General features: G+C 38.3%; 2 protein-coding genes across 2 annotated transcripts; both read left to right on the plus strand.

Annotated features, from left to right (window-relative positions):
• Positions 1 to 6298: 6298 nt before the first annotated feature.
• Positions 6299 to 18630, plus strand: LOC140235270 (diphthamide biosynthesis protein 3-like). Its single transcript, XM_072315303.1, has 3 exons — positions 6299 to 6509; positions 15590 to 15664; positions 15990 to 18630. Exons 1-3 carry the CDS (start codon positions 6402 to 6404, stop codon positions 16050 to 16052), a joined length of 246 nt encoding a protein of 81 aa, XP_072171404.1. The 5' UTR covers positions 6299 to 6401; the 3' UTR covers positions 16053 to 18630.
• Positions 18631 to 42247: 23617 nt separating this feature from the next.
• LOC140235472 (relaxin receptor 1-like) lies at positions 42248 to 198340 on the plus strand. Its single transcript, XM_072315499.1, has 19 exons — positions 42248 to 42386; positions 143530 to 143688; positions 158693 to 158773; positions 159498 to 159609; positions 164625 to 164696; positions 166177 to 166248; positions 167100 to 167171; positions 169050 to 169121; positions 170181 to 170255; positions 172760 to 172831; positions 174499 to 174570; positions 175984 to 176055; positions 176685 to 176756; positions 177872 to 177943; positions 178879 to 179108; positions 179791 to 180243; positions 183296 to 183463; positions 188506 to 188685; positions 198063 to 198340. The coding sequence occupies exons 1-19, from the start codon at positions 42248 to 42250 to the stop codon at positions 198338 to 198340; spliced, it is 2523 nt and encodes an 840-aa protein (XP_072171600.1).
• The last annotated feature ends 11908 nt before the right edge of the window (positions 198341 to 210248 follow it).

Below are 210248 nucleotides of genomic sequence, written 5' to 3' on the forward strand. Positions count from 1 at the left end.
GTAGATAGAATTCTTCTTCTTCTCCTGGTTATATCTGCCTCCTTCAATAAGCTAAAGCCTAAAGATTCTTGCAAACTTGTCTATGTTATTTACATTATAATACAGTTTACACAGATATTTACAAGCCCATAACAGCCCATAGCAAGTTAGAAAAGGAGGTAAATTTTAAACAAGTCAAGTGTTTGGCAAGGAGTCATCCAGGCTCAGTCCCACGTTTGTTATATTTTTTACACATAGGTCTAGTCAGAAACCCGTCTAGAATCTACTAGATCTCTATTTTTTCTTCACTTCAGCCAGTACATTTGTACAATTGTACAATTGTTCTGGTTGTCAATTTAATAATCTCTAGCACTTTGCAGAGCAGCTGGTGCACATGACGGTGCAAACAGACAAATCAACATCAACACAACAGCAACAAACACAGCTAAATTTACTAAATAAAGTTTACAATGTCAATGATTACGCCGATGTAAGTACGTTGGACTAAGCATAAAAAATGTGACTTGAATTATTCCTAGTTCGAATATTGTTTAAAAAATAATGAGAAAATGGGCAGTAATTTGTACATTTTTTGATCCGACTGTAAAATCTATATTTTCCACTGTCACGCGCATATCATTACTTACTAGTACTCTTTACCTGGAGTGGAAGTGATAAAGAAGACGGCACGGAAATACGTATCGTTTTGTAGGTCTATGGATGCGCTCTGATACATGTACTTTGCTTGAGAAACAGTCAAACAGACTGGCTGGCCCTGAGCTGGCAGTGTGTGTGTGTGTGTGTGTGTGTGTGTGATGTGCATCGAATCGAGCTGGAGTCGACGACGCGGGGGCAAAAACACAAACAGGTGACTTTCGTCATGTGATGAGATACACCATCAAGGTTGACTGCGTACCGAAGAGGTTCTATCCCAAAGAGGTTCTAACCTCTTTGTTCTATCCTCTTTGCTGCATACCGACAGTTTCCGCACGCCTTTTGGGCCTCAACCTATACACTACAGGAATCATAAAGTACTCGTATGATAATAAGGGGAAGAAAAAACAACTAAATTAAACTAAACTAAACTAAACTAAACTAAACTAAACTAAACTAAACTAAACTAAACTAAACTAAATTAAACTAAACTAAATTAAACTAAACTAAACTAGATTAAACTAAACTAAATTAAACTAAACTAAACTAAACTAAACTAAACTAAACTAATTTAGATTATTGATAATTAATTATCAATAATCGTACATCCATGTATTTAAAGAATCTCATTTTCAATTGACCGATATATCATTTTACAATTAATATATGCTGCACACAATCCTCTTTTGTTTCCTAAACCACGTACATAATATATGAGGTCAACATTTTCGTATCAAGGCACATTGTTACCTATTCAAGTCCAAACTTCTGTGTCGTTTGAAAATTTTAAGAAACAGTGTAAATGTTTAAGTTTTGACTTTTGATTTTTAATTTTCATATATTCTTGCCATCTGAGTTTTTACCCAAACCAAACACTGACTATTCATCTGTGTACAAATTTTTGTGTACTTTGAATATTTAAAGAAATTATGTAAATATGAAAGTTTGATTTTTTAAAAATATTTTAGCTGAATATATTCTTGCCGACCGTATACACCTTTTTCTCTTCTTTTGTTAAAAAAAAAAAAAAAATCTTGCTGCAGAGATTACACTGTATTATCCGAAAAAGGGGGGGGGGGCGTGTGCGGTGGGGGATAGGGGATAATGGATGGATCACATTTTTTTTTTCAATCATGTGTGATATTTTACTGATTATAATAAATGTATACTGTTATTCTGAATGCAAGACGTACTTTAATCTTACATTGTAAACATTTTATTCATCTGATATCATATTCAACTTTATATTTTGATTGCCGTTTTAACTTTTCGCATTTTGTATTTTATTGTATGTAATATGGATTGTAACATTGTACTGTTCAAAATGTGTTTCAAATTGTAAATTGTATTTTAATATTTTTATGTAATATAGGTTCTCTTGTAAAGCAGTTTACTGTACTGAAGAGACTACCCTGTATAAAGCACACATAATAAATGAATAAATAAATAAATTAAACTAAACTAAAAAAAAAATAAACAAACATTCAAACAAATAAAATTAATCGGGAGCTAATGTGCCAAGTCACATGGTGTGCACCTCTATGTTTCACTTTCAATTTCAGTTTATTTCCACAGACATCAGCGACTTTCATTACATATACAATTTTGTATTGTAGGATCATGTGCACGTATGAGAAAAATAAACGAAACATATTTGTGCATTTAAAGGAATGTATTAATTCTAATTTAAATGGGGATTAAGGTTTACATTTAACATTAGTGAGATAGAAACCACGTATTATTACAAAATATTTAAGAGCAATCAATTCTAAGGGGAATACTTATAAAATAATTGATGATAATCGTTTTGAAGTGGTCGGGATATCCAAAAACAAAGTAAAACAAAGTGGTCCTGAAAAAAGGTGGGACCCATCATTATAGGACCATTTTCTTTTGGGATATCTCAGCCCTTTCAAAGCCGATTTTCATCTTATACTTTTAAGTCCTCTTAGAATCGTAGTATGCTTTTTAATATTTTGTGGTTTCTAAATATCTTGCATAAAATTAAAACCTAAATCGTCATTTCAACCAGAACTATACCATCCATTTAATGTTTTAGAGGGACCTAGATAAGGCACAGCCTGTTGAAGAAGGTCCCAAAGTAAAATCTGAAGATAAGTGAAAGTCATATAACGAAATGCTATAGGGTAAGTGGGAAGTGGAGGAGGAAGAAAACAGAGTAGGAAGATGACAGAGAGCTGGTGAGAGTTACCATGATATACGTCAATAATGGCGATAAATCATGATTGCTATATATCATGATTGAGGTCAACTTCGGAATACTGTATTAGAAGGCATGAAGCCATGGCATACGATCGAGTCTCATCCATTGTAAAAGTGACTAAGCAGTAGTTTTCGTATTGTTTGTGCATTTTCCATCTGTGAAGATGGCTGGATATCTTCCTTGGGGTCCAGTTGGATGTGAGGTGGGACCACTTCACCGGGTTAAACACCGTGCTCTTGCGATGAATGAATGAAGCGGGTTCTTTTACGTGCATGAGTTGTTACTCTCTCATACACGGGAACTCCATTTTATGTCCTATCCGAGGGACAGAGTGTTTTGCCTCTTGCTAGAGGGGACGGTATGCTTGCACACAACATTGCTCAGTCCAGACTCGGGTTCGAACCCGGGCCGCGTGATCGTGAGGCAGACGCGCTACCGACTGAGCCAACTCACCGACCTTTGGTGATGAACATAAAGGTACTCTCTGACGGTTTATTTCTAAAACTATGCATTACATCTATATACCACAAATTTTTATAGTAACACTTAATAGCAGGAATCATTTCTTTTGAATTGCAAGTGGTCAACTTTGTAACTAAACCATTTATCTCGTTTGCCATATATTGCACTATGTAACATAGGGCCTACATACAGTGAATGTAAGCGGATAAAACTGTCACTTATAATGATTTTCTTTTCCTCTCACGAGCTGTCTCATATAGGTGGAGAGGAGGTTTAGGTCACTTGTTATCTGCATACTATGCAATATGTATATACACTCAACCAAAAAGTTAGTAAGTTCCCCCTAGCTTTTTTGGATATATAATCTCAAAAAGTATTCTACCGATTTTCATAGGGGAATTGTATTACTCATAACATGAATGGCATATCATTGCCACCAGATATCATTAATGGTGTGAAAAAAAAAAATGCATTTTATGTCAAAAATGCCAAAGTTGCAAAAAAAGTTGCACTTTAGTGATTTGCATTGTCACCCTTGGTCGGCCACTTCTTGGCAGGTCTTTGACCTCTCCAGTTTCCTGAAACTTTGCTTTAAGTTTCCTTATGGCATTGGGCGAAACCACTAGTCTCCTGGCCACCTCCTTAACCGGAACCCCAGCTTCAAGGAAAGCTGTAGCTCCACCTCTGTCAAAAATTTGCAGACGCGGCATGATGCAAAATGGCCATATATACGCACATTAATGTGATCAACCCAAATTGGCATTAAAAAACACATGGCTTCGACCAACATTTTCATATTGAAAAGGCATATTGTTTAAAAAAGTATGCATAACATCTGTTTAATAGGGAAGCACACTGTACGTAAAGAAATTCCTGAGAATTACATAACAATTTAAAAAGGTCATTTGTTAACTTGCATAGGAAATGTACACAATAATTATGCTTCATAATTATAACCTTAAACTTTTTTTCCCCATGCATTTTGACATAAAATGCATTTTTTTCCCCACACCAATAATGATATCTGGTGGCAATGATATGCCATTCATAATATGAGTAATAAAATTCCCTATTCATTCCAGTTTGAATTATGAAAATCGGTAAAATACTTTTTGAGATATATCCAAAAATGCTAGGGGGGAACTTACTCTTTTAGTTGATTTTATATGATTTGCGAATTCACGTATTGGCTCCAATATAACGAAGAATCAAGAAATAAACTAGTAATGCATTATTTCTCCAGTAAAGAATGAGTTTATTGTACTAAATTTTCGGTGGCCTCCACCTTCTTTAGGATTCTCGACGGGGAAATTTGAGAATAATACTCACTCTTTATTGGCGAAATAATGCATTACTAGTTTATTTCTTGATTCTTCGTTATAGGCCTATATACATATACATACACACACACGCACACACACACACACACACACACACACACACACACATATATATATATATATATATATATATATATATATATATAGATGTATAATAGGCCTATTAGTGTGTCAGTTTGGGACGGGCTAGGAAAATTCTGGTTTATGCCTCCTGCAGTGGGAGAGAAATGTATGGGTGGCGATTCTCATTTAATGCAGTTGTGATTCCGAAGTGAAGAATTTGTTTTGCTTCTTCACTCCATCATAGTTTCTAATGTCGAAGTCAAGTCACAGCTACAAACCGTGTTCAATTTAGATATTGCAAGTGTTTACCATCTGTAACAAACAAATCATTCCATGTTGATGTTGAAATTCCATATAATAGTTCTTGTAATATCCAATTATTTTTTTGACACGTAATGACCCTCTACTTCCTCATAGCATTTTATCTGAAAACTAGATAAAAGGGTCAAAGGCCATTTGAGTATTCTTTGTTTAGTTTACTCTGAAAACCACGAGTTAAAAAAAAAGGCTTATTTCTCCTCTACTCTTCTTTTTGACGGCAACCTGCAATGTTATAAGGATATCACGTTGGTGTATCCAAGCCAATTAATTAATGGCAAATAATATAATGATAATCCTATTGTGATGGGCATATAACGAATTCAATTTCTTTTCTGTTGGAATCGCCTAGGGCCTACAACAACCGTAACCTGCACCCGCAAGATATTATTTTGTTTTCTATGAAGAGCTTGAACTCTAGAAGTTTGTAAAAGCAGGCTACTTATAAGGTAGGCCTAATAAAACAATCTTAATGAGTATAATGACATAATTGAAGATATTTTTAAAAAAATGAACAATTAACGTGTTGAAGCAATTAATCCAAGGGAATTATATTATGTTGATTTAATGAATGCAGAAATATCAGTAGAACATAATATCATGAAGTGTACTTTGCGGAAAGTCGGACAATCCTTTAAAAAGTTAGGAATCTTTATAGTTTCGGTACCGCAAGACGATACATTAGCCATTAGGATAACAATTTTTAAAGAAAGGGGGGGGGGGGAGATCTAAGAGAGAGAGGGGAGAAAGAGAGGGAGAAAGTTCATCAATATTTCCAGTTTTCTAAATGAATGAAACAGCACTATAGTTCCACTTTTATAGCTGGCAGCATATCTCAGCTCCCTGATAATAGTGATATTATCTTCAGCTTAAAATATCAGTACGGTAACAAGTGGAGAGAATTTGAATAAATAAAATTGTCAAATGGGGAATTCGGTCCTAATGTGTGGTATTCGACGTGAGTGTGATTTCGACCAGTGACACATGGCCTATATAAACTGCTCAAAGTGCACTTCTGTTATACTCTTTGGTGTTAAAAATACATCCGCATGTGCAGTCCTGTTATGGGACACCTTATCAAAGGGTACGGGTAGGATCTTTGGTATTGTATGACGTGATGCATGAATCATCAACCGAATACACTGTACTAGTACTGTACTCGAGTACCAAGTACGAGTAGACATTCTGACAACTCGCACTATCTTTATTCGCCATCATTGCCGCGCCGCGGCATTCATCAGGAAGCCGACGTCGTCGGAGGCAGAAGAACGGTGGGGAACGCTACTGTAGACTTATCATCACTCTGCTGAACCCGGAAAGTCAGACTTGTGTGATTACTAGAGTCTTCAAGAACCAATGAAATGACGGTTTTTCACGACGAAGTGGAGATTGAAGATTTTGAGTACGATGAAGAGACAGAAACGTACCACTATCCATGCCCATGTGGTGATAGATTCGAGATAAGCAAGGTGAGCGTAGTCCCACGAACTGAAAAGAATGTGTGTTGAATTATCTGTGGTAGCGTGGAGCTTGTGCGCATGACGCGACGAGCATTGTTGGGTGTGTGATTCATAAAATAAAAACACACACACAATCGGTGATTTTTCCCCTGTAGTTTTCACCTCTGCACCAGTTTCATTCAGTGGAAATATCACAAGTTGATAACGGAGAACGCACTCGACAGCAAAGAAACTATGACTAGGATATGGTAATTACAATACAAGACTGTGAGCTGTGAGTAGACTAATCAAAGATAAACTGGGTGTTGAAGAATGGATATAAAGTTGCGTAATACATTTATGAAATGTCGCAACGTCCGTGGGACAGCATTCATGTGACATTGTGGAGAGTTTAGTGATTGAATGAGGCACATGGTTATCACCTCTGATGATTTCCTTGGAATCAAATTAATATCCTTGAAATGTATAATTTTAAAAGTTTAATACTGTATCACTCAATTTCAAATATAATTTTAGACAGAGAATGAGATCTACTGTAGATACTTACTGTAATTTCCCACAGTCACACAGCAACTACATGGTAAATTTACATTTCTAGCCAACCCAAGTCTGCTGTATTGCAGACTAACCAATGCTAATTATATGCACCCAGCAGATTTTCGGTGCTTGAATTTATTTGCTTGTTGTTGCTATTCCTGCACATATTTTATTGTTTACATATGATTATCAATGGCCCTTTCAACAACGATGACAAAAAAATGAAATCATTCATAAGTTAAAAGCATATACAGTGCACTCCCGTTATAACGAAATGCTCGGGACTAGCAGTTTTCTTTCGTTATAACGAAATTTCGTTATAACCGAACAAATACAATATATAACGAAAACAAGGAACCACATATATTATGTTTGCTGAATACTCATCATACACTGCAAAGCTATGTGAAATGTGATGGGATAACTGTATTACAATACAAGGAGCGAACACACAGTGGTGTGAAGCGTTCACTCATGCAGAGACGCTATAAATGCTTGTTCCGCTACGTATTTTCGAAAGCAATTCGCATTTCGTTATAACGGAGCACATTTCTTTTGTTTTTCTTTGTCTGTGGTGCTCGGAAAAGACTTTGTTATAATGGAAATTTCGCTATAACCATGTTCATTATAAGCGAATTTTGTACCATAGACTTTAATGGTGATAATTTTGGGACCAGAAGATTTACTTCGTTATAACGAAATTTCGTTATAACCGTGTTCGTTGTAACGGGAGTGCACTGTATACATATGTGGAACAAGTAGGCTATTCAACATAAAAACCATGTATTTCATAAAATAATTGAAAAACTTCTCAATTGTAACAAGGATAACAACAGAAACTTTAATTTGCACTCAAAAAGAGTCAAACATTTCCTGTGACCCTACTGCTATATATACCTACAGTACACTGATTGATGACAGACATCATATTCTCCATATGGAATTTGATTGGATAATTAAGACAAATATTCACAAAAATCCCTAGCTAGGTACAGGTACCATGTGTGTATGTCATTCCTGTTCTCTTGATTTTATGGAACCTTTTACCATCCCCTCATAGCCCCCACACCCTGATGGCCCATTTTTTTTTTTTTTTTTTTTTTTTAGAGAGAGATTAAAGACACCCAGTCGCGAGGATACATGGACATATTTCAGCCGCGGGCGGCAGCACGTAAACTCGCTTCCGAAGTTGCTACGAAGCGAAATGTGTGTGTGCGCAAGACATCCCTAAAGCAATGTATCGCGCTATAGTATCTCGTTTGCTCGCTTGATTGATCTGAGCGCGGGGAGTACGTTTTGTGTAATGTGAATTGAATGTATGGTATACTGTATGTACTGAGTGATGCAATGTTCGCATGAGCTACAATAGTAGCTAGCTGCCTATACTTGTACGACTACAGTGTACGCCTTCTCTTCATCGCACCGTCGATCGTCGTCAGTCGTTAACTACACTGTAATCGTCAGATCAGATTATTACTGTATATAGGTAGGGTGACCATCATGGACGCGACGATGACACATCGTCATGGGTAGCGGATATTACCGCTGAGTTGTCCATTCTGAACGCGGACGATTGGGTCGGAGACCCTGTGTCTTGTGTAGCCCTACTAGTACTACATATCGACCACCCTTATTGAAACCGACCGCGTATAATTCGCGCACTGAACACTTAGTACGCACTTCTCTGCGCGCAAAGCACATAAAAATGGATTGGCTTTGAATGTAGATGAGGATGGTGTGGGAAAACGCGATAATTCATTGTTCATTAATGGTTTTAATCAAGGACAAAATTTCGAATGAATATTTTCACCGAATCGTAATGACAGCACAATGTAATGTCTATGGAAGTTTCTAAAAGGCTTCTAAAAAACTTCGTACAACACGGTGTTCAATACAACTCGGTTTGCGTGCATTGTCAATGCAAAAACAGCGGTCGATTCTATTAACGCGATTTACCGCGGGGAGCTGAAACGAGGCCACGCAAGTTCGTCGGCGATATTTTTGCACTGAAACTTCGAATCGAAAACGGAACAACGGCATTTGATAGAGCTGGATTTTCTCAATCACGTAGGTCAAGTTTTTTACGTGAATTTCAGTGTTAAATATTCTTATCAAGCAGATAAACATTAGGCGGTCGATTAGTAGTAGGTCCAACCATACTTGCCCTGGCGTGTGTAAATTCAGGACGGGGAAGCGACTGTGCCCGTGCAGGGCCAACGGCCAGAGTTGCACTGCACAGTGTAACTGTGGCCGTGATAGAAGGGGGCCGTGCACCAACCGACATACCTTCAAGTCGAAGTAGGGCAAACTAGAATCTATTATTGTTAGATCTATCATCTTTGAACCTTTAGTTCCCCTGTTTAAACGTTAGAGTTCTACCAGATCTATTGGGTTAGACTACATGTATGATGGAGCTTGCGATAGATCTATTCATTTTTTAAAATTTATTTGCAAATCCTAAATCATATTCTTGGGGAATTTGCATAACATGATTGATATGAAAAACTTCTCATTTAATGGGACTAATGACATTAAACTGACCCAGCAAATGTCATTTCAATTACGGCATTATCATAATTTGACATAAATGAGAACGCGGAATTATACATAGAAAAATAGGCCTACTTGTCGATCAAACGCAAATGCCCTAAAGTTACTGATACTAGATTAGAAAAAGTCATTCCACTTCAATCACTGATTCATTTGTAGACTTCTACTTACACATCATCTGGATCTGGATTCCTTGAAGTTGTTGACTTGGCCAGCTGGGGTTGCTTGATTGGCGTAAGCCGTGGCAACACAATTCCACCGTGCATGTCGTAACACGAATTTGCACATTCTAAATAAAAATTCCTGCAAAACTGTTCATGCAACTCCAGCAAGTGGAAAGCAAAATTTTCATCGGCACGCTGACGCTGAAGCCTCCCCCTCTGGTCTCTTACTTGTCCTCCAGCTAAGAACACGTCTCTCTGCGTTCTCCACTCGTCGATAGCGTCAAACAAGTAGATACGTTGCCTCGAGTTGGACGGCTGTATGATCTCCATTGTGAGGTTTCATTACTAAACCAAAGCCAAGGCTAAGCCGAAACAGAACAGCACTTTTTATTGCAAACAGTACTCGCATACCACACACAATATTGATACTGACATACCGGTACCGACGACTTTCTATCAACTTTGTTATGTTACGATCCGGCCCAACGTACTGTAAGCTGTACGTATAACACATGCAGCTGACGCAGCAGACAACATTGCACGATGAGATCATAACAACCTGCCATATGGCCATATGCATTGCAACTTGCTATACATGAAGCTTAGAGTTTTAATATTTCTTCATCAAAGCATAAATATTAAACAACGTAATATATGAATAATTTATGATATTGTTATATAATATTTTCAGACATTTTTAAATATTATTGCCTAGATTGCTGAAATTGGCACCATAGCGCATATAAACAGAGACTGGAGCCAGATACGTACGTACGTACACCACCGAACTAAAACATAGTGGAATGCGTGTCCCTATTCCCAACATACACGAGACCGTGCAGCCAAATTACCGTGTTGCGTCGCCATTTTGTTCGGGCAATTTTTCCTTATATGGAGTGCACGCTTTGGCGCGGTCAGACTGGGCCACTGGTACGCGCGCAAGCAAGAGTACGCCGTCCAGTGGCTAGTGATTATGACGTAACAATGCACGTTTGTACATGACAATGGTCAATTGCGCTTCGGAGACACAGCCCGCACTCCATATAAGGAAAAATTGCCCGAACAAAATGGCGGTGGTAGCAAGTTTTGGTGGCTGCGTATTTCCTGGGTGAACACGCATTCCACTATGTTTTAGTTCGGTGACGTACACCCGACAGCTCTCACTACTTGCTGTGTCGCGGACCGGGAGAGATTTTCATGCGCATGGCTGTTGTGCGGTTTTGTGCATGCACCCATTCGGCCCACCGAACTAAAACATAGTGGAATGCGTGTTCACCCAGGAAATACGCAGCCACCAAAACTTGCTACCACCGCCATTTTGATAGGGCAATTTTTCCTTATATGGAGTGCACGCTATGTGGATCCAACCACTCTCTCATTTTTAATTGTTCATGCACGCGTCATATCGCGCACCCCACCCCCACTTCCTCATCAATCGCGCACACAGTGGTAACACGGGAGGTACTTAGTATATGATATGATCAAGGAGGTATGTTCAATTCGGTGTAATAATGGCATAGATAAATATGGCAGTGGTAAAAATGGCAGAGGTGAAAATGTCAGAGGTAACAATGGCAGAGGTAAATAATTAAGACAGTGGTACAAATGTCAGAGGTAAAGTTGTCTGTGGTCGAAATGTCAGTGGTCAAAATGCCAGAGATAGAAATGTCATTGATAAAAATTTAGTCGTAGAAATGCAAGATGACGAGGTAAAAGTGACAGAGATTTTATTTTCCTTCATGTTTCTGACACCTTTCTAGCAATACGCGCTTTTCGTGCCTTCTCCTGAAATAATTAAAGCACGGGGGAGACCGGGGAGAAATGGGACACGGGGAGAAATATAAACTCATGTATATAAGTTGAAAAATGGTCGGCAAGTCAACAATCCAATCATATCAGTATGAGCCTCGGTACACTTGAAAAAGGACATATTGATTACCATACAGCTCTCATGACAGGTATCTTGTCAGTAAAATATCAAACTTAAATCTCGTAGGTCCTATACCATGTTAATAGGTATTTTAATAAGTGTGCAAACTTCTGAAAATAAAATTGCGTGATAACAGACATACAGGTATGAAAAATTGGCAGGGATCTTTTACTGTTTTTGTTATCACTGGGAGAAATTTAATAGGGCATAGTGTTACATTTCTCCCTGCAGCACATGTAAATCCTACTTTGGTCATGATGGTTATCTAATTTCTCTCCAGGTTGTCTCATTTCTCAGCGCTTGATGTCCCATTTCCCCCCAAATTAGGGGTTAAACAAATCATCAATTACACGAAAATGTTATATATATATATATATATATATATATATATATATATGGGTATCACAAAATGCTCTACTAATGTTCCTACACTCCTGTGCTACATATTCTCTCTATAAAAAAAAAAAAATCGTGTGAAAATATTCACTCTTAAAGGAGTGAATACAAAAAAGAGTGAATTTTGAGTGAAAATGTTCATTTTCACTCATTTTGGAGTGACCTCATGGATCACTCCTAAATCTTTGAACAATGTAATGAAATATTTTGCAAGAGCCTACTGATGTCTGCCGATACATCCAGCTGTAGTTTGTTTTTTGCGTTTTGTATTTTTACTTCTACATTATGTCGCGATCAGGCCTTGTGAGATAAATAGGCTCTTACGAAACATGAATGTGAGAAAATAACATAGAACAGGTGAAAAATTAGCGGTTTGCTTCGACTATGTCTCCTTCGCTTCTTTACACTAAACAGTTCAAAAGATGAAAAATAATGACAATATACTATAGCCTGGACGTGAGCGGAATTCGTTTGTGTAAGAGTGTGTATAAATAATCTGAGAGTAAATGTTGTATATCTGCGTATAGAAGTATTATATGTTTATACCAAAAGTGGGTTCGTGCGTGTGTGTGTGTTTGTGTGTGTGTGTGTGTGTGTGTTTGTGTGTGTGATAACTTCATTGGGCGAAACAACGTATAGGATTATACTGTTTAAAGGCTATGCAGCATTGTTGAAACCCCCTTTAGTAATAATAATAATAATGATAATTTCCCATAGGCCTACACTAGGCTCTTTTTTAGCTGGTTTGTTATTCCTCTGAACAGGCAGATTACGCCACTTGACTGCACTTGCGTCAAAATCAGAATAATGAGAGTGCTGTCATCTTTTTAAAACATAATTCAATAAATATTCTTCAAATCTGCAATTTGGATTTGATAATTTGATAAATACAGTTTGCTCTGGCTATAGGTCATTATTCAAAACCTCTTCATACGTTTACCTCTGACGAAATCGCTCTCATTATTTCTGACATTTTACCTCTGCCATTTTTACTTCTGCCATTTTTACCTCTGCCATTTTTGCCTCTGCCATTTTTACCTCTGCCATTTCTACCTCTGCCATTTTACTATGACATTTTTGCCAATATCATTTTTACCTCTGCCATTTTTACCTGGCACCAATCAGGTTCCATAGCTAGATAGAGCTAGGGCCTACGACAGTGACACTGACAGTGTGTAAATTTATGATGATGATCGATGGTGATGATGTTGATGATGCCATGATTAAGATCAAATCCACAAATGAATGTTTGTTTTGCCAAATTTTGGTGCGTTTCAAATTCCATGAAACCGTGGTCCCGAAACCGTATACGTACCGGCGTACGTCTGATAAAGTCCATCTTAACGTGTTGATAGCCATAATCTGAAATTTGATCGATAAATCAATTAGGGAATGGTATTGGTATAGGTACAGCTGTAATTCTCGGTGTGCATCATCAATGAATGATTACCGCTTTATCGACCCATTCTTTTCACTGAAGTCCATTTTAGCCGTATATTTCAGGCCTAACGTTATGCAGATGATCTACTTTAGATCTAACAATAACATAGGCCTAGGCTACAACTGTTACATTGTATTTATGTACATTTACAATCATGATAAAAAATGTTGATTTGACATTTACTGATTTAGCACAACTTAAACTCAAGCCTGAGCTGCTACTTCTGGTACAGGTAGGCAGTAAAACAATTGATTTAAAGAAAATGTCTCCATGCGCCGTGTGAATAGTGCATTAACATAAGCATCGGTGTCAATTCGCGAAAACGTCTCGCAAAAGTGTCTATAGCCTTGTCAGCGAAAATATCTAAGCAAAAATAACAGCGTATACATTAGTAGAGATTGTGTGTTATGCTGAGACTAAGAAAAATGCACTAAGAGAATAAATGTGTCTGAAAGAGAGAGACTCAGATAAAGAAAAAAAAGTGGAAGAGAGGGAGAGAGAATGTGGCACAGACAGAATGAGTAGAATTTACATGTACACCAATTCGACTTTGCCATAGAAAATTGGTAAATGTATACTTCCGAGGAGGGGGGGGGGGGGGGGGGAGTACAAATGCCCCCTCAATTTTTTTTTCTGGGGGATGCCCCCCCCCCCCCTTTCAATTTTGAAAATTAATAGGACTGTAGTGTTTGTATTTATTTAAATTTTAAATGACAAATTTATATCAATAATTTTCCTTAACTTAAGGTTGAGTCTATTTTGATGGCAAATTTTCACACACACAGAGAGACAAATCAGCTCGGTCTCTCACATATCATTGAGTATCATGCATTGACCCTCTCCCCCAGCTCACAATTAATCATGTATTTGTAGCCTGTTTTAAAAATTCCAGGATATTCTTGTAAATTCCAGGAGTTTTTAGTGTTGATTTCAGGAGGACTGACGTTGAAAAGTGGAAGCAATGATGATATGAAGCAATAAGGCAGACGCAGGATCTTGCCTGCTTTTGATGAGCAACTGAAACTCTGGGCCTAACTTCTTTTAGTGGCGAGCATTATGCCTAAATTAAAGTGCTTATTAATGAAGAGATTTGATTTATTTACGGTGCATATGTAATTCTAGATTTAATAAAGCAATCTAGTCTAGATTTTCAACAGCAAGAAAAAAAAAAAACGCCGCAAACATGTTAAAAGAACTAATGTGAGTCCTCCGCATAGCCGCCATACAGCCTACACACAGCGCCCGTGCACACATGATTTCGTCGAGCTCTAGACCCTTTTTATCGACTTTGTCAGACTGGCAAAAGATCGAGAAGTTTAACTGGAAGTTTTTCCAGTGTGACCGCAAACCACGTAACTTTCCGCCAAACTTCTCGATCTGTTTGCGGGCTATGTCTCCGAAGCGCAAGGCCATTGTCATGTACAAACGTGCATTGTTACGTCATAATCACTAGCCACTGGACGGCGTACTCTTGCTTGCGCGCGTACCAGTGGCCCAACAGTCTGACCGCGCCTAAGCGTGCACTCCATATAAGGAAAAATTGACCTAACAAGATGGCGACGCAACACGATAAATTTGGCTGCACGGTCTCGTGTATGTTGGGAATAGGGACACGCATTCCACTATGTTTTAGTTCGGTGATTCGGCCCCATTCGGTAGGTATTCGGGCGTCCATGTTGAAATTACAGTGGACAGCTCGCACGGCGCTCGTGCCCCATCAGGTTTTCGCTGGTGCGCTGCGTAGCGTCGTGTTCGGCATTCGGTACGTACGGGGTACAATAACGGGAGGAGCAGCTTGTCGTGCTTTTCTACTGAGCTGCGAATCGCCTGCGACGACCGGCTGCCTTTAAGGCATCAATAACGATGTAACCCATCACTCAATCAATGAACACACACGCAAAGACAATCATGTATACACAAAGAAACAATCTTGTACACACACACACACACATTATACAGCCTGCATCCATCTTACTATTCATTGGTCATTAGAATTGCAGCAGATTTATGCAGTAAGCCAGTATTTTCAACCTGCAATATTTATTTACTTAATTATTATTTCTTTAATCAGGAAGCTCTTGGCAGTGGGGAAGATGTGGCAACGTGCCCAAGCTGCTCACTCATCATAAGAGTCATTTATGACGTGGTAAGTAATTGTATGCGTGTGTTTGATGTCTGTGGTGTTTATTCTAGTTGATTCAGTATGCTGTGCTACCTAATGAAGGATCTAAGCAAATATGCCAGCATACTGTAAACGTCAATATTTTTTGCCCGGTTTTTTTTTTTTTTTTTTGTGCTGAGTGGCTCATGAACATATTCATGGGTTGCTGAATTCACACTTCCCAATTGCTAAGGTACTCATATATTTTCGTCCAGTTTACAGAAAAGACAGAAAATTTGATTTAGCATTTCCCTGCATGAAATTCAAACCATCACCAAGTCTGAGCGTATTTGGCCTGGTCTTGTTACAGGAGGACTTCATGGAGGGCGAGGAAGTTGCGGCGCCATCGCAGAAAGATCTGGCAATGGTCTGACGGCAATTTCATGCCTTATTGGGTGAAGCACTTCTCTGCTGGGCCTGTGACGATGACCTCCAAGATCTGGGGAAAGCTCACCGCGACTCTTTTGTCAGCATCATGCAGCATGGGTGCTTTCAGCAACTTGGTCGCAGCAACCTGGTCATTCCTGGTGATGGTCTGAGCCTGTGTTCAACATTACACCCAGTGCAAAGCTAGCCTTCGGTCAGTCTTCGTATCGGGCAGGTTTTATGCTGTGACTAAGATTCCATGTCCAGCTCATGCATTGTCCTCATTTTCATACTGATGCTGTCACTTTACACAGAGTGTTGAGTGAATAGCAATTACTGATGAGAAATGACAAACAGAATCTCCTGTTGAGCAAGTCTTTAATAACACTTTTAAAGATGTACAGTCAACCTTGCCTAAGTCGAATCTATTTGGACTGAAGAAATAGCTTCGACTTAGATAAAATTTAAATAATGAGCGATAAAATTCAATAGAATATAAAGAGAAGAGGACTTGGAAAGACCTTTGACATAGGCGATTATTTGACTTATGCGAGGTCAACCTAAGCAAGGTTGACTGTAGTTTTTTTTTTTTTTTTTTTTTTTTCTAATGAAGTGGAGACATTTGTATGATTTGTAGAGTTCTTCTTCTGAAACATGCAGAAGTCAGGAGATGCATGATAAAATTTACAGGAACACAGTTTGTTCAGTGCTAGATATGCTGACCTTTTAGGTTGAAGCTTTATGATTAGTCCCTTGATAATGACTGTTGGGATGTGGTGCTTTGAGTAAGATAATGTGGGAAGTGGGAGAGTCCAACCTCGTTGATGTAACCTTTTGTCTAAGGTGTGCTGGCAGAGAATGAGATAAGCAGAAATGAGACAGATGCTTGGATTATTTGAGGTCACATACCATATTTCATTTGAATTCACTTTTTCCCAATTTCCACCTGATTTTATCTCGCTGAAAGTGACTTCAGATTTCATTTGTGCAATAGCATTCAGACAATTCGCATTATGTGAAGAAATTCGCAATGCATATTTGTTGGCAGTGTGTACTTTTATCAAATAATCACAGCGGTTATCTTATATGTGGCATGAAATTTTCTTGAATTGGAGCCAGTGGCCTTTTTCGTAGCAGGAAACTGGCATTCAGTGCATTTCAAGTGTAGACAAGAACTTTCGCGTGCATTTTAATTTCAGGAATCTTTGCTCACGTGAAATTTGCAAAATTAAAATGCATGCGAAAATGTCTGGTTTTACTGTATGTTTAATAGCTTCCAGCTGTCCATGCCTCACAATTCTGCTTGTAATTTTCAGTCATTCTATGATGCATATGTGTGTAAGTAGAAGGATAATGTACCCAAAGAAGCAATTGTTGTTGGAATATATTGGCACTAAAGCAACAGGTTAGTGAAAATGTGCCCATACATCAGATTACAGTGTATGTGAAGAAAGTTTTGACAGTCTGAATGCCAGTAGTAAGTTTTCTATTATACATTTGTACCTGTGTTGCGCTGTGGACTATAGCACAAAATTGCCCTCGCTTCATTTGAGTTTGAAATGCTGGTTAAAGCACATGTTGAGAAATGTACCCAGCATATCCTCTACAGTGTTCACTGAGAGCCCTGCAATCATCTCTTCCCCAGTGTTGCCTAGTACCCATTTACACACATGGGTGAAGAAAGGCATCTCGTCCAAGATTGGTTAGCATCAGGTAAATTTGAACTCAGGACCCTCGATCTGCTTGAAAGTCCAGAGCTTTATCCACTCTAGCACAGTGGTCTCAGTGGCGGATCCAGATCGGGTGCGCGCTCCTCTTTATTTTTTGTTAAAACAAAAGAAATAAGAAAAAAATGGGGGGGGGGGGAGGTGTGCTCCCCCCTCTTAATTTTGTCAAGGCGCCTTCCCTTTACAGAATTCCTGGATCCACCCCTGAGTCTTACAATTTTGTCTTGATCCTCCCTGAGACATCCGAAGTTCTGAAAAATGTCACCATTCTGCAAGACAAGAGGAAGATAATTCCATTATTTTTCTTTTCAGTGCCCTGATTGTATTTCAGTTTCATGTGAGAATTTTTTTACACAAGGCCCCAGTCAAATAGACATTGGCAACTGGGAGGTGAGCCCATAGCTACACAAACTGAGTTTGGACAGTCAAACCTTGGTCACTTTGAAAATGCGTTTAATGTCATGCAAAACTTTCACTGATTTTGCAGCTTTTGTCATACATTTTTGAAATCAAAAACCCCTTTCCCTGTGGGACATCCTCAAGATTGACTGTGACTGTGTAATGGCTTAGTTCGTGACATGCAATGAAAACTGCACTGGTGTTACTCCGTCCTCATGGTCCAGCGTTGTTCCTGTGGGTAGAAAATTAAAAAGAAAATAATAGATAATAGTGCCATGATCCCTGTTCATGCAATAAGATTACGACACTTTCTTGAGGGCACTCTTTTTTTCTTTTTTTTCATTACAGGCCTGTATTTTTAGCACAAGACAGTGTAAGTTATACTTTATTGTATTTAGATTTAGACAGATATAGTATTGTATATGAAGGCATTTTTATTGTACATTGTATTATAAAACACAGCTGTATTTATGAATATTAAAGTCATTATTGACATGCTGTTTTTCAAGAAAGTGTACATTGTTGTCTTCTTTTGAATGCTTGAAGTGCCAATTCACAAAGTTATTCATGGATATTGTAAATTGTGATTATTCATCACTTTACATGTACATGAAAGGCGACCATGTGTTTCAAGATAGCTGTGAGATTCACAAGTAAATGATGATGATTATAAATGTAGCACTCACGTTGTGCCGTATCAGTCAGGTATTTGCTGCAGAAAAGCAAAATTGTGCAAAAGAAAGAAGTCAAGCAGTGTTCTCATGACATGTACAATGTACATGCATACAGTAGTGTAGCAATAAAATGTAAATGCATACAATTGTAAATGCATGCATTATACACACACACACACACGCACGCACTCGCACACACACACACACACACACACACATCTATTATACACTTGTCACTAACTGAGGCGAATTATTTACTGCTTGAACTTGAACTTACCAGTTTAATCATGGGCTCTAAGTTAGTCATTACACATATGCAAGTCTGCAATGCCGCCCTCTTGTGATTTCGGAAAGAGCATGTTTAGGTGAAAACACAGCTCCGTGATAGTGGTGTGGAGACAGGAGCTTCTCACCTCCCTGATTTTAGTAAAAAAAAAAAAAAAAAAAAAAAAAAAGAAGAGTGAAATCAAGCAATTTGAACCACACAAATTGCGTGGAAATCGGAGGTGAAATAAAGTGATTAAATTCAAAGCATAATTGTTTTCACAAAGCTTTGCTATTGGTCAGAACCACAAGAGTAGATAGGTCGACAATAATTATCATCGTTTCCTAAGTTTCACACTGACCTGCGAGCAAGTTTTCCTAAATACCCAGTTGAGTATCAAAAGTGATAATAATGATAATAATGCCTATTGATTGCTTCCGATATCGGTTTTTTAATGAAGACTCTACATAATGAACCATTAACATCATAATCAACGTTCGCACCTATCAGTATCTTGGTGAGACAGTCTTCTGTCTTTCTGTTCTTAACTATGCTCTTTTGTTCATCTGAAGTCAATTCGAGACATGGAGGAGTATCTCACTTTGATTTCGATCGCGGTTTGAATAATGCTATTTGTGATCAGCAGGACAGGAGTTAATTGCATGCGGTTTGATGGATCTGGTTAGGAGAAAAAAGAAGGCGGAACAAACTCGCATGTTTACGAATTGATGAGATACGGCAGTGGTTACTGTTTTGCTGCGGGTGATTTTACTCAATAATGTTCGAGTCAGATGTAGCAATATTTCTCGCACACAAATTCATCAAAGTCATATTTGTATTTTTTTTTTCCTTTCTGAAGCGAGGGAAATTTGATACTCCAAAAGGAGACAATTTTGCTCTTAAGCTCATAGCGAAAGATCAATAAACGTTTTATCAAACTGACAGATAAACGAAATCAAAGAATTCAAGCAGGTCTAAAAATAGCATGTCCTTGGATTGACGTAATTATGAGGGATGTGTTTTGATGGAACGAGGGATAGAACTGCCAGAACTGTGGGCTGTTGATGAAAATAAAAGTGTAGCCACTGTTCTTCTGCGAGCGATGTAACTGACTGTATCTCACAGGGGAAGAGATGTGTGGCTTACTGTTGCTTGAAGAAGAAGTGTTGAAAAAGATTGCGATATCTGACAGATGAAAGACTAAACGGTGGAAGATCAAAAAAGTGCATATGATAGATAACATATAAATGTGTTTTCTTTAAATTCACTGTAACATGCTAAAAGTATTAATGAGAAATAACAAGTGTACACGTATCATATCTTTAAATTGGTGAACGCATCAGAAATACATTTGTTCAATCTTCTTGTGAGAATCTTCTTGTGAAAATCACCAACGTAAATATCTAAAGTTAGTGACAATATAAATAATATATAAAGATCTAAATAAGGGGTAAAGACATAAATAGTTGTGTCAATGGAAAAATGTACTTTTTACAGTTTTTATATATCACCAATGCCGATTTCTAAAAAACAAACAAACAAACAAAGACACACACACTCACACACACACACACACGCACACACACACACACACTATATGTATATATATATATATATATATATATATATATATATATTATATATTACTCTAATGTGCGAATCAGAAAACGATCGTTTTCTTTTGATTGCAGATTTGAATCAATCAGGCCTCCTCTCAAATTTCGCCGTATGACACTCATAGCACAACGACGGCTAGCTACCAAAAACAACAACAACAACAACTAGACGCCTCCTTGCATGTCGACTGGTCTGTGATAAATGCTTGTTTTCACAAGCGTTCTTGACCTTTCGTGACACGGCGGCGACGAAATGCACAAAATCCTCACGTCATCAACACGTTCTTGGACCAGGATGACCTTTGACCTTTCTTCCTGTCATCAACGCCAAATACAGTCAAGAAAAGTTTTTAAAAAAAAAAAGTACATAAACGCGTCTTGCCTGTCTGTCATCGTGTCATAGATCGACAATATTTTGTGAGTCCCGGGTTTGTAATATCAATTTGTGAAGTAAAAAGAACAACACATTGATTTGTTTCACAAAATCAAGGAAAACTGACCTATACTATAAGGGAGTTCGGTGTGTTGAGTGAAAACTACAGACCTTTGAAATAATTATCTTCGAATTCAGTAATATCTCCACTGCTGTTGCTCATTTTACTATTTAAGCTACAACACTCAATACATATAATTCATAAGTAATATTTTTCTTGAATACCATTAGAAGATAGCTCCAATATTCTTTAAACACTGTTAATCTCTTTTCTCCTTTCTCTCTATATATACTTCAGGTATCCTCTTCTTTGTCCTTCGTATTCGTCTTATTATATAGTCCTATATCTAACGTAATGTATTCCATCTACTGCACATGTGAAATTAAAGGTTGACGTGACTTTTTTTGCCGTTCCTCCTTCAGTTCCAATTAGAACTTCGATTTTTCCTATTATCATGTTATCCGAGGCCATCATCCTAGTTAAGCACATTGCTTATTGATGACGGTCTCCTTGACTTGTACCTCGAAATACAGTATAAATTGTTCACACGTATGTTATTTCCTTTTGTGTACCTGTATGTCAATATTATGCTACGAGTCAGATTAGAAGTCCCCGATTTTGTCATTTTCATTGTGTATTTATGTGTATTTCTATATATTTGTACAAGGGGACAAGTAAAATCAAACTGAATTGAACTAAATACCCAGTTGATTAATGCAAAGTAATTATTGTGTTTAATCCCCGAGTGCTACACATTTTTTTTTTCAGTATCCGTGAAGTAATCAGGTTAGAAAATGTCTCCTTATGAACTTTGTTACCTGACACTGTTTTGTTTTGTTTTTTAGATATTCCCGTTTTTCCCGCTGTACATTGTGTAGGAAAAGAATACTACCAAAAGAAAATGAGAAGAAAATAGTGATAAAATAGATAATGCGTAAACGAACTTGCCTCATTAATTTTCCCAAGCTGCAGCAGAAATTACATAAAAGACATGAGTATAACTCGATTGCTCGTACGTCACGTGACCAGGTAGCCATTTTTAATTGCCCCCGAGATATCGTGATTAATTTGATGAAAGCAAAAGCTTCCAGAACTTTTTGTCTTTTTTTTTTTCATGGATCGCTGGTATTGTTTTCGGGTCAACAGGTTTAGTGAATTTCGAAAAATATCCAGCCTTTTTCTCCAGCGGATCATTATCCTATATGATTTCATATTGGTGCTCAATTATCCTAAGAAGGTTGAGGAAATCATTCCTAGATTGTACACTAATGATAGGACTTAAGTTACAGGGTTTTCTTCTCTATCATTATCATCTTTATTTGAGAGCAAGAAATTGGAAAATATTATATATACCTCTGCTGCAGAAGCTCATAAGGAGCTTTAAGGAAAAAGAAAAAAAAAAACTCAATATATCTCATCCATGCTTTAAGGTTTGGGTCAAGCAGGATTATGGGCAATCCTTATACAGCTTGACGACTTGGACGACTGGAAATTAAACTTCCCACTCTTAGTTTGAAAGTCTCACCCGACAAGCTGACACGTAAAGAAAAGACGTTAGCACAATGATGCCTTCGTAAAAATAGAATCCACTTAAACTGGCGGATGGTTTTAATGTCGCTCACCAGACAGGAGTTGGACAATCTGATGGATGACTAGTGAAATCAAACACTGTGTATACCCTCTGTTTTTAAATCAACTTTCTCCCAGCGAATCCAAATGAGTACGTTGTGTGGTAAGTCATTTTCGAATGCGCCCAGCTTCGCGCAGGACGAACAAATCAATCAATCTAACCACAATACCGGGCGTACCAACGTAATCGCCAAGCCGTGTGGATATCATGGTTTTTTTTTTTCTTGCAAACCTTGAACTTTTAGAGGCTGTCGATCTTAGTGCATGGGGATCGATTATCAACGGAAGAGAGTAAAGTGATCATCGATGACTTCCCACGCGTGCCGTCTCCTCCAATATGTTGAGTAATAAATGGCGGTACACGAAGGACGACTACACGGATGGCCTTAAATTCAAGTCCATTTTCTTATATATATATATATACACCTAGCATATACATACACACACAGACACACACACACATATACATATTTTATCATATATCACGTATAATATATATCTATATCTCTCTCTCTCTTTCTCTCTCTCTCTCTCTCTGTATATATATATATATATATATATATATATATATATATATATATATATATATATATATATATATATATATATATATATATCATACAATTAAAGAAACGGCTCTACAATATTTGAATGTGGGGGCCCAAAATAATGATGCACAAAGGTCAATTAAAAAAAGTTAATTCATGATAACAGAAAGAGACAAGAAGGAAATCAACAGAGGCAGAAGATGACAGATGTCCAGAAGTGTAACTTTTGACAGATCAGTTAAAGTGATGGTACAGTATTGGTGGAGATGAGAATTGGGCTTTTAACTTTTTGGGAGATACCAAGAAAACACTTATGAAATAGTAAACAGCATACCATTTTAAGAGGAATTCAAAGTTTATTTGATGAAAATCGGGTTTTGAATGACTGAAATATCCAAAAACAAAGTAAAACAAAGCGATCGTAATAAAAATGTGGGTCCCACACTTTATTAGAATCGCTCTGTTTTGGATGTCTCAGCCATTTCAAAACCAATTTCCATCAAATAAACGTTGAAGTCCTCACTGGAATTATAATACGTATATATGCTCTCTCATATTTCATAAGAGGTTTCTCATTATCTCACCAAAAATGTTTGAAACCTGAAATTAGGTCTCAACCAAAACTATACGATGCCTTTAAACCCCACAATGAAAATTGTTTTCATTTGAATGATCACTTTAGTTTATGGTAAGGGAGGGTGAAACAGTTACTCATTGTTGGAGTTACGCGAGATATTTTCATCTGTTTAGGTTCTTCAGAAGTCAGCATGCTTTTTGACATGAAATCATTAAGATTTACAAGTCTCCTTTGATGGCGAAGTCGCTTCTCCTCACACACACACACACACACACACACACACACACACACACACACACATACAGGTCTTTTATAGTGTCAATAACGATAATCACGAGCAGACGAAAAGCGCTGTAGAAGCACAATGCCTCTAGGCGCCCAAAGTCACGATGCAATACAAACAGTGAAAACAAACAATGAAGCTAAAAAGAAAGTAGGCCTACATTTTTCAGCCATAGAATGGAAGTGTGGAGAAAAAAAATCAAAAGTTAGGCTGTTTCTAACGTCTAACCTGCCGAAACAGCAGCATAATCAGATTCCCGATGCGATCAGTTACCCACAACCGTTTACGCCTCCACTCAAACTTGTGAGGAACCGGCCGATAATATTATTTATCCTCCATCTTTTTCCTTTTGATTCGGTTGAGGAAGTGACGTGGTATATGATCGAGCTGAAAAGAAAAAGAAAAAGGAAGAAAGAGAAGTGACAACGATATTCTGAACTTGGCAATAGGCTGTCGATTGGCAGTAAGAGCTGTAATGCAATCTCTGAATAAAGGCGCTTGATCTAGTTAGGATTCTCTTCAAACGGAAAGACAATCTCCTTGAGAGAGAAATACAGATCTTAGAGCGAAGGGGAGGAGGCAGATATGCAGACAGACAAGGAGAGAGAAAGAGAAATAGATAGAGAGGGAAAGATAGAGTGTGAGAGATAGAGATAGATAGAAAGAGAGATAGAGAGGGAGAGATAGAGATGGAGAGATAGAGTGTGAGAGACAGAGAGAGAGATAGAGATGGAGTGTGAGAGATAGAGAGAGATAGAGAGGGAGAGATAGAGAGAGAGATAGAGGGAGGGGGAGATATTATGGAGGGAGATGTATCGGGCATCGTCGGGAGAGAGACACAGACAGACTTGCAATGATGGAGGACTAAAGACAGAGAGAGAGAGAGAGAAAAGAGGGGGGGAGAGAGAGAGAACAAAGACATGCCGACAAGACGTCATAATAGAAAGAGAGGGAAGGGGAGAAGGAGAGACAGGACAGAGGGAGAGAAGAAGAGAGAAAGATGGAGAGAGAAGGATTTTTGAACAAAGATAGGAAATATAAAGTGAAATCGACGTTTTTAACGCCTCTCTGAAACAGGAGGTAATGAAACTAGCATTTACTCTTTCATTTTTTTTGGTATTATTCCGTGTGTTTTATTTATTCATTTGTTGTTATTGATTTAGTGGAGGAAAGCATAGCTTAGCGAAGGCTCGTAGTATGGGACAGTACGACTCGGTAAAATATTCATATTTGACGTCTAATAATCATTGTTGAAGGCAACATGCAATGGAAGCGGCTTTGATACTGAACATGTCTGGTTGGTTAATTCTGCCTTAGAGTTGCACCGTCAGAAACAAGCAACATGAGGCAATATTCGACATTGCTCTCAACAGATTAAAGTTGACAAGGCTTGTTCCACGAGGCGCTAAATACTTTTTGAGTCGGAGAGGTAACGACAGGGTATCACGACTGGTATATCTAGTGTTCCACAATCACTGCACAAACAAACAAATAAACAAACATACATACAAACAAACAATCGAAGGTATATTCTTCGTTATAATGGGGTGGAGATCGTGGGTAATTGTTAACATAAAATGATTGGGCAGCTGGACAGAAACAGCAACTTGATTAGTATGAAGCAAATAAATAAACAAGTATATAGATAATACATAACTATACACAGGCCTGTCGCTGTACACAAGTGTAGCGACACTCCGCACGGCGTCTGGACATAGATGTTTAGATCCTTTGTGAAGGTTATCTTATTATGTTGATTACCTGCTGATTGTTGCTCCTATAAACAAGAAAACGTCAAGTCGAGTTTACGAATGAATTAAAGACGAGAAAGAGAAATCGAGAGAGCGGACACACAGGGGAGTGAGAGTCTGGATTGATCTAAGTAAGATTTCTTCAGAATACAAAAGAAGAGACAAGAAGAAAAGGTGACAAGGAATTCCAATCAAAAATGGCAAACTGTTATGTGAATGAGAGACCAGTAGGGAAAAAAAGGAGAAGAAATTAGCAAAGACGAATAATATCAAACAGAACATGCTGAGTGCCGACAGTATACGGCAATTTGGTTGTTGGTGCTGACAAAACTGCGCCTTTTCTCTGATAACTAGCTGCATGTTTCCAAACTTGCGTCTGAGCACTACTATCTCGGTACCTCCGTCCCTGACGTATCGGGTGGGCATAAAAACGCGCTCTGCTGGTGTATTTCACTGACAATAGAAACTGATATCGAATAATGGCACAGTGTATTTATATCCCTCTTGAACAGCTTTTCCATGCAGGGATTGAAAGATGAGAGTATAAGGGGGAGAGATGGAGGAGTGTTGTGCTCATGTCCCAGCATCCCCAGTGTGCGTGACAGTGTTACAAAATAACGTTTTCGGCAGCCATGGCGTGGTAAGTAGAAGCGATGTCCGAAACTCGTGAACAAACGTGATGCGATACACGCTTGATATGCAAGACAGTATAGATGTTGATGGCGCCGAATAGATCAAAAAGAAGGAAATCCCCTCCAAATCGCATTCCTATCACTTCCCAAGGATATCGTCCGCGAACCGCCTCGGGCACCGACGTGGAAGAGGTGCGAAGAGTACAACGGAACAATCATTCCCTGCTTTTGAGTATACGTCTATATTTAGGAGTCGAAAATTCGGGCGGTTTTAAGAACATCTACCATTTTCTGGCAATATTGGAAAAAGTTTAAATATTCCCGTGGAGAAGGGTCTGCCTTTTTCTCATCCAAGCCAGATAAGAAAAACAAACCTTGCCTCAGGCATATGCCTCAAGAATCTTGTAAAACATCCATTACCGAGCTCTGGTTTATTTATCCTACTTTCCTCTCAGTCACCGTCTTTTGGCACCGACGAATAAGGATTGAGTTTCGACGGCGCGGTAACCCTAAACCAATGCTGGCACTAATCTGTTCGCCGAAGTTCGACGATGAAAAGCTATCGACTGTGGATACAGAACATGAAACATTGATCCATTTGGACAAGGGGAACAAGAAGGTATAGTATTGCCTTCGCATCTGATTTGGTCGTTCTATCTAGATTCAGGAGCTGGAGTAATTCAAAACGTTTACGAGAAATTGAGCCATTGCTTCGTTTTATTGTAGCTATATACCAGCTTACATCAGCTTACACCAAGCAGGAGGCATCATGGTAAAAGATATCTCAAAGCAGAAAAAAAAAAGAAAGAAATGATGGACTTCGCTCTCGGGACTTTCATTCGACAATTGTTTTTTTTTTCCTCCTTATATGTTATTATATATATATATATATATATATATATATATACATATATACATATATATACAATGAGTTCAGAGAATTCACTCGACATCATCATCATCATCAGACAAATTTATATAGCGTAGCTACTGTATAGATTGCTCTACTGCGCTACGATGTAACAGAGCTCCTAACATTGTTACTGATTAGACACACAAAATAAGTCTTCGACATTCTTCCAATCGAACGTTTAAATTCTGTTCATGGAGTTTCTGAGGATCCAGCAGCAATCTTCGGATAGTCATCGGGTTTCCTTCGTGTGTCCTTCAGGTAAATTCCTCAATTAAGACTCGTATCTTCGTGGACACTTCGTCAAAGGGTGCTATGGATGTCATCGTTCAGCCTTCTCAATTTCTCGTACTTTCTTCGGCTATTGATGCGCTTTTGACCAATTTTGCGGCCAACTTCGCACGAAATTAAAATGTGCCCATTTCGAGACAGCGTGACGGTCACCTTGAACCATCTGTCCTAGTACTTATTGCCAAGTCCAGATCTAACGATTATTTTTGAAATGGCCTGGCGTTTAACTAGAGCGCTCCCCCACCCTTGCTCCCCAACTCTTCTATTTCGATTCTTTTACACTCGTTCGTCGACAAGTAAAAAACTCACAGGATTCCTTGGAAGATACATCAAGCATCCGTGGGCGTCGGAGCTACTTACGGCCAAGATCTGGTTTCGAAAGTATCTCCCGCGGCGACTTATTTTATGCAAGTGGAATACCAACCACACTGCACAGACAAGTATGAATTGCAGCAGAGTGTATCATGATTCGGTTCGCGCGAGAGATATCGTCAGTTTGAATTGGGTTTCCCCCATACTCAACTCACACGTGACAACAGTGCGACCCGAAATGGCGTATAATATCCAGCCTTCGTATCCAGCTACCTTTAAATCTTACACACGACGTTGTGTCGAAAGTCTTATCATGTAGTTTGTAAAATTCGTCCCAAACAAAGAAAGCCCTTCCATTTCTCCTACACTACATGAAGCCTGATCTTTTACTACCTAAACTGAATTTAAGTAACATTTTTTAATGGTTTTCAATTTCAATCAGACAATTTATCGTCAAAAAGATTGTTTTTTTCTTCCAGGAACAAATGATGGAATATGCCCGGTTACCTCGAGCAAACTATCATATCCCTGGTTGAAGAATCTATCCAGAATGTGTGTGTGCGTGTTTGTTTGTGTGTGTGTGTGTGTGTGTGTGTGTGTGTGTGTGTGTGTGTGTGTGTGTGCGTGTGAGTGTGTGTGTGTGGCGTATGCCTTTGTAACTTGAACTGCTCAACGCTATTGATCGTGATACAAAAACCTGACGAAAATTTATTTTTTCTGCTCTAAAAGTGTAAAACACTCCTGGCTCAATAAGTTCAAAGTAATGATCAGTCAGATATAATAGGATTTGGGACTGGGGCGAAATGGCGTTAAAAAGTGACAATTTCATGATTTTGTGTTCAAACAATATGGCAAGTTGTATCAACTCACTCATTTGAGGCAGTGTTAAGTGAAAATTAGCGAAACTTCACAATTTCATAACATCCGTAATTCTTATCCGTTTTCGATCATATTTTCACTATTGTTCACTTTTTCTTTTTCTTTTTTTTTCTTCTTCTCCTTCTTCTTCTTCTTCTTCTTCTTCTTCTTCTTCTTCTTCTTCTTCTTCTTCTTCTTTCCTGTGGTCCTTCTCCTCCTCTTCCTTTCTCTTCACCATCAGCTTCTTCTTATCATACTTTAGCTCCATCATCATTGTCTTCTTCTTCTCTCTCCTCCTTCTGAGATCGATCGATAATGTCACACATTCAAGAAGAATGTATCATGTTTTTTCTTCTTTCTTCTTCTACTTCCTCTTTATTACAATAATCAATATCTTCTTCTTTGATTTTTTTTTTCATAGATACACTTATACTTCAACACTTATCAAGAAAGCACGCATTGTTGAAATCCAACTTAAGTCATAACGAAAAGCTTTCAATTGCATAACGATGAGAAAAAGCAGGGTTGGTTTGGATGTGACCAGTCTCAATAGGAGATGCTGACTTTGCCTAACTTTGAATCACCATAACAAAAAACATAAAAACAATATGAATAATGAGAAGAAATCCAATTGCATGTCATCTCTTGAAGACAATATGATTATAAAGAATTAGGGTTTACAGTATACATTATGTCCTATATATTACATTCATACTTTGTTGCATCTATACCAAAACAGACGTCAGACTTTGTTGTAAGCACCGTGTTTGTACTCAAATTATGATCACCTTATAACATAGAGTTGTGTAGGTTTCTCTTCAGCTATGAAGCGGAGCTTCGTTACACAAGACGACTTCCGCGTCGAGCGTAAAGTCGCCAAGTGCCAATTGCTTATAACGATGATACGTAGAAAACACCTTTCAGATCAGTAGCCTTTGTTGTTCATCTTCCCAATGATAATGATTGTACCTGGAACAATAAATGAAGCGACAATAAGAATCATAATGATAATGATAATGAGGAGAATGACAATGAGTAGCGCAACATTCATGCCTACACCTAGAAACATAAAAAAGAAAAATTCTAAAACAAAAAGACGAGACATAAATGTCAATTTGCAGAACTTTAGGGAGAGTATGAAAAAGCAATTGTTCATACCGAGACACTGCTGTCAAATGTTCACTTTCTTTTTTTTTAAAGTGAAATCATAATTAAATAGTGACAGATGAATAGACCTATTTGCATGAGAAGTTTGACTTGCAGACTTTTCAAACTCAGTTGTTACTCGTAAATTTTCCTATTTTCTTCTTTGTTATGATTAAATTGTCAAGAGTTTTCGTTATGTTAATATCGATAGTTTTATTATTATTATTGTATATTATTATTATTATCATTATTATTATTATTATTATTATTATTATTATTATTATTATTATTATTATTATTATTATTATTATTATTAATATCATCATCATCATCATCATCATTGTCCTCAGATCTAGCCAACTTGCCAGCACGTTCAATCTGTTGACATTGCTCGTCAAGCATTAAGTGTCAACAGCCCGGCGTGCGTTCTCCGTTTATAGTTCGTTAATGTGGTCAGGTGTCTTTCCGTATCTTATAGCTACAAAGCATTGAGGAGTGCGGTGCGCGGAGCACGCGCTCATGACAGCCTCCCCGTTGAGCGAAAGTGATGCTCTTCCTCACCACTAGGCACGCTTACCTCGAGAGAGGGCGAGCTCGAAGCAAACCCGAAATAATCGAGATTATAATGTCGTGGCGTCCACACCATCAAGACTTTCAGTTCAGCTGTCTTCATCGACCACTTCTACCTCTCTTATGTTCACAGTTCTTAACTTAAAAGTACGTCAAGACTGGACTGAGGGGGTAAAAGGGACTGTGACACTGAAACAAAATACTACCGGTAGTTCAGCTCGGGGTCTTCTTTCTCTTCGATCTTTCGCTCTGCACTGCCTCTTCCTACCAAAGCGTGTTCAACCCTCTGGTTAAAGTACTCGACCATTTTTACACGAGTTTTTTTTTTTTTTTTTTTTATTATGTGGCTTTAACGCTAGGTGCTGGCAGCATCTCGGGTGACATTTTCGAGAGGACGTCGCAAAGTTCAGTGGCAGGTCTCTACCTTCAGCACAAAGTTCGACGACAAGCGTTTCAATCGAGTACGTTTGCCATGACGACGGTGCTTGAGCACTGTTACAGAGTTACTTCAGAGTGGCGTCAGCGCTTCACAAGCTATCTTCCGCAGATACTGCGGCGACATCATGCGCGAGTTACCACCGTCTGATTCAGTACTGTAAGACCCTCCACGGTCCCCTACCCACTACCAGCCGGAGTGCTTGGCGGAAAGAAAGGGGCGTGAAACTGGTATCTGGTGTACCTGGACGTAGGAATCGCAACCACTCAAGCAGGTGTAATTAGATAACTCACTGTACCTGTGGGGAAAGTGTTTGACTTCACGGGATGGAACTGACTGGAAGCATCCATCATTGTCTTTTGTGTTCGGGAAAAATGATCGTTTAGCGCTCGGTGGAATTCATGTCTGATTAATATCACGCCACACATGGCATTCCTGTCCGTTTACCCCGTCACTCTTGTGGAATGTTATTCATTTGGACAATCATGAAACCCAAGTAGCGCGTGATTCCGATTAAACACCGTCCCTGGAATTCTTTGAAGAAAGAGAAGAAAACTTCATCTGAATCATCATCTGCCATTTGACTCCTAAATCGAGTGCCACGTGAAGGTTAACTGTGACTCCTTCACTCTTGCAGACGATTTTTTTTCTTCGCGGATTGCCATCAGTTCGTCGTTGCTCTGAAAATGAGGAGAATTATAAAAGCCGTGACCTGGAGTGTCCTAGTCGGTAAGTCCATGCATTTGGGTGAAAACATGCTGAAATATGAGATTGTGTATGGACTGTGAATAAACTTCTTTCTGTATTTGTGGTGCATTTATCATGACACGATAATCTTTGCCCTTGCATACTACCGCGTATATAATATGAACAGATTAGGAGTACATGTTCTCTATATGTGCATGTGTGTGTGTGCTTTTGTATGTGTCTACAATATTCTAATGACTGTTATTGTTATTTATGATGTCTGACAAAATCTACCCCCGTTGTCACGTTTATGCTCCTATACGCCATTAACTGCTTTTCAGCAAGAGGATAAGCCTATCAACTTCCCATAGAACTAGTTTTTTTTTTTTCTCCCATTGCAAAGGTCATAAAATATTCCTTTTTAAAACATTACACCCATTATAAAATTTAGGAGAGATCAACAACGGCTCATGATCATTTCATTCAAGGCTTTCATTTTTTTTTTTCAGCCTTGTAAGTAATAGCCCGCATTACTCCATGAGAGACAAGTTGATACAGATACCAGTTGCTTTTTAAGTAGGTAATAACCATTTACGGCAATAATAGAGCCAGTTCGTACTGTACTTTTCATCTGCTTTTTTATGATCACAATATTAGAAGAGACGGCATATAATGTGTTTCCTCTGCATTTCTTCAAGGAGATGACTAATGGTTCGTTTACATCATTATCAGAAATTTCTTGTCCGCAATAAAAAGGAAAAAGAAATATAAACAAAAAGGTTAGAGTTTCGAATCAATATACAAATGACATCTCATACACATTGTGTGAAGGAAACGTTGCCCAAAACCACATACAATACTGAAGAATACCTATGAATAAAGTAATTAACACATTTTTTTTTTCCTTGATGGGGAAACAAAGGCTCTTCTCACAATTTGGTTTTCAAAGGAAGGAAACGTTGCCCAAAACCACATACAATACTGAAGAATACCTATGAATAAAGTAATTAACACATTTTTTTTTTCCTTGATGGGGAAACAAAGGCTCTTCTCACAATTTGGTTTTCAAAGCACACTTTTCTCTTGCCGACAGCTGTCGGTGGGTATGGTCTCTTCGATTGTGAAGTTTTTATTTTCAGTGACAGATTCATGAAACTCAATACTGTACTGGGATATGCATTTACGGCATAGTCAATCAATTCTGAAACTTAGTATAGACGTCCCTTCTCTCTTCCTCCCTTTCTTTCTCTCTCTTTTTGTCTGACTGTCTGTCTGTATCCCCCCCCCCCCCTCATGTAACATCTAGTGGTGTACGGGCTTATAATAGTCTAGGATTTCCAAATTCCGAAAGAGAGGAAGGAGTTAGTAAAGGGGAGGGAAATAAATATTTCTCACTGCCTGTCAGAATGACGTTCCTAAACCGACCATCGGGCTTTAAGAATTGACACAGGCTGTATACGTATAAGGATGATTACATCCTTGTATAAATGATCTTCTTTTTTTTTTTTGGGGGGGGGGGGATGGGGTATGCTTCGGGCAGAAGAATGTATTGACGAATATATTCATGTATCTGCATTTCTGCCTAATCATTGCCAGAATATTACTCCTCAATGAAGTCATTGCGCTATATTATATCGAATGAATAGGAGCTCATGTAGACTTCAGGACTAAATGTCTGGCATATTGCATGCAGTATGGAAGAAAATAAAACGTACGACTTTCATAAATATATATATATATATATATATATGTTCATCAATATTACTCAGGACTCCATGGAAGATCATTACTTTTTGGTAAATGGGCTACCCTGACAAAAGATTAGAAATAGATAGATAGATAGGTATATGGTGATAAATAAATAAACAAATGAATAAATAAATAGATAAATGGATAAATGAATGAATAAATAGATAAATGAATGAATAATAAATAGATCAAAAAAATTATGCTTTCAGTGATGTGGTGATGCAGACGAAAAATCAGCTTGGAAAACTGAGAGAGAGAGAAAAAAAACACACAAAATAGTCCAATAAACATCAGAGAGGCTTGACCACGTGAAAGAGAAACCTGCAATTTGTTGTGAATAAGTAGTGAACTGGAACCTTCACCTCAATATACATGAAATTAAATTTTGCAAGGAGCAGAACCAATCAATACGCCATTAATATTATGGTGTGCGTGAAAATTAGCTATCGATGATGATACCACTTTCAAGTGTAGTTGTCGGGTTCATATACCGCAATTATTGTAATGTTATTCTAACAAAGGCCGTTTTTCTCACTACTTTATGAAACATGGAAACTTGAATACACATGATTAATCATTTGATATGAGTATGAAACTATTTGATAAAAACATAACTTTGAATTATTTTTTCAGATAATATCGTGATGTATATATTATGTATATCTCCTTAACAATACATTTTTCTTTCTTTATTTGAATGTACACGATGAGTGATATTTTAAGGTGAAAAAAGTGTTAAAATATTCAGGTCAGGCATTCGGGAATTCGTCCTCTTCATTGTGTTGAATTCAGTCATAGAGATCGATTAAGAGTGTGGGTTAGGAAGACTATATCAAGAACAAAAATCAATGTATGTGCCGTAAAAGAAAAACATGGAAAGGTATGCTAAATACATTGAAATCAACCCCCACCAAAAAGTGATACAACTCCTTTAAAAGAGAACTTTAAAAAACGCCCCCCTCCCCACATTTGAAATTCCGACTCTGACTCAATTTTTGTCGTAATCTGCTAAAGTTCGGCCAAGTGCTAAGAACACGTCTCTTTCTACCGTAGACGTGTGTAAGCAAAATGTTATAGCCCTTGGCCATCGGATTGCTGATTATATCAGTCTTGGTCCGAGGCGCCGGGGGAAATGAAGTCTGAATAAGTTGACGTCGAGTGGCATAAATAACGCTTGACAGCTTAATTCAAGCGACACTAACGTCCTCTTTTTCTTGCTTTTCCTGTTGTGAAATCCATTCAGTGATTATTTCGATAACAGGCATGAAAGAAGGTGAGTGGAAAAAAAAGCATAGGGCCTACTGACCATCTGACAGTATAATGTACATAAATTGCACAAGGAGAAAGAAAGAGATGAAAAGCTGATAGAAAGAAATCGAGAACTCAGAGAAATAAAGGGGATTGGATGCTGGAAAAAGGAATGTGTATGTGTGGAATGCATGATTAACGTTTACGCAATAAGAATATAGCATCGAAGAGACGGCACATTTATTTTACACAACTGAACGCAAGTGCTTAGAATAGATCTTTTCATTATTTTCCCTTCTTGCTCGTTTTTATGTGGACCCCAACTGCATTGTAGGTATACTGATATGGAAGTAGGAGGAAAATAATTCTTTAGTTCAACGAATTTAGTTACAGTTTGAATGCTGGGCTGTAGTGAAATTTTGTTTCTGTGACGATTTCTCATGGGAGTCGTAATGGGGGGAGGGGAGGAAAGAAAGGCACGGTTTTGTCATTTCAATGTCTAATTTTGGCTTACTATCCTCACTGGGATTCAATGCAATTCAGCAGGAGTTACACTTCCGAAAGTGTTCACTCTGTGGCAACAATGCACTCTACGTAGTATAAGATGTAGGCCTACGTTGGCGGCATAGGGACGCGAGCACCAATGTTCATGAAAATGAGCTTATGGCGCCAAATACGGGCACGTCGGTTAGCCTTGGACCACTTGTTTTCCGAAGCACCGTTGCCATGGCGACGTTGGTTCTGCATGTGCATCAGTGCATCTGCTGGCATGGCAGCATTTTTAAGGGAATGTGACGCCGCGACGCTGTAAGCAATTCGCAGTGGGTTTGAAGGGATCGTACTGTCCTTTCCCGATGATGACATTTACGGCCCCAAATCTGTAACCTGAAACTAACTGTAACATGCAATCTGAAACTGAAATAGTTTCGCCACTAAGTGCAGTATGATGCACGCTTTATGGTTTCAGATGTTTACGTTCTCAAGTTTCATGAAGACAACAGTAATGTCAGTTCTTGAAAAAGAGGACCTGCGTACCGACAGAAGGATCGCAATAGAGGTAGATAAAGTATTTTAAGTTATAAATAGCTCGTAATGTAACTTAGCTGTCATGGCTGTATAAGATTTAACAGGTGTGAAGAAAAAGTGGTAAGATGCTATTCTTTAAAATACATTTTTCATTTTTCGTTGGGATGAGAAAAAATACTTTACCGCAGAGACATGGCTGGCAGATTACTGATGCATATTCACTGCTCATCTGCGCTCTATCGATCGGCTGCAGTGGAAGCTATGCAGGGAAGCTCACGGCGTGCTATACATGGAGCAAACATGGCATTTACGACAACGCACAGGGACAGTCAATGTGCTACCACCCGTCTCCCCCGAGCGGGGCTTTCTGCGAATCGAAATGTTGCCAACAATTGATCGATAATATCTGAAGATGATAATTGATTGGGAAGATTGAGTGTTTTCGTTTTTATCTCCATGCTTTCGAATTCACCAGTGGCCCTGGGGTATGGGTAGTTTACAGGCAAATTGAAGGAATGACTCTTGAAAGGCAATGAACACCGTTACTTCGACATCGGCAGAAGTATTGCTTACACCTGCCTGGCTTACACAATATTTGTCAATAGAGTTTATAAGCACGAGAATTTATTGGCTGAGTATTTGACTGTCTATTGCAAAGTGTCTCTAATCAGGATGTTTACCCACAAGATGTTTTCTGGTTCACCGAGCTAGAACTTGATACCGACTTTGTGGTAGTTATCACGGAGTATATGGAGGGGTGACCTGCCGTGGATGAGTGACCCGCTCAAGGGATTTCGCATTCTTCTCTCCCTATCGTCTGTAACAACAATTACCTAATGGCTGTCCAGAGGCCCGGATTTACTATGTAAACTTCCATGTTTACGTCTTTTTATTAAGACTCAGACCCGCTCTCTTAAACACCCACACACACATACACACATCGGTAGAAATATACAGCTGTTTGTTTAAATTCGTCTCACCTCCCCGTTCAAACCAAGGAGATGCTAGGCGATCGCGTCGCAATAGGATAGAAAAAGCATGGTTTCCTGTGTCATGATTTTCAAATCATTTCGATGTTGTCTTTCTCTTCTTCTCTATCTATCTATCTATCTATCTATCTATCTATCTATCTATCTATCTTTCTTTCTTTCTTTCTTTCTATCTATAGATCTATAGATCTATCTCTATCTATCTATCTATCTATCTATCTATCTTTCTTTCTTTCTATCTATAGATCTATTGATCTATCTCTATCTATCTATCTATCTATCTATCTATCTCTGTCTATCTATCTATCTATCTATCTATCTATCTATCTATCTATCTATCTATCTACCTATAGATCTCATCTATCTTTATAATGCTTTATCTACCTATTTTGTGCCTTTCATTCATTTCTTTTTATTTCACTTCCGACAAAAGCATACAATACAATATTACATTTGCATATTAGAAATGAGTACAATATGACTTTTGCATATTCAAGCAAAATTAGTGCAGTCCATTTTTTACACATTTTTTTTTTTTTTTGGTACATTATTGGCTTCAATGTTTTCTTCGAATGTGAATTTAATGAAGTAGGACAATTCCCTCAGCATTCTGTCACGATTCGATCAATGACATCGAAACAGAAAAGGTATACTTGCGCTCATTTGCCTGTAAAATATGGGACAAAAATGCTTGAAATAGGAATTTAGGAGCTGATTAAGATCTCTGATTGACTTACCTCTCTCATTTCATATTATTTAATTATTGATGTTTCATCCTGTCTTAAATTATTTTTGTGTTCAGTATTTGGAAGTGGAAAATTGAGCAAAGTAAATGGGAATCCATCGGGATACGAACCCGAGACCTCCGGATGCTAGCCCGATGCTCTACCGACTGAGCTATTATTATTATTATTACTATTATTTATAGTGCGCTTTTCCCACAAGGCCCAAAGCGCTTACAATCAATTCAAAACATGTACAACAGTATGTGTAATCGGATAAATGTTACAGCTACGAACTAGTTGCTACTAAAAAGATGTGTTTTCAAGGCTTTTTTGAAAACACTGACTGATGGAGACTGTAACGGTACTGAGTGGTAAATTGTTCCAGTGCTTTGAAGCAGACACAGTAAATGTCCTATCAGCGGCTAAGGTGCGAGTAACAGAGTATGTGAGACGAAGCGGATCACTATAGATGACCGACAAGTATTTGTAATTACAGTAAGTATGAAAAAAAAAAATTGAGCGGTTCACAACATACAAGCATGCTTTTTAGTGGACCTCTCAGGTCTTTTTTTTTTCTCTAAACAGAACTTAGTATTTTGCCGGTATGTATGTATATCCCTATTTTTTTATTATCATCTATTTTTCGCACATTCTAACTTACATTATGCCTGTGGTAATTATAATGCCTGATTTAGTCTGTGTTATGTTTTGTTAAAAAAAAAGAATGAAGATATATGAATTGATTTGAATTGAATTAAAGTATATTCTCCTCATCTTGAGAAGGCTCAATGACATCTTCAGATAGTAATTCGAAAGTTTGGGATTAAGACCCTTATAAGTTGCTTTGCTTTCGAAAAATGCGTGTTACTAAAGTAATCAAGAGTTGGTTTGTTATTGTTGTTTTTATGAAGTGAAACGAAAACTGTCAATAAATCCAGCGATTCCCCTTAAAAGGTATCATGGATATAATCATGCGGTGATAATGACAACAAACATCAATTATAATAAATTGTGCAATTGTGGATGTAGTATAGTCTGTTTATTATAGAGAATGTATAAATATGTGAATATTTGTTGAAATGATATATCAAAATAATAATATTACATACATGTGTTTGTTTATGTGTAGAAGAATGAGAGATAACTACAAAGAGAGAAAGAGAAAGAGAGAAAAAAAGTTGATCAAAGAGATTCAGTATCCAGTTGTTTTGGCTTTAAAAAGTATATGCACCAAGCTCGCTCTAAACCAACTAGGAATTTTCTGTAATTGTTTATCTATCAAATGAATATCATTGTTACTTGCCCAAAAGGAAATGAAGAAGTCATCTCATTCCATAGCAGAGAATCTATTGACTGGAAACTCAAAACTATCATCCATATCAAGTTGTCAAATAATCATGGCAAAGTATACTAGCGTCGCGATAGACTTTTTCCCATAGGGCATGGCATTCTCTTTCTATCAAGAGGTGATAAGAGGGAGTAATGAGATAGTAAAGGGAGAGATACCAGTAGAGAGGGAGACGGAGAGAGAAGGGGGGGGGGGAGGGAGGAGATAGAGGCAGATAGGTGATAGCATGTATGATGTGGGGGATGTTAGACCGGACATTCAGTTCAGGACAAAGGCAATCTTGAAGAAAGATCTCAGCGGCACGTGAAACTGAACTGAAAGAGGGAATGTGAGAAAAAAAGGAAGGAAAAAAAAAACTCAAACAAACATGATAAAACAGCGTGCACAGGAACGTGTGCCGACAAATAGGACGACATGCCCATGCGGTTTTCCATTTGCGCAATTAAGTACCTGCACTTTAGCGATGAAGGCCCTACTCACACTTGCGCATATTTTAGGAACGCCCGGCTCCTCTTTGAAAACGGACCTCATGCGAACCTGTAATAACTCCCCTCCCCCCCCCCCCCGCCATTATACGAATAGACTGGAAGATGTATTTTCATCTTATTCGTACGTTTCACACTGTCACTTTCTGGCACACAGTCATGTGAATTCATATAAAAGCTGACACGTGCGTTTAAACAGTAACAAAGTCGGTTATTTTTTCGTCCAACCACTTACTCATCTCGTTCTCGGTGTACCGTACTCAGTAAATATATTGTGAAAAAAAAAAATAGCACAAATATGTATCTGTGCCCTGATGTGTGACGAACAGACACCATTGATAAAGCAAATTAATATCAAATCTCCGGAGAGTCTTCTTTTGAAATGTAGAATTTCATTTTTTTAACCAATCTTTCTTTATCATATGTTTCTATGTATTGTATGTAGGCCTATATGTGTGCGTATGTATGGGTGTATGTACAAATGTAAGTGCGTATGCATGTATGTATGAGTGTATTGTGTGCATGTGTGCATGTTATATGCCAATATGTATAACACGGATAATTGACTTTGTATATACAAACATACAATTTATACATACTTTAGCTTGTAGATCTCGAATCCAAGTAAAATGCACTATCAAATAATGTGCAAAGTACATACAATATTATTTGTATAACTTCATGACTTGTATAGATCTCCAATCCATGTCCAAGTATATCTGTAAATAATGCACTCTATGTTTAAGCCAGTAAGCCACCATTTGGCATTTCCTCAAGTTGCTAGGCAACTTCGCCGCCGCGATTTGTACAGTCGAGTGACATGTTTTGTTAGTTGTGTCGTTTGATATCGTAATACAGAGTAATTCCCCGATCGCATAGACAAATTAATGACTCTGGTTTAAAGATCTAAATGATCCTATATTTACTATCTCATCTGCGTCGCCCTCGTACATACCTGCATTGAATCTTGCGTTGCAAAAGTGTAATCCACTGTATCAGACAGTGTCACTATGGAATCAGCGTTATTTCGATTATACTTTGTAATCCTATCCTCAGGCTCTGGCGAAATTTACGGATGAAGTCCTGGGATAAAGGTGGTTCATTTGACCAATCAACTTCTCCCCCCCCCCCCCCCTTTGGCGCGCGCGGGTGTGAGGACGAGCAGAGCTTTTAAACCTTTTAACTGACACTGTTAACGAATTGTAGACGGCGCCTATAAATAAACTTGTAGAGTAATGGCTTTACATTGGCTCGTCGATTTATCATCAATTTACGGCATAATGCAACAAGTGAATAGTGGTAATGGTTTATCAAAAATTCATTTGCAGCCATGGGGATGGCTGACGAGAGACGAATAGGACAAGTTGTCGCAGTCTGAATAGGAGGGTTGTCCTGAGTTCGATGTCAAGTAAGAATCTATAGTATTAGAGTTTAATAACACGAATGGAAATCTCAGCAATCTTTGTTCTGGTTTCTGCGGTCTACATCATGATACGTGGTCATACACGTAGTTTGTCCTATTTCAATATTATCTCATTTTGTGGGTAACTGTATGTCGGCAGCAATATGACTGCCAACATAGACCACGAAAACAGGACCAAATAAGAATCAGCATATCATCATTCATTTTGTTTGTGATTGGTTCCAAAAAATCCCCGTCAGCCCTACTAAATGTAACGGAATAAATGGAGGAATGTTTTCCCCCTTTAAAATACCACTTTTCTCATGCGGATTGCTGAAATTCCCTCGCAAAATTTGGAATTCTCTTGATACCTCCATTTGCGCAGACCTAATCAACCGACAAGGCATCGCATTTCCTGAACTATTAATGATGCATTGTGCTGGAGGAATTGTGTCACTGTATTTATTTTCCTTCACTGTTGGAGTAGAGAAAACCTGGAAATACATCTGGATATTGCAGGCTGCCTGCTTTGCTTTTCTCGTTAAGGTTATACGCTAGAAGTTTCCCTCGACACGCCAACGTCAAGCGAAATTATTACACCCCAGGGAACATGTGGCAAAGCTGGGCAAAAAGCCCCGTTCTGAATAATCATACGACTATTCATAAAGAGTGCAAACCCCAGAAGGACAACCTTTTGAGAAGAAAATTTCATTTCCTTCAGGTCTACTCTTCACGTTGTGCTTCACCAGATCCCATGCACATCAAGTATACACAGGATGAAAAAAAAAATCAAAGAAAAATAAACTTCTTAAGAAAAGAGTAATTAAAATGATAATGCAATTTCACAGACACGCATTTAACGTCTGGAGTCATGATCTATATTACATGTCCATAACAAATGCCCACTTTATCTAGGAATTGTGCTATGTACGGTCACTGAAACTATCGTCGGGGAATACAGGTGTATTTTTTCCAAAGATATAATATCATGCTGTGCTATATTGGTTAAGGCACAACAGCTAAAAGGGTGTGCATTTACCTTCATCCCGCCGAAGAGCAACCTGTATTGTGGAATGAGATTAACGGTAAAAAGGAAAAGTGCATGCCGATCATTTGATTACATTTGATGCAAATTGAATTACGTGGTAGAAGTGACATTAGCAACAGTTTTGATTACCCTGCAGACTTTTTTTTTTTAGGGAAGGAAAATGTTTTGATTTTATCACGTCCCGACCACAATTAGTGGTAACTTAGACTTAAACTATCGACATGTTGTTGATTTTTATGTAATAAAGATTTTCTCGGATGCAAACTTTGGGTTATTGTGACGCATTGGTGTTTCCTGCGTGCGGGCAGTAAATTGATACCGAAGATCTAGAAGGGTAACATAGTAGTCATTAATTGTTCAGGCATTACAACCAAGATGTATGTGTGTGGAAGTGTGAGATGACCGCAGCTCTCCCGAGACCGAGAAATAGGCTCACGATGTCGACAGTCCGACTGGCAGGAGTGTTTCTGATCAGCGCCCAGCGAGGGAGTAACCCCATCGTCCTCTTTTCTCACTGGCTGTTGGGTATTAAAGAGGAATGCCAAAGTGACGAAGAATGCGGTTGGGAAGTCAAGGGTAAGTGAAAGTGTGTCAAGTGTCGAAAGGAAAAACTCACACATTAAGCCATGCCGTATATCATGTCGAAGGTTAGTTTGTGAGCTCTCATTATGTGTGTGTCTGTGTGTGTGCGTGTGTGTATGTGTGTGAGACTCTCTCTCCTTCCCCCTTGAATTTTACTCAACTGAAGTCTACAAAACTGTTTGTTTGTCTACCCATTTTCATCCTTTTCTACTCATCTATCACTCTCGTTTTCCTTCTCTCTTTAATCTTCATCCAGCCATCTCCGTTTCTCTCTCTCTCTCTTTCTCACTCTCATTTCTCTCCTTAAAATAGTTCTTTGTAAATGAGAAAACAGTATACGAGGCGCGTGAATAGAAAAACGTGTGGGGAAGTGCATCGGAAAAGATCATTGAGCATTCAGGTTCGCCCATCACGTTAAGCGTTTTTAAATATGAGTACGCGGGTAACAGGTTGTTCAGGCTGACTCAACCACCATCGTGTTGGGGTGTCTGAAACGATTGTATCGCATTTGCTGTTAGCTGCCTCCATGGCACGATACGATATTTCTGTTAGATATCATGAATTTCTTTTATTTTTCATCGACCATGCTTTTATTTAATGTTTTTTCTCTCAAAGTAGTTTGATAAAGTTCTGCTTTCTTTCAATCGTACTGATTATAATGACAACTGAAAAATCTAGAATTCAGCGCATCCTGATGTGTGTATTGCGACCAAGAATTTTTCGGATTCTTTCTCGGTCTTTTGACAAATTCAGTTGCCTGATGATGTTTTGATGTGACAAATTTTATAATACTGTACTCTTCTGCACACTGAAGGCATGCAATATGTATAAACTTGATGGTGAGTCGTTATTAGAGTGAAGACTATTGCAAAGGAATTATTCTATGTATTTAAGATATATGGAGATATACTGCAAAGCGAAGGGAATGTCAGAACATGGTGTTTTTCCTTTGCAGGAGGCGTCATATCATATTCTAAACGCATGCCACAAACACTACCAACAAAACAATAAATTGATGCTTCTGAACACATTATTTTTAAAGTTGCATTCCACGTGGCTTGACCGTCTAATGAAAACGAAGTATATATACTGTATAGGGATTGAGTGAACGCAGCAACATTTTTATGGTAGAACACATCAGTGAAATTTGAAGAAAATCGGACAATCCGTTCAAAAGTTATGAATTGTTTCGATGCCGCCATCGCTGGATGAGAAGGCACTTTGTGACGTCACTGCACAACGATATCAAGAAGATATGAAATCTAGGTGTTTTTTTTTTTCTCTAATGAAAAGGAAAAATTCAATCTTGCATTTCACATATACTTTGGTTTGTTTGTTTTTATCATTTATTGTAAGCCTTTCCAGCCCATTATCCAAGAAAGTCAACACAAGTAAGATCTACGGGTATAGCCATTGGCGATATTGGCTCCTACTTAATTATAGCCTGCAATGATCTGTCTATGCACACACGCACGCACACACACATACACACACACACACACACCAAAAAAAAAATGTACATTCTTGGGAGACATGAATATTATATATCTGTCACATTAAGATCGATAGAATACAGAATATAGAATGATACAATGTATTTTGCGGAGTGATGTTATACTACCGTACACAATTCAAACTTTTACAGTGCATTTCCTACATACTATGAGAATGCAATCTATTACACTTTCAGAGCATAGCGGTAGTAAGTTTATCATAGTGCGCTCAATGATTTTATGAAATGGCCGATATCTGAAATGGACAGTGGGTGTTATAATTATATATGTTTTGTCTCTGACAAGGGATAGATCCCAAGGTGTACGTGCGAGTATAGAATTGTGTCCATGGAAATAGATACGGACGATGACGTGATGATCAGACAGAAAAAGTCGACATGTCAAATATGCAGTGGAAGACGGATGGACGATGGATAATTTAATTTCTTTTCTGTCTCATGTAAACTCATCGTTGATCCGATGCAATATATCACTTTTTTTTCTGACTACACAATTTCAACTTGTACATACTTTTTCATCTGACAGTTGAAACTTGCTCGCTCTTTTTCGCACAATTATTATCAACGAGAACAACAGGAACAAAAAAAAAAAAAAAATCAAAGATCAAAACATACGTCGTCGCAAGTGAGACTAAAGTACCTTTTTATTTATTTAGAGCTTTGGTGGATTTTGGATGAACCACACGATATCAATTCTTTGCTTCAATCGTTATCATTTTGTCGAATTTGCGCAGATGAGTCCCTAAATGGTGGATGTCGAAATAATGATGATGATAATAATAATAATAATAATAATAAGGTCTTATTTACCCAGGGTAGCCTCTTCAGTGTTGCCACTGTTCTACCAGAGGGCCCTGCTATTATTATTACCCTAGCATTGCCAGGTACCCATTTATACACCTGGGTCGAGAGGGACATAGTGGGTAAAAACATCTTGTCCAAGGACGTAAGCACTGGGCGGGATTCGAACTCGGGTCCTCCGATCGGGAGTCGGGAGTCTTATCCACTATACCACAGCTCCCCCACTGACGTTCAGTCTTGTTTGGATGCAATTTGTGCTGCTGTTCGGATATTAAAGACAAGGGTACACCTGAAGACTAGTTAAATGTCCCTGGACCTTGGGCATAAATGCACGTTTAACGCCATATACAGTTAAAAAAAAAAAAGAACAATATATAACAATATAATAATATAAACAATATATAACATCGATTATACTGGTTCAAATTTTTACATTAGTTGTTTCTATCCCTAACTCACACTTTTAAACTATTTTGAAGCATTAATGCTGGGTTTTTGTTTCATCTGCAAATGGTAAATTATGCCTTTAATATCATGTGTTTGCTGGGGGAGGGGGTAAGGATTTTTTCCGGACTACTCAGATATTTAATGAACGCTTCTTAAAAAAATAATAATAATAATAAAAATAAAAAATATATATATATATATATATATATATATATATATATATATATATATATAATTTATTACTTTTTGGGATGTATTCTTTTTACTGTTGCCAAAGGTGGGGAGGGCGGTTACCTATAGGCCCTTATACATGGCTCAGTGACGGCTAGATTTGGCATCTTCCGAGCCTTCACAATACCCTTACCTCGGAGTTTCCGGCTGATTTAGCGCCGTCTTACCACGCCATGCCCATAACCTCTCCCAATCTCACATCTTACGAGACCGTACTCATTATACCTTAACAATACTTCATACTGGTTGTATGGTTGGTTCGTTGAAGCAATGGTTGAAGAAATTGTAGCAAGAAAAAAAAATTGAAGAGAAAAGCCGTTTGTATACACTGAAAACCAATGACTCAAAAAGAACATGTGACTGGGAACTTGCCAAAATTTTAAAGTATCAAAGTTTCATGGGTGCTTTTAGGGGCCTAATTTGCTGTTTCCATTAGAGGCCTTATTCCACGGATTGTCAATGTAAAATTGAAGAAATCGAAGAACACGACAAGTTTTCTTTCCCATTTTTATCCATTCTCTTTAGAGGTGAACGCTTGACATCTGCTGCAGAATAACTCTGCGGAATTCACTGATACACGAGGCCACGGGCATCTCATCTTTATAAATTGCGCTGACACTTAAGGGGGTTTCACACCGGGCTTTGCGTACAGTTGCGCAGAGTTGCGTAGCGTCTACGCCGAAATTACCTGCGTACTCATGAAAAATAATCATGATGCTACGCGTAGGACTGGCGTAGTCCCGGCGTGGTCCAGGCGTAGAGTGTCAATATGTATGGTTGCGTAGGAAGCGCATATCCGCGTAGCGTATTTTGCGTATAGCCCGCGTACAGTTGCGTATATATACGTAGGCCGGGTGTAGAGACCGCGTAGAGTTGCTAGCAGTTGCGTAAAGTTGCGTACCGCCGATTTATTTGTTTGATTTTGTTTGATAGATACTTTATTCTCTGCAAATCAATATACATAAGTAAATTTAAAACACAGCCGTTTGACTTGCATTAACAACGATATGATAGGAAATTAATGATATAACATACAGTACGCATGTCTATGCTGCAGGGATTACAATAACAATTGTAATTAAGAAGCTATTTATTAACAAATTAATGAAACTGCGGAGCTACTTCAGCACATTTAACCTTCTGCTTTTTAGTTCACTCTTTCATGCTGTTCGAATACATAGCAAAATATCATGGGGGAGGTTATATCCTTTGCTACTATCTTTAATTCCTCAGCATTTTGGACGCCCTACAGATTCGCATCGCAGAATGCGAACGTTTTCAAGAACGGAAAAAGAGAAGAAAACGAGCTGTTGCAACAATGAGAAGGAGAGTGTGGGTCAAACCTTGGATCCGGCGTTGATCCATACATTGGCAATATGAACAACTGATGAAAGAACTGCATGCCGAAGATTTTTCTTCATTAAAATAATCAATTTTATGCGGATGGCGCCTCAGGTATTCAATTAACTCCTGACACGAATTGCACTGAGAATTACAAAACAAGATGCCAACTTCTGGAATCTTTGGAACCTGAAACCTGCCGTAACTTTAAGGTTTACAATACCTACAAGAACCTACAATATGGATTTCGATTTGCTTAGAGATAAACATGTTGTCATCAAGAAACCTGCAAAGACCTGAAATTTGTTTTATAACTTCAAAGGTTTCTTCTCGATTAAATGGGATGGCTAGTAACTGATCAGTGGGAATCAGTGGGAATGCTTGGGGATGATTGTTCAAATCCTTGTAGGACTCATAAGAGTACATTATATATCTATTGTTGTGTGAAAATTATTTGCTTCAGAATGGTCTCATATTCAAGTAACATGCAGTTAAATATTTCCAGGTTAGCATACCTGTACAGTGACGGGGTGATCGTTAACGGGCCGTTAAAGATCGCCCCGTGTTCAACCAGAGCCCTTTCAAGACAGCCATTAAGCCATCAAGCTGAACCTCCCTGCAGCAGACCCTCTGCCCCATGATGACCATGCAGCCATTTGACTACTTCCTTGTGGGAGATGATGCTCTTGCGCATTTTGTGACATGACTCACCAGCAGCGAGTCTACAAGTATAGGCTTTCACGAACCAGACGGGTTGAAGAAAATGCGTTTGGGTCTACTAGTGCTGGCGAATTGTCTGTATTTTGATCACTAGAGGCATGTATAACGAGCAAGAGAATTCCTGTTCCTACCACACCTTTTGTTCTTCCTTTTCGGCATTTTACAATTGTTACGCCTACAGAAGAAATAGTTAAGTACAAGTCTCGAAGAGCACAGGTAAGTAGGCTATACATTCACCAGCAATTCAGAGTCCAATGGGATGAATGATATCAAGCAGTTTTCTAACATGGGTCAGGCATTTGAATGCCAAATCTGCACCTATAATGATAGGCTACGCAACTGTGAGCAACACTACGCAAATGTATGCCAGGCCTACGCAAGTCTACGAAAATGTACGCCAAGTCAACGCAAGTCTACGCAAATGTCTACGTAACAGTACGCAACACTACGCCATGTCATACGCGAGCACAAAAAGTGCTCTGGTGTGAAAGGGGTTCGGTGGCGTACTATAGCGTATAGATGGCGCACAGTTGCGTAGTGTTGCGTAGACTTGCGTAAAACCTGCGTATCAGAGCTCTACGCGGAGGGTACGCGAAAAAAAAATTAAACATGTTTAATTTTTTGCGTACATCTTACGTACCTATTTTGCGTCCCTCGGCGTCCTTTTACGTAGAGTTGCGTTCTCACAGCGTATAGTGGCGTAATGTTGCGTAGTCACTACGCAACTCTACGTAACACTACGTAACTCTACGTAAAGCCTGGTGTGAAACCCCCTTAAGGGATATCAAGGTCTCGTCAAGGCACATTACAGCGTGTACATCTCACTGCAGCAACATCAGTTTCCGCGGGGTATAAATTGTCGCCTGCATTCTTGCGGAACAAATATGCAGTATGATACTACCCAACGGCCATGATGCGCCACATCAGTGCGTTTATTTCCAGCCGACTCCACCGAGTCGAGTTCGGCAGCATAAATTTCACTTTGAATTTGCCAGGCGAGGGAGTGTTTTCGCCATTGACAGTTTTGCGTCGCTGTTGTTTCAAAAATAGCACCGAACAAAGGCTCATGAATAGCGCGTGAGGCTACAAGGCGACGTTAAATAGCTAGATTACTGACAGAAGGCCTGGGTATATGTTTTTCGCCGTACATGACGGTGAACAAGCGCCTATTCCTTTTTTTTTATGAGTTACGATATTACGGCGATGTATACCTCATTTGACTTCTTCAACAAATTCAGTGTACAACTACCTGACTATATTCACCCTACGAAGTCTGTTGAGTAGTCACAGATTAGAAGTTGTGGAACTTGCCTATCTTTATATTTTCACATTTTTCATGAAACGTTACTATTTCACTCTGTGGTGCAAAATTTCAAATAGAATTTGCCATACAGAAACCCGTACTTTAATTGGGTTCCTACGCTGTGACTCTAAGTTAGATATGAAAACACGACGTGACCCACATAGTTTATATACCCCATTGTCTATGGGATGTCATAATTCTCAAGGGGTTAATCTGTTGCACGGCAATTATTTCTGGCAGATCATCGTAATCTTATTGTTAAAATGCATTATTCTAAGCTATAGTTTTTGAAAGTTAACGTGCTATCATTTACAAATTGGGCATTTTCGCCGCCGATAATTGTATCAGGAAAATCTCGCACGTCAATATTTTACTGTGACAATGAAAGCCATGAAAATTAACTGAAGGATATCGACATTAACATTACTCCATTTTTAAATAATCGGAGTAATTTTCTTTAGAAGGCTGAATTGGTTTCTCGGATTGCCTGTATAGTTGCTTATTTCTTTTTCTTTCTTTTTTTTTCTAAATCTAGATCACTAGAGCATCACAAAAAAATCAGGATGTTTATTCCGATTAGATAACTTCCCCCTCTTGGCTAATAAACGAGGCGTAATACTTTTCGTAAATCACAACTATCGCCAATTACAGGGATGAAAATATGAGGTGAAATCAAACATTTTGTACGCTTTGTGAAAGCCGCCAGCGGTGTCGAAGCCTTGAGCTAGGTAGTTTAGTGATTATGGTGATGATGGTATAGGCCTAATGACAGTAGTATAGTAATAGTAGTGTTATAGCGATAATAACAAAAGTAATGTTAATAGTTATAAAATATGATAATGATGATGAAGATGATAATAATGATAGTAGTAGTAGTAGTAGTAGTAGTAGTAGTAGTAGTAGTAGTAGTAGTAGTAGTAGTAGTAGTATAAAGTAGTTATAATAATGATAAGGATGATAATAATAAAAAGGTAATACAAGTCCACTCGTACGACTTCTTGAATCAGGGTGACATTTACAGTTCGTTTCAATGTTACGTTTCCATTTAAATTATTCAAATCAAGTATGAGCATGTACCAGGAAATTAATATCAAAGTGGTACTATTAACTTAAATGAACAGCATTAACGTTTGCTATAATATATAATCACACACATACCGTGTAGAATGTTGTTGTTTTTGATAATGACTATAATAAAACAAATCTGAACCTGTGAGTGTGGAAAGGCGAACCTTCATACATGTATTTTTGTTACCAAGCGAGAAACGTCACCCTGGTTTTGTATAACTGAATAGTAATGAGGGACAGACAGACAGAAACACACGCACACACACATACACACCCTACCAAGTTAGCAGAGGAACGAATTCAATGTCAACTTACTCCTCAATCATGCCAAAAATAGCATGTATTTTAAAGAATCTAATTACAGATATGACAAATTGTTCAGATCATGGGTCCATTAGACAGAGGCAAGTTATCCATCAACACTGATACGTGTTACTTTACAATCTAATGTTCATATGCCTTCCAAATCAGTTCGAAATAATGCAAAAAGTACATGTATAAAGGAAGCAAGTCGTGGAGATTGAATACAAATGTATAATTTTGAGCATGAAGAGTGGAATATCTTTGCAAACTAAGGAGTTTGATGCTAGAGAATTATGACAGGGTGATAATGTGACTGTATGATCGACAAGTAAAATTTGTTTATGTCTCGGACGTTTTTTTCTTTGTTTTGCGTAGGTTTTATTCAAATCTTACTCTTAGCATGACTTCTGCGAAAGCTGATTGAATGGATGAAAGCAAATGTGACGGAATACACATGTCCTCGGAATCTAGCTAGGAAACACAGCATCTTGCGAACGTCTAAAAATGATACACATGAAACTGAGAAAAATCGTCACTGGAAATGTCATCATTTTTTTTATCAACATCTAAGTTAGAAAGTTAGAAAAAATGGGGCCGTTCCTCCGTCCTTCCGTCTTTTTGTCCGTAATAGATTTTATGGACACCATAACTTAGCAATCGTTTGAGGTGTCCTAATGAAGCTTGGCATATGCATAAATGAGTGGACGAAGCTGCGCTATCAACATTTGGGCGCACAAGCTCAAGGTCAAAGGTCACAGGTCATGACTCATATTCTAAAATTTTACTATTTACTGTATCTCTTCAATGCCTGTAGGTATTTTCATGAAACTTGGCGTACCACAGGTAAAGATTCTCTAGAGAAAAATATAGGTGATGGGTAAAAGGTCAAGGGTCAAAAGTCAGGGTAAAATGCTAGAATTACACTACTTGTGAAATTACAGTATTATTTGCTCAATACAGTTCCATGTACCTTAGAAATGACCCAATGTATATTAAACTTGGTATATAGGTGCATTACTGCACAATGATTCTGTTTGGTGTCACGGGGTCAAAGGTCAAGAGAAAATTAAAAAAAATCACTATTTTTTTCCATATTTTGAAAATGGCTTGAAGTATAGTCATGAAAATTAGTGAATCATCAGAAAGAAGTTATTTGCTAATCATGTAAAACCATTGTCTTAGATTAGCAAAATGTTCTGTAGACCTATTGGTAGAATAATGAGCAGTGGCGGAGGCATACCAGTCGCCAAAGCGACATTTTTAGTTTGTTCTGTTTTTTTTTTTTGTTCTGTTTTGTTTTGGGTTTTTCCTTTTTCTACAAGACAACCATTTTTTCACCTCGACGACGGTCAAGCTTGCCCTTGTCCTTGATGAGAAAGTCCATTTGCAGCTGGAAGAAGACGATGAGACATGCGATAATAGGTTGTCGAGATGGACTCCTAATCTTGCCTCCCTGCTGATCAGGTCATAACAGCTGACTGTTGGCTCCAGTTAAATCGCATCATATCGCGGCTGAGGAACCTTTCAGCAGTCTCAAGTTTGTCAGTAACGTCTGGCGAACAAAGTCGGAGCACTCTGAGGAAATTTCCATGTACTTTTTGTCGATCCGAGACTCGGCAAGAGACGCTCTCCATTCCATAAATAGATTCGTGCAAATAGCGTTTGCTGCATTGGTAGCGGCAGCCATACAGTACGAGATGAAATAACCACAGCTGATTAGCTGCTCCCTCCGTGCTGCCATGGTAACGGAAATTATCTCAGAATTGTTTGTATGTGTGTAGGTGGTTAGGTGGGAATTGTTCGCGGGACCAATTTGCTCCTGATTCCATCAATTCTCGGAAAGCAGGTCATTTTCCCTGCATTTTTTAGCACTATCATTTTGTGTGTTTGTGTGTGTAGCTTTTTTTTTTTTTGGGGGGGGGGTGAAGTTAATAATAATGTTGAAGATGGACTGCCACGCTTTTCAGTCACTTGTTGCTGCTGTATTTCAATTCAGGCGGCGTCATCGTCAATGATTTGTATGTGTGATAAGCACCTCTTTTAACTACTAGACAGTTCATAGACAAAGACCAACATCACAGAAGTCTAGTTCCACAGTTGTGCCAATTATGCTTCAGTGATATTTTAAGTCTGTTCCATTATTCCTTTCCTGATTTCATAAAATTATGTCTTGTTTCATTTTTGTTTGTGTGGTAAAGGAGGCGATGTTGCCTGCAGAATTTGTAGAATTTAGCAAATCCCTCAACAGGACAGTAGCTGTTTCTCATGTTAAATAGCATCGAACTCATTCAATTCAAACTCATGGACCTCTTTTGTCCAGTGTCGAGTTTGTGTGTCGTATTTGCGTAGTGCCCAGCTCGTGGGTAGCTCGTGGGCCTGTTCTACTTCGTGTCGAACTCGTGGCTTGTGTGGCTAGTGGGTTGTACGATTCGTATGTGTATGATTTACAGACCCCCTATTCTAATTTCTAGCTCTTGGACCGTATGACTCGTGGATGTCGAGCTCGTGAGAGGACCCCTCTACGTTATCGAAACAACAGAACATGGTGATTCACACCTGATAAAGTAGCGCGTAGCAACGCAATAACCAAAAAATGCTAATAACAGTAATATCAGTAGCTATAGAGTCACGCATCATCATGGTCGTTTCATTTAGAAATGGTCAGATGATGACCCATTCATCAAATTTGATTTTAAAGAGGCATTTAGCAGATTGAAACAAATTGTATAATAGCGTTACTGGCTACGACATAGAGTGTGGACTTTGCAAGGGGCAAAGTGCATGGTGATTTCGTCAAACCCATATATGACACCGTCTTGTTCATGCCTGCAAAATTAAAAAAAGCAAAACCAACAAACAAACCGATAATAATGGCAAAAAGGTCAGTGCTAGAGTTCGATCCATTTTGGTCACGTTTATTGCCAGTTTCTCAGCCAACCGTAAATAATCAATGTCCTTTCTGAAACAGCGTACTAAACTGCAGGGCTTTTTATCTTGCTTTTTTTTTTATATATAGGCGTACCTCTCTTGACGTAAACCTCCCTGTATTGACTTCGTTTGTCAGGTATTATTGTGTCACTCTCCAGTATCTCATCTCCCTTTCTCTTGATCTCTTTCTCTTTCTATCTACTCCGCATTACTTGTGTTTCACAGAAATGTGGGTATACAATATGTGGTTCTCCACGCAATCAACAAAATAAAACAAATACAATATCATATCATAGATATCAATTATATATTATACATAAGATGCTGGTTTATACGTTTCACCTAGACACACATAATTCAGAAAGATCCTTTTCTTAATGCTCACCCATGACCCCATAGAGGTCCATACTGTGCTACCTTCACAGGATCTGTCATTCATTTTTTGCTTTGGTCAGGGAGTTTAGGTTTCGGAAAAAAAAGCCCGCAGCCGATTAGAAAAAAAAAAAAAATATATATATATATATATATATATATGTATATACAATGTACATGCATCGTTTTTGGTATCGCCTAAGATGTATAGATGGTACCACGACTTGCTCGAGACTTCGTGGTGCGACTGTTTCGAACAAACCGACTCCATTAAGCTCGAACACTCTAGTGTTGCAGATCCTCTTGCAAGCTGATATTCATATTATTGTACATCAAAATAGTGACTCGGCCAGTAGTTGAGAGTCAACGTCACGGACACGTAAGACGAGAAGCTAGCAGTTATTTAGGAGAAAAACTATATGAAATACATGATGTATCTTTCTGTCTGTAACATACAAGATACAGGCGAATGTGTGTGTAAGTATTATTCTGACCATCATGAAAAATGACAGTTGTGTCTGTATGTGTTTTGATGATAATTTCAAACATGATCTTGCTTATATATATATATATATATATATATATATATATATATATATATATATATATATATATATATATATGTATATATATTTATATATACGGACATATACATATTATACATACATACATACATACATACATGCACTGTGCATGTCCTATTATTCGCTTTAAAAAATACTTGCGATTATGGCATCGTGATTATCTGTGACATAGCCAGCGTAAAAAGCGACCGAACAGATATAGATTTGTTTAGTAGGTTAACACCGTCAATATTCCAGAAAAGAAGGAACCAAGGTGATATCTTGGTTTTGTTTTTTCTTCTAGAACACGTAACTCGATTGTGAGGATCCTGTGTCAATTCAGCCAGACGGTAGGAATGATAGGTGTTTGCATAAAGAGCGAGAAATGGAAACAAGACGAACCCACTATCGACGATATGCCACCCGAACGTATACTGTTTACATTCATGAATCGCTAAACAGGTACCCTGCTGGTAAAAATATTCATTTCTACATCCCTCTACCAGACGAAGGCATATCACATTTTAAAGTTTCATCCCACACAGTATCATTGAAATCTCAGTTGTATGAATTGATCGAAGGCTTCTCACGGAACACGAAACGAAACTCGGATGAAATTGCAATGATAGTATTTTTCTTTTACTGGAGTGTATTTTTGTCGATTTGGACATCCCGTCCTCTAAAATTCTTACTCCTTCCCCGCGGTCGGGTTGGATTACATTGAGGTTGGTTAGTATAATGTTTCCAGATGAAATAAACGCACCCCATGACAATGATCCTAATCAAGTCTAAAAATTGAAAGAAGTGAAGAAGGAATCATACAACAATAGTGTGCAAGCATTCTAGCAGTCTTGACTAAAAAAAAAGAAGAAAAAAGCTGTTAGATTGTGATAGAAGTATTTATGATGCAGCATTAGGCGAGGATTTTATCACGTTGACCCGAGTACCGCGCATGATGAACATCAAACTATAAGCACGGTATGTAGGTCAATAACGAGCGTAAAACAGTGCTTACTAGGTTCCCCCCCCCCCCCGAGACAGTCACCTAGGTAACCGTCATTCAGAAAGTCTTTGATAAGCCCCATTGCCCATGTAGTTTTACTGTCGTAAAGATGTTAAGGTTTAGCTAACTTTCCCCTCTTTTGTTTAATCTATTCTCATTATTTCTTCTTCGTTTTCTTCCGATCTCCCTTCATATTAGCTGTTTTATTTTCCCTTCTTTCTCAATTGTTCTCCTTTTCTGTTTGTTCTTCCTCTTTTTCTTAAATGCTAAATCTCGAGTCTTCATTGTAAGCTTCTTCTCTTCATCTTCTCCTTTCTCGTCATCATAATCCATCCTTCCTTTTCGTTGGCGGTTGTTCCCGTCTTTACCCCCTTTCCTTCCCTCCTTTTACGTCGCTTCCGCTTGTTCTCATCCTCTCCACTTCCTTCTTCTTCTTCTTCTTCTTCTTCCTCTAATCCTCTTCTTTCTTCTGCTTCTGTCTCTTCCTTCTTCAGTTCTTCCTCATCTTACGGAAAGTCCCTTCTCGTTATCTTTTTACCTGCATTTAAAGGCATAATTCACCCTTTGCAGATGAAACAAAAGCCCAGCATTAGTGCTTCAAATTAGTTCTAAGTTGTGAGTTAGGGATAGAAACAACCAATGTGAAAATTTGAACCAGTATAATCGATGTTAAGTATAGTTGAATATACAAAATGTGAACAATAGTTATGATAAAAATGTTTCCAGCCTAAACCGTCTACAGTTATGGTTTAATGAGAAAAATATATATATTCGCAAAAAATTCATATTGGTAGGATGTTTTGAGATACAACTTACCTACACATATGCATCATAAGTGATATCTTGAACATTTTTTAGATAACCGCTCCCAAAGGTAAGCGGGACCTTTAATATACAACGTGTATCGCACTGTGATATCAAATCACGCTTCAACCATAGTGGTACGTTAATCATCATGGTATCATGTTACGGTATGATGATCGAGCTCTCACGAACATGTGGAAAAGTATTCCCGCAAGTCCAAAGACGTGCCTCGATCATTCATCACAGAAGCAGGGATTTCTCAGACCATTTTCGGCTCTGAAGACGGTACCCTCTCAATCTCCACCCCGACTCTAAAGCGCTGCATGGTCGGACGATGGCGCTATATGCTTCGTGCTGAAATCTTTCAGCTCCACGGTCACCATGATTTATGCGTGATTTTATTGTCAAGAGGATATTAAGCTCTTACGGAATTCAAGAAAGTTCAAGTCATGTCAAGTAGAGGAAATTTGTATTTCTTAGAAAAAAAAAATCTATGAGAGACAATTTAACAGAGCAGTGGAAGTTTAAGTAAAGGCAAAGAATAAATAGAAAGTCATAGAATTTAAAGATGAATTCAGTGCGTTTTTATCATAAAAAGTGCACATCTCACAACTTTCATGACAATTGCTGCAGTAAAAGAAATATCAGTAGTCAGCTTTAGCCACTCCTATTTTTAGATGTCATCAGGAATAAGATTACTTCAAGGTCAGAATGATTCGACGGAAGGGGTTAGATATAATTCTTGTTGTATTCACAGCTGATGAAAGTGAAATTATTCTTGTGGCAGAAATTACATGATCACGTCTGATTCTCATCATTGTGATTTTGTTGAAAACATTTAACAATGAATTAATCCATTTATGTATTTCCATATTTTCACATAGCATTACACATACACCATTTAGCATGAGCATGCGCATTTGTACTTCGCATTACTGTTTGATGCGTACAGCGGGAGAGTATGGTAATAGAGACAATAAGAAACACACGTAGAATAGAGACAATAAAAACAGGAAAATGGTTCTTTTTCTGTTTCTGATTGCCCATCCATACGTGACATGTTGCAATCACATACTAGTATCCGATTAGCCCCACAGGGCGAATGTCGAAATGAGAAACGGGTACAGTAGCATCGATATCACCTATTTGGGACACGCTTTTGACATTAATGTTCCGGGGGACCCAAAATGCGCACTTCAGACAATCTCGAATTCCAGGTGCGACTTGTAAGGCGTAAAGTGCGATGTGCGATCGATGGGGGAGGAGAAGGGTTCTCAGTTTACCCAGAGTTTAATCTGCTGCACCTCCCAGCTAGTCATCTTCCGGATCATTTCCTTAGGTTAATCTTATCCAAGTCAACTATTTGATCCATCCGTTGTCATGCAATGACGTGCTGGCGTTTTTTCCCCCGTCGGTTTAATCTTTCCCCAGGTTAAGCAGAGGTGTTAACAGCGGCGAGAAGGAGGGGTGGGGATGGAGAAGAGCTGCACCCGCCGAATTTGTCTTAGAATTTCCTAATTAAGGGGGAAAACACATAAACGGTTTGAAATAAGGCAGTCAAAAAACTGACACATTAATTGTTAATCATGATAACGACAATAAAGCAATATTAAAAGAAATATGAAATTGTGAAAGATTCGACGAGAAAGGAAAAAAAGTAAATACCCTTACCTCGTCCCACCCCCTTCCCCACAAAAAAGGCAACACACCTTCCAAGGTGCAGACTTGATTGGAAGGGAGTTTTCCTCAAGCATTCGAAATTAAGAAAGGAAAGCGCAGCTGAATATCTTTCTACAATGCTACATAGTTTGTTCTGAAACCATTTTGTAAGGAAAGTAGGCTATAACGTTACAGCTTGTTAGAACTTTTTTTTTTCTTTCAAGAAAACGGCAAGGACTAATGTCGTGGATGCCGTTGCATTTTTCTTATATGCTAGGCTTGAATACATAATTTCTGTGATTTCTTTTGTCGTTGTTGATTGTTTATTTGTTTGTTTGTGTGTGTGTGGGGGGGGGGGTGCTGTCACCAGTCACTGTGCTGTTGTGGTCTCCAGGACCATTTGCAAATGGCGCGGTACATTGGGATATCATAAGTCCCTATCTAATGCAAGCCTACTCTACAATTAGATTACTACGCCCAGTCCCTCTAAGCACTCACCAAACAAGACCACGAACAACGAAATGGACGTATCCGTAAATATATACAGTATGCGTTTGTAAATGGTATGCGTTATCGATCTCCCTTTGCAAGCGAACCAAACACTATGCCATGAACACTGAATGTCTGAAGGGCTGAAAGACTCATATTTCTCTCGAAAAATCAAGCATGCCTTTGAATTGAATCTAACTACTACATGGAGGTGGCGTCTATCATTCTTGCCCAAAGTGGGTGTGTGATACGCCATGCGCAATATTGTCGGGTAGAATTTTGGTGCATTCTCTGCGTGGGGAAATGAATTTCGTGATAAATTTCCAAGGAGAAATCACAATTATGTACAATCTATTCTTTTTTTTTGTATTCATCTCTCTTCCCCTGTCTCTCTCTCTCCTTATATAATTATGTTGTATATATATATATATATATATATATATATATACAACATAATTATATGTTATGTTAAATATATATATATATATATATAAAGGGCCTACATGTGTGTGTGTGTGTCTGTGTCTGTGTGTCTGTGTGTGTGTGGGTGTGTATGTATCATGCACAATAACGACAATGATAATAATAACAATAATAATAATGATAATAATAATAAGAAGAAGAAGAAGAAGAAAAAGAATGACATTATTTTGTCAGATTTTCACCCTTCTTTCTTTCCCGTCGTAAATTCCCTTTTATTTTTCTGTTTGTTTGCTTGTATCTTTCTTTAGTGTGTCTTCTTTCTAGTCACATCTTTGACCCCTTGCACAATGCACGTGTCTCATGACAACGTGCAATGTGTATGTGGTTATACAGCATTGTGACGTAGTTGTCTCTTTCCATGTCATTATCCACTGATCTTCGGAAGGGTGGTCCCATCGTGTGCGTGTGTTTTCTCTCATCGTTTACTAGGCCTACTGTATTTGATTCTTGAAGCGTGTCGCCAAACGACTAGATGCCTGCCAGTGTCAAGATTAATATTTTCGAGCTTACTCAAGTTTGTCGCCTCCTGCTTATTTTCTCTGGTTTCATTCAAACTAAATTTCTTGTTTGCCTCACCCGTCTCTATGTCTTCTCTTATATCTCGTAATATTTGTCTTCATGTTTCTCTGTAAACAATTCCCATCCTGACTGTGTACTGCGCGCTGCCACTTTTGATTTCACCATTAACACTAGGTGTAGTGTAATCATGGAGCTATACTTGTAACTCCGTGGAGTAACGATGCTTTTATGTGCTAACCCGTGGCGTGTGAGTGGTGCTGACATCACGATGTCGGTACTCAGCGTTTTATGACATAATAGTGCACAATATTTTTCATCTTTGGCTTGTGCACTGGTGCTTTAAAAGCGTATCACTTCATCACGAAAATCTATGCCGGCTCGTGAACTTTACAGGCTTTTATATATAAGTTATTTTTGCTTTTTTTTTTGTGCCGAACCTGTAAACCATTTGATATGCTTCATCTCTATTTGACTCTTCTTTCTCTCCTTCTCAAAAGATATAAGATCTTTGTCTATCTCTCTGTGTATCTTTCTCTCCCTTTTCCTCGATGTTGATGTTGTAGTTGGTGTTTTAGGATATTATTTGAATGGACGGCTCTTTGTGACTTTGTGAGAAACTAGCACGCAAATTCGTCTGTGCTCCCGAAACGAGACAGATCTCATTCTGGGAGGAGTTATAATTGGCGTCATGTTTCCCCCATGGGCTAATCTAAGATTTATGATGCCGTCATAGAGGCAGTATTACATGATCTTTGAGTTTGACGGACCTTAATGACAATCACAATGAAAAGTATCTCTCTTAAGAGCTTCGATTTGTCCTGAATCTCTCATTTTGTCGCTTGGATACAATTTCAGGATCGTTTTCACTTTTATCTTCAACGTAAGCCTCACGAAGCTTCTATTCATATGATAATATGTTGCGTATTATAGCTTTCCAAGAAAATCACACAAATTATACCCATCATCCGTGAATGTTCCTTCAAAACGTGTTTGTTGTCTGTAGTGCAACCTGAAGCCGTTAACAGGAATTATTGATAATTTGATTCTATAAGATAAATCCTCGAAGAGGATAATAGCATTTAATGACACCATTCTGAACAAATCCTTGTAGTATTTCTGTGCAATTATTCTAATAAGAAAATGCCTCCCTTTATCTTAGTGATTATGATTTGTCTGCCTCGACTTAGTGATGTTTTCTTTATTGACAAAATAGAATTTATGAATATGTATATATATATTTGTGGTTGTTTATTTGTCTGTAATGTTTTGGGCTTGGGAGAATGCATAATAATCGATTGCATCATTGTATCGTATCTGTTCACGCAATCTACTTTATAAAATTCTTCGAAACAAAAAGCGGCAGTGACGATGCTCATTTTGATGAGTAACTGTCTTTAGTGATAGTTATGACTATTGTTTGCTCTTTATCGTTATTGTCATAAATGCTGCCTAATATAATCGTCATCATCACTATCATCATCATCATCATCATCATCATCATCATCATCGTCATAATTATCATCATCGTCATCGTCATCGTCATCATCATCACCATCGTCCTATTTCGGGTATGCTGAATCCGAATCTGGATGACGCAACTCTCGTTCTTGAGGGTTTTGAGATATTCAAGATGGCCGTCAAAAACGGAAAAACGGATGCAACAGATGCATCATTCAGATTCGGACTCGGCATCCTCGAAATAGGCTGAAGCCCTCGATTATTTTCACAGTTTCACCATTTAGAAGGAAATACACGCCATCTCCATTGGCAGCCATTTTTGAGGCCATCTTGAATATCTCAAAACCTCAAAGATGCAAGAGTTGAAATTATCCAGATTCGGATTCAGCAACCCCAAAATAAGGTCAAACCATCAAAAAACACTGGGTGGACGGTAAAACCATGCAGATTAGGCCCAAGATCTTGCTTTAGCCATAAGCAAAACAAATGCACAGTTTTTATTTTTACGACAGCAAGAAATAATTATGTAAATCCCTCTACCGTTTTTGGAAGTCTGTTTGTTTGCTAGCACTTATTTAAATTCATTTTCTGTCGGAGGAGATCTCTTCGAAGAATAGCAAATAAATAAAGGGCAATTGCTCTTTACATATCCCCATATCTTAGAATGAGATCACCATCATTTGGCTTTTCGTCGCTATGGAAACTGAACGACCCAGACTTTAGTTGCCTCATTATTGCATCAGCTCAATACAGATGAGGATGTATAGGCCCTACATAGTACGTAGATCTTTGATTTTCGAAGATGAAAGTTCAGTATAAATGCACTATGGTTGTGTATGATAACAAAAAAGATTGCGTAATGCTCACACACACACACAAAAAAACAAACAAACAAACAAACAAACTAACAAATAGAAATAGCGTAAATAGCAGGCTCATGCAGAATTACAAACACACACAAATATATACATATATATATATATACATATATATATATATACATATATATATATATATATATATATATATATATATATATATATATATATATATACATATATATATATATATATATATATATATATATATATATATATATATATATATATAATATATATATATATATATATATATATATATATATATATATATATATATATATATATATATGCATGTGTGTGTGTTTGTGTGTATTCTTCTATCTATACATGATATATGTGTGCGCGCGTGAACAGATCTCCCCTACCCACCTGCATTGCACTTACACATGCACTAAACAAGCTGAAAATGAAGAAGTACCTGTACTTGAATGCGATGGTACGATCGAAGTCGAATTAATAATGAAGAAGTGCGAGGCTTTCAAATGTATTAATTTGGTAGGAAGTATGATTAATTCATGTTCAAATACGTTATCTCCTACACCCTAATGGTATTTCAACGTTACAGCTTTCTTCCCCCCCCCCTTTTTTTTTTTTGGGGGGGGGGGGGAGGGGTGGCAGTTGATCTAATAGCCGGCGTTCCTCCTGCTTTATTTGCAAAGTTTAAGAAACAAAGTGGGACAGGTATATGACATCAGAGGTAGGGTTATAATTTGTAGACTCCATAGATACCGGTACCGATATTCAAAGAGACGGGCAAAGTCATAGTTAAAAGCATTGTTATGGGTAGTAGGGTATCTTCCTTGGCGTAAGGCAAAGAAGTTTCTTAGTTCTTTTGTTTTCACCAGCCTTTCTGTACATGACAGCCTGTTGCAAATAATATCCATCATGATAACGCGAAAGTCGAATGATTTAGTTTTCATTAGTCCAACAGGACACGGGGGTACCTATCGAACGGCTCCGCTCATCTGAACTGGTGTACATAATATATTATGTTATACACACATTGCACAACACAGACACACACAGACAAACACACACATACACACTCTCTCTCTCCAAGTTTTGTTTTATTTCAATTTCATTCGCTGAACAGCTGTACATTCCGCTTGAATGTGTGCAAAAACAAAATGAATTTCATACGAAACAGATTATCTCCTGTCGAGGAGTGCCGAGAATCATTTTACTTGAATGTTCAAGTAAACAAATAGGCCTATACAAAATATTCATATATATATATATATATATATATATATATATATATATATATATCCCCAAGAAAAAAAAATACATATATCTACTCATAACATTATATTGCCTGTCAAGGAGTGCATTTAAATTATTCTACTTGAGTGGACCAATTTTCAAATAAACAAAACATAATATCCACTCAATAAGTGCACAAATAGAATCTTTTACATAAAAAACATCTTTTACATAAAAATCTTTTACATAAAATCTTTTACATAAAAACCCCCAACTCTCTATCCCTCATAACACACACCAAAATCTATCTTTCTTTGTCATTAAATAATCAAATCTGCCATTTGTATACACCTCACCATAATACTCCTTCTCTTATCCCCCTCAACCCACCTATTCCTTAATCCTACCCCTATTCCCTACCCCTCCCGCCCCGACAAACCTTCACCTCGTGCACCTATATACGCACACACTATCCTTCCCCCGATACCAAACCTCTGATCCCACCCCCCCCCCACAAACCCTCCCTCAATCATACAACATACAACGTATATTGGTAGAGTTACCGCCATCATTATTACTATATGAAAATGTAAAGAAAGAGTATTACCACACATCTCTCATGACTGACTCCATTGTGAGATCAGAAATAACATCAAAGAAACAGATAATTCGCACACACGCACACACAGATAGACACACACACATACACACCCACACACACACATGTAAAAGAAACAAATCGGTGGTAACGATTTTTCGTGCGCCGCTAAATATTTCATGAGCTGCGTACCAGCGAGGACTCAATCTCAGCTGTCAACAGGTGGTCGCATTGTTTCGGCACATATTTGCAAGTTTTATATCTCCGCCACGCAACAGCTATAGAAATGAATACAACAACAAAACGAAAAACAAAACAAAAAGGACAAATAACATCTGCTGGATTATGCAGGTACTGTCATGTCAACAAGTGTCCCTGAGTTTTATGTCTTCCTCCATGTATCAACGGCTTTCATTCTCGCTCCCCATACTTTCTCTGCTCAGGGGCAACATGCACTATAATGCTTGGAAAGTTGACGTCAGCACCACATATTATATACGATCTTTCTAGTTTCCTGTCTCTATTTGCGTACACAGGATGAATTATTTCGGCATGCAATTGTCATGTCTGCCTTAACGCGATTATACGATGACGTTTGTGTGAATGCGCTAGTTCAGTCTCGGACTCAATTAGAGACATTATAATCCGCTGCCGTAAAGATATCTAATGTCTTTTTTTTTTCTTTTTTTTTTTGCCCAGCGCAATGGAAAAAAAAAAAAGAGGAAGCTCTAATGTGGTAATTTGGGAAACGCCCAGTTTGCTTCATTACTAGGGAAATTATGTTTACGTGATCACGTTCGATATCAAAATGATAATGTACGGCATGGAAACAACCATGAGTAAAATGAACATGAATAACAGTATACGAATCCTTAAAAGAAAATGTCATTCGGACCTCATGGTTATCAAGTCACGAGCATCTCTTTGATGTAAAATTGTGGGTTTTTTTTCTACTTTAGCACAATCAAAATCATTTGTCACAATCAAAGATGAGGCAAAATAAGAAATTGTAATATTTATGGTTTCTGTTACAAAGTCTTGAAATCAAGCACACTATTAAGAAAAGGGGTGAATCCTCTATATAAACCCACAAAATTGATCTCTACTAATATTAATAAATTTACGTGGCCACACTATGACCACACCACACTACACCACATTTTCAACGGAATCAAGGACACCACGAATGAAAATCTTTCATAGATGGTGAAGACATTTAGATATGATGTATTTTGATTGATTTATATATCTTTTTCAATGAATCCTTACCTTTGACATTTTTTTTTTTTACTTCAGAGCCTTTGACCTGCAACAATTTAGTCCGCAATATCTTTACCTCTGAAATTACTTCTTTCAAACGTACCTATAGTCTTTCTTCTTACAACTGACTTCAGACATATTTACCACTCAAATTGTAATCTCTGTTACTTTGCATTTGACGTTTTTCCTTCCCAAATTTGATATTTCACTTCTGAACCTCTGACATTTTAACCTATAGCAGTTCTACCTCTGAGGTTTCCGTATAAAATTACAGCCCGTTACAACTATATACATATTTTGTCATTTCTGGTACACTACTGTCGTCTGTAACTCTTACGATTTTAATTACCACTGGCACGTTGACTCTAATATTTAACTTTTACCCCAGGCCTGACATTTTAACCTCTGGAAGTGTTACCTCCATGACTTTTACTTCGCACTGACCTGTTGATATCAACGACTCCGACTATGTATCCGTAAAATCTTTGACTGTTACAATTCAAGTTTATCTCTGATTACTGAGCTACGTGTACAACTGGAAGTTTGATTTCTGATACTGTTACCTCCGATATTCATCCTTGGAACAGTAATAATCGTACTTTTTTATTTAAATCTAAACCCAGAGCTTGAAGTTAAAAATGAATAAAAAAATCACACTATCAACATTGTCATATCTATAATTTCTCTCTCTCTCTCTCTCTCTCTGTCTCTCTTTCTCTCTTTAATTCACTTTGTTTAAAAGGGACAGGGTAAGTAAATATTTTCGAACTCAATGTGTGGCTTGCGTTCCCGGAACCCATCTACCCCTTACGGATTGACAGTGTCCCCATCAGGGAATTGAAAGCGACATCTCCTGACTCCATATAGGTTTGACGCTCTCATTTGTGATGGTAATCCATGTGACGTGACAACAAGCGGCTATCTGCAAATCGTAGTTTTATTCTCAATCACGTTTTCACTTCAAACGTTAATTTGATTTTCGCTTGTCTGTTACTGATGCCAGGAACGGTATATCGTCTTGCTATGAGGTTGAGCAGGTTGCATTCTATCAACTTATATTATTACAACTTATAGGTTAAGCCGATAAAACCCGGACATTAGAATTCGCCTTTCAAAGCATGATCTCGCGTAGACTATTTTTGTCTTTTGACGTAATGAAATAATGTTCTGAAGTAATTAGATAACACCCACAGCAAGCTCGGTGGTAAATGCTATCGTGATAAATACTTTGAAAAGGGCAGAGTGTATCAAAATGACAACGATTTTGCTTCCTGTGCAGAAAGCACAGCTGCAGGCGACAAATAAACGTCAGTCATTGCCGCCCTCTAGACAGTGCAATTAATTTAATAGAAGCCAGTAGTAATCCTTGCTGCATTTTTGTCGAGTCCTTCTATACTGTGTTAATAGCCTCCTCGACTCTTTTCCTCTATCAGCCTTCAAATACCCATGCGATATAACATCAGCTCCTTGTGGTATGCTTTACCGTTAAGAGGACTGGGTGATCGCTGCTGGGGGGGGGGGGGGGGGAAGGTAGGGTAGGGTCTATAAGACTACTGACAAGAAGCGAACACACACACACACACACACACACATAGATAAATATAGATATATATATTTTTTCGTCTGTGAGTTTAAATTCTTTGTCTGCTTTTGAAATCTGTATTAAGTTATATCTTGCATCGAGGTACAATGAGTCAATATTTGACCTTTATTGCCGTTTCGGCAGTATGCGAATTTGTAACTACAGCAGTTTTTAGTTATCATGTTTGGATAGCAATCCTTGTTAAGGGGGCTTAAGCACACGCAATCCCGTTTCATTGCTACAAGTATGTTTAATCCGACTTTTGAATTCCGACCACACGTCTTACACGATGATAAGATCTGAAAAGGGGCCCGGTCTTGGCATGAGCTTGAAATTTATTCTGTATTAAGTGAAAGGCACAGTGAAAGGGAAAAAAAGGGAGAAACAGACACAAGGAAGGACGCTCACATATCAGTGTTTAGAATTCTCTCAGTATATGAATCACATTTTGTGACAGTTAGGAGGGATGCTCACATTTCACCTCGCAACAAGACTGTCCATAATGTGCAGATAACAGCATTATTATATGCGGCATTGCGTGTTATAACTCTTTGTTGTCACAGCATTGCCTACTTTATGCTTCTAACGTGTCTACTTTCAGCGCAGAACACAGATCATTTTAACGCTGCTACTAAATTTCAACGGGGTGTCATTAGGGAAGTATACTTTGGCCATTCCCAAGTTTGAGCTGCTCCTAAGTATACTTCACGAGAGAGAACGTTTGTCCAAGTCTTACTAACATTTTTTTTTTTTTTTTGGCAAGGAATTTTGAACAGTGTGTACGATGATTTGGAGTTTCCTGTATGTGCCAATCTACACTCAAAGCACGCAAAGGGTAAGGCTGTGATGTCCTCAAACCTTATACCAACAGCATTCATGGACAATTTGTTTAGAGTGAACGTGAGCGATTTAGTCCGCTGCAGCTATACGGTATAGTCAAAAGAGCACCGATGACATTACGATATTCATGACACATGATCAGTTGGGCGTATGTATATCATGACTGTTTATGATTTATGTCATAACCGCGTGTACGAATAGGTTGTTGTTCATGAGCCTGACATTAGGAGCTCTTTATAGGCGGAACGTACGCCCTTGCATGACGCGGAACTAACGAGGTTTATGCTCAACAGAGCGTCACATCAAACCGTCCAGTAATTGTTGTTTTGATTCAGAAGTATGATACAGGAAATGCTCATTAAACTCTGACGCACCCATTCAACTTTATCTTTTGCAATGGCATGCCTTGACATATTTCCAACCAGTATTCTCCTTCATGAAGATTGCATTCACTTCTAGGAAGATCATACATGTACAATGATTATTATAACAGCTACAAAACAACACATTTATAATATATGCGGATTTAATCGAGTGCATAGAAATGCACCTGGATATTTCACAGCGCGCTATAGTACTTTGATATTTATCATGCAAGAAATGGATAGAAACCATGCATCAGCAAAGTATGGTAATCATATTATGTACATAAATTTTACAGAAAACATGGAAAATGTATAGTTGCTCGTGGAATAAAATGCACTACAGTCTTATGGCAGAATTATAAAAGGCTATAGTAGCTGGAGAAAGTAGAAAATATAAGAGGATGTAGAGGATATGATAGTTAGAAATAACAGTGAGCCGTAGCAGGTTGGCGTTGATGATAGAGGGAAAAGGTGAAAGAGGAGGAAGAAGAAGATGGGGAAAAAGACGAAGTATTGAGTTGTTGGATTATCAAAAGATTGTTCCATGCCACATCTGTCTTAAGACACTATTAGTGTCTTAAGTGGCTTTTAGCGGCTTTCTAAAATCTTAATCACATTTTTGCTTCACTATTATTTATTGCTTGAAGTGATTCTGTAATGGTATTCCCAAATCTATTATCATGATGAACTTTTCCGCTTCAAAATGCACAAAATCATCATCTCAACACACGGCAGAAGGTGTCATATTCCTGGGGAAAACCAACAAAGGAAAGACAAAAGGAAACAACCCAGAATAAGGGGGGGGGGGGGAGTAGAATATACACAGTGCATGTCATTTTCGGAAAAAAAACATGAGAGTTGTATCCCAAATGTGTTTGTGTTTGGCTATACCCATCACTTATACCTCTCTCGAGGTCCTAAAATGAGTCTAGAGCTTTTGTGAAGCGAAGAATGTCTCGGCAGAGCTTCGTGCTTCAGTTTACATGGATAAAACATTTGCGTTGCACTGTTTACTCGAAAGTGGGCCCCACTGAGGAGCTGGTAACGAGGATCTCGCCAAAAGCCAGGTCCTTCTCACACAGAGATGTTTGCTTTTGTATCGGAGTTTGCAATTGGAGCAGCTATTATGACCGCAGCCAAGAAACAAATTGTCAACTTGGAACATTAATGTCGTCGTTGTGGTAACTGTTAAACTTCAAAGTGCAAACATCTTTATGTAAACAGGCCCCTGGTTCCCTTGCAGATAATGGCTTTCATCGTCTGACAATAAATACATGGTCCCCGGTTTCTTCGGTTCGACATGAAAGTCGTGTAGTTAACCAAATTTGTTGTTTTAGTCTTCGTCCTTGTATTGTATACAATCTCAAGAAACTTTGTCGCTGCAACTTTTTCCCCTTTCGGCAAATATTGTCTTCTCCAGAAACATTGAGGTGTACAAAAAGTACTATATTTCACTGACAATCATGACCAGTTTTCATGGCTTCAAATACTTTTGGTGTGGCCATTTTATACTCGCCACGACGGGTAAACGGACGTTTGCCCGTATCACTTAGTTAAAGTTGGGAAGCGCGGTGCATGGTGATGGTGTAGCGTTTAATGGTGTATGATGTGGCGCCTGAAATTGCAGGCAGTTTAGGCACTCATCACATAACCTGATATCTCTATGACTTGGAGTCTGTGGGCGTGCGTATGCATGTCCAGTCGAACATGTACTTTTAAGATACTTTAATAGATTCACCTTGAGGGTTACTGCGTACAGATCTATATACTATTTGATACAGGATTGGCAGGATTACGCGCAGATGGCATTACGCACGATTCCGCATCTTCTATCTTAAGTAGTGTATTCATTCGGTGTGTTTCTGGTCATTGTTTCAAGTTAACGTCTTTGCTCTACTTGCATTCATTTACCAAGAAAGAACTTCATTGAAGACAAATACTCTTTGATATGTTTATTATACATGCTTAATTCACTTATATACATGTCTCTCCCCTCTCTACTGTCATAAAATCATATGAAAAACATTCAGTACAAGAAGAAACGACGAGAGACAAAAAGTGAAGGATGGGGGAGGGAGGGTGGAGGGAGGGAGGGGAGGAATCTAAAGAGCGAGAAAGAACATAAACATAGGATAAGTCGAGAACATCGATTGGTTGATAGGTTTGATTGTGAGCGGCAAACGGAAGCGGACGCCTTCCCGACATATTATGGCGATTTTGTTATCTCAGCTTGTGAGAAATGCATGCGATATTCGCTCTGCTCGCGGCTTCTAGAGAGATTTGGGGAAATCTGGAAGCTGATTGTCTCGGCAACGACTGATAGAACTTATTTTTGTTTTCCCCCTGCTTTTTTTCCTTGGAAGTTAGGTTTGATTTGCTATACTGTCTCTATACATCCTAGGATGGGAATTGAATACATCCCCCGCGAGAGAGTTTGATTTACCACGTGAATGTTATGCGTCTGTTGCTGTTTAAATGAAAAGCGACGATCAAAACGAATTAGACGCAGCTTTTCTACCGCTGCTGATGGCGATCGTGGTGGTTGCCGAGTGTGGGCAAGAACTGGGTAGATATATAGCGTAGATTTTCTCAGAGGGTGGGTTCGGGGTTATTTTGTCAGCCACGTCTCAGCGCCATTCCGATACATCGGTGTAGAAAGAAATTGATTATATATATAGTGGGAGGTGGTAAACTCTAACAACCCCTTCAGCCCCTCTTCCAACCCCGACACGCCTTTCGTCGACTACAAAGGCAGAAACAATGTCAATGAAATGGAATTGGTTAATGACGGATAAAGATTACGTAACTCAACGGAGGCGATATATTTCCTTAGGGCTGATCTGTATCCATTATTTACACTCAAATTGGATCAGTGTCCATTAGCTTTAAATCATCGCATAATAATGAGTTCTCTAATAAAGATTCAAACTTAAGGAAGTGGACAGGAACGAGAGGTTAAGAACGGTAGAAAGAAGATGTCAAGCATCGCTGATGAGGTAACTCTGGCTACAGGCGGGAAAAAAAATCTACTTAGATATAAATATGAGCTACATTTATGCCCTCAGATAACCTATTAATGCGAGAGACTTAGAGCTGACCATTATCATCCTCAAGTGAAGCTTAATCAGGAATATAATTATAGAGTGAGACTACGAATAGATTCCAACAAGAAGAAAGGCCACGAAACGTATGTGGAATGATGCAAATAATGATGAGAACACGAGTAAAACCACAATATAAAAGTAATCATTCAATTTCCAGAGAGATTGCTGATTCAAAATAAAAGAGCTGGCTCCCATTTGATCTTTCTTCGTGTCTGCCATGAGACCGTTGTCGAAGTAAATAATGTTTAGATGTTCCACATCTTCTGTAACATCTTCACATCTTCAGTAGACTTCCGCAGAATAGTGCTTTCTTTACACACATTTAAGCTTCTGATAAAGTTGAAAAACAGTCTTGTTTCTCAGCAGATTGAGATGTAACCGTAAGTACTCAAGTAATAATATGCTCCCCAGACAACGCCAAACTAAAAGGGGCGGGATCTGGGCCTATTGAAAAAAAAACAACAACAACACAACACTCTCTAGTCTTATCCCAGCGTATACTGTGTAGATGCACGCATGTAAAAGTATACACACACATAAGTACACACATGCACACCCACGTACACGCAACAAACACGTACAATACGCACACAGACACACCTGCGAAGGTTAATATCCATATTGCAAAAAAACAAAAAACAAAAACGAAATGAATGCCGAACAATCGCTGGTGTTAGTATCATGCAAGAAAACTTACTAAACATCTTAGACAGATATCAGCACTTTCATAGCCTCCTCGGATCACGTGTCTTCTCCCATTTACTTTCTACAATAGCCCTTTAGAAATTTCTGTGTCGGAGTGAAATGATTTGTCTTTCTAAGTTAAGTTAACAATACACGTTTGCTTCCTATCTTTCTCTGCCCCCCCCCCCCCCCCCCGCCTCTTCTCTATCTCACCCAGTCCGGAACTCCTGCAGTGCCATGTTAATACATCGTGATCATTCATGGTAGGTGGTTTTGTTATGCCTCGGGTACGTCTCTGTCTGACGAGGGTTGTTTTGTGTCGTTTGCTCTCTTCCATTTCGTTTTGTTTTGATATTTTTTTTCGTAGTTCAGTTAATGGTAGTGTCGTGTTCCATTTTCTTTAAGGTCACTCCACGCTCGAATATACTTTCCGTGTAGGTGTGTGATACACTATAACACATCGATTGCCCGGCTGCATTCACGAGTAGTCCACGTGATATTCTGAGGAGTGGGAGGTTTTCAGCGCGTGGAGGAAGAACACTTTGGAATGTGGGTCTCTGCATCGACCGAGGCGGACTTGGCAAACGCCTGAGCTTGAATCAGAGGTGATAAATATTTCATTGATTCAGACAATATTGATAACCGTTGCCTTCGACGAGTTCTTGGACGCCACCTCCATTTGATTGTTTTGAAACGCGGCAACAAAATTGAGGATGGAAGTTTTGTTGTTGTATACAGATAGTGAGAGCGACACGGAAAAGCTATTGTCAGCAAATTATTGTCGATAATCCCTGTTTCGTGTATCAACTTAGAGGGATGGGGGGGGGGATGAAAGAAATGGTAATAAACAAAGAGAAAGTGAAGTATTCTGGATAGGGTTACTGGGAGTCAAGTTTTGCAAAAAGAAAAACAATAACAACAACAACAACAACAACCAAAAAACAAAAGCAGCGCAAAACAAAAAACACCAAAACCCATAGATAAACATAAAACATGAATAAATGTGGTGGGCATGGCTGTATATATCGCTTCATCTCGTCCATAATGATCGACCCACGGAGTTATAACTCCTTGATCGAGCTGAATTTGATTGTTCTGTGTTGGTGAATGAATTCCAAGGCATGGTGGTTTGTGGTCGCAATTTGTTGATGAGGAGGTTGCTTGGAAACGGAGGAGAAAAGAGACGATGAGACATGATCTAACCTCAATCAAACCTCAACGAATCTAAAATAGACAGACAGACAGACAGACACACACACACACACGCACACACTCACACACGCGCCATTCTTATTGCAATTGTTGGTTTTACTTATTCTTTTTTCCATCAATCACGCTGTCAGCTAGTAATATAGGATAAAACAAACAACATACACACACACGCACACGCACACGCACACACACACACATATAAACATATGCATAGATATCATCCCATAAAATTTTCCTTGAACTAACAGATGTGAAATACGATTAAAATGTTTTTTCCATTAATTCCATCTTCAGTTTGTAGCTGCGATACATTTGCCACTGTCTCAGAAGTCTAAAATAATTTAAAGAAGTCTGCTCCATCGAAGAGGAGCTGGAGATGTTATGTAAGCTTTAATTAAGGAGTGAGCAACAGAAAAATCACCAGATGTCTGTAGCATGATAGTTTGTAGATGTCGTTGACTGCAAAAAAAAAAAAAAAAAAGTGTTGTGGGGTTGTCAACTTAAAGAGGGCGCGAAAAGCAAATTAATCTTGAAAAAAGTTTCAACGCCTGCACAAAGTTGTCGGATTTGGGTGGATCCGAAATCAGTGCTCTTGCTCGTTTATCACTGGAAGGGTAGTGACATTTTGATCATTGTGTCTCCCGTACATGGTATTTTGGGAGCCATCTGCAGCAATGAGTTTTCGCAATCGTTATAGAAAGCCTCTGAGGTATTTTTCACAAATTTTCGCTCATTTTGCAGATTTCATTGACTGCCTGCCTTCTGGATTCTTGTCGTTATGAATTATTTGCGTTGACGTTTACCTCGAACACTTACATCATTTTATCCCCTCTCTATTTCTCTCTTCCTGCCTGCCTCCTCTTCCTTGCTATCTTCTATCTCTTTTCCCCTTTCCTCATCCCTTTCCTCCCCTGCTCTCTTTTCTTTCTCTTCCCTCAGTCTCTCCCTCTATCCGCCATCTTTTTCTGTCTTTCTCATTCTCTTTACTTGTGCAACCTATTAGCGCTATTTACATAGACAGAGGGCACCTGGGGGGCCAAGGCAACTTCAGTGGTTGTTTTGTGTGTGTGTGTGTGTTTTTTTCCACGTAAAAAGGTTCATGCATAACTAAGAAGAGTTAACTGTATAAACAGATAATTGCATTGCGCTTCTCTTGGAATTCGTTGTCGCATTAGGCATTAAAGGTAATTATTTGTAGGCACTGAGCAAAATCTTTCTGTAACGATGGAAATGAAACCAACAACAAAAACATCTTCCTCTCTAAAGGTAAGAAGATAATAGCTCTCATTGCAGTGGGAAAAGAAAATCACATATCTCTTTATTCTTTGAAAACTTTTTATCGATATGACTACACATACACGCCGAAGACCACATAAAACAGCGCTGCCTTGGATAAGATGGTATTCTGGGTTTTATCAATCTGCCAAAGAACGAATATTCATATTTCAGGCTATTCCAGGATGCACTCTGCTAATTGTACATTTTCTCACAGCAGAAAAATGAACGAAACTAAAGAAAAGAAGAAGAAGAAAAAAAAAAAAGAGAAGATGAAAACACTCCACCCTGTACTGCCCTTGTAGAGTTGCTGCAAATGATTTTCTAAGTGTTCCCGCCCAAGGCGCCGGGCGGCAGGATGCATTTTCCCCTCGACCCTGATGGCGGAGCGCTGGGAGTGTGCGGCGACGACGTTACGGAAAATGAAAAATCCAGACACTCACTTTATACTCTAATTCGGGACATAAGGTGCATACAGCTGCCCCCTGTAGGTTCCAACTCCTTTTTGAAATGATCGAAGACAGTTCACATTGTCAGTATTTAATACATGTATGTGCTATATGAATACAAGGGAGTATATTAATAAGTATGTTTATGTTTTGTTATTATCTATGAAATAATGTGTCTACATCCCTTTGTAATTCTACAGAAAAAACAACGTGTAGACTTGTTGAAATGACAGTCATTAATCAAAAGTTATCATTGATATGCCTTTTTTAATTTTTTGCCTTTTTTTTGGGGGGGGGGGGGTTGTGTGTGTGTGTGTGTATGCTTTGCTTTATATTTCCTCGCAATTACATTGTCTCTCATATCATTTTGATCACTATTCGAAATATTTCAATGCCTTCATTGGCACGGTATAGATTTGATGTTAACATCAATTGAAAATCTCGAGTTCAGTCACTGTCCAGAGACATGAGATTGTCCTAATATAGTAAAAGAATTGCCTGTATGAGCACAAGATGTAAAACACAGAGACACACATACGGACAGACATATCCAAACAAACAGGCATTGTTTTCTCTATGCACGGTCCATAAATCAACACCAAACACGTAAACGTTAGGAAATACGTGAAGTGGTGAGTGAACCCTTTCTAGAGAGCAATGATAAATTAGATTCGCCGTCACTTCACTGCCTGTATTAAAAAAAAAAAAAAAAAAAAACCTGTGCCAGAGCTACCAGACCTATGTGAAGAAACCAAAGAACGCAAAACGTCATCCTTGTCAATTATACTCAATATCCCTTGCCGTCCTCTTAGTCTACATTTTGTCTTTCTTTTTATAGCCGAGCTGCTCCAGGATGTGGTCGATGAGAGGGAGGGAATATACATATCACGAGGTTTGTTGGAGAAGAGCGAAAAGGGGGAAGAGGGAATAGAAAAAAAAGAAGGATGGAAAACAAATTTGCAACGGCTTGTTGAGAATGGAGCGTCTGAGGTTTCCTGCGGGAGGCGGCAAGACTCGTCTTCCACTTCGTCTTGCATACTCTTGCGTTATTCAAATTGCGAAATGAAACGCCTTGTTCTCAAGTGAAACATCCATCCGGACCACACACTGACACAAAAATACAAAATAAAAAATAGAAAAAAAAAAAAAACAAAGAGGGAAAAAAAATCCAACGATCAACATCTTATTCAATAGGTCACGTGCTTGATTGAATTGGCGGGTTAAGAGATGACGAAAATGGTAGAGGGGCACTTTTGTTTTTACAGATTAAGTGAATCCAGCCGCGCGCATACGATACGTTTTGAAACTTGATGAATATATATAGCATGCATCTGTATTGATATTTAGATAATAGATACTATCAGTTTCCAAACGTCAAGAATCAAAGCACTTATATACATATGTCTTTATACTCTTCATCCTGAAGCTCAAAGGAAGAGAGATCAACTCGTAAAAGGAAAGGACTGATGATCATTCGAAACACATTGACTCGAAATGTTTACGTACATTGCGATCATACTAAATTTCAAACAGCATTTATCATGTATCACTTCAAAGTTACATTACTTGCACTTTTTGCTAGCTCGTTTCTGTGATTTCGTCCGTCATGTCATAACGCAGGAGAAATCTTCCCATTTTATTTCATTTTCGTTTCATTTATTAGGTTTCCACACAAATCATACAGTATGCCCCCCCCCAAAAAAAATACAATCAGATATTCGCATTGATAACACCCAACATGATGAAACTGTATAAATGCTACTTCAGGGTCGTAAAATACAACATCTTAGCTCTATTTTGCAGAAAACCCTATTCAATTTGGTGAAGCGGTCACAGAGAAATGTGGATTGTTGTAAAGCATGTCATGAGTCTGATTCTTCCAAGTTTAGCACTTGGATGCTCTTGTGTGTGAACAGAATAGACAGAACTTGGAGGGAAGAGATTCCTGATATGCTCTACAAAATTTCTCATTTCTCTTTGACCACTGAAGCAAATCGAATGGGGTTTTCTGTAAGATGTGGACAATGAGTTATAGTTTCGTATCCTGAAATTGTATTTGGATTGATTCACTATTTTTAAAGTTATCATTCAATTCAATGCAAACTTTATTTCATTTTTCGAGAAGAACATAAACATTTCACTTTCATTGGTAACAGAGAATAAGGTTACATAATCAAAACAAAGTAAAATTGAAAAGAGAACATAATTGTGGAACCTTGGGGTAACAAATAATGTTGTAATGAAAGTTGACTGAAGTGATATAGACGATATAACATTACACAAAATATCGAAAAATGGAGGGACCCACTGAAAAGGCAATGCTTGTAGAATGTGGGCCCCTCAGGTACAGAATGTCAATAGAAAATGAACTGATGCAAAAAGGGGAAAAAAGATCGGGAATAAAGTCAGATTAAAAAAAAAGGTCTGGAAGCCCAATAAGAAGACAGAGTAACTGACAGACACACATACGACAAAACTTATGAAAGGGGACTTCAATACAAGACAGAACGAGACAAGGTTGACATAATAGGAAGACAATACAGCGGACAGAAAGGAAAAACAGATCCAGCGATCCTCGACAGAACTATGTCGAAAAAATATTGGGATGCGAGGAAGGGATACATAAATATGGAAAAATAGAGAGAAATAGATGCGGAGGTACTACAAGTAGAATTGAATCTACTCAGTAAGAGTCTCAGGACAACAGGGACGAGAAAATATGTGCGGACGAGAAAATATTGCGGAGGGTCCCGTTGTAATTTTTTTTTTTTTTTTGCACATACGGTACAGTGTTGTGTTCACAACATCCGTCAATGACAAAGTAAAGTGACACATAAATCATACGTTATAATTTCAGTAAATACAAAAGCATTTACATAGCACAAAAACAATTGAAATTATATTCAAGGGTACATTCATGACGGATAAATAAAATTGTGTGTGGAGGGAACCTACATATAGAAGCAGATGCTAATAGGAGTAGGTTCCCCGAAAGAAAATCAACACAGTAGTGTATATTCACACGCACACTCTGCACTCACGCAAGTACATTCACATCAGCCGACGGGTAGGTTCATCAAAAAGCCTCACCCAAAGCATTTCCACAGCCCACTTTTATGAAGTCATCACCAAATTATTTGCCTTTTCATGTTACTAATTCTTTAAGACATCAGATAAAAGAATATTCCTTTACGACGGACTTAACTCATTACTATTCTTTGCATCATTTACTGTAATTAACAAGGTGATGTTCGTAATATTTCGAAGCTTCCTTAATAAAAAAAAAAGAAACAACGTTAGTTATTCCGAAACACACAAAATGTATATGCCTCTTTTAGATGATAATTAGTGCAAAAGTAAAATAGGGTTCGCATAATCCTAACATTTGTGGTGTTTTTGCGGAGGTTCGCTATTCTTATGGTTCTTCCGTCCGAAAATAAAATAGGGTTCTTTATTCCGAAAGTTCTTTAATCCGAAAATTAAACAAGATTCGTTATTCCGAAGGTTCCTTGATTCGAAAATTAAATAAGTATTTATCCCGATGGTTTGATAGTCCGAAAATGAACAAAGGTTCGTTAATTCGAAAATGAAAAAAAAAAATCATTTCATTTTCGAATCAACTAAACTTATTTATTCTAGGAATTACAAATCTTCGGAATAGCAAACTTTCGGAATAAGGAACCTTCGGAATAACAAACTATAACCAGTTAACCATTTGTCATTTCGATGATAGTGTCGGTGCTGGTGTTTATTAGCTCCCCCGATCAAGCTGTATGCTGGTGTGCGGGATTAACACGAGTAATACCAGTCACTCCCATCGATCTTGAACACCAAGTGTTATTTTTACACACCACAACAAAGTCTGCGGCATTGCGTTAGATTTGCTCAACAAAGTAAAAGATATCAATTTTTGTCATGTCAAGTGACGCGTGATGCAACCATCTGTGCTTTATTTTTGACAAATTATAAGGAAGGAGATAAAACTCTGATAAAACTCACAAATTTTTGAGCCCCTCCAAAATAAACAACGATCTGGATTTTGCGCCTAGGCAAGGATGTAAATGACCATCATGACCATGTATATTCAGCATACGTTTAAGTTTAACCGGATAGCATTTGCATGGACTATAATAAAATGAACATACTTTTAACACATGTAGGCTGGTTTCAAACGTTTTAGCAACCAGCAGCTCCAAACTTTAAAGGACAGATTTGATTATCCCTAGCTGGGTAGTAGCGGCTGATGTCAGGCAATGGTGAAAAAGCAAGCAAATCGCCAACTGGATTACCGCAGCTCGGTTCAGCAGACGGCATCTAACACTGAGCTCAACACTTTGCTTACCGATGGCACTAGTTTTGAGATAGCACTTACACAATCAGTTACACAAAGTTTGAAACACCTTCTTTTCTTCTTTAAAAAAAAAAGAGTTTGTGTCTGGATAGGAGCTTCACCATGACAAGCCCTGGTGGGCTTTACAAAAGTACTTTATTGTTGTTGTTGTTGCCTCTGCTGCTGTTGCTGTTGCTGTTATCATTGTTGTTTGATATGGGGTGTTATGTTGGACGGGGTTTACTTCAGCTTTCGGTATGCATCTCCATAATAGCATGTGGTTACATGTTTGATTACATAGAATGTTTGGGTTTTTTTAACATCTGATTTCAAATTCAGACTGTATTTTTAGTTAATAGCAATATCATACTTCCGCTCGAAACGAACTGCATTTGCCTTCAGGCGGAAAGGAATCAATATAATTGATACATAAAACAAGTAGATATTCGCTGTATGTTCCCATCCGAATCTATTAGTGGTTTTCTAAGGAGCCCATGTCATTTCTCTTCTTCTGTCACGTCTCAATTGTAAATACGTAGAAAATCTCTCTAACATCTTCATGACCTGAGTAAGCAACGTTAGATGAAATGATTATTATTTGAGTGTGATTACTTCGTTATCAAAATGGTTTTGATCGATCATTTCTGAATTTGTTTCATTGTAATATTGGTGCTTTTCTCATGATTCTGAGGTTTCATCGAATTTTTGTTTGTTGAGTTGTTCAGAGGAATAATTTTGTGCATTTTGTTTTCTCGAAGTAGTATCTAAATATTTTCTATTATGTTGTTAATGGATGTCTTAAAAAACTTGTTTGGTATATACGAATGATAGTTATTCTCGGAAATGGATATGGAAAATACAAAAAAAAAATGAAATGCTTGAAAATTATGAGAATGATGGAATATCGAGCACAATGTTGATACTAGTGGACACATAGTTGACTTTGCATCTCTGTCAATGAATGATCGTTTGTGGAGATTTAGATTGCGATATATAATGTGATCACAATGCAACATTATTTATGTCAACATTATATCCCCCTTGCCCTTAATGCTGTTACAAAATCAAATATTAATACCGTTTAGATTACATGCTGTTATCTTTTGTAATCCTGCTGAATTAATGTCAATAACAATTATTTTGTAATGATCATCGAGATCAGGGCTTTTAAAGCATCGAAAATATTCCACAATACACTCGTAGTATCAAATATATAACCAAGATAGGAGCACGATACTGATTATAACAGCATGAAATTGTTAACAGCACATGTGGTAAAGCAATCCTCCAATTATACAGGTATTGATATATAGAACGGCACGGCTGAGTTTTATACATATGTCGCTTTTCTCAAAATAGATGCATTAATTCTGCTTGACTTGTGTAATTTCTACAAGATACGCCATACAGAAGTCTACTCATGGTGCAGTGTGCAACGGGGGAGAAAAAGAACACAAAATAGAAAAAAAAAGCCAGTAATGAAAGAAGGAAAACTGATGATGGTAGAAATGATGTGGATGATTTGCGATTTATGTTCAGTTTGTTTAATATGCTTTGTTAAAAAAAAAAAACATGCTTGCAATTCATGATCGTATTCATATTCGAATGTTTTCGTGTATCTACTGCGATAAGGCAAATACCCATACGTGATTGAATGACGTATCATGAAAAAAGATTATGTGTAACGCAAAGCAATAATAATATACTATACTACATACTCCTCCTCCTCCTCCTCCTTCTCCTCCTCCCTTCGTCATCATCATCATCATCATCATCACCATCATCATGATCATAACAATAGTAATAATGATGATGATAATAATAATGGTAATGATGATGATGGTTATTATTATTATTATCGACGTTATCATTATCATCATTACTTCTGTTATCATTGCAAGTTTGATCATAAACATTATCATTATTACTAGACTTATTTTTTACAAATATTGTTCATCATATTCACCTAACAAGAACAGATAACAAACTAGCAAATGCATTTTGTGGTAATGGGGACAATAAGTCCCCGATATTCCAATAATTGCTAATTTCTTAGAAATCACTCCAGATTTACAATATTCATCTCCTTGAGAAGACGAGATTCACTTTGAGCACGTGAATCCTTTAAACGTTGGTCACAACTTTGCCGAAGTGTCAAAATGTTGATCAGACATTCACGTTAGCATGGCGGCGGTTGAAATCCTACGCCTCTGGCTATATAAAGCATGGCTGTATTTGAACAATTGGTCTATCGACTCTATCCAAGGGGAGATAAGGAGGGAAGGAGGAGGGGAAGGATGAGGCTGCTTTAACCCTTTCTGTGCCTTGGACATTGGACAGTGTGTACAATGCTATGGGGGTCTCTTCTTCAATCGGCCTCAAGCACACGAAGGGTTAACAGTTCTTATGTCATGCGCGTCTTTGCGTTCCTGAGCGAAACCTGTAGGAGCATGTACAAGTATAGGCGATTGATGATACAGAAGGAGCCAGGTGGTCGTTAGTCTGAGGTCTTTGACGCTGGATAGTCATTCACCCTGGCATACGACCTAGCTCATCAACATAAGCAAAAACAATAATACAAACATGATTGAAGGGTTTATAAGTTTACAGCCTATCTTGTCTTTCTTACTGTGTATCTCGTCGTTTTGAAAGTGAACATGAATATCAACACTTTAGAAAAAATGCAAAAGAAACATGTCGCCCTGTTGGTTCTGGTTTGAATAACCATGAGTTTGTTTTGTTTTCTTTAAAAAAAACAAAGTAAAGTTTTGTAATTGGAGAGAGACGAGCATCAGGAGAAATGCCTCTTCGTGAAAATCTATCAATCAGAAACACTTGAATTCAACAATCCATCAGAATAACGACCTAAAAGGCACTGTCTTTCGCAATATCGACAATGTTGATCATTACACAAGATTTGAGTAAGAAATTACATTTGCACTCTTCCACAGTAGAAGTGCTTTGAAATGAAAACTTTTGACACAAGGGTGTTATATGATGATACTTATAGCTGTTTTGCCTTTCTTCAGCATAGCTTGTTCGTCCTCGAAATAACAACAAATTTTCTTTCCATAAAGTAATTTGGTATCTTTCCAGCCCCACTTCCGATCTTCCCATTCAGTATCATTCACCTCCAATTTCGCCACCTCCGCAATTTCTTCCCGTAGGGTCTTTTCATCCAAACTCACACCGCCGAGGGTTTACTCAGATTTGCTTTCAGACTCGCCCAGATCTCGCCATTTACCTTATTGGAATGTGATCATTAGTGAGGTACAGTATTTCGAATCACAGACAGAAACAACAGTAACAGCATCAACAGACAAAAGTAATACTTGCACAGATATGTCGTAGAACGGAAGAAAAAGTGCATTTTTGTTTATACATTTCTTTACATCACTGTTGTTTCGCTGCAAGAAGAGGAACGAACGCCTGAGAGCGAGACCTCTGTTCTGTATATAGGCTGTTTGATTATAAACAAAATAAACAGAGACGCATAAGCACTAACTGTGATGGCAAAGTTCATTAAGTGAATTGCTTTGGAATAGTTCATGGTGGACGCGAAGACCGTAAAGAAACACGCCATCAAATGCATGCACCATAACATGAATATAAACAATACCCACTAATTACGAGCCCACTGCACCAGCCAAGAAACACACAAGCGCAGCGGAAATAGGAATATGATGAAACGCTGAGGGAAGCCGGTGAGAAGATTAAAGGGATGGTATAATATTGGTTGACGTAAGAATTAAGCTCTTAACGTTTTGCAAGATATTAAGAAACCACTCTATGGAATGTTAAAGAGCATACAATTCCAAGAGGAATCGAGAGTTTATTTGATGAAAATCGGCTTTTAAATGACAGAGATATCAAAAACAAGGTAAAACAAGGAGGTCCTGATAAAAGTTATGGTCTGTCACATTTTATTAGGATCGCTTTTGTTGGATATCTCGACCATTTCAAGACCGATTTTAATCATACAAGCTGTAAATTCCTCTAATTGTCTAAGAATTACGTGTTCCTTTATATTCATGAGAGGTTTTTCGTTATCTCGCAAACATGCACAAACCAAAAGTTGGAAACCTGCATCCCCATCTAAACCAAAACTGTACCATCCCTTTAAGTATTGTGACGGGGGGGGGGGGGGAACTATCAGCGGATTTTTTTTTTTTTTTTGTCAGTTTAGATATGGATATGGGAAGTAATTTGGACTTTCAATTGCATTATTTTTACGATCATCCGAGACACGTGACATTTTAGTACACACGTAGACACAGGGGTTAATCGACTTGTGTATAGGGTTATTGATCTCCATATACAGAACTCACCTGGAATATCATGAAGTTGAGTGTTTGTTTTTTCTTATTACAAATTTGTCAGCTGTCAAAGCTATTCATATAGTTTCCAGCGTTTGCTTGCATATCAAAGCGAGGAATTAGATTTCACTACGTAAAGTGTGTTAAATATGAGGATTGTTGAAATTTGTTGCATAATATTGTTGCCGACATATTTACGCATTAAACATGTATACAAGAAACAATTCCACAAGTACCGCTACAGTTTAATCAAGGGAATAGAATACGTATAAAAGGTATCAATATGGGATCTGACGAATCATTAGTGTTACTTCTTGTGGCAGCAAACTTAGATATCTTTATTGTGCGTGTGTGTGTGTGTGTTTTCTGATACGTATCTCTGTCACGTATTCGTGATGAATATAACATGACGGAGCCGAGCGAAGCCACAAGGAGGGAGGTCTATACGGCCCAGAAACAATAGTACTGTACTCCGCGTAGAATCCACTCATGGATAATGCTATAAATCTGTCTGAAGAGCGGCGGGATTTACTTCAGGTGTGGTCATGGATATCGCAACATGGTCACTCCTACTCAAAGTGATTTAGTTAGTTCCCTAATAATTCTATTTTGAATTGTTTATTTTTTCTTTTGTTGTTGTTGTTGTTGTTGGTTTTGTTTTTGTTTTTGTTTTTGTATTTGTTTGTTTGCTGTTGTTGTTATTTTTTTTTTGGGGGGGGGGGGTTGGGGGCTATTTACACCTTAGTCATGCGGAAGCCAATGAATGTACTACCAGTGATAACTTCCTACATTATGAAGATATCATCATATTATTCTTTATGGTAACATTAAACGTTTTTGCAGATTTTTGCAGATTCATTTTTCGAAAAGTTCAAATCATTTTATCAAGCCTTAGATACTTTACCATTTCACCCCATTTTGGTTTTGTTACTGTTGTTTTTTTTTTTATTATAGAAACTTTTGTAAACAAGAATGTAGCTCCCATCTTTGGTTCGGGTAGGTCTTGTGTTGCTAAGAGTCGACAGAGCGTACCTCGATGGATTTTGCATACACCTACTATAAAAATCTTTGTCTCATCTTTTCCTCCCTGTCCACTAAAGCCACATAAAAGTGAACTCGCCGTGGCGAAAGATTTTATGCGTTTTTCAGCCTTTCGATGATGCGCACTGCACTTTTTGCATAATTGATGAACAAGAGCGCATAATCTTTTCTTTACTCTCATTTGCATTTTTGCCGTAGGAAAGAAGAAAGTGTGCTCCTACTCAGGAAAACTTTGAAATTAACTCCTGTTGCACCGACAAATGCAGTGAGACGTTTTAGGAAGGCCGTTTTTTGGGGGAGGAAAGCTTCAGTATCGAACCAGGGGAAGCAAGTTTCGAGAGCGTATCGAATTTGTTGCTATGAAATGTAAACGTATTTATTCATGGGCATATCTAACCCATCGATTGGCCTGTGGGTGAGGACGTAAGGTCAATTAACTCCATGTGTATAAAGGAGAGTGATCATAGAAAGCCACGTGTCAAATTTCTTTCTGGTGATCTTGTACTGTTGATCTTCGTTATGTTCCGAATCTTTCTGCAGTCTTTGTAAGCTGCATGTGATAAAGCTGAATAATGTTTTGAGTTCCCTAAATTTCACAACAATAACTGCATAATTATTTGTCCTTGCTCAGTACCTTCAACTGTTTTATCAGAATTATAGACCTGTAAGTCGTACAAGTTTCCCCAATACATGTGAATCCCTAGAAAGGATTCCGCAAAATAGGGCAACGCAAAGAAAGTTGATGGGTAGGGGAGGAGGGGGAGGGCGGGATGCATAATTTTCGAGATCAATTATTGGTTAATCTATATTTTCCAGGCAAGGGATTCTCAGACGTAATAAAGCACACCAACACCGCTCTTGAAGCGTGCTGTGAAAGGTTTCCGTTTTCCCCCGCATAGGAAACCTCAAATGTAAATCCAAACGGGGATTGGAACTAATGCATCCTTCTTGTCGAATCACGTTGAGTTGAAAAAACAAAGAGTTCAATTACCAACAAGTTGTTCCAGCTGTGGAAAAGTTGCCCCAAATTCAAACCTGACTATCTGAAGATCCTCGCTCGAAGATAGTGGGTCAAAGTATCCATCGAGAATTCGAGGGAGTCACATGAATAATTATTTTAGGGGGAAAACCTAGATTAGACAATCTTGTCTCCTCGAGGCATTTCCTGTATCGTGCATGAGCGTGTGGCATGTGATGAAAAGAAAACATGTATTTTTCAAGACCAATAGGAAACAGAGCGGACGAACGAGGGAGGGTCGTGAAAGGGAAACTATCATGACAATCTCTGTAGACACAGACAGGAAGTGTCAACATTCATTATGATACGTTTCGCTTTTTAGCCTCCCGAGAATAATGTTCAATATTCAATACATCGCCAAATTATGTTCTTGAAATGAAGCTGCGCGGATTCAAACTATTGGTGTCACGTATACCTCACCAAAGATCGATATGTTCTGTGTATGTGGACGTTGTTCGCAAACATAATTTGTCACTGAAGAGGGACTGCGTCAGTGGATTCTTCAGCAGCAAACACCATAGTTGCTATGGAAACAATTATATTTATGATGTAAACCGAATGCAGGTAAGAAAGAGATTCCCGAAAGAAGGTCTAACAAATCCCTAACAAACGTTAACGTTGTATGCAGACATCACGGCAGTAGCTAGCGTGAATCTCTTGCGAGGTGCTTTGGCGTTGGGTTTTGATCACAGAGTAGAACAGCTTTAAACTGTATGCCGACATCAAAAAAAAGAACAGTTAGAAAAAAAAACACCTCTTTTCTTCGGATTTATTTCTACTGCTTTTGTTTGACTTTTGTGTATCATTTGGCAACTCGTGTGTTTTCTAAGAGACCAAAATATCCCAAGAGCTTTGCAAGATACTCTCCTCACAAGAGGGATTCAACCTTAATGCACAATTTCAATCGGGTCATGCATCCTTCTTGTCGTCAATTTTTATTCAGCTCTACATCCCCACCCCCCCCCCCATTTAGCCGACTTTTTTTTTTCTTATAGGCCTATATTAGGAAGCTTCGTTATACAGCCATAACTGGCAATGCACAACGTTTACGTACGACTTTTATGCACAGCGTACTCTTAACATGCTTAATGTTAGACCCAAAAGCCGACAACCCTCAGACCCTGGGCCGGCGATGGCATGAACATATTCATCAATGAAACGAGTTTCATTTTGAGATAATTAGTAACAGTTCTATACACAATAACGATAAAATAAACAACAACAACGACAACAATAACAACAACAACAACAACAACAACAACAACAACAACAACAACAACAACAACAACAACAGCAACAACCGGAAAATAACAGCTGATGTTTTGTTTGCTTCCCTAGGGCATATTGAAGGTGGATATCACAATAATGTTTTCATCTCATGTTTTTACATTACCGTAAGAGAAGTTTGCAGTTTTAAGCGTCAGCTACTAGTAATCTTGAAACTGCAATGTCTACAACATTGCCCCTTCCCTTTTCCCTTGTCCACGAAAGGTCGCTTTCATGAAGGAAAATAAGATATTTTCCAAGATCAGAACATCAAATATGAAGAGAAGAAATAAGAAGATGAAGAAAGAGAGAGAGAGAAAAAAAAAGAAAGAGGGAGAGGGAGAGAGAGAGAGAGAGCGGGTGTGCGTGTGGGGGGGGGATAACCTCGCTTAGCGTTACATTTTGACGGATATCATGCTACTCACAGGGAGTTACGAGTATGAAGTATCAAGTCCTCGGGCATTCTTTCCCCGCCTTTTGCGTCTCCGGACGCGGGGTACAGAAAGACTAACGGACAGACTGACAGACAGATAGGGGGGGGGGGGGGGGAGGGAGGGAGTGGGTGGGAGAGAGAGAAGAAAATAGCTAATGATCCAAAATTCCCCCAAGGGTGACAAGAAGTGTAAGGATAAGAATGAGGTGCCAGATCTTAAGATCACGTCCCGGTAAATTGCAGAGAACGCCCGCGACAATCCCGTGTCAATATTTTGCGATTACGCGAAGACAGCTCTGCTGGGGTTCGGGATTGAAGCAGATCACTTTTGCCGCTGTTGCTGCTGTAATTATTTGTTTCTTTCCAGGGCGAAAGTTTCTTGGCAGTATACTAAAGGCGATTACCAAAAAAACGCATTTCTGTATGTGGTCCGTGTCGTCAAAAGAAAGGGGAAAAAAATGATGTTAGTTGAAGATTACCGTACCAGAATGTTTGCAATAGTGATAATATACCTCATAGATTGTTCATTTGTTTGTTTGTTTGTTTGTTTGTTTGATTTAGGCAAGAATACTGTTTAAAGACTGTAAGTCTTTTCTCACGTGAGGATAGTCCCCCAGAATAAATTTCCCTTTTCCTCCTCATGCTTAATCGCCAGAAATAAGTGCGAAAATTCCAATTAACAAAGAAAATTAGTTATAGGATGTGATATCTATACTGGAAGAAATGAGATGTTCTCGATTTCTCATGAACTTAAAGATGTATTTGAAAATAGCAGACTTACAAATTTTAACTTGCCTCTGTGATTACATCATTGAGACATCCCCCAACAAGAATGTCTGGGCCGTCTCGGCTGTCTTTGTTGATATCTTTTCGCATGATATCGATCAAACATCGATTCTGTATCTCGTGTCGTCGCACAAGTATCTGGCTTTACTCGCGCGCGGTACTGCAATGATGACTCTACGTGTCGGGCTATACAGTCTCTGGTTTTGCTTAGTTTTCTTTTTTGTCCTAACAAAAACGATAGTTATTAGTAGATATACATATTTCTTTATGTGTTCCCGAGGAAATGTTTGTCCCGTTTTGTGACAGCTTGATAATCCCGAGGCATGTGCAATTTTCTCTCGGTCAGTCACGTGATTATATTAGGTGTGCGTGAAATAGATGTGACCTATTAAAACAATCCCTTCCCCCAAAGGCTAAAGTCTCTTGTGTTCCCGTGATTATTCATATGCCTTACTTTCATAATGGATGACAATCTCTGATTGACACATTGCGGAGGCTGGAAAACTTTTAAGGTGTCGAGAGAATCAAAAAAAAAAAAAAAAAAACCGACAACTACAAAAACAAACAGTAAGCACCTACTTGTGAAATATTGCAGTTTGCAACAATTGCAAACATCGTTAATAATAACAATAATAATACAATACATTTATAAGGCGCTTAATACGGCTGTTTCTAAGCGCACAGTTTACCGGAAAAATTAATATTGAGTCCAAAAAAATACAAAAATACAAATACAAAAATACAAAAATAGATACAGTGTATAAATGCGATAAGTACTGAAAATCAAAATCAGTGTGCACCTCCATCGACCGACCCACAACTGAACCATTCCAAAGGACTACCTAATAAAAGGTAAGTTTTCAGGAGAGTCTTAAACTGATGAAGTAGCTAGATGTATGTCGGCAGGTAGAGAATTCCAGAGAGAAGGGGCAATTATAGAAAAAGCACGATCACCATATTTTGTGGAAGTACGAGGTCCAGGAGTCAATTGCATTGAAGACGATGAACGGAGGGATCTTGAGGAAGTAGTGGAACGTAAAGAAACAAGATCTGTGAGATACTTGGGGGCTTGCCCATTCAAAATTTTGTACGTACTGTAAGCAGAAGAACTTTAAAAGATATGCGGTGATGTATGGGAAGCCAGTGGAGAGAACGGAGGATTGGAGTTATGGGCTCGGATTTCCTGGAGAGGGAGACAAGTGTTGCGGCAGAATTTTGTATCCGTTGAAGTGGGAGTAAATGTGTCTGAGGGAGGTTAGAAAATATGGAATTACAATAATCTAGATAACAAGAAACAAATGCATGGATTAATTTGGCAGTTGTAGGTCGGTCAAGTAGTTTCCTTATCTTCCCAATTTTGAACAATCCAAAAGATGCTGCCTTGCAAATATGCTTAATGTGGTGTTGAAGGGTAAGATTTTTGTCAATGATCAAACCAAGATCACGTTTACGAAATGGTCCAAATAACAGGTACTGGTAAACTGTGGCACATTTTTTCTTTCTCCAATCGTTAATGATTTACATTCCCAAATACTGCCCAATACATTTCCGATGCAATCTTTCAATTGCAATGCTGTTATATTATTCACTATGCCTCCTGATGGGGGCATATGCACTATATCGCATTGCATTCCTTGTGTTGTAATGCAATGCATTGCATTTGACTAGACTGTTTTGTATGGTATTGCATCGAATAAGTAATTGTACAGATTTAAAAGAATTTGGAGTTCTGGCTAATACATTCATATATCTGTCATTGCTCACTTACGCTTGCGTGAGCGAATCAGGCTCTATCAATATCAACAGGAAAAGTTTCAGACGCAAGTAAATGAAATGGAATGAAATGAAATATCTTGATGTATTGTGTCGTATGGTATGATTATGGTATGGTATGGTATGGTATGGTATGGTATGGTATGGTATGGTATGGTACGGTATCTGATCTGTCCTATCCTGAAAGGTCGTAGTGTTTCGTAATGGAGTAATCACATTGTATCGTATTGTACCATTGGTAGTTAGCTTCACAAAGACAACTTCAGATGCCCCCAGCAGGTTCTTGCATATTGAATTCATGAGAACACCACCGTGTGCTCCGCCCAGCGTATGTTGTCACTTTGGTTTAAAGACGCGTTGTGTCTGTTGTAAAATGTCATTACCTTGACCACGATCAAACGCCGAAATTACTCTGCTGTTTAATAGGGCCATATACTACACACTTTTTTATGCGTTCCATCTAACATAGACCATGAAATAGAAATAAATGTTTAGTTCTTACTGATAACAATTCTTTTACCACTTGGTTCAGAAATAATGCTTTGTATATGATAATGTTTAGTATTTTTATATCTTATTCAATGCTTCATGAAAACTATATAAACAAACAGAGAAAATACACAATACAAAATAGAAATACATTCGTTTCGTTTCGTTTTGTTTTGTTTTTTTATCTCATCTCCAGCACACATGATTACAGCATTTGAATACACATACAAATGATACAACAATACAATAAAAAACAAACTATGAATAGTGATAATTTGCAAATTTCAAGACAAGTACAGAAAAAAAAAATGCTAAAAAGCAGAGCTTGTAGTCTGCAGTCCCCTCATGTAAAAACTCTCTAGTTACAAAACAAATAAAACGATAAACGGATAAAACAATTCAGATTTCATGTCGTGAAGTATGCATGAAAGCTACTGACATGTCTGAGAAATGAATAAGTCTTGGATAACAGTAAACGAAATATTTTCTTAGTGTTTTGCAAATGCTGCCAACCAAGTAAACCTATTCTGATCACGGCGATTTCCACTCCCATGTCCATTCATAAGTGAGCAGGCCTATACGATTTGTATTTCTGTGTGATGGTCACACACACACACACACACACACACAAGATGTATATCAAATCAGTGGCGGATGCAGGCGGAGACGCAAAGGGCGCCCCCCCCCCCCCAATTTATTAGTTTTCTCGAATAATAAGATAAAACAGGGGTGTGCGCCCCCTTTAATTTTGTAAAGGTCCCCCCCACTTTACGGAATTCCTGGATCCACCCCTGCCAATACACTCTATCAATTAAGGATATATAGTTGTATAACGCATTATATTTTTGTACTTTGTCACTTATTTCTGATTGTGATCTCAGAAAGAGCAGTTGTAATAATGTTGGTCTCAAGAGATAGGTTAATCGGACCATTTCTTTTCTTGCCTTTTCTATCTTGAATGTTTGCATATTTCTGTTAAATGAGTGACGTAAATGAATGACCTTGGTTGAACCAACATTCTCTAACACTTCAAATAAAACTCATTTATATACACAAGACGTTAACGTGAAACTTCCCTTGAAAACAAAAAGAACAAATTAACTATTGATAAACTATAATATAGTGCTATGATTCGTATACGTGCCTTGCAGTGCATGTGTTAACCTTATAGAAGAAAACAGGACGATCTTCGAGAACAACAACAACAAAGAATGAGGCACGTTTTCCTCTTTTGAAGAACTCGAAGCTGTTTAGAATTCTATTCATATATGCTCGTGTTTGAATTCCTTGTGGAGTTGTATTAATCATATTGGCCAACCAGGAAAATGTGTAAACGTGATGTTGCGCTGTTATACATTGCATGATATAATAATAATCAAAAAGATTGTGAAGTGACTACAGAAACGTTTTCTTCTAACAGTTTGCTTCTTTATTCATTTATAGCGATCTCAGGAAAGAGTTGGAATGATGATTTACACTGGAAGTGTGGAAGGTGATCATCCCATCACCAACCGTTCATACGTTATAATCAAAAGACCGCACATTGATCTTAAAGGTAGATAAATCAGTGACGTATTATCAGTTCATCTTCGTAGTTCGTTTCAGCAGCTTATTATCTCAATGGCACTCAGGTGTGCATCTTTCGCCTCATTTTCTCTCTCATATCTAACCTCTTCCTTTTCGCGAGTTAACCGCTCTTTTTTTTAATGCAAAGTTGGTAGAATGTTGTGATTTTCAAGTGTTCCCCCGAAGAGGGAAGAAAGAGATTGTGATCACATCCACTGCATTCCCACTTTTTCCCTCCCCATAGCTCACCGCAGAACTTTCGCCAACCATACATAATATAGACATTATCTTCTATATCTCAGAATAGATATGGAAGATATCAGAATAGATATAGAAGTACTGAACGGAATAGAAGTGCGTGTGATCGGCGGAACTCATGAACGTAATATAAACATCGCTGACACATACACTGTAATTGTTGATACATTCTGTTTCGATTCTTATGTTGTCTACTTCTCCGTTCTTTTTTTTGTGTCGTGCAACATGGCGTACAAGTTTTTTGTTATCGTACTAGTTATGAATGATTGATAACATCAAAAATGTCAAAGCACCATTTCTATGATACAACTCAAGCCAAGTCAATTTAATTCAATTCTATTCGTGTTTATTTCATTCAAATAGATAAAAAAATTATCATTATTATTATTCATTCGGCAATTCAACATACAATACAAAGGGACATAGAATACAAACAGAAAATTGTATTACATGATTATAAGAATTGTGGTGATTCCAGGTGCATGCCGCTGGTTGCCAGGGGAGGAAAAGGTATTCAGACAAAGGTACAGATACATACATTCAAATTGACAATCCGAAATAATGTTAAAGGGTGTCGAGACAGCAGGAAAAACAAAGTTTTATGTGCAGCTACCACCACAACAAAAGTGAAATTAAGTCGAAGAAATACATATAAAATTAAAACCAAACTAACCAAATACACACATTAAGAGAAATACAATAGACACATTAAAACATACGAACACACACACACACACACACACACACTCACACACACACGCACACACACACACACACACACACATACACACATGCACACAAAGTAATACCAGATTGAATAGATTACATTTCTTTTATTTTCAATAATAATGATTAAAATCTTCGTTTAAAGATATTTAAAGATTGACTCATTTTAATTGCCTGAGGCAAGTTATTCCAAATTTTGGCACTCTATAATTATAAAACAGAATATAGACCAACATTCGTTTTATTAAGAGGTAAATGCAGTCATAGAAAGGAGTCATAGTTGGAGAAAGACGCCCGTCTTCTGCCGTTTTGTTCATAAAGTTTTGAACAAGTTCAAGTGATGCTGCAAGTTTTAGGAGTGTGGTCCACTTGCCGTCCGATTTTTGCCGCCTGTGTCATTTTGTATTCAGGAGGCACACTAACGACGCAACGTGCTTTCCCGTGCGGCGTTACTGAAAAACAAAAATCCTGACGGCCTATGGTAATCAACCATACGACTATCGTTTACTTACCATGCTTACACTCACACATACGTGTTTTGCGTTTTTCCCCTTAGCACCTATTTTCCAAATCTATTTGTGAGGCACAACGTGTACTGGCATTTCAATCGAGTATATTGTTATATTTTAGGGTTTTAAAGTTGCGGCGGCTGACTGTAAGAACAAGAGCCGGATGATTAATTTTAGAGGGATGTATTTTTTTTTTCGGTCAGTCTTACGAAAGAGCAAATCCCTCATTACGGATGACTCTCAGAGTTTGGTTTTTTCTTCCTTTCTTTTAACTGATAACGCGTTAACTTGATAAGAAAGTAATGATTATTTGAATATATCATAATGTGTCTGTTCGCGGAAACGAACAATATATAGCTTGACTCAAATTTAATGGGAGACACATTATTAATGATTGTCTCATGATATTTTAGTATCTATCTTTTTTTGATGCAGATATTCACAGTTACCTTGTATTATAACAGTTCATTTTATTTAGCGTGAGGAAAACTGCTAATTAATTCACTGGTGATAGTATCACTGCCCGGAAAGCAGTAGATGACAGGTTCGTTCGATTCCCGCTGGTTCCCCTTTTCGACATGTTTGTTAAAAATGAGGGAAGTTATAGAGGGAGACGAAATTGACTCATACCCGATACCATCTTCACCCCACTCTGCTTGATAATCTCTTGTTTTTTAAACAAAAACTGTTGAGTGAACTATGCAACACTATTTGTGCTGACGATTCGCTCATTTTCCCCATTGACAGCGTGAATGTCAAATGCCGTCGAAGTATGACGCCGTCAGCAAATCCAGGGGAACTTGAAGGCAATCGACGTTCGCGGCTATGGGATAACAGGGAGCTTTAGATTTGCGGCGCGGACGTTTGAGACGACGAGTGCGCTGGACATTTTCCTCTCTCCCTGCGTCGTGCTGGAAAGTAGCTTTAGATTACGCCGAGATGCAACCTATAAAAATAAAATGGGGGCCCCCATAATCGGTGCGTGAAGTAGCTCTCTACGTCGTGAATTGAGGGGACGTAAAAATGTTACAGAGAGCGTAGTGAAAACTCAGACGACGCGAGCTATAATTTATAGATCGACTTTAATACGCGATTCTGCGCATGCTCACAACAGGTTTTTTCCCCTCTGAACGTCCCCGTCGTGAAAATCTAAAGCTCCCGAGCGAGCGATGACGCAGACGTAGAGACGACCATCATAGACATTAAAAAAAAATGTAAATGCGACATCGCTTTCAGTGTAAAAAAAAAAAAAAATGCCATATCAATTTCTGTTTCTCTGAACACAGAGAAATCTGGGATTTGATGCGGAGGCTTTGCTGACCATTTGCCACTCTACCTAAATCCTTTGGCATAACTCCCAAAAAGCGTGAAGTACGTGTTTGTTAGGAACTGTCAAATCTCCGGTTGGATAATCTTTCATTGGAACAAAATGACTTCGGGTGCTGTTGGGATAAATTTAAAGAGACTCTGTCCATTATTACAGATAAACATGCCACCTGTATATCTCTGTTTAATAGCAAGAAGCTAAGAGGCTCCTCTTGGCTCACGAGCGAATACTTTGATATTGCCAGAGACCATGATTACCTTAGAAACGGCTCAACATTCCGAATAAACCCCGAAAGAGAATAGTCAAATAGATGACAAAGCTTCTAGAGTGATGGGTGAAGTATAAATATCTCAGGAATCAGCCAAACAATTTGAATAAGAATCTTTGAAAGAAATGTTTTCACTGTAAACTGCAGCAGTGTGTGAAAATGATATGCAGAAATTATGGAAAATATATATTGAAAGACTTACATGCCTATTACTGAAAACTGGTAGAGTTGAGTATCTAGAAAGGTCCTGCTCTTGTTTTTCAATTCTTTAGATATGTTACTTTAAGTGAAAACACGTTCAAATTCTCGAAAGTTGGAACGGATAGTTTAATACTATAATCATGATAATGAAATAAAATAATTGGAGATAATGATCCAAGTACGACCGCTTGTCTAGATAACCAGTCCTGTACAATCCTATAGACAGCTACTGTCATTGCCGAACCAGCTGCTCAGCAAATTCCTTAATTCTGGGCGTTTCCTAAGTGACTTCAAAATAGCCAAGATTGTCACATTTTCGAAGGAAAGGGATTCAAATTATTTAAGTAACTTCAGACCTATCTTTCTGTCCTTCTGTGTGTCTAAGATATTTGAAAAGACGGACGACGCCCAACTTTACAAGCACCTACAAGAATTCACTATTACAAAATGCAAATGGGGATTTTGCCCCCGAAATTCAGCTCTAACACGCCTAATTGAAATCCTTGCACTCCTATTTCTTTTTCTTATTGTTCTCAAATGACGTGTGTAATTTGAAATTAAACTACCAAACTCCGATTACTCTTTTCGCTAACAAACCAGCAGTGAAGGGAGTAATAGTGTCCAGCATAATCAAAGCATATTGCAGAAAGATAATGACCTAATGTGTGAACAGTTTAGAATACAGTGGAACGGCAGAAAAGAAAAAGGCAGATGTTTTTGTTACTGAACGCAAAAAAAATCACCCGGCACCTTGAATTATTCATGACCATAATAACGTTACAACGAAATACTTTAAGGGTTACTGTATAAGAGTTTTAAGTAGTCATTACAAGTTTCAAACAAAATTAAAAAGATCTTTCGACTAACAGACTGCTTTGTGTCATGATCATTGAAGAATTTAGTCTTTTTTTTTGACAGAAAAAAAATCCTTGCTCAGATTATTTCTTTCTTTACTCTGCCACACACTGATTATTGTCCTGTAGTTATGGGGAAAGAGTAAGAAGACAGATTCCTTTTGATTGCAAAGAGCCCAGAAAAGGATTGCGCCTTTGAATGTTTCTGTGACATATCATTATGGCACTATTCAAATGCCGTGGATCATCATCACCATCATCATATGCAAGAATGGTTCTCGATAACATAAATACCGACTAGACTATATAGCCCAAGAAATCCTATCAAGCATGTTTGCATAGTAAGTATTGATTAAAAAAAAAATGTTTTCGCTATAAATGCAAATGAATATGACAGATATTGAATGATTTAACCCCATGCCAATTTCATGGTTTTGCCAGCATTGAAAAGCTCCTATATCTATGTCATCCGCCATTCCACAATGAAATAATAATTTAAATTAAAATCAATGTGCATGTATTCTTTTAATTTGTTGCATTGTGGTTACAGTTTTCCAATAGCTTGATAAGACTACGTTGTTCTAAATATAAAATAATGAATAAATTAATAAATAGAGAAATGGATAGACAAATAAAAATGATTGAATACTGCAAATAAGTATACCACGGAACATTATGTGATCATTCCATAATGATGTGTCATTATATTCTCTTCAGTTTTCAATTCAGAGCATATACATAGTTCAACAACATATTAATACAAATTCATCTTCATTATACATTATAATAATAAATTTCATGCTCTCACCAATTTTCACCATTAAGCATCGCCTATCTGATGCAATGATATTTATTTCTCATGATTATACATTGAAGGTGGGAAAGATCTTTCTGCTCAGCTTATAATGGAAAACAAGTATACTTGAAAAGGATACAGTTTATAAGATTCTATACGTTTCTGATTTTATGTCCCGTAGAAACGGAACTTCAACATCTCTGTTCGTTTGTTCCCCACACAGTTGAAGATATGAAAACTTGTTTTTTTCTTAGAATCCATTCGCATTTGTCTCTTCCTTTGTAGACACTAGCATGCTTTGATAAAGCCGATTCTTTACGTTGTTCTTTATTTTTTTGGTATCTCGATTATTTTTTTCTTTACGTCTTGGTATTGTTTCATTGTTCCCATTCAGTTCATTGTGTTTTCCGTCGAAGACGCCAAAATGTCAGCCCATACCATACGCCATAATAACACCGTAATAAACACCGTAATAACACACAGATTTACATAACCGTCTCCGCTCGTGAGAAGTTTACGACCATTGTTGGAAAGTTTATATTACTGTCGTGAAGTTCATTAAAAAGTAACCTTTATAGCAAAATTAAGATTTAAAAAAAGTTTAGATTTGAATTTAAATTTGCTGTAATGTCAATACCGACGGAAGTAAAAACTTACAGTAAAATTATTTTCCGTTCATTATGTTTAATGTATAAATGGCGTTAGCGTAAATCTGATCATTATTCTCCGCATTTACAACAGTGTATATGCCCCCGCAGGATTTAAAAGAAACAAAAAGAAATCATCGATCAGTTTCCTCGAAATTTCGCTATGACTAATCCTGGTTGATATTTGAACATTATCTTTTTAGAGATAACGTTGTAGAGCATTTTCTTTCTTTTTTTTTAAAGATAACGTATATATTCAGATTGGGTCATGAATCATGGCGGGTTTTTCATTTTTAGAAATCCTCATAACTTTTCGATATCTCCAAATCCTATTTCTATATTCAGGGCTGATTGAAACTGCCTTGGCGTATTATGTTAGCCTTCCAGGGCAAAACGTACATTTTGTCAAACACTTTTTTGTTCATTTTCTCTCTCTCTCTTTTTTTAATTTCTTGATTCCTGATTTGTTTATCGGAAGAGCAGCAAGTTTGAACAATGGCTGCTCTGACGGAAACACCTGCCACTCGTGATATAATGAAGTTCCCTTCAAAAATAGCCTATTCAGCGTTTTTATTCAGGTACTTTGGGAAAGGAGAGAGCACCTGCTCGCAAGTCGCATTTTCGTGTATATTGTCGGCGTGCCCAAGGCTGACGCTGCCCGCTCGTCCCAGGTAGTTCATTTTTAGAAGTGATCATGACAAAATCGGGGCGTGGTGTGTTTGTGTGTGTGTGCATGTGCATGTTTTCGTGTGTTTTCTATATGAATTAACATCTCCGCTCAAATGTCGATAGGAAAAGAAAATGAGTTGGGAATCTCACGCGAGGATACTGTGAGGCTCCTCTGCCCAAGCCCACTGCGAGGCCAGTGCGACTCTAGTACTTGTTGCGTTCTCAACATGGGTTGTGGCCTGACAGGACATCCCCAAACAGGTCCTTGCGTGATTGATGAAGTGCTATTACTCGCAGATATGCCACCATGATCCTGACGATTTGTCAGGATTCTGCATGGTTAAACTGTCAATATCAGTGCTCTAAGTTAATGCTCCTTGAACGCGGCTCCAGTATCATCTAACCCAAAGGGTCACTTTGAGCTGTGCAAAAGACTGTGGCTCCCATGTAACTCCCAATGAGATAATTCAATACAACCACTCAGACTTCTGGTCCCATATTAGATCATTCCGGTAGGACCACATTCAAGGTGGTAAAGACAATGTAGGCCTACATCACTATAGACAAACTCCCATACTATTCTCCATATATATATATATTCTCCTATAGAGACAGCCGGTTAGTTCAGAATCTAGTTGAGAAACCTTGTTTATCAGCACATTTTGCGCTTCTACAGTACTTGAAAAACCCGCAGAGCCTACGTGTGGTAAACCGTGCCAAGCGTCTTGCGTTTACGTTATCATGAGATGATCTCTTTATTGATGATCACCCGCTAAAATGCTGCTATTGCCTCAATCATACACAGATCACACTCATACATAAAACAAATATATATATATATATATACATTTATATTTATCTATCTATTGATTTTCCGAAATTCCGACATTGTTATGTTAAGTAGTCCAAGGCGGACAAGGCAAATTAAATGAAAGAAAGATATTATTCAGAGGGGTGAAGAAAACAATGTCGGAATTTCGGAGCTTGGGTATTTGTTACACGTTCATCGTGTCACAGCCGGCAACCAAGGGACAGCCTGGTGGTAGTGTCGCTGCCCGGAAAGCAGTAGATGACAGGTTCGAGTCCCACTGGTTGCTTTGTTTGTTAATTTACAGATCAGCAGTTGCGATCTTAACAAATTTGATTTGTAGAGGGAGACAAAGTGAAGAAGCTTGCATCTGATCCTCATTTCTCTTTGACCACTGAAGCAAATTGAGTGGGGTTTTCTGTAAGATGTGGGCAATGAGTTATAGTTTCATACCCTGAAATTATGTTTGGATTGATTCACTATTTTTAAAGTTATTGCTGCGGAAGGTACCATTGTATTTTTTTTGGGGGGGGGGGCGGGACATACGGGTTAAAATACACATAATAATATATAAGGGACTGCAAGTATACGGTACGCATTATGAAACCTGACACCAAAGAACCTGACGATCATCAGTAGCAAAACTCTTTATTCACTGCTCGTCCCCTTACATCGAGAGGACAATTATAAAGTAACCAGTGCAGAATAAAAGCTTAACAGACAAACTGGCACACACAGTGCCCCTTGATTAAAATGTCACGCAGCGCATTATCCTGATTGATCCGTCACGCCCACTGAGCTGGAACCGCAAGGAAGGGAAAACAAAGTGGCCCCATGTTTTTTTAGTCATCTCTCCCCAACTCGTATCCTGAGGAGTTACAGGAGCTAGAACCACTCCTAATGAAATCTGCATATTTCTGCATCAGAATGATGGCGGATAAACGCATTGTAAGCGAGTTTCACCAATATCAAAGCTACATAATAGAAAGCCTACTAACATTATCTTCTTGTAAGTTGTGGTATAGACACAAAACTTTGATGTTAAAAGCATGATATTCCATGAACTGAAGAAAATGGTCCATAAATCAGCTTTTCACTTTTTTTAACGATATGAAGGTGACCAAATGCTTCATTTGTAATTTACAGTCACGAATGTATAGAATAGGCACTAATTGGTAACTGAAAAGTGATCGCGCGTAGATAATGCTCATGGAATATTCAGTGAGTGCTGTAACTATGGGATCAGGAAGGCAATATTGTTGTAGTGATTTAGTGGGTAGGCCTTACTTAAAGGTATTATCGTCTCTTATGGTTGTTTTCATTTTGTCTGATGACACACAAACACACACACACACATACACACACACACACACACACACACACACACACACACACACACACACACACGCACACGTACACACACACGCACACACACACACACACGCACACGTACACACACTCGTGCACACTGGTAGGGAGGGTACTTGCCTTTGCATCAACAGTCACTATCATAAGCGAAAGTGGGAACATTTAATTTGCCTATATTACAGTATGAATGCAGTCTTGCCAGCGTGGACCCGCGATTCACACAAACAGAGATTACTGCAGTAAATTCCTGCGGCAGGCGTCTATAGAGTATCAGAATTACTGAATCAAGGCTGAGTCAATTCCCGTTAATTAGGTTTGATCGTACAAAAATTGTTGGGCTTATTTTCCCCCATCATAGAGTTATGTTGACATATCACGATAAAATGCGAATTCATTTCACTGCCTTGGTCTCTGCTGTCGTTAATTTAGGTCAGGTATATTTTTCGTTGCTAATGTTTTGAATTTGTAAAGCTAGCAAAGCTGGTTTTAATTATAAATCACGTTATCACGCTCATGGGAGTTACAAGTGGCCACTAAAGTAGGTAATTAAGCCAGTTTGCATCAACACGAGAAATTACAAGAATCTATGTCAGTATTCTTTTTCAAAGGAAGAAAACAATGGTTAGTGCTGTGATTCTTCTTGCTACCTGTTTATTTGTTTATTTCTAAGATTGGTAATACTGTCATGACTGTTATTGATATTAACATTGCTTTTATCTCACCATTATTATCTTCATATAAATTGTCGTTCGCATCATCATCTCATTCGTTATCTTTTATAACGATTATTTCATTTCTCTGGAACAACGACTGAACAGAGGAGGTAACCCTCATCACAGTTTACTTGTCACTTGTAGAGCAATGTAGTCGTTCTGTCGTCTGCTTTTCCCGCTAGCAGCATTTATCACGTGACCGAGGGTGAAGGTCAAACATAAAATGTTAGTAATAGGACGACGTGATTCGTTTTAATACGCACGGCAACGGAAGCTTAATAAAGCCGCGAGCGTTATCAAAATGCGCTGCTACACGATGCACTTTAATGTCAAATTTAGGCATTAGATCAGTCTTTCCATGGACCCCAAATGTTGAAAGTGAGAGTTTTTTTTTTTTTCTCGACGTCGACCGTCCTTGCCGACTTTCACCGGATACTTCATGCCTTTGTCGCACATCCGTACTCGTAAGATTAGGAGACCTGATGGATGACCAAAGAAAAGAAAAGAAAGAAAAAAAAAAATGATCGCAATAGTTGCGCCAGTAGGCCTCACTGCAAGAAATTCCACCCAACTTCAACCGATTGGAAATCGAATACGTGAACGAAATTGTGCAGTGTTGGTACACGTAAATTGGTTTTGATTCACCCCATTCCCTACCTCGTCCCTCAACTTGAATCCGCACTGCACTCGGCACTTATTCTGTTTCAATATCATTCTATCTTAAACTTTCGCTCCAATCTCTTTTCTTCAGTGCAAAGGCCACGTGGGTATTCACCACACCTCCATTCCCTCTCCCCTCCCCCCTCCCCCCGTCACCTCGCTCTCTTTCTGTCCGTAGATGATTAGTGATATAAAAATAATAGCCACAAAGTCTGTAATGCACATTTTTACCTTAGAATAAATTACGGGTTTGGGGTTGTGGCAATCTATCACAATTATATAGATGACCTTATCACATTCTTCTGATATGGAGAAAACATATTTGTGGTGAAAATATTGACGATTAGAATATTGGATAGAGCAGAATATGACAAGGGAACAAACTCGAAGTTTGATTACATAAGCTTAAAACGTGGGAAAAACTCATAAAAATAACATCTTGTTCTTCAACGCGACACATGCATAAACTTGGACAAAATAACATCTTTGCAATTAGGTTTCATTTTTAATGTTATTCACCTGAAACACCAAAATATGATGTTCTTGTCACTCATGACATTGATCAGCTGATGCTTCGATTCTCGACCATGAACGTTTTCTCCCAAATCAAACGTAGTTTTCGTTATTTTGCCTGGAATGATAAAAAAGCCTGTTTGTGTCAATCTTATATCAAAATATCACAGATTGAGTAAAGATTGCTACATCAATGAAGGATAATACACCAGAAATATTATGACAATGGCAATCAGTTGGAATGCTGTTCTTGTACTCTACACACAGAGAGATTTTCTTAAAGCCAAATCAAAAGAACGGTTGTTCAAAAAGCACTGCTATGTGTATAAGGGGCCCGGATGAGGGGAAAGTCTCATGGGGTAATACTTCAGGTGTGTGTTTTTTTCATTGTTGTTCATATGATTTTTTTTTCACATCACTATCGGAACGAGCAAGAGTCATCATAAAGGGGAGTTCAAGCGGGATACAGTGTATAATGTCTGCAGCTTATAATATAGAGCATGTATATAGGCACAGAAAGCAGGTAAAAACTTAGGCGCGGTTTGGCGAAAAAAAAAATGTATTACCCCTTTACCTCCCTATTTCCGTTCGATATTAGCGGTGGCCCGTCTGCCCGCGGGGCTACTAAACTTTAACGTTAAATTTCCAGAAAGGCTCTCTTTTCGTGGCCCAATCGAGTACCTAATATTCAAAATATATTGTCATGTTTTCTTTTTTTCTCCAAAATTTCCGATTTAAAGATTTTACTGGCCCAAACGGTTAAACGGAGAAAAAAAGCTAGTCTCGAGCCCTTTATTTAAAGATTCAAATTGGGCAGCAACAAAAACAAACAACATGACAAAAGTGTTTCCGTCAGTTCTCAGCAGGGATACGTTAATATACGAATAATTTATGAGTTGTTCGTGCATTGGGCACGAATATTGCACGAAGCGCGAGATAAGCCACTGGTCTATTCAACAAGGCGCGTAGCGCCCGGTTGAATAGACCAGTGGCGAATCTCGCGCCGAGTGCGATATTACGTGCCCCAATGCACGAACAAAATCATAAATTATTCGTTTTATACAACACCTTGTCCATAATCACAGTACTAAATCAGTGACCGACAATTCGGGAAGGCCCAAAAATAAATGTAACAATTAGGCCGAGAATTCTTAACCACCCAGTGGATTCAAACACTCGTCATGATTCGACCACACAGTCACAGGAATCGCAAACTCTGCAGGGTCTATAGGCCTACCCATTCTACACTAACGTTAGATCGAGAACGTTCTAATGTTAGGCCTAAGCCGATCTGAGATGTCGGTAGATCTAACGTTAGTAGGTCTAGACTATGTCTATTTCCGACAGTGATTTTGTATAAAAACACAGAAATATAATCAAATTACGGTTTCTCAACTTGAATTGAAGTCTTGAATTTGAGATCACTGTGGTCCACGTAGCAGATCAGAGTCAAAAGTAAAAACACAGCCGTACTAAAGTAAGGCCGCAATACACATGTACATACAACTACTGGCCTGTGAATGAACTCATCAGCGCAGCCGGCCAGCACGTAGTTTGCTGGCGCTTTGCTAGTGAAGTCGAGTGGTCGTGCATTAGTAACCACCCGCGAAGCCGTGCATTAGTACCTACGAGCCGTACATTAGGCCCACGCCAGGGGCCTAATGCATGGCTGTCACTCTCAATGAGTTTGATAGGTATTTTCTATTGAATGTCATGTGACATGTTCTTGGCCAATCACAATTCGACATCTTTCTAAGGTGTTGTATAAATGAGAATATACGTTACTTTCAATAACAAGAACAACAAAAACAAAAACAGCAAGGAACTATTACAAACTTGGGTTCATGGCTTTCTGTGAACATCAACTAATGTATACAACAAAGAGTCATTAATTCCGCTCTGGTAAATTCCAATAATGAGACTGAATGCTTGGTTGCTCGTTCTTTATTGGACATAACCAGAAAGCTAATGGCAACACCTTCTTATCTCAGATTCTCCGTATATATATATAGCTGCCAATACCCTGGAATTCACAACTTGATGATGACTTCCTTCTGTTTCTCACACCCTGGAAGTTTGCTTAATGAGCCGAAGAAAGCACACTAAGGCTTTCTCAGCCGCTGATTTTTTGATACTGCACATTTTTTGTTAGAAAAAAAAAAGCGGATTGACATTTGAATGACGACTCCTACGTCGACTAAAATATCTGTCTAAGTCTTGGGGCAGAGTGCAGGGCAGAATACATAACAGCAAAGCCAAGACGGCATTTAGCAATTTACTATTCCTGGTGTCAGATAGATCGTTGCATATAAAGTGACTTATTTCTTTCTGTTCACACGTCCACGCTTACACTTCCTTTTCTTGTTTGTAATTAACTTCTATATCTGTGCAAAGAGATTATCACATGCATGAAAAACCAAAAACAACCCCAACAAATTAAACGCAGGGGGAATTATAAGGTATAGAGTCAAACAAGAAGAAAAGAAAAACAGTAATCAGGTTCACTTTTCAATCAAACTACTTTCACTCCACTGTCTTTATCCTCATTATTTACATCTACAATGAGTGAACATCAGAATAATAAGAACACATATCAGATTTCTCAAACGTCGGGGGAATTTCTGTGCTAATATAGCGAGACGAATTGTTCTCTTGTACGTTTGTGTGCTGATGTGTTTGCCTGCTACCGGTACTTAAGCAAACTCCAATTTCATTTCATGTCATTATAATTTTCATTTTCGAAGAAAGTTGAAAATAATACATGTCTGCTTCACTGTTATTAATAACAGTGAAAAAGATTATGGTAATGATAAGAAAAATAACAACGATATGAAGAAAACGGTCTTATTTTGCCAGTTGCTGTCCCGTATGCGATGGCAGATTCCCATATTAACACTTGGGGCGAGATGAACATCATGGGTAAAAACATCTTGTTCAAGGACGTACGCACTCGGCAGGACTCGACTCTACCTCCGTTTCAAAGTCAAGATCCTTATCCACTATGCCACGTTCCCCATGCTTGCATACTTGCAATATGATATATTTATTCTGGAGTATATATATATATATATATATATATATATATATATATATATATACTCCAGAATAAATATGCCATATTATATACCATACCATACAATCTTTAAGATACGTGGAAAGAGCCCAACCTATCCCGGAGGAAACATTCGGAGCGTGACTCGTTTATAGCCGTCCTGTCTCAGGAGCTTACAAGGTGCGTGTTAGTGTTGGGTGTGCGTGTGTGTGTGGGGGGGGGGGAGGGTGGGGAGGGGAGGTGTCATTTTCTTGAGCCCAGGAGGTTGTTACCATGTTGCAAGAGTTTTGAGATACATGATGATTATGACATGTCGAGAGGGGGGGGGGGGGGAATGATAAGGTGTTAAAAGCCACATGGCTGAGCCTTATCAACACTCGTCTTCCACTTTTGTCGTATACAAAATACTTACACAAAACAAACGCACAAGGATACAAAACAAACAAACAAACAAGCACGCAGATAAAATAAACATACAATTCATGCACCCGCACACATTCTTCAAACTTTATTATACACTGTTATGCCTTCTCAAACAACATCCAAATGTACACCGGCATTCGTACGAAAACAAAACACACACAAGCCAGAGGAAAGTACCTCAACTGCTCAGATTTCCGCTCTTCTTTCTGGTAAATGTTATTGTAGTGATGTAAATCCATGAGCAGATATACTAAATTTCTACTTTCCTATTCTCGTTGGGATGGTCATGAAAGTCACCCGCTTCCTTTGTCTGCCTTCACTGTTTGTTTCCATTCTTTCCCTCACATGGCATTGTGTAAAAGGACAATATCTCTTTTACGCTATCCCTCCATGTTTACCTTACAGTGGAGAAAATGCAGTGTCAAAACCAGCTGAAATCATTATCAATAGAAAAATTCTTGGCTGTTTAAACTTTAGTTGAAGTGACGAGTAAACGCACTGGTCGAAGGAAGAACCATACACGAGACGCTGGGGGGGGGGGGGGGAGGGTATAAAACAACCCCTTTGTATGATGGTGAAATGAAATAACAATGATATTATAAATCACTGCAAAAACCGTGATGGAGGATGGGCATTGATTTACATGTTTTCACCGTACGTTTGAATGATTCAATAATGGCGGAAGTTTTCGTCCTATTTTCGTCCCCTTGTTTTCCCTCTACGCACTTTTGATACGAGTACTGTGTAAATCCCAAGAGAATAATAGCGATGATCAATGGCAATGAGGAAAGGTGCGTATGTTCTCTCAACGATAGCTGCGATGATGGAAATACAAAACAAAACGCTGATGCAATACGCGAAGCAACGTCAAAAGATGATTTGATTGATGCAAGGAAGAATGAGGTTGAGGGACTGCAATTTCAGTCGGAGCAAATTTATCAGAAAGTCAACATGTAGACCGCTCTGTTCTGTTTTCTTTTATTGTTTTCTTTGTTTATGTCGTAATTTACGTCAGGGATGAGCACCGAGCCTCATCTTTTTCTTCTATAAGCAGGAATGTAATCACCAAACTCCATTTGATACGCTTTTCCCGAAAGACAATGACGGGCCGGAATGTTTGTATCCAATGTCTATAGTGAAAAGTAAGAAGTCAGCGAGTGTGTTCCGGAAAGAAAAGAAATAATCAATTCTTCCATGCGCTTGTCCCTTTTTAGCCATAGAATGTCCCTTGTACAGAACTTGCAGAGCGTAGGATTTCCTATCGCCATACATATATATATATATATATATATATATATATATATATATATATATATATATATACATATACATATATATATACATGTATATATATATATACATGTATACATAGATTTTTTTTTTTTTTTTTTGGGGTGGCATGTACACGTATTTCAGCGTTGTTATAAAACATGCGAAATTCAAGCATTATACAATAGAAAATTTCGTACATCTCGTACCGGAAGGGTTCATCAGGAATTAGCCAACGATGGCTCCCTCTCATCGTATCAACGTTAAACCAATCAAATCGACTGCAGCTCCATCTGGGGCGAAAGAGGATTTGTATTGCCAAATTATTGAATTACGAGTATTTCGCGTCAGTCGCATTTAGATTTTATCCTTTTTTTATCACCATTCTGCACGAGACCAATGCTAAACATAGCCTTTATATTCCGGGAAGATTATAATGAACGAAGCTTTATGAGATTATGACAGTGACAGTTTCCCTCCTCACTGGTTGAATGGATTAAGTTGACAGGTATAAGATATAATTTTGCATGCGTGTGAAAAACGTACAGCACACACACACACACAAATAAATAAGTACGTATTACATATATATATATATATATATATATATATATATATATATATATACATATATACATATATACATATATATACTGTATATTATATTATATATATATATTTGTCGCCTGCGGTGTTTTTATTTGACTCGACTCCTAACTTTACTCTTGATATATATATATATATATATATATATATATATATATATATATATATATATATATATATACATATATATATAATGTGTGTGTGTGTGTGTGTGTGCGCGCGCGCTCGTGTATGTGTGTGTGTATGTATGTGTGTAGATGTAGGAAATGATGTGCCAAAATGACTTCTAAATGTGGTGGAAACATTGAACAGGCATAAAACATCATCTTATAGGATTCCAGACCTAGCTTCTGCTCAAACTAAGTAAAAGAAACAAATTTTCGAAGTTTGCGTGTTGTTGTTTTTTTTTCATTTTTATCACTTCAGTTCTCATGACAACGTATGATTACTATATGGTTACACAATTATTCCATGCTCTTCTTACTTTTTGTTTTGCTTATGAAACTTTATTCTCTGTTACCAATGAAAGTGAATTGTATATGTTCTTTTCGAAAAATGAAATAAAACTTGAATTGAAATTTGACTGAAACAGAAAGCAGAAGCTATACGTCTGGATCGATGGATTACCACCTTACTATCATGAATGTTTTTATATTTATACTTATTTATACATTAACATAAATGGGCTTTCATCTGCCGGGTACTTATTCTTTCTTTTATAATACTATTATTATGCCATATTTTTTAATAATATTGTCTGATCCGGACTTTGCTGAAATGGCATCAAAAGTCACTCGTTGTTTTAAAGGCATAGTGCACGGTGGTGCAATGTAACTAGGGGCTAATGCACAGGGAATAATGACATAAACACCTTTTATCAGCAGGTGGTGGATGCAATTAGCTCTCATCCAATTCCATTCCACGTAGGCCGCGGTGAAATACAACTGCACTTGGGCTTCATGCATTTTTTTTTTAGTATAGTGCATGCGATGCACTATTGTTTATAGTGTTCTCAATGCAAGCCGGGGCTGGTTGGGTAGATAATGTCACATGTCGCTTTACTGCTTATCTGCTCGTGTCACTGTGAGTATATAATGTTTCTGATATGATACACTGCCATCATTACAGACGATTCACCTTCACTTTCACATAATTCGCATCAAGAAATATCCCTCCCTTACAGCCGTGTGACGAAAACGCCACGCTTGACTTACCCGCCGGTTGCTGTACACTCAAATTTACTGTCTGTGCCCTCACGTCACATAATGTCAGTTGTCATTTCATTTAGTTTTTCTATTTTCATTTTCAGAGTGAACTTCATCCGATTCTGACAAATCATCAACCGTAAACTCTCCCCTCCCTCTCTGTCTGTTTGTCTGCATATCTGTCTGTCTGTCTTTCTGTCTGTCTGTCTCTCCAAAACGATGTAACTTCAAAGTGAATTCCATCCAGTGCTCTGACAAACATAACTTGAACAAAATATACACACAGCCAACAGAAAAAAACAAAACAACAACTTGCGCCTGGGTATGCATATATCCGAATTACGGAGTCTTACCATCCCGCAAATAGCGAAAGCGAATAAAGGGGGGCTGCTAAAATTAGTCTTATCACATCTCACGGTCTGACGAGCAGTAAGCGATGAATCAAATCTAGCGGCGTATTTCTCGCTGCGGCGCTCAATTTGCAACGTATGCCAAACGATAACACTCGTCATACATCATCATTCTGCGGAGAGTCGGGTGTATTTCCCATGTAGAAATAAGATAGCTTACTATTACGGACAATCAAGCATATTTGAACGACTCCTGACTGATATTTTATGTTCTTGTTGTTTCTTACTCTTGTTCATATCATTACACAAACATAACCATATATTATGTCATCACTTTTCCGTTGTCTCTTTAGTCGTTGTAATGCCAGTAAACAATATGCCACAACACAACATGACGCAATGCAATGCTATACAGCACATTATGATCCGGTACAATACAATAAAATACAATATAATTCAATACAATACAATGCAAAACTATGCAATTAGTTACCTTGCTTCCTACACCCTTTCCTGTGTGAATATAAGGTTGTTTTAGTTCAGCAAATATTATATTAAGATCAGACTGTGACATTACGTGTTAAGTTTTAAGTTTGATAGTCTTTTATTTGCCTGGTTTTTTTTTTTTGGGGGGGGGGGGGGAAGGGGCTATTCTGAGTTGAGATCCAAACATGACGTGACTTTTGACGTGAACTTTTAAGGTGTAAAGAGGGACACGTAGAAACCTGGTGACAACTAACCATGGGTTTTATAAGCTCATTTCGTCATTGCCATTGATATTGTGTTTTTTTTTTTAAATTGAAGGATTAAGAATAACAGACCAGCAGTTGGTCAAAGAATCACTAGGATTTGACCCTTAGTTGGGGTTAACATCCATACACCTAGCTTCTCAGCTCAATCTGGAAACGTGCAGTACTGTTCACACATTATAGGGATCTCTTCATGTAGAATATATTAGGTGTAATGGAAAATGTAAGGGAAACTATCTGAGAGGTAATCATCCTCTTGTTGTCCATACTGTCATTTGTTTCATCACATCGCTAGTGGTTTTTTAGTCATGGACACTGATGGAGAAATCTCTGTGACTTTTGTCTTATGCAATATGAGCTGGTTCGCATGACCACTGTCCATGCTGCTGGTAATATATCATCACCGTTGCTATCATCAACGTTAGCACGTGACTTCAAAGTATAAAGGTGCTGAAAATCATGGAGGGGGAGACTCTGTGGTGAAGAATGGGTCGATAAAGGGAGAACTAATCCCACACCTATCATCTGTGGTGTTGGCTCGCTAAAGCAATCGGTTTTGGCGAAGAAAGATTTCAATGTTTATACAAGCCACGATGTGACGAATAAATTGTCTGCCCCGCGAAGAATTTCCCTGCACGGCAAAAATGGGCTGTTGCTCTATTTCTGTGTAGATGTTGGTCTCTGTTTTGTTCTGTGTGGGGAGTTTTACCCCTAGGGCTTGTATGTTAGTATGGACGTCATTTTCTTTTACGTGCTGTTATGACTCTCTAGGGGAACATGAGCGCCGAATGACTCTACTCCAGAATTGTCACATGCACACAGCGGAATAGCTGGCTTCACACTTAGGCATTAGCAGAGTTCAAAACATTTGTCAAGTCATGATTAGACGCAGTCAGACTACTGGGAATTTCAAAAAAGAAATATGTATTAATGTTTGTACACAAGTCATACACATACGCACATACATACATTCAACACACTAACACGCGTCCACACACGAGCATGTATAATTACCCTTGATATGCATACGTACATCCTAATTATGTACGTATCTTTGCATGATACATTTTGAGAGTCGTATGTACATTATTTCAGCGTGATGTTATACAGAATAACGTGCGAAATTCACACATTACATAACCACAAGTTTAGTTGAGGTTCATCAGAAACTGACATAATAATATAGCTCACACCTCACCCTTTTCACCTACGTACATGTAAAACCAATAAATCCGTATGGTGTTCCATCTGGTCTAAAAGAGGATTTGTATGTCCATACAGACCATTGAATGACGTGTATGCATGTTATATATAAATATAATTTCGGTTAATCCTGATAAACATTTACAATTATTATGACGTCGAAAGGACAGCATCGCCGCAGGATTCCTCTCTGTATGGATGATATACGACGACTAATTCTGTCTTATGATGGCTTCATTTCAGCAGCTGTACGCCACAAGTAACCTTTTAATGGCGCCCGATCCCTGGGTAACAGACTTGGTGATGACCCGTTGCGTCCTATCATTCACGCCACTCAGGACACGAGCAATTCTGTTGGCACATTTCGCACATCTGCATTTCCTGTAGCAATGACGCAAAACCATTTTCAAATCAAGCGGTCGGGATTTAGGATGAGTGACAGGTCAAATATAAAAAAAAACACATTTTTCCCCCGCAGTTTATATTCTTTCTTCTTTTTTTGTTTGGTTTCCTCGAGAGTTAAAAATAAAACTTGAAACGTGCCACAGGCAAGCCACTGCAGTCGCCAAAAAAAAAAAAAAAAAAGAAGAAAAAAAAAAGAAGAGAATATAGTGCAGTGAACCAAGAGCCCACCTCACTCACCCCCCAAAACTCCAAATACTCAATAAGTTGCTTCTATAGTCCTGCCACCAGTGAACCAAGAGCCCACCTCACTCACCCCCCCAAAACTCCAAATACTCAATAAGTTGCTTCTATAGTCCTGCCACCAGTGAATCAAGAGCCCACCTCACTCACCCCCCAAAACTCCAAATACTCAATAAGTTGCTTCTATAGTCCTGCCACCAGTGAACCAAGAGCCCACCTCACTCACCCCCTCAAAACTCCAAATAATCAATAAGTTGCTTCTATAGTCCAACCACGACATTGCGGGATTTTGCTTCCCCCGCTCAGTCTATCCCTCTCTTGTCTTCCCTCATCTACCTCATGATACCCTCTCTCTCCCAACATTCCCTACCCCCCCCCCGCTCTTCCTGCATCTATCCGTCTATCTCTCTCTCGTCCAGGAAAAGGCAGAGAATTTAAGTAGACTGGAAACACCATGACAGCAAATCGTGAGAATGTCTAAAATCGAATGACACACTACACCATTGGCGTGAAAGGGTGACTATCGATTTTAGAGTTTGTCTTCCTAGCAAATCAAAGATATTACGCCTTTCTTAGAATAACAGTGACTTTTGACTTTGGTCAACAAACTAGTTCTTCCATTCTGGGGACAGTTCGTTGAACCCGGATCTCAGCAAAGAGGCAGCCATTAAAATCATTGATGGGAAGCCCTCATCGGCAAAGTTTATATGACTAGGTTAAAGGGGAAATTTATTCTGAAACAAAATATTGCGCATTGCGAGAATATTTGTATCAGACATGTTATGATCGACATGAAGAAGATGATTTAAGCTCTATCTGTATCACGCATTATGACTTTAAATATAAAAGATATTCGTTTGTTCTACATGGTATTCCGAAAACAATGCAGAAATTAAAAAGTAATTACGCAGAGAAGGGCTTATCAATTTGAAGGCAATGCTGAGTATTTGGACGGAATGTTTGTATATAGAATAAATGTGCTTGTTTTTTTAATGTATCTTTTTGATTAGCACGATGAGGGAAATGAACCAACACTGTTTCCATGGAAATTAGAGAGCATTTGAGTTTCATTTTAGAGTGCAATGATGGGATGAGTGCCATGTTGCAGTCTCTTTTCACGTGTTGCCACTTCGTATCGCATCAGCGACCTCGTCTGCCGAGCATCCATGCGTGAGCCTCTCGTGTTAGAGCGCTTTTCCACGTTGTTTCCAAAAATAACCGACGACTGTTATCATTCGTGTTCGTACTACAAGGTAAGGAGGCATTAAGTCAAAGGTTCAAAGTGAATTTTTATCGTCATTAGCTGTTAATTGTGTTCTACAAAAAAGAAATATCCCTTTAAGATATCTCACAAGTTTTTGTCTACTTGTAAAATAATCTCAAATAGTTTTTTTTTTCTATAACCTGTCATTTCTTTTATGGGTATTCCTTTATAACCCGATATGTCTGCGCAACCATGGCAACAGACAAAATACTAGTAGTGCTGAGGAAAACGAACGTCGAAAGGCATCGTGTGGCATCCTTTGTCATGATTTACTGCATCTATATCTATCCTTCTCTCTATCTATCTATTTATCTGTTTTTCTATCTATATACATATATTATTGTATATGCCGTATATGTGTATACATATCTATATCTATCTATCTATCTATATATCTATATCTATATATATATATATATATATATATATATATATATATATATATATATATATATATATATATATATATTCATATATGATTGTGTAAGAGCACCCAAACGCCCGCACACAATGATTTATAAATTGTATACGAAATAATTAATAATGGCATACTCGAGCGATTGTGTTTACTTTATCCACGAATTAACAACCACGCGCAATGCAGTGCATGCGACCTACACAAACTCTGTCCGCCATTTTCCCTAGACGTGCACAGTATAAAGCTGTGTCCGAAGGCAGGTCCGATCCATCGGTGGCCAGCTATCGAATCAATCGTAGTAATGATCAATCAATCAATATGGAGGTCACGGTACACAGGCTGTCGATGCTTTGCCAAAAAGGGTGACTCTCGTGACGACATTATCGCGTCGCATATCAGGTTGAAAGAGTGCATTGCACCGTGGAGTGTTCTACACAGCATTTTGAATTGATACATACACAAGCCATGCTCATACAATTTTGATATAAAAATATGTTATGAATTATATAATAGATGTGTATGTAAAATGTATAGTTTGATAGATTAGCTGATTAGTATGGATTTTTATTGTTACAGGTAATAATGTGAGAGTGAATGATAAGGGACTGGGTTGTTTGGGTGTGCGTAATTTTGTAATATATAAAAATTATATTTATAAATTTATTAGTTTGGGGTTTTTTGGGCCTACCTCCCCTTATATACTTATGGAAATGTTTCAATGACAGTATTGCAAGAAAGGTCGGGGGATATCCCTGAATTATAGCAGAGTCAAGTGTTACGATAGCAATTTTATACTTGTGTCTGAAGGCATGTGTAATATATTGACAGCAGCTAGTGGTTCATTGTTACGTGTAATTTGGTGCCGTTTGCTGTGAAGACTACAATCGCATAAATGAAAAGAGCAAAATAAAACAGCAACTTTTAGCTTAATTGTTCAGCGTCCACAGTAACTTGTCTATGGCTATGTAGAGTTAGTAATGGAGTGATTGGAAGGTATTGGGGAACAGTGGTTTGACGAAAAATAAAAATAAAATAAGGAGTATGGAAAGCCAAGTGCTTACATAGTATTATGACATACTTCGTGGGAGGGTGGAATACTGTACTCGTAATCTGGTGCTTTTTGACTTCTCACATAGCTTTAAAATGAATACTGTATAAAACGCTGCGCTTACAACAGTGTGATGGAATGTGTTGCTCTAGCTACACTGACCACGCAAAAAAAGAAGAATAACTGCTGTAACGTTATGTTTAGTGACAAAACACACTGCGACTACACTGCCTGCATTCTTTCACTTATTTTTGAGGAGTGTATTTATTCACTGCACTCTACAATAGGAGCACGTGTATTAGTGAATAGCACCGCATGAGACACTGTGATCTGAGAAACAACACAGTGTGTATTCCTCCAATACACAGTGTCTACAGTGGAAAACTTCAGTGCTCTTATTACGCGATATTATGAACATGATATTTTGATAGAGACACGTCTGTGTTTGAGATTATCAAACAAAGCAACATGACTTGTGATCATGTAGTGAAATCGATATGCTGACATTGTGAGTAGAGTGTCCCCTTTCACGCTTCAGAATATTGTGTTGTTTACCGGAAAATCCACTGAGCAAGCGAATCCTGCCAAAATGATGAGAAAGTTTCTCACGCAGAATATTATTTCTTTCTTTCTTCCTTTGTCTCTTACTGTCTCTCTTTCTCTCTTTATACATAATTAATTCGATATAAATCGGTTAATTTGGATTTAGCTCTCTGGAGCGTAACTCAATTAAGCTTAAATTCTCATTGCACCTCTTGTCGAATTAGTGAAAAATGCACAGGGCTCATTTGTGTGTGTGTGTGTGTGTGTGTGTGTGTGTGTGTGTGTGTGTGTGTGTGTGTTTGTACGTGTGCTATACAAGCAATATAAAATGCATTTATATACTCCGTGAACAATTTCACGTTGCAGTTGGAGAGGTGAGTTGATTTTGATGTAACATTTTACAGAACTGACAAATCTACAACATTCTGGTGAGATTTTTGACACTGCACACTGTTCAACCCTAGCCTAGGAGGCACGTATTTTCGCCTTTTCCATCAGTCTTTCATCAAGACTTTCGCGGTAATACAATAACACAATTTCTTCCTCCGCCTGTTTTTTATAAGCAGCTGAGGTTCAAGAAATTGTGAGCAGTGTGTAATGTAACGGAGAGCGCCTTGGTCTGAGACTATTTTGTCTAGGGCTATATTTGCTTGCTTTACGTGTCAGTTTTAGTAATATACAAAATCAGGATCCCCTTTGCGATACTTATCAGGTAATCCTTCAATATCAGCCCAAACCTCCTTATTCATGTGAGAGACATCCCCGGATAAATCTCTAACAACATGAGCGGAGGTACAGACACTTTCAGGTTGCTGCAATGTTCGATGCACTTTAGGAACGAGTCAGTCACTATCATTATTCATTACATTCAAATATGTGAGTGAAATTCCTCGTCTTCTATAGTCCCACCCCTTCCCAATCCGAAATGGCGTAGGTTCTGAAGCTCGACCGACTTTAACGCTCCGTTGCATCTGCAGTGCTGCAGTGTTTGCTTTGAATCAAGTACGAGGCGCCATTCTTATGACTATTATCAGACTTGCCTTTACAATTTATTTTTAACCACTGGAGCAAAATTATATGGCAGACTGGCGACCACATTTTGGGTGTGTGTGTGTTTGTTTGTGTGTGTGTGTGTGCGTGTGTTTGTGTGACAGGAGCACTGCATATGAATGAAAGAGAAGTAGGGAACTGTCTGAGATGTCGAGATTCTCTGTCATTGTGTAATCAGTCTAATCATACACTCTGTACCAAAGCATTTTGTCATTTTAGAAGACTCGCCTATTACCTGACGCAGAGCGACTTTAATAGCCCGGGGACTTTTACACTGCAAGGACCAATATAATGGCGACTGCAGTTTAGCGGCAATAAGCTTCCGATATAGGATCAATTACAACTTTATCACATTAGAGGGAAATTGTGTAATAACGCATCCGGCAAACAACTACGTCCGCACCAATTTGCAACACATACCACACAGTAATGTATAAAATGCTCATATTCCTTGGAAATTAAGCGCGAGCCAGCAAGCTATTTGATGGTTATAGACAGCAAACCTCAATTCGCACATAGTTCCTGTCATACGGTTCCCGCAGGGCAACGGCTTTTACAGTGGCTATTTCTTTTAGAAGAAATAGACGATAAGAAAGCTTCCGTTATTTCGCAAACATAATAATCATAGGCAGATGTAATTTATTCAGAATTATGTCAAACGTCAAATCGAGTGTCTTGTCATGACAGACGTCAAATTAAAAGTAATAATGATACTCCATGAATGGTTTTCTGTAAACAGTCAATAAAATTTCCTGGCATTTTTTTTTTTATTTGAAAAAATGATATCATTGACTCGTGCCAAAGTCTGCGGTATACGTGCTGCATAAATGACTTTTCATGTCTTGTCACAAAATTACTTAATTTTTTTTTTATTTGGAAAATACTTTATGTAACATATCAATCCCTCATGCAAAAGTCTGTGGTATACGTGCTCCAAAAGAAAGTGGTTATGAAATAGGGAAATGGAAAGTTTACGAGAAACGAAGTAAAAGAGAGACATAGTAAAAGAACTACAAATAAAAAGTCAGTGAATAACGTTTGTTTGAAATTTGATGTCATTATTGAATTTAATTTAATGCAATTTCGTACTGATTATCATTTAATAAGAACTTTTGATGTTAATGTTTTTCAGTGGCCGGTGAGATGAGTATTTGCGCATGTGAATAAAGTATCATGTGTAATATCACGAGAAAGGCTGAAGAAAAACCAGAAAATATATCTGAATTTCATTTATACAGTTTAAAAATGTTTTATGGACTATCCGAAAGATATTTCTGCTTAGCAATAGTAAATGATGGGGGGGGGGGGGGGGGGGTTCATCAAGCGTTTTGGGGTCAGATTGTTTTTTTCCGACAAATTTTAGCCTTCAAAAATGATAGATTCATATGCAGTTGTTCATTGTCCAAGAAGATTTCTTCATTCGATTACATCAACTATGAAGAAAATTATATACATTCTTCTTTAACCTCCAGAGTGTACTCGCCCCCTCAAATGGAAATGAGACATTGAAAATTGTGTGGAACAGATACAATTTTTGGACGTCAATGATTTATTAATCTTTTGTCAATCTCATTTCATGTGTGTATGTACACACACACACACACACACACACACACACACACACACACACTATATATATATATATATATATATATATATATATATATATATATCATTCTGTGTTTTTGTTTAGATCCTGATGAGGGCCTATATGGCCGAAAGCTTGACGAGAACTAAATAAAGGAAAGATAAAGAAGAAACTACGTCTAGACCAGTAGAATACTACTGTCTTACGCCTGTAATGTCACACACACACACACACACACACATACACACACATGCTATTCTTATAAATTTTGAAACAAAGTAAATATCTCGGAAATAACTTGAAATTCCTTCTGCTCTTTATTACCCTTGGAGAGGCAATTCTGGGTGTTTCATACTGTAGCGACTTCCACATCTACCGAAGATCAGGTACAGTTCTGTCACATCCGGGAGGATATAGCAGCTCCTCTGTTGTTTTTAACAGGAGCCAGTGTTGCAGATTACAAAGGTTATACCTATCATTGCACCGAAAAGGCTAGTGGGTTAAATCTACCTGACATTTTGATTCTGAAAATCAGTGAGTGACAAAATACGGAAAGGAAAATAAGACTTAACCCAAAGTTATCAACCCCTGCGGTGACGTGGTAATCTACGTTGAAGCATTAGTCTAGATCGTGCCTGGAATTGTCCAAAAAGAAAATATACTAAGTAGAACATGAAATACATATACTAGAACGTTCATTTTCGACTTGTCCCCTGTACGTTTCGAATGAATCCTTATAGGTTGGGTGGTTTGTACACGTGTTTGTTTGTTTGCTTATTTGTTTATTTTCTTGTCATATCTAAAGTAGAGTATACGACTAGCCTGATTTGAGTCAATAACCCCCGATCTAGGCAATTTACTGATTGACGTCGGCAATGTCATGCCATTGGCAAGATGGACGTGATATCTTTCTTCGCCTTTGACAGTCTAATCAAGGTCATACGCCGCTACTGCTACTGAACACGGTTTCCCCGCAAACCAGAGCGCCGTGCGGTGAAGTTGTCATATATATCCAAATCTCCTCGGTTTAACCAATCGCGACCTAGAGTCCAACAGTGGGCCTGCATGATTACTTTTATTTTGCGGGAAGGTTGCCAAAAGAGGACCGCTGCCGGGCAAGAATGTACCACGGGGGAAAAAGCAGCTACTCCATTATTATAAACTCAGAGTGTACTTGCTCCCTCGAGTGATAAATGAAACGAGTGGGCAGAGATTCCAAGGTTACAACAGAAGACGTGTGTGTGTGTGGGGGGGGGGGGGGGGGGACGGAACCCACAGATTTCTTTCCTCTTTTTCTCCCACTTGTCATAATTACACTCACCGTTGTGGCATACCGACCAACATGATCCTAAAAGGAATTACCACAGCTAGCTGGAAGAATAAGCAGAGGAGAAAAAAAAAACTACAACAGTGGTAAAGACAGGCCAACAAAGAAACAAACAACGTAATTTCTGAGAGCTGAGTGTACTCGTTTACCAAATGTGGTGTGTGGTTTTTGATTTGTCGTTTTTCTTTTCCAAATAATGCAAATGTTGGTTACTGAATGGCCGGCCTACTTGGGAAAAGCCATGTTTGCACAGCCGCGACCTCTCATGAGCGTTATGAGATCTGTATCCGTATACAGCCAGGGCATCAAACCGCCATAGTTCGCCTCCATTCGGAGCAGAAATGCATTGCCACAGGTATCGGTCTGATATGACCGCATGTATCATGTTGAACATGCTATACCTCATAAAAAAAACTTTTTTCCCTTTTTAACCACAGCATTCAAAGTTATCAGTAATTCAAGCCCAGTTCCCTGGGTCGGAAACACCTGTTCTTTGATTCTCTCATGTCATCAGCTTCTTGCAAATTCTATTTCTGCCAGGAGCGTTCGGTTTTGAAAGCACCGATTGTTGTCATGCCAGGCACGCCTCCTGCGGGAAAGACTTAAAAAGTCCCTCGATATTCAATCATTTTCATGCTGGCATTTGTTGTGAATATAGATCTATAACTATCACATCTTTGGAACTGTTTGATGGAAATAATTATGCATTAGGGGTTTGCAATAAATCATTCATATTTTGTATTTTGTCAAGGGACCTTTACGAAAGTTTTAGATACACATTAGAAAGTATGGGAAGAGAATTTAAAAGCGTAACGGGCCGGAGATTAAAGTATGTAAATGTAACGGTAATTGCCTTAATGGTCTCACACAAATCATCTTATCTGTTATCATTTAAAGGCCAACATTTTCATCTTTATTTACGATACAAAGCAGCAGCCGTGAAAGAGTCATTGAAATTCAGTTTCGAAATCAATTGATTTCACATTTGCCCTATAATCTGTTGTTCTCCCTCTTCCAATGTTTTTTTTTTTTTTTTTTAGACACGATCAGGAGATGCAGTCACACTGGCGAAAGATCGCGAAGTTTAAGATCGCGATCTTTAAGATCGCGATCTTTAAGATCTCGAAGTTTTGCCAGTGTTTCCGCGGCTGATGTGCGTATAGTGTCATAATACGTCTTATTGTGGGTAGTCATCATACTCATGAGAGTGCCTTGTTCGCTCGTCCTATTAACTTCCCTACTCATTACGAATCACCAGCATTTGACTGGTTCAATTATTTCGCCAGCAGTGGAAAGAAAAGGCTGTAGAGAGACTAATCTAATTACGTGGATGTTACCACAAGAGTGCAATAATATCAGTTAACTTTATCCTTCTACAGCCTTTCTGCTGATGGTATACGTCATAAAATAATGAGAATAATTCATGGGGACAAAGAAATGGGTTTCAGTCCATTAATCTCATGCAGTTGAACTTATCGCTATCTGATATGAGCTGACAGCATCCCATAACACAAAATGGTTTTACACGTGTCGTGTCGCATGTTCTAAGTGTATCATTTTCTTGGGAAGGGGCTGAAAAGTTTCCTTCTGTGACATAATCATTTGATCAGCAAGATGTCAAATGCACTCTGTGAGGCACCCTTCCACCGAGGTAAACACGACTATTATCAAGATTAATAGTTCACGATTGCGCAGGGGACTAGATGACGAATATCGGATATTCCTATCTTTGACTGACGTTCAATTTGGTAATTTCAAAACAAAGCACTAATTTTGTTTTGTTTTTTTCTGGAGCTGTTTTCTCATGATATTTTGTCTGAAAGGCTGTGTACCTCTGTGCCTCATTGCCGTACAAGTATGTATTTCGATAACGTTTACCTGTATACGTGTGTTCTTGATATCAATGCCGCCATAACACGACATCGGCCCCAGGTATATATAGGTTCGGGTGATACCGTCCTGGGTATCTTCCTTTCCTCTTGCCTGGGGACGGGTGATCGATCATCACTTCCTGGTCAGTGGCGTCGTCGGGACCGCGAAAACGCGATCCTGTGCCGACGGCAGTAATGTTACATCGAAGATGTTTACATTTTATCATTTTCTTACTTCGTCAGACAACCTGGTTCGAGTCAGATGATATTTTTTGTTTCTTTCGAAGTATGGTTGCAGTTTCTTTGCTGTCTCCCACGGTACATTAATACGTTTAGAGGGATGGTATTACAGTATTGGTTGAGGTGAGAATTCAGCTTTTAAATTTTTGCGAGATACTTAGAAACCACTTCATGAAATGTTGAAAAGCATACAATTCTAAGAGGAATTCAAACTTCATTTGATGAAACTCGATTTTGAAGTAGCTGAGACATTCAAAAACAAAGTAAAACAAAGCGATCCTAATAAAAGGTGGGTTCCACTTTTTATGAGGATTGCTTTGTTTTGGATATCTCAGCCATTTCAAAACTAATTTTTATCAAATAAACTTTGAATTCCTTTTAGAATTATGTGCTCTTTCATAAAAAATGGGTTTCTCATTAGATAAAAAAAAATCATCACCAAAAAACGTTGGAAACCTCGATCCCCATCTCATCCAAAACTCTACCATCCCTTTAATGTACAGATGAAATAACCGTTTAAAAATGCTTCTTTTAATACCCAGAGAATCCCTCCCTCATTGAATTAATAATTAATTATAGGAGACAATCTTTAGTGAAAGAAGAGGGCAAAGAAAGAAAACACGCGGGCGTGGCCATTTCTTTGCTTCTTTGAATTTTTTTTTTTCTGGCGGTTTTACCAAGTTCAGTGGTGTGTGCTGCAGTGTGGAAGAGACGATCATATTATATATTCAATGATATAAATCAACATGATTGCAATGGTGAACAACCCTCAGAACAAAGTGGTATTAGAGTGTGAATTTAATCCTCTTCTCGCACGTTAGTACCCTGTAATCTGATGATCAAGGGGTTAAGTCTTTTCCAATGCTCCTTGATAATGACAGCTTAGATTCATCCAAGCCCAGCTTACACTGTTCTTCTTCAATTTCTTCTTCTTCAACTTCTATCGCCTAAAATCTCATCTCTCGGACATTTACCACAGATAGTTGCTCGGCGTTATTTGTTTACTGAGAATTTCTTTAAGAAGATTTTTTTTTAACTTGTTTAAGATTGTTTGCTGCTCATTTATATTTTCTGTGTGCGTCTTAGACCAATTATATACTATAGTGGACGTTGCAATGATTTTTCAAGTCATGACATTTCTTTTGTTCTTAATGTGGCGTATTGTAATCTTCGTCATTCTAGTATAAGGGACGCTGAACGTTCTTGTTTTTTTTTTATAAGGTGTTTGTGTATGTGTGTGCGGGGGGGGGGGGAGGGGGGAGAGATTCTTGGTTCAAGATTCAGTGTGAGGGGCTGTACCCCAGCCCCTCACCCCACGCACAGTAATTTATTCTTATTTTCTTGTTTTGAGCGTGGCAATATTATCAGTTCTGTAATTCTAGATACTTTTAGTTAATATGTGTATTTGTTCGATTTTTCTGTGCGTTTGTAAATTTGTTTATGTCACTCTCTCTCTCTCTCTCTCTCTCTCTCTTGGAGAGAAAATTGAACGTGTATGTTGTGAATATACGTGTATTTATATAACAATATATATCTTTGAGGAAAGAATTGTCCACATGACAGTTTTATGTCTTAGCAGCGCAGACATAGACAAAACAAAACAAAAAAGAAACAAACAAACAAAACAAGGAGGAGCAAATAAAATTTGCCCATATAGTATATCGCGTGGCTTCTGAGTGGGTTATTTCGGGTCGTGAAATCATTTCTTCTGCAGTTTGCTCCAGATTTCATGCGTCGGATGAGATGATTACACAGACGTGAACGAGAAGCGACACCAATTACCCAGACCCGTCACTCTCACTCTCGGCTCTTTCATCACACTTCTTGTTTCCATCCACGGTGAATCTGCGACTCGCTGGGAGCGTGAAAAGAAAATAATTACAAGAGTAGCGATAACATCAATTAATACTTGTAAATAAACACACACACACACACACACACACACACACACACCCACATTCATAGCAAGGACAAACAGTGTAACGTTGACATAGGATATCAAATTCCAAAGGATGAATATACAGTGACTGTTTTTATTTAATAGAAAATTGCACTGAGGCTTTGTGCAATATTAAGATTTCTATATCGGTTGTTTTCTAGGGCACGATAATTGGAACTGTTCATTCACCCCATGGTTAGTTTACCAAATACTGCTGTGTATTTGAACAAACAGCTGAATTCTAGAAGATTATACGTTTGTTCAATATCCACTTTAATGTAGTCTATGCAAAAGAGCAATAACCGTGAACAATACCGGCTTTCACACATATTTCCTCGTCATATATTGCTGAAGTAGATGTTGGTGAATACTCACGTCTCAAAAAACAACTATGCTATCATGTACAATGTAGTTCTTTCGTGTGATTTTATTAAATTAAAGAATTGAGGAAAAAATAGCACACACACATAATATTGTATTAATTTGTAAATAAATGTGTTTTATCAAATTTTTCATCTATCTATATTTATGAATATGGACTTTGCGCCGATGAGAAAATGCGTGTTAAATATTTCATTTGTTGTGTACTTTTTTTGAGTGAGGTGTTTTGTTTTTGTCAGAAACTCTCTAGACAAAATTTTGAATTAAATTTCTCCACATGCCTTGGAAGGAAAGGAAAATATCAATTAGCGGGAGTCTTGCTTTGTCGGTATGATTAAAGAAAAGCCCCGCGGGTGAGCAGGATTTTAAGGGGCAATCAATGAATCTTAGAAATGCCTTCGACATTTACAGACCCAGATTAAACATTCATTACAGACATTGGTGATGGTATCGCCCGGTTATAGCTATCAGATTAACTTACGAAACAGATGAGATTTTATGACAACAGAAAACAAGCATACGTTCTTAATGCACTGTGGAGTTATAAAATTCACTCGCATAATATCGCTGTCATATACATTATCATACCGTTATAAACGAAAAGAAATGTTCAACTAGTTATAATGGGTATAATATTGAGCATAACAAGCATAAATTTTATGCAAGAACACACACACACACACACACACACACACACACACACACACACACACACACACACCTACTATGTGTACAAGCAAACACGTGAGCATGGACACTCATGCCACATTTATCCAATGTTCACTGTGGTAAACTAGCTAAATTTACCTAAACTCAGCCTCCGTTAAAACTTACCATTTATGCTTAATCAATCATTCATGCATAATTGGAATCATTTTAAAATATGCCAACTCATATCTACGAAACGTATACCTTTGATGTGTTACTTTGATGTGATTGTACCATCTCAACGCGCACTTCGTAACTGGCGTAATGATATTCATTGTGAAATCAAAAGTAGCATTATGCTTGAAAATGCTAAGGAGACTTGTCAGCTGCTGGTGTTTTAAGCATGGCCGAATTCCAACTCAAACATTAGTTGTATTTGCAGGAGTTCATGTCGTCATTGAGGCTTGTGTTACCGAACAAGATGATTTATTTCACGAGACGACTTGGGGCTAAATTATGCCCACGTCTACATTTTGGTATTTCGAAATTAAGGCAAATAATGCAGAAAGACTCTGCCAAACATTTCATTCATTCAAAGACCAATCATTCATTCCATATTGAATAGCAGTTGAATCCCTAAATTTGCCCCACGGATTTTTATTTGCGTGCGTATGTGTGTGTGTGTGTGCCCCCGCGCGTGCGTGCAGGCATGATTGCGTGCGCGCGGGTGTGTGTGTGTGTGTGTGCTTTTATTAATTTTTCTTCTCTCAAAGTTGAGCACCATCATATTGTCATGCCAGCAATCAAGAGCTGAATTCTGGGTTTCAGGTGCAACGTGAGAGACCACTACGAAAACAACCACCCATCATCATCTTCGAGTATTTTTCAAAGATCGCGTTTCCTTCGTATAAATACGTCTAAACGAAGTACACCTGGGTCTCGGATGTATATTTTATCACTTGCATTTACAGCGTTCATGGTGACCGAGTGCTCCGTGTGCGCACACTGACAGCCTAACACGAAGACAAATGAATAAATCATAAGTCAGGGAACATGTGCCCGAGACGGCTGACGTCAAGCGTAAATAACGAACTCCATACCGATTCCAACTCGTTTTGTGTTTTGTGGATTATCATCTTCCATATTTGAAACATTCCCTTGAAACATCTGTGCATCCCTATATCGTATTTTTTAGGTCAACCTCCCAACGCCGACTGATTTCAAGTTTGGCTTTATCGCCGGTGCTAGTGCTGAGATAGCACTGGCAGTAGCACTATAGTACTGAACTTTAAATCACCCAAAACACATGGTTCAGAGGAGAATGGCGTTTAAGGGAATTCATTTTTTTTTAAAATAAATAATCTAATTTCATTCATTAACCTATTTCTCTGAAGGAAATTGATACATATAGCACAACTGACTACTCTTACTGAATATAAGTTATAACAATGGACAATCTTCAGTAACACAGTGATCTTGAGGTACGAAAGGAATACAGCAAACTATGATAGCATTCTCACTCGAGAAGCCCGGTCAAGTGATGGTGCAGCTGCCTGGTTCGCACCCTGTAACTTCTCGCTGAACACTTTAATGACCTGACTGCTGGAGAACATGAATTTTCTTTAAAAATGCCAAACTCTGTGAAAAACTTTCTCGCCATTCGGGCTTTAGGCTTATGAAGGGGATGCACATTTGCTCCTTGGGGAGCTTTGGCACTGTGGATAAGACTCCCGACTCCCGATGGGAGGACCCGAGTTCGAATCCCATCCAGTGCTTACGTCCTTGGACAAGATGTTTTTACCCACTATGTCCCTCTCGACCCAGGTGTATATGGGCACCTGGCAACGCTAGGGTAATAATAATGGCAGGGCCGCTGGTAGAGCAGTGGCAACACTGAAGAGGTTACCCTGGGTAAATAAGACCTTATTATTATTATTGAATTATTATTGTTATTATTGTTATTATTATTATTATTATTATTTAATTAATATTATTGTTATTGTTTTTGTTATTATTATGATTATTATGATTATTATTATTATTATTATTATTATTATTATTATTATTATTATTGTTATTATTATCATTATCCCAGCTGCTACTATTGCCCTGGTCTTTTATTTTTCGAGGACTTAGGTTTAGGGCTAGGGTTGTTATAGGAATCTAAGTTGAGCTTGATGTAAGGATTAGGATTAGGGCTAGGGTTGTGTTTGTGGGTAAATCTATGTTTGGCTTATAGCGCGCAGATATTTCATGGGATCAACATTGTCGCAAGAAGACTCTGCCATTCCTTGACATTCAAATATAGTGCACTGCAAAAGCTACCAGCAAGGTACCACCTAGCCTTTTGTCAAGGCCCTCTCGCTGTATGGTGAAGAGAGCCCAGCTGAGTGGGTTTGCGAGAGGGCCTTTTGAGATCTGCTTCGCATCCTTTTGTTAGCCCTTTGAATTACCGACTTTTGCTCCCCGATTTCGGGAGCAAAAGTCGGGGTCCAATCAGCGTGTTTGTCTGCTCGAACCCGATTTGAATAGAGCGAATGCACGCCGCTGCCGCAGACCTCACAGAACTCTACACACAGAGTGTGTCGAGTTCCGTGGCAGACCTCCTCTGGTGGTCAGTGATGCATGCGAACAGGCATGACCACCAAGGCTGAGGATGCGGGGAGCGCGCCATTCCATTGGTTGACCGGAAGCCATTAAAATGAGTATTCAGAAGGGTTCACGTGTCATGAATAATAATGTGTGAAGCAGATCTCAAAAGGCCCTCGCGCTGGCGCGCTCGGCTGGGCTCGCTTCGCTCGCCCATTACAGCGAGAGGGCCTTGACAAAAGGCTAGGTACCACCAGACCCAGGTTTAAAGATTTGAAAAAAAAATCATTACGAATGCTTGGTTGAGTACAGTCTTCTTTTGATGATTTGAACGGATCTACAGTTGAGAATATTATGTGGCTCATTAGTCGAGACGGGAAATATTATAACTATTCCTTCTATATCTCCTCGCTACTGTCCAGGGTCACTCGGGCTTCGGTACATTATTTGAAGAAAATTAAGCCATTGGCTCGTCAGGAGCTTGCACTCATAAAATCCCAATCAACGTTGCACCATGTTTCTGAGCGGCGAGATTGATCAATGCAGGCTACTCGAGACGGATTAATTTGAAAGCGCTTTCTTACATTACGATTCTGATGGACCGAGTATGCGACACGTCAATATTGTTTGCGTTAAAGCGCGTCAGCTTTATTACTTCTAGGCTGGAGGGGAGCATTTTGTCAGCTTATTTTCATCGAGCTTAGAAGCAAATGTTGATGCGCTCCTTCATTACTTAAAATGGAAATTATTTCGCGCACATACCAGTCGTCAGTTCGGTGCAATCGAATAGATTAATATGTTATTACTTGGATTCAAGAGAATGATCCAATCCTTTTGTATGCTTTTAAATCCGTTTTATTCTATTTCCATCACACGAGGGGAGAGAGAGAAATGCTTATTGCAATATGTACAAGCGCACCTGAATTCTATATATATGCTTTCCGTAATGAACATAGAGCAATACTTTTTCTTTTCTGCGAATTATTAACTAACAACAAATTGAAACATTGTCAACCAAAATGCATCAAGCGAACATGTCTACTGACGAGACCAACCTTGCTAGATTCTATAAGGATGATTATTATATTGACGTTTTTGTTTTTTGAGCAAAGAAAGGACTAAAACCCTGGTGGAGATGGAAAGGAAAATCGAATCTAACAGCTTGATTGACATTCGATTTCTCTTCACTTTTGAAATAATTGTCTCTCTTTCGACTCACTCCACTTCATCTCCCTCTTCGTGTGTCTCATCGTCAGGGCTGCTCGTCTTTTCTCGCTACCTGTCAGGATCAGTAACGGCACCGCCCTTCTCGGAAGCAGATGTCGAGAAAGACATATGTAAAGCGAGACTGAAAATAGCTTATAGGGAAATAAGTTTCAGTTTCAATAGAAATCCCTGGGCACATCACGCTCTCCTATACAACTTGAATACGACTTTGCCTTTCCCTTCAACCTTGTGTAAAAAAAAAGTTCAATTGGACTTTATAAAAGAATAACTGTGTAACAGTGAAGCAAATAAAAAATAAATAGATAAAAACTTTCCACCTCGCCGGATTTTTTTTATCTTCATTGTGGTGTTTCAAGAATAATTAAGATTGTATAGAAAAAACAACACGTTTTTGACCTTTGTTGACTGAATCTAATTTGTTTATCAACACAAAAAATCATAAAAATTAAAAAATAAAAAATCTATATATGAAGAATATGAATATCGCCATGTCAGTAATGGGAAACTGTTATCAAGTTATTATTTGTTTTTACTACTATCCACTATGGGAATAATCAAGTATGGCAACTCCTCGTCTCATGGATTTCCATTAAAAAAAAAAAAATTCACCATCCTTTCAAACCGCACTTTTCACCATAATTACGCCCACTGTTACCAAACAAAACAATAAAAAAATCCTTCACATCGGCAGCAAATGGAACTCATATTTTTCTAACCGGAAAAATAGACGATAAAGTCTACAGCACCAGATGATCTTGCCTGTTTCATGTGTGCCTCTGCACGATCCATACATCATATACCGATATACGTATATTTTTTTTTTTGGGTGTTTCCATGCACCCTTTCATGATGATAAAAACAGAATTACGAGTAAGTGATATGTTTTGCCGGGGCCCCTTTACGCTGTTTGAATACAGCAATTACGTTTTTACGACGTTCTGTGTACACGTATTTATGGCGGTCTATACCCTTTCGTGGATATTAATCTTGGATGCTGGCGAGCTCTACAGTCTATAACTTTGCCTCTGCTCCTGCAAAATCATGCTCTTTTTTTTTTCAAGAGAACAGACACTATTGGTGATGACTCTCTATTGGTAAGCATTCTCAATGTTCGCTAGAGGTTGATAGTAATGTCCACTGACATTACACTGCAAAAATTCCGGTGTTAAATATAAAACACCGAGCTGGTGTAAAATTTCCGGTGCTCATTTATGGTGTTAGATCAACACCTCTGGTGTCTTTTGAAAATATTAAATTGTTTTTTTTTAATAATTTCTTAGTTAGGTTCTTCTTGTTGATTTTAAACTTCAACAAGACGATCACGAATTTTCCAATAAAGTACTTGATTTGTTAAAAAAAAAGGTGTGAACATATTTACACCACAGTAACACCATTTGGTGTGGTCTTCTATTTAAGCTGGATGGGTGTTATACCATTGACATCAACACCAGCAACGGCGTAGCCAGGATTTCATCTTAGAGGGGGGGGGGGGCGGTTAGTCTGCGAGGGAGCGAAGCGACCGAGCCCGAGCGAGCGGAGCGAGCGATGGGGGGCCAATTGGGGACCAATTGGGAGTAGACCAGTTGGGAGTAGACCAGTTGAGAGTAGACCAATTGGGAGTAGACCAGTTGGGAGTAGACCAGTTGGGAGTAGACCAACTGGGAGTAGACCAGTTGGGAGTAACCCAGTTGGTAGTAGACAAGTTGGGAGTAGACCAATTGGGAGTAGACGAGTTGGGAGTAGACCAGATGGGTATAGACCATATTGGGTATGGACAAACTAAGGGTTGGACGATATGATAACTTGACAAAGTGAATGTAGACTAAATGACTTGTAGACGAGGTGGGAGTAGACTAACTACACTCTAAAAACACAAATGTTGAATTAGCATTTAAAAGGGCCGAGAAGTGACAACATTTTCAAAGTGTTAGTTTACCTGCTAGATTCAACATTTAAAATGTTATTTTAAAAGTTGGATCTAACACTTCAAAAAATGCTGTCACTCCTCGGCCCTTTCAAATGTTGATTCAACATTTGCGTTTTTAGAGTGTAGTAGTAGACAAAATAGATATTAGACGAAATGGCAAATAGACATTGTGAGTGTAGACGATTTGGCTATTAGATCAATTGTTTTGTAGACGAAATGCTCCTTAGACGAGTTGCGTATTAGACAGTACGGGTAGTGGGCAAAGCGACTATTAGACAATATGGGTACTGGACAAAACGAGTTGTAGACCAAATGGGTATTAGACGAATCGGTAATAGACGATATGCCAGTAGACCAATTGGAAAATAGACATAGTGGTTGTAGACGAGGTCACTATAAACCGCGGTGTCATTGTTAAATTAACACCAGCTCAGTGTCAAAAATATCACCAGCTACAGTGTCAAATTAACACCACGAAGTGCCAGGTGAACACTTTTCAACACCATTACAACATACTTTTTACATCTGTGGGTGTGATCCTCTGTTGACACTTGATCGGTGTTAGATTTAACACCCATGGTATTAGATCTAACATCAATGTTTTTGCAGTGCATAGTTATGAAATCCTCTGTCTCTCTATGGGACCCGAGCGAAGCAGTGAACGTATTATTACGTATTATTCCCATCCCCTATATACTGCACGTTCACGAGGCGTGCACATTTGTTATATTTATACAAAATCTTCCAGTATGATCCTGTGCAATAATTACTTTAAACGCAACTCGACTTACAGTGATATCCAGTATATATCTCAGAATCAAGAGGCTATCATTGACGATTTCTTTCCAGATTAAATAGGGGGCCTACATACCTGGAATATCAGAGGTCCGGTATTTTCTTTGAGACCGACGCGTACAGGCTCTAAAAAATCCCGATGTAACTCTGAGAATTCAAATGAAAAATACATTGCAAGAGATGGTAAGCAGTATAGCTGAGTTTTGTTTCCTACCAGGTCTTGTTTACTTTTAGCTCCATTTGTGTTACCAATCACCGTTAGGTTATCATTCTTTCATAAATAGTCTAAATCTTTTAATAAAAAGAAATCACATAATGGACGCGGCGGCAGCCTTTTTTTTTAAAAATCTTCCATACAAAATGGAATGTCAGCATATTTCATATTTTCACCGACGCACAGTTACCACTGGTGACAGTGTCCATAGCAACATGATTTATCACCGGAATTTTGCATTACAACGGGGAATAACACTACCGTTTTTACGTCCCTTCTTCAGGTTCTCTTCCTTTCACGCTCGGAAGATTGGCGTTTCCATCTGACTTATTGATCAATGATGGAAGCCGATAGAGATTGACAGCTGGGCGATCAGTAATCACAAGCTTGCCATCAGAGGAATTTAATGTTCATTTCTACCACGGGAGTATACCAAGCATGAAATATTGGTGCTCATCGACACAATTTTCCTCCTGAGAATTCAATGTCTAGTCACCCGGCGAGGGGCGTTATTTGTAAATGAGGCAAAAAGTATGTGTCGGGAATCACAGACTTATATCTCTATTCGAAAATCAATCATTCATGAGAACGACGACTCCCTTCCGGGGTCTACATTTTCTACGAAACTACACACTATAATATACTCACTGCAAAGCGTATTGGTGGCGTTCCTCCTCTCATTTAACTTCTGAACTACGAAAAAGACATTCACGGACTTTTGAATTGCTTTTTTTTCCCCCCTGACATTTATCTAGAGCCAGAACATTATCCAGATAACACCAAGCATTGTTGGAAACGCCTGTTTTTTTTTCTAGGCCAATAGAAATGTAGTAATAATTCTACAACCTGGGCAAGGAGGGAACCAGGTGAAGGAAAACGAGATAAATTGTCACCTAGCGGCAACTACTGCAGTTATCATTTAGACAATTGCGAACCACAGGCAAAAGTAGATAGCATTTTATTGTTTAATTTCTCTTCTTTTTGTCTAAAAGACGACTTGAGCATTTATCGACAACGCAGACACAGATGGAAAAAAATACATTCTCTCAAGTTCCTTCTGAAGCCAGGGGACATAAGATAGAAATGAAAACATTTTCACATTACAAGTATAAAAGAAAAAAAAGAACCCAAAAGACAAAAACAAAATATGCGCTTAAATCATCTAATACCAATGCGCAGTATACCGCTTACCATGCAAACGATAGAAAGGATATAGCTCTGGGAAATAGAGCTATACAACCGAGTTTAATACAAAAAGATTGTGAGCGCGTGCAAGACTGAGAATGTGTTCTAGATGGCGTGCGTCAAAGTCATCAAAAATTTGTGAAAATATTTGGGGCAGTAACGCACATGAGAGAAACATCTGTCGATGGTATGGGTGTATCGATCGAGCGAAGAGTGAGAGAGCAAATGGGATAATTGGAACAAAGGGAGATAGGAAGAGAAAAAGAGATAGATATATGTTTTTATCATGGCGTTGACAATCAATTGATGTGATGTAACTTTGGCGGGGGACTATACACTTCACGACACAGATATCAGAACTTAATACAAAAGTAGGTTTCTGGCAATTAACCAAAATAGCAATTCCGCGAGTATAGACGGTTACAATATTTAAGTTGTGGTCATTGCAATATTTTATGTGTCTCTGTGTTTAAAAGAACAAAATAATTCTGTAGTTGCTTTGCTCACGTGGCAACCACAGTGACGAAGAGATATTGGAGCTTAAAGACAAGATGGAAAAGAAGAAAAGAAAGTGAAAAAAATAAAGTTTGAACTTTGAAATGAAAAATAAAGTTGAAAATTGAAAGTTGAAAGTTGAAATATGAAAAAAATGTGAAATTGCAGTTGAGCATCTCCGATGTCGGAAAAACGGACCAAGGAAACGCTGCTGGAACATTTTTTTTTTTTTTCAATTTCAATTCATTTTTCAACTTTTTTTTTCATGAATACCATGTATAAACGAAACTACAATAACACCGATTTTGGTTAAATATCATTTTCTAAAGAAGATCTGTATTCAAACAAATTTGATAGACCAGATTCAGGAGCAAAATAAAGTAAATTGTTTATTTTTCACTTTCAGGGCATGTTGTATGTTATATTATCCTTTGCGGAGATTCACAATTGGGAAAAGACTTTAACATCGACAAGCATGAGTTCGGTTTGAAAAGATAAAATGCAATCATGTTTTCGTCACTAAATGGAGTGAGAAAAAAAGTGGTAGATATGAGAAACAGACGTGAAAGCCAAAAAACACAAGGTCCATGAAGCGCGAAGGCGCCATCTTAGAGACGGGAGGCTCTCCCAGACATTGATGCGAGAGGAGAACATTCATGTTGACTTTCTTCAGCTCGCCACAATACAGACTGAAATGATCTCTAGACAGTTTGTCTCCCTGAGAAAATATTTTATGAGTGCTTGCTTTCATGAAACCACCTCCTCATCTTACCAGAAGATGAACAACAGACAGCTCTCAGCTCACAGTGGAACTTGCCGTTTTATTTTTATAGTATATGAAGAAAATGACGACACTTTTTCAATACTGCAGATGATGTCAGTTTCAAGTGGAATCAATATGCTTCGAATAAAAATTCGCCAACATCATGTAGGATGAGTTATCCTTAAACATTGGTAGTTAACATTAGCAAACTTTCCATTACAGACGATGCATTGCTTGCCGCTTGCTGCGCAGGAGGTGCGTACGTTTCCAAATGATTAGTATACGTAATACCCCATTTGACATTGTTTGACAAGGCTTGAGGAGATTATAGAAATTGAAATACACCAACCTCAGTAAAATCTGTATATTCATTATTCGAAAATGATTTCATATATAAAATTTCTGAGTTCAGTGACTGCTTGAACAAGGATATTGTCATTTCATTCATTCATTCAACCAAGCCTCCTCATACCTCATACCTCATACCCAAGAGTCTCTTTTGGCTAGGTGACATTATAGTGTCCAGGGCTTGAATCCAACATCCACCCGTTTAATCCCTAGCAAAGAAACCACTGCACCAAGCAAGTTGCTAAGAGCGCTATATAATCATGGACCATTTTCTTATAATTCCTTATAATTTCCCCATATCTTCACGTTTCCCTTCAAATGAGCCTAAATTAGATAATTTGGGTGTAATGCAGCAATTGCAAGATTTCGGCTGGTTTCTTTATCAGTGTAACAAGATTATGCAGAGATGGAGTGAAAAAGGGCCTGAGCTTTCGATCCTGGAAGAAACTTCATCAGAGGCAAAATGACGAGATTATAAGAGAGTTTCATTTTTAAAGTCCAACCACAGTGATATGAAAAGTTCACAGATTTGAGCGTCACATCTCCTCAAAAGGGTAACATGGTTCACATTTGCATGGCTACAAACAAACTGGGTGAATGATCAGTCAGATATATGAGGGTTTGAGACAGGTGCCTACTTGCGTTTGAACTGCACATGAAAATAGCTGCAAGATTCTGTGCATAAACTATACAAGTTTTGAGGCAACTACGTCAACTGACCTAATTGCATATTCATTTATTCAACTATTTTTTGGAAGTTAGGTAAACTTCACAATTTGATAACTTCCCTAATTCTTATCTGACTTTTATCAAATGTGATCTGTTGTGCTAACATAATTTTACTTTCTTTTTAGACCAACTTTAAACTGGTCCGGAATTACTCTTTAATGTCCATTTCTCAATATTTGTTCGTTTGACTTTCTATACTTTTATTGAAGGCCACAGTTTTTGCAGAGTTTCCAATTTGCAATAATAATTTAGGCAACATTTCATGCATTGCAACCTTTTCGTAATCTCCATGAATACGAAACCTCCGAGGATGACATGTTAACATTACTGTTACGTTATGTTCTTTGTGCGTTCCATGTTTCATCATAATAAATGTCCATTATCAATACGCTACTGGGAAGAAATGGGGTTACAGAGAATAGAAACGCAGGTTGCTTTCAGCGCTCGTTCGCATCTTTATTTTTTTATCTGTATGGTGTATATCGAACAGTCTCTTCCATATAGTGCCGTCAGGCGGATTCATCACAAATGTGAAATTTGAGAAAAAAGTCAAAGTTATCATCTCACATGCATGACTATGATATTGCCGAGGATATAGTTACATTTTCTTCATTTTATTTCATAATTTACTCTTTGCCTTTTGCTGCGTGGCTTTAAAGGAAATAAAACCACTCGCACGTACGCTTAGCCCTTAACGAATTCATCATTTATCTACGCACAAACAACTTTCTCAATCAATGATTTTATCGCATATATATATATGTATATATATACATACATATAACTATTATGTGTGTGTGTTAACTTAGATGAAAAAGAGCAAACACTTCGTGACAAATGAACAAACTCAGAGTGGAATGCCAGTATGTGTATAGGACACTTGAATTGTTCTCTCTCTCCCTCGTGGAGTTTGGAAGTCGCGTCGAGGACCAGCTGATTTTGCTGGTCTTTAAACGTGTGATTTCCTCTTCTTTCTCTCCAGTTCCTCCTTTCATTTGTTTTCACAACGAATGGACATATGGGAATATGAATATCATACGTGGTGCATATCATGTTATCATATCTCATTTCAACGAGTGGAGAGAATTCAGTTTGGATCAAGGCATTTATCATATCAGCTAGGTGATGGTGCACCATCGTATATCCCCGGGAGAGCAAGGGCGACACTCCTGGATTAATGCCGAGTCTTGTAGCAGGTTTGAAGGAATCCTGTGTGAGCGTGGGCCAGTGTTGAGAGTCGAAGAAGGAAAACGTTGCTGATGGAAGTGCAATTCCACAGCATGTTCAAGATGACTTCAGCCATGCAGGAGAGTCAAACATCCACAAATAAATATGTACAAGTTTCCATAAAGCCCGACTTCTGTACGAGAAAGATATGGAGGTCTGAATTTTTGCATGTTTTCACGAAAGGGTGGGGTTAGTCAACCATATTAGATGAAGAGATATAATCTTCTGAAAAGACTTCAATATTATTGAACCTAGCTCTATTCATTTTTTTTTCACTCTTTTGACAAGAAATCAAACTAAAATCTTGGGTAAACCGCATATTAATAAAATTTTATTCTGTCTATCAAAGTCAAGCCGGACCATTGCTACTTCCCTCCTCCTCTCATTCTCTATTTAAAGACGGTGTAGCAGTGCTTTGCTTTTATCTCTTTACATTTACTTCGCTTTTGAACTCTAGGCGTAGGCAAGTCGTTGGATTTGCAACTCCGTTGATTGCCAACAAAAGACCTAAGTCCATAACGCGGCAAAGTCGTCTGTACCCAGATGTCCGCTAGAGAGGCTGTGAGGAATCTATGGTTTAAGCTTATTTCAGCGGTCATTCTTCAATAAGGTTTATCCCTGTCAAACCTCGCAATCCCCAATATCTCATAGCTATAAACGAAGTTCACACGTGGATTTGCGTTAACGGGAATGCGGGCGTTATTAAGCTGTTGTTGAATAATATTTTGTAAAAGTCGTTGACGAGAGCAAGTTGATGAAAATCTTTTGCGTCTGCTTGCCGTAATACTCCATATATCACTCAGACTAAAATAAAAATCATCTAATTTAGGATCCGTTCACATAAATGAAGACTTGTCACTGACCATTCTACGACCTGAGCAAGAACGGGTCGGACTTGGTTCACCTCCCTGTTGTGAGAGATTGTAAACGTTTTTTTTTTTTTTTGTTTTTTTTTGTTTTTTGGTCTGAAATTGGGAAATCGTTGTAGGCGTTCGACGGCCGATCGGAATCCTCTTTTCGTAGGCTGGAGGTTCCTTATGCTGCATCGAAAACCGGTCGACGATTAGTCACCTACTTTTAAGACCCTTCATTAATAGCTGGCCCTTAACATGAAGGTTTGCGGTCGGGAACCAGTCGATGACAAATTAAAGATTGCTACCTAACCATTTGCCAAGATGTCACCGACCAGAAAAGAATGATCACTACTTCTAATGGTATGACCGTTTGTAATGGCTCCTGGATACGCGAGTCAGTACACTCTGCTTTACTTTGCACAGTCTTAACTTTTGTACACTTTGAACTAGCAGAACAAAACAGTCCACACCCCTAATCCCATATATGTATATATATATATATATATATATATATATATATATATATATATATATATATATATGTATATATATTTATATATACATAATGTGTGTGTGTGTGTGTGTGTGTTTATCGTGTCTATGACACCAATTTTACAATTCGTAACAAGAAGATGATAGGCAAACAGTTCAGCTATAAAAGCACATTCGTGCAACTATGTAGGACCTATATAGACTATATATATATATATATATATATATATATATATATATATATATCTACAACCAAAAATCTACCACTTCATTGAACTTTAATTTAAAAATTGCATAATTCAGAATTCAACATGTAGTGTCTCATGTTACTTCAGTATAACATTGTTATAATCCAACAAAATTGGGAGCAGGTGCCAGTTTCGCCATGTCGTTCTATGTACTATTCTTTTGAAACTCCCAAAATATCATAGCACCTCTCCTGATACACGTATATCAGAACGCAAAAACAATTACCACTTGAACATTTCCTATCATATCAACACTCAAATAGTATATTCATTTATAAAGGTAAACTTGAGCAGCGGGAGTGAAGGGAAAACCCCGTGATCAGGAGCTGTCTGCGTAGGTATTAACAGCTTATGGGAATACTGATGCTTTCAAGCAATCTTTTATTTGTACCCTCTAGAAATCTTTAAATGGTTACGGAGCGCAGTACGAGCATCAGCAACCCACCGGCGACCGATTGCTAGTCTTCGTGAAATTACCAAACAGTTGCCGACGATTCGCTTGTCTTCCTGAGGAAAATTGCCGAATCACCATCATAGGATTTTTCTTTTCTTGATTAAACATTTGGAGAATTTTGAGGTTTGGTCCCCAAAGGGTTGCTGATTGCCATTGCTATTTTTTGAATGCTGTGTGTTGGCAACCAGTCTTTGCGTGTATATTGACCCATCTTGAAAGCATCAACATCACGTAGGCCGGCTCAACGATTATATGACAAGCCTTTTTAATGCTTATTCGCGTTTTATGGAATCAATAATCAGAGTTCCTAATTCCAAGGAATGACCATATAGACAACCGTGCAACTCCAGATGAAAAGAGAAACAAAACTCCACCTGCGTAATCCACAGAAATCCATAAAAACGGCACAGAAATCCATAAAAACGGGATGCGTTTTAACGGATTGCAGCCCATGCGAATGTTTTCCAGAGAAATATTAGGGAGCTTTAGATTTTGACGCGCGGACGCATGAGAGGACGAGTGCGTCGGACGTTCTCCTCTCCCTTGCGTCGTGCTGAAAAGTAGCTTTAGATTACGCTGGGACGCAACCATGGCGCCTCCATTGATCGATGCATGAAGTAGCTCTCTACGTCGCAAATTGTGCGGACGTAAAAAAAGCCAACAAAGCGTAGTAAAAAACTCAGACGACGCAAGCTAAAAATAGATCAACTTGATGAGCGCTTCTGCGCATGCTCAGAACATTTTTTTTTCCTCTGAACGTCCCCGTCGCGAAAATCTAAAGCTCCCTACTATCTGTTGAAGGATATCAATCCGTCTGATATCTATATCCCGGATATTGTTCCCCAGAATACATAGGCTCTAATACAAGGCATTCGTCCTCTAGTCGATCTTATACAGGAGATTGTTGGATGTTTTGAAAGAACTACAGCAAACACGCCGGAGAATGAAAACAGAAGAAAGTTAAGTGTCTGACAATCGCACTGTTGTGATCATCCGATCCGTATTAATCTCAGTCTCTGAGACTACGGATAACATATTTGTTTTCCCTCAATATTCTGTGCCCAAAATTTAATCGTGCAATATTCTCTTGGGTAAACCTAAGTATAGCTTTACGTCCGAGGTAAAAGTTGTAACGTTTTCTGATCATGGAGGAAATAACAGTCTAATAATAGCGTACTTACCTATTCATTGCATGGAAGCGTGAAAAAATAATCATTTAGAAATTAACTTTAGTATCTATGGCCTGATATGACAGTGTGCTCCCACTGTATTGTTTAAACTTCCACGTCGACAAACCTAAAAAGTCAAGGGACCATGCAGTGATATCATGTGGGTCAGTGAGCGCCAACCCGCCATGCCAACGATAACTCCTCCCCCGCCCCATCCCTCCGCCCGCCTCGTTCGGAAACCTACTTGACCAATCGACCTGCAAATCATCAGCTGACATCTGTTGAGGCCACTGCGCTGAAAATATACAGCACACTCTGTAATACGAGCACAGATACAAGATCCTTTATTTGTGAGGTTTACGCTTCCGATTGAACTTCGCTGCATGTCGCTTGGCAGTCAGATATGTTTACACTTTGACACCGGAATCGGAAGCCATATCGAATGCGATCTCGCCATTACGAAATGGACTCGGATATATGGGTCTGCCCCGACTCAGCACAGGCTGGCATGCTGGCAGACTGTGAAGCAGAGAAAATGTAGAACATCTGCCTTAAATTTTGTTGACTTCTGCCTTTGACGTCTAAGCTACGTGTTGCGGAGCAAAATCGACCAATATAGGGGGTTACTTTAACAACCTTCTAGTTCAAGCTGAACTATCGCATTAGACACACTTCGGGTGTTGCATTTGATACTAGTCCTGTCATGTAACGATATCCTTTAATCATCAAAATAACGGATGAGATGACTTTAACACAGATTTAGCGTGTATCGAAGCCCATTCCCTCTCTACTAGCCAAAAAGAAAAAGAAAAAGAAAGAAAGCGCTGAGAATGTGCGGTTATCAATTTACCAAACTCCCATCCCAAACTGTGTCAATTTGCTCTCTTATGTTATAGGACAGTTTTATATCACTGAGTCACCTTCCTTAGATAAAGGTCGAACTTTTGATGCGTCTCTTTCGTGCGCTGACCTTTATCCCAGGAACACGAAATGTACACTCAGTTTCAAAGATAATGATACAACCGACCATTTTTTGCCAAATGGAAAATCTGAAGTCCGGAACTGAAATGTCAGACCAACTGTCTGTGGTGTGATTTATTCTTATCGCATAGATTTGTCGTCGACTTGACAGTTTTCCTTGTCTGTGTTTGAATGTTTCGCATTAGCTGGCCTCTCGTTTCCATTTGTGTTTCAATCATGTTTTGTCGTATGCACCTGCCCGGACACTTATAACACAATGAGTAGTTTTTTAGAACTTTTGTGCGACGATAATGGTCTTCTAATATCTAGAGTAACCACTTCAGTGTTGTACCAGAGGGCCCCGCCATTATCATTACCCTAGTCTTGTCATATACCCTTTTATACACATGGGTCGGAGGGACGTGGTGGGTAAAGACATCTTGTCCAAGGACGTAAGCACTGGTATCGAACTCGAGTTCTTCGATTAGGAGCCAGGTAGGAGTATTATCCAACATGCCACATGCAGCGCCCCAAAGCCTGTGTTTATTAACTTTCCCATGTTTGAAACACGTTTCAATACCCACTATCAAAGCGCGTTTACAAACGCCTTTCGGATCGCGTTTCTCGAGTTGTTGCATTTATCAACTCTGTCATGAGTCGATTGAGAGACCTTGTCACTGCGCAGCTCCATTGCGCAGTTTGATTCACGGAGCGGAGATGTGTAGGTGGCAGTGATTGGCATGGGCAGGTCAGAGCTATAAACGCATTTCAAAACGACTTTGCGTTTAACAACTCTACAGAAACGCGTTTCTGACTCGTTTGCGATCACACTTTATTCGGCGCTTCAAAATCGCATTTCTAACCCCATAATCAAAACAGCTTTACGTTTATCAATTGCCCAAAACTCCCTGAAAGTTGTTTGGAAACCTTAATTCTGCACCAGAAGTGAGTTGATAAACGAACCCACTTGATGGACTCAAGGATGGCGAAATACACACTCCTCGAGCAACATACAAGATGGAACCAAAAAAAAAAAAAAAAAATAGTGACCTGAGATCGAAGGAGAACAAGAAACAACAAAGGACAATAAAGATGATACACCTTTCATCATCTCATGGTTGCACCCGTGAAGTTAGAACTTTGATATATAAGCATTAGATTCATCATCTACGCCAAACTGATTTCGTCAAAACGAGCCGAGGAACAACTAATGTAGTATCAGCACATGGAACTAAAGTTCCAGGCCTCATAACTCTGAACTCATTTTTGCGACGTTGAATTGAGAATCTGATTGTATATCTATTGACACACAAATAAATTATAATTACAAAACATATCATGCTGTGTATAATAACAACGTATGCGTGTGCCCCTTTCTTGTGCCCTGTTCTTGGTTTCCAATAAAGTTTATTAAGCGCATGTATACTACTTCATCCAGTGCGGGCGTGAGGCATAATCACTGATTTCTCCAATTTGCGCCAAAAAACGTGAAGGCACAGTGTCTTGCCTCTCTATTTACACGGTACGATGGAAGGGAGTAGCGTCTCATTTATAAACGAACGTCTAAACCTATTACATCTCATTCAACACGCATGATAAACTTCATAGATATTGTACTTTACGAGGGCCGAGGCACCTCATTTTCTTCCGTATCAGTTCCATTCATTAACAACCCAGAAGAGAATTGGGATGCGGTGGTTCACAGGTCGCCGGTAGTAGACATAGTTAATGTGTCTACCCGCGTTTAGCAGCTCTGGTGTTACCACTCGAAAACATGCCAATAGGCAATATTCACACATATCAAGCTTCCAATTCTGTATAGCCAGGCAATGAGTGAAAATAGCAACCAACAAAACATACGCTTTCGCTCCTCACGCACACTTTTACACGCAATAATTACTTTCTTTTGACATACAGCTTTCATGAAGACAAGGGTATATCAAACTGAAAGATGCACTAACGAATATTGCAGTAATTAATCATTTACAACAATACATGTTTTTTTTTATAGACTACACAAACATTGCACCAATGTCAACATGCGGGCTGGCGCAACACCTTGCTCTTTACATGAGTAACAAAAAGGCCAGGGGATGATACGAGAAGGTCATCACAAAATAATACAGATAGAAAAGAGAGAATGATAGTGGGAGAGAGGTGTTTGTATCAATACTCCGGAGCATCTATTTATAAGCCTTTTCAAGGTAGCATCTAACAACTTTCATAATGTTCATTGCCAACACGCCCTCCTGTAACCACGAGCTATAATCATCGGCATGGTGGACAGAGAGACTGTAATGAAAACCGCTTGGTGCCTATCGATGCTGGCTCGCGCATCATTAGCAGCTGACATTCAAGGTAACACCTTTCATCGACAGGATGGAAATAACCTTTTTTTTTGAAGTTGATGCACTGACTTTGGCCCGTTTCAAAACTGCGCGAAAATATAATCTCTTCACATTGAAATGTGCATTGGTAGCGGGTTTAAATATGTAAAGTATATACATAAAACAGATATCACATACGTTTAATAATTGAATCTCCAAAATTCTCATCAATAAATCAAATGCATGAAACGCATTAATTAACACGTTATACACTGTATTAATTCACCATGGGTACCGCCATGAATTTTAATAGAAACTACATCTCCCGGGCGGGGTGGGGGTGGGCGGGGTGGGGGTGGGTGTGGGGGGGGGGGGTATGTGTGAATCTCTTGCATGTTGATTTACACAATGTATTGAAACGCTTGTTGAAGTTTCCAATCGATGGAAAAACGTATACCTTAATACAGTTAGGGACATGTAGATGACCGAATAGATATTAAGTATTTAATGCAATCAGCCTAAGATATGGAACTAGAATTTATCATATTCAGGAGCGCTGCTGGTCTCTTTTTAGGTATAGCCCTCTTGTCATTGAGAGTTCGTTGGGATTTGTGTTAAAAGAACTGTATTCCGAGATTGAAATCAAAATGTAGAAAATGCAGATGGATTCTAACACTACTTGTGAGAGGAGATGTCAAATCGGACTCCACCCCACCCCCATCCAACCGGCCTCTGAAGAGATCTAGCAACTTATCATTGCGCGTCTGCCTCCGACCCAATCGACCCGGGTTCGAACCCGTGTCTGGACTGAGCAATGTTGTGTGTAACCATACCGTCCCCCTCTAGCAAGAGGCAAAACTCTCTGTCCCTCTGATAGGACATAAAATGGAGGTTCCGTGTGCAAGTGACAGAGTCACATCTCATGCATGTAAAAGATCCCGCTTCATTCATTCATCGCAAAGAGCAGGGTGTTTAACCCGGTGAAGTGATCACGCCTTACATCAAACTGGACCCCATAGAAGACCAGCTTAGCATAGCTGAATATGGGCTATCCAGCCATCTTCTCAGATGGAAAATGAACAAACAAACAAACAAAACACACAGACACACACAGACAAACACACGCACACACTTTTATTTTTGCTTTTGTTTTTTATAATCTTTATTTGATTTCTATAATTTCACATGACAAAACATTCATCCGGAATGTATGCACACATTACAGAATCAACAATGATTGATCGATGAAAAAAAAAAATCAATCGGTGCGTGACCCGAAAGACATAACATACAGCTGACATTTGTACACAAACTTACACGTAACCACACAAAAGAAAAAATACCTTCCCTACCTACCATCTTATCCGTTACCCCATGCATACACACACGCACTCACACACACATACATACACACACACACACACACACACACACATACACACATAGACATACACAAGTCGTTTGATTTAGATCAGGATACTATGCGAATTGGGCTCGTACAAGGAGTCGACGATGCCGAAGAAATGGACTTCCGAATGATTTTCAGACTTTTACATTTGAACAACTATAAATTAGTTATACCGAGTACAGAGTTTCAGGATTTATAGTGATTGGAATGAGGAATAAGAAGGTTTTCAAAATTTACAACAAATTGCAATGAACAAGGATGATGACATAGCAGCCTCACCATAAGAATGCATGAATTTGGGCTCAAGGGAGCAGAACAAAAGAAGATGGCATGCATACATTCTACACAGGTGAACTTGTTAAGCAAGTGGTATTGTAATGGAATAACACTGCTACATTTCTGAAATATGTGAGGCTCCTATGTCATCAAGACTGTTCAGTGTAATTTGTTTAAGATATTTCAGAGTATTGGTTTCTCTGCTCAAGGACCACAATAAATTCCACAAATGTATACATGGAGCTGTCGATTTATTGTACTACATAATGTGAAATTACGAAAATCGTCTAGAATGCCCCTTTAAAGGGAGGGAGAGATGGAGTTAGTGACGTCAGTAGTCACTACCGAAATATGTGTTCATGGCCGGGCAAATCACATTGCAAGAAATTAAAAGGCAAGCGCACACACACACACATACACTCACACCATGTATTCATTTTTTTTTTTTTACTTGATACTTGTTAGACAAAACAGTTGTTTATTCCACAACAATTTGATATGACCTACAATTCCTGCTGGAAGGGTTAAATCTTGTAGAGGCTGCCCATTAAATATAGGGGGTACATTTTGACATTAAAATGCAAGGTATTGCACACTCTGTTTGCTGACTTGTTGCCATAAATATTATTTCAGATAAGGTGAATAGGCGATTTTCATTTCATTTCTTCACAACAAATTTGAACCTTCACGTACCTTCACGGATTGTTGCGCTATAGAAATGTACACTTTTATCATCATTGTTGTCATTATTTCTCTAAAAAAATGTGTCCGTTGATTATGTCGACTGTTGAGAGGCGGAAATAATACACTTTCACATATTTCATCTGTTTTCTTCCAGCTCTGATTATCGTGGGCGTTTACGGGCAGGTTCATGAAAAGCTCCAGACTTGCGAACCTGGGTTCTTCCCATGCGGCAACCTGACCCAGTGTGTGGCACAGGAGTTTCAGTGTGATGACGTGGACCACTGCCCCAATGCTGCGGACGAAAAGAATTGCGGTAAGGGACAAAATTGAGAACTTTGCTGGCTCAGAACACCGTCATCTACGATTGACCAAAGTATCGTAACTCATTTCATAACAATATAATAACAGCTACAACTTCGAACTCTTTTAAGAATAAAATAATTTTTTTTTCTATTGAACCCTAATAATATACAACCTAATTAGTTTCGTTTCACCATCCCAATCAAGTCATCATTTCTGTCAAAGATTAAACAATTGCATATAGATTATTTATTATTAGAGTAAAATAATCTGTCAAACAAGTCCTCCTCAGATGTTCCAGTCATCATGCTTATTGTACCATAGTATATACGGTTGTGTCTCTTCTCTCCTTTTATATCCGCTCTTTTGCATTCTTCCTGGTATATGTACACAATTCTTTGCAGTAAATTCAATCCAGGTTGTATTTTATCATTACTCTTACATCATGGAATCCAGTTTGCTTGAGTCCACGATGGCACGTATTGTAGTTTCATTTTGTTCATTTTTTTTCCTCTTCCTAAACTTGATCTCATGTCAGTTGACATTGGTTCCTTTGATTTTGTTTTATATCTGTTTGTAGTTTCATTAATTCTTTATTCGTTCTCTTATTTATTTTCTGAGGGTCCCATATCGTACAAGCTTTGCTTTTTAGTGAGACACTCCATTTTCATGCCCATCCTTATTTAATTTGTACTATGCATATGCAAATTTCACGTCTTTGAGGATGTCCTTGAGGCCTTTCCTTGTCATCTTCTGTTACTCGATGCATGGATCACTGCAATTTTTGGCGTAATCATCACCATACTTAATATTATAAATTATCTTACATCGTGTGTCTTTCAACTGTCAATATCGCCTATTATGAAGATTCAGTCTGTTCACCAACTGTCATTGTTGTCCATCATCAATCCATATCTGATCTTGATAAATTTGCTCTCAAAGTCATAGCACACACCTTCGGTAACAGTCTTCTTCCTTGTTATGAGTGAAATTGGTGGAGTAACTCTGACAGGTACATCTCGTAAATCTCTTTTGTAATAATTATATTTGCGATTTAAAGCTGGAACCTCACCTAAAAAAGCGACAAAACAAAACAAAATAAAAACCAGAAAATACAACTAAAATCACCCCCTCCTCACTTCCTCAAATGATGATTATCTTCAAGGAATTCGTTTCCCTTCTAGATTAGTAACCCTTTCTAATGAGAGGAGAAAATATAACAGAATAATGATAACAGAGCAGAAAGATCCTTTTCCAGATTACGGTTGTAATTCATATTTTCAGACAATCTTAGTGGCTAACCATGAGTTGTTATGGTTTAAATTTAATGCTCCTTTTTTTTTTTTTAAGAAATAGAGTTTTCAAAGCAATTGAGTGAATATCATTTTTTTTTTTCTGCGAATGGTCAGGTTGTTAAATGTGCAGTGACGTACCAGATGGAAATATATGAATGTATAGGATATCATACAGAGTACTTTGTGTGAAATCTTTTCGCAGGAGTATGTGGCTGTGATTTGATAACTAGATAAAGGAAAAGAAAATGCGCATTCGGTATCAAACATTTTCATCACAGTTGTGCGCCTTCCTAATGTTTTCATTACACCATAATCTAGTTGCAAGTGAAGTAAAGCTCTTTGTTTAAAAAATAGAAGCGTGAAGTGAAACATCACTGTAATTTGAAATGACATTACTTCTTCATGTAATTTCCATGCTAATGTGCTCTTCAGAGTAACATTGGAAGAACGTATTCTACTTTAATGGAGTATTAGAGGTATAAATTTTCATCTTTTATGTTTTACGAGCTATCGTAATATGTATGCAAGAGATTATTATTATCATTTATTTCAGTTTTATTTCCACAGGGTAGTCTCATCAAGACCAGCAGGTCCTGCTCTTCCAGAGAGCCCTGCCCATGATAAAAATACATAAACATTCATCGTAACACAAAGTTAACCTTCATACATTATTGAACAGTAAAACATTAAAATCTACACACATGAATACTTATCATAATACAGACAATCAAAATGAAATAAAATCATCTCAATAGATATATTTCTTTACATAGAATAAAAGTGAAATAACCCATCCCCCTCCCCCCCAACAAAAACTAATAATTACAAGATGACAAGTGTTGCACCAGTCCTCCGAAAGCGAATGTATTAGCCTACAATATTCAGTGAGCAAAAGCATAATCATGATAATGGCTCGCAGCATCATTTAATATGGCATACTGGACATATTCAATGTCGCACACTACACTCTTTGCAGAACGTTCAAAGAGGTATCATGGAATCGATACAGCGCTGTACAGAGACACAGCACTGTTCTCTCCTATCCCTGGTGATATCAAAGGGACATATCAGACGATTTACATAATTTCACATCAAAGTAGTAAATAAATCGATAAAGCCATGTCCAGATTTGTGGAATTCATTGTGGTCATTGAGCAGAGAGACCCATACTCTGACAAACCCAAAACAAATTACACTGAACAAGGATGATGACATCGCAGGCTCATATTATTATGTTATCATTCAAATAATGCAGCAGTGTAATTCCATTACAATACTGCTGGCTTTAAAACTTCACCTGTGTAGAATTTACGCATGTTTTCATCTTTTGTTCTGCTTCCTTCAGCCTCAATTTATACATTTTTATGTGAAGCTGCTATGTCATCATCCTTGTTCATTGTGATTTGTGATGAATTTTGAAATCCCAACCACTTATCCTGACCACTATAAATTCTGAAACTCTGTACCCAATATAACCTCTTTGTAGATGTTAAAATGCAAAAGTCTGAAAATCATTCGGAAGTCTCTTTTAACTTTATCTACCTTGGAAACCAAAAGCAGAGATGAACTAAAAAAAAAAAAAACTTCTTGCATGTCACAATCAGCCTTATCTTCATTATGTTTGCTACACACACCATTTGTAGCTATGACAATGTGACTTAGTGCGGCACAAGTCAATTACTTAACTTCAAAAGACAGTGCCCAGTTGATCTACTGGAAGCTAAAGAGAATTCCAGCAATTAAATTGCTATTTTGAATGCTACTCAGCTCACTAGTTGAAAAGGACATTATGTTTGCGAAAATTTCGCATATTATGAAACCTTTAAGCATCATTAACATAGTAGCTCATAAACGCACAACGCCAGAAACTGACGGCGACGGTTATTGCAACGTGACACTGCAGTCTCTTTCTTCATGGTGTGTCTTCATTGTAATTGCTTTTGGACAGAATTGTGTTTTTCTTGAAAGCTTTTCCTTTCATCAATTCATCATTGTCCTCAAATGTCGCATTAATTGATGAGTTTTCATTGAATTTGAAACCCTATCTTTCAAAATGTCTGTGAAAAGGAATTACATTAACGAAAAAAAAAAGGACGGGGTATCTTGCCTGCATTTATCTATAAACTGTCTGAGGTATAATAATCACCATTCCACACGCTTTGGGGCATTTTACAGCAACAGCTAAACGGAACCGATTTTTAATTCGTGGTTAAAAAGGTCGATTTAAAACGAAAAAAGGAGAACAAATGGGCGATTCAAACCGCGTTTGAGCCATTTTAGATGTCTATAATATAACAATTTGATTCTCATGTATACAAACCTTCATCGGTTATTGTTTTCCTCAAGTTTTTTTTTTTTCTATAGACATGAGAGAGTTTAATCCGAACTCACTGGTTTTGAAATGGATGTAAAAAAATGATTCAACTTGACACACGTATAATAATGTGGTCTGTATGTTTCGGGTTATTAGCGAGCTTTGATAAGCCAGTTCGGAATTCGCTCATCCATTGTCATGGGCACACTGGTAAGAATGACCTTTGTTTCTTTGTTTGTTTTTTTCTCAGTGGGTTAGGGGCACTTCACACGTTTTCAGAGCGGCATAATGCATTTTTATAAGCATTAAGTAACAGTTTCTAAGATTTATCAATCCTGTTCAAACAAAGAACTGGCGTATATAGAACAGACAGCGATGAAACGCGACTCCAGTTAGGCAAAAATGATGTTTTGCACATGCCATTGCATGCCCGCGACAGCCCATGTTTCCATTCTTTTCGTTCGCGTAGCAGATCTAAAGCTAGCTATTGTTATAAAGTTTTAGCTGAATCGCGAAGGGAAAACCAATTTTGATATGCATATACCAAATGGGCCTGCCTCCTGCAATGATAAACTCGTATCTTAAATGAGTCAGTCAAAATCAAACGAAAAAGGTAGCTATTTATTGTTATCTTTATAGTGGCGTTTGCTAGCTTCAGGGTACCCTGGTACTTTGCATCAAACAAGATTTCTCAAACGAATTAAGCGCAAGAATAAGAATCCGAGGAAAGCGCCTATTTTAATCTCCAGCACATACTTTGCTGGACTTTGTTGCCTATCCTCCAAACTCAATGGACAAACAGTCATACCGAAATGTCATCAAGACCTGGAGATCGCGGGTGTTCCTCGTCTCCTTATGTTTACTATCCTGGTAAAATGCTCACGAGCACATTTTTTTTTTAATTTCTCTTATTTAGGACTTCAACTCAAATAATCCTCGAAAAGTCCCATCGGGTGGCTCTCGCTTTCAATTCCACTTCATTCCACAGGCAACCCTTAATATGCGAATACGGATGAGTCCATGAATTGGATTGACGAAACCCGTGTAGTGTAAACATTACAACCTCCCTCGACCTGCCTTTGTACATACCTTACTATAAATATCATCCCTTCATCCTTCAAAACGAATGAAAAATGAAAACAGAGATGCAATCTTAAAGACGGACTGTTTCTAGACCTGAAAGAGACTAGAAAATGAATTTCATAACAAAAGGTAATCATTATTCTAACAGGCAAAGATTGCACATCAATTTTAGGTGCCCGTGATATCACCAAACGTTTCTCATGTGTACAAACCTTCATCGTTGTTTCTCCCAAGCCTTTAGAGTTGAATCAGAAATCACTAATTCGATATGGATATAAAAGTTTGATACGACTTAAGACAGAAAGCAACGCAATAATTATGAGTGTTTCCACGATTAATTTTGTCACAGAGGTAGAGCTTAGGAGGCATGGCAAAGCCTGAGGGAGCCCACTTCAACCACACATATTATACCACAAAATGGGGTCTTCTGACAACAATGGCGGTCTTCAAGTTTGCGGTTTTCAATATTCTTATACAACCTGCGCATTAGGAGCAGATATAACAATGCCACAAAAAGGTGGACTATTTTTAGAACGTCTTTTACGAGGGATTGTTATATCTAAAAGGGATCAGTGATATGTCTTTGCTTTTATCCTTGTAATGTCGAGAATGATACAAATGTTATAAAGTATGCTTATTACATGTGAAATCGCGTATCGATATATAATCCCTTTTGTATTTTATTTGTGACCTTCTTTTGCTACTCAAGGTTACCCAAAACGAGAAGCTCTTGATCGCCCCCATCTCTCTCTCTCTCTCTCTCTCTCTCTCTAGATATGATTTCGTTAAGGGTATGCCAGTTTGTTTCGTACTAAATTTCTTTTCAGTGCTACACTGTTCGTAATGCTTCTTGTCTACCTTAATTACAAGCAACGAACATCATTTTTTTTTCTAGCTAAGAAATGCATGTCACAAAATAGCACGTACCATCTTAAATTTGGAATGCATTTCCCATGCTACAATGAGTAAGTTAACGGAACCCTTTGATGTTGAAAATCAGAGTGTGTTATGATAGCAGTTGCCATAGTGATATGCCTTTCAGAGGACCATGAATGTTCATCCTGAACGAAAGGAATGGCGTTGGCAAATGATTTTGAATATAGTCACCTTCATCCGTCGACCATCTTTTCACTATACATACACACACATACACTCTTAGAAAAATTGTTTCAACTTTGCACCTTCACGTGCGACACAATTCGCATTTTTAAACGTGCTCACTGGTCTGAAAGGTGGAAAGTTGCACCCGTAAAGGTGCTACAATTTTGTCACTCGTATAAAGGTTCAAAATTCAACCTATTTTTCTTAGAATGTGCAAATTATATGCCCTCTTTTTTACGTGTTCCTTATTTGAATTTCGTCCCATGATATATTCGCAAAGAAGCAAATGAGTACACACAGAAAAAAAAAATAGTGGCAGCTAACATAGCATTCAGTAATGCTACTTGATCACACTAATTCGTACGTGTAAAGAAAAAGTTTACACAGATTCGTCTGAAAACATAGCAATTATGTTGATTACAGTGTTCTCTTTGGCATATTATAATTGTGTGTGAAATAGATCTGTGATGTGCTGGGCGTCTTTAAATTTCTCATCTCGGCTCTTGGTACATCTTTATTTTGTGTTTGCTGTTCTCCGCGGACGGCCACGTCGTTTTTGCTGGCAAACACAAACGCTGAGAGCATGGGATGAAATGGGTTCAAGTATCACGTACATAATATACGCTCCTGAATCTTCATTCTCCTCCACGTTTTAGTTTTCGGTCCTCCGGTGTCCCCCTGGTAGAGTCGTATCGCGCAATCCCTTTCCCCGTAAGGGTGGATTTGACGTAATGCCCCATACGTCTGCTTCTTTCGTTCTTTCGAAGCCCGATAAGGTGGTGACGTTTTCCCAAAAAACTGCAAGAAGATTGTGCCTCCCTATCCGCAGAGAGGCGATTACGATTCTCGAAATTCAAAACCGTTCAATCCAGTGGCGAAGCAGCTGCTCAACCGTAGCATTAGATCTTTAACGATCGAAGTAGAGCATCACCGTGGAAACTATTTAAGGGGGATTGCCGGTTTTTATCTGACGGAAGTCTTATACAGAGACACATTGATGCCAAAAACTTACTATTATTGATCATAAATTAGTTGTTAAATTTCTAGTTCGCTCGCTCTCTTTGAGTATAGTTAGATCACATATAGCATTGTATTTACGTCCTGGAACGTGCATTTTGTTGTCTCCTCACGCGAAATGTAGCGTTTGTGAATGTACAAATCAAAATTAACAACAACAACAACGAAAACAACAATTTCAACGCTTGAGTTATGATGTGTGTGTGTGTGTGTGTAATCTATATATATAATATGTTTGTGTTTGCATGTTGCGCTCAAGATGAGCAAATTAAACATTTTGGGCAGACAAAATAAAGAAGCCTTTGAAATAGCAAGGGGGTACTAGACGAGCCCTCATGTTTGCTATATAACCATAGTGTAGCCAGAATTAGAATGTGTCGAATGTAAGTAATTTCACCCCTTTTTGTGCCAGGGACTTTGAACAGTGCTATATGAGATTTTACGTGCAAAAGCTCACAAAGGGTTTAAAGGGATCGTATAGTTTTGGTTGAGACCTAATTTCAGGTTTCTAACATTTTTTTTTTGGTGAGATAATGAGAAACCTCTTATGAAATATGAAAGAGCATGTAATTCTATGAGGAATTCAACGTTTATTTGATGAAAATTGGTTTGAAATGACTGAGATATCCTAAAAAGAGCAATTCTAATAAAGTGTGGGACCCACACTTTATTACGATTGCTTCGTTTTACTTTGTTTTTGGATGTTTCAGTCATTCCAAACCCGATTTTCATCAAATAAACTTTGAATTCCTCTTAAAATGGTATGTTCTGTTCTACATCATAGGTGTTTTCTTGATATCTCACAAAAAGTTGTAGCCCAATTCTCATCTCCACCAATACTGTACTATCCCTTTAAGTCATCGTCTCTTCTATTTTCCCCAAATAATATACTGCCACCGCCAATACTGATTCATGGTGTCGTTGTTTTCAGCTGTGTGATGGAAAGGTAAACGAATTCACTTCACTTCAGAGGCAATAAGAGGACCCCCAAAAATGTTGATCAATAGACGCAGATATCCAGCCCACCTCCACAAGGCTTCGTGGATAAGTTGCTCACAAACTAACAACTTGTTTTAGGCAAACACAACCGTCGAGCCCCCATTTCAAAAACGAAAACAAAATCAGCGAGTAAACACAATATCACACAGTTGGCCGTGATCTCAATTTAATCAGGAAGAAAAATAAATTTTATAAGGTTCATTCGATGTCGATCCCTAGGTCATAGAGAAAAATTATTTCGACTTTTCCAGCGCAGTAAATGAAGTTTTGCTCCACTGAAAGCGCAAGCTGAAAAAGGAAGCACACTGGACTTTATACCTACTTAAGTTTTTGTTTTATCCAAGATTTTTTGTATAATGCATTATGTAGTTTTTTGTTTGTTTTTTTTACCACAGAATAGATTCTTAATCTACATTTCGAAATTATTCGCAAGTGAGAAAATGACGTAAACCTCCCCGGGCAATGAAGTGCTTGTCACTTCTTAAAAACTTGTTGTATGAAAAGCCTTGAAATAGCCTTTTTGATATTCCTTAAGTCAACTCATTAAAAAGTTACAAAACCCACATGAAGCGAACTTCACGACTTATCTTCCCCCACAACACACACCCATGCCATACACACCTCATTAGTAACATTTTCATGGATCTTCATTCGTTGTTTACTGCTTAATCTGTCTGTGACAAGCAGACAATCACCAGACAAGTGGAATGTCTATGAACGAATCGGATTTGTAATGATGCCCTTTCCATGGCGCCTTGGGGCACGTTCTGCAGAACAATGCGCAATCATCTTGCGGTCAGTGTGGTGGACAAACTTTGGTCCAAGCCCAACATTGAAGAAAGTAAAACCAGAATGAATGAAAGGGACAAATTATTCAGCAATTCACTAAACTTCAAACAAATTGCCTTGCTGGAAGGAAAATGAATGGGTGATTAAAATAAACGCTAATGGCAAGGTAGCGAAGCGCCTCAACCGCGGGAACTCGAAATGATTTCCTGCGCGTGCATTAAAATGTCGTTATGTCACGGGATTGTATCACAGATCCTCTAGCTAACTCCAGCTCTACTGGGTCTGGCCTCAAAGAATTGTGCGGCGAAGAGCCTAATGATTGCCTATGGGGTGACCATATTTCTAAGCCTTTTTTTTTTTTAAATAAAAAGGAAGTTCGCTGATTGCAAAAACGCCATCGCTATATCCTCGCGCTGTCCATTCGACCAGCCTTGAGGGTCAAGCAATCCTAAGTATATCATACCATTAAAGAATCTCCTAACCCCAGGGTAATGGCTCATTTAAGAAAATATCAAATAAACAAACTTCGATGACATAAGTTCTTGTCCCCTGGAAGAAAAAATGAAATTTGTTTTTCTTCAGCCGTGATGGACCCGAAACTGTTGTTACATGCTCGCTTAACGATTTCGCTGGAGACGTAATTTGCAGAAATAAGTGTATTAGGAAAACACAAGCAAACACTTTATTGGGAAAGGCCTCACTATGTTTGTTCTCAGATATATGAGTAAGATTTTCGTAACTTTTTATTCCATCCCTCATCTTCCTCCTTCATAGCAATCTTAGTAGAAGACATTGTTGTATATATCCCCTCGTCTGAAAGGTTTACGAAGCGATATGCCTCGACAAATATAGGCTCCTTTCCGAGTTTGTCTGTTCACAGAAGAATAAAGGTAAACAAGGAATTTATATATTTCAAAGTACAGAATGCCTCAAAACAAGAAAAAAGGAAGAAAATCTTCCCAGCATATACCGTCTTCTCTCTTCGCTTTCCTTTCCCACTTTATTAGTCCGTTTCAAAGAGTATAGTGAAGTGAAACCGTGTTATATTAATCCATTTGATTTCAAAAATATAAGCCTTTCTCAGTTTATATTCAGTCTACACTCAAAGACACAAAGGAAGCAAATAATATCTTGACACAAAACTGTTAATACATCGCGGATTTAACGCTTCAAGTCCTGGTGCCAAAGTCAGATCTTTGGTCTGACTTATTTATCGTCCGCTCAATGTTTTGTTTTGTTAAGGTTTTATCTTATTTCGAGGATGCTGAATCCGAATCTGGATGATTCAACTCTTGTATCCCTGAGGATTATGATCTATTTAAACTAAACATGGCAGCCAATTAATACCTGAAATTTCCATTTTATTTTCTTGTCTGTGATGAAAATTTATGCTCTAAAGTGATTCGGGAGATTCAACCCAGGATGAGAGGCAATAACTCGTATTCTTTTATATAACTATTTCAGTTCAACGAATTAATCAAGTCAGCCAAATTGGTTTTCAAAATGGCCGTAACATTGGTAATCTACTAAGTATAATGAAAGTCTCATATGATGCTTTCATAATTATTATGATGGGAATTAAATGAAAAGTTTGATATTAACATCCTCTTTAGAAGAGACACTTACGAGCACAAAGATATGACTTATAATTTGTTATGCCAAAAACATCAAAAGGTTGCCCTTAAATGGCCTCCAATGAGTACAGATAACCCTCATCACTCAATACTTCACGCTTCATAAATTCTTCTCCGCATAGCTGTACTACTTCCACAAATACACAGGAACAAACTCACTGTATTCCCTAACTATCACTACCACGACCACTTCAGACCTCTATTAGTCCCATCAAAACAACATCCCGACAACGAATATGGATGTACCTCATGTTTATATCACTATTACTCATTCTTTTTCAACTGTATAAACACACATTTCAGCAGAACAGGGATCACAAACCAGCCTGTTGTAGTACATGTAACACGTATGGAGATCTGTTCGAGTGGACTTTTGAAAATTATTGAAAAAACATGCAGTTTCGTGACTCATTCGAGTCACGCCTTCAGCCCTGGTTGGCTGGCGAGCATTCACCCGTGATAAGTGAATGGGCAATTGAGAGCAAGCAGGTCGACATCATAGATAAGGGCACCAGACGGTTTGAAAAAGGAGTTCATGAAGCTGTGTAAGTGAACGCGGAAAATCCTTCCCTTGAACAGGGCAGGGGGACTCGGACATAACGTTGCACGGTCACCAACATACAAGTTGGTGATATGGAAAATTTCTAGACGTAGGGCTATAAACAATAAAGGCAGTAACATCGCCCATTAACAAATCACGGGCCATACAGAACCGAAGTCAGAAGTGATTTTCACAAGAAAGTCCTGTCGAACGGATTAGATTACGTGTTGATTTATCACACCACCTGTGTGAATCAAAATCTACATTGATATACAGTCTCATTTGTGTTAACCTGTAGTCCATTTTGTAGAGTCCATTGTTCAGTTCAGTTCAGTTCAGTTCAGTTTTTATTTCTGCATTTCAAAATCGATACAAATCAACAAATCAACAAAATACTTACATGTCATTTACACAGCTAATATTCGTAACGTTTGGATCTTACACACATTTTTTTTTCCAAGAACGAATATCATATATGAAAGGAAGCAATAGGAAATGATAAAAATGAAATGTAGGGGACCATCATCATAAGCTAAGCTTGACGAGGAAGATGGCCCCAGGTAAAGAGATACATAAAGAAAATCTTGCCACTCACTGAGTGGGAAGTATTGTGTGAAGGACGTGCGGTGCAGTATATGCATTGTGTTGGGATGAATCTTGGTTTGTACGTTGAGTGTTATTTTGTGTATCAGTGTGATGAGGTGAATGTTACTTCAGTTATGGCCGTGAACTCATTGTTTAGGGTGTTTGTTGACCAGGTGGTATGAATATTTAAATGTCAGAAGTATACTGGATTATGAGGGTGTTTTTTAGTTCTCGTTTGAAAATGTTCAACGACGTACATTGTTTTAAATTAGGGGGTAAAGAATTCCAAATATCTGGTCCATTATGTTTTAATGATTTTTGAGCTAAAATGATTCTGGGGTTTTCGAGATGGTAATCGGACGACTGACGTGTTGGATATGAATGAACGGTGGAATTTGGAGTGAAGAAACCATCAACAATTTTTGGAAGACAATTAAATGTATATTTATACATAAAAACAGCAGTTTGAAAGGTGGGAAGATCCTCAATTTTCAATGTTTTTAGTTGACGAAATAGGGGATTGGATGGGGATAAGTAACGGGAATTGGTAATCAAACGTACAGCACGTTTTTGGAGGGTAAGAATTGGATTAATTTTAGTTGAGCCACAGTTTCCCCAAACGATATTGCAGTATGTGATATGTGGTAAGATCAATGCATTATGATGGTAAAAGTGCGTGCCTACCTATATCACCACCACCATCACTACATCCATTATCCTCAACAAGACCATTGTAGACAGGCAACAAAATATGTACCACATGTTCATATCACTGCACATTCTCGTCCAGCTATGATACTAAAACATGTCCAACAGTAATAAATGTCAAAACCATTGAAAAACAACTTTTATCACGACTATGTTGTTATCTAAACGAACACTTTCATTGTCTGCATAGTTAAAAAAAAAAGCTTGAATAAAATAATGATTAAAATTCACATTCTACTATTTGTCTGTATTCCTTTATTTGTAATGTGATTTTTCTAAACAAAAATGATGTGAGAAAGAGTCCATGGGAGTATGACCAGTGTTAAGAAAAGGACAATTAGGCCTATGTCTCAAGGAGGAATATTCAGGAACGAACAGTGTGTCTCATTCTAGTGAACAAATTCAGATCTCAAACATCCAAACATTAACATTAATAATATTTCATGAAATTGCAAACAGAGTTTAAGCCAGCCCCATGCAGTTATTACAATTCACGACCTCAAGAAAAGATTCGCGCAACATAAAGCGAGGAGAACACCATTCTCCTTTCCATTTCCGCACCGAGTGATTATAGCTGTTAAATTACATTCACAATTGTTGGGCGAGCTTTTCAAACTTGAAAATGCGATGGCCCTTGCCTTCTAAAAAATTTTAATATGCCTTTCTGGTGATGGTTTCTAAGATGTGTACACGTATACGGGGGGGGGGGGGGAGGGATCAGTCTGCAATTAGCTGATTTCGTTTGTGTATTTCACCATGACAACTATCTTAAATTCTGTATTATTTTTGATAAGTTTGTTTTGTACATATTTGTAGGTTTTAAGTTTTGTACTTTTGTTACCTCATGTTACCTCATGTTATTTGTAAACTTTTGCTATGCTGATTTGTTTTGTTTTGTTTTGTTTTGTTTTCTTACTCATTTTCAGTTATGTAACTTTTGTATTGTACAATTCATTGTGTAACGTGTATTCTTAATTCACGGACTGGCTGAAAAACAGCCTCCGGCTGAGCCCGGTATCGTGACAAAATAAAATGAATGAATGAATGAATAAACGTATGGAAGCGTTCTGTACCACTTTCTTTCGAAGAATATCACAATTAGCCTAATTCGCAGTAATTTACCCTCTTCTTCAGTAGCAATGAATGCACTTATGTTGTTTTAGCTACGACACGTCTCATGCTGCTGTTAGATTGTCCCATTTTATTTCGTCAGTGAAAACTTCGCCGAATTTTCCCGAATTTATCCGAAGTACTTTCATTACCGCAGACATCGTACGAATTTTCCTTTCGGCCTACTCGAAAGAATACAGTTAGCTGAATGACGTCATATTGACATGTTAGCAGACATAGGTTGCAAATATCTTGCAATAAGAGTTGACACATTTAAGCTTTCAAGGAAATACTCCCGTGTATCCCTGAATAGATAAACCTGACCTTGCAGTTGATACTAATTACAGGACAATGGCAAAATTGGAGTGACTGTTTGGAAAAGAGTGATTCATTGTAACGAATACAGAAAAAATAAGTAAATGATTAGCAGCAAGCAAGAAACCACTCAAAGCAAGGAAGTTGAAAAGGCCATTGGCCTTTTGAAGGCAAACCTAACGCTCGTGGTCTAAAACAGTCGTCTTGGAGGACTTTTGTGCGCCTCTTAACCGACTCCCAGAGGATACTCTTGAATCTAGAGCTAAAATGCAGCATGTTGTTGTTGTTGTTGTTAAGCATGATACTTATAGCAGTAGCCTTACCTTCAGGCCGGTGGATGCCCTTTCCCTTAAAACCAGTGAACGATAATAGCTGCATACAACAATGTGTCCTTCAGTCAGGAATTGAATTCCGCCACTTTCGTACGTCATGGAAATACGAAGTAAAGGTCCGATTTTACACGTGCATGTCTGTACACGGGGCTGGTGGGGAACTGAGCTATGAAGGCAAAAGGAGGGAAAGAGAAAAGATAGTCAGCAGCCTCGAAGCAAGGCTACATGAGATGCGCGTCAACTTGGTTTTCCCCTAGTGGGAGTCACTTCACAAGGATGCTCCACATCAAAAATGTATAGAGTTGTCACTCCCTATTACCCCCGGCAGTGGTATCGATGCTCGAGACGTTGTCATTAGCCGTGTCACAAGACATCTCCACTCCCATTGCCTTCTCAGGTTGTCCCCTTTGCAAGGGTTGACCTCGCTCTTGAGCGGTCATCGTTGCCTGTAATACCACGCTCTACAGCCTCATCAAACTCTGTCATCGACCACCAAGCACATTTACATAATGCAGTCACCCCCAATGTTTGTCCTTCTCTTTCTGTTTAATTGTATAAGTTGCTTTTTTTTTTCTTCCTCACTGATCTCACCACAAACCTATTTATGCAAACCATAGTGTTTGGAAAGTGATATTGAATTCCAATCACATAGTTTACTAAGTTAAAGAACACTTTACAAGATTAAAAGTCATGATTAACAGACTTGCCCTCCTCAGCTCGATAATGACAAAAGGAGCCGATCCACCGAGGAGTTTTATAACACAACAAACAATTTATAAATAAAGAAAAATGTACGCACTATTCCTCAAATTTCTATTATTAACGTTTATATATTAAATGAAGTTGCACGAGATATCAAAGTATACTAAACTCATCGACGATTGCTTTTCATTCAGTAAGATTAAATTTGACAATATTAGTAACAGACTACAAAAGCTGAATAAACGCTGTAAGAGATATAGTTTGATATACCACGTGTGCATATAGTTGATACAGAAATGACTAGAAAATGTAATAAAAAGTGTAGCAATAACTCTTTTTTTTTTTCGCTTCATATCTTTGGGAAAAAAAGAAATCGCGATGCTATGAAGTTTGATATCTTGATATCAACAATGAGTGCTACGTGTTGATGTTGTTTTTCGTCACAAAAGAAAATGCAAGTTTAAGGCATCATTCTTACTTTTATCTTTACAGAAATCCTTGAGGGATGGAACGAAGATTTTGACCAGCTTCACCGTGTTTCCGTCGGAGAGGTGAAATTTGTCAACGAATGTGGTGAGTTAGGGTAGGGAGAGAAAACAAAAATATATGTGTATATTATATTTTCATGAACAACTCGTTTCACGATAAGTTTCATAGACAATGAGGGCCGTCTAAAGATAAGATGCTGACTGCACAACGAAGTTGCTTATATACATGATTGTGTTGTGGGTAAGTGTTGGTCTCCTAAGAGCTCAATCACATTGTCGTAATAAATGAAGGTGCAATACCACTTGATTTTAGTGTTATCGTTGTTTAAGCAATTTGTCGGATTTTCCCCAAAACTGTCACTGACGTGTTCTACTAATATTGTTCCATACACTCCCTCCACATGTATATGAAGGTGGACTTGTCCTTTAATCATTTCTCATACAAGCCGTCGTGATTGTACCTTTAAACACGCAACTGTTTCTTGTATTGTCCTTTGTAAACAAACGAAAAAGAAAACACGCACACATTCTAAATCCCGCTGAGATATTAGTGAAGCATGGGGGAAAATTGATATATTTTGGCGGCGGAAACATAAACTACCGAGTGTGATTATTCTATCGACGTTCTTCCGAGAGCAGACATTTTCGTAATGAACATTAGAGTTAAGTCATGCAGGATACAATAATATGTTACTTTGTTTCAAAACCAAAGACAGACGGGGAAATGAAATATGATAAATCTTACGTGATGCGAACAATCAACCAGTGCCTGGCTGCTATTGTGTCTTTCCCTGTTTTCACACGCACAGCTCTTGCCTACTACCCAGACGGCTGCACTTGCAAAAGGCTTACTCTGCTTGCTTGTTCCAATCTGAGCCTGTCCCGAGTGCCTCCGGGAATACCGTCTAATGTTACACGACTGTAAGTTTGTTTCTTCCTATCATTCTTCTCTTTTTAGTCTACGTATTTCTTTTGTCCCTCTTCGGATCTTTAGAAAATGTGTTTGAACAGTCGAGTTAAGTCAAGTCTGTATAAGCCCCTCAAGTATTTTCATCAGGGTTGATTTGAAAGACTAAAATGATGATCGCCGAAGAGGGAACAGGTGTTTAGTTCCATTCCATCCATGATCAGCCCGATCAGAAACGTGGTCCCAAGAGCAGGGAGACGCCGAATCATCCAAAGTGCATAATTCAGTGATTGTTAATCCTCTTCATCTTTAAATTGACATTTCAAAACCTTTTCAAAAATTTCTGTGACATGGCTTCACTAATCCCCACAATGACTTTTTTTAAAGATCGGTAAGACCCTAAGACAATTTAGAAATAAGCAGCACCTTTTTGATGCAACTAAGATACAACTTGATGAATAACTAAATGGAGAGTATGCTTAATTCTCTTGCAGTATTCTTTGACTTGAATTCAAAGATGCTGTGAATTTTATTGTATAATTTGTTTGTGTTTATGTTTGTCTCAACCGTATTGCAAATGATTATAAATGATTATAAATGATTACATGCATTTTCATCATGATATTATATCTAGAGCTCATTTTCAATAAGCCTATTTTTGTACTTCTCATGATTCCGCCACTATCATATTTGATACCCTGTAGTTTTGTTTCTTTCTTTCTTTTTAATACAAAGTTTGTAAATTCGATGATGAAAGTGGAAATGAATGATATGAAATTAAATTTTATAACCCATCGAGGCCTCGGAAAATTTTACCCTATAAAAGATTACTACCTGGTAATTATTAGATTGGTACCCATGATTTTCTTTGCGTAATTGTTTTATATTACATTGTAGAATTATATATTGGGCGAAATTTAGAAAGAAATTTACAAAACTATGACACAATGCCATAAAAAGAAACAGGGTCTTTAATTTTCCAAAATGCTTTGCCATCTTGAGAGTCAGTTACAAATTAAACGATTAAGGGGCTTTTGAAAGTTCTGCAACCGAAACAAACTTTAATTTCAAGTGTTCATAATGAAGATAATTTTAGAATCACTTGAGTTAATTCAAACAAGAAAGTAATTGCTTCTATATGTAACTCTTCTTCTTTACTGCCTCCTGCAACCCTAGAGATTATTGTACGTGTTGTAGATATCGGCCGATTAATTGTGTGTGTGTGTGTGTGTGTGTGTGTGTGTGTTTGACCACTAATTTGTACCTGGAATCTATCCTGCCTTTTCTGAGAGAAACGAATTATGTTCTTTTACGTGCATGTGTAAAGATGCCATGCACGCGTGACCACAAGGTTTAAGTCTCCTTCGAAAGACTTAAATGGCGACGAGGAAAAAGCATCTCGCCAAAGGCCCACGGGGCACTAAAGAAGAGCTTGGACTCGAACCTCATAATTTGTGTTCATGAAAGTCCTCGGTCTTATTCGCGTGGTCTTTACCGCTCAGCCATGAACAGCTCCTAGCATCATTGATTTGAAAATATGACCCCCCCCAAAAAATGGTACAGAGCACAAACGAACACATTTCGACATAGTTATTTAGACTTCTCGTGACAACGTGATAATCAAACTTTGAATCAGCAAGTCAACTGTCATTTTCCAAACTGTTCTTGCGTACCTTTATGACTGAAGATGTTCAAAGCAACCAGAACTGTCGTACGACAACTGCCCTACACTATGGGATTTAATGTACACTCAGTAGGTATCATGTACTGAAATCTTTTCGGTAAAAGGCGAATGTCTTCACCGGATTAAATGATCGTTAGTTCTGATAAAATGGGGATAATCTGCTTCTTGTAGCAAGAAAAAAAAATCGTTTTACTATTGTTTATGCTGACCATCTATCATAGTACAACTTTATGAGTGTGTACAAAGCAAAGTAAATGATTATGTTCGCCATTGGTATACAAATAAATACCATTAATGTTTTGTTCCATACATAGAGGTAATATGCGACGATTCGTCGGTGGATTACGAACCGGCTAATGTTCAAATTTCGTCTAGTTTTCACATTTCACTTTTTCCCAATTTCTGAATGCCCATAATTATCAAACTCTATTTATAACAAAAGTAAAAGATCAAAAGAATCACGAAAAGACATAATTCCAGTACTGGCAAATGTTAAAAATCCCCCAAATTTTGCCAATTGTCAATGTTTGTGGCATTACGAGGCAGCTAATATGCCTGTTCGCTTTTGCCACTTCGTAAACCCCTTACGCGAACGGTTACACACCGTATGAATACCGGTATGTCGAATTGTGTGCTTTCACTAATATTATTATGGAGGGGACGGAGACTGGAATAGGTCAAGATCTCATGACATATTTTGTAGTCTTGATTTACTCCGTGTAAACAGTCAGCTTATATGACTAGACCATAGTTCTCTCGTTGAGATGAGGTGATGTGGATAAAGATTATGTTATATGTATTTTCCGTGAAAATGGCCGTTAAAATTATTGATAAGATTGATAAGTCTCAAATTACAGTGCTGGTATCCAAGCAATACTCGTTTGGTTTGTGTGATCGTTATGTATTTCATCGTCATTTAAAAAAAAAAAGAAAAAGAGAGAGAAAATTTTGCTTTATGAAGGTCATCCAGGTCGCCTGTTTCATCTTGATGTTGCTCATAATGTCAAATGTGACACCTCTTGAGTAGTGTGAGGAAAATACTACATAAGTGTACTTGTAATTTTACCAAACATTCATGCTATTACTTTTATGAAGTATGAAAATTCAATTTACATGTCATAATGCTCTTTGCGAGTATTACATAAGTACATGATTTCTTACTTGTTGCGTATAAGCATGCGTACCATGATACTGACAAATAATATGAAAATGTCATCTAAAACTGGTGATCATTACTGTGCAGCAAAAATAAAAGTACGATGAGTCCAACACTCGGGACATGTTGATATTTATTGATTTCCCGCTAGAATTCACTTATGTAGTGAGAAGAAACAGTATAATGTTTATAAGTAGCACCCTATACCGTTGTAATTGGTTGTAAATAATATAATACATTATGTATTTAGCATTGGTTTAATCTAATTTCTTGCAAATGGTTGTACTGTTTGGAGTTGCATATCTGACATGCCAATACCAATTTCAATGATGAATTATATTTGAGTGTGAGTTTGAGCTTATTCATAACAACAACATATGTACAAGAAAGTTTGAATCCATGTTTACATCAACATTAATACATAGCACAAATAATTGTCTTAACGATCTAAAAACATATCGAACATATAATGTATAAATGATTAATTACTCTCAAAACTATTTATCAAAAAAAAAAACTACATTAAACATACAATTTATGGCAATAATGTACACAATGAGGTTGCTAAAGGAACCAAGAGGTAGCACAGGTGCTAGTAGGTGTTGGTCCTTTAACACGTGTTATATATAATGAACAAATAAAATAGGTATAAAGATACTGTTTTAACGTTATTGATTTGTAGTACCATTGTCTATACAGATTTAATGTGTTTTGCTAAATTACTTCGGAATTTTTTCCTGGTATTAATTCTCCTTATTTTTTTTTTATTTTTTTTTTTGGCAAAGCATTCCACAATTTAACTCCTATAGAGGAAAGTGAAAGTTGATCATACATAGTTTTACATTTTGGTAGATAAGGCAAGCCTTCTTTTTGCCCCTTTTTGAATAAGAATGTTGAATATTTTGACAATATTCTACTAGATCATGTTGCATATTTCCCTTTGACAAATGAAATATGAAGGTACAGATGTAAAGTTTATGTAATTCAAATACGTCCATTCAGGCCATTACTCCCAGTTTTTGGAACAGGGGATCAGAAGGTGTTCTGAGTGGACTGAAAGGTGATAGCTCGCATGTCCATTTTCTGGCTACGACGAAGGCAGTTTAAATAAGATTTGCATGACTCCCCACACTTCAATTCCATTATGTAATGTTGGACTGGATAAAAGATTTGTACAGGAGAATAAGACAAGTGTATGTTGGGGTACACAGTGTCGTATGTGTGTGTGTGTGTGTGTGTATCTGTGTCTGTGTGTGATTTTTGTTATATTTAATAGTCTACATAAATACTACTCGGTGATTGGTCATAATGTAATCACGTGACTATTCTAATGCAGCGAGGATCGATATTGTTATATTACGAGCTGTGACACCACGTCAGGTAATATAGTTCAACATATATAGCGAGCAGTAACATACTGTATCGTGTCATAATAATACAATGATAATTCAAGAATTTCACTGGCTGCCGACGGGGCTAGAATAAAATGAACATGTGTGTTTATGTATACTTATCTTAGTATAAATAAATAACCTTGTCTAGCTTGTCTCTAACACCTGATAGTCTCCTTGGAGTCATACTTTCCCTAGAGACAACATTTTCTGTTGTAATGTCATCTCCTGCATCTCTTGGGAAAAGTTAAACTCCCGCGGGGATGTCAAGTGTTACACTACACCTCTGAAAAGGCTGTGTCTGTATGAAATGTTTATGGACAGAGCCCAAGGATTTAGCGTAAAAAGTGTGCGTTAATACGTACTAATATCGAACGTGTTAGCAGGGAGAAGTCTCCGGGATGTAAGAGCGATTTCTTTAAAGATGGAGAGCGTCATTTAATCAAAGAAATCGTGTTCACCCAGTTAATCGAGACAGCGCTCCTCTCTCCAGTGACACTGTAAACATCCGAGCGGCGACTCTATTAGGTCCCCTCGAGCGGGCAAATATACGACGGTGGATGGAGTGTTGTAGGCATCCTGGCAAGTCACCTTAGGCTTGTTTGCGAACTTATTGATTGTGGGGCATAGAATCGTAGAGACCTCAACCTGGTCGCATATGAGGTCTCCACCCATAGGAAGATGAGAACAAAAAGCAACATATTTAATCCTCGACATGATACGGACCTGCCATCACGGCACCGTGCAGATAGCTTCATCCACTAATGGTCTGATCATTACATTATTTGTATCTTGCAGGCATTTAAAGTACAACGAGATCGAGCATATCGACAACGAAACGTTTGCAAACTTTCCATCTCTTGTGTTTCTGTGAGTATCGCAGGAATCACTCTGATCTGTATCAATTTATATACTCATTCATTTCACCCCCATTACTTTTTCCTTTTTATTTCATTTATCTAAAAAAATGAAAACAAATTAAAGGGGGCACCCATTGCGCCCCCGATCGGCCGCTGCGTTCCCAAATAATTGCTGCTACATTCACACTTCAGTTTAATTCAATTCGATTCAATTTGGTACATTTTCATTCAATTCGATTCAGTTGTTCTTTATTTCCATCCAGCAGCAAAAGGTTATACAAAAAAGGCACCTACAAAGAAATGAAAGAGTACATTTTGATAAATCACACTGTTAACAATTTATAAAAAGATAAAAATCATAAAGTTTAATGCAAAACATATAAACAAATGAATAGAAACAATGCACACTTTACAATGACTACAAAAGATAACAACTTACTTCCTCATCCTTAATCAAATTCATCAAGACCAACCATTCTAACTCTTGTACTAAAATCTTTCAGAAATTACGTTCCGACGGTGATATTTCACTTCGAGGTTAAGCTCGTAATTGGTAAAGGGCGCCAAGTGTAGCATGGTCTACTTTGACACGAAATGACAATTTCGTTACGAATTCATTTCGTTGACGAAATTGACGTTGTCACCTGCCAACGAAAAACAGTTTCGTCACGAAATGACAATTTCCTGACGAAAGAGACCACGCGACACTTGGCGCCCCATACTTAATTACGAGCTCATCCTCGAAGTTAGCTTATCTTCGAAGTTAAGGATTAACGTCTGAACGTACCTTTCCTATTCAGACCTAATTACCTATTCACAATGAATAAGTAAATTAAAAGTAAATTACCTATTCACAATTGATCGAGCCCGTAAAAGAACAAACAAACAGGAGTGTTTGCAATTACCTGCATGAAGGACCATTTGACTCCCTCCATGATCTGTCCAAACAAATTTGATAGCATATTTCCAGCTATTCCCCTTCAGTTTGTTTTCATCTTATATGACCTTTTTAAGATTATATCAAATTAGACTATTATGTATGTGTATTTTGTAGCTACATACACATTATGTATAATCATAATATACATTATACGTATATATTATGATGTTCATATGCATACATAGATGATTGTGTGGAAAAGCGGTGTTGATAATGATTTGTGGTTCAAGACTGAATCTGTTCAACAACGCCAAATAGTTTTGATATATTTACATGAGACCCTCCCCGCGCCTGTCTACATTTCATAATTCCACATGCGCAAAGAAGAAAACACACATCTAGCGGATAATTGTAGAAATCATATGATTGATTGCAGGTACAAACACTGTCAAAATCGATGCTATTTCTATGCCCTCTCTTCTTCTCCCCAAAAAGGACGATTTTTTTTTTGTACGACCTCAATGGCCTATCAAGTTATCCTAGCTTGCAAAATGAAAATAAAAAGGTATGATATCCGACATCTTTTCCTCTCGTGTTTTTCCTCCTCTAGGAACCTCCTAGGTAATCGTCTGCAAGAAATACCCAGGAATTCTTTTGGTAATCTCCATCAAGTTACAAAACTGTAAGTTTTGGAATATCAATTATAGATATGAGAAAGATTATATTAACGACCGTTGCGTTCTCGTATTTTCTTCTGATTTCGTAACTGATCATGACTTGGTTTTTATCTCATTTTCGTCGGTTTATTTGCTTATTGGCTTTTCGCCAATTCGTTATGACTTTTGATTTCACACACAGTTTTTCAGGACTGAATGTCATTATGTATCTGAACAAACTACCTCTGTTTGATAAAGACTTTCTCTGAAACGACCCATCTTTTTCTCTTTTTTTTTGACCTTTATTTTTCTATCTCTTCCTCTGAATCCCATTGTTATCCTTATTTTTTCCACGGATGTCATACCATCTTCGTGATTTGTGACAGAGATTATCGTTCACAGCATTGTCGTTGTTTATTTCTTTTCGAGTCCAAAACGCCATATTTACCGACATCTTTGTAGGCATGGTAGATGTGACAGTCGGTAAAGACCAAGAGACGTATTGCATATTCATGACTCCCTTCCACCGATTACTCCTAGTCTTTCAACAAGACACTCTTGCTTAAAGAAGTTGTCAGTCAACAGCGTTAGCATGGCGACAAAGATGCTAAAAAAGCAGATTATAACTCGCATATTGTGTACTTAAGAGATTGGTTATTTCTCTCCTTTTTATTTGTTTGTTTTTTTGTTTCTTGTTTGGAAATATTCATTCTTATAAATCTGCTATGTTTTAGGTTCGTTGAAATTTTGCGTGGTAAGAGATGTAGGTCTTCATCGAAAAAAATGATTACCCTCTAGTCCAATGTAAATTCCCTCATGAATTCTCTCTACATTCTCCAATTCTCTTTTATTCTTGTTTGGTTTTTGCTGTCTACAGATATCTCTCCGAGAATAACATATCATCTATAGAGCGAGGTGCCTTCCTTGGATTAAACAGCTTAAATTGGCTGTGAGTTGATGCATTTTAGGGACAATCACTCTCCTGGCAAACATCTAGGGTGGTATTCTAAAGCCGTTCCTGGAGGATTTTTCTTCCTAAGTCAGGATTTTTCCTAAGTGGTATTCTGAAAATCTTCCCAACTTTCTTCCTAACTTTCTTCCTAACTTTTTCCTATATCTATAGGAAGAAAGTTTGGAAAATATGCAACACGATGAATTTTAGGAAGATATGCAAATTTCTGATTTAGGAAGAAGTTTGTATTCTAGAATGCACTTAGGAAAGAATCTTAGGAAGATTATTAGGAAAGCCCTAACCCTGTGTAAGTACGTTGTTGAGATGCAGCAAGATGTAAATCATTATGGCATCTATGCTTCTTGCACATGCTTTGAATTAAAATGTCGCAGAGATTTCCGACAGGCAAGGCTGCCCATGAAGAGTCTAAAAAGAGTTAGAGCTGCTGCTTCCACTCAGATACTTAGGCTCTGAAGCTGCGAGATCGGTCAGAAGATGTAGGGATTGTGCGACACAACCAGATTAACGATTTTGCTTTCCTCCTTGGTGAAATTCTCCTCCCCGTTCGTGCTCGGCGCCATTTTGTATACAACTGATCGGGATATGAAGACAACGATCTGCATCATGACTACTATAATCTGTACAGGTTTCTTTACACTTACATTGTAATGATGCGCTTTCATCTCAGCTGCGCGCAATAAGCAAATGAAGGGGTCGGTGCAATAAAGTGGTAACCCACACTTTTGTCAAAATTGAGTTACATGCATTTTCATAATCCTTATCCTTCACTCTAACCTCTGTGAAAATATCATATTTGAATTCAACCAGTAAGATGGTAAAAAATGCCTGTATTCATGTTTTTTAATGTATATACAATGTATGGACTTTCCAAACATTCAACAGCGATTATCTCAAAATGACTATTGTGTGGGTTAGCAGTCTAGCACTATATTGCACCGACCCCTTCAAATGCAATCTATCTCTCTAAGAACCATTTTTGCTGAGTGATAGCAAGATAGTAATAATTTTCTTTATTCTAAGTCAAAAAGGAAAATTCAGTTATTCTTTTCCAGAGTTCAGTAGGAGCTTGTGAGGTGATCACATCATGCAACGTTTAGGCCTATAGCACTGATTCGTGAAAGCATGAAGAATCATAAAGTTCCCCACTTGTTTTGTTTTGTTTTGTTTTTTTTTTAATCATATCCGGCTATGATGAGACCTTGACAATATTCTGCTCGTCATATTCTACTCATTTATTTAAATTTGAACCTGGCGTTGATTACGCTCTATTTGGTGTCACAGGGGTAAAAATAACCATAATCTTAATTCTCAGCTTTCCATGTGATGGCATTCTTATATCCTGAATAACATTTTTGTTTGATAAACATGTTATTTTCTGTCCAAGTAGTCTTTTAAGAATGTGTCATGTAATGTCAAAAGAAAATCAATAAATGTCAATAAGATATCCCTGTAGAAAATAACTACAATATAGCTGGCTATAATATAGATAATGATATACTATCATCATCTGATCGTAGGTATAAGGTAAGCGTATATTATACACATACCCTTCCTATGATGGTAAACATGGCTAACAGCTTCACGGACTTTGTGCGTACTGCCTGGTTTTATTAATAGGGTATTATGTTTGGAGTTAAAAATGGGGATTTTCAATTCTAAAATAGATTTATGAATATGCATAGCCAGAAGAAAGAATAATAATTATTATCAAAGACGGCAAAACACGTGTATTAGGTTGCCTTTTTCCTCAAAGAATTTAAGATTATAATTTTGTTTAAAATCAACGTGTTCTACTTGAAAAGTTTTTCCTGGTAATGTATATATTCATTTTGTTTTCCGACTTACGTATCGCAGATTCCTGCAGGGAAATTCGTTGCGATCTCTTGAGGCTGGAATGTTTTCAGGATTGGAGCAACTATACTGGCTGTGAGTGAGAACTTCTGTCCATTCTATTTGGCCGCATATGATACCGAAAGAAATACAAATGTCTTTCATTTGACCTAAAACGAACTTGGCATTTTTCCTCATACAGGGTATCATATGGGATTACAAATATAATGTTGCGTTGTACGAACACCTCCGGCTGTTATATCAAGTTACAAATAGCCGTATTTTGAAAACCTCGGCCCTAATTTGTCAATGAAACTTCAACCTTTAGGTAATCATCGAAGAAAGTTCCTAGAAAGAAATATAATTACTTAAATTGCCAAACCACCTCAACATGCCATGTGCACTTCTATTTTTGCGTCTGGCTGGTGTCGCTCCGGGGCATCTATATCAAAGCAGAGTAAGACGTGAGCGAGAAGAGGACCTGTTATTGTTGCATGCTTCTGAGACTCAGAGACGGCGACGATTTCCATTATTTGAAGTGAAATTTTGCTCACTCGTTCTTTCGGCCGGGCCAACCCCAGTGGAAATTCACACCAAATAGGTTAATAAAACATGCAGACCTAAAAGTAGAAAGTCTTTATCGATGTTTTATTTCATCACACACTTGGCGTGTCCCTTAAGGGGTAAATTTCCATTCCTCGTTTCATGGGCTTGAAGTTAACTTGGAATTAGGTCCCTTGGAAGGACATGTATTATTTCCTAACCCGGGGATTTCTTTTGAAGTTTTCGTGAAATTCGAGTAATATATCCATACTTTGCTGTGCTTCACTTGTTCTCTGTGTCAGATATTGATGGATCACCGCAAGTTCCATTGAACATACAGCACAGGGCTGTATGTATGAAAATGTATTTTCTTAAGACGTTAGTGGGAAAGGGGACTATTTGCAGACATTCTTGAGACCGTAGGATTTTATCTTGTTATTCCTATTCTACGGGACGGTCATCCGACGTCTGATCGACGTATAATGGTTCAATGCCCGCGTATTATCACGTCATCAAAACTCGCCAATGAATGACGAGTACAATCGATGTATGGATCGATCCGTCGATCATTAATTTGTTACCATTTTTTTTTCTTTTGTATTCAATGTGTAGAGATTTGAGAGACAACAAAATTTCAGACTTAAAGGAGGGAGAGGCGCTGAAGGATATCAAGTCCATAGCCTGGATGTGAGTATAAACCATTATATACGAGCGAATCTTTCATGTACAATGCACTCCCCTTATAACGAACAAAGTTATAACAAAATTCTCGCTGCAACGAAATAAAAATACAGGTCCAAAAATTATAACCTAGATGTCATTCTCTAAACACTATACTGTTCAGCTTTCACGAAATTTTGATATTACGAAAGAATACCGCGGGTCCCGAGGACTTCGTTATACTGTACTCGAGTACACGGTATACCATATTGATTTTATCAATCAGCATGATAGTTACTCATAATGTTATACTACAGTATAGAAACAGTTACGTTTTCGTGCCTTTGTATAAAAAGATGAAAAAGTGAATTGTCAGTGAAGTCATCTGTAAATGGCGCCTGTAGTCCTATCCACCACTTATACATAATTATCATAAGTTTCCTTTTGTTGTTATTGCCTTCCACATATAGACACTGAACACACCATCAAATCTTCCCGTATAATATTCCCAGTCATCGCTAAGCCTAGAATTTTATTTTATGACAGCTTCGTCGCAGTTGCCAGTTCCATGACCATCTGCGTACATCGAACAGAGCTGTCTATTATGACTCACTGATGAATCAGCAATCTTGGCCGAAGATGGTACAATCTTTGTTCATGGTTTAAACCATGGACAAAGATTGTACCACCTTCGTGAATTCGGCCCTTGGGTTTGATTGTAGACCTGCCCTTTAAAAGGCACCATTTTTTTTTTCTCTGAAGCTGTTAAATGGTACCATGTTATGATCGAAACATTTCCTTAGTCGAGTAGATACGTTCAGAATAGAAAACAAGTAGAATACGTTTTAAGGCGTTCTTCATACGTCTTCATGAAATATTGAATCAAGTAAAGCTCGTTTCATCGTACTTGTAATCTTGTAGCGTCAATTACAGTCATACCCGTTGGTAAAGTGCCAAAACTTATTCTTTTTTTAACTTTGTTTTGTTTTGTCTTGTTTTTCTACGATTGCCATCGTCTGACCCTTTAGGTGTAGGCTAGATCTTCCCTGTACCTGTTAAAAGCTGCAGAAAGGAATCCTCTTACGTCTAACGCTTCATATATAGTAACAGCGAGGACTGCTGTATGGATTAGAAAAAAAAAAAAAATCCCTAAGGTGTCTGCACTTTTCTGGCGAGTTCTATGGGTATCTTGGTATCCTTGCGCACTGTTGCATAGGCAAACTCTATCAGGGAAGTAGAAATTTGCGCTTTCCTCTTCTTTTATAGCAGTTTTTCTCTCCCCCCCCCCTTTGGCTACATGATATCGAAAGGATACGATTATTAAACGAAGATAACGGTACGAGAAAAAGAAAAAAGAAAGAGCCATTTTCTTTAACGTTAAAGGGAATCAGATTAAAATCAATTTGCAAATTGAACGCCATGGTTTGAATATGTTCCTCATTTTTCTCCATAAAAATGAGCAAATTTTGTTAACTCTCCTATCCGTTCTCTACGTACCTCTAGCATTTCCTTCGATCTTGTGTGTGTGTGTTTGTTTGAGCCGGTGCTTATTGTTGTATGTGGTGTTTTGCTGGTTATTTTTTTATAGCTTTATTCTTTTTTGTTTTTGTCCTGGTTTGTAATTACCGATAAAGCTCCAAATTGTTGCAACTCTAACATGTCTATCTACTGTCAATTTAAGAACATATATGGAAGAGTGCAGCTGTACCTTAAAGGAGACTATTCAACTTGTCTTTACCCTAGATTGCCGAACATTCAGTCGCTTCTATAAAAGGCAGTTTTCCCTTCCCTCTATATTCCCAGCTCCCTCCCACCTCCTTCCCAGCTCTGAGTAAGTTGGCTTACTTCCTGATGCCTTTGGCATTCACAGGCTGTCTCCTGGGTTGTCAGTATTTCATGGGGGTAAAGCGTTCATGATTTGCGCAGTGAAATGGCTCTACCTGTAGCGTAAAATGCTTGGGAGATTCCAGCTGACTGGTTGTTGAATAATAACGTAATGGCATATAGAGCCTTTGGAGGAACTGATGTCATTCTCCAAACTGAAAGCACAGCCGCAATCCAACCCTCAACCCAATTACGCTCTTCGCTGCTGAATTAATCCGCCGCCTAGTATTGAGCCTTTCCGAGTAGTGTTCCGATGCCTTTTATTGACTTGTCTGTCCCAAAAAACTTAAAATGGAACTCCTCAATATACACATACATGTACGGATGTATTGTCAATCCCATAATAGCGCAGCTGTAACTCATATGTATATCAAGAGAGAAAGGGGGGGGGGGAGAAAGAGATAAGTTGAAACACTGGTGCGAGATGGGTTGAGGCTCTTACCATTTGTGTCATCTCGAGGAAGTTATTCTGTCAGCTATAAGTGTTGGAAGTCAGCTATTAAGCTGGTTGTGAATATCAAATGAAGTCAAAGAAAACGCAAAAAAAAAAACCCCCACCAATCTTTGCTATGTTATGTTAAGGTATATATCACTTTAATTGATAGGAATGATAAAGCATTTATTGATTGTCTGTCAAATTTCCACAGTGATCTAGAAGGAAATGAAATATCCAGCATCGACGCGAAGTCATTTGCCAGCAACATTTCTATCAACGTGCTGTGAGTACCCCTCATTTTCGTAGCTTTTTAGTGATTCAAACTTGTTGTCATATTATATGCCATCTAAACTCTCAACGTTTATCCTGTTCTATAATCATTTCATGATTAGAGACAGTAAGTCCAGAAATTATTTATAAAGGTAGGAATGCCCTCACTTTCAATTTAATGAAAATGTTTGTATCTTAAAAAATCTGCCCTCCTTTGTATATCGTACAACAACCCTGCTGGAAAGAATAGGAATACAGTGTCTCACATTGTGTTCACAAGGTGTTAACATAGTAGACTGTGTGAAAACGCTCGAACTTAGTAGCGTGAAGATGATTGTGGTGTGTGTATGTGTGTGTGTGTGTTTTTTTTTTCTTTTACAGAGAGTTCACATAGTAATGTTCTGTTTCACAATGGGAATTGACGATTCACAATGTGTTCACATTGTTAAAACGCTCGAATTTAAGATTGTGAAGAGATTTCACGCTGTGTTCACACTGTGTTTCACGCTGCATTTCACACTGTGGGACACTGTTTTCTTTCCGGTAGGGAAAGTCTGCGACTTGTGCTGATTTTACCAACTTCTACCTTTACTGTCTTGTCTGATGTTCAGTATTTAGTTATTCTCATAATTTATGAATATTTTACCAGATAAAGGAAACGAAATATGCAGAGCGTTACGAAATTGTCTATCTGGAAGCTTCTGGCATTATCATTATTTTTTTTTCTAGTAAGATACTGAATGGGTTTCTCCCATTGCCCTGTACCTCCAATGATATACTTGTCTGTGGAGTTTGTAATTTCTAGTCTTACGCAAGTGACAAATCACCGTCTTAAGCCGGAAAGTCTAACTAAGCCAAGAAGTCTACACCGATGTACTGGTGACGCAGGCTTTGATAGATTGTTATTCATTTCAGTCGTACACGTCTTTCTCCGAGGAGGATTTTGGGTATTTGCCGTTGAAATTGCAAAATTCTCCCCTTATGAGGCATCCGCGGAAGAAAAAACAAAAACGAAAACAATCACTGGCTGTTTATTCTCTGGAGCCAGTAAGATAAATGAAGACATTCATCCTATCGACAGTCTACGATGCAAAGCGGGCTTCTATCTGGCTCTACATGACTCGACATATCTGTAGACTGCAGTCATTTTGTCGTCGCATTATAGTTTTTATTGCCTTTACCTGGGAGGTACCCAGTACTAGGCGACTGTAGTACATCCTTGCCCTCAGAACTGGAGTGACCTTGTTCTCACAAGGCTTGATGGTTAAAATAACTGAAAAAAAAAAGAATCCGCATAAGAAACCGCTGGATACACACATAAATCAAACAGACACACATACGAACAAACAAACAAACAGGCACAAACGCCCACACATTCACACACGCTTACACACTCCTTTAGCGATTATTCGCGTCTGAAGAAGGCCATTGTTTAATGGAAAATTGTAGAGTTAAGGTTTAATTTGCTCACGTCTTTTGTCGTAGAGATCATCATTATTTTCATTCTCATTTGTATATAATATTTATTTTTTTTAATATAGATTACATGAGCTCCCTTGCGGTGTATCACGTCATACAGTGTTATAATTATTGTCTAACTCAATGGAAAACCCTTCACTACTGGTGTAGTAACACTTCTTATGCCATTATTCTTCTTGCATGTTGTCATACTCAACACAGAATTCTTAACAACAACGTCATAAAAACAGTACACCGAGACGCTTTCCGCACTCAGGTGCTACTGAAGGAATTGTAAGTATCACCATTTACCAGTTAAAAACCCTCTACATGTACTGCCACTAACATCTAACGATGGTTCCTAGTATCACATTGCTGTTTTGTTTTGTTTGTTTAAATAATACTATGATCATTGATGAGTTAATATAGTCATTTGCCTCTGTAGGTCAGGTCACTGGATTTCAAGGGAAATCACATACGTTTATAATTGTGTGCGTGCAAAGTGTTTTGGTGCAGTGGGCAGATTGTCGGGAATTTTCTCTTTGGGGAGTAATATTGCCACTGTATAGAGGTATTCTGTTCGCTTTACGAAGAAAAGAGCAGAAAACAATATCGTCATCAGGTCAAATTAATCATTCATGGTCGTATTTCAGCAGTGAAGGATTCTTCATTAAGCCCTTTAAAGAAAACGAAGAAGAAGAGACAGCTTTCATATTCGAGTAATGGATTCCGTGCATCAGGATCATTGTGTCATATGTTGTTGGTTTGTTTGGGGTTTTTTTTTTCGCTATAGGAGTAGTCTGTGGTTGTTCAAGTGAATGATAAAAAGAACGACGTGTTGGATACGAATGAACACAGATGTTATATGAAAGCATTTTGAAAAAAATTAAAGGTTTGCATTATTTCGAGAGCTTCTATTTGTCTGACAAAAGAGAGTGTAATTGTGTATAAGTGTAAAGTTTCGAAAAAGATGACCAGCCCCCGTGTTTCATGATTTGTCTTTGCAAGCGGTGCCATTGCTCTTTGATATCCATATATATATATATATATATATATATATATATATATATATATATATATGATATATATATACATACATATATATATATTATATATTATATATATATATATATATATATATATATATATATATATATCACTGTGGTAATGATACGTATTATCATGGTCATTTTCATAGAGTCGTTCACACCGTACCAGACCCTTTTTACATTGTTGAAATGAGCTACGCTATGATTGAAAATCATAGACTTGTTGAAATGTTGTTTTTCTTTTGATAACATATCAACACATTGACACGTTGATATTAAAAGGCAGAGTTGTATTTGGCAACTTGGCAACATCGTCACTTGCGACGCTATATACTCTCATTGGCGACTGTGTATGGGTATTCAATAATGATGCTCTCTTGAGAACATTGTAGATAAAACAGAAGCGAGTTCTTGAAAAAACAATTACATGTGATTCCTGTGACGACAGTAAAGTGTTCAAAATTGAAATCTAAACGCCCGGAACATTCTGCAATCACGTTTAGACAGGGCGATTGAACGACAATATCCTCACCGGGCCTTGCACTCTCTATCGATATTATTCAATTTATAGAATCAGCTCTACTCTCGTAGCGATATTCAATGACGATTACACAAAATCACTATAATTCATTTTCGCTTACTCGTTTCCCCCTCTCAGGGATATGTCCAATAACCAGATTTCAGAGCTACCAGATGGTGTCTTTGACCATCTCGAACATCTACAGATTTTGTGAGTATACAAATTATATTTCTTCTTTCTGTAAATCAAGGCACAAACTCCAATCGATTAGTGCCTTGAATACAAAGTAAGAATTGAAATTGGAAATAAAGCACAAAAATAATAAAACGATATCATTTCATTTTCAGACTCTTGGTATTATGTAATAACGGGTGTTATCATACACGAATGACGATCCAAAATCACGAAGTAATTTGTCTTGATCTTATCCACATCTCTTGATGCTCTGCATACAACCACGCGAGACATATGCGACCCCTTCCTCGAGTATAAGGGTAATATATGCAGGTGCTATAGCAGATAGGGATCATTGTTACCAATGGTTACAAGACGCTATAAAATTGATAAAACCTCACGCGCAGCTGTAGCTCTCTGTCAATAACATAGGAAAATGATCAGTTCATGTCCTCAAATATCAATGGAGGTAACTGTCTTTGCTACTCGTAGTCATTCATTTTCTTCTTCCTTTTCTTTTCAAAGCGAGAGGTGCACGTGAGAAAAGTGACTGTCGAAATGCCAAGAGCAGAAAAGCTCAAATTCAGTCTATTTCTTTAATGGTGTTTACATATTTTGCGTCATGTCCTTCAATGCATATGTGTGTTTCTTCTTTTTTACTGCAGGAGACTTGGAAATAATCCCATCACAACTCTACCGATGAAAATATTTGACAACCTTTCTAACCTAATTGATTTGTGAGTGCCACATTAAAATTTCGAAGTGCCTTTTCCTAATTTGAAGTGAATTAAGGTAATTGGTAATCTGTTTCCGGATTTAGAGCAAATCGTCAATAAGAATCGCAAACAAATAATGGTGGGTGTTTACCGTCACCTCAAATCATTCTGCTACGATCTACAATGGAGAGACGGTGTGCTGAAAATGACTTTGAATTTAAAACTGTAAGAATGTCTCAAGACTCGATTGTTGAGGAAGATAACGAGTATAAAGTGACGTAATTAGAGATTGACTGCTGAAATATCAAAAAGAGCACTGCGATTATTGTAGAAGTAAACACATTGGCCCAAATTCACGAAAGTTATACTATCTTGTCGATGGTTTAAACCATGGACAAAGACCGTAGTTTTGTATGGGGCGCCAAGTGTCGCATGGTCTATTTCGTTACGAAATCAGTCATTTCGTAACAATACAAAATTACGGTCTTTGTCCATGGTTTAAACCGTGGACAAGATTGTACCACCTTCGTGAATTCGGGCCATTGCGGTTCCACTTGGAACTCAGTCGGAAGAATGTGCCAGAGATGTGATATGTGACACCAGAGCTCATGTTGCACGAGTTGAACTTTTACAGATGCCAAAGTACATATGGCATTATCTATCATGATTACCACGTTAATCTTTTACATTGTGGATGGAGAAATTATCGCTCACAACTGTACTTTGTAAGTGACATACTGTATTCATTTTTGACAATCATGAGTGCTGTCATGTCATTCGCAGTGATCAGTGTTCACGAGCGATTGGAGATATCTCAATGAAAGTAATCGATACAACTCCCATGTTACAGCATTAATCATGCTTTCGACGTATCACTTCGATGTGATTTGGCGTTGTTCTTCAATCTCCATTAACCTCTTTTGTTTTCACAGTAAAAAAGAAAAGAAAAAGCCACTATCATAGTTATTACGATTCTAAAATGTCCATTTACTTGCGACTGACTTGTTTTTAGAGTGTTGTCGTAATCGTCGGTGACGTCATCGTCGTCGTTGTTGCTATTGTTCCTCATTGACCATTCATTTCATTCTGATATCCTATCATGATCTCGTACGCTTATGTCTGCTTTTGTTCCTCAGGAACTTAACTGGAATCGTGAACGCAAACATTAGCGCTGAAATGTTTGAAAACCTCGAGACACTGAAACAAGTGTAAGTTTTTTTGTTTTTTTTAATTCTATCTCTGCTGTTTTTTTAACTCAAATAAAACTGCTCGTACATGACACGAACTTGCATTAGCTGCATAACTGAACGGAAGGAACAATATGTCAGGGTGTATGTAATGCAATATTAAAGAAATGAAAAACCTAAATAACCTTATGTCTAACAAGCAAAGGTAATTGTGTGATTATTCTCTTAGAAATAATAATTGGAAAATACAAGAGACCGCTTTTACAAGTAGTTGATTGATTTTGATGGTGGCGTTGTGATAATAAAATGTATTGGCTTTGAATGAATAAGAAAACAAAAAATACCGAGAGAAAAGTGAGTGAAAAGAAACTAAAAAGAAATGATTATGTATACAGAGCATGCGCGAGTTGTTTTCTTTTAAAAGAAGTGTGTAGATTTGTAAAAACAGGTGATTTATGTGTCCGTCAGTTGCTGGTAATTGTGCAGGTTTGTCTGTATGTCAACATGTGCTAGTGTGCATGTATGTGAATTAACTTTTGCGTGTGATCATGAATGTGTGTGTAAGTTCTCCTTGGCGTCGAAACTGAAGGAGTTGTTTAGCTTTTCTTGTTCAGTTCTATGATTAAATTGTAAGAAAGAAGCCTTAACACCTTGCGTAATGATTTACATTTGCAAAGTGGCAATTATATAATATTTCAAAGAAAAAGGCATAATGTGGGGAAAGGAAAAAATAAGAACGGTTAAGGGAGCAACATTGTTCCATAATACGTCATAAGAGCAATACGCGTTCGCGTAGACTTTTTACAATAGCTGTACAAATTATGAAGTCATAATCTTGCATATTTCTGAATTTGCTGTGTGATTCTTCCAAGGCTCGTTTTTCGTGATGATCTTATTATACGAAGATTGGGATCGGGATGTATTATCTTTTTCTTCACGTTGACATGATATGGCAGAGGGTTTGCCAAGTTCGAGTACTGTCGCTACGTTCCCCATGTGCGGACGTGCGAGCCTCGTTCGGACGGCATCTCGTCCTTTGAGAACCTCCTGAAGAACGTCGTCCTCCGCGTGTTTGTCTGGACCATCGGCATCATCACCAGCCTGGGAAACCTGGGGGTCCTGGTCAGCAGGGCTTTCATGAAGGCTGAAAACAAAGTACACACTGTGGTAGTCACAAATCTATGTGGTAAGCTACTCGAGATCATCCTTTGTAGTTGTGAGGGTTATTTACTAATTCATTTTTTACCTACCTTTTATTCCACTTATTCATTCATTTGATTTTTTAATTAATTGTATTATTTTTTCATTAATGTATTCATTCATTATCTTATATCTAATCATCTAGTTTCTCATATACCTACATTTTTTTTTTTGGGGGGGGGGGGAGGGGTTTGCATGCCCTAGTCATAGTTTACATCGGGGGACCAAGATCAAAGACAACAGTTTCTTAGCGGGAAAATCTGCGAAGCGTCGATATCAGTCGTCAATATTAACGGATGATCGACTCACCTCAACAAATGGATGATTTCATTGACCTCATGTGATGGAAAGACATTTTGTTAGACACAAAGTAAGGAGGTTGTGATGATTTGTCTGTGATACGAACCCCTGCAGCCATGGCTAGTGCAGAAGTGACATCTTCGCTGCGGGTGATGGAGATCAATGTCGACGTGATTACTTTATACCACCATATGATACGGATTTGACTCATCTATTGCCAAGTGTTTTGCAGCGAAAGTCGAAATATACAGTTAATTTTTCCGTACATGACACAAAATAATGAACGCTTCTGAAAGTAATAAGTGTTAAGTCAATGTCTCTTATGTTTGAAGCATATTAGACAAACGGTATTCACTTTACCCTAACAGCCGCTGACTTTCTGATGGGCGTCTACCTACTCATCATCGGTACGCAAGACGTCCGCTTTCGGGACGAGTACAACCAGCACGCGCTGCAGTGGACCAACAGTCACGGCTGTAAGATCTCCGGCTTCCTCGCCATGGTTTCCAGCGAGGTCTCCGTCCTCACTCTCATGTTCATTTCGCTGGAGCGCTACTTCATCATCGTCTACCCGTACAGCTTCCAGCGTATCAAGGCCAAGCGAGCCATCGCCGTGCTCGCCTTCATCTGGTCAATCGGCACCATGCTGGCTTGGGTCCCCATCGTCGCCGTCGGCTACTTCGGAAACTTCTACGGCAGCAACGGGGTGTGCTTCCCGCTGCACCTGCACGACCCAGGCCTCCAGGGGTGGGAATACTCTGCCTTCGTATTCCTTGGCATTAACACTACAGCGTTTGGCGTAATCGTGGTTTCTTACATAGGTGAGCTATCACGGCAATCCCCTCACTTACCTCTCTCCATATCTTTCTCTCTAGCATGCCCGGAGAAAACGTGGGCAATAGTTGTTTACCAACGTCCTTACGCCACGATGTGTGCAGCAGCTGATGATTTGTGACCTTTTCCATGCGACTCCCTGTCACTCGTCACATTTTTTTTTACAAGTTTCGGAGGAATGTCTATTGCTGTCTACCTGTGTCTCTCTTTCCTGCAATATTATGTCTCATATTATTTGATTTCTAAGGCTATCTCTCTTCACCACATGACCTGGAAATAAGAGGTGCCGTTTCCATATCGTCTTTCCTCAGCTCCGTTCATCCAAAACTTCTGAAAGATCTTCTTCGCTTGCACAGGCTATCCATGATCTAATAGTGATAATGATAATAATAATAGTAGTGATGATGATGATGATAATAATAACAATAATGATGATAATAATAATAATAATAATAATAATAATAATAATAATAATAATAATAATACGCATGGCATGTCATAGGACCAGAGGTTGCTTTGCCACAGGAGGTACTGGCGCCACAGTATCGTTTCCCATGATAATGAGTAGCAGCAGATCTGAACTTCTAAACTTCAGGTCTAAACTTCAGCAGACAAGGCACTGTCTTGCATTACCTTTCACAGTCCACGAGACAGTGGCTAGCCGGTCTGATGATTGTACGTCCAAGGAAAGAGTATGGAAAACAAAGCGTCGCAGAAAAGATTATTAAAATCGCTTACCACAGTGAGCAAGTATCACAGCATTAAACATCCTGTGACAAAAGAGATCCTTTCATCTATGAATTTTTGCTCTGCGCAGTGAATTTCCCTGTAGAATAGGAATCCAACGGTTATTTTCCGCTAAGCGATTCTCTTTTAACATTATGATTAACATGCAGCACAATCATTACATGATAGCAGCTTCCGCAGCAAAAGGGAGCATTAGCGTTTGCGTGAGAACGTTTCATTTGTTCCAATTTGGCAGGCATATAATACCAAATTGTCGACGGATATGGACGAATAAGAGTTCAAGAAAATGATATTATTATACATTAGCAGAACACTCAACTAACATTCGCTTTCAGTGGTTTCATGGAGAAGACGCCGCAATCTTGCGTGTAATGAAAGAGGTCAAATTGCGCCTCTCAAATGTAAAGATACTGTGATTGTCTACAGCCAATTTGGTGTTGTTGATATCATTGGATTTATGAAAAGATAAAGAAAGGAATGATATATATAATAGTATCATTATTCAAGATATTTGTATCGTGGGCTCATGACTTATGGCAAATGCATCTTGAGGGATTTCATCTGGTGCTTTGCAGGGCTGGCTGCCTCTTTTAAATTCTTTAAAACTCTGGTCTTTCAGAAATGAAAGACCATAATTTATGGGGGATATTAATGCCATTAAGAACTGACCATCAGATATATTACATTCATCTTCAGTTAGCCTGCAATTCATTTCTGCTTAAGTGTTAGTAAGAGGCCTGGAGCACCACAACTGGATGAAAGAAAAAATGAACGCCTTGGACTATAAATCTCAGGTGTGGGGAGAAAAACTGCAAAGCGTGACCTAGGTCAAATAGAAATGGTGTCATTTGAAATGGCGATAGGCTCTACCTCCTATCTGAGCCATGAGCACCCGAGTGTGTAGAGATACTCGGTTATATACTGGTCTGTTGCTGCCCATGGGAAGATGATACTCATAACATAGGTGAAGCGAAAAGAAACGCACGGATGCATTTATAAATAACGATAATTTACGGTACTGAACATTTGAATTTCTCAATATGTTCGACGACAGACAATAATCCGACTTTTCGTCGAAATTATGATGAAAGGATGCAAAAAAGCAATAACAGACTAGTCCTATCGTATAACTGGCACAAGTTTCCCATTTTCCCATTCTCATTCAATTCAAAATTTGTGCGTGTTTATCAATGCTGTTATCAAAGCTGTGAATGGTATGTACATCATCATTGATGCGGCAAAAAAAAAAAAAGAAGAAGAAAGAAAAAAAAAAGATCTTTCCTTGGGAAGAGAGAGAGGGACGGAGAGCTAAGCAAACGCGAGACGAAATTATGACGGCGTGCCATTTGATGCGTCAAGGACAACAGCCCATGAAATTCATACTCCTCATGACGGTTAATAGACACTGTAATCAAAATATCCATTCTCCCTCAATGACCAATTGACCAGTTTTCAAGTTGTTTATTTGGTTTGTGTGTTTGTTTGTTTGTTTTTTCTTTACCTAGAGCTTGTAACTCTGTCTGTAATTGAGCGTATTCAGACAGTGTCCATTATGATGTCATTGGATGAATGAATGCTTTTATTTGAAATGCGAGTCTTGTCATTTGATAGACAACAATGAGACGTTCACTATCTTCATAGATCTAAGAGTCGATGGCAAAAATTTACCTGCAATTACTGTAGCAATCTAGAACGACACAATTAGTGCAATATCCTGTTCCATGGTATTGACGTTTCAGAACCATTATGCATTATTTTGTGCAGCCGAAGAAAAGAGCAACAGATAACAATGCATCATTGAGAAATTAGGACCACTGCAATGGACTCATATCTCATAGTGCTATTTGCCGTAGCAAATGAAATAGAAATCCGTCCGTGCATCTGTGCTCCTCATCTGGTTTTTTACACTCTGTTCAGAATTGGAACATACGCTGAACAAGCTTGCTTTTAAGTAGGTTCCATCATATTTCTTTAGCATTTATACATAGAGCCAAACTTACAAAGATTTACCGCCATATTCTCTATGTTTACAATAATTTATTGTGAATCCTAGTCGGATATTGTGTTTCACTTTAATTTACTAAATTTGATGTATATTCCTTCAATGAGAAATATAAACATAAATTGAATTGAATTGAAAAAAAAAATAAATAGACGAAATGTGGGATACTATTAAAGGTCCGCGCCAGAAAATGACCTATTAACTCACTGAATTGTATCACTTCTGACTTCTGTATTGCTTGTTTGTTTGTTTGTTTGTTTATTTGTTTTTTCTTCTTTTTTGGTTGCCAGGAATGTTTCTCAGTATAAGACGAACGCGTCGTGCCGCGGCGCAGTGCGGTATTAAAGGCGATATGACCTATGCTAAGCGGTTCCTATTCATTATCCTCACGGACTCGCTGTGTTGGCTTCCCATCGCGGTGTTGAAGGTCATGTCCCTTTGTAATTACATCATTTCCGGTAAGTGCTATTCTATTTTGCTTTTCATAATTACGACGATGGTTATGGTAAATATAGTAACAGTTAAATATTGTAGGAATGACGATCACCATTATTACCACTGTTGCTATTGCTATCCTTATTGTCATTGTGGTGAGACTGGCCGGTATTTCTTTAATTTTTGGCAACGGCAAAATAGGGAGAAAAGTTTTATTTCGTTAGATTGCATCAATATAAGTTGAATGTTTACGTCTATTGCATTTGCAAAGATATCTTTGAGTAGGGCGGGCGGTTGTTCTGAAAATTTGTTTTCCAAGAAGATTCTGCTGAGTCAAGTGTGAAATCATGTTATGATTCAGATTTAGATGATTCGTTACCTGTTTGCTTTTGCTAGAGGAGGGCAAACAGTTTGTGGAATGCACCAAAATCTCAAACCTCTTTGAAGTTGTTGATATAGTGTAATCACGTTATGAAAAATACTCTTCAGAGTGAGTGAAGCAGACTCTCTCAATTCTGACGGTGTTACAAATAATAGTGATATAGGCCTACACTAATGTTTGCTTCATTTCATCGACTGTCATACTTTGATCTCTTAATGGTTTACCCAAGAGAATCAAATGAAGTTGACAGAGAAAATTACAAAAGCATATACTACGGCAATGTCAACTAATGAATGCGCTTGTCAAGTCGCTTCCACGTTTCAAAGGTGGAGTGAGTATATATCCCAGTAAATATACCTCCGGCGAAAATGTTGGGATTTTGTCGAGACTATTGAGCGCGGCGAAATAATAATGGAGATGTAATTTCAGAAGTAAACCTGAAATGATATTAAATCTGGGTGTTTACGATCACGAATCAAGAAAGTAACCGGCTATGTTTTTTTTTGTTTTTTTTTTGTTTTTTTTGCTCAGACAGGTATACTTACTTATCTGTGACAAAAATCATGCGATCTTGTACCTGAAGTCAACATTCACATCAAATATCAGCTGTTTGTCTCTGTAGGCGTGATTTTTGTAAATGATGGAACTTTAAAAGAGAGCAAAACGCCCTCAATGGCGTGCAACGCTGCTTGAATGAAAAAAAAGGCGCATCCTGAAAATTGATTAGATTAGGCAAAGGAGGAGAGCGACTTCCCAATACAGAGAGCATAGTTTGTCCATACTCAGTTTTAATCACTTCTAGATGAAGTTTAATTTGCCGCGCCACAATACCGCAACCATTATTGTTGATAGCATTTGATTTCCCGTGCATGCATATAGGGTCCTACGGTGGTGCTTGTTATTTTTAGTTATTGTAACCCGTCAATACTCGCCATGCTAACCACTGCATTGACAATGCACATAGTTTGGGGGCAAAAGGGAATACGCATTCTCACCTTACGATATACAGTGCGTGTCAAAAAAAGTAATCCATCTTTGAAGAGCTACTATCTTATCATTGTCATCTATGGAGAGTGCAATGTTGGTTGTATGGAATGGGGAACTCTTTCTCTTTCCATTGATACCTAATTATGTTGACAAACGTCATGCATGACTGAGCACATGAACTTAAAAGACAACAATGACAAATTGCACTTTTTCCAAGTTTGCATGTTATTGTGAAGGAATAACGCATGTTTCACTGCATGGATATGATATGTCAATGAAAGTGGTCAAATCATCAGGCCTGCTGGTTTATGTTACTTGGGGTTTCTTCTAACCTATTATGGTTAATAACCGGCAACATTGCCATGTTGTTGATTACTTGGTCGATCCCATAAAGGCTAAACCATCATCCACTATTTCTATTCATATTCAAGACATGGTTTCATGCGAGCTATGTGTTGAATACGAACAGAGAAAAATGGACTGTGTGGTTTCGCCTCTGTGGGAGTGACGAAGTCATCGTACAGGTGGCCATGTTAACGGTTATAAAACATAAAATGTAAGGATAAATCCTTAACACAAACCCTAAACACAAACCTGCATTCGCACAGGCTGGCCAAAGGTATCAATTGAAATAGGTAGAGTTCTCCTTCCTCACAACCAACATCGTGCTCTACATAGCTGATAATTATGAAATAGTAGCCCTCCAAAGTTGGATTACCTTTTTTGATACGCACTGTATAATACTGAAATGTCTGTGCCCTGTCATATTACGTTCACGCGACCTCTCAAGAGTAGGCGGTAAGGCTGATGACGTCACTGAACATAGATTTATTCAAAGCAATGCGACAGAGTGTCCCATGTGAACGCAATGAATAGTAGCGTGCTTGTCTCCAAATGTTTTGAACAATTTGTGAGTAATTCCTCCACAGACAGTTGCTGTGAAAAGCTCAGGTTATCCGTAGAGTCATAGCAACCACGTAAAAGCAATCTGCATGTTATCTGCAAAGCGATATCTCCTCGACTCTAAAAATGTACGAGTTGATTCTAGTGCTCGTTTATGATATGAATATGAGCTTTTGATTGATCACAAAAGAGGAATGAGACCTCCCTATGCTAATATTTTTCTCTTTTTTTTTTTGGGGGGGGGGGATCGGAAATCGTTCTTTGATCATGAAACACGTGTTATGGTAATGTCTGGCCTTGTTGTGTCGCTTTGATCGTCACTTATGTTTTATGGCCGTGACAATGGACATTTATGCAAGCTGATATTCATACAAATCTGCTCCCTGGGAATCGGCATCATTAAAGGAGTTAATCGCAAAGCTATAATAGCTATGGTAATGCAGCAGTAGGGACCTACCTACCCTCTTTTTGCAATCTTTACACCGCAGTTGAGTCGAAGCAGAGATATGAAGGACCGTTATCTGGCTATATTTGTCTATTTATTTTAAGAATAAAAAAAAAATGATAACAGTATTGACGTGAAAGGAGAACGCATAAAAATGACAATCTCAAATCTAACGAGTGAAACGATGGGGTGCACGTCACGAGATCGACACCCGCGAGTCATACAGCCCATGGGTTCGACACTAAGCAAACAAGGCCCACGAGACCGATCCGTGTTTTATCTGTAGAACTCGTGGGCTTTTTTTTTTTACCTAGTGTCGAACTCGTGGGCTGTATGACTCGTGGGCTGTATGACTCGTGGGCTGTATGACTCGTAGGCTGTATGACTCATGGGCTGTATGACTCATGGGTGTCGGTTTCGTGGGATGACCCCAGTTTGCTGCAGTACCACACACACACACACACACACACACACACATACGTACATACATGTATATATCAATGCAATATCTGAATATATATATATATGTATTTATATATGTATGTAAACATTCTTTCATATAGTTAGGAATTTCTTAATGGGGCTCTTGATGTTTGCTTTGTTGCATTTGTTTGTTTGTTGGTCCGTTTTGTTTTGTTTTGCATTTCTTCAGAGTGATTGATTGCATATTGATGCATCCATTACACATTCAAGACTTAGCAAACACACAGAAACTTCTATAGTGGGCTACTTCGTACATTGACCGACTACGCTGCTATTTGACCTCGTCTTGTGATTAATTAATGCGGCTCACCGCAGAAAGCACACATTTCACTCGTCTCCAGTTGCAATGTAAAACCAATAATCCATAGAAATGAAATGAAATTTGCCGATCAGTATATAAGACTTTGCCATCGAGATTTTGAATATGGCGAATTAATTCTTAGAAAGCTTTCCTTCTTCCGATCCGCAAGTCGTCAGAAGCTAATCTATATAATTCACTGTTGCATTACACCATCCCAGCTAAGGTCTATAACCTTACGATGTTATTTTTCTAGCGAACCCGCCCTAATTCGAAGCAGCGCAGTCTTCTTTAGAATTAAAGCTTTCAGGTGTATTTGTGTGTATATAGATGTGCGTGTTTGTATGTTTATATGTTTCTTCTTCTTCTTCTTCTTCTTCTTCTTCTTCTTCTTCTTATTATTATTATTATTATTATTATTATTATTATAACTATCATCATTGTTATCATCATCTTTGTTGTTGTTATTATTATTATTATTATTATTATTATTATTATTATTATTGTTATCATTGCCATCATTATTGTTATTATTGTCATTATTTATATATTCATTCATGTAGTTAGCATTTCAAAATGAAATACAAACGAGAAAATCATATTAGGTCTATATGATTCTAAAGAATGTGGTGATTTTAAGTTCATACCGTTGGTTGACAGGGAAGGAAAAGGCAAACTTAATCACCGAGGCTCGAGGCCTTCCTCCCCGACAAGTGCATGCACCCAGAATCAGCAATATCAATGTAAAACAATTACAAACAATGTCAAATGATACATTATTAAACAAAAGAGTTATTCATTTCAAATACAAAATAAATATACGAGTGGAAATAGGCCTTCAAATCATATCAGTCACTTGAAACATAATCATATTATGGTTTATATAATCTCACTTTAGGCTGTAAACAGAACTGCAAATTCAATGTATATAATATTTCATGTAACAGCTGTCGGGTTTTTTTCCTAAATAGCAAACATCACAAAGCACAGTGTGCCAAATACTTAATCAGGCTCTACTTCATTTGGATAGGTTACAGAGGCCAAAACACCACCTGTCCATTTATCAATCGCAATCATATCATAATACAAATAAAAGCAAAATAAAATAAAGCCCAGATTATCAAATGAATTCAAACATGTTATTATTCAAATAGAAAAAAAAAACCGCAGAGACGAAATTGAATTAGCCATATATACAAATGTCAAATAAAATGATTACATAAATCAACAGAAAACTGTTATTATTGGGAACATAGGCTCTGGGTGTGAATTCTCTGTTTTCTCTATCACAATGACTTGCTTACCTTTCAAGTGCAAAATCAGCCCCAAATAATAATGATGAACTTTGTGCATATTTTCGAAAGTGATCATAGTTGATTACTAACTTGTACCAGAAACAATAAAATGAAATGAAATGAAATTTTAATATTGAAATACCAAATCATCCAGCATTCAGTTCGAGCCACAAAGAAATGTGATTCTCATCGATTCTGTGTAGTTGATAATGCTGTTACTTTTGTTCTTCTATTATTTGTTTGTTTGGTTTTTTTCTCACACCTGATTACAGAAACTCTCTATGGTTGGATAGTCGTGTTTGTACTCCCAATCAACAGCGCCCTCAATCCAATTCTGTATACTATCAGCACCACACCGTTCGCCATGTGGTTCATGCGACAGCTGAAGCGAGGTAAATTCCGTACGTCTGGCTGTTACGTCGGCAGTAAAACCGAGATATTGGAGGCAAGAGGTTTGTTGTTGCAATTGTTGGACTCTGTTCATTAATCGCACCCAATTCTTTGCACCAGTATTGTAAGCACCTCTTATAAAGTTCGGATTGCATTCTTGTTCTAACACACTATTGTTGTAGTGCGTAGCTAGTGGGATGGGATGCATCCTTTATTTTTTTAAAAGATAATTATATACATCAAAAAAGTACATCAAACTGTTGGGGAAATGCAACGAATGCAACTGAAAGGTAACAGTTATCATCCATTCATCAAGACTTGAAGATTTGGTCCTTTATTTGAAACTTATTGTATTTCAACTCTTCTATTTATTTCCGTTACAAAAAAAAAAAAAAAACCAAACCAACAATTTGTTTCCCTAAATACGTATTCTAGGTGGTATTTCCAAGACATATCTAAGATTCATTTCTGTATAAGTTGATCATGCTCACACAAAACAACAATCTTTGGAATGAATGAGTATGGAATGTTTCTTAATGAATGGTTCACCGCATGTGCCATTAATGCAAGAAGGACATATTTGCATGGAAAGGGTTTTCTGTCAGGGTGCAGGCATCACGCTGTTCCGAAATTGACGCAAGAAATCCACTTAAATATTCAATTTTCAATTTCGTGCGAAGTTAGCCCCCCCCCCCCGCCCGAACTTGGTTAAAAACCAGTCAGCGGCCGAAGCAAATACAATGTCTACAGAAGGTCAACCGATGACTCCCCAACCTCACCAGAAAGCTACATGAAGATGCAGTTTTTTATCATAAAATGAACCTAGCTTGGCAGTATCTTCGGGGTATTTTTTGGCCGGCTAAAGATTTTTTTTTTTCCGCCGCTCACGAAGTTGCTGCAGAAGCCTAAGAAACTCCATCGGCGGACATAAGATGGCTTTTGGATGCCCTCACGAATTGCCTGAAGTTTAAACGATCAGAGCCGAATTTGAACATTTTCTTTATCGAGTGTCCATCGGCATAGTGTGAAGCCTGTCTCAATCTTTGAATAAACTGGTTTCCTACATGTTGATGTTGACAGGTTTCGACAAAGCACTTGGCATTATGACGAGTGTAAAGCTCAATGCCCACTGTGCGACCTGCAGAGCCTGCGAGCTGGTGCCAGCTGTACGGGGCGCCAAGTGTCGCATGGCCTATTTCGTTACGAAATCGGTCATGTCGTCGACGAAACGATCACTTGGTAACGAAATGACTGATTTCGTAACGAAATAGGCCATGCGACACTTGGCGTCCCATACAGCTCGCACCAGCTCACAGGCCCAGGTCGCACACTGGGCATTGGGCTTAAAGGGCTACTACAGTATTGGTGGAGATGAGAATTGGGCTTTTAACTTTTTTTGTGAGATACCAAGAAAACACTTATGAAATAGTACAGAGCATACCATTTTAAGAGGAATTCAAAATTTATCTAAGGAAAATCGGGTTTGGAATGACTGAAACATCCAAAAACAAAGTAAAACAAAGCGATTGTAATTAAATGTGGGTCTCACACTTTATTGAATCGCTCTGTTTTGGATATCTCAGCCATTTCAAAACCAATTTTCATCAAATAAACGTTGAATTCCTCATAGAATTACATGCTCTTTCATATTCCATAAGAGGTTTCTCAATTTCTCACAAAAAAAAAAAAAATGTTAGAATCCTGAAATTAGGTGTTAACCCAAACTATACGATCCCTTTAACGTTCCGATCTCTGCCCGGCTGTTCATTGATCCGTCGTCTGGCCCTCTCTTTAATTGTATACGTGGCATTTTTTTTTTTTCACCACCACGACTACTAACAATGTGTTTCATGTCTGCATGACAAGACTAACCCATTTGTTCATTGACAGTCAAAGTGACGGCATGTGAGTTTCCACATTATATGTATTTCCTTCCCTGGAAAACAATGAGAAACTTATCAACTGCACGATTTAAGCATCCCTGATATTTGGCGGAGAAATCCACCTATCTGCATCCTGGGACAGGGCAAGGATGCAGCGCAAAGTATACATAAGGGATTACACAACGATACACGAGTAAGGCTCTCGGCAGTTGCTCGGAGAGTGAAATCCACACTAGTCTTTTGCAAAGGCACCTCGCAATAATTTGTGGACGTGCAGTCACAGCGAGTGTAAAGCCCAATGCCCACTTTGCGACCTGAGCCTGCGAGCTGGTGCGAGCTCTATGGGGCGCCAAGTGTCGCATGAACTATTTCGTGACGAAATCAGTCATTTCGTCGACGGAATGTTGTCATTTCGTAGTTCATTTCGTTAACATTTCGTTACGAAATAGGCCATGCGACACTTGGCGTCCCATACAGCTCGCACCAGCTCGCAGGCTCAGGTCACAGTGGTCAAGAACCTGCTAGCGGAGCTGAGCTCGCTCCGATCGCTGTGTGCGAATCCACCGCTCTCTGTGTGCGAGTGCATTGCGAGCTGCATTTGTAAAAGGCTAAATCCATAATGGTCATTAAATCGCCACAGAACTGTGAACGTAAAGAGAAGAAAAGTAGCATATTCGTGGATTTAGGGTCACCCGAGTTCCCTGTTTTAACCACGAAAGTCTTTTGAAAAATCAAAATTCGTTCATAACTTTTTGGGTAATACTGCTAATTTTCAAACAAACAAACAAACTCATAGTAATGACAACATAACCTCCTTGCGAATGCGCTAAGAGTCAACGATGGAGTCTGCATAATGAGGAGTCTGCATAATGTACGACTCAATTTTGAAGAGCGGACAGAAATGGGAACGTTGTTTTGAGCGCGAAATACCCCAAACGAAAAGGGATTAGCAGGACAGCGCGTGATGGCCTATATTCGTCCAGTGTTTTTTCTTGCTTTTGGTTGTTTCGTGTTGATATTCCATCCTTTTTGGAAATAGTGAAGGCGTGCTTACAATGCATGTTCGATGTCTAAACGGGTTTAATCTTTTTAAAAGTCCATAGTGCGTACAAAAGTATTAATACCCGCTTGCATTGACATAAAGACATGTCCAATGTCGCTTAAAACAAAAGATTTATACCAGAGATCCATACGTCCCTGGTTTCCTGTATGCTAATGCATGTTAAGATCTGTTGATGTATACTGGCCCTTCATAATGTACAAACGCCTTTAACATTTTGATCTAATAAGCATTACGTATCATTTTTTTCTTTCACTTTTCTGCACCTTGTTATGAAAACCACTCATACTAAACCGTAAAATATCAATGATATCGAAAGCCCAGACTGAGACAGGGGAAGTCATATCTTTGTTATGTCCTTTCCTATAAGTTTATCTTCATAGCCTTTCACAAAGACTGGTGTACATCAGTATCCGCTGTCACACTGGCAGATCATTTCAAAGTTTAACTTCAAGAAATCTCCCGTGGAGTTTGCGCGGAGTTTCAGTTCTCGGAGATTGGGTCACTGGTGCGCATGCGCAATTTTGAAGAAAGTGCGTGCCGTCCGACTTTCGCTACAAAACAGTAAACGGACGGCCGAGAGTACGCGGAACCAATCAGCTGTGACAGTCCCCTTACCTTAAGGCCGTGTCACACCTTTCCGGGCAAACTACGCGGGCTTGTGGCGAGGAGGTAGTTTCCAGCACGTAGAAGATTTTCCGCGGGAGAACAAGAATGTTTGAAATTTTCGCTTTTGTTTCTTACCTACTAGACGCGTGCTACTTAGCTTCTACTTTCGTGCATTCCGTGTGACCTGCGTGAGAGCCAATTCCTGCGAGGTGCGGCCGGTAAGGGTCTCCTACTGGTGTTCTAGCTGCGTGTACCTCTGCGAGCGAACCCCCACGACTCACTCGGAACAAGTTTTGAGCATGCTCAAGGCCTTGTTATACCGTATCTGGGGAAGTTTTGCGGCTTGACTTGCGGGGAAACAAATTTGCTCCCTTGAGCTCTCCGCAGTTGGTCCGCACCTGACAGTACCTAGCGCGTATCTCGCCTGTACTTGCCCGGAGGTGCTCACGCAAGTCCGATTTAATCCGCAGCCAAGTTTTGAGCATGACCAAAACTTTTTCCGGGTGAGTGATCGCGGGGATGCCCGTAGAGGTCCACGCAGAACGCCAGTAGGAGGCCCTTAGCGACAGCACTTCGCAGGCAACTCCCACGCAGGTACTTCGCAGTCCCTGTATGCAGCCAAGATAATGGCATTCCTTGGGACTTCAGTCATTCCTTCAGAGGAATTCCTTTACTGAGTTGTCAGCCCCCACGCGACTGGTACAAAGGTCACTCAGTATACCCGCAAGTAGAATTTGAGTAGAACGCGTCCAGCAAGTAAGACACGTGCACTGACTCGGTCAAATCCTTGTTCGCCCTCAGAAATTCCCGGTATGCTGGAAAATCCCTACACGCAACAGAATGCATAGCTTCCCCGGAAAGGTGTGACAGGGCCTAAACATGGTTGCGGGTAAAAAGATTTGCGTGCACACCTCCGGGTGACTACGGGTGAGATACGTGCTAGGTACTGTCATGTGCGGCTCATTCCGGGGACCTCCAGGTACTAAAAATTGTTCTTTGCAAGTCGCACGCAAGGCTTGCCCGGAAAGGTGTGACACGGCCTTAAGCAGTTTTGCTTTCCTGTGTGGACGGAGGCGTGGCGACAAGATCACTGATTGGCTGACTGGCTGGGTGGCTCAATCGTGCCCAGCATCGGCCTGGGGACCGAACGCTATTTTGGCCGAGTACGGACGTTTCTCGGATTTGATCATGCGCAGAAGCAAATTTTGCACACGGCACGCTCAACCACCAGCCGCGTCGTGCTTTCGAAAGCACACTGATATTGTGACACACACGTAGTATATCCCCATTGAGCGCTCGCTTCTGAGGCACCGCCCGCAAACAGGTGGTGGACCTGTCACGTCACAAACTTCGTGAAGTTTCAGTTGCGAGCGTTTCGACTGCACAGTACAAATTTTGAGAAGATCTGCGGGGTTTCGGGTAATTTCCTTAGTTAGAGTGGGAAGTTTCGGGAGAAGCTTTGTGAGAAAGTTTTTGAAGTTTACGGTCAAACAGTTTCGGAGTATTGCCGGCACTCAAACGGCACACACAACGACTCATGTGTCAAGTATGTACAGAAATTAGGGTACCCAATTTTGATATGCTCTATTTCCCTTTACTATTCCCATGTATGTCACTTATTCTACTGTTTGTGCTAAAATATCGTATTATGTGGTATCATTTTGCCATTTGTTTACCCCCCAAAAAAAAAGTTACCGTGGGAGAACATTGATATATGGTTTTCCGTAGGAAACCACCAAATTATTTCACTATACGATGTGATTATGATTATAAAGTATTTTGCTACAATATTTTGCCTTAACAATGTGACATATCACAATTTGCTAGTTTGACAAGACTTTAAAACTGACGCTTTTTGTGCAGCTGTTATAGGCCTGATATCACTGGGGAAATATGATAATTCAGAAAGTTTGGATTGAGGTTAAAGAGAGTGCAGAAGAGTGGTGTGTTTCATTTTACGATAGAAAACTAAAAAATCACAAAGTTGAATGTGAGTGAAAGTAAAGACCATTGCATGTAAACATCAGCCAACCTGAGACTTCGTAACATTAAACCTAGCTGAAACTTAGACCAATGAACTTTGGCTAGTTTTGTTGAGGTCATCGACGCATAGCAGTCTTGAAATTGCAAATGTACACTACATGCACAATAATTACAATCGTCCATGAACAAAATATCAGAATCAGCTCTTGATATATACGGTTACGGATTTTTATTATCTTTATTATTAACTGTCTCTTTCATTTTTTTCTTTTTATTGTATCGTAACTTTTTATTTCTCGAGGTGACTGTTTCGCTTTAATAACCGCCCATCCCTTATACAGGTCATTTGATGGAAAATGCATTACCATATTCTAGAAACGGAACAGCCAGTAGTGCCTTCTGAATACGTCAGACCGGTATACGAACACCGTGAGGTAGATAAAGCAATTCTCAGAGAGTTCTCATCATCTCTTTTTCCTCTTCATCCTATTTTTTCTTGAAATATACCCTTGGCGTGGCTAATGCACTCTTCTGATTAGACCCCGCCCTTTCTTTTTCTTTCCCCCCTTTTCCTCTCTCCTTGGAACACTACCTCGAAATCCGGGCTTGAATTTTTGTCCATATTTCTTTTCTTTTTTAAGTCCATGCATAAAATCAGAGAACAATTATGACTTTCTGACGCAACTTGTGTTTTATCACTCACCACAATTCTTGATGTGCATTTACTTTTGTTTGCATTCTGTTTCTTTCTTTTTATTCCATAGCGAATCTCTTTGATTGATGTATCATGTTATGGAGTGTTGCACGCTTCGTTGATTGCTGTGATTTTGTTTTGTTTTGTTTTTGGTGTGTGTTTGTCTTAACGTTACTAGTAATTGTAAATGTGTTCATTTGTGTTGTCGAAATTACTGTATGCGTTTATTCACGAAGAAGATTGCATCAAAAATGCAATATTTGAAGAGGAACCAAAGAATAAAGTCATCTTAATTCATGTACCTGAACATGTTGAAGGGAGGTTAGAGGTTCTACACACTGATGTTCTTTTTTTATCACTCATTATTGCCATAGTTCATGTCGTTACTATCAATATCATCATTGTTACCATTACCATTTGAATTCAAGCATGAATTTCGTCTAAATGGATTCCAGTGGACACACAGTTGGGATCGTTTCACACACAATGACTGTTGCTAGGTCTGGTAACGTAAATACGCGACATTGAGCAGTTTGGTTGTCATGGAAACCTCTGATGATGAAAGCATGCGTTCAGTTTATATATCCTATGAAGAAACGTATCTATTGAAATTTTTGTATGTAAGTACCTCGTTGCTCTTCGATTGCTTGGTACATTTCATGACGGTAAGCATCAACCATAAAAATCACGCCATAACTACACATTGCTATGACACCAAATCACTTTATTTTGATAATTATAGTGTACAGCAGCCTGTGTTAGAATGTTAACATTTCGTGTGAATGCTGAATGAACAGTAGGAATTACTCAATTGTTATTACACCGTATTTCTCTTAGAACGGGGTTCTTTTGGTGTTGTACACAATTCATTGTATGCGTAAGAAACATGGATGTACGGTTATCGTTTTATATGATTTTTTTTTCAGGAAGGGGGAACACATGGAAATCAGAAGTATTTTTGTAACTTAGAAGACAATGCTAAAGAAAATGACACTCTAAATAAAAAAAAAATAATAATAGCCACCATTGACAGAGAAACCACATAGTTTATCTACATACTTCCGACAAATATTGATGTATTAAAGATGTCAGTACATTTTAGACACAATTATGTTTTTGGAAAATACTCAAGAATATTCGCCTCATTTAATAACCTATCATATCAATGAGGAATATATGGGGTCGTCTACCTTCGTATGTATTGCAGTTTGAGGTAAGAAGACATCATAGTGTTTCAAACCGGGAAAGCTATTTCCCATCAGGAAGATGAAGCCCGTGTATTATTTTATCACTTTTTTTTTGTAGTGCTCAGCTGAGTAATGTTGTAATTTTTTTTAGCTGAATTTACCTTAAAGTCAAAGAGCCGTCTTAAGTCCCTGCAGCTACTCCTACCCCCCCCCCCCCCCAGGTGAATGGTAAAACTGCTAGAAAATTGCAAATGAGCCCAGTGAAGTAAACATATTCGCTCTTATTAGTTCGAAGGATTTCCATTGCCGCCTGTTTATTCCGATTTTCACCTGTATTTTGCCGGCATTGATCCTTTTCCTTTCCTTCAAAATAGCTTTGGTTTTTCATAATGAGATTACACATGAAAGTCAAACCAATGAAAGACTGAATGAGAGGACCATTGCAGCAAGCTCTCTCCTGATCAATAACAACCATTCATTTGTTGAACATGTTTTAGGACTGCAAATGGGCCGTCGATACGTTCAACTCGAACTATCAGTTTGTAAAGAGTGCAATTTTGGTGGTGGGGATAGGTACAGTACTTGCAGTGAAACAGTCATTGCGATATAACGGTATACGTTGTTAAAGTCACTTTAGTTTCGCAATCAGGGATGAATATTTCCAGGTTTTAAAGCCCAATAATCTGATTACACTTAAGTTCTTCCCGTAGGAAACCAATGTACTAACAGTGGGGTTTGCATACTATGTAAGTGAAGTGGTTAGACAGAATACAATTTATTAACATATATGAATTAAAGATTAAGGATTCATTAGGCCTTTAAGCTTTTTTTTTTTCTTGTTCAGCATACACATCTTAGAGCGCGTAAGTCATGATGTTCAAGGTTTATCCTATTCGGAATGTGTTAGGAAGTAAAGAGTGATGGAGAAATTGTATAATGATCCGTCATTGGTAAAATATTTTGCGTTATCCCCCTCAACCTGGTATGTACAAATTCGACACGCATCACTTCACTCACGCTGCTCCAATACATGTATATTTCGTATATATAACTGCGCATATTATAATCACATCGTGTAATTTGTGTTTCACAGATACCACACAGACAAGCTAGGTGTCAGCCCGCCCACTAACAAAAAGCCCAACTCAAAACCCCTTTAGCTGATCCATCCGTTGGACATTAACGATTTAAAAGCATGATTTTTTTTGACATTTTATTTGTTTGCCTTATAATGCCGTCACAATCTGCTGATCAGCTGGATTAGGCTCTCACTGGAACACGCGAAAACGCCGCAAAGTACAACTTCACTATCACAACAAAACCTATGCAAGAAAAGTCGACTACTCCCTTTTGAGTGCACATTTCGACATAGTCCTCGCACCTGTAAACCTCCCATGTTCAGCCAGCAACGTTGTGTTTTTTTTTTTAATTTGTTTATTGATCCGACCAATCCTCTCCCATATTGCTTAACGAGTTCACTTCCTGAAATCGTTGCAACGACAGAATACCGTCTGAAATGCACACAAGTTATGCAGGAGTAAGGCACATCAATTCAACTGATATCAGGATAATATCGATGTAAGGTTTGTAATTTCATCACTTTAGTTTACAAACTGACAGGATCTACTCTCTTAAAAGGCAAAGTTAAGCTGTGTGTATTGATCTAAGGCCTTCTGGTAAGCAATCTCAGTTTTTGGAACACTAAAATTCAACGTAAAATAATCAGAATAATAGAATATCATCATAATTTCATGCATATGATAACATAGGCTTGTACTGGATAATGTAAAAAATCTAATATTTCTCTTTGTCATATAGCCCTAATTGAATTGAAGAAATTTTGAAGAATTTATTTGGGTTTTTTTTATGTGTGTGTGTGTGTTTGTGTGTTTTTTCTTAACGGAGAAACTTTCAAAGAAAACTTATAGAACCTATTGTTCTAAATGTTTCGAGAAAGGTAGGCAGTGGGTCCCATGTATATCAAACGATGTCAGTCGTTCGGCTATTGATATTCCGCATGCAGGTCGCAGCGACAGTTCGGACGGCTACACATCTTATACGAACGTACCCAAACGTGCATCTTGTTTTTCCACGACTAACGTACCCACCGGCATTCAGCTCGACCCAGTAACTGTGGTACCCGTGAACTCAACATTGACATCGACGTCGCTAGCCAATAACGCCGATGCGTCACTCGGTACGGCCCCCGAGCATACCCTACCAACCATGGTCACGCTGCCTACTGGCCCGAACAGACGGCGATCCACACCTATCGTGCTTCTGTCAGATCTTATGGAATAAAGTCATTTGGAATCTGTTCAAATATAATGTACTCCCTGATTGGTTGGAAAGAGATACTTTCTTTATCCATAGCGAAAGACTAACAGTCTCCGTAAGATCTGATGGTGAACGTCTTGCTTCGTTATACACGTGGAATTATGTCTTTGTCTGACTGCCTCTCGTCTGTTTCACAAGTCTAACCGCAGACTGTATCACTCAGAATATATTCAGCTTGTATTATTCAATCAACTACACATAAAGATTTTGGTTGATTGCGTATGCGAATAATGTGTGTGTACGTGTGTGTGTGTGTGATATTTGAGAGATGCGTGCCTAGGCCTATTTGGATTAATGCTGGGTTTCCCCTGTCATGCGATCAGCTACGTACGCCACGATTGGCTATTAGTAGCTGATCGTGTAGTTTTCGTTTATGTTTTTCACAATTTTCACCATGATTGAAATCGTGATTTTCATTATGGAGTAATCATGGTGATCTATCAGATCTTGAGGTCAGTCGTGGATGTTCAAGTTGATTTATTTCATTTCCAACAAAACAAGATGGCAATGACGTTGATCGTAGAAAAAGTTTTAGACGATTCAAAACTTTTCTACGATCAAAGCAAATGTCACAATGACATAAAAATCTGATCACTGCGATCATTCCATGATTAAAAGTTCGATTCAATTGTTGCACAACTAGTGTGATACCCTATCAGATACAAATCGTCAATCGTGGCGTTTGTAACGGATCGCACGATAGTGGAAACGTAGCATAAGAAAATGAGGGTATATTTATTTTATGAGCTTGTTCATACATGTATTTTTTTTCTTATGTCAATTTCTATCTAACAGACGTACAAGATACACTGTACTTACGCTGTTCGGCATTAATGGCATTGTACAGATAGATATCTAAATAATAATCATAATATGTCGAGGATAAGGTGTTATTCAACTGCCAATTGAAAATGACGTTAATGCTTTACACATGGCTACACCAGCAGGCTAAATCAAATCCTGAATATCTCACAGAAACTAACTTCTCTTTCGTATTATCCGTTCTCGTATAAATTCATTTCTACGCCAGCAAAAGGACATGATTTGTTAGCTGAAACATAAATGGTGAAATGTGTATCTCTAAAATGCGTGACTGTTCAAGAGTTGAGACAGTACATCCTCATTGTGATAAATAAGGTGGTATTTCATAAGCTGTCAAATGAAAAATGGCAGATGCGTACAGAGGTAAAATTCATTAAGTTTGAGTCTGCTGTTATCAACATTAAACATGCATTTTGTAGGAGTTATTTACATCCAAGTTTGAACAGCTCCGACGAATGCAAATGAAAAACAAGATATCGTCCAGAATAATGGAAACACTGCGTAGTAAATAGTCAAAACCAAGATCGCGTCATTTATTTATGGTGTTATTACAGTACACATCAATACATTGCCGTTCATTTGCACAAGCATAATATGTCTTCTTAAATATTTTGTTTGCTTCCTTAGTTCTGGTTCATGACATAACAAATGAATGTGGCATGGCCTTGCTTTATCGTTAAGTTATGAAATTATTCTGTCTGACGAAGGATGAGAAATGAGCTGTCTTCTTAGGATTTTTTCTTGTGTTTTCAGTTTTCTTTTTTCCATATATCGCAGTATACAAGTAAGATGCTTTTAAAATGTACTTTTTGCTGGTTGTGGTGATCGCAGATTTACTTCAAATTCAAATTCACCCTGTTCACATGACATTGGCCATCTTAATACTATGCCTGCATGTGCCAATTAATTTTATTCATAGATCTTTTTTATTTGCACTACATCCTCTGTTTTGAAAGATGCGCTGAAAAAAAAAGGAAATTGACCTGTCAAGAACATGATAAATTTACCCCTTATTTTGTCAAAATTTATACTACCTCATTCTTGATATTTGTGTGTATGTACTCTGCGTTACACGACATAGCTGCAGGATTTCCATAATCATCCTGTCAGAGGGGGATCCCCCCTCCCCCCCCCCCATCCCTTTCGGTTACAGCGCTTAGATATTATATTTTTTCAAGTAATTTAAACAAGAGAAGGGAAAATCACGAAACAGAAATAAGTGAGAAATTTAGTTTGTTTTTGTGTGTTTTTTCTTTGCAGTTTGAATGAATAGCAAACGTATCGTTTTATCTTGCTTTGAAAAGGTAACAAATATGCCACCTGCACCAGTGTAAAGTGTATTATCTGGTCGTCGAATAAATTCTGAACAAGGTAAAAAGCTCCCTCTTGGGGGAATGGGGACCACTCCTTGTCAAACTTACCCCTGCTCTGTCAGCATGGTCGGTACTACTCGGTCGCTCCGCTCCCTCGCTTGCGCGTTTTCCCCAAGGTTTGAACATATTCTTCCTCCTCCCGAGAAATGCTCCTACGTACGGTGATGCCCCTCCCAGACCCTACTACGCTCGGTTTCTTCATTCTTTCAGAATGGTCCACTATTTCCCATTAGAAAACTCCTAGTTGCGAGCCTAAAATGTTTGTGTTTGCAAATAATTGTAAATAGTTACAAATAACAGATGCGTGTCAACATGTTCGACCCCTCCAAGACGTTTAAGACTGGTAGGGACCCCACACCTCTTTTCGTGATTTAGCGTTGTTTAGGGGTGTAAATTACTCAGGATAGCCAGATAGCTTTTGAATTGTAAATCGTATGATTTTACAATGAAAAAGTGGGCAAACGCATCGAAAGGTCGAACGAAAAATGTACGTAGAAAAAAAAATGTTCACTGTCTTCAAGCATGATGGAGATATTGTAGCATTCATACCAACTAAATGAATTCAGTCAAATCTCAATAGGGAGTTTTAGATTTCCGCGACGGGGACGTTCAGACGGGAAAAAAAATGTTCTAAGCATGGGCAAAAATATCTTATCAAACTCTGTCTCTGTATAGCTTGCATCGTCTGAGTTTTCACTACTCGTTCTGAGCTTAATTCACGACGCTGAGAGCAGCTATTTGATGCACGGAGCATGTTTATGGAGGCGCCATTTATTTTATTCTGGTTGCGTCTCCGCGTTATCTAAAGCTACTTTTCAGCACGACGCAGGGAGAGAGGAGAACGTCCAACGTACTCGTCGTCTCAAACGTCCGCGCCGCAAATCTAAAGCTCCTTATTTACAAGTCTGACGTTGACATCTCCCCCCAAACTAAGTCCACATGTTGGACTTTACAGCACAGGTTCAGTATTGCCATTATACTTTCGCTTTTCTTCTACTCTGTTTCGTGTATACTGAGGGAATTGGAGACAGTTAAGATTTTGCGAGCGAACGCAAATGGTTCGTTCACAGTAATCCACTATTAGGGAGCTTTAGATTTTCACGACGGGGACGTTAAGAGGAAAAAAAAAAACATGTTCGGAGCATGGGCAAAAAAGCGCGTCAAGTCGATCTATTTATAGCTTGAGTCGTCTGAGTTTTTCACTACGCGTTCTGGGCTATTTTTACGTTCGCTCACTTCACGACGTTGAGAGCTACTTCATGCACCGATCATACGAATGGGGGCGCCATTTCATTTTTTATACGTTGCGTCCAAGCGTGAGCTAAGGCTCCAGTCACATGATGCTCTGCGTCCGGCGTTACGTCCAAAAAAGTCATTTTTTTCTGCGGACTCCCGCGGATCCTTTGCCGTCACCAGAAAATTTGTACAAAACATACGGGGAAAAAATGCGGGCGATACGGACAAATACGACCTGATGCGAGTACTTGCGTCCACTTGCGGATATTCTTACGAATTGGCACATAATAGTTCTGAACACTTGCGGAGAGTTGCGGATATTTTCGGACAGTTACGGATACTTACAGATTGTTATGAATAATTATGGACATTCTGTGACAATCCCTGCTAAGTCAGTGTATCATGACAGCAAGGTAATCACATATTGGACTGTCTTACATTGTATACTAGGGAAAACTGAAATTGAATTACGTACAAGTTGTGAAAAAAAATCGTAATCCTTTGACTTGCTTTACAGTGATAAAAGATATATGAAATTTTGAACTTGAAGTTTCAATCCTATTTGTGCAACTCAAATATGAATAAACGTTATAATTGTAAAGAATACATAACATGATTATACCACAAATAAAGTACATTATAGATCGATAAGTTAAACACTAGAGTAAGAAAATATTACTTACAGTCATGGAATAGACAAACTTTGGTTGCGCTGTCGTTGTGCAGCGATATTCATGACTTATTGGGTTATGTTAAGGAAATTTTTATAATAAAGCAATGCTTATTAAATTTCCAGAAAAAAAAATAACACCAAGACTTTCAAACACCCTTCCCACACCGAAGTACAATATGCCGTATGTCCCAACAAAAATTACAACGGGACCCTCCGCAATGATATCTTTAAAAATATTGAATCAATCTAAATACAAATTCAGGGTATGAAACTATAACTCATTGCCCACATCTTACAGAAAACCCCATTCGATTGGCTTTAGTAGTCAAGGAGAAATGTGGAATTGTGTAGAGGATGTCAGGAATCTCTTCCCTCCAAGTTCTGTCTATTGTATTCACACACAAGAGCATCGAAATGCTAAACTTGGAAGAATCAGACTCATGACATGCTTTCCAACAATCCACATTTCTCTGTGACCTCTTAACTAAATTGAATGGGGTTTTCTGCAAAACAGAGCTAAGATGTTATATTTTAAGACCCTGAAGTAGCATTTAGACAGTTTAATCATATTGGGTGTTATCAACGCGACAATCTGATTGTAATTTTTTGGGGACATACTGTATATATATATAAAAAAAATGTAATACACATTCCATGGAGCGTAAAGTGGGTAAGACTGTAGAGAAATGCTAAATTCGTTCTCAGTTTATATAGTTATCGCTGTCCCACACCTTCCCCGGCCAGAAAAGTGAATAAAATGTTGTCATCCCATCCCCTAACCCAATATATTGCCTTTTTTCGAAAAATATACATCCAAAGAGTGCAAGAAAAAAGTTCAGCACCAAGGGTCAACCGATGTCACGAGTATAAATGGGTGCTACCTAAAATGACAATTTGAGGGAGAGATTTCATAATTTGACCATGCGGTTCTGCCTCTCCACCGCTCCGACTGTGTTGTAGCATTCCATCAGGTAAATGCGCTGCAGCTTGGCAACACGAGTTGTGTGGCTTCCCACGAGTCTCTGTGTTCCCATGCGAGTGGAAAACGGAAAACGTCGAAGGACGTAATCGTCCGCAGCATCCGTAACTGTCCGCAAATATCCGTAAGCGGACGAAAGTGTTGTGATACGTTAACTTGCGGTTAATTTTGAATACTTACGGTGGACGTAAACGAACGCAACGGACGGGAGGTAAAATTGTTTGCGGATGGTCAGCGTCCAAGCTACGGGTAGTTACGTTTAGTTACGGATAGTTACGTTTGGTTACGGTTACTTGCGTAAGTTTGCATCCGTGGAGTCCCTCTGCGAAATTTTGAACATTTCAAAATTTCGCAAGCTTGGCGCCGTCATTTTGCGTTTCTTTACGGATGAGTTACGGACAGTTACGTCTACATACGTCCCTGCGGATGCCTGCGTCCACGCTGCGTCCCCCTGCGTCCACTCATCCGTATCTATCCGCGGCGGACGTAACCCATCGTAAAGCACTGTGTGACTGGGGCAAAATGGCTTAAAAATACGTATGATGTATTCATATGTCATTTCATTTCATTTTATTTCATATTTTCAATTACTTTTGCATTCATAAATTTTGTTTGTTAATTTTTCATGTAAAATTAGATTTCAATTGAAAAAAAATTAAATTTTGATTATATTTAAGAATTTAAATCTGTGTATTTAATTATTTTTTCATTCTATACATTTGTTTATATATTTTTTCATTTAATTATTCATTTTTTCATTTATTTATTTTTTCATTTATTTATTTGTTTCATTTATTTCTTTCATTTATTTCATTTCATATTGTGATGAAAACTATGTCAGAAGGAGTTATTCACCTCTTTTGCAATAGGGTGTGAGTTTGAGTTATTTCATGAAAGCTATGTTCAACATGGAGTCTAATCGCACTTTGAACTCGAAAGCTTTTGTTGTCTCAATGTCCAAGAACATGGCACACCGTCCCTTCTTCGAGTCCGATGCGCGGCTACAGCGGTTGAACCGTTCAGTCAGGAAAAAAAGACCACAAGACACTTTATTGCTCAATGTATAGCCCTTTGATTGCGTTACTTGCATACAAGCAACCATTGCTTCCTTAGTATTTACAGAAAACATATCGATTCAAATTAAATCAAATCAAATCAGGAAGTATGTTTGCATTGGCGTAGATCCATTTTTTTTAAAATCATTTTAACGGCAAAACAAGAATCATCCCTTCGGCTACAACTCACTACGGACTAATGGAGAGCAAAAACAGACAGGCGTGAATATTCGTTTGATGAAATACACAGACAAATATCTGACTCGTTTTGATATTTATATCTAAACAATTTACAAATTAATTCATTAATTTATGCATTTAAAATGGGGGCGCTGTGCCATAGTGGATAAGATTCTCTTCTCAACTCCCAATCGGAGGACGAGAGTTTGATTCCTGCCCAATGCTTACGTCCTTGGACAAGATCTTTTTTACCCACCATGTCCCTCTCGACCCAGGTGTATAAATGGGTAATACCTGGAACGCGAGGGTAATATTTATAGTAAAAGCAGGACCCTCTGGTAGAGCAGTGGCAACACTGGAGAGGCAACCCTGGATAGAGATATTATTATTATTATTATTATTATTATTATTATTATTATTATTACTATTATTATTGTTGTTGTTATTATTGTTATTATTATTATCAGTATCATCATTATTATATTGTTATAATTATTATTATTATTATCATCATCATCATCATCATCATTATTGAAATGTAATTATGTCCATGTGGGTGAGATTATGGGACTTGACCGATACAACTCGGACCCCTGAGTAAGTGGTGGTTTAGCAAACCTGGGGAGGGATCTGGCACCACCGTCCGCCTCATGCTAGGGTACTTGAGGGTTACACATCTTAGGAAGACAACGATAGAGTTGCATACAATGCTCACATTTCTTACCTATATCGTCATTTTTTTTCTAATGTCGGTCTTCTCGTTTTTGTTTTGTTTTATTCTTGAAGGAGAACATTTTGAGTGTGTTGTTCGGTGATACTTTGCACAGATTTTGTAAGCGCAAGAGCGCACACCAAGTGTCGTTCCCCTCGGTAAACACCCGAGAGAGAGAGAGAGAGACAGAGAGGGAGAGAGAGAGAGAGAGAGAAAAGGTCAGCTGTTCGCTGGAACAACGAAAACCATAATCGTAACTATATCACGCTGTATACCTACCCACCTGTATAATAAAGTTATTGTTGCACACATTTTCAATAACTCTTCTACTCCAGTGTTGTGTTTTCTAGCAGTTATGTCTCATTGGTTTATGACATCGATGAAGCAAAAATATCATTTTACTTATGAGATCGTCCGGTTGCCGGTGGGACATCATTCGCTCGGACTCCACGCGGAAAAGATCCCCATTTCTGCAAGTTTTTACCTAAAAGCGACCAGCGATCGACCCTTAATCAACACGGCATTGCTCGGGCATCGCTGATGGGGCTTTACAGCCCTTTCGACTTTTCAAAAAATGTTGGGCGATGCCTTAATTCTAGCGGCTACAAATCGACCGGGAGCCGTCCTTAGTAGTGATCTTAAGGCCCGGTCACACCGCCTGAACTTTGTTGGAGCGTTCCTTGAACGGTAGGGAGAGGGGGCCGAATTTCGACAACGCTCGTCACCGCGCACAAAATGGGAAAAATCGAAAACACGGGCGTTGCCTTAGTGGTGCACCGCCGAAGCCGGCGTTGCTTTAGCGTTGGTTTAACGGTAGCGAGCGGTAGCGATCGATGGTTTAACGGTGACGCGAGCGTTGATAGAGCGGCGTTCTGCGCATGCGGACGTTGGCTCGGCGGGGGTTTAAAGTTGGTTTAGCGGCATACCGCTTTTGACTACGGCGCTGAACGGATCGCTTTGATAGAAGTTCTGATAGATTTTTGATAGAAGTCGATAGTTGAAGTTCATCATGCCACGTGGACAAAAGAAGAGGAAGGCTGGAGAAGGAAAGGCAGCAGCCTCCAAGGAGTTTCTGCTGCTGGACTAGTGCACCAATCATAGCAAGTCTCTCAGCATCCATGGTAATACAGTTTTACTATAACTTTGAGCAAATTCGATATAAATGAGGTCTGCACTCAACGGCAGCTCGATTCCAAATGGGCTCCTGGTCCATTTCTCCCCGTATTTATAGCCAAATCCTGGTCCCGCTCCGACACCTCCATACCAACGCCAAACCAAATTTCATCACCGCAATGGATCGCTGCTTCAACCCCCGACACCGTTCCAGCAATCCCGTGTCCGCTCGTAAAACGCATACAACTGCTCCACCAAAGTTTGTGCAACGCTTAATCACCGCCCGGGCAAAGCTGGCGAAGCAGCGGTGGTCCAGCGTTCAAGATTTCTGCGTTGGCCTAGCGGACCCAAGCGTCCACGAACTTGCGTCTAGCGGTGCCAAACTTTGACTGGGCGTTGTTGGAGCGGTGGTGAACTTTGCCGGCAATGCGCTCGCAATATTTTGTGCAGCTCAAAACTTTCGGAGCGGTAGGAGGGACCATCAGCGGTGGCCGAGCGTATACGGCGTTGCCTTAACGGAGGCGAACTTCTGTCAAACGGTGGTGAACGGTTACGAGCGGTGATGAATTTTTTTCACCGCTCCAGGAACGCTCCAGCAAAGTTCTGGCGGTGTGACCGGGCCTTTAGGGAGCTGAATCCTGAATTAATGACGTGAAGACATAGATAATGTGATGTATATCTGCAGTCTGCACCCGACAACCACCGTGCTTCAGTGTCGTAATATAACCACAGTTATGCGGGGTATATACGTATATCTGTATGCATACAGACATTAGTATAGACACATACATACCTAAAACATACATACAAAGGCATACGTGCATACCTACGTGTGTGTATATAAATATATAAAATATTTATGCATACACACACACTATATACATTTATATATATGTGTGAAATATTATATTATACATATATATATATATATATATATATATATATATATATATATATATATATTAAATATAATATATGTATACTAGTATATATATATATATATGTATACTAGTATATATATTTAATATATATATATATATATATATATATTTACATATTTATATCAATAGTTTGTTGAGGATTGATGAAAAGTGTTCGATGCTGTAAAGTAGAGCATATATTAGGCGTGTCCTGTGCTTTTTTTGCATCTTGTCCGCTCCTGGCGGTTTCACGCTGTGGCGATCTTCAGGCAGACTGACATTCACTTTGAAAGGTAGCGGACAAGACGCCAAAGCACAGGTACGCCTACATAATTATATATATATATATATATATATATATATATATATATATATATATATATATGTATAGGAATTTTCCACGTGTTGGACTTCGAATGTTGTAATTATTAGAAGAAAGAGTCTCAAGTACGCCATGGATCCAACGATTACAAAAAAATTTTATTACAAAATACCCCTATACGTATCAGCGCTCTCCTTGACAACGCAGCTCCAGGGCAACGCACTACGCGCATGACGCGCATAGCATTGTTGTTATGATTCATGTTTATCATTGTCCATCATTGTCTTTGCACTGACGAAGGTCTGAGGCAGACCGAAAATTTTGTAATAAAATTTTTTTTGTAATCGTTGGATCCATGGCGTACTTGAGACTCTTTATATATATATATATATATATATATATATATATATATATATATATATTGGGCCGTGACGCGAGAAAAGGGCCCTTAGCGCCGCTGCGCGCAAACGCCAGAAAACGGCGCGGAAGTTTAACAAAGCAATACGCGCAAAAAAGATCAACTAGCTATCTACGCGCACTTGTATAAACGCAGCAAAAGTGACAGGATTTGGACAAAACATGCTGTTTTGAATGTCGTAATAGGGGCGATTAGGAGTGGAATTTCAGAAAAAGGTTTTCATATCCAAATACGTCAGAGTTTCTTCTACAGTATGGAAGTGAAAACTCATTTTCGGTATTTAATGCCCTAAGGGCCCTTTTCTCGCGTCACGGCCCAATTATATATATATATATTCACAACAGTAGTTCATATGAAAGATATGAGAGACGTCAAAACTACGTCTCTCACGGAGTTTTCATATGAACTACTGTTGTGAATCAATACTTTCTTGGACTCCGAGCAGAAACTTCTTTCTGTGTGTGGATGTATGTGTATATAATATATATATGTATATATATATATATATATATATATATATATATATATATATATATATAGAGAGAGAGAGAGAGAGAGAGAGAGAGACTGCGAGAAGGGGTCTCGACCATTTACAGTACCAGTGTAGCTTCATTATTTATATTCAGTGTGAAAAGAAGAGCAAGGTGGACGTAGCTAGGGTCAACGTGCCTGTTTATTGCCGCCGAGATTTCGGTCCCAAACGGACCTTCATCAGGGCTTATTAATGACGGATATAGAGGCTTGCGGCGGTGTCTACACACGCAGACACCGCCGCAAGCCTTTATATCCTTCTATGAAGAGTGCTCGATATCCTCAAAGGACGAGCTTTAGACATTACAGAACATGTGTGTGTATATATATATATATATATATATATATATATATAGGCGGTGTATATCTACAGTATATGCGTGTGTACAGTAGATTCGAGTAGTGTATTGTGTGATTCCTAAGTTTGTTTTTTTTATACGTTAACTAAAGAAGCTACGAAAGGCATTCGAGTGCACCTTCCCAAGACTATTAAAGCATAACTTGCATGTCTTCGTTTTAGCAATATGACTTTAAAGAGGTTTTGCAGGGGAACATGCAAGATATGCTCGATCTAGAGGAAATATTGGAAAGGTTTAAAAAAAAGTGAACCTAGTGAACTGAAAGAAAATTAGATAAATATGATTGAAAAGGAGATCAAAGAGAGAGTGAGCCGAGAAAATGGGCAAGGAAAGAGAGAGAAAGAAGGGGAGGTAGGGAAGGGGGATGAGGGGGTAAAGAGAAGAGGGAGGGGAGGGGACAGGAGAGGAGGGAAAGGTAACAAAGAAAGAAACAAATGAAAATAGAGAGATAGAATGGGAGGAGAGAGAAGGGATAAATGAATGAGAGAAAGAATATGAATGATTAAGATATGCTTTGGAATTTTAATAAGTTTTTATAATGTCCACAGAAAATGATGTTTTGTAATGATGAATGATTCTGTAATCTGTAATTTCTGTGTGGGCCTATGCCTCAAGATCTAATTTTACGTGTATATCTCTTCACTCAGTCACTTTGGTACACTCTGACATTATGACTGTTATCTTGTCTCTGCATTGTCTGTAGAAATAAAAGCGAAATGAATTTTTAAGGCGAATGATTGCAGCTCTGGAGATCTGGCGACACACTTAAATCATGTACAAACACTAAATGGAAAAAAATTGAATCAAATTTTTACACATCAACTGGGATGCAATCAACATGATAGTACATACAGTAATGCGTATACAAAAATTATGTAACCTGTTTGATACACACATTCATGTATACGTTCACGCAACCGTGCGCATACTTTCACTCTCCCCTCCAGGTCGACAATATAATAGGCTAACGTCAGCTCAGAAGCTTGAAAGAATTCCGTGCCAGTGATTTCATGCTATTAGTATCAAATAGGCTTTTCTCGACTGAGTATGTAGCTCATCTATTGAAAATCGTAGAACAAAGTTTTTTTGTTTTTTTTTTCAAACGAAAGTAGGTGCCTACTTGCTAATCAATGACACCATTAAGAATGTAGTAAACGTAGAATCCATCACTGGTGGTAT

This window comes from Diadema setosum, chromosome 11 (assembly GCF_964275005.1).
Source record: "Diadema setosum chromosome 11, eeDiaSeto1, whole genome shotgun sequence".
NCBI lineage: Eukaryota > Metazoa > Echinodermata > Echinoidea > Diadematoida > Diadematidae > Diadema > Diadema setosum.

Coding starts and splice junctions, on each gene's coding strand:
- LOC140235270 (XM_072315303.1), top strand. CDS start 6,402: ATGACGGTTTTTCACGACGAAGTGGAGATTGAAGATTTTGAGTACGAT. Junction 6,510..15,589: donor ATAGATTCGAGATAAGCAAG/GTGAGCGTAGTC, acceptor TTCTTTAATCAG/GAAGCTCTTGGCAGTGGGGA. Junction 15,665..15,989: donor TAAGAGTCATTTATGACGTG/GTAAGTAATTGT, acceptor GTCTTGTTACAG/GAGGACTTCATGGAGGGCGA.
- LOC140235472 (XM_072315499.1), top strand. CDS start 42,248: ATGTCGACAGTCCGACTGGCAGGAGTGTTTCTGATCAGCGCCCAGCGA. Junction 159,610..164,624: donor CCGTCTAATGTTACACGACT/GTAAGTTTGTTT, acceptor TGTATCTTGCAG/GCATTTAAAGTACAACGAGA. Junction 179,109..179,790: donor GGTAGTCACAAATCTATGTG/GTAAGCTACTCG, acceptor TTACCCTAACAG/CCGCTGACTTTCTGATGGGC.